Source organism: Cervus elaphus, chromosome 4 (genome assembly GCF_910594005.1).
Source record: "Cervus elaphus chromosome 4, mCerEla1.1, whole genome shotgun sequence".
NCBI lineage: Eukaryota > Metazoa > Chordata > Mammalia > Artiodactyla > Cervidae > Cervus > Cervus elaphus.
Window position 1 is genome coordinate 57,550,947 of NC_057818.1, and position 276,112 is coordinate 57,827,058.

The 276,112-nt window shown below is 43.7% G+C and overlaps 7 protein-coding genes, 1 long non-coding RNA gene, 2 other non-coding genes and 3 pseudogenes across 25 annotated transcripts; 12 read left to right on the top strand and 1 right to left on the bottom strand.

The window, feature by feature from the left end:
• Window positions 1-3,695: 3,695 nt before the first annotated feature.
• LOC122692378 (myeloid cell surface antigen CD33-like) lies at window positions 3,696-12,252 on the top strand. Of its 10 annotated transcripts, none has more exons than XR_006340638.1 (8): window positions 3,696-3,778; window positions 3,843-4,223; window positions 4,427-4,705; window positions 4,922-4,975; window positions 7,353-7,419; window positions 7,600-7,750; window positions 11,538-11,666; window positions 11,796-11,904. XR_006340638.1 is itself a non-coding variant. In XM_043899927.1 (8 exons), the coding sequence occupies exons 1-7, from the start codon at window positions 3,742-3,744 to the stop codon at window positions 11,865-11,867; spliced, it is 1,041 nt and encodes a 346-aa protein (XP_043755862.1). In that variant the 5' UTR covers window positions 3,696-3,741; the 3' UTR covers window positions 11,868-11,875; window positions 12,228-12,252. The 10 variants fall into 10 exon arrangements, 9 of the variants coding, with proteins under 9 accessions (XP_043755862.1, XP_043755861.1, XP_043755868.1 ...); XM_043899927.1 differs by lacking the exon at window positions 11,538-11,666 and adding an exon at window positions 12,228-12,252 and having other exon boundaries at window positions 11,796-11,875; XM_043899926.1 differs by lacking the exon at window positions 11,538-11,666 and having other exon boundaries at window positions 11,796-11,970.
• Window positions 12,160-20,310, top strand: LOC122692380 (myeloid cell surface antigen CD33-like). Of its 7 annotated transcripts, none has more exons than XM_043899939.1 (7): window positions 12,160-12,291; window positions 12,356-12,736; window positions 12,939-13,217; window positions 13,433-13,486; window positions 15,855-15,921; window positions 16,172-16,252; window positions 20,292-20,310. In XM_043899939.1, the coding sequence occupies exons 1-6, from the start codon at window positions 12,255-12,257 to the stop codon at window positions 16,242-16,244; spliced, it is 891 nt and encodes a 296-aa protein (XP_043755874.1). In that variant the 5' UTR covers window positions 12,160-12,254; the 3' UTR covers window positions 16,245-16,252; window positions 20,292-20,310. The 7 variants fall into 7 exon arrangements, with proteins under 7 accessions (XP_043755874.1, XP_043755875.1, XP_043755871.1 ...); XM_043899940.1 differs by lacking the exon at window positions 20,292-20,310 and adding an exon at window positions 20,035-20,053; XM_043899936.1 differs by lacking the exon at window positions 20,292-20,310 and adding an exon at window positions 16,523-16,835 and having other exon boundaries at window positions 16,102-16,252.
• A 407-nt stretch (window positions 20,311-20,717) lies between these two features.
• On the top strand, window positions 20,718-40,719 carry LOC122692799 (sialic acid-binding Ig-like lectin 5). Its single transcript, XM_043900625.1, has 16 exons — window positions 20,718-20,786; window positions 20,850-21,230; window positions 21,434-21,712; window positions 21,956-22,000; window positions 23,542-23,638; window positions 25,249-25,330; window positions 29,226-29,392; window positions 31,515-31,606; window positions 34,116-34,604; window positions 34,787-35,065; window positions 35,253-35,300; window positions 35,801-36,058; window positions 36,143-36,427; window positions 36,708-36,795; window positions 37,455-37,569; window positions 40,203-40,719. The coding sequence occupies exons 1-16, from the start codon at window positions 20,750-20,752 to the stop codon at window positions 40,383-40,385; spliced, it is 2,925 nt and encodes a 974-aa protein (XP_043756560.1). The 5' UTR covers window positions 20,718-20,749; the 3' UTR covers window positions 40,386-40,719.
• A 4,013-nt stretch (window positions 40,720-44,732) lies between these two features.
• LOC122692800 lies at window positions 44,733-68,053 on the top strand (annotated as a pseudogene).
• A 9,962-nt stretch (window positions 68,054-78,015) lies between these two features.
• LOC122692450 lies at window positions 78,016-88,853 on the top strand. The gene is made up of 3 exons (XR_006340660.1): window positions 78,016-78,100; window positions 79,515-79,607; window positions 88,787-88,853. It is a non-coding gene; the product is annotated as an uncharacterized LOC122692450 (long non-coding RNA).
• A 566-nt stretch (window positions 88,854-89,419) lies between these two features.
• On the top strand, window positions 89,420-160,482 carry LOC122692801 (zinc finger protein 208-like). The gene is given in 7 exon segments (XM_043900626.1): window positions 89,420-89,425; window positions 89,683-91,339; window positions 113,415-113,455; window positions 113,554-114,891; window positions 114,893-114,990; window positions 119,140-119,143; window positions 159,178-160,482. Coding segments are annotated over 7 exon segments (4,059 nt in total). The 3' UTR covers window positions 160,093-160,482.
• On the top strand, window positions 105,697-111,748 carry LOC122691418 (putative protein ZNF720). Its single transcript, XM_043897977.1, has 4 exons — window positions 105,697-105,711; window positions 108,143-108,269; window positions 109,274-109,372; window positions 111,717-111,748. Exons 1-4 carry the CDS (start codon window positions 105,697-105,699, stop codon window positions 111,746-111,748), a joined length of 273 nt encoding a protein of 90 aa, XP_043753912.1.
• An 18,206-nt stretch (window positions 160,483-178,688) lies between the features above and the next one.
• On the top strand, window positions 178,689-184,613 carry LOC122692802 (putative protein ZNF720). The gene is made up of 4 exons (XM_043900627.1): window positions 178,689-178,921; window positions 182,759-182,885; window positions 184,129-184,221; window positions 184,588-184,613. The coding sequence occupies exons 1-4, from the start codon at window positions 178,814-178,816 to the stop codon at window positions 184,611-184,613; spliced, it is 354 nt and encodes a 117-aa protein (XP_043756562.1). The 5' UTR covers window positions 178,689-178,813.
• A 227-nt stretch (window positions 184,614-184,840) lies between these two features.
• LOC122692984 lies at window positions 184,841-184,982 on the top strand. Its single transcript, XR_006340791.1, has one exon.
• Window positions 184,983-185,057: 75 nt separating this feature from the next.
• Window positions 185,058-185,141, top strand: LOC122692968. The gene has a single exon (XR_006340775.1).
• Window positions 185,142-193,504: 8,363 nt separating this feature from the next.
• LOC122692803 lies at window positions 193,505-218,899 on the top strand (annotated as a pseudogene).
• A 9,750-nt stretch (window positions 218,900-228,649) lies between these two features.
• LOC122692439 lies at window positions 228,650-229,531 on the bottom strand (annotated as a pseudogene).
• A 27,872-nt stretch (window positions 229,532-257,403) lies between these two features.
• On the top strand, window positions 257,404-258,725 carry LOC122692804 (zinc finger protein 501-like). The gene has a single exon (XM_043900629.1). The coding sequence runs from the start codon at window positions 257,404-257,406 to the stop codon at window positions 258,619-258,621; it is 1,218 nt and encodes a 405-aa protein (XP_043756564.1). The 3' UTR covers window positions 258,622-258,725.
• Window positions 258,726-276,112: the final 17,387 nt, after the last annotated feature.

Genomic DNA, 276,112 nt, shown 5'->3' on the forward strand with positions numbered 1-276,112 from the left:
CCGGGACCTTTCTTTCTCATAAAAAGGACCAGGATGGGGTGGTAAGTGCTATTGAAGATTTAGCTAATCTGGAAAAACAGCTCTTTCACTCTCTAGAGGAGTTCCCTAAAAGGAAGACCTCCCCCCAAATTCTTCATCTTTAACTCCAGCCATTGAAGACCCCTCAATGAAAGCAAGACCCTCCTTGTTTCTGCTCTTATTGCAAAAAAAAAAAAAAAAAAAAAAAAAACCAGGACATTGGAAAGGATTGTCATAAATTAAAGGTCTTAAGTTGCCTTTTTCCTCCCAGTTCTCAATGACAGAGCATTGAGGAGCTATAGGGCCTCTTCCCCCTTTCTCCCTCTTCACTGGTTTGAGAAATACTTTAGATTGTGAGTAAACCTCTCTGGTCCTGATTCACACTGTAGATACACAATTGGTGCTCAACCCACTATCATAAAACAGCCCCTGCCTTGAGTACTAAAATCATCCAAACAGTGGGGATCTCCAGTGAACCCCAAGAGATTCTTGCCTCTGAACCTGTTCCCTCTGTTTAGACCTTTGAGGTGCTCACCCTTTCCTCCTTTGTTCCTCCACCCTATGGATTCATCAGGTTGAGACTCCTTAAAGAAGTATCACGCTGTCATATCTTTCTTCCAAAGGGGAAAATAATTCTAGAATTTGGCCGTAGTAGTAGAATTTGACAGCAGCCAACCAAGTGAATTAAATGACCCTTTGACATCTTTTCTTTGTTCCATCTCTGACAAAGCTAAAGCTGAACCTGGAAACACTGATAAATTATCTCTACGGAATCAGCTACCTTCCTCTTGGGCAAAATCTCCAACTGATAAGTCACAGTACACTTCCCACCAAAATCCAGAACTTCCCTGGTAGTCCAGTGGTTAAGACTTCACCTTCCAATGCAGGAGATGCAGGTTTAATCCCCGGTCAGGGAGCTGGAATCCCATATGCCTCAACAGTCAAAAAAACAAACCATGAAACGGAAGCAATGTTGCAACAAATTCATTAAAGACTTTTAGGGCCTTCCTGGTGGCTCAGGGGTAAAGAATCCACCTGCCAATGTAGGAGACACTGATTCAATCCCTGATCTGGGAAGATCCCACATGCTGGGGAGCAACTAAGCCCAAGAGCCACAAGTACTGAGCCTGTGTTCTGCAACAAGAGAAGGCTGCTCAATGAGAAGCCAGTGCCTCCCAGCTAGAGAAGCCCCCACTCACCACAACTAGAGAAAAGCCCACGCAGCAGTGAAGACCCAGCACCGCCAAATAAATGAATAAATTTAAAAAATACATAAAGACTTTAAAAATTCAAATAGAGCTCTCAAAATTGCTTTTCAGAATTAATATCTTATAAGCAAGAAGATCTTCGTGCTTCCCAGGTGGCACGTTCGATCCCTAGGTTGGGAAGATCCCCAGGAGGAGGGCATGGCAACCCACTCCAGTATTCTTGCCTGGAGAATCCCTTGGACATAGCAGCCTGGTGGGCTATGGCACATAGAGTTGCAGAGAGTTGGCCGCAACTCACGAACCTTGGCACATATGCACAAGAAGTCCTTCGAGGCTTGCAGACCATCACAGAAGATTACAAGGCTCAAAGCCCTTGTACCAGTCCCTGTTAACACTGCCATTTTGGCACTGAGGATGAAGGTCTGTCCCAGGTCTTCAAGGGATAAACAGAATTGCTGTACTTTGACACTGTTATTCCTAACACTCATATGTTGTGGGCATCCCTTCCAACCGTAAGTAAATTCCTTACTGCAAGTGATTCTTTTATGCAAGTGAAGGCTCCGTCTTGAAAGCAGGACTCCATCTTGGGCCGGACTGTGGACTTTGAGCTATGTGCCCAGGATCTATGAAAACAACACACCAACTGGAGAAACAGGCCCCCGGAAGGAAGAGCCCCAGTCCCCTAAAAGAATACCCTAATTATTTGTATAACTGAATAGAATCATACATTCTATTATGCTTATTGGGGTAGGACTACAGGCATATTGATAACTGTCCACTGTTAACTACCTAGGCTTAAGGCATAAGAATCGAGGGTTAACTTTGATTGTATCTTTATTTTCCTTTGTTCAGACTAGTTTCAGAGAATTTGGGGAGGTGGGTTTGAGCGTCCTTGGCTAAGAGGAGACTCTGCCTTGGTCCCGCCTGTGCACTCCAATATCTGGGATGTCCTTCTGAGTGAGTTTTTTTCTGGAACGAGTGGCTACAACATTGTGAGCCCAGGGACTGTCCATGGCTCCTCTCTCCATGGGATTCTCCAGGCAAGATACTGGAGTAGGTTGCCATTTCCTTCTCCAGGGGATCTTCCCGACCCAGGAATCGAACCTGGATCTCCTGCATTGCAGGCAGATTCTTTACCTACTGAGCTATGAGGGAAGCCCCTGGTACCAGAGCAGTTTCCAAAGGACAGGATGCAGGGAGGCAGCCAGGAGAAGGGGCAGCAGGTCCTGGCTTCCCAAGTGCCTTAGGTTGTTCGTTGCCTTCTCTGGACTGCAGCATCTCTCTGAAAAATGGATAAATGAGCATCATTTCCCAAGACTGCCAAGCTGCAATGAGAAAAGGTCTGAGGTTCCTCTTCTATACACACACACACACACACACACACACACACACGCACTTCTGTCAGAACTTCCTCTTGCTCACAGGGCTACTGGTTCCTTGAAAGAGGGAACCTAGACATCAGACAATCCCAGAAAAGAGCTTGGCCCTTCCCACTCCCTCTACTGTGCCCACCTGTGAAAAGAATTGACTCCTTGGAAAAGACCCTGATGCTGGGAAAGATTGAGGGCAGGAGGAGAAGGGGACGACAGAGGATGAGATGGTTGGATGGCATCACCAATTCGATGGACATGAGTTTGAGCAACCTAAAAAGAGATGGTGAAGGACAGGGAAGCCTGGCGTGCTACAGTCCATGGGATGCAAAATTAGATACGACTGAGTGACTAACAGTTTCACATTCACTTTAGGAGGCTAAAGCTTTCTTTTACAAATGAGAGGCAGGGGACGTGGGGCGGTCTGTCTCTGGGAAAGGCCCTTACTCAATGTCAGTTCCACACCTGGAGGAACTGAGGACCTCTAGGGTCTGGACTAGGGTTTCTCAGTCCCAATACTGTTGACTTTGGGGCTGGATGATTTCTGTCGCAGGAGTAGGGACTGGGGGTGGAGTATATAGCATGTTAGGAAGCTTCCCTGGCCTTGCCCACACCCATCGGATGCCAGTTTCACCCAATATCCAATGTCCCCTGGCGTTTTGGGGCAGGGGAAAGAACCACTGGTCTGGACAACAGGGTGACCCTCCCTGGCCAGGGCAGAAGGACTTAGCCATCGAGACATCTACCACACCCACCCCCCCACATGCCTCTGAGGTCTGCAGAACCCCTGGTGCACCCATGACAGGTCAGGAGGAGCCTCCACCAAATTCGAGAGGACTGGAGGTTCATGAGCCACATTCCTCGTCCCTGTTGCACTGCTGGAGGGATGAGCCGAGATGGGGGTCAGGACAGGGGTCCCCTGCATGTCTGCTCCTCGCTGGGCAGGTCTCTGGGTCTCTGGGCCCAGGGGTGTCCTGTCCGCTGTGTGTGGAGGGGGGAGGAGCTCTGGCTCTGAAGTTCCTCTTCTGTGAACAGAGCTCTTGCTCCTCCCCGGCTTCCCACGGGTCTCCCCGCAGCCTTACCTGCCTGTCACCTTCCCCTTCTCTTTTCACACACAGGACGCCCAGACACCCTCCGGCTCAGACATGCTGCCGCTGCTGCTGCTGCCGCTGCTGTGGGCGGGTGAGTGGACGGCGGGGCGGGGGTGGGCGGGGCGGGGGCTCGGCTGACCCTCGATTCCCCGCAGGGTCCCTGGCTCAGGATCCGAGATACCGGCTGGACATGCAGCCATCCGTGTTGGTGCAGGAGGGCCTGTGTGTCCGCGTGCCCTGCTCCTTCTCCTATGACACGGACGTCTTCAGTGCTTCTAGCCCTGTTCACGGCTTCTGGTTCCGGGAAGCGGCCAATGAAATCGTGGATGCCCCCGTGGCCACAAACAAATTAGATCGTCAAGTTCAGGAGGAGGCCCAGGGCCGATTCCACCTCTTCGGGGACCCCAGGAACAACAGCTGCTCCCTGGAGATCAGAGATGCCAGGAAGAGTGACAGCGGTTCCTACTCTTTTCGTGTGGAGAGAGGAAGTATCAAATGGAGTTACAAGTCTGAACAGTTCTTCCTGAATGTGACAGGTAAGCCGTGGATCTAGGAGAGGCCACAGTGGGGGTCGTGGGGGTCCCAGGGCAGGGCTGGGGTGGGGGCCCCTCCTGGGAGGGCGTTGGGGGTAAAGCAGGTGGGGGCTCAGAGGGAGGGGCTGGACTGCAGCCTGAAGCTTCTCTGGGGGCCACACCTCAAAGCCTCCTCCCGATCCCCATCTTCCCCCTCCTCTCACCAGCCCTAACCCACCAGCCCCACGTCCTCAGCCCGGGGGCCCTGGATGCCGGCCGCCCCGGGAACCTGACCTGCTCTGTGCCCTGGGCCTGTGAGCGGGCCACTCCTCCCATCTTCTCCTGGACGTCAGCTGCCCCCAGCTCCCTGGGCCCCAGGACCCTCTTCTCGTCGGTGCTCACCCTCACCCCAAGGCCCCAGGACCACGGCACCAGGCTCACCTGCCAGGTGAAGTTCCCCAGAAGTGGGGTGATGGTGGAGCGGACCATCCTGCTCAATGTCACCTGTGAGTGAGGGGTGAGGATGCCCGGGGGGCCTGAGGATGTGGGGGCAGGCAGGAGATGGGAGGTGTTCTTGTCCTGGAGGCCCAGCTAAGGAGGGGGCTAGAGGGACGTATGCCTGTCCCTCCTGGGTTCTACAGATCTGGGTAGGGGCGGAGAGGGGATGACTACACTTCCGTCATCCCAGTCCTCCCGCTGAGGAAGGAAATCCTCTCTCCCAGTCCCAGGTGCTCCACAGAGACCAGTGACCAGAGACTTCCAAAGAAACAGCACAGGTATGAAGGAGGGCCCCTCCTGGGCTGTCGGGGGTGAGGGTGCTTCCGGCTCAGGGCTGGGCTGGGCTCTGCTGGTCCCTGTCTCACTCTGGACCCACCCCAGTGACCGGAGCCCCCGGTGGGTGAGCCCAGTGGTCCCTGCCCCTCCTCTGCCCCCATGGCCACTCTGCCCAGCTGTCCCCACCGGCCCCTCACTCCCCTGGGACTTGCCCACTTCCTCTTCTGCTCCCCAAGAGCAGGGCGACATCCCCAGGGCAGAGTCCACCCCTCAAAGCGCCTCACCATCCACGACCTGACTCCTCCAGCTCTGCTGTTTATTTTCTCCCAATAGCTTGTAACTTATGCATGTTTTGATGGATCGTATATTTTGAAAGCGTTTTGTTTTCACCACGGCCATATATGGTGAAACCTTTTGCTCTTTGCTCATACCAGGTGAAAACTGGCATATCTATATGGCATTGCTTAGTTAAATGCATTATTTTTATTGAGGAAAAATCAGATAAAATAAAATCGACCATTTTAGCCAGTTTAAAACAGACAACAGTTGGCTTCAAGAATGTTCACGATGTTGTACAAGTCTCACCACTCCCTAAATCCATCCGTCTCAGATTTTCATCATCCCAGAGGGAAGCCTGGTGCCCATGAAGTAGTCACTCACCACACTGTCCTCCCCAGCCCTGGGCAACCACTGACCTGCTGTCCATGTCCATGGATCTGCCTATGGGGGACATTTCATACAAGTTGAATGTTACAAGACTATGGCCTTTTCCATGTGGCTCCTTTCTCATAAAAAAAACATTTTCCAGGATCACTCATTAAGCATGTATCAGTATCAGTTTCTTTTTGTCTGAACAATATTTCATTGCATGGATGGACCAGCTTCTGGTTTATCTGTTTAGCAGTGGATGGACATCTGGGTTATTTCTACTCTGGGGCTATTACAATGCTGCTATGAATGTGCTATACTTTTTTTTTTAATCATTGACTGCAGTTTTCTTGGGCATATACCTAGGAGTGAAATTTCTGGGTCAAATGGTAGATTCTACATTTAAATTTCTGAGGAAATTTCAGCTGTTTTTCACACTGGCAGGACCATTTTATGTTCCCACCATTAGTATATGTTGGCTCCAATTTCTCCAGATCCTTGTTGATGTTGTTGTTTTCCTTTAAAAGCGCAAAAGAAATTTGGGTGTGAAGAAATATCTCATCATGATTTCAATTATGTTTATGGAGTGAGTAATGATGTCATTCCTTTTTCAAAATGAAATTATTGGTCATTTGGAGAAATTTTTTAATCCGTTGTTCCATTTTTAAAATTGCAATGTTTGTCTTTTTGTTGTTGAATTGTAAGATTTTTTTAATATAGGCTGGGTACTACATACACATCAAATCTATGATGTGCAAATATTTTCTCCCATTACATGGTTGGCTTTTCACTTTCTCAGTAGTGTCAATTGACAAACAGAATTTTTCGTTTTCATGAAGTCCAACTCATGCATTTTCTGCACCGCTCCCCCCCCCCCATTCAACTGCTGGATGGTAAGGGCATGGGGATGGGGTGAGGCGTGGGCACATGGGGTCTGGCATCCAGTGAGTCAAGATGGCCTGGAGTCCTTGTGGGAGAGGAAGGAGGCAGGATGAGGTCCAACAGGTGAATTTGTCCTGGTCCCACTTTCCTGCAGGGCAGTCAGGGCGTGTGGCAAGGTGGTGCTGAAACCACAGGTGGCGTCTTGGGGGACTCCAATGAGCTCTGGTTCTTTATGACTCAGCACAGAAAGAATTCATTGAGAGGCAAAGTCACAATAAGAAGTGATTTATTAGAACAGGATGCTGAGGAGGCTCACAAGCCGAATTTCCAGAGGGTGCCGTGCCCCGAGACATCAGTGGTTTAGGTCTCATAAAGAAAGGAAAGGTGGAAACAAGGGGAAGTTCAGCTCCTTCTTCATTCTTGAGTAGACGTCACATTCCCTCACTAGGTCTCCTTCCACACCATGCTGGGGAATCTGCTTGTCCCCACATGGTCAAGCTGGGGCTGCCGTGGAGTCATGGAAAATTCACATCTCAGTACAGTGAGGGCCTTTCACTTTGAAGGGTCCTCTCTCTGTAAATTATTATTTTTGTGTGTGCAGACAGCACATCCTAGGGCTCATTAACTCACTGAGCTCGCTGGGCAAGGTGTGGGGACTCATGCCGCGGACATTTCATTGTTTGGGGCCACATCTCATGCTGCAGCTCCTGGTTTTGTTGCTAAGCAAGACTGCTCTCTTGAGTGACCATTAACTTGCAGGGTCTCGAATACCTTTTTCTTTACCTACGATCCCCTAGTGGGATTAATGATTTAATCACCTACTTTGTTCCTTTATTCTGTCCCTGCCAGTCCTGGTGGCCTTCTGGGAAGCGGCTGTCAAGATCCCACTCCTCTTCCTCTGCCTTCTGGCCCTCCTGTGAGCACTGCCCCGGGAGAGGGGAGGGGTGGGGCGGGCAGGGTGCAGGGGGCTGCAGCCTTGACCCAGCACCACCGGGGGTGGGGCAGGGCCAGCAGGAGGCTGAAGGGAAGGGGGGGTTGGGGTTGGCGGTGCTTAGGGTTCCCCTGGGGTATGGGCTGTTCTCTGTCTGGCGTCAAGGTTGGGTGAGTCTGCTGCCCAGTTGCACCCTGTTCTGGTCAGAATGAAACAGCCTGGTCTCTTCTCTCAGCGTGAGGTCCTGCAGGATGAAGACAGCCAGGCCTGCAAGGGGCACCTCAGATGCAACCTCCATCCCAGGTTAACCCTTCAGGTGAGTGATGCAGGCATCTCACTGCCCAACATCACACTGCACACCTCCCCCAGGATGACCTTCAGGATTGCCCGGCTCAGCGTGGCCAAAGTAGAGCTGCCATCTTCCTCCCCATACTCACTTCTCTGCTTGGCTCTCTGTCACACTGATGACAAGGCAGCCTCTAAGCCCAGATGTTGGGAAGGGGGCAGGCTTTCCCCCCTTTCATCACCCCCTTCCCTCCTCTGGGATCCAACAATTCAGTAAGTGCTATCCATTCTTCCTCCTAAGCACAGCTCATCTTGAAGCCCATCTCCTCCCGGTCTTGACCTGGTCCTTCCAGCAGCCTCGTCTCTTCCCTGAGTCACTGAACCCACCCACCTCCTGCTTCCTCTCACTGGGAAACACGGCCCTTGGGTCAGAGGACTCACCAGAGACGGTTCCCATCCACTTCCCACACAGTCGGAGCAGCTGTGTTTCCTGCCCACTCAGGGGACAGAGGAGCCCACACCGCAGGCTGGATTCGAAGCCCTGGTGGGCCCTCCGTGCTGACTCTCCACACAGATTAGCCCTCTGTCTGCATCTCCCAACATCTCCACACCCAGCCTGGTCAGAATCTGTGACTCTGAGACTCTCTATGTGCAGTGCCTTCTCCTGAAACGCCCTTTCCTCCCCACCCCTGCCTGCCTGAGTCCTGAGCAACCTGCAGGCTCAGGCTTCAACGTCACTGTGTGTGTGTGTGTGCACTTCATTGTCTGGTTTTGCCTGGAAGAGCCACATCCGTTTAATTGCAGAGTATTCATAAGGTACTATTGCACATCTACTTTAAGCCATCTTGTGGTAGGTGCCCAGTGGGCATCAGTGAATACAACATCAAAATTCTGTGTCATTGGGACTTCCCTGGTGGTTCAGTGGCTAAGACTGCCCTCCCAGTAGGTCAGCTGGGTTTGATCCCGGATCAGGGAACTAGATCCCACATGCTGAAACTAAGAGTTCACATGCTGCGACCAGAGATCCTGCATGGGCAACTAAGACAGCTAAATTTTAAAAAAAAGTAAATAAATATATATTTTTAAAAAATCTGTCTTCGAGCATAGGGTACAGATTTGTGGTTGCCTAGGAGAAGGGGTGGTGGGAGACGGATGGGCTGGGATTTTGTGGTTAGCAGATGCAAACTGTGATATATAGAATGGATAAACAGCAAGACCCTCATTCTACTGCGTAGCACAGGGAATTATATTCAACATCCTGTGATAAACTATTATGGAAAAGAATTTGACAAGGAATATATACGTATGTATACCTGTTAGGTAGTTAGAATAGGAAAAAGGAGTCCAGAATGGCGGTGACTAAAAGACAAGGAAGGGAAAAGCCCATGAAAATAGAACAAAGGAAGGTCTGAGGACCTGAGTGAGGACCTCAGGTAGAACAAACAGCACTCCTGGCTAACCCAATTTACATAGGTCAGTCCCAGGGGGAGAAAAAACATATAAAAAGAGGAGCCAAAAGGCCTGGGGGGGGGGGGTGTCTCTCTTCTGCACACACGCATGGGCGCATGCTCTCGCACGCTCTCTCTCGCTCACTCTTCTCTTCGCGTCTTTGGGTCCGCATGCCCTCACGCCTCAAGGATGTATTTTCCTTTATTTTCTAAATAAAGCTGAGCTATAACACGGAGCTGTAACACTGATCTGTCTGAAAGCTGTAACACGGTTTGTCCGAGAGCTGAGACACGGTCTGTCTGAGGGCTTTAACGTCCGTCACTTCAAATTTTTGTGGTGACGAGCCAGAACTGGGGAAATTACACACTCCCCTGACATAACTGAATCACTTTGCTGGACAGCAGAAACTAACACAACATTTTGGAAATTGCAAATCAACTATGACGTTGTGCTGTGGCATGCATGCTCCATCGTTTCCAACTCTTTTGTGACCCCGTGGACTGTAGCCCACCAGGCTCCTCTGTCCATGGTGTTTCCCAAGAAAGAATACTGGAGTGGGTTGCCATGGCCTCCTCCAGCGGATCTTCCCAACACAGGGGTGGAACACATCAGTAAAAAAGTTTCTTTTTTACAGCTCTATCATGAAGAAGCCCTCCTTCTGGAAACAAAGATAGAAACAAAAGGAAATAAGGGGGGAAATTGAGAGTGTTGGTTGGTAATATGTGTTTAGAGAAGCATCACCCAGGGAAAGACCACATGGCATTTAGGGGGACAATTTTGTATATCCGAGAGGTGAGGTTTGAGCTGAGACTTGATGATGGTGAGAAAGCAGGTTCTGCGATCATCTGAGGCAGTTACCCCAAGACGGTGGGCGTGGGGGATGGGAGACAGGGAGTGTGAAAGCTCCGATGCCGCTGTGCTGTGCTGCGGAAGCAACCAGAGGCTGGTGCGTGACAGCACAGGGAAGCAAAGGGGCGTGGGGAGAAGCTGGGGGGACGCTGCAGACCCCGAGGCCGTACAGACTTTGGGAGGGCTTCAGGCCAAGGTAGCATCCGAAAGTCTTTGAGGAGGGCAGTCATATGACTGAACCATTTTTTAAAAAGGATCTTCATGAAATTGCAAGTCAAAACCACAATGAGGCATCAACTGCTACCCACCAGACTCACAAAAAAGGCTACAAGTAGTAAATGCTGGAGAGGATGTGGAGAAAAGGGAACCTTCCTACACTGTTGGTGGGAATGTAAACTAGTGTAGCCACTATGAAGAACACAATGGAGGTTCCTTAAAATACCAAAAATAGAGTTACCATCTGATCCAGCAGTCCCACTCCTGGATGTTTATCTGGAGAAAGCTCTAATTCAAAAAGATATATGCAGCCCCATGTTCATAGCAACACTATTCACGATAGCCAAGATGTGGAAGCAACTTAAGTGTCTATCAATAGATAATGGATGAAAAAGATAATGATCTATGTATATAGTGGAATATTACTCAGGCATAAAATGAAAGGAAATAATGCCATCTGCAGCAACATGGATGGACCCAGAGATTATCACTTTAAAATAAGTCAAAGACTGACATTATATAAATCACTTATGTGGAATCTACAAAATAATACAAATGAATGTATTTACAAGACAGAAACAGACTCACAGACATAGAAAACAAATTTATGGTTACCAAAGGGGAAAGGAGGTGGAGGGAGGGATAAATCAGGGGTTTGGGACTAACACATACACACTGCATGCATGTGTACCAGGTCGCTTCAATGGTGTCCGACTTTGTGCGACCGCATGACTATAGCCTGCCAGGCTCCCCTGTCCATGGGATTCTCTAGGCAAGAATACTGGAGTGGGTTTTCATGCCCTCCTCCAGGGGATCTTTCAGACCCAGGGATGGACGGTCTCCTGCATTGCAGGTAGACTCTGTACCGACTGAGCCACCAGGGAAGCCTCATATACATACTACTATCTATAAAAGAGATAATCAACAAGGACTTAATGTAGAGCAGAAGGAAGTCTACTCAATATTCTGTAATAACCTATATGGAAAAAAAATCTAAACAAGAATGGGTATATGTATGTGTGTAACTAAATCATGTTGCTGTACAACGGAAACTAACACAGTCTTGTAAGTCAACTATATTCTAATACAAAATAAAAACTATATTACATTGAAAAATAAATCCTTTGGGGCACATTTAAAAGAAGTTTTGTCTGCACTGACTCACAGAACATGTGTTTGCCCTTTTTGTTTTACATGAAGCAAGATGCTATACAGTTTTATTTTGAAAATGCAACTGAAAGTTTGTGAATCAGCATAGTAGATGTTTCTTTTTTCTTTAAAAAAATCCACTGTCATAATTCCAGAAAACCCCCAGAATGCTGCCAGGACTCATGGCAGTCTCACCAGTGACAAAGCTCTAGAGCCGGCAGTGCTGTGTGTCGGGGGAGGAAGTGAGGGCCCCGGGCGGGGGGCATCTCTCGGGTGGGGACCAGGTGAGTTGGATCCCTTCTGGCCTCCAGGTCACCACCCAGAGATGCTCACCGCTGGGGGGGGATGCGTGAATGGGTGGCGGGCTGCTGCGTTCACTCCACCCAGGAGCCCCTTCTTGTCTTCTGCTCCAGACGCTCCCACAGACCATAAAGAGCCTGACATCTCAAAGGAATGACCACCCGAGGGCCTCCGTGAGGCTGTGACTCTCCAGGTCAAGAGAAGAGTTGAGCAGCGCCCTGGTGTATAAAGCGGAGCCCAGATGGGAGAACCTTAGGAGGCCGCCTGAGTCCCAGCCCTCGGCGTCCTCACAGGTCCAAGCTCTGCTGCTGGAGGGACGCGCCCCAGATGGGGGTCAGGACAGGGGTCCCCTGCGTGTCTGCTCCTCTCTGGGCAGGTCTCCGGGGTCTCTGGGCGGAGGGGCGTCCTGTCCGCTGTGTGTGGAGGAGGAGGAGGAGGAGAAGTTCCTCTTCTGTGAACAGAGTCTCGTGCTCCTCCCCAGCCTCCCACGGGTCTCCCCACAGCCCTACCTCCCTCTCGCCTTCCCCTTCTCTTTTCACACACAGGACGCCCAGACACCCTCCGGCTCAGACATGCTGCCGCTGCTGCTGCTGCCGCTGCTGTGGGCGGGTGAGTGGACGACGGGGCGGGGGTGGGCGGGGCGGGGGCTCGGCTGACCCTGGATTCCCCTCAGGGTCCCTGGCTCAGGATCCGAGATACCGGCTGGACGTGCAGCCGTCCGTGTCGGTGCAGGAGGGCCTGTGTGCCTGCGTGCCCTGCTCCTTCTCCTATGCCACGGACGTCTTCAGTGGTTCTAGCCCTGTTCACGGCTTCTGGTTCCGGGAAGGGGCCAATGAAATCGTGGATGCCCCCGTGGCCACAAACAAATTAGATCGTCAAGTTCAGGAGGAGGCCCAGGGCCGATTCCACCTCCTCGGGGACCCCAGGAACAACAACTGCTCCCTGGAGATCAGAGACGCCAGGCAGAGCGACAGCGGTTCCTACTTTTTTCGTATGGAAAGAGGAAGTATCAAATGGGGTTACAAGTCTGAACAGTTCTTCTTGAATGTGACAGGTAAGCCGTGGATCTAGGAGAGGCCACAGTGGGGGTCGTGGGGGTACCAGGGCAGTGCTGGGGTGGGGGCCCCTCCTGGGAGGGCGTTGGGAGTAAAGCAGGTGGGGTTCAGAGGGAGGGGTTGGACTGCAGCCTGAAGCTTCTCTGGGGGCCACACCTCAAAGCCTCCTCCCGATCCCCCGTCTCCCCCTCCTCTCACCAGCCCTCACCCACCAGCCCCACGTCCTCAGCCCAGGGGCCCTGGAGGCTGGCCGCCCCGGGAACCTGACCTGCTCTGTGCCCTGGGCCTGCGAGCGGGCCATGCCCCCCATCTTCTCCTGGACGTCCGCTGCCCCCAGCTCCCTGGGCCCCAGGACCCCCTTCTCGTCGGTGCTCACCCTCACCCCACGGCCCCAGGACCACGGCACCAGGCTCACCTGCCAGGTGAAGTTCCCCAGAAGCGGGGTGATGGTGGAGCGGACCATCCTGCTCAATGTCACCTGTGAGTGAGGGGTGAGGATGCCCGGGGGGCCTGAGGATGTGGGGGCAGGCAGGAGATGGGAGGTGCTCTTGTCCTGGAGGCCCAGCTAAGGAGGGGGCTAGAGGGATGTATGCCTGTCCCTCCTGGCTTCTACAGATCTGGGTAGGGGCGGGGAGGGGATGACTACACTTCTGTCATCCAGTCCTCCCGCTGAGGAAGGAAATCCTCTCTCCCAGTCCCAGGTGCTCCACAGAGACCAGTGACCAGAGACTTCCAAAGAAACAGCACAGGTATGAAGGAGGGCCCCTCCTGGGCTGTCGGGGGTGAGGGTGCTTCCGGCTCAGGGCTGGGCTGGGCTCTGCTGGTCCCTGTCTCACTCTGGACCCACCCCAGTGACCGGAGCCCCCTGGTGGGTGAGCCCAGTGGTCCCTGCCCCTCCTCTGCCCCCATGGCCACTCTGCCTGCTATCCCCACCGGCCCCTCACTCCCCTGGGACTTGCCCACTTCCTCTTCTGCTCCCCAAGAGCAGGGTGACATTCCCAGGGCAGAGTCCACCCCTCAAAGCGCCTCACCATCCACGACCTGACTCCTCCAGCTCTGCTGTTTATTTTCTCCCAATAGCTTATAACTTATGCATGTTTTCATGGATCATATATTTTGAAAGCATTTTGTTTTCACCACGGCCGTATATGGTGAAACCTTTTGCTCTTTGCTCATACCAGGTGAAAACTGGCATATCTATATGGCATTGCTTATTTAAATGCATTATTTTTATTGAGGAAAAATCAGATAAAATAAAATTGACCATTTTAGCCAGTTTAAAACAGACAACAGTTGGCTTCAAGAATGTTCACGTTGTTGTACAAGTCTCACCACTCCCTAAATCCATCTGTCTCAGATTTTCATCGTCCCAGAGGGAAGCCTGATGCCCATGAAGTAGTCACTCACCACACTGTCCTCCCCAGCCCTGGACAACCACTGACCTGCTGTCCATGTCCATGGATCTGCCTATGGGGGACATTTCATACAAGTTGAATGTTACAAGACTGTGGCCTTTTCCATGTGGCTCCTTTCTCATAAAAAAACATTTTCCAGGATCACTCATTAAGCATGTATCAGTATCAGTTTCTTTTTGTCTGAACAATATTTCATTGCATGGATGGACCAGCTTCTGGTTTACCTGTTTAGCAGTGGATGGACATCTGGGTTATTTCTACTCTGGGGCTATTACAATGCTGCTATGAATGTGCTATACTTTTTTTTTAATCATTGACTGCAGTTTTCTTGGGCATATACCTAGGAGTGAAATTGCTGGGTCAAATGGTAGATTCTACATTTAAATTTCTGAGGAAATGTCAGCTGTTTTTCACACTGGCAGGACCATTTTATGTTCCCACCATTAGTATATGTTGGCTCCAATTTCTCCAGATCCTTGTTGATGTTGATATTTTCCTTTAAAAGTGCAAAAGAAATTTGGGTGTGAAGAAATATCTCATCATGATTTCAATTATGTTTATGGAGTGAGTAATGATGACATTCCTTTTTTAAAATGAAATTATTGGTCATTTGGAGAAATTTTTTAATCCGTTGTTCCATTTTTAAAATTGCAATGTTTGTCTTTTTGTTGTTGAATTGTAAGATTTTTTTAATATAGGCTGGGTACTACATACATATCAAATCTATGATGTGCAAATATTTTCTCCCATTAGATGGTTGGCTTTTCACTTTCTCAGTAGTGTCAATTGATAAACAGATTTTTCGTTTTCATGAAGTCCAATTCATGCATTTTCTGCACCGCCCCCCAATTCAACTGCTGGATGGTAAGGGCATGGGGATGGGGTGAGGCATGGGCACATGGGGTCTGGCATCCAGTGAGTCAAGAAGGCCTGGAGTCCTTGTGGAAGAGGAAGGAGGCAGGATGAGGTCCAACAGGTGAATTTGTCCTGGTCCCACTTTCCTGCAGGGCAGTCAGGGCGTGTGGCAAGGTGGTGCTGAAACCACAGGTGGCGTCTTGGGGGACTCCAATGAGCTCTGGTTCTTTATGACTCAGCACAGAAAGAATTCATTGAGAGGCAAAGTCACAATAAGAAGTGATTTATTAGAACAGGATGCTGAGGAGGCTCACAAGCCGAATTTCCAGAGGGTGCCATGCCCTGAGATCTCAGTGGTTTAGGTCTCATAAAGAAAGGAAAGGTGGAAACAAGGGGAAGTTCAGCTCCTTCTTCATTCTTGAGTAGACGTCACATTCCCTCACTAGGTCCCCTTCCACACCATGCTGGGGAATCTGCTTGTCCCCACATGGTCAAGCTGGGGCTGCCGTGGAGTCATGGAAAATTCACATCTCAGTACAGTGAGGGCCTTTCACTTTGAAGGGTCCTCTCTCTGTAAATTATTATTTTTGTGTGTGCAGACAGCACATCCTAGGGCTCATTAACTCACTGAGCTCGCTGGGCAAGGTGTGGGGACTCATGCCGTGGACATTTCATTGTTTGGGGCCACATCTCATGCTGCAGCTCCTGGTTTTGTTGCTAAGCAAGACTGCTCTCTTGAGTGACCATTAACTTGCAGGGTCTCGCATACCTTTTTCTTTACCTATGATCCCCTAGTGGGATTAATGATTTAATCACCTACTTTGTTCCTTTATTCTGTCCCTGCCAGTCCTGGTGGCCTTCTGGGAAGCGGCTGTCAAGATCGCACTCCTCTTCCTCTGCCTTCTGGCCCTCCTGTGAGCACTGCCCCGGGAGAGGGGAAGGGTGGGGCGGGCAGGGTGCAGGGGGCTGCAGCCTTGACCCAGCACCACCGGGGGTGGGGCAGGGCCAGCAGGAGGCTGAAGGGAAGGGGGGGTTGGGGTTGGCGGTGCTTAGGGTTCCCCTGGGGTATGGGCTGTTCTCTGTCTGGCGTCAAGGTTGGGTGAGTCTGCTGCCCAGTTGCACCCTGTTCTGGTCAGAATGAAACAGCCTGGTCTCTTCTCTCAGCGTGAGGTCCTGCAGGATGAAGACAGCCAGGCCTGCAGGGGGCACCTCAGATGCAACCTCCATCCCAGGTTAACCCTTCAGGTGAGTGATGCAGGCATCTCACTGCCCAACATCACACTGCACACCTTCCCCAGCATGACCTTCAGGATTGCCCGGCTCAGCGTGGCTGAAATAGAGCTGCCATCTTCCTTCCCATACTCACTTCTCTGCTTGGCTCTCTGTCACACTGATGACAAGGCAGCCTCTAAGCCCAGATGTTGGGAAGGGGGCAGGCGTTCCCCCCTTTCATCACCCCCTTCCCTCCTCTGGGATCCAACAGTTCAGTAAATGCTATCCATTCTTCCTCCTAAGCACAGCTCATCTTGAAGCCCATCTCCTCCCAGTCCTGACCCTGGTCCTTCCAGCAGCCTCGTCTCTTCCCTGAGTCACTGAACCCACCTACCTCCTGCTTCCTCTCACTGGGAAACACGGCCCTTGGGTCAGAGGACTCACCAGAGACGGTTCCCATCCACTTCCCACACAGTCGGAGCCGCTGTGTTTCCTCCCCACTCAGGGGACGGAGGGGCCCACACCGCAGGCTGGATTCGAAGCCCTGGTGGGCCCTCCGTGCTGACTCTCCACACAGATTAGCCCTCTGTCTGCATCTCCCAACATCTCCACACCCAGCCTGGTCATAATCTGTGACTCTGAGACTCTCTATGTGCATGCAGTGCCTTCTCCTGAAACGCCCTTTCCTCCCCACCCCTGCCTGCCTGAGTCCTGAGCAACCTGCAGGCTCAGGCTTCAACGTCACTGTGTGTGTGTGTGTGCACTTCATTGTCTGGTTTTGCCTGGAAGAGCCACATCCGTTTAATTGCAGAGTATTCATAAAGTACTACTGCACATCTACTCTAAGCCATCTTGTGGTAGGTGCGCAGTGGGCATCAGTGAATACAACATCAAAATTCTGTGTCACTGGGACTTCCCTGGTGGTTCAGTGGCTAAGACTTCCCTCCCAGTGCAGGTCAGCTGGGTTTGATCCTGGGTCAGGGAACTAGGTCCCACATGCTGAAACTAAGAGTTCACATGCTGCAACCAGAGATCCTGCATGGGCAACTAAGACAGCTTAATTAAAAAAAAGTAAATGAATATATATTTTAAAAAATCTGTCACCAAGCATAGGGCACAGATTTGTGGTTTCCTAGGAAAAGGGGTGGTGGGGGACAGACAGACTGGAATTTTGTGGCTAGCAGATGCAAACTGTGATATATAGAATGGATAAACAGCAAGACCCTCATTCTACTGCATAGCACAGGGAATTATATTCAACATCCTGTGATAAACTGTTATGGAAAAGAATATGAAAAGGAATACATATGTATGTATAACTGTTAGGTAGGTAGAATAGGAAAAAGGAGTCTGGAATGGCCATGACTAAAAGACAAGGAAGGGAAAAGCCCATGAAAATAGAACAAAGGAAAGTCTGAGGACCTGAGTGAGGACCTCAGGTAGAAGAAACTGCACTCCTGGCTAACCCAATTTACATAGGGCAGGCCCAGGGGGAGAAATAATATATAAATAGAGGAGCCAAAGGGCCTGGGGCAGTGGGGGCAGGGTCTCTCTTCTGCACACACGCATGTGTGCATGCTCTCACGCACTCTCTCTCTCGCTCGCTCTTCTCTTCACGTCTTTTGGGTTGGCATGCCCTCACGCCTGGAGGATATATTTTCCTTTATTTTCTAAATAAAGCCAAGCTGTAACACTGATCTGTCTGAAAGCTGTAACACAGTCTGTGAGAGCTGAGACACTGTCTGTTTGAGGGCTTTAACGTCCGTCGCTTCAAATTTTTACAGCGATGAGACAGAACCAAGGAAATTACACATTCCCCTGACATAACTGAATCACTTTGCTGGACAGCAGAAACTAACACAACATCTTGGAAATTGCAAATCAACTATGACGTTGTGCTGTGGCATGCATGCTCCATCGTTTCCAACTCTTTTGTGACCCCATGGACTGTAGCCCGCCAGGCTCCTCTGTCCATGGCATTTCCCAAGCAAGAATACTGGAGTGGGTTGCCATGGCCTCCTCCAGCGGATCTTCCCAACACAGGGGTGGAACACACCAATAAAAAAGTTTCTTTTTTACAGCTCTATCATGAAGAAGCTGTCCTTCTGGAAACAAAGATAGAAACAAAAGGAAATAAGGGGGAAAATTGAGAGTGTTGGATGGTAATATGTGTTTAGAGAAGCATCACCCAGGGAAAGGTCACGTGACATTTAGGGGGACAATTTTGGATATCCGAGAGGTGAGGTTTGAGCCGAGACTTGATGGTGAGAAAGCAGGTTCTGCGATCACCTGAGGGAGTTACCCCAAGAAGGTGGGCGTGGGGGAGGGGAGACAGGGAATGTGAAAGCTCCGATGCCGCTGTGCTGTGCTGCGGAAGCAACCAGAGGCTGGTGCATGACAGCACAAAACCAAAGGGCATGGGGAGAAGCTGGGGGGACGCTGCAGACCCCGAGGCCGTACCGACTTTGGGAGGGCTTCAGGCCAAGGCAGCATCCGGAAGTCTTTGAGGAGGGCAGTCATATGACTGAACCTTTTTTTGAAAAGGATCTTCATGAAATTGCAAATCAAAACCACAATGAGGCATCAACTGCTACCGACCAGACTCACAAAAAAGGCTACAAGTAGTAAATGCTGGAGAGGATGTGGAGAAAAGGGAAGCTTCCTACACTGTTGGTGGGAATGTAAACTAGTGTAGCCACTATGAAGAACACAATGGAGGTTCCTTAAAATACCAAAAATAGAGTTACCATCTGATCCAGCAATCCCACTCCTGGATGTTTATCCGGAGAAAGCTCTAATTCAAAAAGATATATGCAGCCCCATGTTCATAGCAACACTATTCACGATAGCCAAGATGTGGAAGCAACCTAAGTGTCTATCAATAGATAAATGGATGAAAAAGATAATGATCTATGTATATAGTGGAATATTACTCAGGCATAAAATGAAAGGAAATAATGCCATCTGCAGCAACATGGATGGACCCAGAGATTATCACGTTAAAGTACGTCAAAGACTGACATTATATAAATCACTTATGTGGAATCTACAAAATAATACAAATGAATGTATTTACAAGACAGAAACAGACTCACAGACATAGAAAACAAATTTATGGTTACCAAAGGGGAAAGGAGGTGGAGGGAGGGATAAATCAGGGGTTTGGGACTAACACATCCACACTGCATGCATGTGTACCAGGTCGCTTCAGTGGTGTCTGACTCTGTGCGACCCTATGACTATAGCCTGCCAGACTCCCCTGTCCATGGGCTTCTCCAGGCAAGAATACTGGAGTGGGTTGCCATTCCCTCCTCCAGGGGATGTTTCACACCCAGGGATGGAAGCCAGGTCTCCTGCGTTGCGGGTAGACTCTGTACCGACTGAGCCACCAGGGAAGCCTCATATACACACTACTATCTATAAAAGAGATAATCAACAAGGACTTAATGTAGAGCAGAAGGAAGTCTACTCAATATTCTGTAATAACCTATATGGAAAAAAAATCTAAACAAGAATGGGTATATGTATGTTTGTAACTAAATCATGTTGCTGTACAATGGAAACTAACACAGTCTTGTAAGTCAACTATATTCTAATACAAAATAAAAACTATATTACATTGAAAAATAAATCCTTTGGGGCACATTTAAAAGAAGTTTTTTCTGCACTGATTCACAGAACATGTGTTTGCCCTTTTTGTTTTACATGAAGCAAGATGCTATACAGTTTTATTTTGAAAATGCAATTGAAAGTTTGTGAATCAGCATAGTAGATGTTTCTTTTTTCTTTAAAAAAATCCACTGTCATAATTCCAGAAAACCCCCAGAATGCTGCCAGGACTCAAGGCAGTCTCACCAGTGACAAAGCTCTAGAGCCGGCAGTGCTGTGTGTGGGGGGAGGAAGTGAGGGCCCCGGGTGGGGGGCATCTCTCGGGCGGGGACCAGGTGAGTCGGATCCCTTCTGGCCTCCAGGTCACCACCCAGAGATGCTCACCGCTGGGGGGGATGTGTGAATGGGTGGCGGGCTGCTGCGTTCACTGCATCCAGGAGTCCCTTCTTGTCTTCTGCTCCAGACACTCCCACAGACCGTAAAGAGCCCGACATCTGCCAGGATTGACCACCCGAGGGTCTCCGTGAGGCTATGACTCTCCGGGTCAAGAGAGGAGTTGAGCTGCGCCCTGGTGTAGAAAGCGGAGCCCAGATGGGAGAACCTTAGGAGGCCGCCTGAGTCCCAGCCCTCGGCGTCCTCACAGGTCCAAGCTCTGCTGCTGGAGGGATGAGCCCGAGATGGGGGTGAGGACAGGGGTCCCCTGCGTGTCTGCTCCTCTCTGGGCAGGTCTCCGGGGTCTCTGGGCCCAGGGGCGTCCTGTCCGCTGTGTGTGGAGGAGGAGGAGGAGGAGAAGTTCCTCTTCTGTGAACAGAGTCTCGTGCTCCTCCCCGGCTTCCCACGGGTCTCCCCGCAGCCCTACCTCCCTCTCGCCTTCCCCTTCTCTTTCACACACAGGACGCCCAGACACCCTCCGGCTCAGACATGCTGCCGCTGCTGCTGCTGCCGCTGCTGTGGGCGGGTGAGTGGACGGCGGGGCGGGGGTGGGCGGGGCGGGGCTCGGCTGACCCTCGATTCCCCGCAGGGTCCCTGGCTCAGAATCCGAGATACTGGCTGAAGATGCAGCCGTCCGTGTCGGTGCAGGAGGGCCTGTGTGTCCGCGTGCCCTGCTCCTTCTCCTATGCCACGGACGTCTTCAGTGCTTCTAGCCCTGTTCACGGCTTCTGGTTCCGGGCAGGGGCCAATGAAATCATGGATGCCCCTGTGGCCACAAACAAATTAGATCGTCAAGTTCAGGAGGAGACCCAGGGCCGATTCCACCTCCTCGGGGACCCCAGGAACAACAACTGCTCCCTGGAGATCAGAGACGCCAGGAAGAGCGACAGCGGTTCCTACTCTTTTCGTGTGGAAAGAGGAAGTATCAAATGGAGTTACACATCTGAACAGTTCTTCTTGAATGTGACAGGTAAGCCGTGGATCTAGGCGAGGCCACAGTGGGGGTCGTGGGGGTCCCAGGGCAGGGCTGGGGTGGGGGCCCCTCCTGGGAGGGCATTGGGGTTAAAGCAGGTGGGGGCTCAGAGGGAGGGGCTGGACTGCAGCCTGAAGCTTCTCTGGGGGCCACACCTCAAAGCCTCCTCCCGATCCCCCGTCTCCCCCTCCTCTCACCAGCCCTCACCCACCAGCCCCACGTCCTCAGCCCCGGGGCCCTGGAGGCTGGCCGCCCCGGGAACCTGACCTGCTCTGTGCCCTGGGCCTGTGAGCGGGCCATGCCCCCCATCTTCTCCTGGACGTCAGCTGCCCCCAGCTCCCTGGGCCCCAGGACCCCCTTCTCGTCGGTGCTCACCCTCACCCCACGGCCCCAGGACCATGGCACCAGGCTCACCTGCCAGGTGAAGTTCCCCAGAAGCGGGGTGATGGTGGAGCGAATCATCCTGCTAAATGTCACCTGTGAGTGAGGGGTGAGGATGCCTGGGGGGCCTGAGGGTGTGGGGCAGGGGGACCAGGCTGGGGATGCGAGGTACTCTTGTCCTGGAGGCCCGGCTGAGGAGGGAGCTAGAGGGACGTAAGTCCTGTCCCTCCTGGGTTTTTGTGGCTTCTGGGTTTGTGTGTGGGGGGAGGGGATGACTACACTTATCTCACTCCATCCCCCCTACCCCCACTGAAGACAGAAATGCTCTCTTCCTGTCCTAGGTGCTTCACAGAACCCAAGTGATATCTGCGCAGGTGACAGCACAGGTAGGGAATAGCCCCACCCCCCACCCCCCCCAACCTGGGGCATTGACTAGAGTGGGGCCTCTGCCAGCTTGGCTCAGAGCTGTACTTTCCACATTCAAATGATGGGGTTTGAGCGGGGTCCTGCATTGAGACAGAAGCCCCCATTAGGTCTTATCCCCAATATCCTCCAACTCTGGTCTTGCCAAGTGACCCACACCCTCCTCCCCACCCATTCTAAACATGCTCTTTGCTCTTCTCCAATCACTGAAGTCCTTGGAAGACTTTTTTTTTTTTTTTTAATGAATTAGACTTCATTTTGAGGAACACATTGAGGTTCACAGCAGAACTGATCAGAAGATAAAGAGACTTCCCCTGTCCGCCCTGCACTTTCTTACACACACGCACAGCCTCTCCCTCACCAACATCCCCCCTCTCCTAGGGTGCACGTCACAGTGAACTTCCACTGACACATCCTTTTCAACCAAAGTCCATGGTTGATGTGAGAGCTCACTCTTGGCGTGGCACGCTTAGTGTGTGCCCGTGTGCTCAGTCATGTCTAGCACTTTGCCACCGCCTGGACTGTAGCTGCCCAGGCCCTCCTGGCCATAGAACTTTCCAGGCGAGGCTACTGGAGTGGGTTGCCATTTCCTCCTCCAGGGGATCTTCCCAATCCAGGGATGGAACCTCCGTCTCTTGTGTCTTCTGGATGGGTAGGTGAATTCTTTACCATTATACCACCTGGGGTACATTTCATGGGTTTGGACAAAGATGTAATGACATGCATCCACCATTAGAGTGTCACTCAGAGTGGTTTCATTGCCCCCAATGTCACTTTGGGTCATTTTTTGACTGTCAGCACCACCCACCCACCCCCAGCCCTCCCGCTGACCCCTGTCTGGAGCCCATTACTCCCCTCGTTGCTCTAGCCCCACGGGTCATGACAACTGGGCAGTGAGCCCCATCAGCAGTCTCTCAGGAGTGCCCATCCAATCAATGACAAGTAATGTCCAGATGTACCTCATCTTGAGTGTTGGGGTCCCAGGAGGCTTGGCCAGGCAGGGCCAGGAGTACCCTCTGGATCTGATATGAAGGTTTGAGAAGGTTCCTTCTTCCAGTTCCTTCTAGAGGCTCAAAATATCACCGTGAACTCTGAGTGACAGAGCCAACAGAGGCCATCCCGAGCAGATTTAGACACCCTCCCTGGGAGGAAGGAGGGGCGAGGCCTTTCAGCATCCCCAAAGACTTGCTGTCTGTCTGTCTGTCTGAAATGTCCACGGGGCTCAGAGCCTCATGGTTCTGCTGTGGCCAGGCATAGGGTCTGTTACATAGAGACCGTGGATGGAGAAGTAGCTGACTCCAAGGAGAGCTGAAGTTTCTTGGAAGAGTGTGGGCCGGAGAGGTGGTACCGCTTAGACCGTGCCCTTCTGCAAAAGGCTGAGGTTCTGAGAGGGGAGGGGGAACCGAGGGGCTGGACCGTGCATGTGAGGGGCGGGATACCCTTCTGCGTGCTGAGGAGAGGAGTCAAGGTTGGAATTCTCTCCAAGTGTCTCTCTCGTCTGCAGGGGAATCAGGGACGGGGGCAGGAGTGACCGAGGGGGCCATCGCGGGAGCTGGTGTCACCATGCTGCTTGTTCTCTGCTTCGGCCTCATCTTCTTCGTGTGAGCTGGGCTGGGTGTGGGCCGGTGGAGGAGAAGAGGGGCCTGGAGGGATTTTGAGGACCCAGAGCAAGGGCAGGGTTGCAGGGGTAATGAGAATCCAGCTAGTAGCCACCTAGCCAGGCATGACGGTGCTCCCAGCCCTGGTCCTAGACATTCAGGACCTGATGGGGTGGGGGTGGGGGGCCTTGTTACAGTTTTATGATAAAAGCTCCTGGACTTACTCTACCGTTTTTAAATTTTTATTGGAGTATAGTTTGTTTATAGTGCTGTGTTAATTTCGGGTATACATCAAAGTGAATGCATTATGCATACACCTATATCCACTCTTTTTTAGATCCTTTTCCCACATAAGTCATTACAGAGTATTGAGTAGAGTCCCCTGTGCTGTACAACAGGTTCTTATTACTTATCTATTTTATGCATCATGCTCATGCTCAGTCTGTAAGTCATAGCCGACTCTTTGGGGCTCTGTGGACTGTAGCCCACCAGGCCCCTCTGTCCATGGGATTCTCCAGGCAAGAACACTGAAGCGGGTTACCATTTCCTTCTCCGGGGGATCTTCCCAACCCAAGGATCGAACCTGCATCTCCTGCATTGGCAGGCAGATTCGTTACCACTGAGCCTCCAGGGAAACCCATTTTATGCATAGTACTGTGTATATGTCGATCCCAATGTCACAACTTATCCCTCCCCCTCTTTTCTGCCCTGGTAGCCATTAGTTTGCTTTCTACATCTGTGACTCTATTTCTGTTTGGTGAATAAGTCCATTTGTGCCATTTTTTTTTTTTTTTGTAGATTTCACATTTATGTGATTTCATATGATATTTGTCTTTCTCTGTCTGACTTCAGGCTTCCCTAGTGGCTCAGATGGTAAATAATCTGGAGGAGAGCTGGATTTGATCCCTGGGTCAGGGAGATCCACTGGAGAAGGAAATGGCAACTCACTCCAATATTCTTTCCTGGAGAATTCCATGGACGGAGGAGCCTAGTGATTTACAATCCAAGGGGTTGCAAAAAGTTAGACACAAATAAGCAACTGATAGTTGTCTGACTTACTTCACTTAGCATGATAATCTCTAGGTCCATCCATGTTGCTGCAAAATGGCATTTCATTTTTTTTATGGCCAGTAATATTCCATTGTAGGGCTTCTCAGGTGGTGCTAGTGGTAAAGAACCCACTTTCCAATGCAGAAGATGTAAGATACATGGATTCAATCCCTGGGTCAGGAAGATCCCCTAGAGGAGGGCACGGCAACCTATTCCAGTATTCTTGCCTGGAGAATCCCATGGAAGAAGAGCCAGGCAGGCTACAGTCCATAGGGTTGCAAACAGTTGGACATGACTGAAGCGACTTAGCACGCATGCATGCAATAGTCCATAGCATATAGGCACCACATCTTCTTTATCCATTCCTCTGTCAAGGCACATTTAGGTTACTTCCATGTCCAGGCTATTTTAAATAGTGCTGCAATAAACATTGGGGTGCATGCATCTTTTTGAATTGTGGTTTTCTGTGGACATATTGGTCTGGCCCTACACTTTACCTGCATTAATCACTCACTCGAGCCTCAAAAGAGTGACCTTGTGTCACAGACCCTCTCTCTCATCAGAGTGAAGACCTACAGGAAGAAGGTAGCCAAGACCGCAGTGGACATGGAGGACATCTACTCTGCTGCAAAGCCAGCTTCCCTGGTGAGTGACATGGGTATCCTGGCAATGCAGCCTGCCCTATGTATCCCCCCAGTGCGCAGGGTGGCCCATGGCCATGCTCCTTTCAGCATGTCCAGAAATGAGCTCTTCCTCTTCCCCTTCTTGCTTGTTTGAAGATGTAAGATTCATTATTATTCAAATATGTGAGGTCGACAGATCAGGAGATGTTTGCCATGGAAAAAACAGCTAATATAGTTCCCGAGAGGAGGGTTCATGCCACACCACACAATCACACCATTGTTTTATTGTTTGAGGGGCAGGTCTTGGGCTTCTTTTGCATGGTTTTGTTGCTAAGCAAGCCTGCTTGGTTTTGTGGTTAAGCAGGAGAAGGGAAAGGCAATCCACTTCAGTATTCTTGCCTTGAGAACCCCATGAACTGTATGAAAAGGCAAAAAGATAGGACACTGAAAGATGAATTCCCCAGGTCAGTAGGTGCCCAGTATGCTACTGGAAATCAGTGGAGAAATAACTCCAGAAAGAATGAAGAGACAGAGTCAAAGCAAAAACAACACCCAATTGTGGATGGGACTGCTGATGGAAGCAAGGTCCAATGCTGTAAAGAGCAATATTGCATAGGAACCTGGAATGTGAGGTCCATGAATCAAGGCAAATTGGAAGTGGTCAAACAGGAGATGGCAAGAGTGAACGTGAACATTTTAGGAATCAGTGAACTAAAATAGACTGGAACGGGTGAATTTAACTTGGATGACCACTGTATCTACTACTGTGGGCAAGAATCCCTTAGAAGAAATGGAGTAGCCATCATAGTCAACAAAAGAGTTTGAAATGCAGTACTTGGATGCAATCTCAAAAACGACAGAATGATCTCTGTTCATTTCCAAGGCAAACCATTCAATATCACAGTAATCCAAGCCTATGCCCCAACCAGTAATGCTGAAGAAGCTGAAGTTGAACGGTTCTATGAAGACCTACAAGACTTTATAGAACTAACACCCAAAAAAGATGTCCTTTTCACTATAGGGGACTGGAATGCAAAAGTAGGAAGTCAAGAAACACCTGGAGTAACAGGCAAATTTGGCCTTGGCGTACAGAATGAAGCAGGGCAAAGGCTAACAGAGTTTTGTCAAGAGAATGCATTAGTCATAGCAAACACCCTCTTCCAGTAGCACAAGAGAAGACTCTACACATGGACATCACCAGATGGTCAATACCAGATCAGACTGATTATATTCTTTGCAGCCAAAGATGGAGAAGCTCTTTACAGTCAGCAAAAACAAGACTGGGAGCTGACTGTGGCTCAGACCATGAACACCTTATTGCCAAATTCAGACTTAAATTGAAGAAAGTAGGGAAAACCACTAGACCATTCAGGTATGACCTAAATCAAATCCCTTACAATTATACAGTAGAAGTGACAAATAGATTCAAGGGATTAGATATGATAGACAGAGTGCCTGAAGAACTATGGACGAAGGTTCCTAACATTGTACAGGAGGCAGGGATCAACACCATCCCCAAGGAAAAGAAATGCCAAAAGGCAAAATGGTTGTCTGAGGAGGCCTTACAAATAGCTGTGACTAGAAGAGAAGCTAAAGGCAAAGGAGAAAAGGAAACATAAACCCATTTGAATGCAGAGTTCCAAAGAATAGCAAGGAGAGATAAGAAAGCCTTCCTCAGTGATCAATGCAAATAAATAGAGGAAGACAATAGAATGGGAAAGTCTAAAGATCTCTTCAAGAAAATTATGAGATACCAAGGGAACATTTCATGTAAAGATGGGCATAGTAAAGGACAGAAATGGTATAGACCTAACAGAAGCAGAAGATATTAAGAAGAGGTGGCAAGAATACACAGAAAAACTGTACAAAAAATATCTTCATGATCCAGATAATCACGATGATGAGATCACCAACCTAGAGCCAGACATCCTGAAATGTGAAGTCAAGTGGGCCTTAGGAAGCATCACTACGAACAAAGCTAGTGGAGGTGATGGAATTCCAGTTGAGCTATTTCAAATCTTAAAAGATGATGCTGTGAAAGTGCTGCACTCAATATGCCAGCAAATTTGGAAAACTCAGCAGTGGCTACGGGACTGGAAAAGGTCAGTTTTCATTCCAATCTCAAAGAAAGGCAATGCCAAAGAATGTTCAAACTACTGCACAATTGCACTCATCTCACACACTAGCAAAGTAATGCTCAAAATTCTCCAAGCCAGGCTTCAACCGTACGTGAACCGTGAACTTCAGATGTTCAAGGTGGATTTAGAAAAGTCAGAGGAACCAGAGATCAAATTGCCAACATCTGTTGGATCATTGAAAAAGGAAGAGAGTTCCAGAAAAACATCTACTTCTGCTTTATTGACTATGCCAAAGCCTTTAACTGTGTGGTCCACAACAAACTCTGGAAAATTCTTAAACAGATGGGAATACCAGACCTGCCTCTTGAGAAATCAGTATGCAGGTCAGGAAGCAACAGTTAGAACTGCACATGGAACAATAGACTGGTTCCAAGTAGAAAAAGGAGTATGTCAAGGCTGTATATTGTCACCCTGCTTATTTAACTTATATGCAGAGTACATCATGAGAAACACTGGGCTGAAAGAAGCACAAGCTGGAATCAAGATTGCCGGGAGAAATATCAATAACCTCAGATATGCAGGTAACACCACCCTTATGGCAGAAAGTGAAGAACTAAAGAGCCTCTTGATGAAAGTGAAACAGGAGAGTGAAAAAGTTGGCTTAAAAACTCAACATTCAGAAAACTAAAATCATGGCATCTGGTCCCATCACTTCATGGCAAATAGATGGGGAAACAGTGGAAACAGTGAGAGACTTTACATTTTTGGCCTCCAAAATCACTGCAGATGGTGACTTCAGCCATGATTAAAAGACGCTTGCTCCTTGGAAGAAAAACTATGACCAACCTAGACAGCATATTGAAAAGCAGAGACTTTACTGTGCCAGCAGAGGTCCATCTAGTCAAAGCTATGGTTTTTCCAGTAGTCATGTATGGATGTGAGAGTTGGACTATAGAGAAAGCTGAGTGCTGAAGAATTGATACTTTTGAACTGTGGTGTTGGAGAAGACTCTTGAGAGTCCCTTGGACTGCAAGGAGATCCAACCAGTCCATCCTAAAGGAAACCAGTCCTGAATATTCATTGGAAGGACTGATGCTCAAGCTGAAACTCCAATACTTTGGCCACTTGATGTGAAGAATTGACTCATTTGAAAAGTCCCTGATGCTGGGAAAGATTGAAGGCAGGAGGAGAAGGGGACAACAGAGGATGAGATGGTTGGATGGCATCACCGACTCAATGGACATATGTTTGAGTAAACTCCAAGAGTTGGTGATGGATAGGGAGGCCTGACATGCTGCAGTCCATGGGGTTGCAGAGTCGGACACGACTGAGTGACTGAACTGAATTGAAATCTGTTTTCTCGAGTAATCATTAACTTACAGGGGTCTCCCATATTTTTCTACTTACAATCCCCTAGTGGGATTAACTGTTTAATCACCTGTTCTGTCCCTCATTCTGCCCCTATCATTGGGGAGTAGCTACCTTCTTTGAGTGTTTCCCTGTAACATAATAATATTTTCTACATAGCGCTTCCCAGGTGGCTCAGTGGTAAAAAATCTGCCTACAGTCCTGGAGAGGCAGATGTGGATTCAATCCCTGAGCCAGTAACATAATATTATTTTCTACATAGGTCTCTGTGAGTGTTCTGCAAAGTTGGAAAACAATCTGTAGCCTTATATCTGTTGGATGATTGCATAAACAGAACCTTGAGAAATGTTTAATAACAGAATGGAAGAATGATAAATGCTTGTCCCAGAGTCAAACTCACTTCATGGGCCCTCTCTGCCTTCTCATCCCAAAACTACCTTGATGTGACCCCTTTCTTTGCTCTCTGCACAGGATCGCCAGCAGGAATCCAAGTCAGAGAAATCTTCTGACCCCACAAGTTACACAGGGGCCACCCCCTCTTTGGAGTTGGAGCAGGAGTTGCATTATTCCTCCATCATCTTCCGTGGGGAGAAGCCTCGGGAGAGCCCTCACTCAGAATATGCGGAGATCAGGACCAAGTGAGGCACCAGAGGCAGTATGAGCCTCAGCGTCGGGACATCCATATCCTCTGCAGGAAGGAGGACCCACAGGCTAATTCTTGGAGACCTAACACCCCCGTCAGCAGTGGGTTCATGAACCTGCACGTTTCCTGCTATACGTCTTAGGCTTTGCAATCACAGAGACCTGGGGTCACACCCATGCTCTTTCATTTATTAAGAAAGTAGCATCTTGTGACCCACCTACCCTGACCCCCACCCACCATGCCTTGGTTTCCTGCTTTGGTGAAACAGACATGAGAAGTCCAGCCTCACAGGGCTGTTGTGAGGATTAAATGGAAGTATGAAATATGCAACAGAAGTCTTGATACATTGTGACTTTTGACTAAAACACACACACACACAGAAACACACACAACCTGAAAATTGTGAGTTATGCTTTATTTGGGGATCTTACTGAGGACTAAAGCCTGGGAGACAGCCTTTCAGATGGCTCTGAGGAGCTGCTCTGTAGAGGTAAGGGAGGAACAAGGATATATAGGCGTTTTTGCTGAAAACAAACGTGTAACTTAACATCAAAAGATCACTGCTAATCACAAAAATCAGATACCTCAAGGTAATGATTTTAGTGCTTTTCTATGTATGGGAGGATGCAAAAGTCTGAGTCCATTGGAAATCATTCCTTAGATATGCATTTTAATCATCTAGGGCAAGTATTGTGTTTTTCTCCATCCTGAGTTCTCCTCAGGGCACAGCAGCAGGGCAGGCTGCTGTGGCTGATGGCTTGATGGTGGGCAACATTATTATTTTGTTTGCACATTTCACCCCGAGCTGGGTCGGTCCTGTCCCCGGGTACCACATCGGCTACATCTGTCAGTCTCTCTCTTACTCAAAACTCTCCCTTGGATCCCTTCCCTGGCTTGACCTCCAGCATCATCTCTCTCCATTCCTGAATCTCCCTTTTCCATCCTCTCTACCTCCTACTACTCCTGCTATAGGCAAAATCTAATAACGCCATTTAGAGAATTTCCTAAAGCTTAGAGCTGACCATAACCAAAAGACTGTTCTCTCTCCTTAATCCAACAGAAGAATTTGCAAGCTTCTCAACCTGATATTCCAGGTCAGAAGTCAGGAAACTTTTTGGTAAAGGGACAAATAGTAAGTATTTAGGCTTTTCAAGCTGTATGGTTCCTGTTGCATTTCCCAACTTCTGCCCTCTGTTCACAACTATAAATCCCCCAAATGGTGCAAGAGACAACCAAGGAGAATTCTGGAAGGTGGTAGGAAGAAGGCAAGTGGGCTTCAGTTCAGTTCAGTCGCTCAGTCATGTCTGACTCTTTGTGACCCCATGGTCTGCAGCATGCCAGGCTTCCCTGTCCATCACCAACTCCAGGAGCTTGCTCAAACTCATGTCCATCTAGTTGTTGATGCCTTTCAACCATCTCATCCTCTGTCATCCCCTTCTCCTCCTGCCTTCAACCTTTCCCAGCATCAGAGTCTTTTCCAATGAATCAGTTCTTTTCATCAGGTGGCCAAAGTATTGGGGGTTCAGCTTCAGCATCAGTCCTTCCAATGAATATTCAGGACTGATTTCCTTTAGGCTTGACTAGTTGGATCTCCTTGCAGTCCAAGGGACTCTCAAGAGTCTTCTCCAACACCACAGTTCAAAAGCATCAATTCTTCGGCGCTCAGCTTTCTTTAGTAAATATTTAGGCTTTTCAAGCTGTATGGTTCCTGTTGCCTTTCCCAGCTTCTGCCCTCTGTTCACAACTATAAACCCTAAGGATGATGCAAGAGACAACCAAGGAGAATTCTGGAAGGTGGTAAGAAGAAGGCAAGTGGGCTTAGGATCCCAGGAATGGAGGAACAATACAGAGTCAGGGCACCTCAGTTCCCACAATGCAACCCACTTAGACCCACCACCATCTCTCGAACCCTGAGAGACAGTCAAGGGTCATCGCCATATTGTCAGGGATGCACACACCCGTCCCATCTTCCAGGGACATCCTCTCTCCCTCCTCGGGGCTCCCATAGCCTGGTACTCCTGGGTGGGTCAGCCCTGGCCACGCCCGACTCTGCAGCCCCTCCCCCACCCGACTGGTGCTCCCCCAGTGTCAGCCCCACCCCCACCCCACCCCACCAGGATGCTCTGCTGGACAGATGGCTGCAGGAGCAGCAACTGGCTCAACCAGCAGAGGGCCAACCCGAGCAGAGGCCAGGTCAGCACCGCCGGAAGTAAGAGCCCGCTGGGATCAGAGCCAGGGCAGAGGGGAGAAGAGGTTTCCTGGGGTTGCCACACCGTTCCTTCCCTTTTCTCCTCCCGACCTCAGAGGGGTCCCATCCTGCCAGCGGACCACTGGCCACTGTGTGCACGGAGCACTCCATGGGTTGATTCTTCCAGGAGGCCCCGTGGGTTCACTCGCTAGGGCTGCTTCAAGGAAGTTCCACTGGCTGGCAGGTTTGAAGAGCAGAAATTCATTTGCTCACGAATCTGGAGGCTGGAAGTCTGAGATCAAGGTGTCCGCGGGGCTGGCTCCTTATTTTTTCTTCATTTTTACATTTTAAAAAATGAACTTATTTTCGACTGCGCTGGGTCTTAGATGCTGCCGTCTTGGCTTTCTCCAGTTGCAGTGAGTGGCGGCTGCTCTTCATTGCAGGGCACAGGCTTCTCAATGTGGTGGCTTCCCTTGTTGGCTCGAGGCCCGCGGGCTTCGGTACTTGCAGCTTCTGGGCTCTAGAGCGCAGAGTCAGTAGTTGCGGTGCACAGGCTTATTTGCGCTGCAGCGTGTGGGATCTTCCTGAGCCAAGGATTGAACCCGTGTCCCCTGCGTGGGATTCTTAACCACTGGACCACCAGGGAAGTCCCTAAGTTTTAAAACAATTTTTAATTATAGTTGCTTTACAATGTTGTCTTATTTATTCACTGCTGTATGGCAAAGTGATTCAGTTATTCATATATGTATACAGCCTTCTGTGGCCTCTCTTCTTGGCTTGTAGACAGTCGTCTTCTCCCCATGTCTCCACATGGTAGCTTCTCAGTGTGTGTCTGTGTCCTAACCACTTCTTCTTCCATGGACACTGGCCCTATGAGGGCCGACCTCAATGACCTCATGTTACCTTAATGACCTCACACGTACAGTTGTGAGAGCTGGACTGAGCGCCAAAGGATTGATGCCTTTGCACTGTGGTGCTGGAGAAGACTCCTGAAAGTTCCTTGGATAGCAGAGAGATCAAACCAGTCTATCTCAAGGAAAATCAACCCTGAATACTCATTGGAAGGACTGATGCTGAAGCTGAAGCTCCGGTATTTTGGTCATCTGATTCGAACATTGGAAAAGTCCCTGATGCTGGGAAAGACTGAGGGCAGAAGGAGAAGAGGGTGTCAGAGGATGAGATAGTTGAATGGTATCGCCGATTCAATGCGCATGAACTCGGGCAAACTTTGGGAGATGGTGAAGGACAGAGAGGCCTGGCCTGCTACAGTCCATGGTGTTGCAAAAGGTCGGACATGACTGGGAGACTGAATGATAAAAACAACTTCTTTAAAGGCCCCATCTCCAAATGCAATCACATTTAGAGGCACTGGGGGTTAGGACTTGCATGTATGAAATTTTGGTGGGGGTGATACAGTTCAGCCTCAACACCCCATGAACAACAGGGATGCAATTCTGCACAGAATAGTTAAGCCCCTTCCCAAGGTGGCACAGCATGCATTAGGGAGCTAGGCTCGGCCCAGAGCCATCTGACTGCAGAGTGTGTGCCCCATACCCTCTCTTTGGAGGCCTCAGATGAGGCTTTGGTATCTCAGGTATCAAAGATACCACTGACCACCAGGAGCTTCTCACTGAAGGAGGGACTCAGAGAATGGGCAGGGCCAGACATGTGACCTGCAAGACGGCCACACCAGAGTCTGTAGAAAATGCCCAGGACGAGGGTTGAACATTATTATTCCTGCACGTGACAGATGAAAAAGCTGAGGCTTGGAGGGGGAGAAGGGCAGACCCACCTGCCCCCAAAGGCTGTCATCTTGCTCTCAGTGCCCGGCTCCCAGGCCTGGCGTGTGCAGTCAACACCAGGGGGGCCAGGGCAGGCGGCTGTTACTAGGTCAAGAAGCCCCATGCTCCCCTGGGATCACGTTCTCATAGCACCTTCATTCTGTTCCCACCCACTCTGGCCATTTACACCCGGGAACTCACCTTCTAACTGCACAGAGCATTCGAGTTTTTCCTCCAAACACCGAGCTGGCTACCCCCAGCTCATACTGTATCAACGGGACCTAGGGTGTCAAAGAAGTTCTCCAGGATGAGACAAACTCTGTCCTGTTCTTCCTTGGACTCCAGTCCCTGAAAGCAGAGATGCTCACGTGTGCTGTTGTCACGTTCATCTCAGTAACTAATCACCACCTCTTTCATCTGGGGTGGGGGGGACCCATCCCCATCTTTCATGCCTGGAGCTTCCCCGGCTGCATCTCCTGCCTCCCACACCCGGCAGGGACTGACTGGCTTGACTTCCAGCTGTGGACAGAGGTGCAGGGGGGTCAGATGGAGGACAGGGAGCCGGGAGCCTCCCCTGGGCAGTGCTTGCTGCTTGTGACCCCCGGCGGGCCTCATCTGGATGGTTCCTCTCCAGGATTCCAGTGCTCCGGCAGCCTGTGGGTGCCGAGTTCCTCTTTTGTGGTCTGTCACTTTCTGACCTCAGCCCTGGGCTTCCCGTTGGGGCTCCCTCTCAATCCTGTGACACCAAGGCCCCAAGACTGTCACCCCAAAGATGCTGCTGCCGCCGCTGCTGCTCTTACTGCTGTGGGTAGGTGAGCGGGGCGGGGGCTCGGCTGATCCTCATCTCGCCGCAGGGTCCCTGGCTCAGGATCCGAGATACTGGCTGGACGTGCAGCCGTCCGTGTCAGTGCAGGAGGGCCTGTGTGTCCGCGTGCCCTGCTCCGTCTCCTATCCCCGGGAAGGCTGGAAGGACTCTGACCCAGCTCACGGCTACTGGTTCCAGGAAAAGGCAGATTCCCCTGAAGATCCAGCAGTGGCCACAAACAACCCAGAACATGCGGTGGTCAGTGAGACCCGGGGCCGATTCCTCCTCGTTGGAGACCCCCAGGCCTACAACTGCTCCCTGGACATCAGAGACGCTCAGAGGAGGGACACGGGGACATATATCTTTAGGTTGGAGAGAGGGCCTACTGTGAGATATAGTTATGCATTGAATCTGCTCTCCGTTCGTGTGACGGGTAAGGATGGGGTCAAGGGGAGGACACACATACAGGAGTCCTGAGGGTCCCCAGGGCAGGGTGGGAGGGGAACCCTGTCTTCTCATCCTGGGGGGGGACCCAGGGATACAGGATGCTGGGGAACAGATGCTCTGAGGGGCACACAGGGGTCCCTGCTCCAGTCCTGGGTCTGCTCTCTCCAGCTCTGACAGACACACCTGACATCCACGTCCAGGGGACCCTAGCATCCGGCCACCCCACCAACTTCACCTGTGCGGTGCCATGGGCCTGTGACGGGGGGATGCCCCCCACCTTCTCCTGGACTGGGGTTGCCCTCACCTCCCTGCACCCTGAGAGTCCCCGCTCCTCAGTGCTCACCCTCACTCCAAGGCCCGAGGACCACGGCACCAACCTCACGTGTCGTGTGAACTTTTCCGGAGCTGGTGTGAGCACAGAGGCGACCATCAGGCTCAATGTGTCCTGTAAGTGGGGGGCCAAGATGCTGGGTTCCCGACAGTGTCAGGGAGAGGGAGGCAGGGCCTGGGCTGCTGGAACTGGGGAGGATGGAAGAGGACACCCCACTCCACTTGCTTCCCATTTCTGATATTTCTGGGAGGAAGGGCCTATGTTCCTGCCCCTGAAAAGGAACAGTTATGTCTGTCTGTCCAGATGCACCCCAGGAACTGATCATCAGAGTGTACCAGAAAGAAGGCGCAGGTATACGTCAAAACCTCTCTTCTTGGGACAGTGATGGCAGTGGGGTCTGTCTCTGACCTTCCAAGCAGATCTAGGGTTCAGGATTCAGATGGAAGGTGTGCGAACAGCAGGGGTGGGAAGCCCCCCACACTGGCTCCTGGGCTTATGAACCGGCCTTCCCCTTCCGCTGACCCTGTTCTCATGGATATTGCCTGGCCTCTTCCTTGCCTAATGGACATAACTGTCCCCACTGTCTGGGCTATATCTTCCTCCCAAATCCTGCCTTCTCTCTCCTTAGGGGTTGGCTCTCACTGCTTGGCAAGAGCCAGCTGTGCAACTGTGTCCATCTTTTCCCACTTCTGGGTTCAGTGGCTTCAAATGAGGCATTTGAAATTGGCCATGATGGGAGTTTTCACACAGAGGAAATCGACAATGCTCCAAACTAGGACAATATGAGCCACTAAGCAATGGAAGAGACAGACAGACAGACAGCGAGGCTAGCTTTCTCTCTGTCTTGCCAGGACCTGAAACTCTGGACAAAAGCCAGTCTCTTTCAGTCCAGGAGGGCCAGTCCCTGCGCCTGGACTGTGTTCCTGACAGCAACCCTCCTGCTATGATCAGCTGGACCCGAGGGAGCCTGACCCTGAGCCCCTCAAATTCCTCAAATCCTGGGGTCCTCGAGCTGCCCCGGGTGGAACTGAGGGACCATGGGTTATATGTCTGCCGAGCTCAGCATCCACTAGGCTCCAAGGAAGCGTCTCTGAGCCTCGTTGTGAGAAGTGAGTTGGACACACCCGGGGGAAGGCAGCCGGGGCTCCAGGGAGGGGAGAGGTGCCCCTGATCCCTCCCATCTCTCCCCACAGCCCCACCGCAGCTTCTGGGCCCCTCCTGCTCCCAGGAGGACGAGGGTCTGAGCTGCAGCTGCTCCTCCCGAGCCTGGCCGGCCCCCTCCCTGCACTGGCGCCTGGGCGAGGGGCTGCTGGAGGGGAACTTCAGCAACGCCTCCTTCGAGATCACCTCCAGCTCTGCCGGGCCCTGGGCTAATAGCTCCCTGAGCCTCCGCGAGGGGCTCAGCTCCGGCCTCAGACTCAGCTGCGAGGCCCAGAATGCCCACGGGAAACAGAACGTGAAGATCCTGCTGCTGCCAGGTCCGGGGAAAGGGGAAGCTGTGCATCTGGGCCCTAGAAGATGTGGAGAGGAAGAGAAATGGGCATGATTCTGGGCTAAAGGGGACTAGCATTCAGGGTCCTCTGTGGGGTGGCTGGGGAGGGGGGCACAGGAGGCTGCAGTCTTATTAAAGGATGGTGGACACAGCGCCGAGTCCTGGGGAAAACTGGGCACACTCGTGGGTCATGCATGTGAGAAGGCTGGGGGCTCAGGCACCTGCTTGAGGGGGGCTGGAGGTCACCCCAGGTCTCGTGTCTGCAGGGAGACCAGGACCCAGGACCGGCGTGGTTTGGGGGGCCGTCGGGGGAGCTGGTGTTACAGCCCTGCTTGCTCTCTGTCTCATCTTTGTGTGAGTGGTGGCCTCCGCTGGGGACCACTATGGGGGTGGGTGCAAGGGGCAGACTAGGGGCGCAAAGACTCAAAGAATCTTCAAAACTCAAAGCTCAGGACTTCCCTGGTGGTCCAGTGGTTAAGAATCCACCTGCCAGTGCAGGGGACTTGGGTTCGATCCCCGGTCCGGGAGGATCCCACATGCTGTGGGACAACTAGGCCCATGTGCCACAACTACTGAGGCTCACTTGCCTAGAGCTCCATGCTCTTCAACTAGAGAAGCCACTGCAGTGAGAAGCCCATGCAGGGCACCTAGAGAGTAGCCCACGCAGGGCACCTAGAGAGTAGCCCCCACTGGCCCCAACTAGAGAAAGACCCTAGGCAGCCAGGAAGACTAGCACAACCAAAAAATAAACATTAGTTAATTAAAAACAAAACAAAACACCTCAAAGCCCAGAGTTGAGGGCACTGGTGGAGTGATGAAGCCGAAAAGGAGGTGGCTCGCTGAAGTGGCAGCAGGAATGTAGCCTCCTGACATCTTGGTCCAGTGTGGACCCTGCGGGAGGAGGGCGCTTGCTTTCTGGTCACGGTGTCTGCAGTTGGACACCGGCCAGAGCTCAGAAGTCCCCCTGGACTCCCTAGAGGAACCCTCTTAAGGGCCCTGGTCTCTTTTTTCAGAGTGAAGGTCTACAGGAAGAAGCCGTTGGAGAGAGCAAAGATCTACAGGAAGAAGTCGGCGGAGAGAGCGTCGAGCCAAGATGGCGACCACCCAGCGTCGAGTCCCGCGTCCCAGGTGAGTGACGTGGGCAGCCCTCAGTCCAGTGTCTCCACTGGACCCCTCTGCCCACACAGGGGCCACGGCAGCCTACTCAGCGCTTCAGAAGAACGCGATCTTTCCCGCCGCCCCCCTCCAAGTTTGCTTTTCCTCTCCAGTTTCTTGTTGCCCTGAAATCACCCTTTCCTCTTTCCGCCACTCCCCGGAGCCTAGAATTCACCAAGTCCTGTCCATCTTCCGTTTAGCAAAGCTCTTCTCCTTTTGGCCCCTTCCCTGCTGAGTCCTCACTCTCTCCTGGGTCACTGGTCTCCTCCCCCAATAAGCTCTCAGCAAGAAGTTCCCCAAACAGCTTTTCTTTGTGGTCACCCTGTGCTTTCCCTCAACAGTCTAGATCCAACAGAAATACGATATGAGCCATGAGTATAACTTAAAACCTAGCCATGTTAAAAAAAAGGAGAAAGGAACGTGAGATCGGTTTTTATATCATATTTTATTTAACTGAATGTAGCCAAAGTATTATCGTTTCAAACATCATGTCATCAATAGTCAACATAAAGGTACAAATTATTAATATTAACGGGATATTTTCTCTTTCTTTCTCTTATCTCATCCTTCCTTCCTTTTTCTTTCTTTGTTTCTCTCTCTTTCTCTCTTCCTTTCCTTCCTTCCCCTTGCTTTCCCTATCTCTTTCTCCCTTCTTTCCTTCCTCTGTCCCCCCTTTCTTTCTCTCTCTTCTTTCTTTCTACAAAGACTTTGACCTCCAGTATTCATTTTTGACCTCCCAACACATTTTTGTTCTGATTCACTACATTTCTTGGGTTCAAGAGCCACCATGGCTAGGGGCTCCTGTATTGGACAGCACAGGCCGAAGGAATCAAGCCCAGATTCTTCAGTCTGGTGTTCTGTAATCTGCCCCTGCCAAGTTCTCCCGCCAGCATCCTGTCCCTCCCCACAAATGAGCTTATTGTGTTCTATGATATTATGATCTATAATAAGAAATATATATTTGATCTTTATCCTCTATTCCTGGCACAGACCTCCTGGAATGCTTGAACCTTGCAGTGATGGGAGTGTTAAAGGGGTCTCTTGTTATTTTCATGGGGTGACTTTTGGAAAGTACCTAAGGATAGGGCCTGGTTGCCAGGAGAACCAAGCAGAGGGCATTGGAACTTTCAGTCCCACCCCCTGACCTCCAGGGATGGGAGAGGCACTGGAGGATTTCAGTCACCAAAGGCCAATGGTTTAGTCAGTCATGTCTGTGGAGTCAAGCCTCTCTAAAACCCTCAAAGGATGGGGTTTAGAGAGCTTCTGGGTTGGTGAACAAGTGGAGATTTGAGCAGGACGAAGTAATTGGAGAAGGCATGGAAGCTGTCCTTTCCCTATACCTTGCCCTCAGCATCTCTTCCATCTGGCTGTTTCTTAGTTAATATTGTCCAGTCGCTCAGTTGTGTTCAACTCTTTGGACCCCGTGGACTGCAGCAGGCCAGGCTTCCCTGTCCTTCACCATCTCCCTGAGTTTGATCAAACCCATGTCCATTGAGTTGGTGATGCCATCCAACCCTCTCATCCTCTTGTTGCCCCCTTCTCCTCCTGCCCTCAATCCTTCCCAGCATTGGGGTCTACATAAGTTCATTTGTATCATTTTTTTTTTAGATTTCACATATAAGTGATAGCATATGTTTGTCTGTTCAACTTAGTCCACTTAGTATGATAACCTCTAGGCCCATCCATGTTGCCACAGATTGCTTTATTTCATTCTTTTCTTTAAAAATGTATTTTGTTGAAGTATAGTTGATTTACAATGCTATGTTAATTTCTGCTGTACATCAAAGTGATTCAGTTTTGCATACATATATAAATATATATACATTCTGTATCCTATTTCTTCCCATTATGGTTTGTCAAGGTAATTGAAAATAGTTCCCTGTGCTACACAGTAGGCCCTTGTTGTTTATCCATCCTATATATAATAGTTTGCATCCACTAATCCCAAACTTCCAATCCATCCCGCCCTCACCCCACCCCCCTCCTTGGAAATCACAAATCTGTTCTCTGTGTCTGTGAGTCTGTTTCTGTTTTATCTCATTCTTTTTTAAGTGTCATGCCAATTGATGTCGTCTAAATATTCCCCTGCCCTACACCAGGCAGACTGTCGTCACGCTTCCCTATGGTAACCACAGGCCCGTCCCCCCAACACCGTGAGCTCCTGGAGGGCAGTGCAGGTCTCCTGCAGACCTCTGTGACTCTCGCCCACAGCACCCTGCTTCTGTCCATCAAAACACAATTTGCAATTTGATAAGTTTTGAGTGTGTGACAAGTTCATACTGTCTCCTTGTCCTGATAGACATTCCAAGGTCGGGGACCTTGTCTGTGGAAGAATCACTTCACTTTGCTCCCTCTATTTTACTATCTGTAAAATGGGGATAACATTTATATCACCCATGGAGGGAGGTCGTAAAGATTCAGTGAGATGAATAATGAGAACAGACCATTATGATTAAAGGTATGAATGAATAAAGGCGTGACTGAATGAGCGAATCCTCAGGAAATGGGTGTGAAAATGGATAAGTGAATAAATGCCTTCCTCAAGCCCTGGGTTCCCTTCTCCAGACCTCAAAGGCCAGCTCAAGTCATTCTGTCTTCTCACTCAGGGTCACTTCAATAAATCCTGGTCAGACAGCCCCTTGGACCACCAGACCCCAGTTCTGGCTGCTTCCACCTCAGAGAAGGAACAAGAGCTCTATTATGCAAGCCTCAGTTTCCACAGACCAGGGACCCACAACTTTCAGGTCCAGGACACCACCGAGTACTCAGAGATCAAGATTGGGAAGTGAGAAGACCCCGCCTCCACCCCCAGAAAATGCACCTCTGAGGGACATGTGTGTCAGATACTGATTCTTGAAGACTTGGCTGCCTGCTGAGCCAAAGCTTATAAGTGAGAAGGTGAAGTTCCTTGGAGTGGCTGAAGGTCACAGAGAATCCTGGATTCACATCCAGGCTTGGGTAATGCTAAGGGTGTTATGTCAAGCAAGTCAAAAGAGTTTACCTCTCTGTGCCTCAGTTTCCTCCTCTGTAAAGTGAGGATAATATTCCTCAGTTCAGTTCAGTTCAGTTCAGTCACTTAGCCATGTCTGGTTCTTTTTGACCCCATGGACTGCAGCATGCCAGGCTTCCCTGTCCATCACCAACTCCCGGAGCTTGCTCAGACTCATGTCCATTGAGTCGGTGATGCCATCCAACCATCTCATCCTCTGTTGTCCCCTTCTCCTCCTGCCTTCAATCTTTCCCAGCATCAAGGTCTTTTCCAGTGAGTCAGTTCTTTGCATCAGGTGGCCAAGGTATTGGAGTTTCAGCTTCAACATCACTCCTTCCAATGAATATTTAGGACTGATTTCCTTTAGGATGGACTGGTTGGATCTCCTTGCAGTCCAAGGGACTCTCAAGAGTCTTCTCCAACACCACAGTTCAAAAGCATCAGTTCTTCAGCGCTCAGCTTTCTTTATGCAAGCATGCACTGTGGGATATGACTGACGTGACTTAGCACACACACACATGCACTGTGGCTGCTGTTAACCATATTTGTGATACGTTACCTCAGAATGGAGGGAGATGTCAGCTTTTGATTCTACCGCATACTTCTATTTTGCCTGATTAGTTTTTGAATATTCTTAACAACATGTATTATTTTAGTTTTTTGTTTTTCTTTTCTGGTGGGGTGTGACATGTCTTATTTTTTTTTTTAAGTATATCTAAATGTAACTCTCTGGGTGGAGAAGATACTTCCCAATACATGTATCTAACAAAGGATACCTAGAGTATATAAAGAATATGTATTTTAAAATAATAAAAAAATTAAACAATAAATTTAAAAAAAATTTAAAGGAATATATAAAGAGCTTCAACAAATCAATAAGAAAAAGTCAGACAAGCAAATAGAAAGGTAAGATAGTCACATGGCCAACAAGCATACAGAAATGTATTCAACTTTTGTAGCTGTTGGGGAAATACAAATGAAAATCGCAGTGGTATGCCAGTTGCACAGTGACTTTGCTAAGATAATAAAAATAATATCAAGGAAATTGAGTGTTGAGGATATTACACGAAGTGAAATAAGCCAGTTGTACAGAAAGACAAATGCTGCATGATTCCAGCTATAGGAAGTATTCAAAGAAATTAAACTGTGAAACAGAAAGTAGAGCAGTCCTGGAGCATACTCAGAGGTTGGGGAGATAGGAAGTTACTATTCAATAGGTGTAGAGTTTCATTTTTGCAAGATGAAAATATTCTTAGAGATTTGATGGCCAACAAAATGCATATAATAAACACTACTGTATTGTGCACTTATAAATGGTTAAGATGGTAAATTTTATATCATTTTTTTACCACAGTTTTTAAAGAAAAGCATTATAAACTGAATACCAGAGGCTGGGCACTGGAGGAGTCAGTGGACAGTTAGTGTTTAATGGGTACAGAATTCCAGTTTCAGATGAAGAAAAAGTTCTAGAAATGGACAATGCCGATGGTTACACAACTTGAATATGTTTAATACCATTTAATTGCACACTTGAAAATGGTTAAATCGGTAAATTTTATATCATGGGTAATTCATCACAATAAAAAATGCTTTCTTAAAGAATATCCAGTGTTGGGACTTCCCTGGCGGTCCAGTGTTTAAAACTTTGTGTTTCCAATACAGGGGGCACAGGTTCAATCCTAGTTGGGGAACTAAGACTCCACATGTCTCAAGGCATGGCCAAAAAATAAATAACATTTAAAAGAAAAGAAAAAAAAAAAAAGAATATCAAGTGTTGGTGATGATGTGGAGCAATTGGAACTCTCCCAAAGTGCTGGTAAGAGTGAGAATAAGTACGACCAACTTCAGAAAAAGCTTGTCACTCTGTTCTAACACTGAGCACACGAGACAACCATTCAACTCCCAGGTATGCATCCAACAGAAGCGTGTATGCACGTTCACCAAATGTATCCAAAAGCTTTCACAACAGTGCTTGTTGTAATGGCTGAAAAAATGGAACCTGCCCAAATGCCCATCAACAGTAAGACAGGTGACAGACAACAAGACCCTACTGTGTAGCACAGGGAACTGTATCCAGTGTCCTGGGGTGAATCACTATGGAAAAGAATATAAAGAAGAATGTACAGAGATGTATAACTGAGTCACTTTACTGTACCAGAAATGATCACAACATTGTAAATCAATTGTATTTCAAAAAAAGAAAAAATGTTAAGACAGGTGACAACAAGGTGCTATTGTATAGCACAGGGAACCATATTCAGGTTCTTGTAACAACCCACAGTGGAAAAGAATATGGAAAATAATATGAAAAAGAATGTTGTCCTTGTTTAGCTGCTCAGTCATGTCTGACTCTTTTGTGACCCTATGGACTGTAGCACGCCAAGCTCCTCTGTCCATGGGGATTCTCCAGGCAAGAATACTGGAGTGGGTTGCAGTTTCCTTTTCCAGGGGATATTCCTGACCCAGGGATCGAACCCAGGTCTTCTGCATTCTCAGGCAGATTCTTTACCACTGAGCCCAGGGAAGACATTAAAAAGAATATACGGCTGAATCACTGCTGTGCAGAAACAAACTCAGATATAGAGACCAGATCTGTGGTTTTCAAGAGTGCAGGGAGAGGGATGGATTGGGAGTTTGGGGTTAGCAGATGCAAACTATTATACATAGAATGGATAAACACGCTACTGTGTAGCATGGGGAACTATACTCAACATCTTGTGATAAACCATCAGTTCAGTTCACTTCAGTCGCTCAGTCATGTCCGACTCTTTGCGACCCCATGAATTGCAGCAGGCCAGGCCTCCCTGTCCATCACCCACTCCCAGAGTTTACTCAAACTCATGTCCCTCGAGTCCATGATGGAAAACAAAAAAATTGTAAGTGCCTCCCTAATAGTAAAAAAAAAAGAAAAATCCAAATGTCTATTGGTGGATGACTGGATAAACAAAATATGACCCATCCATACAATGGCACCGACCCACTCCAGTGTTCTTGCCTGGAGAATCCCACGGACTGAGGAGCTTCGCAGGCTACAGTTCCTGGGGCCGCAACAAGTCGAACACAACGGATGGACTAAGCACTACAACGGCACATCATTCAGCAGTAGAAGCACAGATCCACACTACATCTTGGATGAACCTCAAACACATGCTAAATGAAAGACACCAGCTGCAAATGGTCACATATTGTATGATTCCCATTTATAGGAAACATCCAAGATATTTACCTCCACAGAGACAGGAAGCTGATGCGGGGCTGCCAGGAGCTTTGGGAAAGAGAAGACTCTTGAAGAGTCCCTTGGACTGCAAGGAGATCCAACCAGTCCATCCTAAAGGAAATCAACTCTGAATGTTCATTAGAAGGACTGATGCTGAAGCTGAAGCTCCAATACTTTGGTCACCCGATGCGAAGAGCCAACTCATTGGAGAAGACCCTGATGCTGGGAAAGATTGAGGGCAGGAGGAGAAGGGGGCGACAGAGGATGAGATGGTTGGATGGCGTCACCGACTCGTTGAACATGAATTTGAGCAAGCTCCGTGAGATAGTGAAGGCCAGGGGAGCCTGGCGTGCTGCAGTCCATGGGGTCGCAAAGAGTGTGAGACAGCTGAGCGAGTGAACACCAAGCAACAACAAGGGGTTTCGGGAAGGAGGAAATGGAGAGTAACTGTTTAATGGGTACAGAGCTGATTTTTGGGGTGATGGAAAATGTTTCGAAACTAGATAGAGGTACTGGCTACACAACATGGTGCATATACTAAATGCCACTAAACTGTTCATTTTAAAATGGTTAATTTGATAAAAATTAGATAAAACACAAGGGGATTTCCCTGGTGGTCCAGTGCTTAAAACTCTCACAGCCAAGGCAGGGATGAGGGTTCCATCCCTGGTTGGGGAACGAAGATCCCGCACACTCTGCGGCAAAGCCAAAAGATAAAAAGTAGTTTATTGGTTAATTTTATGTCATGAGGATTTCCTCTTCATTGAAAGGATAATAATTTAAGCTCAAAGTCATTCCGCCAGGATTCAAGCACCTCTTTCACCACTTAAGCTCTTGCTACTGCCACTTGCTCCTGTCTTAAATGGGGATGACAGCGTTTCTTAGGTCATCTGGTTGTTTTGAGGGTTCAGTGAATTCGCGTCCACAGGCATGGTGCAGCGCTCTGCACTCCGTGAGCCCGCAGAGACAGTCAGCTCCCGGTGGCCGATCAGAGTGCCCCATACAGCCCAGCGCTGCCCAGGTAACCATTAGCCTTACTAAATGACCGCCAGACTCGAGGCTATAGACCCGGGCCACCCCCATCAAGTGGGTGTTCCTGTGGTTATGGGAAAAGAATGTGGACATGCAAGTTCGTAAAGGAGAAGTGTGAGGCTTATCTCAACTCTTCACGGCCAGCCTTCTGTTTCGGTTCCCTCCTCCCTCATCGCCAGTTTCCACTGAGTCACCAACTCCCAGATCTGTGCCCGTGTCTCTATCCCAGTGTGACCTCTGTCCCCTGAGCCTTGAAACACCCCCACTCCTCAAAACCTGGGCTCCAGTCTTGCTCCCTCCAGCCCATCACCACCACCACCAGCAGAGGGAGCAAACACCCAGCTCCAGCCCTGTCCCTCCCCTCCTCTGCGTCCTTCCACGCCTGCCCTGTTCCCTCAAGACGAAGCATCAGCCCCAGTGACACTTATTCAAGAACGTTCACACTCTCACCATCATCTACCCTTCCCCTGCTCCCAGCCACCCCCTCACATGCCTCCGCCATATCGCTGCCACTTTCTAAGGACCATGTGCCTCTTCCTGTCTCTCCAACCCTGGTTCACGTGGTTCAACCCCGCTGTAGTATTGTCCCCTCTGTCCATCTGTGATGCATGCTTATCCTTTGAGATTGGGGTCTCCGTTCCCTCAGACAAGCTACGTTCCCTGCCTTACCCTGTCCCCGCCCCTGCAGTTGCCCACGGGTGGATAAGAGCTCGGGCATTTGGGGCTGGATGATTTCTTTGCTGATGGGGTGGGTCTTGTGGACAGCAGGACATCAGCAAATATCTCTGCTCTCTACCCATGAGATGTCAGGAGCTTTCAATGTCCGGTTTTGACAACGAAAAATGACCATTAGCCAATGCCCCTGGGAGAGTGGAAAGCCCCCACCCCCAGCTGAGCCCCACTGGGTTACAGTCTCCCTTCTCTGCCTTCACAATGAAACGGCAAACTTTCCCCAGTTCTTCTTTTTTAAAGTCACCGCAAGCACCATTTCATCACTCCTGGTCAGTTTCAAAACCATTAAGTGTATTTCGGTTCCTTTCCTTTGCCTCGCGTTCAGAAGGGGAGTCTTGGGAAGTTTTTACACTGCCTCCTCCTTTCTTTGTTCCCCAAACTTTTTTTGGTTGCTGTGGTTCCCAATGTGCATGAAAGGCTAAGAGCAGCTGAGAAGGGAAAGATACAGTGTCTGCCTCAAAGGAGTTCAAGTTCACGGGGTAAGGGTTGGAGAAGGAACAGAAATATGTGACCTGTTTAAAACACAGTGTGATGAGGCTCTGATCCAGATGGACATCGGGGATTAAGGGAAAAACAGGAGCTGGCCAACCAGAGTGAGAGGTGAGAGGGTGTGATTTGGGCCAGGGTGGCTTCAGGGCAACTGGTTAGAAGTGGCCAGACTTTGAATATATTTTGGAAAACAGGATTTTCTGACATATAGAAGAGTAGTCAAGGTGGACTCCTGTAGTGGGAATCCCTAATAATGTACTTTCACAGCCTTGAGAAATTTCATAGAAATAGCACCTGGAAAAACAGCATGTATCAATAAACTGTGTTGATTATTTTTCATGGTTTTCTTAGAATAATAGCCTTGTCACAGACCCCAAGGCCAGACCCAGAATGGAGTGTGACTGGGATCATGAAAGCACGGACCTTGGAACACCGGGTCGTCGTTAGGTAGGAACACTGCCTATGTACTGGTTGATTGTTCCCAAGACTATGCCAGAAGGGAACGGCCTGGGGTAAAAACAAGGAGATCTGGACAATGTCAATATAGTGTCTTAGCAAAGATAGATCAAAGAAAGTCTTGTAGTCTGCAATCAGGAATAAAAGCTGGGCTCAGAGTGGACTCTGCCCCTCAGTCCAGTAGAAGCGGCAGGTCCCCTGACTCATTGCACTAGATTTCACGTTCTGCTTTCATTCTCGTCACTGCTTCCAGACCTTTAGGGCAACAGACTCTGAGGTCTTGATTCTTGATTTCCTCCTGAACATGATTTTATTTGATTTAGAGCCATGTTTCCTAAATTTTAAGTGATTCACTTTTTCCTTTTTCGAGCGAGATGAGGGCTGCATTGCTGTATGTGCACTGTCTTATCTGACTCTTTGTGACCCTATGAACTGTAGTCCGCCAGGCTCCTCTGTCCATGGGATTATCCCGGTAAGAATACTGGAGTGAGTTGCCATTTCCTTCTCCAGGAGAGCTTCCTGACCCAGGGATCGAACCCACGTCTCCTGCATCTGCAGGCAGATTCTTTACCACTGAGCCACATGGGAAGTCCTGAGTGGAGGGTGAGCCTGTATAAACATTTAATAGTAATTTGTACAGTACCCATAGTGCCAGTTGGCCAAAGAATGTGGGGAGTTTATATAATTTCTACACTCTCGAAAGTTGGTGTGGAGAAAGAGAAACTTGAGTTTTAATTCCATCTCTGACTGTATTGGGGTTTCCATGATGGCTCAGATGGAAAAGAATCTGCCTCCAATGCAGGAGGCCTGGGTTCGGTCTCTGGGTTGGGAAGATCCCCTGGAGAAGGGAATGGCTACCCACTCCAGTATTCTTGCCTGGAGAATCCCATGGACAGAGGAGCCTGGTGGGCTACAGTCCATGGGGTTGCAAATGAGAACAAACAGGTTATTGATTCTGAGCTTGCTGTAGTGAGAGAGCCAGCCACCACCACTTGCATTTGGCAGACACAAAGGCAGGCGGGGCAATGGGAGTCCTTTAGAGTGGAAAAAAGTGGAGTGTCAGCAGTGATGGGAGATGACTGTAATCCTGAGAAAGCTGGAGGTTAGCACCTCCTGTAGTTGTATTAGGAAGCATATTTGGTTTTCTTTGGTTGGTTCTGAGCTGGACACAGGGGCAAATAATAAGGAACCTGATATTTGTGGACCAAACTCTGACTGTTCTGGGCTAATTGTCACTGCAGTTGTGGTTTGGATTCTTGGACTAGTTCCTGGTAATTGAGGATCAGAGTCATATGCGCCTTACGGCTGAGACTTGAGGGTCGTATACCGTCTGGCTATTGTTTCTGTATATTCAGTCCCTCAGGTTGTTGGCGGGGGTGTAAACGAGACGTGTATGTGAAACTGACAGACATATGTGTTAAGTCACTTCAGTCGTGTCCAACTCTTTGCGACCCCATGGACTGTAGCCCACCAGGCTCCTCTGTCCCTGGGATTTTCCAGGCAGTAATACTGAAGTGGGTTGCCATTTCCTCCTCTTTCCAGACATATAGTAAACAATACATAAATACTAGTTTAAGTTAAAGATTTTTTCAAATCTCATTATGGCCTAATTAGGTGATCCTTTCTTTTTTTCCTCTTACTAATCCATCATCAGGAAAAGAATTTATCACCAGTGTAATACGTGAATGTGAACTTATATATCTAACAATAACAGAATGTGCATAATAAAAACTGAAAATCCTACTTCATTTTTTCCTTAATCACCAAGTTTCATCTCTCAGTCGTGTCTGACTCTCTGTGACCCCATGGACTGTAGCCCACCAGGCTCCTCTCTCCATGGGATTCTCCAGGGAAGAATACTGAAAGGGGCTGCTGAAGGCAGGTCAGGGTGATCAGACAGCATGTGGGGGCTGGTGGAGGATGAGGAAACCCATCGGATATTGAGGGTAAGGGATTTTGGTTAAACTGACTTCCTTGGTGGTCTAGTGGTTAAGAATCCACCTGCCAATGCAGGAGACACAGGTTCCTGGTCCAGGAAGATTCCACATGCCAGAGGGGCAACTCAGGCTGTGCGCTGTAACTACTGAAGCCCGTGCCCCCGGAGCCTGTGTTCCACGGCAGAGAAGCCACTGCAATGAGAAGCCCGCGTGCTGCAACTAGAGAAGGCCCGTGTGCATCAACGAAGACCCAGTGCAGCCAAAAATTAATTAATTAATTAAACTTAAGAAAAGAATGGGATAAAGGGGACATTGATGGGGTCAAAACAAAGGTCTCAGCGCAGCACTCTGGGAGACTGGGTGGGCCATCATCCCCCAGCACTGAAGGACCTCAATCAAGTCTGCGATAGAGCAGGTAGATAGATCCCCTGGTCTGGGGGAAATTAAAAAGCCACAAGACAGATGAGACAATGAGAAATCTGACTGCAAATCACCTGAGGTGATGGTCCCATAACCCAATACAGATGAAGATTGATAAGAGAGCCTGGGTTCCTTGGCCCCACTTCCAGTGAGGCACTCAAAGACATAAGCACATTAGCGGTAAAACGGAGAAAACATTTCTGGGACTCCTTAACACGAGCCTCATGCTCTGTGATTCTAACACTTGTTGTTTAGTCACTCAGTCGTGTCTATCTCTTTGTGACCCCCATGAACTGCAGCATGCCAGACTCCCCTGTCCTTCACTATCTCTCAGAGTTTGCTCAAATTCATGTCCACTGAGTGGATGGTGCTATCTAACCATCTCATCCTCTGTTGTCCCCTTTATCCTCTTGCCTTCAGTCTTTCCCATCACCAGGGTCTCTTCCAATGAGTCAGCTCTTCACATCAGGTGGCCAATGTATTGGAGCTTCAGTTTCAGCATCAGTCCTTCTAATGCATATTCAGGATTGATTTCCTTTAGGATTGACTGCTTTGATCTCCTTGCAGTCCAAGGGACTCTAAAGAGTCTTCTCCAGCACCATAATTTAAACGCAACAATTCTTCAGCGCTCAGCCTTCTTTATGGTCCAATTCTCACATCCATACACGACTAGTGGGAAAGCCACAGCTGTGTCTAATCGGACCTTTGCCGCCTGAGTGATATCTCTGCTTTTGTAATACACTGTCTAGGTTTGTCATAACTTTCCTTCCAAAGAGCAAGTGTCTTTTAATTTCATGGCTGCAGTCACCATCCACAGTGATTTTGGAACCCAAGAAAATTAAACCTGTCACTGCTTCCACTTTTTCCCCTCCTATTTGCCATGAAGTGATGGGACTGAATGCCTGGTCAGCCCTAATGGGAGTTATAGTTGAATGGGGAAGCTATGGAAATGCAAGAATGATGAAATTAAGGTGAGAGTTTGGATGAAGATTGGAATGTTTGAACAAATTTCTTGGGACGTCGTTGTTTCTCCTCCTTTACCTCAATATATTAATAAATAGATTCTCTGTATGACTGGGGAACATTTCCCCTTTCTAGTATTATTAAACAGGAGACATGTAAATCCTCCCTTCAACCAAAATTGATTGGACACGATAAATGAGAACCAATAAAACTGCCCAAACACACACAGGTTGTTCATTTGAAAAGTATAGGGTGTCTGGTGGAAAAAAGAAGTTAGAAGCCCAGTGTCCGATTGGCCTATTTGGATTTTGGAGGACACACACATATTCTACATCAGGGATTGTTGCTGGCCCCTGTCTATAAAATTACTGGAAAGAAGTCTCATAATCCTTATGCAGGCCAGAGTTTATGGCAAAAGCCAATGAGCTCCACAAAGTGGTGGCTGCTGGAATATCTGACCAGAAATCTCCTTGGTGAGAGACAGCTAGCTAGTTATTGGGCTTTAGTTGAGACCAACCCAATGTCTGAGGACATAAAATAACCCTGAAACCTGAAATACCCATGATGTCTCTGGTAATGCTTGATTAAAATGCTAATGAGGAAGGCCATGCCCAGACGTATTTCTTCATCCTGCCTCTTTCCCAGGAATTATTGCAGAATTACGGCAGAAATGGCCCAGAGAGGAAGAGGAGTTGTCTGTGTTTCCCCAATGAATGTGTCATAGCCGACATAATCGGCACTCAAACCCAGGGCTCCTGCTCTGAAGTCAGTGCTTTTCAAAAACAACAAGTGTGGTGGGAGCAATAGTTTCAAGGAAGGTGAGATTGACGTGGACATTGTATCAGTGACTATCAAACAAGCTCATTTCTAAGCTCTGCAGAGGACACAGAGGTCGGCTTGATATAGGATTGGTGGTCAAGGGGGAGCTGGGTGCGGGAGGGATGGATTGGGAGTTTGGGATTAGCAGATGCAAACTATTATAATACAGAATGGATAAACGACAAGGTCCTACTGTGTAGCACAGGGAACTACATTCAGTATCTTGTGATAAACCATAAAGGAAAGAATATGAAAGAGAATATATGTATATATATATATATATATGTATGTATATGTATAATTGAATTTCTTTGCTGGTGAATCCCAGGAACAGAGGAGCCTGGTGGCCTACAGTCCAAAGTGTGGCAAAGAATTGGACACAATGCAGCAGGCATGCAAGGGTATAGGGCACCAAGGAATCAGTGTGGGTTGAGCATCTACGGGCCAGATTCTGGCTGGGCTGTGGAGGTGAGGGGGAGTCTGCGCCAGGGAGTAGAGTTGAGGGCAAGGGTAGGAGCTCATCATGGGGGTCTGAAGATCTTTGAGCACAAGAGCCGTCTGAATATAGCTAGCACGCTGGGAGTTCCAAGGTTAGTCAGTGTTTCAGCATCTGTCAATCACTCTCCATGGCCTGCCTCCCCAGGTGGTGAAAATGAATCATCTGGAGGTCAGCGGTGGAGGAGAGACAGGCCAATTCTTCACTCCCCCCAAGTGACCCAGATGGAAAGTCCAAGATCAAGGGCAGCTCTTCAGGGGGAAATGACCCCTTTCCTCCAGTAACCCCAAACAACTCCAATGGCAAAGTATGTGGAAAGGCTAAGGACCGATTCCTCATTATTGGAGACCTTGAAAAGCGTGACTATCCCTTATTAACCCACAATCTCACTGAATAGACCACATGTCTGACCTGTTCTATGGACAGTGAAGTGGTTTCTTGGTGTTCTTACTCAGAAATCAGCATAGCAGTCTTTGCTTAAGATGAATGCTCAGCTCGGCCACCAGGATGGGGAAGAGGAATATCTAAAAATGTTCATTGAATGGGTGGTACTTGGTCCTGAATTGAGGCAGGAACACAACAAATCTCAGGCATTGATTGTATGCCTCTTCCAGCAATGATAGTGAGACGTGCTCAGGGAGCCTCTCCGTTTTCCAGACTAGGAAAGAGCAGAGAGGGAGCGACTTGCCAGGAGCATGCAGACAGTGATGGAGGGAAAAATCTGACCACAGGTGGAGCTGGAAGGGCCAGAGCTGGGGACGCAAGGAAGAGAGGAGCTGAGGGTGGGAAGTCTAGCCTGGGTGGGGGTGGATGAGGGATCGCAGGCAATGCAGAGCCTCAGGAGACTCTTCTGCCATCCGTCTGGAAAGGTGAGTGTTCTGGTTCAGGCCAGATGAGAAGAAAGGGTGAAGGGCAACTGGTCTGTGAGGCCTGACTCCTCTGGACATCCAAAAAATATTTCTTAATTTTTTTAATATAAAATTTTGTTCATTTATTTGTCTCTGACGTTCCTGGGCCTTCACTGCTGTGCGGGCTTTCCTCGTTGCAGTGAGCGGGCTTCTCACTGTGGGGGCTCCTTTCAGAGCACAGCGTCGAGGGTGCCTGGCCTTCAGGAGTTCTGGCTCATGGGCTCGGTCGCTGTGGTTCCCGGGCTCTAGAACACAGGCTTAGTAGTCGTGACACATGGGCTTAGCTGCTCAGCGGCCTGTGGGATCTTCCCCAACCAGGGATTGAACCCGTGTCTATAGGAACCTGGCCTCCTTGGGAGAGGATAACTTCCTTCCAGAATCCCTTATCTATCCTCAGGGTTTTGGTTCCTGCATTTCTAGAATGTCTCCTAGATTCTTCTGCTTCTTATAATAGAGTTTCAGATCCCTGCTTTCTAGGGGTAATGGGAATATGTGAGTTGAGAAAGAGAGACTTCATGATGATTCATTATGATTTTTAACCTTCCTCTCCCCTGAGATAATCTTCATCTTTTGCCGGGGTCCAGCCCCAGCAGGATCCAGGGGAACCCTCAGGATGAATGGCGTCAGTGAGAAAAGACACGTAAGACCGGCCTTGATGGGGCCACATCTGCAAGGGAGAGAGAGAGAGAGAGACCAGACCAGGATATGCGGCAGAGTCTGGCAGTTGCTTTATTTTTCACCATCGCCTTTATACCCTAAGTTGGTACATTTCTAAGGGGCAGATAAGCATACAGACTTAGTTTAACATTCCATTAGCTTGTCCTTCACAAAACCATGTGTGCTGTGTATATTTTTGTTTATGAGAGTCTTTTCCCATAGATTTTTCATACATTATCTTCTGGCCTTGAGGTTAGCAGAAAACAGAAAATTGGCAGTCTCATGGTACAGCAAGTTGTAACATAATAAAAATACAATCCTGTTAACATAAAAGTCAGTCTTTTTGCAGAAATTCTCAGCTAAATTTATCTAAAAAGTTTAACAGACAAAGACTCTGCAGCTCTGGAGAGGCAGCCCCTGTTTAGCACTCTTGGTTAAAATTAACAATTATCTTATTGTTTTTACAGTAGGGCTAAACTCTTATTTTTCTAGCTCTCCAACTATATTAACAATACTTTCCACTGCACAACCTCAGCACATTAACATCAATCAAACGTTGATCCAATAACCACTTTTAAAACAATATGTTTTGTATTCTCTAATAGGGCTTCCTCACCCCCCAAAGGGCTCTGTGCCTATTAGGGCCTTTTTTATGGTTAATCTCTATGTATAATATCTTTTGGCTTTCATGCCTGTTGACAATTTATGACCTGCACCTGGTGCAACTTTAAGCAACTTCAATAGCCGACTCTGTCTTTTTTGTGGTTAATCTATTTTCTTTCTATTAGGTGTCATCTCCATGGAAACTAGATAGGATTACATTTTTACAGAACAGAAATGCAAAGGATTGCAAAAACAGCAGATATAGCACAAAATAGGCTCTTAGTCTAAAAGTTAACTACCTGCAAGAAGTCATCAGCTAATCTCTATCTAAGTATTTTCTATTAGGCACATTTGTGGCTATAGTATTTGTGGGGCTTTTCTCACCCCGCAGAGGGACCTATGTTTAATAGTTTCTTTTGTTAGCGTACTGTGCTTAGGATGTTTAGAACAATCATGAGCATTTTTTGCAATGAGCACACATTTATCAAACAAGCCAGAATGCCAGCAAAAGGGTTTGAATTGGAGCATTTCCTTCATCCCTGGCCCTTTCATGGGGTACCAGTGTCTAGGACATTTATTAATTAGGGTTTTAAGTTGGTCCTCATTCAATGAAAGAGGAGCAGGAGAACCCTCGGCAGGCAACACAAGAAACTGCAACAGGGCAAACAAGAACACCAGCAGAAAAGGGGGGAGGATACAGGGTGGGGTAGAGGCTGAGGCCAACCTGGAGGGTCCCTTATCCTAGACGGCCTTACCTGCCCGGTATTTTCTTCATGACCTCGTCACGGGCGGGACCTCCCATAATGGTTCCCGGCAATCCTTCATACTAGATTGGTGGTAATACTCTTAGTTCTGTGGTATAAATTAATGGTACCCTCCTCTTCAAATCAGATTTCCACCACTTACTTTTGCCTTAGTAGTACTGGACCAGGATCTCAGGATCTGAGTTTTATGTATTTGTTAGTGTTGTAAATGGAGAAGGCAATGGCACCCCACTCCAGTACTCTTGCCTGGAAAATCCCATGGACGGAGGAGCCTGGTAGGCTGCAGTCCATGGGGTCGCTAAGGGTTGGACACGACTGAGCAACTTCACTTTCGCTTTTCACTTTCATGCATCGGAGAAGGAAATGGCAGCCCACTCCAGTGTTCTTGCCTGGAGAATCCCAGGGACGGGGGAGCCTGGTGGGCTGCCATCTATGGGGTCGCACAGAGTTGGACACGACTGAAGCGACTTAGCAGCAGCAGCGGCAGTGTTGTAAAGGTGCTTTTAATAAAGTTTTGGGGGAAATCATTTTCCAGGCTGTATTAACATTCTACCACAACTTTTCTTCTAATCTGAATAGATACTGCTTTGGAATCTGATGAGTCTTTAGCAGAACAGACATTCCTTTCTCTGATGAACAGGTCTTGTGATCTCTAAGCCACACCCGGTCACCTTTTCGGAGCAAAGAAAGTTTCCTCGGGATGGAGGGAGAATGGAGAGAAAAGCCACACACCCAGGTAGTTGTGAATGGATGGAGACAATGACTCAGATGAGAGGTCCAAGGATCCATGAGGAAGTCATCCTTCATCATGTGGTTTGGGAAGATCTGCTTCAGTGGAAATGATTTTGGAGAAATCTGGGTTTAGTTCCCTCAGTGTCACAGAGGGTCAACTCCAGCCTCATTCTTGGCTCCTTGATCTTTCTTTTATTTTTCTCCAGTGACTAACTTTCACATTCACAGTGAGAACCAAGATTCTCCTCTTGGCCTGTGCCATCCTGCCTGACCTGATGGGTCTTCCATTTCTCGGGGGCTCTAGGAAGACTCTGCACACTTTTGAGTAACTATGTTCAGTTAGTTCAGTTCAATAGCCAAGTCATGTCCAACTCTTTGCGACCCCATGAACTGCAGCATGCCAGGGCTTCCCTGTCCTTCACTATCTCCCTGAATTTGCTCAAACTCATGTCAGTGATGCCATTCAACCATCTCATCTTCTGTTGTCCCCTTCTCCTCTTGCCCTGTCTCGTCCCCAGCATCAGGGACTTTTCCAATGAGTCAGCTCTTCGAATCTGGCCAAAGTGTTGGAACTTCAGCTTCAGCATCAGTCCTTCCAATGAATATTCAGGGTTGATTTCCTTTAGGATTAAACTGATTTGATCTCCTTGCTATCCAAGAGACTCTCAAGAGTCTTCTCCAGCACCACAGTCCCAAAGCATCAGTTCTTTGGTACTCAGCTTTCTTTATCATCCAACTCTCACATCTGTACATGACTACTGGAAGAGCCATAGCTTTGATGATATGGACGTCTGTCGGCAAAATTATGTTTCTACTTTTTAACACACTGTCTAGGTATGTCATAGCTATTCTTCTAAGGAGCAAACATCTTTTAATTTCATGGCTGCAGTCAATTTCTGCATAGATAGAGCCCAAGAAAATGAAAATGAAATATGAAATGAAAATGAAATGAAATATGAAGTGAAAATGAAATATGACCCTTTTCATATTTCCTCATCTATTTGCCCTTTTAAGTGCTTTGGTTCTGTCTCTAGACAGAAGTGTGTGAGTGGAGTCATGGACAAACTGCCAAACTTCTAGGAATACTGGGGACAGATATTTTATAAAGCATGTTTTATAAAGATATTTTATAAAGATGTTTTCTGCTTTATAATTTCCAATCCCCTGCAAACTACACATATGACTTGATAAATTTCATACTCAATTAATTTCTTCACTGCATAAGGGACCTCTCTCCAATGAGAAATATAAACCTGAAGATTTCTTCAAAGTTTGTCTTTTCTTAGTACAAACTAATGTCAACATGTTAAGTGTATTTGCCCCATTTCCACAAACCTAAAACACTTTTATATTTATTTAACTCATAGAATTTTTAAATTGTTGACTGGGAAATTAGAACATTTATCACCTAAATGTTTGTGGTTTATTCTCACTATTAAACTTTTTAGATTACATAAAGAATTTTTTAATTAAAAAAATAATTTGAGTACAGTTGCTTTACAACATTGATGTTAGGTTCTGCTGTACTGCAGAGTAAATCAGTTACATGTGTATATGTGTGTGTGTGTGTGTGTATAATCCCTGGAGGAGGGCATGGCCACCCACTCCAGTATTCTTGCCTGGAGAATCCCATGGGCAGAGGAGCCTGTCGGGCTACAGTCCATAGAGTCGCAAAGAGTCGGATGTGACTGAAGCGACTTAGCAGCATGCACATATATAATATTTACCTGCTCTATTTTAGATATCCATACCATTTAGGTCACCATAGAGCAATGAGTAGAGTTCCCTATGTTAAAGAAATTAAACAAGAATTGAAACTTAAAAAATTCCACCGTATTTTAAGCTCTCAATTCTTGTTTGATTTCTTAAGAACTGTTACTTTGTTAAGTTTATCTTGTTTGTTATGAAGCTTACCAGGACTGTGTCCCATATGTTCTTACTTTCTCATTAAGTATATATCAAGATCATGTATGATTTTAGATTCAAAACACTTAATAGAACACGCCCAAATAAAAACATTTGTGTTAAGAACTGCATTACAGAATTCGTAGGGACCCTGGGTTGGTGAAAATGTTTGCTTTGTAAATTTAAGATTGCTGAGGAGGAGGCAGCAGCTGGGGTCATGAGATTGCCGTGCAGTCCCTGGGGTCGCAGAGAGTCGGACACAACTGAGCGACTGAACTGAACTGACCGTGGTGGGAGCCCTCCCTAGTGCCTAGTGAGGCAATGGCTGGAACACGTGGACAGAGGATGGGGTGGCGGCCCTGCCCTTCAGGCGTCTCTCAACGACGCTGCTCTGCGCTTTGGTGGTCCAGGCTTCCTCCACAAACGTCCTGTTTGCAGAGCTCCTTCCTCCCTCCCGTCCCTTCAGGTGTCTCCTCACAGCCAACAGCAGTCCTCTGCCTGGGTCTGCTCTCCAAACCCCACATTTGAGGACCCAGCCCTTGTGTGCAATGGTGGACACCCTCTCAGGCTTGGGGGAGCAGGGCTGGGGTCGGTACCCTCTGCGGAGGTCTCACTCCGTCCTGCCTGCCTCTGACTGGTGCTGCCTTCTCTTCCCATCAGAGAATGAGGCTCCCTTCCGTCCCGGTGAGCTCCCCTCTAGGGTTGCAGGTCCCGCCCCACTTCCTCTCCTCACCCTTTTCCTTCTTGTCTCATTGGTCCTGCCTGGCTATGAGGGGATCTTCCTTGTCCTTTCAGGTGCCAAGGTCCCCTGCTAGTGTTCAGAAGGGGCTCCGTGAATATTGTTCCATTTCAGACGTATTCTTGATGCATTTGTGGAGCGAGATGAACTCCTAATCCTCTGCCGTCTTGATTCCTGTGTCTGTTTTATTCCTAACCCAGCTAAGCAAGTATCCATTTTATTTAAGTCATAAAGTATATTCACTGAGAATAGTAAGTGGAAAAACTTGTTATTTGCTTTCAGCTGTGTCTTCTCATGACATCCAGGGTTTGATGCCCCAAAAGCCAGGCTTAGAAGATTTATTCCCCAAAGAAAAGTTAACAATATATGAAAGATTTCACATTGGAAATTTACATTTAACAAAAAACTGGGAAGATACGAGAGCGTGTGAAAGGCAGAGAGGAAGTTATGATGGACATAACCAAACTGGGATGGTTTCTCACAATGTAAACATTACTGCCAAGAGAAATCAAGGATGGGAATCAAACTGGGAAAAACACTCATTTCAGTCATTAACATCTGCTGAGAAGTGTATGTTTGTAAGCAAAGACTTACACTTTTTTGAAATGTACATGTTCTCTGAAAGGAAATGTGGAAAATCTGGAAAGTCACCTAGTCTATACTGCAAATACTCATTCGAACCTTTCTGAATGCAGGCTTCAATCTAACACACATTCAAATATGTCTGAAAACCGGATATTTAAAATTGAGGTTAAAAATTCCCGGTATAATCAATTTGAGGGATTCTTTAGCCAGGGTTCAATATTCTTCAACCAACAGCTATTTTCTCTTCATTCCAGTCTGTAATGTTGATAATTTTGAAAGAGTCTAATCCAACCATCATGGTTGAAGACATATCATGGTATACTTAATGTGAAAGAATTTTTCATGTGTAGTAACATGGGTAAAGCTTTAAGCAAGAGTGCTAACTCCAACAATCACAAGAATATTTATAGGGAAGTGAGAAGATTTTCATGCAGTGAAACTGGGCATAAAGTGACCAAGACTCAAGTCTTATGAAACATCAGGGACCTCAATCTTCAGACAACGATTTTAAAAGTAATAAATGCATTAATATCATTTATCAAAGATCACATCTTTCTCTATATAAGAGTGTTCACATTGGAGACAACACTTATGATTGTGGTGTGTATGGGAAAGTTTTAAATCAATCTTCAAAACTTATTCAACAGCAGAGTATTCAAAATCCTCAGAAGCATAACAAGTGTCATAAATGTGGTAAAATCTTTGCTAAACCATGAAATCTAAGTAGACATAGGAAAATTCATACAGGATGGCAACCTTTCAAATGTATAGAATGTGGTGAAGCCTTTATCCAGTGTTCATATCTCACTCGACATCAGCAAATTCATACTGGAGAGAAGCCTTATAAATATATTTAACATGGAAAAACCTTTAATCAGATATCAATTCTTGCTAGACATTTGCAAATTCATGTTGGTGATTCAGAGAAGACTTAAGAAATGTACAGAATGTGGCAAGGCCTTTATCCATTGCTCAAAATTTATTCAACATAAGAGAATTCATACTGAGGAGAAACATTATAAATGCACAGAGTGTGGCAAAACCTATAATCATAGTTCCACTCTTAATAGGCATCAGATAATTCATACTGGAGAGAAACCTTATAAATATAAGGGTTGTGGCAAAGCCTTTAACCAAATTCCTAGCTTTATTCAACATTGGCAAATTTGTACTGGAAACCATTCAGATGTAAAGAATGTGGCAAAGCCTTTACCCAGAGCTCAAGTCTTAGTCAACATCAGAGAATTCATCCTTCAGGGAAAACTTAAAAATTTAAATGTAAGGAAAGTGGCAAAGGCTTTAATCAGAGCTCTCACCTCACTAGACATCAGAGAGCACATACTGGAGAGAAACCCTCGTAATGTAGTAAGTGATGAAAGACCCTGAGTGTGGGTCTTGGGGGAGAAACATCAGAACAGAGAACATGCTTTACGCTTTAGAAAACACGAGAGCATTTATACAGGAAAGATATGTGATGATGTAAAAAAAAGTAGGAAAGGTTTAATAAAAATCAAATCTAAATAAATATCAGAGAATGCATACTAGGAAGCACTTCATATTTCCTCTGAAGGAGAATTACTGTAGATAGCAATCCATAGTTAAAACACAGAGAAAATTGATATGTTAGGATGGATCCCAGGATGGAGGGTTGTGTGTGGAGCGGTACACTTATTAGCAATGTATTCTTGTTTGCTTTGACATATTTGAGATTATTTGAAAACCACATGAAAGTAACTCAACCCTCAAAATACCACATGTCATGCTTTGTTTGTACTGTGCGTGTGAACTTGTTTTTGACGGTTGCTGCCTCAGTGAGAAGAGAATCCTACATGAGGTAGGAACCATTGGTATTTATTCTCCACTGAGGACATTAAGGACATAGTAATATAACATGTACACTGAACATCTAAATGGAGGTGTTTGTCACTGGTGTCAAACAACCCTGTAGGTCACCATGATGTAGGTGTTCAGGAAATAATTCCACAGAGGTTTGTTCTAAAATTTCAGTGTCACTGCTTTTTAAGGATAATACAATGACAGTTCACTGAAATTTTGATGCATCTTTATAATACTAACAGAAGTCAAGAATATTAATTGACATGTTTGAAATAAAGACTTCTCTGATACCCTGAAAAAAACCCTTCCCAGAAAAATCATGTAATTAATCTGTGTCTTGTTTATTAAATGATTAGCCTTCATTTTGTAAACATAGGAAGCGCAACTCTCAGACCAAATTGTATCAGAAAAATGAATATCATGGTCTATGCTTGTAATCTGTATTCTAATCAAGGATCACACAGTGGATTGTAAAAGGTTTCATTCTGACTACGTGTGCTATTCATACATGTGATCAATAAAACTGAATGGTTTCCAGTGATACAGTTGATGTGTAATGAATGAAGTGTTTACCTATCACCACCGTTAACCTCTCCCATCTTATTTAAGGTTGCAGGAAAGAATCATAACAGTAAACTATTAGGTAGCACTGTGGGATGACATCTGTTACTGCCCTTAAGCCTCATATAATTTGATCATGTATTTCCCATCGTTTCTCCATTGTACTTTTTCCCCCTCTCTGTAACTGCTGGGGCATGGTGACGGCTCTAATAAGAAGGATCATACAGAGTATTGTTGAGAGCTCCCCTGAACTGCTCCATGCTGTTGCTGCCTCAGCATCTGTCTGGGGAGCAGGCAGCCTGCAGGTCCTTGAACTCACACCAGCCAGTCCTGTGAGCACCTGCTCTAGGTGACCCCCTTCCTTGAGACCAGCAGTCTTGCTGAACCCCAGGGCCTACTTCACAGGCCCCCCCTTCACTGACACCCTCAGAGCTCACCAGATTCCTGCTCCTCTTGGTTTGAATGGGTCCATCCACACTTAGCCTGGGGAACCACAGCGCTTCACCCAGGGCCACTTAGAAAGGCCTGAGCCCCAAGTACTGCAGCTTTCTCTGCCTGGTTCTAGCCTGACCTCCCTCAGAAATTCCCACCCTAAACCCTCCCCTCCTGAGAGGTCTCAGCTCTGCTGAGTGTGAGGGCTGAAGCTCAGGGCTCCTGAGTGTGGGTCTTGGGGGAGAAGCATCAGAACAGAGAACATGCTAAAGACGTATTTAATGAACCACCTCAGACCTGCAGATTCCTAACTTCTTAGAGTGGGGACCTGACCTTGAGGGGTTCATATTCATTGAAATGGTTCAGGAAGAATCTGAACCATTGGCCAAGTGGTTTCCATCTGTTTCCCATCAGGGTCACATGACCAGTGCTAGGAAATGACCTCTCCGGCGCCCTCCCCAGAGTTCTCTATTAACCCTGTGGCAGCCCCAGTGCGGTGTGTAGGAAGTGCTCCAGGGGACTCTAAGGGGGGGGCCCGGGTTAAGGACGTGGCTCCTGGTGCATTTGTGAGAGCTGAGGCCCGGCGTCAGTCCACGGAGAGGCAGCAGGGTTGGTCTAGCTGGATTTGGACCGGGGAAGTCAACTCACATCATCTGTGTGAGCAGAGGGTTAGGAGCTCTCTATGGGGAGAGAACAATCAAGAAATAAGTCCATAGGCTGGTCTCCAGGTAGGAAATGATTGTTCCTGAATCTCTCCTCAGAGAGGACAGGAGAGGCGGATCTTTTCAGCTTTTCAAGGTCCGTTTGTCTGTAGGTGAAGTAGTTGCAGGTTAAAGAGCTCTGAGGATGCCTTTGAAGGTATTTTCACAAGATGCAGATGTGAGTTTGCAGCATAACATCCCCAGAGAAGATGCAGAGCAGGAGGAAGAGGAGGAGGAAGTGGCAGCTTCTCAGGTACATGTCCTGTCCTGGGTCTGGGGCTATGTCTGCTTTTCTTCCTGAAATGCCTGGACTGAGAATCTGCAAACCTTTAGTTCTCTGCTTCTAACTTTTCTGCCTGGGTGTTTGTTATCAACTTCTTTATTTTTTCCTTTTCTTCTTCTCATAGTGAAGCCTGGCTCTTCAGACCACTTCTCCCTTGTGTCCCAGAATCTTGTCTCCCTTGTCTGTATCCTGGCTTTCTATGGAACATGATGAATTCTCAACCTCAATTAGCAACTTTCAACTGGTGAATATATTCCCTTTGTGACAGATAAACACGGAGAGACACTGGTATCCGAGATTCCCATTGGGATGTGGTTCGGTGTTGGGATCTTAGGGAACTAGGGGAAATGCCATGATGAGTTTACATGTGGATGCAATTTCAGCTCTTTAGGAGTTAGAAAATGCCCTTATATATTGAATAAACTCAGTGATCCAGAATTTTTTAAGAAACTGCTCAGAAATAAAAAGAAAACTAGGAGATACTGTCCTCTGTAATGCTAAGACTTACTAGTTAAACACATTGTTAGGATACAAAACGGAGGAAGTATATATGAAATGAATTTTGCATAAAACTGATTTTTTTTATGTTAGGTTCAAGTTATAATTTCCTTGTTTTTTCCGAAATGCCCAGGTTCTCATAGTACATCTTCTGTGTGATCCATTTACACCATGACAGATGATGTCCACTGGCTCTGGGGATTTCTCTGAGATTATCAGGCTATAAAGTTCATTTTTTTCCCTCTGTCTTTAAACAAGGCTGTGGGAAAATGGAATGAGGAACATGTGAAAACCCTCAGAGTTAATGGAGAAACTCCACATCTTCTTGGTTTCTCTTTGCTTTGGAAAATGAACACTCACTGTGTTGATGATCGATACTGGGTTTTGGGAGTGGGAGTTTTCATCACTCAAGCCCAAGTGTGATGTTTCCAGTACACTCCACACTCATATCACAGACATAGTCTTCTTACTCACATTTTTGTATTTTTTTATCAAAATATTTGCAACAATCGTATTGGTGCTAATCTGTTTTCACCTGTGTTGAATTTCTAGGATACAGCTCAACAAAATGATACAGTTTTTCAAGAAATTAAAGTTTCAGAACTAAGAGCTCTAATTTATCTTATGCCATTGTGTATATTTGCACCCTAGTGTATTTAAAATATACAAAGAATATCATCCACAAATAGATGTATATATTTTAACCCATTAAAAAGAATCTCAATTTTATTGACATGAATATGAATAACTGAGCTGAAATAAACTGAACATGAACTGAACTGGATATGAACTGATTTTATTGACATGAATATGAATGAACTGAACTGAAATGAAATGAACTGACTGAACATGAACTGAACACGAATCACTTCAGTTCAGTCACTCATTCGTGTCTGACTCTTTGGGACCCCATGAACTGCAGCACTCCAGGTCTCCCTGTCCATCACCAACTCCTGGAGTTTACCCAAACTCATGTCCATTGAGTCAGTGATGCCATCTAACCATCTCATCCTCTGTCGTCCCTTCTCCTCCTGCCTTCAATCTTTCCCAACATCAGGGTCTTTTCAAATGAGTCAGCTTTTCGCATCAGATGGCCAAAATATTGGAGTTTCAGCTTGAACATCAGTCCTTCCAATGAACATGCAGACTGATTTCCTTTAGGATGGACTGATTGCATCTCCTTGCAGTCCAAGGGACTCTCAAGAGTCTTCTCCAACACCACAGTTCAAAAGCATCAATTCTTCTGTGCTCAGCTTTCTTTATAGTCCAACTCTCACATCCATACATGACTACTGGAAAAACCATAGCCTTGACTAGACGGACCTTTGTGGACAGAGTAATGTTTCTGCTTTTTAATGTGCTGTCTAGGTTGGTCATAACTTTCCTTCCAAGGAGTAAGCGTCTTTTAATTTCGTGGCTGCAGTCAGCATCTGCAGTGATTTTGGAGCCCCCCAAAATAAGTCAGCCACTGTTTCCACTCTTTCCCCATCTATTTGCCATGAAGTGATGGGACCGGATGCCGTCATCTTAGTTTTGTGAATGTTAGCTTTTCCTTAACACTCTTAGTAAGTATACAGTCTCATTGTAATATATGTCTGTAAGCATGAAAATGTTAAAATTATTTTTTTTCTTGTTTTGGTACTCTCCCCAGTTATATAAAGTTCTTTTTAAAAAATACACGTGTTTATGTTTGGCTGAGTTGTGTCTTGGTCGTAGCCTGCAGAATCTTGGAGCCATGTGGGAGACTTTGTTGCAGCAGGCAAACTTTAGCTGTGGCGTGTGGCATCTAGTTCTCTAACAAGGGACTGAACCCAGCCCCCTGACTTGGGAGCTCAGACTACCAGGGAAGACCCTAGAAAAACTCCTATACTCTTTCTTTAGTGTTGTCTCTGTGTATTTGTGTTTAACCAGTTAAATTTTAGTTCACATAAACTGAAGCAAATTCAAGATCTGTCATTTAATGAATGTTTGTCAAAATATTTGCAAAACGGTGGAACAACAATGTTGTTGACTTTGTATTATTTATGTGATGCATTCAAGACCCTGTAAAAACTTTTAGAAAGACATATAGCATATACTAATTAGTTCCAAAGACTATTGCTGCTATGGGTACTATTCTGTCAGACCTATCCATTTTGTAAAACACTTAAAATTCAAGGTTAAGTATAAATTCTTACCTTAGTGGCCTACCTCTTTGCTATTCAGAACAGTCATTCATGTATCAGAATTTTTAATATTACTAGTTAAAATAAGCTTGTTAAAATGCGACACATTGGCCCCACTCCAGAATTCTTAGATCAGAGCATGCTTTTAAAAAATATTTCCTGTTTCCTTGATAGGGGGCTTCTCTGGTGGCTCAGATGGTGAAGAATCTGCCTGCAATGTGGGAGACCTGGGTCCGATCCCTTGGTGAGGAAGATTCCCCTGGAGAAGGAAATGGCAACTCACTCCAGTATTCTTGCCTGAAAAATCCCATGGACAGAGAAGCCTGGCATGCTACAGTCCATGGGGTTGGAAAGAATCAGACATGACTGAGTGACTATTATATTTCAGGGGCTGCTGACATTCCAGGATGTGACTGTAGATTTCACTCAAGAGGAGTGGGAATGCCTGGACCTTGGTCAGCAGGAATTGTACAGGGACGTGATGCTAGAGAACTATGGGAATCTGGCCTGCTTGGGTGAGGATAACTTGCTTCCAGAATCCCTTATGTATCCTCAGGGTTTTGGTTCATTCATTCTAGAATGTCTCCTGGAATTTTCTGCTTTGTCCAGTAGAGGTTAAGATCCTTACTTTCCAGGGGAAAATGGGTATTTATGGCATTTGCAAGAAAGACTTCATTATGAGTCATTATAAATCTAACCTTCTTTCTTGATGCAACCTGCCTCCTTGTTGTTCAGTCACTAAGTCATGTCCAACTCCTTGCCATCCTGTGGAATGCAGCAAGCCAGGCTTCCCTAGCCTTCGTTAACTCCTTCGTTAACACCTAGGTGGGAGCCATTCCTAGTGCCTGGAGAGGCAGGGACAGGCAGAGGGGCAGAGAGGCTGCAAGGAGATTCTTCCCTTCGGGCATCACTCAACAGCACCGCTCTGCTTCTCTGGTGGTTCAGGCTTCCTCCACAAGCATCCCATTTGCAGAGCTCCTCCCTCCCTCCCGTCCACTCAGGATGTCTCCTCACGGCCAACCGCAGTCCCCTGCCTGGGTCTGCTCTCCGAACCTCACGTTTCAGCACCCAACCCTTGTCTGCAGCGGAGGACACCCTCTCAGGCTGGGTGGGCACGGCAGGGGTCGGTACCCTGCGTACAGGTCTCACTCTGTCCTGCACGCTGGTTGCCGTGTTCTCTTCCCACAGAGAACGAGGCTCCCCTTGTGTCTCAACTGAGCTCCCCCCAGTGAGGGGCTTCCCTGGATGTGGAGACCTCTCCTCTCTTCAGATCCCCCCAGGGTTTTGTGGGTCCCATCCGGCTTCTTTTCCTCTTCCCTTTCCTCCATCTCTCTCTTGTCCTACCTGGCTCAGCAGGGATCTTTCTTGTCCTTTCAGGTGTCCAAGTTCCTCTGCCCGTGTTCCTCAGGGCTCTGTGAGAAGTTTTCCACTTCAAGATGTATTCTTGATGCTTTTGTGGAGAGAGATGAACTCCACGTCTTCCGAATCCTCTGCCATCTTGACTCCTTCTATCTTGGTTTTAGGCTTAATCTAGCCAAGTGTATGCCAATTTTATGTAAATTGTAAACTCTATTCCCCAGCAATAGTAAGTAGAATAACTTATTATTTGGTATCTTTCAGCTGTGTCTTCTCACGACACCCAGGTTTTGAGGACCCAAAAGCCAGGCTTAGAAGATTTACTCCCAACACCAAGGATAGGAATTTATGAAAAATTTCACCTTGGAAATTTACATTTAACCAAAGACTGGAAATATATGAGGGCATATAAAGAGCGGAGAGCATGTTATGATGGACACAACCAAGTTGGTACAGTTTCCCATAAAGTAAACATTACTGCCAAAAGAAATCAAGGATGTGAATCAAATAAGGAAAAACCAATTTCAGATGACCAATTTCAGTCATCAACATCTGCAGATAAGTGTACATTTGTCAGCAACGACCCACATCATCTCTTGAAACATACATGTTCTCTGAAGGGAAATGTGGAAAATCTGGAAAGTCATCTAGTCTCTACTGCAAATACTCATTCAAACCTATACTCTGAGCATAGCTGTCTATTAAATATACATTCAAACATTTCTGGAAACCAGAAACTTAAAATTGAGGGGAAAAATTCCCAATACAATCAATTTGAGGGATCCTTTAACAAGGGTTTCCTGTTCTTCAACCAACAGCTATTTTCTCCTTGTTCCAAAATCTGTAATGTTGATAATAATGGGAGAGACCTTATTCAACCATCATTGTTCAATACATATGGAGGTATAATTAGTGTGGAACAACTTTCCAAGTGTAACAAAATGAGGAATGCCTTAAGCAGGAGCTCTACCCCCAATAATTACAAGAGTATACATGATGGAATGAGAAGCTCTTCATGCAATGAAACTGGGCATAATGTTGACCAAGACTCATATCTCGTGAAACAACAGGGACATCAATTTTTAGACAACAATTCTGAGCATAATAAGTGTAGGAATATATTTTATCAAAGCTCAAATCTTACTATTAATACTTATAAGAGTATGGATATTAGAGAGAGGACTTATAATTGTTATGATTATGATAAAGTTTTTAACCAGTCTTCAAAACTTATTCGACAGCAGAATATTCAGACTAAGCGGAAACACTGCAAGTGTAATACATGTGGAAAAGTCTTTAGTAACTCATCAAATCTAAGTAGACATAGGAAAATTCATACAGGAAGGAAAGATTTTAAATGTACAGCATGTGGCAAAGCCTTTAATCAGAGTTCATATTTAACTGAAAATCTGGGAATCCATGCTGGGGAGAAACCATACAAATGTACAGAATGTGGCAAAGCCTTTATCAGTTATTCACTACTTACTCAACATCAACGAATCCATACTGGGGAGAGACCTTATAAATGTACAGAATGTGGCAAGATTTTTAAGCAAAGCTCAGCTTTAGCTGAAAATCAGTGAATCCATACTGGGGAGAGACCTTATAAATGTACAGCATGTAGCAAGGCTTTTAAGGAGATTTCAACTTTAAATCAACATCAGCGAATCCATACTGGGGAGAGACCTTATAAATGTACAGAATGTGGCAAGATTTTTAAGCAGCGTTCAACTTTAACTCAACATCAGCGAATCCATACTGGGGAGAGACCTTATAAATGTACAGCATGTGGCAAGGCTTTTAAGGAGATTTCAACTTTAAATCAACATCAGCGAATCCATACTGGGGAGAGACCTTATAAATGTACAGAATGTGGCAAGATTTTTAAGCAAAGCTCAGCTTTAACTGAAAATCAGTGAATCCATACTGGGGAGAGACCTTATAAATGTACAGCATGTGGCAAGGCTTTTAAGCAGCGTTCAACTTTAACTCAACATCAGCGAATCCATACTGGGGAGAGACCTTATAAATGTGTACATTATAAAATGTATTATTATAAAATTTATAAAATTATAAAAAATGTACAGACTGTGGCAAAGCCTTTTCCCAGAGTTCAGGTCTTTCTCGGCATCAGAGAGTTCATACTGCAGAGAAATGTTAGAAATGTAAGGAATGTGGCAAAGCATTTCCTCACAGCCATCACCTCACTCACTATCAGTGAATACATACTGCAGAGAAACCCTAGAAATGAATCAGTGATAAAAAAAAATTGCTCCTAAATATAGAATTTTGAAAAAACGAGTGTTTTCTTTGGAAAGATACATGAATGAAATAAAAAAAAGTAGAGAACTCCTTAATCAAACATCAAAAGTAACTCAATACCAGAGAATTCATACTAGAAAGCATGTCATTAGTACCCCTTTTGTTCAACTAGTCTAAGCAGAAACACTGTAGCAAGTATTCCATAAATAAAACACATACAAAATTGATATGTTAGTATGGATTGCAAGATGAAGGGGTGGATATTTGCAGAGGTATAATTATTATTAATGTATCCTTGTTTATGTTCACGTTATTTGAGATTATTAAGGAACCACAACGAATGTAATTCAACTCTCAAATTACTACATGCTGGGATTTGTTTCTACTTTATATATGAACTTATGTTTTTGATGGTTGTTGCCCAATGGTAAGAGAATCCTTTCTATATTAAGTGGGAATCATTTATATTTATTCTCCAATTTATAAGATTAAGAACACAGTCGTGTTATATACACACTGAACCTCTGGATGGAGGTATTTGTCACTGATGTCAAACACCTCTGTAGTCACCAAGGTGAAAATGTTCAGGGAATAATTCAAAGTAAGACAGAAGTTTGCTCTAAGTTTTCAATAATTATGTCACTTGCTTTTTAAGCATAAAAGAAGGATAGTTCATGAAAATCTAAGGTATTTTCAACATCAACATAGAGATATCATGCATATTATCTGACAGGCTTGAAGTAAGGACACCTTCTCTTCTAGCTGATGTAAGTATAGAAAACTCTGGAAAAGTCATATTAATATAATTAATGTCCATCCATGTTTACTAAATTAGCCTCCATTTTGTAAACCATATAAATCACATTCTCAGATCATTTCATCAGAGAAACAGGAAAGTTTTTAGAAGCTTGTAATGTGTATTTTATTTATTTTTTTTTGTGTGTGTGTAATGAAGTTTTATTAAAGTATAAAGGAGATAGAGAAAGCTTCTGACATAGACATCAGAAGGGGGCAAAAGAGTACCCCCGTAATGTGTATTTTAATCAAGGATTAAACAACAATTGGAAAAGGTTTTATTCCATCTGTGTAAAATTAATGTACCTTAATTAATAAAAGTGAATGGTTTTTCAGTGTTACAATTGATGTGGAATGAATGAAGTGTTAACGCACCACCAGCATTAACCTCTCCCACCTATTTAAGCTTGCAGGAAAGGTAACGTAATGATAAACTATTTGTAGCACGGGGGATGGCATCTGTAGAAACTAGTTCCTTACTGCCATTAAACCTCTCATAACTTCATATATTTCCCACCATTTCTATGTTGTATCTCCTCTCCGATTTTTATCTACTTGGACATCGTGGTGGTTCTAGTAAGAAGGATCATACAGAGTACTGTTGAGAGCTCCCCTGAACTGCTCCATGCTGTTGCTGCCTCAGTGTCTGTCTGCGGAGCAGGCAGCCTGCAGGTCCTTGAACTCACACCAGCCAGTCCTGTGAGCACCTGCACTAGATGACCCCTTCCTTGGGACCAGCAGTCTTGCTGAACCCCAGGGTCTACTGCACAGGCCCCCCTTCAGTGTTACCCTCAGACCTCACCAGAATCCTGCTCGTCTTTGTTTGATTGGACCCCTCCACACTCAGCCTGTGGGACCCACAGCACTTCACCCAGGGTCAGGTCTGAACCCCAAGTACTGGAATTTTCTCTGCCTGGTTCTAGCCTTGACCTTCCTCAGGGGCCCTCAAGGCTTGCTGTGAATTCTCTGAGGACCTAGAGTCATAAGCTCACCTGCTGCAATTGTCCTTTGTTCTTCTGTTCACTAAAGCTTTTCAGGGGCTCATTTAAGCAAATGTAAGTTTAACAAAGTCACAAAAAGAATAATCGAAAGCCATGATGGGAAAATTCTGAGCCAAGATTTACAAAATCTTACCCTGTATCATTCTTAGCACATGTGTCTTGTAAGGCTTAAAGGAACTGTTTTCTCATGGCTTTGGCATATTTTGAATGCAATATATAAATATCTGAAGATATATACATAATATAATTTTATAACACAATGAATACAAGATATAAATATCTGAAGGTATACATGTTAGCAGTGAGAAAACCAAGAAGGAATATGTGAGTTTATGTGTATTCTTTCTCATTTAACTTAGAGAATTTAGAAATGCTAGATCAAAACTCGTTTCAGAATTGCAGATGATTTACTAAAAACTGTAAAACTTGTCAATTTGTCGATTAATCCGTTTTGTCTACTTTTCATGGAATTCATTTCCTTAAATGTCAGGAGGTTATGTTTTTTAAGGAACTTCCACGCTGTCCTCCCTTGTGACTGCACCAGCTTACATTCCCTGCAGCCATGTAGGAGGTTCCCTGATCTCCAAGCCCCTTCAGCGTTTATGATATTATTAGTGGGCTTTTTGCTCATTATTATTCTGACTGGCATGTGGCGATACATCTCTGTAGCTTCGTTCTGCGTTTCTTATCGTTTAGCGCTGGTGAGCATCTTTCTTTTGCCTCCTGCCCATTGAAAAGATTAAGCTGCCCGCCCAGCCTCAGCAGCTGTGGGACACATGCTTAGTCTCCCCACAGCACGTGGAGTATTCCTGCACCAGGGATGAAGCCTTTGTCCCCTGCAGTGTGAGATGGATTCTCCACCACCGGTGACCAGTATGTTTAGCTTTTTTTTCCTTTTGAGACATATATATATTTATTTATTTATTTACTGGAATATAATTGGTTTACAATATTGTGCTAGTTTGTGCTGTATGACATCGTCAATCAGCAGTAAGTATACATAAATCTCCCTCTTGGCCCTCCCTCCCGTGGTCTCCGTTTCGCCCCTCTCCTCAGCACAGAGCACCAAGCTGAGCTCCCTGTGGTAAACAGCAGCTTCCCACCAGCTACCTATTTTCACTCAGTTCAGTTCAGTTGCTCAGTCGTGTCTGACTCTTTGCGACCCCATGGAGTGCTGCACGCCAGGTCTCCCTGTCCATCACCAACTCCTGGAGCTTGCTCAAACTCATGTCCATTGAGTCAGTGATGCCATCCAACCACCTCATCCTCTGTCGTCCCCTTCTCCTCCCCCTTTCAATCTTTCCCAGCGTCAGGGGCTCTTCAAATGAGTCACTTCTTCACATCAGATGGCCAACGTATTGAAGTTTCAGCTTCAACATCAGTCCTTCCAAAGAATATCAGGAGTGATTTCCTCTAGGATGGACTGGTTGGGTCTCCCTGCAGTCCAAGGGACTCTCAAGAGTCTTCTACAACTTTTTACCCATGGTGGTGTATATACGTCAATGGTACCCTTTCAATTGGTCCCCCTCTTCTTCTCTTGCTGTGTCCACGTCTGATCTCTATATTTGTGCAAATATTGTCTTAACAGATATGTATGGAATTTCAAAAATGGTATTGATGAACTTATTTACTGAGCAGGAATATAGGCGCAGAGGTAGTTCTTAAGCTTTTGCATGTTAAGCTTTCAAGGCATAAAATACATTGACAATCATTCCATGCATTTGACGGTTGTAGCCATGTGTTCTGGGAAACAAACTGACTCAGAAGGACAATGCAGATAGTGGAGTGCAGTTTATTACATGGGCGGGGCCAAGGCAGAGTCTCCTCTTAGCCAAGGACCCCAAACAGTTTTTGTGAAAACTTTATATACCCTAAGTGTACTTGCTCAAACCCACCTACCCAAATTCCTTGAAACTAGTCTGGACAAGGTAAAAGAGAGATTCCATCAAAGTTAACCCATGATTCTTGTGCCACAGGACTCAATAAACAGTGGATATTTATCAATAGGCCTGTGGTCATATCCCAATAAACAGAATAGAATTTACCACTTTGTTGTGTTACAGAGATAATTAACATATTCTTTTTGGCAACAGAGTCCTAGTACAATTCCTGAGGCTCTTTTATGGGGGGCCGGGGTGGGGTCTGATTTTCCATTGGTATGCCATTTCCATATACACCGGGGCGCAAAGTTCAGAGTCCACTGGGAGGGTGACCATGTGTGTAGCCTAATGCTCGCAGCCTGGCCTAAGACGGAGTCCAGCTCTGTTTGTTTCCTCCTTCATTACTAAGTGAAAGAAGCCCATTTGAAAATGCTACAAAAAGTAGGATTTTTACAATATGACATTTTGGTGTAGGTAAATGTTCTTATGTGTGCTCAGTTGTGTCTGAGTATTTGTGATCCCAGGGGCTGTAGCCTGCCAGGCTCACCTATCTTCATTGATTTCCCAGGAAAGGATACTGGAGTGGCTTGCCATCTCTTCCTCCAGGGGATCTTCCTGACCCAAGGATTGAACCCGTATCACGTGGATGTCCTGTATCGGCAGGCAGATTCCTTACCGCTCAGTCACCTGGGAATCTAGTAAGAAATATAGAAGAGATTAAAAAGGTCCATGATTACTGTGGGTTTCAAAGGAGGGACTATGAATATCCTAAGTCTAGAGAACTTTCATTAACACAAATGAAATAATTTGTGTTAAACTGTCATGATGGACACATGTTATTAAACATTTATCTAGAGGTATGGAGTGCACATTCCTAAAAGAGGAACCCAGGGGTAAACTAGAGAGTTTATCTATTTACTGCCCATGTAGATTCATCAGTGGTAACAAATGCTCACTCTGGTGGGGAAAGCTAAGTAGGGAGATTGTCCACATGTGGGAACAACAGGTATATGGGAAATGTCTATACTTTATTCTCAATTCTGCTGTGAAACTAAATCTTCTACAAAGTTGGTACTGGTGAATGCAGACTGAATATTTTTTAGAATATATAATATGAGAAAGATGTATATGCTTCTATCTTTAATTTTTCCTTGGTCATTATACTTTAAAGATGTGGGAAAATAGAGCTCTCTAAATGGAGCAGACAACAAACTGAAGCAGTTGATTCATAAAACCTAGAAAAACACACACAGGAAGTAGAGCAACAACATTCTCAGGTGTTAATTCATGTGTGATGTAACTTATGACAACACAGATCATTACTTCCTTGGCTGGTCATCAGATAGCATTTAGGGCATCGTTTTCAGAGGCATTTGGCTCCGCCCATACGCACTGTGAACCTAGCGTGTCCTGCTCAGCTCAGCTCAGTTCAGTTGCTCAGTCGCCCCGGACTGAAACACGCCAGGCCTCCTGCTGCTCCTGGTTTCTTTTCCAAGAAAGCGGGGATGGAAATGCCTCCAGGCTCCTGGTCTCTGAAGTTGGAGGTGCCACGCCTGCAGAGAGGTGGTCACAAAGCAAATCATTGTGTGAAAACCCGTGTCCCCAGGCTGCAGAGGGGGGTGAGAAAATCTAAGGACAGGGGAGATCTTTGGGAAGAATTCTGCAAGTAAAGCCTGGCAGGAACCCAAGACCCCCAGGTGATTCCCACCACTCACTCACCTCTCCCCTCCCAGCCCCCAAGGGTAGGGGCAGACTGTGGACCACCACACCCACTCTAGAAAGAGCCCCTCCCCAGGGAATCAGGTTGATCTTCTTTGTTTCTAGAAGTTCCCTCCCTAAACCCTCCCTTCCTGAGGTCTCAGGTGTGAGGTTTCCCCTCAGGGCTCTGAATGCGGGTCTTCCTCTGGCATTTTTTTCACAACCCTCAAGGCTGGGTCAGGTAGCCCAGAAGCAGGGTCCACTGTCTCTCGTGAACTGTTCTCTGTAACTCGAAAAGGAAGGAGAAGAACTAGCCCGGATGATCTGCAAATAGTGTAGAGCACCAGGATGTGATTAGCATTATCAGGTTAGTCTTGATTCCCCACTACAGATTGGGAACACAGAAAGTCGAAAAGGAGCTCAGAAAAGGGTGAGGGAAACAGGAAAACCTTTTCTTCTGTTTCCCTGCAGCAGTTGCAGGTTAAACAGCTGCATGGATGCCTTTGAAGGTATTTTCTCAAGATGCAGATGTGAGTTTGCGACGTAACATCCCCAGAGAAGACGCAGAGTAGGAGGAAGAAGAGGAGGAAATGGCAGCTTCTCAGGTATGTGTCCTGTCATAAGTCTGGGGCTGTGTCTGCTTTCTTCCTGAAATGCCTGGACTGAGAACCTGCAAACCTTTAGTTCTCTGCTTCTAACTTTTCTGCCTGGGTGTTTGTTATCAACTTCTTTATTTTTTCCTTTTCTTCTTATCATAGTGAAGCCTGGCTCTTTAGACCACTTCTCCCTTGTGTCCCAGAATCTTGTCTCCCTTGTCTGTATCCTGGCTCTCCACGGAGCATGATGAATCCTCAGCATGAATTAGCAACTTTCAACTGGTGAATATATTCCCTTTGTGAGAGAGAAACACAGAGAGGCACTGGTGTTCGAGATTCCCATTGGGATGTGGTTCGGTGTTGGGATCTTAGGGAACTAGGGGAAATGCCATGATGAGTTTACATGGGGATGCAATTTCAGCTCTTTAGGAGTTAGAAAATGCCCTTATATATTGAATAAACTCAGTGATCCAGAATTTTTCATAAAATGCTCAGAAATAAAAAAAAAGTAGGAGATACTGTCCTCTGTAATGCTAAGAGTTAGTAGTTAAGCACATTGTTAGGTAGTTAGAATAGGGAAAAAGAGTCCAAAATGGCGGTGGCTAAAAGACCTGGAAGGGAAAGCCCGCGAAAAAAGAACAAAGGAAGGTCCTAGGACTGGAGTGAGAACCTCAGGTACAACAAACAATGTGCCGGCCTAGGCCCGATTTACATAAGACAAACCCAGGGGCAGAGAAACAAAAAAAGAGGAGCGAAAGCCCTCTTCCTTCTTCTCTCTCTCTCTCTCTCTCTCTCTCTCTCTCTCTCTCTCTCTCTCTCTCCCCCGCCCCTCGCGCGATGGGGCGATCTTCTCTTCGTGTCTTTGGATCGACATGTCCTCACAACTCGAAGATGGATTTTCCAGCTATTATCTAAATAAATAGAGCTGTAACACTGATTTACTTAAGAGCTATAACATGGTCTGTCCTCCAAGATCTCTGACTCACCAAGGGGCTTTAATGTCCGTCACTCCAAATTTTTGTTGTGACGAGACAAAGAACCGAGGAACAGACACTCTGCGTGACAACATTGTTAGGATACAAAACAGAGGAAGTATATGTGAAATGAATTTTGCATAAAACTGATTTTTTTTATGTTAGGTTCAAGTTATAATTTCCTTGTTTTTTCCGAAATGCCCAGGTTCTCATAGTACATCTTCCGTGTGATCCATTTACACCATGACAGATGATGTCCACTGGCTCTGGTGATTTCTCTGAGATTATCAGGCTATAGAGTTCATTTTTTTCCCCCTCTGTCTTTAGACAAGGCTGTGGAAAAATTGAATGAGGAACATGTGAAAATCCTCACAGTTAATGGAGAAACTCCACATCTTCTTGGTTTCTCTTTGCTTTGGAAAATGAACACTCACTATGTTGATGATAGATACTGGGTTTTGGGAGTGGGAGTTTTCATCACTCAAGCCCAAGTGTGATGTTTCCAGTACACTCCACGCTCATATCACAGATGAAGTCTTACTCTCATTTTTGCATTTTTTTAATCAAAATATTTGCAACAATCCTATTGGTGCTAATGTGTTTTCACCTGTGTTGAATTTCTAACATACAGCTTAACAAAATGATACAGTTTTTCAAGAAATTAAAGTTTCAGAACCAAGAGCTCTAATTTATCTTATACCATTGTATATGTTTGCACCCTAGTGTATTTAAAATATACAAAGAATATCATCCACAAATAGATGTATATATTTTAACCCATTAAAAATAATCTCAATTTTATTGATGTGAATATGAATGACTGAACTGAACTGAACATGAACTGATTTTATTGACATGAATATGAATGAACTCAGCTGAACTGAACTGAACTGAACATGAATCAGTTCAGTTCAGTCGCTCATTCGTGTCTGACTCTTTGCAACCCCATGAACTGCAGCACTCCAGGTCTCCCTGTCCATCACCAACTCCTGGAGTTTACCCAAACTCATGTCCATTGAGTCAGTGATGCCATCTAACCATCTCATCCTCTGTCGTCCCTTCTCCTCCTGCCTTCAATCTTTCCCAACATCAGGGTCTTTTCAAATGAGTCAGCTTTTCGCATCAGATGGCCAAAATATTGGAGTTTCAGCTTGAACATCAGTCCTTCCAATGAACATGCAGACTGATTTCCTTTAGGATGGACTGATTGCATCTCCTTGCAGTCCAAGGGACTCTCAAGAGTCTTCTCCAACACCATAGTTCAAAAGCATCAATTCTTCTGTGCTCAGCTTTCTTTATAGTCCAACTCTCACATCCATACATGACTACTGGAAAAACCATAGCCTTGACTAGACGGACCTTTGTGGACAGAGTAATGTTTCTGCTTTTTAATGTGCTGTCTAGGTTGGTCATAACTTTCCTTCCAAGGAGTAAGCGTCTTTTAATTTCGTGGCTGCAGTCAGCATCTGCAGTGATTTTGGAGCCCCCCAAAATAAGTCAGCCACTGTTTCCACTCTTTCCCCATCTATTTGCCATGAAGTGATGGGACCGGATGCCGTCATCTTAGTTTTGTGAATGTTAGCTTTTCCTTAACACTCTTAGTAAGTATACAGTCTCATTGTAATATATGTCTGTAAGCATGAAAATGTTAAAATTATTTTTTTTCTTGTTTTGGTACTCTCCCCAGTTATATAAAGTTCTTTTTAAAAAATACACGTGTTTATGTTTGGCTGAGTTGTGTCTTGGTCGTAGCCTGCAGAATCTTGGAGCCATGTGGGAGACTTTGTTGCAGCAGGCAAACTTTAGCTGTGGCGTGTGGCATCTAGTTCTCTAACAAGGGACTGAACCCAGCCCCCTGACTTGGGAGCTCAGACTACCAGGGAAGACCCTAGAAAAACTCCTATACTCTTTCTTTAGTGTTGTCTCTGTGTATTTGTGTTTAACCAGTTAAATTTTAGTTCACATAAACTGAAGCAAATTCAAGATCTGTCATTTAATGAATGTTTGTCAAAATATTTGCAAAACGGTGGAATAACAATGTTGTTGACTTTGTATTATTTATGTGATGCATTCAAGACCCTGTAAAAACTTTTAGAAAGACATATATTATATAGTAAATAGTTCAAATGATTATTGCTGCTATGGGTACTATTCTGTCAGACCTATCCATTTTGTAAAACACTTAAAATTCAAAGTTAAGTATCAATTCTTACCTTAGTGGTCTACCTCTTTGCTATTCAGAACGTTCATTCATGTATCAGAATTTTCAATATTACTAGTTAAAATAAGCTTGTTAAAAATGTGGCACATTGGCCCCACTCCAGAATTCTTAGATCAGAGCATGCTTTTAAAAAATATTTCCTGTTTCCTTGATAGGGGGCTTCTCTGGTGGCTCAGATGGTGAAGAATCTGCCTGCAATGTGGGAGACCCGGGTCCAATCCCTTGGTGGGGAAGATTCCCCTGGAGAAGGAAATGGCAACTCACTCCAGTATTCTTGCCTGAAAAATCCCATGGACAGAGAAGCCTGGCATGCTAACAGTCCATGGGGTCGGAAAGAATCAGACATGACTGAGTGACTAACATGCTTTCCTTGATAGACAGTTTATTCTGTGTCACACGAGTACAACTCTCAAAAATAGATAGGTCAGTGTTGATGTGATTCTTTTATAATTTCTCTTCCAGATCAGAATAGTTTCTATAGTGGTCTGTGGATCATGTCTCATTCTCTTTTCCTGGGGTTATAAATACTGTGGAAAATACAGCACTATAAAAATTATATTCTTGTGTAACACGAGACATTCTCCTAAATCAGAACCATTTCTCTTGCTGGTTTCATCTTGGGTCACATTAGGAAGTCTTCCCAGGTCCACGTGGCTCATGTCCTTTATATTTCAGGGGCTGCTGACATTCCAGGATGTGACCATAGATTTCACGCAAGAGGAGTGGGAATGCCTGGACGTCGGTCAGCGGGAATTGTACAGGGACGTGATGTTAGAGAACTACGGGAATCTGGCCTGCTTGGGTGAGGATCACTTGCTTCCAGAATCCCTTATGTATCCTCAGGGTTTTGGTTCATTCATTTTAGAATGTCTCCTGGAATTTTCTGCTTTGTCCAGTAGAGGTTAAGATCCCTACTTTCCAGGGAATAACCTTCTTTCTTGATGTAACCTGCCTCCTTGTTGTTCAGTCGCTAAGTCATGTCCAACTCTTTGCGATCCCGTGGAATGCAGCAAGCCAGGCTTCCCTAGCCTTCTTTAACTCTCAGAGTTTGCTCAAATTCATATCCACTGAGTCTATAATGCTATGCAACCGTCTCATCTTCTGCCACTCCCTTCTCCTGCCCTCAATCTTTCCCAGCATCAGGGTCTTTTCCAATGAATTGGCTCTTCGCATCACGTGGCCAAAGTATCGGAGCTTCAGCATCAGTCCTTCCAATGAATACTCAGGGTTGATTTCTTTAGGATTGACTGGTGTGATCTCCTTGCTGACCAAGGGACTCTCAAGAGTCTTCTCCAGCACCACAGTTCGAAGGCATCAATTCTTTGGTGTTCAGCCTACTTTATGTTCCAAATATCACATCCACACATGATTATTGAAAAAACCATAGCTTTGACCTTTGTTGGCAAAGTGATGTCTCTGCTTTTTAATATGCTGTCTTTGTCATAGCTTTTCTTCCAAAGGGCAAGCATCTTTTAATTTCATGGCTGCAGTCACCATCTGCAGTAATTTTGGAGCCCATGCCCACATCTCAAAACTAAATCTGTCACTGTTTCCACTTTTCCCCTATCTATCTGCCATGAAGTGATGAGACTGGATGCCATGATCTTAGTTTTCTGAATGTTGAGTTTTAAGCCAGCTTTTTCACTCTCCTCTTTCACCCCCATCAAGAGCCTTTTTAGTTCCTCTTCAATTTCTGCCATTAGAGTGATATCATCTGTCTATCTGAGGTTGTTGATATCTCTCCTGGTAATCTTGATTCCAGGTTGTGATTCATCCAGCCCAGCATTTCGCATGATGTACTCTGCATAGAAATTAAATAAGCAGGGTGACCATGTACAGCCTTGATGTACTTCTTTCCCATTCTGCCACCAGTCAACTCTTCCATCTGTGATTCTAACTGTTGTTTCTTGACCTGCATATACTTCATTCTAGGTTCATGGTAATTCTGTAAGTTCTGTGGTATCAAATAGTGCCACTCTCCTCGTAAAACCGGAATTCCACTACCTGCTTTTGCCTTCGTAGTACTTGAGCATAATATCAGAATCTGATTTTGATGCATTTGTCTTTTAAAGATGCTTCCAATAAACTACTTGGTGAAATCATTTTTTTAATGCTATTTTAACTTTCTACCTTGTCTTCTCTCTCACCTGAACACATATTGAATTGGAAATTGATGACTATCTCAGAAAACACATATTCCTTTTTCTGATGAACAGGTCTTGTGGTCTCTAAGCCAGACCTGGTCACGTTTCTGGAGCAAATGAAGGATCCCTGGGATGTAAGGAGAATGGAGACAGCCATACACCCAGGTATGTGTCTATGGATGAAGCAGATAAGTCAGGTGAGAGGGACAAGCACTGGGGAGGAAGTCATACTTTGTCGTGTGGTTTGAGAAGATCTGCTTCAGTGGAGATGATTTTGGATTAGCCTAGGTTTATTTCTGTCACTGTCATAGAGCGTCATCTCCTGACCCATTCCTGATTCTTTTTATCATTTGTGTATTTTTTCTCCAGTGATTAATTTTCACATTCGCAGTTAGAACCAAAATACTTGTCTTGGCCTGGAACAACCTGCATGACCTGATGACTCGTCCATTTTGGGGAGGTTTTAGAAAATCTGTGCAGATTTCTGAGTAACTATATTAAGCCCTTTTAAAAGTGCTGATTCTGTCTCTAGTCAGAAGTGTGTGGGTGGAGCTGTGAAAAAATTGCCAAACGTGTAAGAATACTGGGGACAGATGTTTTTTGTTTTCTACCATATAATTTACAGCCCACTGGAAACTACACATATGACCTTAAAAATTTCGTAATCAAATTCTTTCTTCACTGCATTGTTATAGCCACGCTTTCCGGGAAACAAACTCAGAAGGACAATGCAGATAGTGGAGTGCAGTTTATTACACCGGCGGGCCCAAGGGAGAGTCTCCTCTTACCCAAGGGCCCCGACCAGCATTTGTGAAAATCTTTTATGCCCCATGTGTATGTGTGGAAACCCACCACCCCAATCCCTTGATGCTTACAAAGGAAGGGTTAATACAATCCAATCACAATAACCCCATCATTCGCATGTTATGTGTTCAAACAGTTAATCATCAATATGCCCATGGTTACATTCCAACCAGTTAATAACCGATAAGCCTGTGCTCACATTCTGATAGATAGTGTCTGGAGGCAGGGGTGATTAGTGTCTGTTTTCTCTTAGGTGATGAGTAACCTGGATATGATCTTCAAGGTTCCCCTGTCTGGAGGGGGTCTTATCTTTCCACAGGCACTAAGCAGAGAGTTCAGAGTCCACTGGAGAGGTGGCCGAGCACGATCAGCACAGACAGGCCTGAGATGGAGCCCAGGCCCTATGAATTCCTTCTTCATTCCCCCCTCTTGATGCTTTTCTTAACTCATATTATGAGCATCATTCATAGGGATATATTGCACCCTGGCTCTCCAACTGCCAATTAGGGAGAATGACATCAACCTTTGGGTTACAAAGTTCATAATACATTGTAAAATTCAGGGTCCGCAAAGCAGAACTATCAAGGCAACTATAACAGTGGTAAATATAGTTTTCTACCAATCGCTCTTCACCCAAGATAGGACCAAAACCCAAAAAGAAATGTTCTCATTTGACATTGCTTTTACCTGGTTTTTCATGTCATCTAAAGTAGTCGATATATTGTCAGATAAGTCAGGAATGTATACACAATATTCAACCTTAATTATAGCACAGGTCCCTCCTTGAGCAGCTGTGAGTATGTCCAAAGCCATTTTATTATGAATTACTGCTTTTCTCATTTAGATTTGCTCTTCATTTAAGGCTTGGATGGCTTCTGTTCTATCTAGGAGGGCCTGTTTGTGAAATTAGTCAAGGCCTCTACTTTAATCATAATATATTTGTTGTCCCTACAGAGGGTACGAAAAAGGCAGCAATATACTCATACCATTGAAACACAGATCGTGTCCACCTAGCATGTAAATAAGGTAGATTTACTGGGGCTTGTTGTGGGTTAGGCTTTTGTTACACTGGCATTTTTATCAAATGTAACCACATGACCCGAGTCTATTGACTGTAGGTCTTACACCAAGAGAGAAAGGAGAGGTTATGATTGACGAGAGAGGAAAGTCTCTTTGTCATCCCAGAAAAGAGCAGAGTGGTTTAAAATCTGCTTGGCGGAGCAGTGACACCCACCAAGGAAGTCCATCCTTCACAGACAGAGGCATAGTCTTACATACCCAGAAGTTGTAGGTGTTGTGGAAGTCCGTGTAGGAATGTGCCCTTGAGGTGTAAATGTTGTCCTGAGTTGAGACAGAAGTTAAATTCAAAATCACGTTGATGAGGCCAAGCAGCAGGAGTTGATTGTGCGGCTTCATCCTGAAGGGGCTCGTCCAGGATCTTCTTTTCCTTCTTCTTAAGGATGGTCTTAGTCTCTCGAGGGTCAGTGGGGTCCCTCTGTGCAGTCCACTCAGGGTTTTCTGGGTCTGCGTGGTATGCTCTCTTCACCCTCGTGTGATGGATCAAGGGACAATACCTGCAACTTTAACTGCAGTAGGGGTAGTTAGAATAACATAAGGGCCCTTTCACCAAGGGGCTAGCAAATCATGTTTCCAATCTTTGACCCATACTTGGTCACCAAGTGTAAACTCATGAATCTGTTCCCCAAGGGGTAACGGCACCCTTTCTTGTACAAACTTAGTTACCCGATTTATTACCTTACCCAGTTCCATCTGCTGTGAAATCCTATGCCCCCTTACCTGAGGCAAATTTGTTGACACCTGTTTTATTATGGGAGGAGGCCTCCCATACACAATTTCGTATGGAGAATAGCCTTGGGACTGTGGGGTCATCCTGAGTCTGAGCAGAGCCGTCGGAAGCAAGTCCATCCAGGAGCAGTCAGTCTCTATGATCCACTTGGAGAGTCTCTTTAAGTGTCCGGTTGGCTCATTCCACCATCTCAGAACTCTGGGTCTATATGCAGTGTGCAGTTTCCATTTGATGTTTAAATTTTGCTTACTTGTAATAAATCAGCTACAAAAGCTGGGCCATTGCCTCATCCAATGCTGGTAGGAAATCCAAATCTGGGAACTATTTCCCTAAGCAGGCACCGGGCTACTTCTGATGTTCTTTCAGTCCAGGTAGGAAAAGCTTTTGCCCATCTCGGGAACGTACATACCATGGCCAGCAGATAATGGTAGTGTTGGTGAGGTTTCATTTCAGTGAAATCCACTCCCAGGTGTTCAAGGGGCAGTGTGCCTTTCATCTGAATACCCGGAGGATTTTGTCTGAATCCCCAAGAGGCAGCATTAACCTGGGAGCAGGCAGCATGGCCTAGGTGGATCGCCTGGTGTGTCTGGCTTACCAGACTGTGTGTCAGCTCCTCCAGTACCAATAATTTGCCACTTGGCAATTCCCACCATCCCTTTTCAGTCTTGATGGCCCCTTCCGCTTTGGCTAACCTGATAGCCATTGTCCTTGTTTTATCAGGCTAGTGACATCAGTATATAGGACCAAATTAGGGTCTGGAACCTTGAGCCCTTCTTTAAAACAAACCCCAGATACCTTACCTCCTCTTTGTAGATCTGTGCCTTCTTCTTCGACACCGGGTAACCTGTTTCCATCAACAGCTGGAGCAGTGCTTTTGTCCCTTTCCAGCATTTTTCCTCGGTCTCGGCAGCCAGCAGCAGGTCATCCCTGTATTTTAGGAGCCAACATCCATACTCTTCCGGATGGAGTGAGTCCAGGTCAGAAGCCAAGGCTTCCTGAAAGATGGCTGGGAAGTTTTTAACCCGTTGTGGGGGAGTCCAGATGAGCTGTTGTTTGGTGCTCCCGACTGGATCTTCTCATTCAAAGGCAAAGATGGGCTGTGACGCTGGGGCGAGGCATATGCAGAAGAAGGCATCCTTGAGATCTAGGCAAGTGTAAATTTTAGTCCTCGGTGGGAGGAGGCTAAGTAAGGTATAGGGGTTTGGAACAGTGGGGTGTAAAGACACAATAGCCTGGTTGACTAGCCTGAGATCATGTACAGGCCTATAGTCCTGTCCTCCTTCCCTGTTGACTGGCAGGATTGGCGTATTCCAAGCCGACTGGCACTCTAGTAGAATGCCTGCTTGTTTCAATCTATTGATGTGGGGCAATATGCCGGTTCAGGCCTCCATCCATAGTAGGTACTGGCGCTCTCTAACCGGGATGGTGCCTGGTTTGAGTTCCATTATCACTGGGGCGTGATATTTAGCCAGCCTGGGGGGAGGGGGGATTGTCTTCCTCCCAGACCTCAGGGAACAATTGAGTTAGCTCCCTCATGCTCTTCTGGCCCACCCGGTTCTGCTTTCAGAGGCTCATGCAACCTCCACTCATCTTGGGTTGGTATTGAGAGAGAGGGCAAATAAGTCATAGAGTCCGTCCAGAAGGTGGGCCTCTCCTCAGGGGAGAAAGTCACTTGTGCTCCCAGTTTGGAGAGCAAGTCTCTTCCCAACAGGGGTACTAGGCACTCAGGAATGTAGAGGAATTCAGGAATCACTTGGTGCCCACCCCACCCCCCCCCCCACCCCCCCCCCCCCTCCGCATCTGGCATTTTCTGGGCTGGCAAAACGGTTTACTCATCTCTTCTCCCGATACCCCAGTTACAGCGGTAGTCTTTTTGGACAGAGGTGCCACAGGTTTTGTTACTACCGACAGTTCTGCTCCTGTATCCACCATGAAGTCAATGTTTTGGTTCCCCACTTTTACAGTTACCATGGGCTCTCAGGGACCTGATATCTCTGAGCCCTGGCAGCCCTAGTTAATTTCCAAGTCAGCAAGCCCCACAACTGTGGGAACTTCCTCTTTCTTCCTTGCCTTAGGGCATTCATTCTTCCAGTGGCCAAAAGCTCTGCACTGGGCACACTGGTTTGGCTGTAACGGGCCCAGGGCCTCCCTTGGGACCGGCTGAAGGACTGTCCTGTCCCTGGGGCAGATGAGGTTTTCTGGAGGGCCCGAGATAGACTTTCCCAGAGCAGCAGCTTGCACTGTAAGTCTCTTCTCTGTTCTCATTCCTTCCCTCCAGCTCTCTGGCAGAGCACGGTCTCTGCCTAATTCCAACATCTCCCTCCCCCTCCTGTCAGTACTCACCAGGACAGGCGGGTATAGCTTGGACGGTTCGGTTGGAGCCGGATCCTGGAAGTGTTGGCCAGAGGCTTCTGTCACCGGGATCGGAGCCTGCCCAAACGGCGGCTCTACGAACTCCGGGAAAGCTGGCGGAGGAGCAGCGGCTGTTGCAGAAACTTCACCTGGCCCTGGATCAGGCATTAAGGCGGCCTCCGGTCCTGGTGAAGCACTGGGAGGCAGGCGTTTCATTATCCAGCATGGGGGAGGGGTCAGGTCATCCCCGTCCAAATCCTGTAGAATTTCCTTTTTTATCATCAGTCAATTTTTGTGCCCTTCATATTTTTCCCTTTCCCTTCTGGATACAGAACCTTGTCTGAGTAGAAGGGTCTCAAGCTAACCCTCGCCATGAGTCAATAGATGGATATGGATCTAGGTGTCCTGGCTCTCCTGTGACTACTGTGTAGATTTCTTCCACTATTTTTAAGTTCTCGGTGTTCTCTGGTGGCCATCCTGCTCCCATAGGGGTCCATTTGACCTCACAGAGTATGTGGAGGCAGTTAGGCTTCATCTTCACCCCATAGTCTCCTCCTAATCCCTTCTTTAAAATTGTCACTCCAATACAGTTGCCTTAGATTCACTTTCCCCCATCTTGCTTACCTTCTCAGACCTTCTTATACTTTTCCTTTTCGTTCTGTCTACGAAGTTCTCAGTACCCTATGTACTTCTCATATTTCCACTCAGTGACACTTAAATTGCCATTCTGCCTCCTTCCTAATTGGGGTGAGAAGAGCCTTACCTGCCAGACCCCAGAGGGAGAAGGGGGATCGGCGTGTCTTCCCCTGCCGGTCAGCATAACTGAACCAGAACATCACATGGTCCAAGACTGTTTCTCCCTTAAAGTCCATTCTGCCTTGGTGGGCTTGATCAGGTGCGAATGAAAACACAGATGGGTTAAATATCCCATGACCCAGGGCATCTCCGGAAAAGCCAATTCATACTCACTTCTGTATCCCCCTCCTTCTAGCCTAACAATTCCGAGGGGGTCAAGAATTCAACAGCAGACAGGACACCTCCTGGGGGAGGGCAGAATACCAGCATACAAGGACCAGTTTCCTATCCTAAAAATGCCCTGGCGATCACTTGATAATAATTTTCCCCGAGACGGCGTGGACACACCTCCTAAATGACCATCACAAATTTCCTTCCTAAACCCTAGCACGCTCGTCAACCTGTGTACCAAGCAATCGCCGCCTGCCTATTCCAGGCTCCTGTGGGTCCCTGTTCCTTCTAGTCCCTCCCAGGGGTTGTCAGGCCCCCTCTTCCACCCTGCCGGGTGGGTTCCTCTTCACCTGATCGCTCAGTTCCCCTGCTGCAGTCCACTACCTGCTGACGTGAAAGGTCCGGGTGTTGAAAAGCAGGATCCTTCCAGAGGGGCAAGGCGCCTTCCCCCCCTCTAGGAGATTCAAGCTACAAAGCCTCGGGGTGGCCTCAAATGAGACCTGTCTCCTCAAAGTGAGAAGCCTCCCAGCCAATGCACCAAATGTTATAGCCACGCTTTCAGGGAAACAAACTCACTCAGAAGGACAATGCAGATAGTGGAGTGCAGTTTATTACACCGGTGGGCCCAAGGCAGAGTCTCCTCTTAGCCAAGGGCCCCAACCAGCATTTGTGAAAATCTTTTATACCCCATGTGTATGTGTGGAAACCCACCACCCCAATCCCTTGATGCTTACAAAGGAAGGGTAAATACAATCAAAATGACCCCATCATTCACGTGTTATATGTTCAAACAGTTAATAATCAATAAGCCCACGGTTACATTCCAACCAGTTAATAACCGATAAGCCTGTGCTTACATTCTGATAATAGTTTCCAGAGGCAGGGGTGATTAGTGTCTGTTTTCTCTTAGGTGATGAGTAACCTGGATATGATCTTCAAGGTTCCCCTGTCTGGAGGGGGTCTTATCTTTCCACAGGCACTAAGCAGAGAGTTCAGAGTCCACTGGAGAGGTGGCCGAGCACGACCAGCACAGACAGGCCTGAGTTGGAGTCCAGGCCCTATGAATTCCTTCTTCACATAAGACACCTCACTAAAATGAGAAAATGCAAATCTGAATTTTATGTTATAGCTTCTCTTTTTTTATATGAACTAACATTAAATGTGTTAAGTATGTTTGTCCCAATTCATTAATGCTAAAATGCTTTAATATATTTATTTAACTTACAGAGTTTTTAAAGAAATTATTGACGTGGGAGTTTAGAACATTTCCCACAGTGCTTTTTTCTGATTGTTCTTCACTATTAAGCTTATAGATTATATAGAGAAATCTTTAAGAAGAAATTTTTCTGTTCCAATAATGCTATTTTACAATGTTATGTGAGGTTTGCTATACAGAAAGAATAAGAGGTACATATACACATTTCCCTTCTTGAGGAGATTTCCTTCCCATCTAGGTCACCACAGAGCATTGAGTAGAGCTCCCTGTGTTCTCACCATATTTTTCAAGTCTCACTTCTTATTTGATTTGTTAAGAACTCTTACCTTATTAAATCTATCTTATTTGTTGTGAAACATCCCAGGAGTTACTCATTACACTGCTCAACTGCTCCTCGCTTCATTGTTCCTGTAGGTTTCTATCTTGACTTCTCTGCACCATACTCCTTTGTCATCTCATCTTGTCCAATGTTCTGTGTTTGTGGTCTCTGTTCTGCAGGCTGCAGATTCTAATTCCTCTTTCTCTGGTGTCTGCCCCTTGGTGGGTAAGCCAGTCCAGAGACTTGTGCCCTTATGCCCTTGAGAGGGGGTTGATTGTTACTATTGTGACCAGAGCCTTCCTGGATCTTGAGGGCTGCTTCGCCTTTCCTCTGTGGATATCACTGTCTGTGGCAGGGTCTGCTTCCTCATTGGTGGAGCAGAGGCCCCAGATCTGAAATGAGCTCTGCTCTGATCTGTGGTGCTTCTGATCTAGTGTGACTGGAGCACACCCACTGGGAGGGAAGACTCTGAGTGTTGCTCCTCTGGGGATGTTCTCCTTGGAGAGTGCTCTGCGTGTCATCTCTCACGCGCTGTGCGAGCTCTCGTGTGACCCTGTGTTGGCATTGATCTTGGCCCCACCTGAACCATGGATATGCTGGCACTTGACCCTGGTGTCTCTCAGATGTTGTTTTCACCAGGTCACCAGCAGAGATCCACTGGAGTCATATCCCAGGTGTACATTCATTGTGGAGCTGGACCCGCTGCGGTGCTTTGGGGGCAATGTAGACTGTGACCTGGCCCAAATGCCTCATGTGTGGGCCTACAGCGTCTACAGTTGCTAAAGCCAGACTGGTCTTGACTGCCAGAGACTCATTTCCATCCAGATGTTCTGTTGGGGCTGAGTTTACCAAGCCAGTTGTGGGGTGTAACACCATGGTTTGTACAGATGCAAGGAGAGATCTCAGCTTTTCTGGCTTAGTGGCAGGGCCTTGGGGCTCAGCTGTGGTTTCAGCACCACCTGTACATTGGGACCACCCACAGGCGTGTGTTCTGAATGCGCCCGTGGAGCCCATGAGTCTACCCTGGTGGGGAGGAGGCTGGGGAGGAATAAGCAGCTGTGGGGGTCGTGAGATCACCCACCTAGGTGGGAGCCATGCCTAGTGCCTGGAGAATCAGGAACAGGCAGAGGGGCAGAGAGGCTGAAAGGAGGTTCATCCCTTCAGGCATCACTCAACAGCACCGCTCTGCTTCTCTGGCGGTTCAGGCTTCCTCCACATGCATCCCATTTGCAGAGCTCCTCCCTCCCTCCCGTCCCCTCAGGATGTCTCCTCACGGCCAACCACAGTCGTCTGCGTGGTTCTGCTCTCTGAACCCCACGTTCCAGCACCCAGCCTTTGTCTGCAGTGAAGGACACCCTCTCAGGCTGGGTGGGCACGGCAGGTGTCGGTACCCTGCGTACAGGTCTCACTCTGTCCTGCGTGCTGGTTGCCGTGTTCTCTTCCCACAAAGAACGAGGCTCCCCTTGTGTCCCAACTGAGCTCCCCCCAGTGAGGGGCTTCCTTGGATGTGGAGACCTCTCCTCTCTTCAGATCCCCCCAGGGTTGTGCGTGTCCCATCCTGCTTCTTTTCCTCTTCCCTTTCCTCCATCTCTCTCTTGTCCTACCTGGCTCAGCAGGGATCTTTCTTGTCCTTTCAGGTGTCCAAGTTCCTCTGCCCGTGTTCCTCAGGGCTCTGTGAGAATTTTTCCACTTCAAGATGTATTCTTGATGCTTTTGTGGAGAGAGATGAATTCCACCTCTTCTGAATCCTCTGCCATCTTGACTCCTTCTATCTCGGTTTTCGGCTTAATCTAGCCAAGTGTATGCCAATTTTATGTAAATTGTAAACTCTATTCCCCAACAATAGTAAGTAGAATAACTTATTATTTGGTATCTTTCAGCTGTGTCTTCTCTCGACACCCAGGGTTTGAGGACCCAAAAGCCAGGCTTAGAAGATTTACTCCCAACAGCAAACCTAGGAATATATGAAAGCTTTCACCTTAGAAATTTACATTTAACCAAAGACTGCGAATCTATGAGGGCATATAAAGAGCGGAGAGCATGTTATGATGGACACAACCAAGTTGGTTCAGTTTCCCTTAAAGTAACTATTACCGCCAAAAGAAATCAAGGATGTAAATCAAATAAGGAAAAACCAACTTCAGATGACCAATTTCAGTCATCAACATCTGCAGTTAGGTGTATATTTGTCAGCAAAGATCCACATCGTCTGTTGAAACATACATGTTCTCTCAAGGGAAATGTGGAAAATCTGGAAAGTCATCTAGTCTCTACTGCAAATACTCATTCAAACCTATACTCTGAGCATAGCTGTCTATTAAATATACATTCAACCATGTCTGGAAACCAGAAACTTAAAGATGAGGGCGAAAATTCCCAATACAATCAATTTGAGGGGTCTTTTAACAAGGGTTTCTTGTTCTTCAACCAACAACTCTTTTCTCCTTGTTCCACAATCTGTAATGATGATAATAATGGGAGAGACCTTATTCAACCATCATTGTTCAATACATATGGAGGTATAATTAGTGTGGAACAACATTCCAAGTGTAACAAAATGAGGAATGCCTTAAGCAGGAGCTCTACCCCCAATAATTACAAGAGTATACATGATGGAATGAGAAGCTCTTCATGCAATGCAACTGGACATAATGTTGACCAAGACTCATATCTCGTGAAACAACAGGGACATCAATTTTCAGACAACAATTCTACACATCAGAAATGTAGGAATATATTTTATCAAAGCTCAAATCTTACTATTAAAACTTACAAGAGTATGGATATTGGAGAGAAGACCTATAATTGTTATGATTATGGTAAAGTTGTTAACCAGTCTTCAAAACTTATTCAACAGCAGATAATTCAGAGTAAGCGGAAACACTGCAAGTGTAATACATGTGGAAAAGTCTTTAGTAACTCACCAAATCGAAGTAGACATAGGAAAGTTCATACAGGAGAGAAGCATTTCAAATGTACAGCGTGTGGCAAAGCCTTTAATCAGAGTTCATATTTAACTGAAAATCTGGGAATCCATGCTGGGGAGAAACCATACAAATGTACAGAATGTGACAAAGTCTTTATCTGCTCTTCATGTGTTACTCAACATCAGCAAATTCATACTAGGGAGAGATCTTATAAATGTGCATCATGTGGCAAGGCTTTTAAGCAAAGTTCAGCTTTAACTGAACATCAGCAAATCCATACTGGGGAGAGACCTTATAAATGTACAGCATGTGGCAAGGCTTTTATGCAGAGTTCAACTTTAATTCAACATCAGCGAATCCATACTGGGGAGAGACCTTATAAATGTACACACTGTGGCAAAGCCTTTATCAATTATTCATTTCTTACTCGACATGAACGAATCCATACTGGGGAGAGACCTTATAAGTGTACAGCATGTGGCAAGGCTTTTAATCAGATTTCAACTTTAACTCGACATCAGAGAATCCATACTGGGGAGAGACCTTATAAATGTTCAGCATGTGGCAAGGCTTTTAAGCAGCGTTCAGGTTTAACTGAACATCAGCGAATCCATACCGGGGAGAGACCTTATAAATGTACAGCATGTGGCAAAGTCTTTATCCGTTATTATTTTCTTACTCGACATCAGCGAATCCATACTGGGGAGAGACCTTATGAATGTACAGCATGTGGCAAGGCTTTTAAGCAGAGTTCAACTTTAACTCAACATCAGCGAATCCATACCGGGGAAAGACCTTATAAATGTACAGAATGTGGCAAAGCCTTTATCCGTTATTATTTTCTTACTCAACATCAGCGAATCCATACTGGGGAGAGACCTTATAAGTGTACAGCGTGTGGCATGGCTTTTAAGGAGATTTCAGCTTTAACTCAACATCAGCGAATCCATACTGGGGAGAGACCTTATAAATGTACAGCATGTGGCAAGGCTTTTAAGCAGAGTTCAACTTTAACTCAACATCAGAGAATCCATACTGGGGAGAGACCTTATAAATGTACAGCATGTGACAAGGCTTTTAAGCAAAGTTCAGGTTTAACTGAACATCAGCGAATCCATACTGGGGAGAGACCTTTTAAATGTACAGAATGTGACAAAGCCTTTATCAATTTTTCAGTTCTTACTCAACATCAGCGAATCCATACTGGGGAGACACCTTATAAATGTACAGAATGTGGCAAAGCCTTTATCAATTTTTCACTTCTAACTCAACATCAGCGAATCCATACTGGGGAGAGACCTTATAAATGTACAGCGTGTGGCAAGGCTTTTAAGCAGCGTTCAGCTTTAAATAAACATCAGCGAATCCATACTGGGGAGAAACCTTATAAATGTACAGACTGTGGCAAAGCCTTTTCCCAGAGTTCAAGTCTTTCTCGACATCAGAGAGTTCATGCTGCAGAGAAATGTTAGAAATGTAAGGAATGTGGCAAAGGATTTCCTCACAGTCATCACCTCACTCACAGTCAGAGAATTCATACTGCAGAGAAACCCTAGAAATGAATCAGTGATAAAAACTTTGGTCCTAAATATACAATTTTGAAAAAACGAGTGTTTTCTTTGGAAAGATACATGAATTAAATTAAAAAAATGTAGAAAAGTGCTTAATCAAACATCAAAAGTAACTCAATACCAGAGAATTCATACTAGAAAGCATGTCATTCATACCACTTTTGTTGAATTATTCTAAGCAGAAACACCGTAGCAAGTATTACCTAAGTAAAACACATACAAAATTGATACGTTAGTATGGATCACAAGATGAGGGGGTGGATATTTGCAGAGGTATAATTATTATTAATGTATCCTTGTTTATGTTCACGTTATTTGAGATTATTAAGGAACCACAACGAATGTAATTCAACTCTCAAATTACTACATGCTGTGATTTGTTACTACTGTATATATGAACTTATGTTTTTGATGGGTGTTGCCCAATGGTATGAGAAGCCCTTCTATATTAAGTGGGAATTATTTGCATTTATTCTCCAATTTATAAGATTAAGAACACGGTCGTGTTATATACACACTAAACCTCTGAATGGAGGTATTTGTCCCTGATGTCAAACACCTCTGTGGTCACCATGATGTAAGTGTTCAGGGAATAATTCAAAGTAAGACAGAAGTTTGCTCTAAGTTTTCAATAATTATGTCACTTGCTTTTTAAGCATAAAAGAAGGATAGTTCATGAAAATTGAAGGTATTTTGATAACAGCAACATAGAGAAATCATGCATATTATCTGGCAGGCTTAAAGGAAGGACACCTTCTCTTCTAGCTGATGTAAGTATAGAACACTCTTTCTGGAAAAGTCATATTAATATAATGAATGTCCATCCATGTTTACTAAATTAGCCTCCATTTTGTAAACCATATCAATCACATTCTCAAATCATTTCATCAGAGAAACAGGAAAGTTTTTAGAAGCTTGTAATGTGTATTTTAATCGAGGATCAAACAACAATTGTAAAAGGTTTTATTCCATCTGTGTAAAATTAATGTATCTTACTTAATAAAAGTGAATGGTTTTTCAGTGTTACAATTGATGTGGAATGAATGAAGGATTAACGCACCACCAGCATTAACCTCTCCCACCTATTTAAGGTTGCAGGAAAGGTAATGTAATGATAAACTATTTGTAGCACAGGGGGATGGCATCTGTAGAAATTAGTTCCTTACTGCCATTAAACCTCTCATAACTTCATATATTTCCCACTATTTCTACGTTGTATCTCCTCTCCCATTTTTATCTACTTGGATATCGTGGTGGTTCTAATAAGAAGGATCATACAGAGTACTGTTGAGAGCTTCCCTGAACTGCTCCATGCTGTTGCTGCCTCAGCATCTGTCTGGGGAGCAGGCAGCCTACAGGTCCTTGAACTCACACCAGCCAGTCCTGTGAGCACCTGCACTAGATGACCCCTTCCTTGGGACCAGCAGTCTTGCTGATCCCCAGGGTCTACTGCACAGGCCCCCCTTCAGTGTTACCCTCAGAGCTCATCAGAATCCTGCTCATCTTTCTTTGAATGGACCCCTCCACACTCAGCCTGTGGGACCCACAGCACTTCACCCAGGGTCAGGTCTGAACTCCAAGTACTGGAAGTTTCTCTGCCTGGTTCTAGCCTTGACCTTCCTCAGGGGCCCTCAAGGCTTGCTGTGAATTTTCTGAGGACCTAAACTCAGAGTCATAAACTCACCTGCAATTGTCCTGTGTTCTTCTGTTAGCTAAAACTTTTCAGGGGCTCATTTAAGCAAATGTTAATTTAACAAAGACACAAAAAGAATAAACAAAACCATGATGGGAAAATTCTGAGCCAAGATTTATAAAATCTTACCCTGTATCATTCTCAGCACATGTGTCTTGTAAGGCTGAAGGAACTGTTTTCTCATGGCTTTGGCATACTTTGAATGCAATATATAAATATCTGAAGATATATACATAATATAATTTATATAACACACATTGAATACAAGATATAAATATCTGAAGGTATCCATGTTAGCAGTGAGAAAACCAAAAAGGAATATGTGAGCATATGTGTATTCTTACACATTTAGCTTAGATAATTTAGAAATGCTAGATCAAAACTGGTCGTTTCAGAATTGCAGATGATTTACTAAAATCTATAAAACTTGTCAGTTTGTCAATTAATCTGTTTTGTCTACTTTTCATGGAATTCATTTCCTTAAATGCCAGGAGGTTATGTTTTTTAAGGAACTTCCACACGGTCCTCGCACGTGACTGCACCAGCTTACACTCCCTCCCGCCATGTAGGAGGTTCCCTGATCTCCAAGCCCCTTCAGCGTTCATGATATTAGAAGTTTCAGCAAGGGAATAAGAAATCTCCCACAATTATGAGATAGACTTATATAGATAACACTAGGCTATGGTAATTTAGGTTTAAAGTCTCCTCTGTGTTGAAAACAATTAAATCATACTAAAGATAATCAGTCTAATAACACTAAAAAACTGGGCTATGTGCCTTATAGATGGTGGTGCCAATGTATAATTTCCCTGAAAGATAAAGATTCATACAGAATAGACTAAGTCAGATGACCTGGGATATACTGGGCTACATCTAATGGAAGCTCTTAACTTAAGTCTTACTTGTGACTTTACTAATACTGCTGGCTATGTTCTTTGTATTTCACCTGTTTTACAAAATTGCTGTTTCCTACACTGCCAAATGTGTGACTGAGGCCTTTGATAAAATTATATATAGTTCCCTATGAGATAGATGATGATAACGGTGTAACTCTAGATATGAGAAAAAGCAACAAGAGGGAATGTTTTCCTGGACCAAGAGGCTAGTAAGACAGGTGGTCCAGAGAATTTGGATACTGTTTAATGGCCTAGTCCAGTAACAGCACATTGAGTGGCCTGTCAACAAAATCGTTGCCAAACCTGAGAATGGACATTCTCAGCACCATGAGATAAAGTGGTCATGAAATGCCCCCCTGCAAATCATGGTCAAGTTTATGAGCAAAAAGGGGCTCTGCCAACTGAAGATTGACACTTGCCATCTACATCTATAGAGATTATGGCCACTGCAACTGCTGACTTTCAACGGCCCTGAAAGAAGTTCAAGGTAAAAATCAGGAATGAGGCACTCTGTGCTCTGGAAAAAACTGACAGAACAGCCTTCAGATAGTTAGATCTTTTCAGGAGATTTTATGAGTCCCAATTCTTGCACCTTCTCATACCTAGAGAAACACTGACATCATTAATGGTGACATCTGCTTTGACTATTAAAGAAAATTTTACAAGTAATAGTCAAAATAGAGTAGATATGTGTCAGGGAATGTTTGACGGGAGGATTCCTACATGATGTCTCTCATGAGTCCTTTGTCCCTCTTCAAGCGGAACAGCACACTGCTCCCAGGGACTGAGGTCATTGTGTGAGGCAAGCATGACTCTCCTTTAGTAAACATTCTCCTTAGGACAGAACAGCTTAGTCTCCTTCCCCTTTCTTGAGAGATGGATTGTCTCCTGACCTCGTGACTAACATTACCCCTTGTTCCCTTGATAACGGTTGCTTTACATTTGGTTTTCTGATCTCTATCATTCCTGAAAGAAGTTTCTTGTACTGCAGCCTATATATACTCATAGAAAAATCACTAAAGCACCTTTGCTCCATCAGAGCTTAGGTCCCCGGGTCTTTTTTTGTCTCTCTCTCTCTTTCTCTCTTTTACTTTCTTATCGTCGACTCTGTACCACCAGGTTCTGGTCCATTAAAGGACCCCAACAAATGGCGCCAACGAACAGGGACACTGGTATACGTGGCATATCGGGCGGAATGACTCAGGGACCTATTGAGGTCGGTAAGTACTAAGGCATGGGTTAAATGGCTGGCCAGCCCCATTATTTTTCTACTTTACTTCACCATTTGTTTAAATTTCAGGGACTTCTGGCATCACGGCAATGAATAGAGGCTTGCCTTCAAACAGTAGTTGAACATAATCCTTAGTTTCCTGATAAATGCAGTTTTAATTTAGAAATTTGGCTCCAGGTCAAAGCAACTCTTAAATGAGCAGCCAAACAAGGAAAAAATATTCCAATTGATCTCTAGCCCCTATGGGCTCTTATTAAAGCTGTAATTCTGCCATTTCAAGGTACATTCTAGCCCTTCCAATATTCAACAACAGACAGAACACTTATTACATAAATATAAATTAAATGATTAAACTTTACAAAAGGCCCAATTAAAACAATACCAAATATCTCAAAATTTTCTTACTAGCCCTGCCCCGGCTGCTCCAAATGCTTCTCTGCCAACAGTCGCAACTCCAAAAGTCTCTCCTTTGTTGGAACCTAATGAAAAGTTATGCTAATTTTTAAACTAGATTAGAAGCTGCTATTTCCCGTACTGTAATCGGAGAAGAAACCAAAAAAACAGCTAGAGAAATTACTTGCTTATGAGAATGCAAATCAGAAATGTCAAAGAGCTATAGCTACAATTTGTGAGACTAAAATTATTATTGATTATTTAAAAGCTTATCACAATCTAGGATCAAAAACTCAAAAGATGCAAATGCTGATTGAGGCAATGGCTACTACCTTTAAAAAGAGAAATGAAGGATGCTTTAATTGGAGAGATAAAAATCATTTAAAAAGGGACTGCCCTAAAAAGGCTAATAAAATACCAAAAAATTTGCCCTCGCTGCTGTAGAAGAATGCACTGGGCCAAAAGTTTAAATTTGATATTGATGGAAAACATTCCAGGAAACTCCAAACAGGAGCAGATTCTATCTTTTCCCTCAAACCCTCAACATCCGGCAGTGCTGCCGTCGATATACCAGCCCTAAATGATTTTTTCCTTTACCCTCAAACAGTCCCTGCTAGAGTGCCTACCGGACTTTTTAGACCCCTTGCCCCCACAAACTTTTGGTCTTTTGCTTGGCCGATCTAGTCTGACTTCTAAAGGAATTACTGTTCACCCTAGAATAATTGATTCAGATTATAAAAGAGAGATTCAAATTCTGATGGCATCTCAGATTCTATGGCAATTCAAAAAGGGGGACAAAATTGCTCAATTACTTCTTTTACCTTACATTTCTATTAATTCCTCTAATAATGTACGGACAGATGGGTTTGACAGTACAGATCAAAAACAATCTTTGTGGGCCTCATTAGTATCTGAGTATGCCCGATCAAATATAAATATCAAAATGAATGGTAAAAGATTTTCTGGTCTCCTCAACACTGGATCTGATCTTACTACTATTTCCAAACATTTATGGCCCAAGTCCTGGCCTGTACTTTTGGTCTCTTGCCAAATTGCAAAAATTTCTCAAACTAAAGTACAAAAAGTTTATCAAAGTGTTCAAATATACTCATGTGAGGGACCAGAAGGCCAACCTGCAACATTAAAACCTTTTGTGATAAATGTACTCTTTAATCTAATAGGAAGAGACTTACTTATACAATGACAAACTCAGATATACATTCCACATTTTTCCTAAGGGCCACTGCTCATTTAACAAACAAAACAATTATTAAAATAACTAAGAAAAATCATGAGCCTATTTGGACAAAGCAATGGCCCCTTACAAAAGAAAAATTACAAGCTAGTAAAGAACTTATAAACACACAATTAAAATTGAAACATATTGAAGAATCTTGCTCTTTTTAGAACTCTATTTCTGTTATAAAAAAGAAACATAACAAATGGTGTCTCTTAACAGAGTTTAAAAAAGTTAATTCTTTTATGAAACCTATGGGTACATTGCAACCAGAGATCCCATCAGCTATTACTATTCCTCAAAATTGACACATTATTATTACTGATTCACAAGATTGCTTTTTAAATATACCTTTACACCCTTTAGACCAGGAGAGATTCACTTTCTCTCTCCCTTATCCTAATCATATCGGGCCTCATAAAAGATTTCAGTAGACTATGTTACCTCAAGGTATGCTTAAAAGTCCTGGTACTGCTGCTGCTAAGTCACTTCAGTCGTGTCCTACTCCATGCGACCCCATAGATGTCAGCCTGCCAGGCTCCCCCGTCCCTAGGATTCTCCAGACAAGAGTACTGAAATAAGGTGCCATTGCCGTCTCCATAACAGTCCTAGTATTTGTCAAAATTTTGTAGCCAAGGCTTTACTTCCTATGTGACAACAATTCCCTCATACATATATCATTAATAATATACTATAGCTACAAAAAAGAAAAATTATATTTTTGACACTGAATGGCTATGATATTCTTTAGACTCTGGAAAAAACTGATGAAAATAAAATCTTTTTTGAAATTGCAAAACCAGTTCTTCTTGCACGTGCAGTTAGGAAAAGGTTAACTTGTTAAAATATTTTTTTTTTTTGAGCTCCATTCTGCCTGAGAAACAAAAATAGGCCTAAGAAAAAACCTTAAGTTAACTCTTATCATGTCCTTGGGATACACAGCCCACTCTATCTAGGACTCCAGCCATTAACAAATTGGTGGAGCTCAAAATAAATAAATAAAACAAAAAGATATTTTAAATTTCAAACGGAGAACTATGTCTATGTATCTAAAATTATCTATGTCTCAATGTATGTCTTTGTTTTTGGATAGTGTGGAATTCATGAGCTCTATTTGGATTCAGCTTTACATGAACTAAAGGGTGTTCAATGTTGGGTATAATGTTTATTTAAATGTCAATGTGATTTAAATATAATTATTTGTTAATCTAGTTGAGACATGTCTTGAGTCATCAACATTATATAATACTTTCATTATGCCTTGGTTTAAGGTAAACTAAGTTTGTCAACAAAAAGGTAACTCTTTATATGTATATATATATATATATATATATATATATACACAAATATATAAATGAGATAAAAACTTTTAGATAAGCTCTTAGAAATAATTATATTTTTGATAAAATGATCTATTATCTATAATCTAGAGCCATCTCTTGAGATTAGAGTGACTTAGGTTTCTAGAGTTGTGCTGAACTAAGTAGTAGAAGTTTGTTGAATGGCTGGGTCATTTCCAAATGAAGTAAGATTTTAAAGCATTAATTGCTGAACATTGGTTTACTCTTAAAAGGGGTTTTTCTTGCAAAAGAGCTGAAAAGATTTTGAGCTGTTAATAAATATAAATATATATTTATATAAAAATATATATATATATAATATGATTTGAAAAATATGTTCAATGGCCTATAAAATGCTAACATACAAGACATTTCATGGTTGCTATAGAAAAGTAAAATATATGCTTTTAATAGAAAGATATAAGAAATGGCAAATAAAATAATGAATACAAAAATATTTTTTTAATTGTTAAAACATTTATTATAAAATAAAGTGGTATTTACATAAGCTTTACTAGACTAGTTTTTCATTGTCGTTCTAGCTACAGCAAATGTTCTTTCTCCAAATTAAGCCAAATTAGATACAAGAGAAAAATTCTGAGAAAACAATATTTAACAAAATTAACTTTGGTCAGCAGATACATTCAGACTGCAAATATATTTAAAAATACAGTTAAAATGCTTGGGTGGATCAGAATGAAAACCACAAAGTATGGTATGTTTATTTGAAATAAACATTACATTTGTTTATTATGCTATCATACTTTGTTTTGGCCTTTTAACTTTTAAAGATATTTAGTGCTAAAATTTTAAAAAGGCTTATGACAAATGAAAGAAAATTTTATGGCAAATTGATGTAACTCATTGTCCTAAACTTTCTTCCTCTTCCTTCTTACATGTCTTGATCAATACAAATTCTTCTTTTCTAGGGACAACACCTCTCTAAGGTAAGACTACACAACATGTTATAACCCACCTATCAACTTACTTCACGATAATAAAAACACCTAATTCTATAAAAACAGACAATGACTCTGCCTATATTTCTAAACAGTTCAAACAATTTTTACATTCATTCTCTATTAAACAATTGCAGACGTTCCTTATAGTCCACAAACACAAGACATGATTAGACAAACACATTACACACTGTAACTGCAAATAAAAAATTAAATAAGAGAAAATACACAAGAACACTTTTGTCTTCCTTGTCCAGAGCAAACTTTGCTAGATTCTGGTGTAGTGTAGTCTTTAAGCCTATAACTATTGTTGGTGTGACTATTTCTGTTCCCAATGTGTAAGATTCTTAAAGCAAGGCGAAAATGACATTAAAAAAAAAAAAAAAAGACACCATTTCCTGAATAGATTATTTGTTCCTAAAAATATAAAAAATGTAGAATGTTTGCCTTCTTTTCAGGTCTGTCTTCAAAGTGTAGTCATCCTCTTTAACACACTGAACAGTGAGATTCAACAGTTGCTAAGCTACATTTCTTTTTCAAAGACAAGGTCAAATATATTTAGATGTGAGCAACATTTCATTTGCCAAGTTGTTCTACATCACCTTTTCAATAATTTCACTTAAGAAAAAATATTTAAATGGTTACTCCTAATCCTCTGCCCCAAATAACACAAACCACAGCCAAATACCAGTCCCAAACAGATTTCTGAATGATTTTTTCCTTTTAGACTGAAATATTTCCTAAAAATGTTTTCATCACTATCGCTTTCCTCTCTTTTTATAACTATTGTTAATATAGCCTTATTTGTTTTAAAGTTTTTAAACTTACCACAAAGAGATGTTTTGACAAAAACAAAAAACAAACAAACAAAAAAAAAGGTTTTAAAACATTATAGGACACCTCCTTTCCTTTGCCCATTTGATATCAAGACAGGTTAACTAATTAATAAAAATCTAAAAAACTAATCTTACAAGAAAAAGATATGCTTCTTGCAGGGAGCCGGCCTGAATGTACGGGCCCCTTACGGCCCTAAGAGAGATCAAAAGGTCTCTCTCTGTCCTGCCACCGCTTCTTGTTAAAGTATAGACTGGCACTTGTCTCCTTCAGGGAAAAAACACACCGGTGACCTTTTTGCCTGTTTTTCTGGTGCTGATAAGCTCATCATGCTCGAAACCTGTTTTCCATCGAATGTTCTATTGATGAAGCCTGTTTTCTATCTAATGTTCTAATGATCTTAATCGTGTTGGGCGCTAGGGTAATTAACGCTTTACTGATCTTGAGTGTGGGAATTTAAAACATCTGTAGCTCTGCACGTATGCAAACCCTCGATCTATTCTTAGTAACTCCTGTTAGCGTATATATCGGCGTGGTATTCTTCAATAAAGTTGGCGGAGTCAGACGCAAGCGGACTCCGTCCCTCTCAACCCCATCTTTCTCTTTCTGAGTCTTCTTTCTGAGTCTTCTTTTTCCTAGGTACTCTGGTAATTGCGTTCTTGACCAGTTCGTTTGCCGGCAGGCTCCGGCAGCCTCTATTTCTCCAGATGGATCCAACGAGCTCACATGACTTCCTCTTCAGAAGATTCAACCTAAGGGGGGCCCCCAACATTCAGACTAGAGATGAAACAGCAAAAAACCCAAGAAGAAAAAATTCCAATATAAGCCATGGCGACATTAAAAATTTCCAAAAAACGCCACACTTGACGTCATTGACCTTATGATCTCCCTACTTGGGGGCAGATAAAAACCCTTACTGATTAAACTAAAAACCTGATTTCTCAACAGGGAATGCCTCAGAATCCTAAAAATATTTTTCTTTGCTATGCTTGCTTTACTTGCTTTTGCTTCCCCCGCTCAGGCTGACCTGATTGATCACACTTACTGGGCTTATATACCTAACCCCCTTTTTTTATTACAGGTTGTAAAATAGACAGATATAAAACCAATCACATCCACTAATGAGTCAACACATATGCCCCCTCCTTTAGAACTGGAGGGGCCCTCTCATCCTGAAAAAAAAAAAGAAAAACTAATTAATATCGTTCTAGGTTATGAAGTCCTTCCTTTATGTATGGGCCCAGCAAAATTATGTATAAACGTTAGTCGACAAACTTGGGCTTTCGTCCTGCCTCCAAAAAAAGATTTTTGGACACTACTTAGATTATTCACTGCCCTTTCTTTGTCAGTGAACCATGTTTATACTACTAAAACTTTAGAAAAAAAATTAGAAAAAGAACAAAGAACAACACGCCAAGGGTTTACTAATAAGAACTTTAAATATATTCCTGTTCATTGAGACAAATGTCAGGCCAAACCAAAAAAATTAATGTTTATAGCTAATCATACAATTGTCAATAGGAGACCCCATAGTATGTGGTTATTGAACTGCTCAGATGATATTAACAATACTATATATGATTATATTACTCAAGTAACATAGAAGGTTACTAATACTACAATAAAACATTACCATGACAGAAGACTTCTTGGCTAGCTTGATGATAGAATGGCCCCCACCTCGTCCTCGAATCATCTTTGATAAACAGATTGGGCCTAAACAATGAGACATCTAAAAACTTGCTACAAACACCGAAGAACTTGAGACTTAGACCAGACATTCCACAGGGACCAATCATAGCTATAACAATTATTTCTTTTGCTATAATCAATCATATTTTATACAAGTCTGTGTTCCATTTCCTTTTGTTATAGCTATAAAAAACTTACAATTCAATAAGACTATATGTTCTGTAACTTGCATAAATTACAGATTATATACTTGTCTTAACTCCTCTATTTCCTTAAGATATGATTCTCTTTTAATTCTTCGATCTCGACGTAGTCTGTGGTTACCAATAAATCTCCAACAGCCCTGGAAAGAAAGTCCCATGGCTGGACTTGCTTCCCAGTTGCTTACTAAATTGCTCCGGCAATCTAAATGATTCATTGGATGGCTGATTTTTAGTATTTTGGGATTAATAGCCATTTGCACCACTGCTGCTGTCACTGGTGTTGCTTTACAAACCTCTATTCAGACACATAATTTTATTCAAAATTGGACTAAAGATGCCCATACTATATGGGCCACTCAGGCTCAGATAGATGAAAAAATTCAAGAAGAAATACAAAAACTAAAAACAGCCATTGAATGGGTTAGAGATCAATTAACAAATGTACAAAAACAGGTGATGCTAAAATGTGACTAAAATTCTACTCAATTTTGTATTACTCCTGTTCATTTTAATAATAGTGCCTACAACTGAGAACAAATCAAGTTTCATTTACAAAACATACATGATAATGCCTCTCTGAATGTACAATTATTACAAAAAAAAATATTTGAAGCCTTTTCTAATAATCTGCCCTCTTCCATTGATATGGAAACTTTAGCTAAACAATTAGCTGATCAAATATCTGGGTTAGACCCATGTAGATGGTTTCAAAGTCTTACTCATAACATTAGATCTAGAACCATAATTTTGGTGATTGTCTTAAAAATTATATTTGTTGTCTACCATTGCCTTCATGCAAAGATTGTCAAAACTAAACAAATTCTGATGGTCAGAACTCTTCTTACAAATATTATAAATAAATAAGGGGGAATTGTCAGGGAATGTTTGATGGGAGGATTCCTACATGATGTCTCTCATGAGTCCTTTGTCCCTCTTCAAGCGGAACAGCACACTGCTCCCAGGGACTGAGGTCATTGTGTGAGGCAAGCATGAGTCTCCTTTAGTAAACATTCTCCTTAGGACAAAACAGCTTAGTCTCCTTCCCCTTTCTTGAGAGATGGATTGTCTCCTGACCTTGTGACTAACATTACCCCTTGTTCCCTTGATAACGGTTGCTGTACATTTGGTTTTCTGATCTCTATCATTCCTGAAAGAAGTTTCTTGTACTGCAGCCTATATATACTCATAGAAAAATCATTAAAGCACCTTTGCTCCATCAGAGCTTAGGTCCCCTGGTCTTTTTCTCTCTTTTACTTTCTTATCGTCGTCTCCATACCACCAGGTTCCGGTCCATTAAAGGACCCCAACAGATATGTTTCAGACATCCTGGGAAATAACCAGGTGTTACTATGGGTGTAATTTCAGATTAGACATTGTATTGCTAAACACTTGAGTTTTCTGAGTCATGTCAGGCTTAGATGCCAGCATTCTCAAAACAATGTCTGCTGGAAGCTAGTAACTTATACCTTACTTTTTATAAAATTAGGCAACTGGCCATCTGGCTAAAAGTCTCCCCGAAGTGTCAGGTCCAGACTGAGTTTCAGGCCTATTCTTCTAAAAAAAAAAAAAATAAAAGAGATTTATTTTGTCTATTAAAATTCCAGTTATCCCTCCTCCAGCTACTACTAATTGGGTCTGTTACAACAAAATGGCAGACCAAGGGATTGAGATTTTAATCATACAAGGCTCAGATCTAGGACTTGGAACTCAGGAATACTTCCAATTCAGTGTCTCTTCTCCAAGCTGAGGCAGTCCTGTGCCCCATTTTGACAGGAAGTTATCACAGTCATAGTTGTCGTGTTCCCTAAATTAAAACTGAGCAGGACTCTGTGGGGTGGCGACTCTGGAGTACAGATCTGCTGTGTGTTCTCCATTTCTCATCTGTAGGATATAGGCTTCATTCAGCCTCCTTGACCTTCCCTGAGTTCCAAAGGGTGGATTCAAATGATTGCTAATCAGGGAAGGGAGGGAATACAGAAACAGAGGAGAAATAATCGAATGGTGGTACAGCCTTGAGACAGAGTCCTGGCTCCTACTCAAAAAAATATGCATAACAATGTCTTTGAGTTCTTCTACAGAACTGGAGTCCCCACCCAGGTGGAGGATGGTAACTTCAGACTAAACACAAGATTCCTGGAGCTCAGCTCTGTTGCTTCACCACCAGGCAATCAAAAAAAAAAAAAAAAAAAAGTCACAAACCCTGCAGCCCTCACCCCAGATGTTGCCTCCTGTTTCTGGGGACCAGCGATGACCATCCTGTTAGGTCTCCTGTTTGGCCCCTGTCTATTTCTTCTCTGAGAGGTGCCAACAGTTTCAAACTAAATTGATGTTATTACAAGGGTGAAAGCTGGTTTCAGATGTGGAACACCCCAACTTAGATCAGGTAGAGAGAGACTTCTGCTCTGCTAGGCAAGCCTACGCCCAGGCACAGCAGGAAGAAGTTAGAGAAGAAAGAGACCTCCGCCCCAATTCCCAAGAAGCATCTTGAGTATGAAGTCTCTCAGTGGGGAGCTGTTAGGGGAAGAACACTGGTTGAAACCGCTCACCCTGGCCAGGCACCATAGTAACCATTTGCATGAGTTGTTTTATGACAGGAGATCCTGATAAGGAATACGGAAATAATAAACCACCAGCAGCCGGAAGAGTGGGGGAAAGGTCAAAAGGAGACACCGCGTGTCTGTTCACTTCCATCCACTTCCCAAAATCCCTCTTGCTAGCGTCCATCTTGGCTGAGCGATGCGTGGGCCACCAGGAAAGACTCTGAATTAGAATGATTGGCCAAAGACCCCCCCGGAAACTAATCCCATCACCATAAAACCCAAGACTGCGAGCCACGTGGCAGAGCAGATCTCCTGGGTTCCCTTACCCTTCTGCTCTCCCCCCGGGTGCCCTTTCCAAATAAAATCTCTTGCTTTGTCAGCACATGTGTCTCCTCGGGCAATTCATTTCCGAGTGTTAGACAAGAGCCCAGTTTCGGGCCCTGGAAGGGGTCCCCCTTCCTGCAACAGTTTCTTTTCCAAGAAAGCGGGGATGGAAATGCCTCCAGGCTCCTGGTCTCTGAAGTTGGAGGTGCCACGCCTGCAGAGAGGTGGTCACAAAACAAATCATTTTGTGAAAACCTGTGTCCCCAGGCTGCAGAGGGGGTGAACAAAACTAAGGCCGCGGGAGATCTTTGGGAAGAATTCTGCAAGTAAAGCCTGGCAGGAACCCAAGACCCCCCAGGTGATTCCCACCACCCACTCACCTTTCCCTTCCCAACCCCCAAGGGCACAGGCAGGCTGTGGACCACCACACTAACCCTAGAAAGAGCCCCTCCCCAGGGAATCAGGTTGACCTTCTTTGTTTCTAGAAGTTCCCTCTCTAAATCCTCTCTTCCTGAGGTCTCAGGTGTGAGGTTTCCCCTCAGGGCTCTGAATGCGGGTCTTCCTCTGGCATTTTTTTCACAACCCTCATAGGCTGGGTCAGGTAGCCCAGAAGCAGGGTCCATTGTCTCTCGTGAACTGTTCGCTGTAACTCGAAAAGGAAGGAGAAAAACTAGCCCGGACAATCTGCAAATAGTGTAGAGCACCAGGATGTGATTAGCATTATCAGGTTAGTCTTGATTCCCCACTACAGATTGGGAACACAGAAAGTCGAAAAGGAGCTCAGAAAAGGGTGAGGGAAACAGGAAAACTTTTTCTTCTGTTTCCCTGCAGCAGTTGCAGGTTAAACAGCTGCATGGATGCCTTTGAAGGTATTTTCTCAAGATGCAGATGTGAGTTTGGGATGTAACATCCCCAGAGAAGACCCAGAGCAGGAGGAAGAAGAGGAGGAAATGGCAGCTTCTCAGGTATGTGTCCTGTCATAAGTCTGGGGCTAGGTCTGCTTTTCTTCCTGAAATGCTTGGACTGAGAATCTGCAAACCTTTAGTTCTCTGCTGCTAATTTTTCTGCTTAGGATGCTTGTTATCACCTTATTTTTCCTTTTTTTTTTTTTTTTATAGTTTAAACCAGCTCTTCAGGTTGCGTCTCCCTGATGTCCCAGAGCCTTTTCTCCATTGTCTGTATCCCGGCTATAAAGCATGATGAATTCTCAGCATGAAATAGTGATTTTCAATGTTGAATACATTCACTTTGTGAGAGATGAACATGGGGAGGCACTGGTATCTGAGATTCCCATTGGGATGTGGTTCGGTGTTGGGATCTTAGGGAAGTTGGGGAAATGCCATGATGAATTTACATGTGAATGCAATTCAGCTCTTTAGAACAGGAAGAACAGGAGTAAGAAAATGTCCTTGTTAGTAGAATGAATTCAGCATTCCAGAATTTGTCAGAAGTTAAAGTAGCATAGACAAACCTCTATACTGATAAGAAATATGTAATAAAAAATGGACTATTAAGCTACAGATCATGGGAGGTATATAGGAGGTGGAATTTGCAGAAAACGGACATTTTTCTTGATAGATTGAGATCATGGTTTTCCTAATATTGCCAAAATACCCGTCAGTGATAATGCATTTTTCCATGTACCCTATGACCTCTGATGTTCACTGGTTCAGGTGCTTCTGTGAGATTTCCACGCTATGAAATTCATTTTTTTTTTTTTCCCTGTCTTGAACAAGGGTCTTGGAAAGAAAAAATGATGGATATGCCTGTTAGGTAGTTAGAATAGGGAAAAAGAGTCCAAAATGGCAGTGGCTAAAAGACCTGGAAGGGAAAGCCCGCGAAAATAGAACAAAGGAAGGTCCGAGGGCCAGAGTGAGAACGTCAGGTAAAACAAACAACGCTCCTGCCTAAGCCCAATTTACATAAGGCAGGCCCAGGGACACAGAAACATATAAAAAGAAGAGCCAAAGCCCTCTTCTCCCCTCTTTGCTCCCTCTCTCTCCCGCGCGATGGAGTGATCTCTTTGCGTCTTTGGATCAAAGTGCCCTCATGCCTCAAAGATGGATTTTCCTGCTATTATCTAAATAAATAGAGCTGTAACACTGGTTTATTTAAGAGCTATAACACGGTCTGTCCTCCGAGAGCTGTGACCCACCAAGGGGCTTTAATGTCCCCTTTAAATGATACAGACTTTGCAGGACATTAAAAGATTCAGAACCAGAGCTCTCTAATTTTTTATCATTGTATATGTCTGCACCCTAGTCTATTTAAAAAAAATTAAAATAATATCATCCTCAAATATTTACGTACACTTTCAATCAGTTAAAAATTATCCTGATTTTATTGACATGACAATTTTTCTCTATTACTATTAATAAGTATCCCATTTTAGTGTATGTCTGTATGAATGAACATGTTAACATCATTTGATTGATTTTTCTCTTTTTCTTTTTTGAAGATTCCCTGAAGCAGGGAATAGCTACCCACTCCAGTATTCGTGCCTTGAGAATCCCATGGACAGAGAAGCCTGGCAGGCTACAGGCCCTGGGGTTGCAAAGAGTAGGACACAACTGAGTGACTAACACTTTTCTTGTTTTTAGTATTATTTACAAATACAGGAATTTCTATGAACTTTCATTAGAGTTAGCTCTGTGCATTTGTCTCTGTTTTATTAAAGTATAGAGTCAGAAACTGAAGTAAAAGTTAAGCTGTCATTTAAAGAATGTTTGTTAAAATATTTGCCAAAAGATGCAACAGCAACATTATTGATTTTAAATTATTTCTGTTATACATTCAAGACTCTGAAAAACTGTCAGAAAGACATATAGTATATACCAGATCATTAAGATGATTCTTGTCACTGAGGTTACTGTCGTATCAGACCTGTAAAATCTGTAAAGCACTTAAAGTTCAAAGTTAAACATGAATTCTTTCCTTACTATTCTGCTTCATTGATGTTCAAACATTGTCACTCATGGAGCAGAATTTTCAACATTACTAGTTCAAATAAGCTTGTTAAAAATGTGACATACTGAGCCCACTCCAGAACATTTGGATCAGGAAGTGCTTTTTAAAAATATTTCCTGTTTCTTCTGATAGACAGTTTATCCTCTGTCAAATGAGTACAACACTCAAAAATAAATATGTCAATGTTGATCTGATTATTTTGTAATTTCTCTTCCAAATCAGAAGAATTTCTGTAGTGGTTGATGATCATATCTCATCCTCTTTTCTTGGGGTTAAAAATGTGGTAGAAAATATTACTGTGTAAAAATTATATTATTTTATAATACAAGCCACTCTCCTAAATCAAAACCATTTCTCTTGCTGGTTTCATCTTGGGTCACATTAGGAAGTCTTCCCACGGCCCCTTGGCATCTGTACTTTGTATTTCAGGGACGGCTGACGTTCCAGGATGTGGCCATAGACTTCACTCAAGAGGAGTGGGAATGCCTGGACCTCGGTCAGCGGGAATTGTATAGGGACGTGATGTTAGAGAACTACAGGAACCTGGCCTCCTTGGGTGAGGATAACTTCTTTCCAGAATCCCTTATCTACCCACTGGGTTTTGGTTCCTGTATTTCTAGAATGTCTCCTGGAATCTTGTGCTTCTTACAATAGTTTTAGATCCCTGCTTTCTATGGGAAAATGGGTATTTCTGAGTTGAGAAAGAAGACTTCATGATGATTCATTAAGATTCTGACTTTTCCTTGATGTGATCTGCCTCCTTCTTCTAGGTTAGTGGTAATTCTCCAGGTTCTGTGGTATAAGAGGGTGGCACTCTCCTTTTCAAATCAGATTTCTACTACTTACTTACTTTGGCCTTAGTGGTACTTGACTAGAATCGCAAGGTCTTTTCTTTATGTATTTGTTAGTGTTATAAAAGTGCTTTCGATAAAGTGTTTGGGGATGTAATTTTCTAGGCTATATTAACATTCAACCATGCCTTCTCTAGAGTGTTAATATAATGAGCAAGATTACAGTTGTGTCCGACTCTTTACGACCCCATGGAATAGTTCATGGAATTCTCCAGGCCAGAATACTGGAGTGGTAGCCACTCCCTTCTCCAGAGGATCTTCTCAACCCAGGCATGAAACGCAGGTCTCCCACATTGCAGGTGGCTTCGTTACCAGCTGAGCCACCAGAGAATGTTAATACAGCCTAGGAAATGATGTCCCCAAATACTTTATTTCCAGGCTGTATTAATATTCTACCATGCCTCCTCTGGGCTTCCCAGGTGGCACCAGTGGTAAAGAACCTGCCTGCCAATGCAGGAGACGTAAAAGAAGTAGGTTCGATCTCTGGGTTGAGAAGATCTCTTGGAGGAAGACATGGCAACCCACTCCAGTATTCTTGCCTGGAGAATCCCATGGACAGAGGAGCCTGGTGGGTTATAGTCCACAGGGTGGCAAAGAGTCAGACATGACTGGAGCGACTTAGCACACGTGCCTTCTCTACTCACCTGAATACATATTAGAGTGGAAACTGATGAATCTCTAGCAAAACAAACACCCCTTTTCCTGATAGCAGGTCTTGTGGTCTCTAAGCCAGACCTGATCACCTTTCTGGAGCAAATGAAGAATCCCTGGGATGTAAGGAGACTGGAGATGCCAGCCATGTACACAGGTAGGTGTGAAGGGATGGAGCCGATGACTCAATGACAGGTCCAAGGATCAGTGAGGAAGTCATCCTCTGTCATGCGGTTTGGGAAGATCTGCTTCAGTGGAAATGATTTTAGAGAAGCCTGGGTTTCTTTCTGCTGCTGTCATGGGCGGATATCACCTGCCCCATTCTGTCTCTGAAGTCATTCCTGAATTCATCTCCAGTGATTACTTTTCTCAATCACAGTGAGAACTGAAAATCTCCTCTTGGCCTGTGACAACCTGCATGAATCAGTTACTATTGCATTTCCTGGGGGCCCTAGGAAAACTGTGCACATTTCTGAATAACTCTAAGACGCCGCTATTCAAGTTTGTTTCTACCACTAGATGGTAGTATGTGAGTGGAATCGTAGACATACTGCCAAAGTTGTAAGAATACTGTGGACAGAGGGTTTTTTTTCTGACTTATAATTTCTAAAACACTGGAAGCTACAAATATGATCTTATACATTTTAAATTTAAGTAATTTCTTCACTGCATAAACCAAAACCTCCCTAAAGAGAAAGAATGCAAATCTCAGTGTTACTTCAAAGTTTCTGTTTTCTTCATATGAACTCATATGAAATGTTAAGTGTATTTGGTGCAATTCCTCAATGCTAAAAGACTTAAATATATTCAATTAGCTCAAAGAATTTTCAAATAAATTGGCATAAGAGCTTAAAACATTTTCCACTATATTTTTTAATGGTTTCAAACTATTACAATTTTTAGATAATATAATCTTTAAAACACATTCTCATTGGAGTATAGCTGGTTTACAATGTTGTACAGCAAAGAGAATCGGTTTTAGTATATACCTACTCTTTTAGATTTCCTTCCCAACTAGATCTCCACAGAGCATTGATAGTTTCCCCTGTGTTCCCACCATATTGTAAAAGTCTCATTTCTTATTTAATTTCTCAAGAACTACTTCTTTATTAAATAATCTTGTTATCAGCTTCCCCAGACTTTGTCCTATGTGTCCTCACTTTCTGATTAGACCTACGTCAGTATCATTTATGATGTTTAGGTTGAAACATCTAATGCTACTGCTGCTGCTGCTGCTAAGTCGCTTCAGTCGTGTCCGACTCTGTGCGACCCCATAGACAGAAGCCCACCAGGCTCCCCCGTCCCTGGGATTCTCCAGGCAAGAACAGTGGAGTGGGTTGCCATTTCCTTCTCCAATGCATGAAAGTGAAAAGTGAAAGTGAGGTTGCTCAGTCGCGTCCAACCCTTAGCGACCCCATGGACTGCAGCCTACTAGGCTCCTCCGTCCATGGGATTTTCCAGGCAAGAGTACTGGAGTGGGGCGCCATTGCCTTCTCCGAGACATCTAATAGGACACGCTAAAATAAGAAGTGGGTTAAAGAGTTAGAAGGCACCTAGCGGCGTCTCCATTTAAGATGACTTAAGTCAGAAAGTACTCATTAGACTGCTGTCTCCTCTTCATTTAGTGGTTCTTGTAGCTTTTTGTGGTGCTCCTTCCTCTACACCATACTTCTCTGTCCTCTCATTTTGTCACATTTTCTGGGTTTGTGGTCTGTTCTGCAGGCTGCAGGATCCTAGCTCCTCTTGCTCTGTTGTCTTCCCCCTGTGGGGTGAGGTTGGTCCACAGGCTTGTGCCCTTCTCCCCTTGATCTGGGCTTTGATTGCTGTTACTGTGACCCTAGCCTGCCCTGGATATTGAGGGGGGCTTCCCCGTGGATCTGTGGCTGTCACTGTCCTGTCTGTGGTGGGTCTGCTTCCTGGTTGGTGGAACAGAGCCCCCAGATCTGTTTCTTCACTGTGATTCTGATCTGTGGTGGAGGCAGGTGGGATTGGAGCACACCGTCTGGGAGAGAAGCCCCTGAGGATTGCTGCTCTGGGGATGTTCCCCTCGGGGTGTGCTCACGCGTTGTGTGAGTCTCAAGTGACCCTGGTCGGCACTGCACTTGGCCCCACCTCAACCATGGGTATCTCGGCACACGGCCCTGGTGTCTCTCAGATGTTGTTTTCACCAAGTCACCAGCATAGATCCAGTGAAATCAGGGCCCAGAATTGCTTTCATGGAGCTGGATCCACTGTGGTGCTATGGGGCAGCTCAGACTGTGGCCTGGCCCCACCTCCCCACGTACATCCCCACAATGTCTACAGCTGCTAAAGCTACACCTCCATGACTGGGGGATCCCTGGTTGTCCTTCAGATGCTCTATAGGGACTGAGTTGACACAGCCAGTTGCCTGTGTAAAAGCATGGTTAGTGCAGCTGCAAGGAGACACTTCAGCTTTTCATTCTTAACCCTGAGGCTCAGCTGTGCTTTCAGCTCCATCTGAGCATGTGGCCCACCCACAGGTGTCTGCTCCAGAGGCTGCCCCAGAGCATAGGAGTCTGCTGATTGTAGAGGAGGGGCATGGGGGAGGCCATGGCTGGGCCTCAATAGAGCCCACCCGGGTGGCAGCCCTTCCTACTGCCAGGGACAAGGGGCCAGCACATGGGGAGAGAGGCTGCAGTGGGGTTCTTCCCTTCGGACATCACTCAACAACGCTGCTCTGCTCTATGGTGGTTCAGGCTTCCTCCACAAGCATCCCATTTGCAGAGCTCCTACCTCCCTCCCGTCCCCTCAGGATGTCTCCTCACAGCCAACAGCAGTCTTCTGCCTGGGTCTGCTCTCCACACCCCACTTTCCAGCACCCAGCCCTTGTCTGCAGCAGTGGACACCCTCTCAGGCTGGGTGGACAGGGCAGGGGTCAGTACCACGTGTGTATCTCACTCTGTCCTGCTGCCACAGACCATTGCCATGTTCTCTTCCCACAGAGAACGAGGCTCCCCTTCTGTCCCAACTGAGCTCCCCCAGTGAGAGGCTTCTCCGGACATGGAGACCTCCTCTCTTCCGATCCCCCCGAGGGTTGCAGGTCCCATCCCGCTTCCTCTCCTCTTCCTTCTTTCTTTGGTCCTAACTAGCTAAGTGGGAATCTTTCTTGTCCTTTTAGGTGTTGTAGCTCCTCTGCTAGTGTTCAGAGGGGCCTCTGTGAGAGTTGTTCCATTTCTGATGTATGCTTGATGCATTTGTGGAGAGAGATGAACTCCAAGTCTGCCTAATCCTCTTGCATCTTGATTCTTGTGTCTCTATTTTCTCTACATCTTTAAGGATATTCACTGAGAATAGTAGATTTGATATCTTTCACTTTGATAAACTTTTATTTGGTATCTTTCAGCTGTGTCTTCTCACAACACCCGTGCTTTGATGTCAAAGAATCCAAGGTTAGAAAATTTAATCCAAAAGGCAAACCTAGAAACACATGAAAGAGCTCATCTTGGAAATGAACATTTAATGAAAGACCAGGATTATACAGGGCTTTGTAAAAGACCTAGAAGATGTTTATATGGACATAAAGGAACTGAGACAGTTTCACATAATGCAGACATTACTGCCAAAAGAAATGAGCAATGTGAGTCAAATTGGGGAAAACACTCATTTCAGTTAACAACATCTGCAGAGATGTGTACCTTTTCAAGCAAAGGCTTAAATCATTTTTTGAAACATACACGTTCTCTGAAGGGAAATGTGGAAAATCTGGAAAGTCATCCAGTCTCTACTGCAAATACTCATTCAAACCACTCTGAACACAGGCTTCAATTACACACACATTCAAGCACGTCTGAAAACCAGAAATTTAAAAATGATGGGGAAAACTCACAATATAATCAATTTGAGGGATCTGTGAGCAAGGGGTCATTATTCTTCCACCAACTGACAATTTCTCTCTGTTCCAAAATGTGTAATGTTGATAATAATGGAAAAGAGTTAATCCCACCATCATTGTTCAATACACATCATGATATGGTTAATATGGAACAACTTCTCACATGTAATAACACGAATCAGGCCTTAAGCAAGAGCTCTACCCCCAATAATTACAAGAATATTTACGATGGATTGAGAAGCTATTCATGCAATGAAACTGGGTCTAAAACTGAACAAGACTCTAACCCTATGAAACATCGGGGACCTCAATCTTCAGACAAGGATTCTAAAAATTGTACATGTAGGAATATCTTTTATCAAACATCAGGTCTTCCACTACAGAAAAGTACACATACAGGAGAGAAGACTTATAATTGTGAATATAGTGATATTTCTAATCAGTCTTCAAATCTTACTCAACAGCAGAATATTCAGGATCCGCAGAAAAGTTACAAGTGTAAGAAATGTGAGAAAGCCTTTACTAACTCAGCCAGTCTAAGTAGACACAGGAAAATTCATTCAGGATGGAAACCTTTCAAAGGTACAGTGTGTGGCAATGCTTCTAATCAGAATTCAAAGCTTAGTCAAGATCGGCAAATCCACACTGGCAAGAAACCTTATGAATGTAAGGAATGTGGAAAAGCCTTTATGTCTTGCTCAAATCTTAGTCAACATCAGCGAATTCATACTGGGGAGAAGCATTATAAATGTACAAAGTGTGGCAAAGCCTTTAATCAGAACTCAAAGCTTGCTCAACATCAGCGAATCCATACAGAGCAGAAACCTTACAAGGCTAAGGAAAGTGGCAAAGCCATTTTTAGGTGTTCACATTTCAGTCTGCATCAGCAAGTTCATGCCAGGGAGAAACCAAGCAAATGTAAAGAATGTGGCAAAGTGTTTCCTTGTAGCTCATGTCCTACTCAATATCAGGTAATTCATATGCAGCAGAAATCACACAAATGTATGAAGTGTGGCAAAGCCTTTAATAAGAAGTCAAACCTTACTCAACACCATAGAATTCATACTGGAGAGAAGCCTTATAAATGTAAGGATTGTGGCAAAGAATTTAAGCAGTGCTCAGGTCTCACTTACCATCAGAGAATTCATACTGGAGAGAAGCCTTATAAATGTAAGGATTGTGGCAAAGCATTTAGACAGCACTCATGTCTTACTAAACATCAAGTAATCCATACTGGAGAGAAATCTTATAAATGTAAAGAATGCGGAAAAGCCTTCAGTTACTACTCAACTCTTACTAAACACCAGCGAATTCATACTGGAGAGAAGCCTTATAAATGTAAGGATTGTGGCAAAGAATTTAACCAGTGCTCAGGTCTCACTTACCATCAGAGAATTCATACTGGAGAGAAGCCTTATAAATGTAAGGATTGTGGCAAAGCATTTAGACAGCAGTCATGTCTTACTAAACACCAAGTAATCCATACTGGAGAGAAATCTTATAAATGTAAAGAATGCGGAAAAGCTTTCAGTCACTACTCAACTCTTACTGAACACCAGCGAATTCATACTGGGGAGAGGCCTTATAAATGTAAGGATTGTGGCAAAGACTTTAGGAAGCACTCAGGTCTTACTTGCCACCAGATAATTCACACTGGAGAGAAACCTTATAAATATAAAGAATGCGGAAAAGCCTTCGGTCAGTACTCAAGTCTTTTTCAACACCAGCGAATTCATACTGGAAAGAAACCTTACAAATGTAAAGAATGTGGAAAAGCCTTTATCAAGAACTCACATCTTACTCGACATCAGAGAATTCATACTGAAAGAGAAACCTTATAACTGTAAGGAAAGTGGCAAAGGCTTTAATCAGAGCTCTCAACTTACCAAACATCAGAAAACACATACTGGAGAGAAACTCTAGTAATAAAATAAGTGATGGAAGAGGTTTGTCCTAAACATACACTTCAGAAAATACAGGACCGTTTATTTAAGAAAGATAAGAAATGACATAAAACAATGTAGGAAAGTATTTAATGAAAGTTAAATCTAAATAAATACCAGATATTACACACTAGAAAAAGTGAAATTTGCTCAGTTGTGTCCAACTCTGCAACCCCAGGGACTGTGTCCATGGAATTCTCCAGGCCAGGATACTGGAGTGGGAGGTGGATTCTTTACCAACTGAGCTTTCAGGGAAGCCTGCACACTAGAAAGCATTTCATCAATCCTTTTTTTTGAAGTTCTCTTCAGGAGAAGTATTGTAGACAGTAATCCATAGTTAAAGCATAGAAAATTGATATGTTAGTATGGATCACAAGATGAAGGGTTGGTATTTAGAAATGTACAATTATTAGCAATATATCTTTGTTTATATTCACACGATTTGTGATTATTTGAAAACCAAGATATGTTATTGAACTCTCAAGTTACTCCATGCTGCTATGCTTCCTTTTTAGTGTGTATGCAAAGTTATGTTTTTGATGATTGCTACTCAAAGATGAGACAAGGCCTTCTATCCTAGAGAGAAATCATTTATATTTATTCTCCATGAGGAGATTAAGGACACAGTGATGTAGCATGTACACTGAACATTTAAATGGAGGTGTTACTGTTGGTGGGAATGCAAACTAGTACAGCCGCTACGGAGAACAGTGTGGAGATTTCTTAAAAAACGGGAAATAGAACTGCCATATGACCCAGCAATACCACTCCTGGGCATACACACTGAGGAAACCAGATCTGAAAGAGACATGTGCACCCCAATGTTCATCGCAGCACTGTTTATAATAGCCAGGACATGGAAGCAACCTAGATGCCCATCAGCAGATGAATGGATAAAGAAGCCGTGGTACATATGCACCATGGAATATTACTCAGCCGTTAAAAAGAATTCATTTGAACCAGTTCTAATGAGACAGATGAAACTGGAGCCCATTATACAGAGTGAAGTAAGCCAGAAAGACAAAGAACATTACAGCATACTAACACATATATATGGAATTTAGAAAGATGGTAACGACAACCCTATATGCAAAACAGAAAAAGAGACACAGAAGTACAGAACAGACTTTTGAACTCTGTGGGAGAAGGTGAGGGTGGGATATTGTGAAAGAACAGCATGTATATTATCTATGGTGAAACAGGTCACCAGCCCAGGTGGGATGCATGAGACAAGTGCTCGAACCTGGTGCACTGGGAAGACCCAGAGGAATTGGGTGGAGAGGGAGGGGGGAGGGGGGATCGGGGTGGGGAATACGTGTAAATCTATTGCTGATTCATGTCAATGTATGACAAAACCCACTGAAAAAATAAATTAATTAATTTTTAAAAATAAATAAATAAATAAATAAATGGAGGTGTTAATCATTCTTGTCAAACATCCCTATAGGTCACCATGAAGTAAGTGTTCAGGGAGTAATTCCACATATTAAAGTAAGATGCACATTTTCAATAGTTATGTCACTTGCATTTTAAGGAAAATACAATGACAGTTCACTGAACTCTTGATGTATCTTTATAATATCAAGAGATGTCATGAATATTAGTTGACATGTTTCAAATAAAGATACCTCTGATATGCTAGAAATGTATGGAAACCCTTCTCAGAAAAGTCATGTAATTAGTGTACATCTTGTTTCATTCGTAAATGATTAGCCTCCATTTTGTAACTGTAGAAATCACAGTTCTGAGATCATTGTATCAGAGGAGTGAATATCGTTGTTTATGCTTGTAATCTGTATTTAATCAGTTACACAGTGGATTGGAAAAGGTTTTATTCTTTCTATGTGTGATAGTACATGTTAATAAAACTGATGGTTTCTTGTGATAAAGCCGGAATGTAATGAATGAAGTGTCAACCTACTGATTTAAGGTCGCAGGGAAGAATACCTAACAATAAACTCTTTGTTAGCACAGAGGGATGATATCTGTAACAATTAGTTTCCTTACTGCCTTTATGCCTCAAATATTGGGATATTTCCCATCATTTCTGCATTGTACTTTCCCCCCTCTGTAACTGCTGGGACATTGTAATGGTTCCAATAAGGATCATACAGAGTATTGTTGAGAGCTCCCCTGAACTGCTCCATGCTGTTGCTGCCTCGGCATCTGTCTGGGGAGCAGGCAGCCTGCAGGTCCTTGAACTCACACCAGCCAGTCCTGTGAGCACCTGCTCTAGACAACCACCCACCTTGTGATCAGCAGTCTTGCTGAACCCCGGGTTCTACTTCACAGGTGCCCACCCCTTCAATGACACCCTCACAGCGCTCACCAGATTCCTGCTCCCCTTGGTTTGAATAGACCCATCTACACTCATCCTGGGGAGCCCACAGCACTTCACCCAGGGTCTCTTATAAAGGCCTGAACACCAAGTACTGGAGCTTTGTCTGCCTGGTTCTAGCCTGACCTCCCTCAGAAATTCCCACCCTAAACCCTCCCCTTCTGAGAGGTCTCAGGTGTGCTGAGAGTGAGGGCTGAAGCTCAGGGCTCCTGAGTGTGGGTCTTGGGGGAGAAGCATCAGAACAAATGGAATTGGCTAAAGACTCACTTCACGGCCCCATGTCAGACCTGCAGATTCATAACTTCTTAGGGTGGGGACCTGACCTCGAGGGGTTCGTATTCACTGAAATGGTTCAGAAAGATTCCTTTAAGTGGTTTCAACCTGGTTTCCTATCAAGATCACATGACCAGTGTTGAGGGATAACCTCCCCGGTGCCCTCCGCACAGAGTTCTCTGGGTCCTGTGGGAGCATCAGTGTGGTGTGTAGGAAGTGCTCCAGGGGATTCTAAGGGGAGGCCCGGGATAAGGACGCGGCTCCTGGTGCATTTGTGAGACCTGAAGCCCGGCGTCAGTCCGCGGAGAGGCCGCAGAGTTGGTCTAGCTGGATTTGGACCAGGAAGTCAACTCACATCATCTGTGTGAGCAGAGGGTTAGGAGCTCTCTATGGGGAGAGAACAATCAAGAAATTAGTTCACAGACTGGTCTCCAGGTAGGAAGTGATTGTTCCTGAATCTCTCCTGAGACAGAGGACAGGAGAGGTGAGTCTTTTCAGCTTTTCAAGGTCCTTCTGTCTGTAGTGGTGAAGTAGTTGCAGGTGAAAGAGCTGTGCGGATGCCTTTGAAGGTATTTTCTCAAGATGCAGAGATACGTTCCCTGCATAACATCCCCAGAGAAGACGCAGAGCAGGAGGAAGAAGAGGAGGAGACGGCAGCTTCTCAGGTACATGTCCTGTCCTGGGTCTGGGGCTGTGTCTGCTTTTCCTCCTGAAATGCCTAGACTGAGGGAACCTGCAAACCTTTAGTTCTCGGCTTCTAATTTTTCTGCCTGGGGCATTTGTTATCAACTTCTTAGTTTTTCCTTTTCTTACCATAGTGAGGACCGGCTCTTTAGACCACTTCTCCCTTGTGTCCCAGAACCTTGTCTCCCTTGTCTGTAGGGAGCATGATGAATTCTGGCTTTCTATAGAGCATGATGAATTCTCAACCTGAATTAGTGACTTTCAACTAGTGAAAATATTCCCTTTGTGAGAAATAAACATGGGGAGGCATAGGTTCTGAGATTCCCATTGGCATGTGGTTCAGTCTTGGGATCTTAGAGAAGTAGGGGAAATTAGTGATGAATTTACATGTATCCGCAACTCCAGACATTTAGAACAGGATTAAGAAATTGTCCTTATGAACAGAATTACCCCAGTGGTCCAGAGTTCCACAGGAAGTTTGGGGAAAAGAAGGAGAAAAGTATGAGAGACCCTTCTCCATGTTGGCAGGAAGGACTCACTCTTAAGTGTAGCCTTAGGATACAGAACATGGAAGTTAGATAAGAAGAGAATTTTGCATAAAACTGGTATTTTTCAGGATTCAGATCACTGCTAGCATCTAGGCCATTACCCCTCACGTTTTCTGGTTCAGGTGCTTCTGTGATTTTGCAACTGTGCTGTTCCTGCTTTCTGTCTCTAAAAAGGATTTTTGAAAGGTTTAGTGAGGGATGTGTATAAGCTGACAAAATTAATGTGGCAAACCACACCTTCTTAGTTCTGTTTGCTTTGGAAAATGAACACTCACCTGTGTTTAGTAAGGTTCTTGCATTTGGGGAATGGAGGTTTTCATCACTCAAGCCCAGGTCTGATCATTTCCGTTAATAATATACTCTGCACTCATTTTCCAGACAGAATTCTTAGCACATCTTTGTGTTTTCTACAATATTTACAAGAATGTTATTACTTATGTATGTTTAACTCTTAAATCTAAAATATGATTCAACACAAATGATAGAGATTTTCAAAGGAATAAAATATTCAGAACCAAGAGCTAATTTATTTTATGTCATTGTGTTTTTGCACTGTAATGTATTTGTAAAATATAGATTATTGCCACAAATAAATTATAAGATTTAAGCACAGAAATCTACTCCTGATTTTATAAACATGAATAATTTTTCTCCCAAATAGTGTATGGTTGTGTGCATGAAAATGTTAACAGTATATGACATTTTTTCTGTTTTTGATATTTTTGCCAGTTACCTCAACTGGTAAAACATCCATTAGAGTGGTCTCTGTGTGCAGTTCAGTTCAGTTGCTCAGTCAGGTCTCTGTGTTGACTTAATTCTTTTTACATAAAATTGAGCTCAGATCCATTGAAGAAAATCTCAAGCTCTACCATTTTCTGAATAGTTGATCAAATATTCCAAACCATTTTGAAGAGCAATATTTTTGATATAAAATTATTTATATGGCTCATTCAAGGTTAAAAAAATAAAACACTGTTAGAAAGTGCTATAGTTCAAAAATAGGCAAAAGGATTGTTTTCTCTGCTTACTAATCTATTAAACCTGTAAAATCTGTAAAGCGCATAAAGTTCAATAATAACTATGAATTCTTACCTGGCTCTTTTCAGTTCAGTTCAGTTGCTCAGTTGTGTCCGACTCTCTGCAACCCCATGGACTGCAGCACACCTTACAATCACCAACTCCCGGAGCTTACTCAACCATATGTCCGTTGAGTCAGTGATGCCATCTAACCATCTCATCCTCTGTCATCCCCTTCTCCTCTCGCCTTCAACCTTTCCCAGCATCAGGGTCTTTTCAAATGAGTCAGTTCTTCACATCAGGTGGCCAAGGTATTGGAGTTTCAGCTTCAGCATCAATCCTTCCAATGAATATTCAGGACTGATCTCCTTTAGGATGGACTGGTTGGATGTCCTTGCAGTCCAAGGGACTCCCAAGAGTCTTCTCCAACACCACAGTTCAAAAGCATCAATTCTTTTGCACTCAGCTTTCTTTATAGTCCAACTCTCACATCCATATATGACTACTAGAAAAAGCATAGCTTTGACTAGACAGACCTCTGCTGACAAAGTAATGTCTCTGCTTTTTTATATGCTGTCTAAGTTGGTCATAGTTTTTCTTCCAAGGAGTAAGCGTTTTAATTTCATGGCTGCAGTCACCATTTGCAGTGATTTTGGAGCCCAAAACAATAAAGTCTCTCACTGTTTCCATTGTTCCCCCATCTATTCGCCATGAAGTGATGAGACTGGATTCCATGGCTATCGGCCATGACTGTTTTACCTCCGTGCTATTCACAATGGCCATTTATCAACGAGACATTTAGTTAAAACTAATCTTGTTCAAGATGAAAAACTGTGGCCCCACCCTAGAATTCTTGAATCACAATGTGCTTTTAAAAAAATTCCTGCTTTGACTGATATTTATCCTGTGGAACACAAGGAAAATCCTCAAAAATAAATATGCCTCTGTTGATCACATTTAATAGTTTTTCTCCCAGATGAATGAATGAATCGTAGTCTCTCAGTCATGTCCCACTCTTCGTGACCCCATGGACTATATAGCCTGCCAGGTTCCTCTCTCCATAAGATTCTCCAGGCAAGAATACTGGAGTGGGTTGCCATTTCCTTCTCCAGGGATCTTCCCAACCCAGGGATCGAATCCAGGTCACCCGCATTGTGGACAGATTCTTTACCGTCTGAGCCAGTAGGGAAGTCCAAGTGGCTTTGTGGATCATATGTCATCCTGTTTTCTTCAGGTTAGAAATACGGTAGCGCATATTGCTATCTAAAAAAGTATATTATTGTATAACATCAGACACTCTTCTCATTGAAAAACTAGTTCTCTGAACTTGCTGTTTCCATCTTGGGTCACATAAGGAAGTCTTTCCACAGTCACATGGCATATGTACTTTGTATTTCAGGGACGGCTGACATTCCAGGGTCTGGCCATAGACTTCACTCAAGAGTGAGAGAGTCAGTTCCAAGAGAAAAAAAAAAAGAAAGAAAACAAAAAGAGAGAGTCAGTTCCTAGGTAGGTTGATAAGAAGTCCAGGGGTCCCCAAGGAGAGAGGGGTCTGGAATTCTCAAGGAAGAGGAAAGGGCAAACTTTTTTGTCTACATTCCTTAGTCTTCATCAATTACATAACTCAGTTTAAACTGTACTAGGGATTATACAACAACACTGTATCCTGCTTGAGGACAGTTTCTCTTTCCTGAAAAACCTGGCGAATCCTGTTATTTTAAAATGTAAATTATGGGAGTGGGTCTAGTAAGATCTTTACAACCTCCAGACATTCTTTTGATTCATTGTGATGACTAATTAAAAGGTATATAACTTCCTTGCCAACACCAGCGAGTAGGCACTCTTTCTGCCCCCTTCTGATGTCTATTTCAGACGCTTTCTCTACCTCTTTCATACTTTAATAAAACTCTATTACACAAAAGCTCTGAGTGATCAAGCCTCATCTCTGGCCCCAGATAGAATTCTTCTTCAGAGGCCAAGAATCCTGGCGTCTTCTGTGGTTCAGCAACAACCTTTCAAGAGGAGTGGGAATGCCTGGACCTCGGTCAGTGGAAATTGTCCAGGGATGTGATGTTACAGAACTACTGGAACCTGGCCTGCTTGGGTGAGGATAGCTTCCTTCCAGAATCCCTTATCTACCCTCAGGGTTTGGGTTCCTTCACTTGTAGAATGTCTCCTGGAGTCTCCTGCATCCTACGATCTCTGCTACTGAGGAATAAATGGGAGTTTGTGAGTACAGACAAAAAGCTCCATGATGATTCACATGATTCTAACCTTCTTTCTTGAGTTCTCTGCCTCCTTCGCTCTAGACTAGTGGTCACTCTCTAACTTTACTGGTATAAAGTCATGCTGCCCTCCTCATAAAGACAGAGGTCCACGCTTACTTTTGGCTGAGTGTTATTCTGATGGAGATCTCAGGATCTGGGTTTTAACTATTGCCTATTACAGTAAAGGTGCTTTCTATAAAGCTTTTTGGGATGTTACATTCTAGACTCTTTACACATTCTACAATGCCTTCCTCTCTCACGAGACCACAATGTTGTTCAGTCGCTCAGTCGTGTCCGACTCTTTGTGACCCCATGGACTGCAGCACATCAGGCCTCCGTGTCCATCACCCACTCCCAGAGCTTGCTCAAACTCATGTCCATTGAGTTGATGATGCCCACTAACCATCTCATCCTCTGTCATCCCCTTCTCCTCCTGCCCTCAATCTTTCCCAGCATCAGGGTCTTTTCCAATGAGTTGGCTCTTAGCATCAGGTGGCCAAAGTACTGGAGTTTCAGCTTCAGCATCAGTCCTTCCAATGAATATTCAGCACTGATTTCCTTTAGGATGGACTGGTTTGATCTTCTGGCTGTTCGAGGGACTCCCAAGAGTCTTCTCCAACACCACAGTTTAAAAGCATCAGTTCTCCAGCGTTCAGCCTTCTTTATGGTCCAAATCTCACATCCACACATGACTACTCGAAAAACCATAGCTTTGACTAGACAGACCTTTGTTGGCAAAGTGATGTCTCTGCTTTTTAACATGCTGTCTAGGTTTGTCACAGCTTTTCTTCCAAGGAGCAAGCATCTTTTAATTTCATGGCTGCAGTCACCCCTTCAGTGATTTTGGAGTCCAAGGAAATAAAGTCTCTCACTGTTTCCATTGTTTCCCCTTTTATTTGCCATGAAGAGATGGGACTGGATGCCATGATCTTAGTTTTTTGAATTTTGAGTATTAAGCCAGCTTTTTCACTCTCCTCTTTCACTTTCATTGAGAGGCTCTTTAGTTCCTCTTTGCTTTCTGCCTTAGGGTTGTGTCATCTGCATATCTGAGGTTATTGATATTTTTCCTGGCAATCTTGATTCCAGCTTGAGCCTCCTCCAACCCAGCATTTTGCATAATGTTATCCGCATATAAGTTAAATAAGCAGGTGACAATATACAGCCTTGATGTACTCCTTTCCCAATTTGGAACCCGTTCATTGTTCCATGTTCAGTTCTAACTGTTTCTTCTTGACCTGCATACCAGTTTCTCAGGAAGCAGATCAGGTTGTCTGGTATTCCCAGCTCTTTCAGAATTTTCCACAGTTTGTTGTGATCCACACAAAGCCTTTAGCATAATCAATGAAGCAGAAGTAGATGTTTTCTGGAATTCTCTTGCTTTTTCTATGATCCAACGGATGTTGGCAATTTCATCTCTGACTCATCTGTCTTTTCTAAATCCAGCTTGTACATCTGGACATTCTCAGTTCACATACTGTTGAAACCTAGCTTGGAGGATTTTGAGCATTACCTTGCTGGCAAGTAAAATGAGTGCAGTTGTGCAGAAGTTTGAACATTCTTTGGCATTGATCTTCTTTGGGATTGGAATGAAAGCTGATCTTTCCCGACCTGTGGCCACTGCTGTGTTTTCCAAATTTGCTGGCATACTGCGTGCAGCACTGTCACAGCATCATCTTTTAGGATTTGAAACAGCTCGGCTGGAAATCCATCATCTCCAATAGCTCAGTTTATAGTGATGCTTCCTAAGACCCACTTGACTTCTCACTCCAGGATTTCTGACTCTAGGTGAGTGATCATACCATCGGGCTTATCTGATGTGACAAGATCTTTTCAGTTTAGTTCATCTGTATATTTTCACCACCTCTCCTTAATAGTCATGTCCAACTCTTTGTGACCCCATGGACTATACAGTCTGTCGAATTCTCGAGGCCAGAATACAGGAGTGGATAGCCTTTCCTTCTCCAGGGAACCTTCCCAACCCAGGGTTCAAACCTAGGTCTCCCACATTGTAGGAGGATTCTTCACCGGCTGAGCCACAGGGGAAGCCCAGTATAGTTCATCTCTGTGTCTTTGCCACTTCTCATTATCTTCTGCTTCTGTTAGGTCCATACTGTTTCTGTCCTTTATTGTGCCCATCTTTGCATGAAGTGTTCCCTTGATATCTCTCTTTCTCTTTTTTTATTTTTTGGTTAATTTTTATTTTCTATTGGAGTAGAGTTGATTTCTGTTGTGTTTGTTTTAGGCTTACAAGAACGTGATTCAGTTATACACAGATGTATATCTCTTCTGTTCTTTTTTGGGGGTCTTTTCCCATATGGGTTCTTCCAGTGTATCTGGCCACTTCCCTGTGCTATGTGGTAGGTCCACTGGCATTATCTATATGATAAAAAGTAGTGTGTTTTTGTTCATTGCAACCTCTAAATGTCTCCTTGCCACTACATTTTTTTAAAAAGTTGTAAGGTGGGTTTCTAAGTCTGTGAGTCTGTTTCTGTTTATAGTTAATTTGTATAAATTTATAGATGCCCCCTCTAAGTGATACTTCTTCTTTCATCTCTGACTTTACTGAGTATGATAAATTCTCAGTCCGTCCAATGTCCTGAAAATGTCATTCATTCATTTTTTTGGAGTGTATTCTAGTGTTTAGATGGACACGAGACTCTTCATTTCTCTCTAGATGCAATTTTGGTTGATGCTCTGTCTTAGATATTGTCAGTAGTGCTGCCCTGAAAATAGAGGTGCAACTATCATTTTAAATCATGATTTTCTCTGGGTCTAAGGCAAGGGGTGGGCTTCCCAGATCGTGTGGTATGTCTATCTTTAGTATTTTAAGGAATTTCCACACTCTTTTCCTTGTGGCTGCACCCACTCAATTACACTCCCACCCACAGTGTAGGAGGATTCTCTGTGACCCTTGCCCTCAGCAACAATTAACTTTTGAAGACCTTTTGGAAGATGGATGTTCCGTGGGGTGTGAGGTGATACCTCACTGCAGTTTTGATTAGCGTTTCTCTAAAAGTGATCCTGAGCATCTTTTCATGTGTTTTATGGCCATCTGGATGCCTTCCTTGGAGAAATATCCATTTAGATCTTTGCTGGTTTTTCTATTGGACTAGTAGGGTTTTGTGTGTGTGTGTGGGGGGGTGGTTTTCAGATTTATCATGAGCTGCATGAGCAGTTTGTATGTTGGAAAATGAATTCATTATTTTAAACATCTGTTGCAAACATTTATTTTCCCATTCTGAGGGTTGTCTTTTTCTTTCCTTTAGGGTTGCCCTTGCAGTGCAAAAGCATTTTAGGTGATGAGCTGCCTTTTTAAAGTTTTATTTTATTTTTAATTATTCTAAACATAGATTCCAAAAGAACATGTTGTGATTCATGTCCAAGTGTGTTTGCCTATATTTCCCTCAAGAGGATTAGAGTGATCTTCCGTCCATTTAATCTTCAAGCAATTTGGATTTTTTCTTCTGTAAGCAGTTAGGGAGAGAGTAAATTCCTTCCCTTTGCCCTTGTTTAAGGAAGCCCCTCCCTGTCCTCCACCCTGACTGCTAACAGCTCACTGCCAGCATCAGTGCAGGAGTGTCCCGTGTCTCCACGTCCTCTCTGCCATTTTGTTAGTAAACGTTAAGACATAGGCCATTCTGAGCTGTGTGAGGTGATACGTTCTTGTAGTTTTGATTTTAATTTCTTTAATAATTAGCGATGTGAGCATCTTTTCATGTGCTTTATAGCCACCTGGATGTCTTCTGGGGAGAAATATTTGTTTAGATCTTTGCCCTCTTCCACTTTTTCTATTGAACAGCACGGGTTGTTTGCATGTTCTGAGGATGACTTCCTTATTTTAACCTGGGTTGTAACATTTTTTTATCCTGAGGGTTATTTTGTTTTTCTTTTGTGGCTTCCCTCCTTTAATCTCTGGTTCCTCTGCCTTTTCTAAATACAACTTGAACATCTGGAAGTTCTCGATTCATATACTGTTAAAGCCTCACTTGGAGAATTTTGAGCATTACTTTACTGGTGTGTGAAAGAAAGTGAAAGTGAAGTCGCTCAGTTGTGTCCGACTCTTTGCTACCAGGCTCCTCTGTCCATGGGATTCTTCAGCAAGAATACTGAAGTGGGTTGCCATTTCTTTCTCCAGGGGATCTTCCCTACCCAGGGGTCGAACCGAGGTCTCCTGCGTTGCAGGCAGACACTTTAACCTCTGAGCCACCAGGGAAGCCCAGTGTGAGATGAGTGCAATTGTGCTGTAGTCTGAGCATTCTTTGACATTGCCTTTCTTTCAGATTGGAATGAAAACTGACCTTTTCCAGTCCTGTGGCCACTGCTAAGTTTTCCAAACTTCCCTGCATATTGAGTGCAGGACTTTAACAGCATCATCTTTTAGGATTTGAAATAGCTCAGCTGGATTTCCATCACCTCCACTAGTTTGTTCATAGTGATGCTTCTTAAGGTCCACTTGACTTCGCATTCTAAGACGTCTGGCTCTAGGTGAGTGATCACACCATCGTGCTTATCTTGGTCATTAAGATCTTTCTTGTACAGTTCTTTTGTGTATTCTTGCCACCTCCTCTTAATATCTTCTGCATCTGTTAGATCCATACCATTTCTGTCCTTTATTGTGCCCATTTCTGCATGAAATATTCTTTTGGTATCTCTAATTTTCTTGAAGTGAATTCTAGTCTTGCCCATTCTATTATTTTCCTCTATTTCTTTGCACTGATCACGGAGGAAGGCTTTCTTATCTCTCCTTGCTATTCTTTGGAACTCTGCATCCAAATGGGTATATCTTTCCGTTTCTCCTTTTACATTTTTGATTTGCAGTTTTGATTTACATTTCTATAACATTTCACAAAGTTGAAAACTTTTCATGTGACATTTTTAATAACACTGTGTGTAAAACTGAGCTTTGGAGATTGGCTCGTGATCTTTTGCCCTGGCTTGCCTCTTTTTCCCCGATGCACCTAGGACATTTCTTCAGGCAGGAGTTTCTTCCTTCCAGCCCCTGAGTCCTGGTGAATGTGAAGTGCCGTCAGCCCAGGATTTTCCGTTGCTGTACCAAAAGGGGCCACAAGGCGGGAGCATTTCCCCATGCGTCACAATTATCTATTCATTTATTATGGTTAACTTTTATTTTCTATTGAAGTAGAGTTGATTTCTGTTGTGTTTATTTTAGGTTGACAGAAACTTGATTCAGTTATACACAGAGGTACATCTATTCTATCACTTTTCGGGGTCTTTTCCCATTTAGGTTCTTTGAGTGTGTTCAGTAGACTTCCTGTGCTATTCAGTAGGTCCATTTCGATTATCTATCTGAAAATAAGTAGTGTGTATCTGTAAACCCCCATCTCTTAATGTTTCCCTTCCCCAAACTTTAAAAAAAAATCGTAAACTCCTGTTTCTATGTCTGTGAGTCTGTCTCAGTTTACGAATTAGTTCACTTGAGGAATTTATAGATTCTCCATGTCTGTGATCCTTTGCTTTCCCTCTCTGACCGGCTTCACTCAGTATGGTAAATCTCTCTGTCAATCCATGCTCCTAAACTGACTTGTTTTCATTCGTTTCGATGGCTGAGTTTTGATGGACAAGTTCCTCGTTATTTCTCTATTGAAGGAGTTTCATTTCTGCTCTGTCTTGGAGATTGTCAGTAACGCTGCCCTGAAAACAGGGGTGCAACCATCATTTTCAGTTTTGATTTTCTCCCAATCTAAGACCGGGAGTGGGCTTGCCGGATCATGTGTTAAGTGTAGTGTTCTAAGGAATCCCATACTGTTTTCGTTTGTGGCCGCACCCACTCATTTCCACCCCCGCCCACAGTGCAGGAGGAGTCCCTGATTTCCCAGCCCTCCGCAGCATTTCATCCTTGTATATCTCTTGGAGGATGGCTCCTCGGAGGGGTGTGAGTGACACCTGGTTGCAGTTTGATTGGCATTTCTGTAAGAGTGGTCCTGAGCATCTTTTCATGTGCTTTATGGACATCTGGGTGCCTTCTTTGGAGAAATGTCCATTTAGATTTTTGCCAGTTTTTCCACTGGGTTGATTGTTTTTTTGATCATTATTTGCGGGGTCTCCGTTGTGGTTCAGCTAGTAAAGAATCCACCTGCAACGCAGGAGACCTGGATTTGATCCCTGGGTTGGGAAAATCCCCTGGAGAAGGGAAAGGCTACCCACTCCAGTATTGCGGCCTGGAGAATTCCATGGGTTGTATTGTCCATGGGGTCGCACAGTCGGGCTTGACTGAGTGACTTTCACTTTTCCCTTTCACTGTATGAGCACTTTGCATCTTTGGCAATGAATTAATTCCTTGTTTTTCACTTCGGTTGCAAACACTTATTTCCCCTTCTGAGGGCTTTTTCTTTCCTTACGGTTGCCTTTTGTGTGCAAAACCTCTTCAGGTTAATGAGGTGCCTTTTTTAAAGTTTCATTTTATTTTGAATTATTCTGAGCATATACCAAAAAAAAAAAAAAAAAAAAAAAAAACAACTTGCTGTGGTTTATGTAAAGTGTGCGCTCCCTATATTTTCCTCTAGAGGTTTAGAGTAATTGTCCCTCCAGGTAACTCTTTAATCAGTTTGGAGTTTGTCTGTAAGCGGTTAGCGAGAGATGTAAATTCTTTCACTATCCCCTTGTGTAAGGAACCTCCACCCCGTCCTCTATCGAGGCTGTTAACAACTTGCAGTCCCAGCATCAGTGTAGGAGGGCTCCCTTTTCTCCACAACTTCTCCAGCCTTTGTTTTTTCCAAGACTTTTTGACAGAGTCCATTCTGACCAGTACAAACTCATACCTCATTGTAGTTTTGATTTACATTTCTGTAACATTTCACAAAGTTGAAAGCTTCTCATGAGATATTTTTAATAACGGTGTGAGTAAAACGAGCTTCGGAGGTCGGCCTCGTGATCTTTTGCCCTGGTTTGAAACTTTCCCCAGACGCACCTAGGACATTTGTTCCTTAGAGCCCTCAGTCCTGGTGAATAGGAAGTGCCCGCAGCCCAGGAGTCTCCATTGTTGTACCAAAAGCCGCCACAAGGCGGCAGCATTTACTTACGCTTCACATTTATTTATTTCAGTTTGTTTATTTACTGCTGTTAATTTTTATTTTCTATTGAAGTAGAGTTGATTTCTGTTGTGTTTGTTTTAGGCTGACAGGAGCTTGATTCAGTTATGCATAGAGGTACATCTATTCTGTTCTTTTTGGGAGTATTTTCCCATATAGTTTCCTTCACTGTTTTGTACTTTCTTCTGCCATTCAGCAGGTTCATTTGGATGATCTATCTGACAGTAAGTAGTATCTGTTAATCCCGGTCTCTTATCGTCTCCCTTCCCCAGCCTTTTTTTTTAAAAATCATAAACTTATGTTTCTACCTCTGTGAGTCTGTTTCAGTTTATGAATTAGTTCATTTGAGGAATTTATCGATTCCCCAATGTGTGTGACAGTTTGCTGTCCCTCTCAGACTGGCTTCATTCAGTATTATAAACTCTCAGTCCATCCACGCTCCTGAAAATGACGTTTTTTCATTTGTTCCGATGGCTGAGTGTATTCCAGTGTTTAGATAAAGTTCCTCTTTTTATCTCTATTGATGGACCCTTTGGTTGATGCTCTGTCTTGGAGATTGTCAGTGGTGCTGCCCTGAAAATAGGGGTACAACTATCATTTTCAGTTATGATTTTCTCTGGATATAAAGCAAGGGGTGGCCTTGCCAGATCAGGTATTAAGTTTACGTTTAGTGTTTTAAGGAATGTCCATACTGTTTTTCTTGGGGCCGCCCCCACCCATTACCCTCTCCGCCCACAGTTCAGGAGGAGTCCCTGTTCCCCTCGCCCTCCGCAGCATTTAACCTGTAGGTCTTTGGGGGGATGGCTGTCTGAGGGGGTGAGCTGATACCTCGTTGAGGCTTCAACTGACATTTCTGTAAGAGTGATCCTGAGCATCTTTCCATGCACTCTATTGCCATCTGGATGCCTTCTTTGGAAAAATGTCCGTTTAGATCTTTGCCTGTTTTCCTGCTGGGTTGGTTGGGGTTTTTTTTTGTTGTTGTTGTTTATTTTTGTTTTTGTTTTATCTTGAGCTGTGTCAGCAGTTTGCATCTTTGGAGATGAATTCCTTGTTTTTCACTTCGGTTGCAAACATTTACTTTCCCATTCTGAGGGTTGTCTTTTTCTTTCCTCTAGGATTGCCCTTCCTGTGCAAAACCTTTTTAGGTTAATGAGGTGCCTTTTTTTTAGTTTAGTTTTATTTTGAACAATTCTGAGTGTAGATCCAAAAAGAACTTGCTGTGATTTATGTCAAAGTGTGTTCTGCATATATTTTCCTCAAGAGATTTAGAGGAATGGTCCCTACATAAAACTCTTTAATCGATTTGAAGTTCCTTCATCTGTAAGCGGTTAGGGAGAGGTGTAAATTCCTTCAGTTTTCACAAGTTGAAGGACCCTCCACCCCGTCCTCGATTGTGGCTGTTAACAACTTCCAGTCCCAGCCTCAGCATAGGAGGCGCCCTTTTCTCCACAACCTCTCCAGCCGTTATCGTTTTTAAGGCTTTTTAACAAAGGCCATTCTGACCGTTATGACCTGATATCTCCTTGTATTTTTTTTTAATTTACATTTCTGTAATATTTCACGAAGCTGAAAGCTTTTCATGCGATATTTTTAAAAACAATGTGAGTAAAGCTTATCTTTTAGGAAACAATACCATTCACCATTGCAACAAAAAGAATAAAATACTTAGGAGTATATCTACCTAAAGAAACAAAAGACCTATACATAGAAAACTATAAAACACTGATGAAAGAAATCAAAGAGGACACAAACAGATGGAGAAACATACCCTGTTCATGGATTGGAAGAATCAATATTGTCAAAATGGCTATTCTACCCAAAGCAATCTATAGATTCAATGCAATCCCTATCAAGCTACCAAGGGTATTTTTCACAGAACTACACCAAAGAATTTCACAATTTGTATGGAAATACAAAAAACCTCGAATAGCCAAAGTAATCTTGAGAAAGAAGAAGGGAACTGGAGGAATCAACCTGCCTGACTTCAGACTCTACTACAAAGCCACATTCATCAAGACAGTATGGTACTGGCACAAAGACAGAAATATAGATCAATGGAACAGAATAGAAAGCCCAGAGATAAATCCACGAACCTATGGACACCTTATCTTTGACAAAGGAGGCAAGGATATACAATGGAAAAAAGACAACCTCTTCAACAAGTGGTGCTGGGAAAACTGGTCAACCACTTGTAAAAGAATGAAACTAGAACACTTTCTAACACCATACACAAAAATAAACTCAAAATGGATTAAAGATCTAAATGTAAGACCAGAAACTATAAAACTCCTAGAGGAGAACATAGGCAAAACACTCTCCGACATAAATCACAGCAAGATCCTCTATGACCCACCTCCCAGAATATTGGAAATAAAAGCAAAACTAAACAAATGGGACCTAATGAAACTTAAAAGCTTTTGCACTACAAAGGAAACTATAAGGAAGGTGAAAAGACAGCCCTCAGATTGGGAGAAAATAATAGCAAATGAAGAAACAGACAAAGGATTAATCTCAAAAATATACAAGCAACTCCTGCAGCTCAATTCCAGACAAATAAATGACCCAATCAAAAAATGGGCCAAAGAACTAAACAGAAATTTCTCCAAAGAAGACATACAGATGGCTAACAAACACATGAAAAGATGCTCAACATCACTCATTATTAGAGAAATGCAAATCAAAACCACAATGAGGTACCACTACACGCCAGTCAGGATGGCTGCTATCCAAAAGTCTACAAGCAATAAATGCTGGAGAGGGTGTGGAGAAAAGGGAACTGTTGGTGGGAATGCAAACTAGTACAGCCGCTATGGAAAACAGTGTGGAGATTTCTTAAAAAACTGGAAATAGAACTGCCATATGACCCAGCAATCCCACTTCTGGGCATACACACTGAGGAAACCAGATCTGAAAGAGACACGTGCACCCCAATGTTCATTGCAGCACTGTTTATAATAGCCAGGACATGGAAGCAACCTAGATGCCCATCAGCAGACGAATGGATAAGGAAGCTGTGGTACATATACACCATGGAATATTACTCAGCCGTTAAAAAGAATTCATTTGAATCAGTCCTAATGAGATGGATGAAACTGGAGCCCATTATACAGAGTGAAGTAAGCCAGAAAGATAAAGAACATTACAGCATACTAACACATATATATGGAATTTAGAAAGATGGTAACGATAACCCTATATGCAAAACAGAAAAAGAGACACAGAAATACAGAACAGACTTTTGAACTCTGTGGGAGAAGGTGAGGGTGGGATGTTTTGAAAGAACAGCATGTATATTATCTATAGTGAAACAGATCACCAGCCCAGGTGGGATGCCTGAGACAAGTGCTCGGGCCTGGTGCACTGGGAAGACCCAGAGGAATCGGGTGGAGAGGGAGGTGGGAGGGGGGATCGGGATGGGGAATACATGTAACTCCATGGCTGATTCATGTCAATGTATGACAAAACCCACTGAAATGTTGTGAAGTAATTAGCCTCCAACTAATTAAAAAAAAAAAAAATCAGAATGAATACAAGAAAACCATGATGAACAAAATATCAACTCTAAAAAAAAAAAAAAAAAAGCTTATCTTTTGAGATCGGCCCTGTGATCATTGGCCCTGTTCTGAATTTTCCCCCCAACCCACCGAGGACATCAGTTGGGGAGAGGCGTCTCTTCCTGCAGCCGCTCGGTCCTGTGAATGTTAAGGGCCGCCTGCAGTTTCCCCGATGTTGTTACCAAAAGCGGCCACAAGGCGGCAGCACACCTTCATGTCCCGCGGCTTTGTTTTGTTGGCTAAATTAGTATTTATTTTCTCTTGGAGTAGAGTTGATTTCCGTTGTTGTGTTTGTTTCGGGTTTGCAGGAACTTGATTCAGTTACACAGAGAACTGTACCTGTTCTTTTTCTGGTTTGTCCCAGGTCGGTTCTTTCAGGGTGTTTGGTAGACATCTCTGTGTTATTCAGGAGGTCCTTTTGAATTATCTATCTGATAATACATTGTAGGTATGTGTTAATGCCAACCCCTTAATGTCTCCCTCCCCGTACCTGTTTTGTTTTGTTTTTTAAATAATCATGTTGCTTTTCTAAGTCTGAGAGTCTGTTTCTCTTTATAAATTCTTTCATTCGTATGAATTTATAGATTCCACCTGTAAGTGATATATTTCTTTCACTTCCTGACTGACTTCACTGAGTATGATAAATCTCGGTCCATCCATGCTGCTGACAATGATATTTTTTCGCTTTTATTTGACGGCTGAGTGATTCCCGTGTGTAGATGGGTCAGTGACTTTTTTTCTCTATTGATGGACGTTTTGACTGACGCTGTTTATTGTGCTGGGCTTAGTTGCTCAGTCGTGTCTGACTCTCTGCGACCCCATGGCCTGTAGCCCACCAGGCTCTGCTGTTTTGGGGGGATTTTCCAGGCAAGAATACCGGAGGGGGTTGCCACGCCCTCCTCCAGGGGATCTCCCCAACCCAAGGATCGAATCCAGGTCTCCCGCATTGCAGGCAGATTCTTTACCAGCTGAGCCACTGGGGAAGCTCTCTATTAAATATTGTCAATATTGCCGCCTTGAAAATAGGGTTGCAAATATCATTTTAAATTATGGTTTTCTTTTCTTTTCTGCATGAGTTTAGGGAGAGAGTAGTTTCATTCACTTTTCACTTAAGGAACCTCCGCGTTGTCCTCTGCTCTGGCTGTTAACAGCTGACATTGCCAGCATCAATGTGGGAGAATGTCTTTTCCTCTGAAACCTCTCCACCGTTTACTGTTTACAGAGTTTTTGACACCAGCCATTCTGGCTGGGGTTAGCTCATATTTAGTTGTAGTTTTGATTTGAATTTCTCTAAAATTACTTCATGTTGAAAGGTTTCCGTGTGATTAAAAAAAAAAAAACTGTGATTAAAACCGACCTCTCAAGACTGGCCTCTTGACCATCTGCCCTGTTTTGAATTCTTTTCCCTGGACCCACCCAAGGGCACAAGTTGAGGACACGTGTTTTTTCCTTATGTCCCCTCGGTCCATCCACGCTTTTGCTGATGCCACTTTCTCCTTCTATTGCTGGTTGAATGTATTCCACTGTCTAGATGGACGAGTTACTTTCATCTCTCTATTGATGGACATTTTGTTTGATGTTCTGTCTTCAATATAGTCAATAGTGCTGTCCTAAAAATTAGGGTACACGCACATATCATTTAAAGTTTTTATTTTTTCCGGATCTAAGGCAAGGAGTTGGCTTCCAGGGTGTTAGTAACTCCCTGTTTAGTGTTTTAAGGACTCTCCATGTTTTTCTTCTTGGCCGCACCCACCCTGCCTCCAGGGTAGAAGGATTCCTTTTCCCCAGGCTCCAGGCAGAGTTTAATCTTTGTAGATCTTTTGGAGGATAGCCACTCTCAGTGATTTTAGCTGATACCTCATCATCGTTTTGATTTGCATTTCTCCAATCATTAGTGATACTCAGCATCTTTTCATGTGCCTTTGGCCACCTGGATACATTCTTTGAAAAAAACATCCATTTAGATCTTTGGCCCATTTCTGTTGTGTGTTTTTTTTTTTTTTTTTTTAATTGAGCTGCATGTGCTGTTTGCTTGTTTTGCAGATGAATTACTTGTTGATATATTTGCTTGCAAACTTTTTTTCCACTCTGAGGGTTGTCATTTTCTTTCATTATGGTTTCCCTTGCTGTGCAAGTGCTTTTAAGGTTAATGAGGTTCCTTCCTGAGTTTTTCTTATTTCTATTTTTCATTATCCTATGAGGTGGATCCAGAGGGAATTTGCTGTGATTTATATCAAAACCTGTTTTTCCTATGCTTTCCTAGAATGGCAGGAATTAACTGTCCCTTCAATTAGTTCTTTAATTAATTTGGAGTTTTTCTTTAAATGGTTAGGGAGTGTTGTAATTTCATTCTCTTTTTTTCTTGTTTAAGGACCCTCCTCCCTGTCCTCTGGCCTGGCTATTAACAAGTCACTTTGGCCTCTTGACCATCTGCCCTGTTTTGAATTCTTTTTCCAGGACCTACCCCAGGACATTTGTTGAGAATAGGTGTTTTTTACTTAACATCCCTGAAGGACCGGTGAATATGAAGTGCCCATCAGCGCAGGTTTTTCAGTTGTTGTTACCAAAGCAGCCACAAGGCGGCAGCATTTTTCATCCTCCACTTTTTTTGGTTATTTCTTTTTTTTCCTAATAGAGTTGATTTCTGACGTGTTTGCTGTGGGTGTACAGAAACTTGATTCAGTTATAAATAGATGTACAGCTGTTCTTTTCTGGGATCTTTTCCCATGAAGGTTATCACAGCGTTCCTTCAACTTCCTGTGCTATTCAGGTGGTTCGTTTAGATTACCTGTTTGCTATGTAGTAATGTGTACACGTGAGAGCTGGACTATAAAGAAAGCTGAGCGCCGAAAAATTGGTGCTTTTGAACTGTGGTGTTGGAGAAGACGCTTGAGGGTCCCTTGGACTGCAAGGAGATCCAACCAGTCCATGCTAAAGGAGATCAGTCCTGGGTGTTCATTGGAAGGACTGATGCTGAAGCTGAAACTCCAATACTTTGGCCACCTGATGAGAAGAGCTGACTCATTTGAAAAGACCCTGATGCTGGGAAAGATTGAGGGCAGGAGGAGAAGGGGACGACAGAGGATGAGATGGTTGGATGGCATCACTGACTCAATGGACATGGGTTTGAGTAAACTCCGGGAGTTGGTGATGGACAGGGAGGCCTGGCGTGCTGCGGTTCATGGGGTTGCGAAGAGTCAGACATGACTGAGTGACTGAACCGAACCAAACTGTACATTTTACTCCCTTAGTGTATTCCTCCTGCAGCTTAAAAAAAATAAACCAACAATGAGCTGGTTTTTTAACTCTGGGTCTGTTTCTATTTGCAAGTTATTTCATTTGCATGAATTTCTGGCTTCCACCTGTAAGTAGTATTTTAGGATGTTTGTCTTTGGTCTCATACCTCAGTGTGATAATCTCTCGGTACATCTATGCTGCTGCCCCTGGTATTTTTATTTTCTGAGTGTATTCCACCATATAGATGGGCCAGTTGGTCTTCATTTTTTGTCGATGGATATTTTGGTTAATGCTCTGACTTGGTTATTGTGAATAGTGCTGCCCTGAAAATAGAAATGTATATATTCTTTTGAATTAGGATTTTTTTCCTGATCAAAGTAAGGAGTGCTATTTCTGAAAAAATGTGGTAACTCTCTATTTCATGTTTTAAGGAACCTCCAAGTATTTTCCTTTGTGGCTGCACCCACCCATTTACAGCCCGGCCCACGGTGTAGGAGGGTTCCCTGTTCCCCTCGCCCTCAGCAGCACTTAAGCTTTGAAGATCTTTTGAGGCCGTTCTGAGCCGTGTGCGGTGATGGCTCTTGGTAGTTTTCATTTGCATTTCTTTAATAATTACTGATGTTGAGTATCCTTCCATGGGCTTTTTACTTTCTACGGGGGAGTACAGTTAACCTCTGGGAAGTGGCTTCTTGAAAGTCAGCCCTGTTTGAGTTCTGTTCGTGTGATTTACCCTAGAAGATTTCTTTAGGGCGGGTGTCATTTAGAGCCCCACAGGACTTAGTAAGAGCGTCAGCACCGGTTTTCAAGGGGCTGTTACAGGGAATGACCACAAGGTGGCAGCATTTCCCCGTGCCCGCTCTGGTTACCTGGGCAACCAGAGCCTTAGGGCAAGTCTCCTTTCTGGGTTGTCAATGAGAATGCATCCCAGGGGTTGAACCCGCTTCTCTTATGTCTCCTGCATTGGCTGGTGGATTCTTTACCGCTAGCGCCACCCGGGAAGCCCTAAGGCTTGTGTCTCCTTACTTCTTCTCCCTTACCCTTCATCCCCCAGGCGATCCCAATGATTGCAACACCCCTCTGCAGAGGGAGCTGTCCTCTCAGTGGGGTGACCCTAAGGAAGGAGGCTGGAGGTGGGAACCCCGCCACCAGGAGACACGGGGCCCAGGGGACTTTGCAAAGTTCTTCCAGCCCAGAGACCCCACCATCCTTTGGGGGGACTAGATTTAGTTCTGCTGCAGGAGGGTCCCCTGGATCTGGAGACTGTGGACTCATGCAGAGGGGAACAGGAAGCCCATGTCCATCGGGGTGGGGGGCTCATTGGCTGGCATATCCTCCCCAGCGCCCTCAGCCCCAGGACAGTCCCACCTGGGGACCCAGCCTGCTCAGGCCACAGCGATGTGACCCAGACCAGATCCCCAAGGCCTGAGGCGAACAGAATCAGCAGTTCTTTTGTCTTTCTTTCTTTCCTGTTCTTTTTTATGTTTATTTTGAATTTGAGTATATAGATCACTTGCATTGTTGTGGGTTTTTTTTTTTTTAATGTGTAAAGCAACATTATTCATTTATACATAGATGTATATGTGTTCTTTTTGGGTTCTTTTTCTCATATAGGTTATTTATAGAGTCAAAATAGGGTTCCTTGTGATCTACAGTGGGTCCTTATGGATTATTTGCAGTGTGTATATGTTATTCTCAACATATATTTCTCCCTGCACCCGGCCTTTCATTTTTGGTAACCATAAGTTTCTTTACTAAGTGTATGAAGCTGTTATTGTTTTGTAAAGAAGTTCATTTGTTTCCATGTTTGGATTCCACCTAGAAGTGATAACATGTGATACTTTGTCTCAATTACTTCACCTAGTGTGACATCTCTAGCTCTTTCCTGTGACTGGAAGTGGCATTCTTTCATCTTTTTTGGCTGGGTAATGCCGCGGTATCTGAACCCCATCTTCTTTAACCATTCATCTGTCTTCTACACTTAGGTTTCTTTTGTATCTTGGTGATTGTATCCAGTGATGCCATGATGGTTGGTGTGCTGTATGTTTTGAAAATTTGGTTTTCCCAGGATCCACGCCCAGGCATGGGATGGCTGGGTCACGTGGTACTTTGTTGTTGAGTGTCTCAAAGCCCCTCCAGAGTGGATGCACTGATTTACATTTCTACCCACAGGGAAGGAGGGTTCCCTTCTCTCCACACCCCCTCCAGCATTTATTGTCGAATTTTTGAGGGGGCCATGCTGACTGGTGAGAAGTGATACCTCAGTGAACTTCTGATTTGCATTTTTCTAATGATTAGGGACGCTGAGCATCGTTTCACATACTTTATGGCCACCTGGATGCCTTCTCTGGATGCCTTCTTTGGAGAAATGCCCATTTAGATCTTTGGCCCATTTTTCTCTTCTCTTTTTTCTTAAATTGAGCTGCATGGAGTGTTTGCATGTTTTGGAGATGAATTCCTTGTATCCCCATTTGCAAACATTTTTTTTTCACCCATTCTGAGGGTTGTCTTTTTCTTTCATTTATGGTTTACATTGCTGCTCAAATGCTTTTAAGGTTGATGAGGTCCCATTTGTTTAGTTTATGTTATTATTCTAAGAATGAATCCAAAAAGAACTGGCTGCAATTTATATCAAAGCATGTTCTGTATATTTTCCTCAAAAGCTTTATAGTATCCATCCCTCCATTTAGATCTTTAATTGATTTGGCGTATGTTTTTCTGCATGGGGTTAAGCAGTGTAGTAATTTCATCGTCTTTTCACTTGTTTGAAAAACCTCCACCTTGTCGTCCATACTGACGGTTAACAGCTTACCTTGCCAGCATCAGTGTAGGAGGGTTCCCGTTTCCCCACACCCTCTCCAGCATTTACTGTTTGTAGACTTTTTGCCAATGGCCATTCTGATCGGAGTGAGGTGATTCCTCATTGTACTTTTGATTTGAATTTCTGTAAGTTTTAGTGATACTGAAATCTTTTCATGTGATTATTTTGGAAGAATTTGAGTAAAACTTACCTCCCAAGGTTGGCTTCTTGACCAATTGCCAGGTTTTGAATTCTTTTTCCAGGATCTACCTAAGGTCATTTGTTGACAACAGGTGTTTATTCCTTGCATCCCTGAAGGCCTGGTCAATAATACATGCCCATCTTCACAGGTTTTAAGTTGTTGCTACCCAAAGGGGCCACAAGGTGGCAACATTTCTTCATGCCCAACTCTTTATTATTTTGGTCATTTAAATTTTTATATTCTATTGGAGTAGACGTGATTTCCGATGTTGTTTGTTTTTGGTTTTCAGGAACTTGAGTCAATTATACATAGACATATATCTATTAGATGTGTGCCTTGTATTACATTGAGAAAAACTGTACTTTGGAAAAATACATGTTTTTAGAGGTTCTAGAATATGTTCTTGAGTTTGCTAATCAGAGACTGCCAATGCAACAAATAGTTCACAATTGCTTTCATCTTGGTTTTCACTAGGGGTTAATTTTTTAAAGGTTAAAATTTATGGGCTCAAATCTACTAAAGTGACAAGGAAAATGTTTGAGTGTGTATAGCAAGTCGGATATGTGCTGTCAGAGAGAGAAGAATACAAAGACTGGAAATATTTTTGTTGTAAAAAAGTAATGATAATTCTATTCTCTAGTCAGTCATTTATAAATGGGGAAAAGTAGAACACATTAATAAATTCTTGGCCTTGAGAGGCCTTTGGGGAATTTAGTCTAAGACTCCTGAGGAATTACATCAGAGTCAGTATAGAAGAAGCTGTGTGGTCAGCACACCAAACTTATTTTTAAAACAAATTAGTCTTGGCCTAGTTTAATGAAGATGGAGGCAATTTTAGAAAGAAGATATGTTTCACTAAATATTATATTCTAGTTTTGTTAATTAAGGTCTATGTTTACTAAGAAACTCTTATGACATAGTTCCTTGCTTTTATGTTATAATGCTAATGAGAGTTAACTGAATTATTAAGGGGCTCTCTAAATTCATTTCTAAAACTTACCTCAGTAATCAATCTTTGCATAAAAGTCAGAATCTCCATGATCTATAGCCAGGAGATTAACACCAGGCTACAGTTACTTAACAAACTAAGTCAGAGGACCTGGGACATACTGACTATACTTAAAACAGGTTCTCAAATTCTTCCTTATGATCCTACTAATACTGCTAGCTGTATTATTTCCTCTTCTGACTGCTTTGCACAATTGTTTCTTGCATTACTGAATGTGTGACTGAGCGGCTGATAAAATGATGATATGAGATCAGTGAGGGTGATGGTGAAACTCTAGATGTGGGAAGAAGCAACAAGAGGGAACGTTTTCATGGACCATAGAGGCGGGTGAGACAGGCGATCCAGGGTCTATTGGCTCCTGTTTCTTGGGTTAGTGGCCTGTCAGCAGAATCCTTGCCAGACCTAGGAATGAGCATTCCTAGCACCATGGGACAAAATGGACGTGATATGCCCCCAAAACCATGGTCAAATTTATGGCCACAAAGGGGCCATGCCAACTGAAAACCAGCACTTGCCATCTGCCTCTGCTAGGATTAGATCCGGACCTGCTGCAGCACCTGCCCTGGGGGAGATCAGGAACAAGGCATCTGTGCTCTGGGAAAAGCTGGCAGAACAGGCCTTCGGATCGTTAGATACTCTCATGAGGGCAAAGATTTTCATGAGCCCAGTTCTTGCCTCGTCTCATACCTAGAGGAGCACTAAAGTCAGTAACAGTGACAACTGCTCTGATTAATATGTGAATTAATATGTGAATCAAAGGTTAGAACCTACTTAGATAAAACTAGACAACTGGCTACCAGGCTACAGGTCTTCTTGAAGTGCCAGGTCTAGACTGGGATTCCAGCTTATTCAACTGGGGAAAAATTGTGATTGATTTTTTCTTTAATGTTCAGGTTTTCACTCCTCCAACTACTTCAAACTGAGTCTGTCACACCTACATCAGTCACTCTGGGCTAATACAAAGACATCAAAGTATGTGAGACCACAGCAGAAGGCTCCATTCCTTTGGAGAGGGTAGCACCAGTGTGACTCTATCTGAACCAGGATCAAAATTGCTAAAAAATGTAACCTGGTTCTTACTCCTGCTATAGCTCCTGCTCACGAGTAATTTGTGATAATTAATCACAGATATTTGGCCTCTGCCTTTTTAAATACACTTGTTATGTTTGTCTCTTTCAGATTACGATGGTTTCACATCAAGATAATGGTTTCCCATCAAGATAATGGTTCCAGCTACTCCTCGGAACAGATCCTGTGGGATTAACAACAGAAGTCACCCTGGGGCCCCTGAATGAGACAGGGTGAGAGCTCCATGCCCCCAGCTAGGTAAGGTCTATGAGCCCCATGCCAGCCTGAAGAAGCTACAGAAGACAGACCTTCGTCCTTCAGCCTCCCAATAAAGATTTTTGGGGTTCATGTCTCTCAGCGGGATTTGACGTAGGTGATAGAGGGGCCTGTGGGCTGGACAGCTGGTGTTTGTCAAGTGGAGTGAAATGGAAGCTTTGTTCTCACTCACACACTCCAAGGACAAATCTAGTGGCAGAAGCTGAAGTCTGCTAGAGTGAAGAGATAAGGTGTCCACTTCTGAGGTCAAAGAAGACTGCCCTGTACCAGGGCAGGAAGGCGCCTTGATGGCCGAAAAGGGAGGGGGCCCCATCTCATAATAAGTGTGGACATGCACCCACAGGCCTCTGTGGGGGGATAACTCTTAGCAAATGTTGTACCCATGTCGTGGGGAGGGTGCAGGGACCAGTCAGGTGTGAAAAAAGAGACAAGGTGATCGGCCAAAGGTAACCGAAGACCCAGAAGGACGGTCCTGAATGAGGGACTTACATCGCCTCCCCCTGGCTCCTCCTCAGGACACACACACCTCTCTTGGTTCTGTATGTCTGCACCGCTCCTGTCTTAAACACCCTGTGTTTCTCTACAGTCTCCCAGATGTTATGCTGTGTCGATAACAATGGACTTCTATACATATTTACATCTCTTGCCTCCTTAAAATATTCTTGGGTTCAAACCAGGGAATGACCGAAGGTGAAGGTCACTTTGCTTCTACACTCTGGCCACTGGCGGTCTCGTGGGTGGCAGGCCTGCTTTTCATCCAGGGCGCCCTGGTTCAACTCCGGGCAGGGAGCCGAGATCTCTCTCTAGGCCAGCTCACGGCAGTCTCCCCGAGATCACGATCGTATGTTTTCTGTCACCACAGCTGGAAAAGGTGTTATTTCATCGCATGTTGTGGTAGAATAATATTGCCTTGTATGTCTGTACTGCGTCTTTTCTCTCTGTCATCTCTCCTTCTAAACGTCGGTTGCTTCACCATCTTGGTTATTGAAACTAGAGCTGCCGATATCGCTGGGGTGTGGCTGTCTTCTAAAATATTAGTTTTTCTCCAGATCTCTCCCCAGACATGGGAGCCCAATCAATGAAAATTCATACACATATATGATTTTTTAATTTATTTTTTATTGCTGGATAATAGCTTTGAAATTTTCTGTCAGTTTCTGACTAAGCTCATGCCAGCTCTAATTATAACTTATTTGAGGTTGAACTGATTTATGATGTACGGGCCTTAGTGAGTAGCAGATTCAGGCCTTAGTGTGGAACAGAGACAGGCCTTAGCATTGACCAGACTCGGTGTGAACTAGAGTCAGGCCTTAGTGTGGACCCGAGTCTGTACTGAGTGTCAACCAGAGTCTGGCCTTAGCGTGGACCAGAGTCAGGTCTAGGTCTGGACCAGAGCCAGACCTAAGTGGGTAACAGTCATGCATCAGGTAGACTGGGTTCCACACTCAGGCCTGACTCTGGTCCACACCCAGGCCTCACTCTAGTCCACAATCAGAACTGACTCTTGTCCACACTCAGGCAGACTCTGGTCCACATAAGGCCTGACTCTGGTACTTATTTACCCAGACTCAGGTCCATCCTGAGACCTGATTCTGGCGCATGCCAAGGCCATACTCTGGTGCACGCTAAGCCCTGACTCTGGTAAATGCTAAGGCCTGACTCTGGTACTCACTTAGACCTGACTGTGGTACTCATTTTGGCCTGACCCTGGTCCACTCCTATGCTTGTTTGTCATCCTCACTTAGGACAGATTCTGGTCCCCACTAACTAAGGCCTGACTCTGGTGGTCATTAGGACTGACTTTGGTCCACATGCAGGCCCAACCCTGGTCCACATGTAGGCCTGACTCTGGTCCACACTCAGGCCCGGCTGTGGTTCTGGCTTAATCCTGACTCTGGTACAAGTTAGGCCTGACCCTGGTAAAAACAACTGTGAAAATCTGGGGGCAGTTAACATCCACCAAGCCTGCATGTGCGCTCAGTTGATTCAGTCGTGTATGATTCTTTGTGACGCTGTCGACTGTGGCCCGCCAGTTTCTGTCCATTGGATTCTCCAGGTAACAATTCTGGAATGGGTTGCCAGGCCTTCCTCGAGGTATCTTCCTGACCCAGGTATCCAACCAGTGACGTCTCCTGCGTTTTCTGCATCTCAGGCAGATTCTTTACTGCGGAGCCACCCAGGAAGGCCCTCACCAAGCCTGGGGACCTGTTAAAAAACAAACAAACAAAAAACCCCTACTCCCAACAACTGTTCTCTGAAAGGTAGTGGACAAAGAGCCTAAGACCCAAATCACCAAGGCCCCACCTCACAGCCCCCTCCCCGGAGGCCCCATCTTAACAGGGCCCCGCCCCACCCTGCTTCTCCATGGAGGCCCGGCCTCCACTCTCCTTCCCAGGGGTCCCGCCTCAGCCCTTCCTCTCCTCCCCTCCTGTCCCCAGGTCCCGCATCCCCCTCCTCCCCTCCCCTCCCAGGGCCCCCACCCCTCTCCTCACTAAGACCCGACTCCTCCCCTCACTAGTTTCAGAATCAGGTCCTCACTAAGCCAAGATTCCGGTTCTCATACGGCTCTACCCTGGTTCTCACAAGGCCCACTGGCTCTGAGGCCCGACCCTGGCCTGAAGCCTGCCGCCGGTCCTCACTGAGGTAAGATTCCGGTTCTCATACGGCTCTACCCTGGTTCTCACAAGGCCCGACTGGCTCTGAGGCCCGACTCTGGCCTGAAGCCTGCCGCCGGTCCTCACTGAGGTAAGATTCCGGTTCTCACACGGCTCTACCCTGGTTCTCACAAGGCCCGACTGGCTCTGAGGCCCGACTCTGGCCTGAAGCCTGCCGCCGGTCCTCACTGAGGCCTTTGCGCTCGTCAGCACCGTGCCTGCCGTGCCAGCACTCGGTGCTACTTCCCCGCCCTGGACGTCCGCCTGGGCTCCTGTTTGCCTGTGGCCTCTTACCTTGTTTCTTTTCCACACCCACTCTTCCCTGGACCCTCCCCAGCATGCATGTGCAGCCTTTTCCTCACGGTGATCCCCCACACAGGCCTGTGGTGCGTGTCCACACTTCCTGTGGGATGGGGCCACATGCTTCTCTCAGCCCCAAGTAGCCCTCCTGCACGTGTGCCGAGAGGGAAGCTTTCCTTGTCCTCAGGACTGGGCATTTTATCTCTTTACCCCAGCAGGGCTCAGCTTCTGCCGCTAGCTCTGTCCTTGGAGTGTCTGGGTGAGAACAAAGCTTCAACTTTACTCCACTCAACAGACCAGCTTTCCAGCCTGGGGGCCCTCTGTCTTCTACCTTAAATCCCTCTGAGAGACACGAACCAAAAAAATGTTTATTGGGAAGATGAGGTGGAGGTCTCTCTTCTGCAGCTTCTTCAGGCTGGCATGGGACTGTAGACCCCACCTAGCTGGGGTCACAGAGCTCTCGCCCTGTCTCATTAAGGGACCCCAGGGTGACTTCTGTTGTTATTCCCGCAGGATCTGTTCTGAGAATTGGCTGGAATCTCTGCATCACCATTATCTTGATGTGAAACTGTAGTAACCTGAAAGAGGCAAATTTAACAAGGAGATTTAGAAAGGCAGGTGCCAAAGATCAGCAAAAGAATTACTGTGACCAAGGGCCCAAGCAGGAGTAAGAGCCAGGTTATGCTGTTTAGCAATTTTGATCTAGACAGAGTCAGCACTTGTGCTACCCTCTCCAAGGGAATGGAGCCTTCTGCTGTGGTCTCACATACTCTGACGTCGTTTGTATCAGCCCAGAGTGACTGAGGGAGGTGTGACAGACTCAGTTTGAAGTAGTTGGAGGAGTGAAAACCTGAACATTAATAAGAAAGATAGATCTCTACTTTTTTATTTTTTTCCAGAAGAGTAAGCTTGAATTCCAGTCTAGACCTAGCACTTCAAGGAGACCTTTAGCCTGGTAGCCAGTTGTCTAGATTTACCTAAATAGAGTTTAACCTCTGATGTGGTATTATTAGAACACAAAATAATCACAAAACCCAGAGCAGTTGTCAGAGTTACTGATTTTAGTGCTTCTCTAAGCATGAGAATCTTAGGCAGGAATCTGGGCTCATGAAAATCTTTACCTGAAAACATCTAACTATCTGAAGGCTTGTTCTGCCAGTTTTCCCAGAGCACAGAGGCCTCATTCCTGATCTCGCCCCTCAACGCCTTTCAGGGAGTGTTGAAGGTCAACAATGGCAGTGGCTCCTGATTTAATCTTCGCAGGAGCAGACAGCAGGTGCCAGCTTCCCGTCAGCATGGCCCCTTCATGGCCTTAAGTCTGACCACGGTTTTGGTGGCATTTCACATCCGGTTTGAGCCATGGTGCTAGGAATGTTCGTTCCCAGGCCTGGCAGAGATCCCGCTGACAGGGCGCTCAGTGCAACGTTACTGGACGAGGCCATAACGCAGTAGCCAAGAGCCGCTGGACCACCTGTCTCTCCAGCCTCTGTGGTCCATGAAAATATTCCCACTTGGAGCTTCTTCCCAAATTTAAAGTTAAGCCATTACCATCATTGAGCTTGTGAGGAATTATATGTCATTGTTTTATCAGAGGCTCATATGTTTGGTAATGAAAGAAACAACCGTTGTGTAAATCAGGCAGAGAAAGAAATAGCAGAGCCACAGCACCAGTAGGGTCACAAGGGAAAATCGGAGCTCCTGTCCTAAGTGTAGCCAGCAGCCTGAATTGAATGTGGGGAGCCCGGATGAGGACCAAGCGTGCTCCCCGCCAGACCACCAGGGGCCAGAGGCGAGAAGCAAAGCTACTTCCAGGTGGAATCTAAACATGGATACAAGTGAACTTCTTTACAAAGCAGAAACAGCATCACAGACTTAGAAAATAAACTTATGGTTCCTCAAAGTGAAATGTGCGGGGTAGGAAGAAATTAGCAGGTTGATAATAACAAACACAGTACTATTTATACTTCTAAAATAATTCACAAGGACCCACCACAGAGCACAAGAAACCCTCTCAACACTCTGTAATAACCTCTATGGGAAAAGAAACCAATAAAGAATATATGTACGTCCATGAATAAATGAATCAAGTTGCCGTACAAGCCACCACAAGGTAACGCACCTGTAAACTACAATTCAAAAAAACACATTTTTTAAAAAAGAGAAAAGAACTGCTGACTCTGTTCCCCTCAGGCCTTGGGGACCTGGGCTGGTGTCACACCCCTGGAGTCTGAGCAGGCTGGGACCCCGGGCTGGGCTGTCCTGGGGCTGAGGGCGCTGGGGAGCATGTGCCAGGCAAACAGCCCCCCACCCCATGGACCTGGACCGCCTGTTTCCATCTGCATGAGCCCACAGTCTCCAGATCCAGGGGACCCTCCTGCAGCAGAACCAACCCTGGTGCCCCCGAAGGATGGTGGGGTCTCTGGGCTGGAAGAGCTTTTCAAAGTCCCCTGGGCCTCTGTGTCTCCTGGTGGTGGGGTTCCCACCTCCAGCCTCCTTCCTTAGGGTCACCCCACTGACAGAGGACAGCTCCTTCTGCAGAGGGGTGTGGCAGTCGTTGAGATCTGTCCCGGGATAAAGGCTCATCAGGGAGAAGTAAGGAGACACAGCCGTGGGTGTATCCATTCTAATTAACACCCCAGAACAGGACTTGCCCTAAGGCGCTGGTGGGCATGAAGAAATGCCGCCACCTTGTGGCCGCTTTTGGTAACAGCAACTGAAAAACCTACGCTGATGGGCACTTAATATTCATCAGGCCTGCTCGAACGTAAAGAAAAAACACCTGTCCTCAACTCTTGCCCTCGTAGGTCCTGGGGAAAGAATTTAAAACAGAGCAGATGGTCCAGAGGCCAACCTTGAGAGGTCAGTTTTACTCACACTGTTTAAAAAAAAAAAATCACATGAACGCCCTTCACATCATGAAATCTTGTAGAAACCCAAATCAAAACTACAAGAAAGTATCTCCTCACATTGGTTAAATGGCCTTTGTCAAAAAGTCTACAAACAGTAAATGCTGGAGCAGTTGTGGAGAAAAGGGAACCTTTCTACACTGATGCTGGCAAAGTGCTAACAACCAGTGTGGAGGACAGGGTGAAGGTTCCTTAAACAAGTGAAAAATGATGAAACCGACAGTCCCTAACCAATTACAGAAAAAGACATTTCAAATCGATTAAAGTTCTAAATTGAGGGACGATTACTCTAACCCTCTTAAGGAAAATATAGGCAGAACACGGTTTGACACAAATCGCAGCAAATTCTTTTTGGATCCACTCTTAAAATAATGACAACTAAAACTCAACAAAAGGGACTTCATTAGCTTCAAAAGCTTTTGCATAGCAATGGAAACTCAAAATGAAAGAAAAAGAAAACCCTGAACATCAGGGGGGAAATGCAACCGCATTTAAAAGCAACATATTCATCTCCAAAACATGCAAACAGGTCCTGCAGCTCAATATCAAAAAACAGTCAAGCCAAGAGAAAAAATGGGCCAAAGATCGAAATGGATGTATCTTCAAAGAAGGCATCGAGATGGCCATAAAGCCTGTGAAAAGATGCTCAGCATCACTGTTAGAGAAATGCCAATCAAACTGCAACGAGGTATCAGCTCAGCCCTCAGAATGACCATCCTCTAAAAGATCTACAAAGATTCAGTGCTTCCGAGGGCAAGGGGAGCAGGGACTCCTCCTGTACTGTGGGCGGGGATGGAAATGAGAGGGTGCGCCCACTAAGAAAAACAGTATGGAGATTCCTTAAAGCACTAGATATAGTTACCACTTGATGAGGCAAGCCCACTCCTTCCCTTAGATCTGGATAAAATCATAATTTAAAGTGATACTTTCTCCTCTGTTTTCATGGCAGCACTATTCACCAATTCCAAGACAGCACTTCAGCCAAAATGTCCATCAATAGAGAGAAATGAAGAGTAACTGATCTATCTAGACACTGGAATACTCTCAGCCATCAGAAAGAAACACAAAAACAAAATGCCATTAATGGCATGGATGGACCAAGAGATTTATCCTACTGAGAGAAGTCAGAGAGGGAAAGGGAAATATTATATCACTTACAGGTGGAATCTGTAAATTCTTTCAAGTGAACAGATTTATAAACAGAAATAGACTCAGGCTATTAAAACCCACCTATGATTATTTCAAAAAACGTAGGGGCAGGGAGACATTAAGAGGCTGGAATTAACATATATCTACTACTTATTATCAGACAGATAATCCAAAAAAACAAAACCCTACTGAACAGCACGGAAGCGTACTGAAAGCCCTGAAAGAACCTATATGGGAAAAAAAAAAAACCTAAAAAGAGAATAGATATACATCTACGTATAACTGAATCAAGTTCTTGTAAACCTAAAACAAGCACAACAGGAATTCCAACAGAAATATTCCAGATTCCAGAAATCTGTATTCCATCAGAAAACAAACACCAACTTTGAAAAAAAAAAAAAAAAAAAAGGTGGCGCATGAGGAAATGCTGCCGCCTTGTGGCCACGTCTGGCAACAGCAACTGAGAAACCTGTGCGGAAGGGCACTTCATTATTTACCAGGCCTGCAGGAATTTAACGAAAAAACACCTGTCCTCAATAAGTGTCCTCGGATGGGTCCTGGAAAAAGAAGTCAAAAGAGGGCAGATGGTCAAGAAGCCAATCTCAACAGGTTAGTTTTACTCACACTTTTTTTTTTTAATCACACGCAAAGCCTCCACATCCTGCAGTCTTACCAAAACACAAACCAAAACCCTGAGGTGTTGCCTCACATGGGTCAAAATGACCTTTGTCAAAAAGTTCACAAACAATAAATGCTGGAAGGTTTTGGAGAAAAGGGAATTCTCCTGCTCGGATACTACCAAGTTAAATTGTTAAGAGTCGGTACAGAGGAGAGGGTAACAACAACAAATAAGATAACAGTGAATGAAATTGTGACATTCCCTATCCTCATACAGAAAAAGTAACTCCAAATCAATTAAAGAGCTTAATGGAGGGACAATTACTCTAAACCTCTTGAAGAAATTATAGAGAAAACACGCTTTGACATAAACCACAGCAAACCACAGCAAACCCTTTTCGATCTACTTTTAGAATAATGAAAAATTAAACAAAACTCAACAAAAGAGTCTCCAACCTCAAAAGCTTTTGCACTGCAAGGGAAACCATAAACCAAACTAAAAAAGAAACCCTTGGAATGGGGGAAGAAAAAAAATGTTTAGAAACAAGGAATTTATCTCCAAAACATGCAAACAGCTCATGCAGCTCAATTAAAAAAAAAATCCCGTTAGAAAAATGGGCCAAAGATCTAAATGGGCCTTTGTCCAAAGAAGGCATCCTGGCGGCCACAGAGCACATGGAAAGATGCTCAACGTCACTAACTATTGGAGAAATGCAAATCAAAACTGCGCCATGGTATCACCTCACACGCCTCAGCATAGCTGACATCCAAACGATCTACAAATATTAAGTGCTGCAGAGGGTGAGGGGAACAGGGAATCCTCCTACACTGTGGGAGGGGAGGGAAATCGGCGGGTGCAGCCACGGAGGAAAGCAGTATGGACATTCCTTAAAACACTAACTATAGACTTAGTACATGATCCAGCAAGCCCCCTCCTTGGGTTAGATCCGGAAAGAATATTAATTTAAAATGACACTCGCAGCCCTCTCTGCAGGGAAGCACTATTGACAATATCCAAAACAGCATCAACCAAAATATCCATCAATAGAGAAATGAAAAGTAAAAGGTTCATTTGTACACTGAACACACTCAGCCTTCAACAGAACGAAAAAACGCCGCTGGCAGCACCATGGATGGACCGAGAGCTTTGTTACATTGAGTGAAGTCAGTCAGAGAAAGAAAGAAATACATCACTTACAGGTGGAATCTATAAGTTCATTAAAATGAACTAATTTATAAACAGAAACAGACTCACAGACTTAGAAAACTCACTTATGATTACTTTTTTTAAAGGTAGGGGAAAGGACGACATTAGGAAGTTGGGATTAACACACTCACTGCTTATTATCAGATAGGTAATCCAAAATAACGGAACAGCACAGGGAAGTCTACTGAACACACCGAGAGAACCAATATAGGGAAAGAACCCGAAAGAGAACAGAGATACGTTCACGTACAACTAAACCAAGCTCCCGTACACTTAAAACAAACACATCGGAAATCAACTCTACTCCAGCAGAAAAGAAACACTAAAAACAAACGAAACCCGGAACAGTGGCGCGTGAAGAAATGCTGCCGCCTTGTGGCCACTTTTGGTAACGACTGAAAAACCTCTGCTCATGGGCACTTCATATTCCCCAGGCCTACGGGGCTGTGAGGAGAAAAACACCCATTCCCAACAAATGTCCTCGGGTAGATCCTAAAAAAAAGAATTTAAAACAGGGCAGTCGGTCAAGTGGACAATCTCCAGAGGTCAGTTTTACTCACACCGGTTTTTAAAAAATCATATGAAAATATTTAAACATGGCGAACTCTTAAGAGAAATGCCAATCAAAACTCACACAGGTCAGAATGGACATTGGCAAAAAGTCTAAAAACAATAAACAAACAAAAAAATAAAATGAAATAAAAATAAAACCAATAAACGCTGGAAAGGGTTGTAGAGAGACGGGACCGCTCCTACACTGATGGGGGCAATGTCAATTGTTAACAGCCAGACTGTAGGACAGTGAAGAGGTTTCTCAAATGAAAAGAATGACTCCCTAACTCCAGACAGAAAAAGAAACTTCACCTGATGAAAGAGCTCAAAAGAGGGCTGATAATCTCAACCTCTAGAGGAGAATATAAGTAGGACAGACAGAACATGCTTTGATATAAACTGCAACTCTTTTTGCATCCACCTCTTAGAGTAATGAAATAAAAACAAAACTAATTTTGGGGGGCTCCAAAATCACTGCAGATGGTGACTGCAGCCATGAAATTAAAAGACACTTGCTCTGTGAGAGAAAAGTTATGACCAACCTAGACAACATATTAAAAAGCAGGAAAAAAAAAAAAAAAGCAGAGACATTACTTTGCTAACAAAGGTCTGTCTAGTCAAAGCTTTGGTTTTTCCAGTGGTCATATATGGATGTGAGAGTTAGACTATAAAGAAAGCTGAGCGCCGAAGAATTGATGCTTTTGAACTGTGGTGTTGGAGAAGACTCTTGAGAGTCCCTTGGACTGCAAGGACATCCAACCAGTCCATCCTAAAGGAAATCAGTCCTAAATTCTCACTGGAAGTACTGATGCTCAAACTGAAACTCCAATACTTTGGCCACCTGATGCAAAGAGCTGACTCATTGGAAAAGACCCTGATGCTGGGAAAGATTGAGGACGGGACGAGAAGGGGACGAAAGAGAACAAGATAAGGGGTAGCATCACCAACTCAATGGACATGTTTGAGCAAGCTCCAGAGTTGGTGATGGACAGGGAAGCCTGGTGTGGTGCAGTGCATGGGACTGCAAAGTCAGACACGGCTGAGCGACTGAACAACAACATGATTATGTTAGGTAGTTAGAAGAGGGAAAAAGAGTCCAAAATAGCGGTGGCTAAAATATCTGGAAGGGAAAGCCCACGAAAATAGAACAAAGGAAGGTCCGAGGACCATAGTGAGAACCTCAGGTAAAACAAACAACGCACCTGCCTAAGCCCAATTTACATAAGACAGGCCCAGGGACAGAGAAACATATAAAAAAGGAGCCAAAGCCCTCTTCTGCCATTTTTTTGCTCCCTCCCTCTCCCCCACGTGATGGGGCAACTGTCTCTTCGAGTCTTTGGATCAACGTGCCCTCATGCCTCAAAGATGGATTTTCCTGCTATTATCTAAATAAATAGAGCTGTAACACTGAGCTGTAACACTGGTTTATTTAAGAGCTATAACACGGTCCATTCGAGACCTGAGAGCTATAACATGGTCTGTCCTCCGAGAGCTGTGACCCGCCAAGGGGCTTTAATGTCTGTCACTCCAAATTTTTGTTGTGACGAGACAAAGAGCCGAGGAACATACACTCGCGTGACAATTACACAGTGGAAGTGACAGTAGATTCGAGGGGTTAGATCTGACAGACAGAGTGCCTGAGGAACTATGGACGGAGGTTCGTGACACTGTACAGGAGACAGGGATCAAGACCATCCCCCAAAAAAGAATGCAAAAAGGCAAAATGGCTGTCTGAGGAGGCCTTACAAATAGCTGAGAAGAGAAGAGAAGCAAAAGGCAAAGGAGGAAAGGAAAGATATTCCTATTTGAATGCAGAGTTCCAAAGAACAGCAAGGAGAGATAAGAAAGCCTTCCTCAGTGATCAATGCAAAAAAAATAGAAGAAAACAATAGAATGGGAAAGACTAGAGATCTCTTCAAGAAAATCAGAGATACCAAGGGAACATTTCATGCAAAGATGGGCTCAATAAAGGACAGAAATGGTAGGGACCTAACAGAAGCAGAAGAGACTAAGAAGAGGTGGCAAGAATACACACAAGAACTGTACAAAAAAAGGTCTTAATGACCTAGATAACCACAATGGTGTGACTCACCTAGAGCCAGACATCCTGGAGTGTGAAGTCAACTGGGCCTTCCTTAGAAAGAATTACTAGCAACAAGGCTAGTGGAGGTGATGGAATTCCAGCTGAGCTATTTTAAATCCTAAAAGATGATGCTATGAAAGTGCTTCACTAGGTATGCCAGCAAATTTGGAAAACTCAGCAGTGCCACAGGACTGGAAAAGATCAGTTTTCATTCCAGTCCCAAAGAAGGGCAATGCCAAAGAATGTTCAAACTACTGCACAATAGCACTCATTTCACATGCTACCAAGGTAATGCTCAAAATCCTTCAAGCCAGCCTTCAACTGCACATGAACTGAGAACTTCCAGATGTACAGCTGGATTTGGAAAATGCAGATTAAATTGCCAACATTCATTGGATCATAGAAAAAGGGAGTTCCAGAAAAACATCCACTTCTGCTTTATTGACTACACTAAAGCGTTTGACTGTGTGGATCACAACAAACTGTGGAAAGTTCTTAAACAGATGAGAATACCAGACCACCTTAGCTGCCCCCTGAGAAACCTGTATGCAGGTCAAGAAGCAACAGTTAGAACCAGACATGGAACAACAGACTGGTTCCAAATTGGGAAAGGAGAATGTCAAGGCTGTATATCATCACCCTGCTTATTTAATGCATATGCAGTGTACACTCAGGAGAGAAACTCTAATAATGTAATAAGTGATGAAAGAGGTTTGTCCCAAATGTAGTTTAGAAAACAGGAGAGGGTTTATACAAGAAAGACAGGTGAATGATGTTTAAAAAAAAAAGTAGCAAAATATTTAATCAAATCTAAATAAATATCAAGGAATGTATTGGAATTAATTCCATGTATCAAAGTAAGACAAAGGGTTGTTGTAAATTTTCAATAGTTATGTCATTTGCTTATTAAGCATAAGACAATGACAGTTCACTGGAATCTTGATGTATCTTTACCATGTCAACCAAAGTCATGAATATTAGTTGACATGTTTGCGATAACAAGATCTCTGATAACCCTAGAAAAGTATGTGAAAGGCTTCCCAGAAGAGTCATGTAGCTACTTACACCTTGTTTATTAAATGATTAGCCTCTATTTTGTAACCACAGAAGTCACAATTGTCAGATCATTGTCTCAGAGAAATGAATATTGTTGTCTATGTTTGTAAATCTGTATTTTAATTAAGGTCACGCAGTGGATTGTAAAAGGTTTTATTATGACTATGTGTGATATTCATATATGTTAATTAAAATTGAATGGTTTCTGGCGATAAAGTTGATGTGTAATGAATGAAGTGTTAACCCACCGCCAACATTAACCTCTCCCACCTTCTTTAGGGTTACGGGGGAGAGATTGTAACAATAAACTATTAGGTAGCACAGAGGATAGCATCTGTAACAATTAGTTACCTCACTACCCTTAACCCTCAAATAATGTGATAATATATTTTCCATCATTTCTACATGTACCTTCCCCTGCGCCCCCGTAACTGCTGGGCCATGGTGATGGCTCTAATAAGAAGGATCATACAGAGTACTGTTGAGAGCTCCCCTGAACTGCTCCATGCTGTTGCTGCCTCAGCGTCTGTCTGGGGAGCAGGCAGCCTGCAGGTCCTTGAACTCACACCAGCCAGTCCTGTGAGCACCTGCTCTAGGTGACCCCTTCCTTGAGACCAGCAGTCTTGCTGAACCCCAGGGCCTACTTCACAGGCCCCCCTTCACTGACACCCTCAGAGCTCACCAGAATCCTGCTCCTCTGGTTTGAATGGACCCATCCACACTCAGCCTGGGGAACCACAGCACTTCACCCAGGGTCACTTAGAAAGGCCTGAACCCCAAGTACTGCAGCTTTCTCTGCCTGGTTCTAGCCTGACCTCACTCAGAAACTCCCACCCTAAACCCTCCCCTCCTGAGAGGTCTCAGCTGTGCTGAGGGTGAGGGCTGAAGCTCAGGGCTCCTGAGTGTGGGTCTTGGGGGAGAAGCATCAGAACAAACAAGGAACTTGCTGAAGACTCATTTCATGGCCCCACTTCAGACCTGCAGATTCGTAACTTCTTAGAGTGGGGACCTGACCTCGAGGGGTTCATATTCACTGAAATGGTTCAGAAAGAATCTGAACCATTGGCTAAGTGGTTTCCATCTGTTTCCCATCAGGGTCACATGACCAGTGTTAGGAAATGACCTCCCCGGCGCCCTCCCCACAGAGTTCTCTGGTCCCGTGGGAGCATCAGTGTGGTGTGTAGGAAGTGCTCCAGGGGATTCTAAGGGGGGCCCAGGTTAAGGATGCGGCTCCTGGTCCATTTGTGAGACCTGAGGCCCGGCTTCATCCGCGAAGAGGCAGCAAGTTCTGCTCTGCGTGGGCTTTAAAGGGACAAGTCAGTGCAGCCCACACACCCGTGTGAGCACAATTTGGGGGAATTTATATGAAGAAAGAAGAGTAGACGACAGCAATAACAATTTGATAGACTGGTCTCCATGGAGGAGCTGATTGTCCTGCATCTCTCCTGAGACGAAGGACAGGAGAGGTCGGCCTTTCTCGCTTTTCAAGGTCCTTCTGCCTGTGGGGGTGTTGGGAGCAGGCGAAGGAGCTCTGCTGGCACCTCTGGAGGTGTAATCTCACGATGCTGAGGTGATTCCTCCACAGTCATGATGTGAAAACGACCCAGGGCAGGAGGAAGAATAAGAAGGAATAGCAGCTTCTCAGGGGAATGTCCTGATCCAGGTGAGAGGCTGTGTCTGCTTTTTCCTCCTTAAATGCCCTGGATTGAAAACTTACACATCTTTAATTCTCTTTTTCTGATATTCTTGCCTGGCGAGGTGGTTTTCAACTATTAAATCCTATTTTTTCTTTTATTTTATGAGTCACAATCTGGCTCTTCTCTCTGCCTGGGCCTCTTCTCCTTTTCTGCCTCCAGGCTCCCTACAGGGCATGAAGCATTCCCCGTGGGAATTAACAGCTTTCAGTTTTTCAAAATATTCCCTTTTGGAAAGATCAACAAGGGAACGCATTGATATGCAGAATTCCCATTGGGATGGGGTGGGGTCGCAAAGAGTCAGACAGGACTGAGTGACTACACTGAACTGAACAGTTCAGTCGCTCAGTCGTGTCCGACTCTTTGCGACCCCGTGAATCGCAGCACACCAGGCCTCCCTGTCCATGGCCAACTCTCGGAGTTTACTCAAACTCACGCCCATCGAGTCAGTGACGCCATCCAGCCATTTCATCCTCTGTCATCCCCTTCTCCTCCTGCCCCCAATCTCTCCCAGCATCAGGGTCTTTTCCAATGAGTCAACTCTTCGCATGAGGTGGCCAAAGTATTGGAGTTTCAGCTTCAGCATCAGTCCTTCCAATGAACACCCAGGACTGATCTCCTTCAGGATGGACTGGTTGGATCTCCTTGCAGTCCAAGGGACTCTCAAGAGTCTTCTCCAACACCACAGTTCAAAAGCATCAATTTTTTGGTGCTCAGCTTTCCTCACAGTCTAGAATGCCTTAGAGACTTTTGAAAAAAATCTGACTATTCTCTACATTGGTAAGAAAGGTCTATTGTTTAAATGTGCTTTTAGGGATACAGAACAGGGGAGGTATTTTTGGAGTAAAAATGTATAAAACTGAAATTTTCTCAAGATACATTGAGATTTCCTTAATTTTGCCGAAAGTACCTGAGCAGAGACCATGTGTCTTCTCAAGTGTTTCTCTCACCTGACACCAGTTTATCCCATTACACCTGATGGTCACCGATTCGGGTGTTTTCTGCTAGATTCTCACACCATGAAGTTCCATTTTTTTCTGTTTATCTTTAATAAAATCTTGGAAAGACGTAGTGAGTGGGGTGCACAATCCGACACAGTTAAGGTGGAAACTCCATTTCCTCCTCGTGTCTCTTTGCTGCTCGTTGGCTCTGAAATATGAGCACTCAGCTCTGTTCAGGAGAGATACCGAGTTTTGTAAGGAGAGGCTTTCATTAGTCAAGTCAGACACTTTTCCCTTATGGGTTATTACAAATGTTGAGAATAGTTCCCTGGGCTACGCAGCAGATCCTTGTTGGTTGTTGTTGTACATACTAGAGTGCATATGTTAAACCCAAAGTCCTAATTATATTCATTTTTATAACGAGCAGGTCCCTTTGGAGTAAAGGAAGAATCCCAGCGCTAGGTGTGAATGAATGAAGCAGATGACACAGGTGAGGGGTCCAAAGACCACAGAGGAAGCCAGACTTATTCAGGTGGTTTGGGGAGGCCTGCTTCACTAGAATGAGAAGCCTGGGTTTATTTCTGTCAAAGAGGGACATGACCTTCCCCATTCTGCTCTTAAACCTCTGTGTGTTCTTCTTCAGCTCCAGTGGTTTTTCCCTCACTTTCACTGAGAGCCAAAACCTTCCTCCTGGTGTCTGGGGACCTGCATACTCTCGCTGCTTTGGGGGACCTAGGAAAAGCTGCTCACAGTTCTGACAAAGTCTGCCTTAAGGCCTTTCCAAATTCCTGATTCTGCCTCAAGTCAGAAACGTGTGAGGAGAGTTGTGGAGATGCTGGGATTGGTTGACAAAATTCCAGAAATACTGGGAACAGATACATGCTTCCTGCTTTCCAGTTTCCAATGGAAACTTCAAACATGGCTCTCCGAAGTTCAGACTCAGTCCCTGAGATCATAAAATGTAATCCCCAATTTCTACCTCCCAATTTTTACTTCCTATGAGCAAATTTTAGACATTTTAAGTGCATTTACCCCAACTCATCAATGCTAAAACCATTTAATATATCTATTAACTCACAGAAATATTTTTTACTGTTCTTTTATTTTGTACTGGAGTATAACCAATGAACAATGTTGTGGGCAGCAGAGTGACTCAGCCATCCATGTACATGTGTCCTTTCTCCCCCAGATTCCCCTGCCATCCAGGCTGCCACATGACATTGAGCAGAGTTCCCTTTGCCGTACAGTAGGAACTTGTTGGCTATCCATTTTAAATATAGTAGTGTGTACATGGTGATCCATTATGGAGAATTGATATTTATTTTTCTTGAAAGGTTGCTGAAATTTTCCAGTTAATTCATCTACTCCAGGGATTTTTTAAATTACTTTTTTACTCTTTATTAATAGTTTTAGTTGTGTTATAATTTTTTAATTCACTCATGCTAACATCTAAGGTGTTCTGTGTTTCTAAGAATTGAATCTTTCTTTGAGGTATTCAACTCTTCGGTATAGTATCATTCATCGTAACCTGATAGAATTACTTTTTGTTCTATGTAACATGTACAGGGCCATTGTTTTTACTTCTGATCATACTCGCATCTCACCACTTATTAATCTAGCTAAGGGTTTGTCAGTATTGCATACACTGTAAAGCATATTCACTCAAAATACTAAGTGGGATCTCGTTTATTTGTTATCTTTCAGTGATATCTTCTCATGACACCCAGGGTTTGTTCCCAAAGAAGCCGTGCATAGGAGATTCATGTGTGAGGTGCTGGGAAGTTCTGAGAGCTCTCAGCTTGGAAATCTGTACTTAATGAAAGACTGGGAAAGTAAGGGGGCCTGTGAAGGGCAAAAAGATGTTGTTTTAGATGTAACCAAATCGGGACAATTATCCATGATGAAAACATGATTGCCAAAAGAAATTGAGGATATGTGTCAAATTGGGAAAAATCCCATTTGAAGTCAATAAGTTCAGCAGAAAAATATGTTTTTGTAAGCAAGGACACATATGATTAAAAAAAAACTCATATTCCCTGATGTGAAATTTTGAAAACATGGAAAGTCATCTAGCCTATGCTACAAATAATCACTCAAACCAGCATGAATACAGGTTTGAATTAAACAGTCAGTCATGCATGTCTGAAAGCCAGAGATTTGAAAATGAAGGAAGAAAATCTCACTATGATCAAGTTGAGAGATCCTTTAGTGAGGGCTCATTACTTTTCCACCAACAAACATTTTCTTCCTATTCCAGTATCTGTTACGTCGATAACAATGAGAGAGTCTTTATCTGGCTGCCATCATTCAATGGGTATCATAGTACAGATAATGCGGAACAACCTTCCATGTGTAATCCAACGAGTGAGGCCTTAAGCGAGAACTCCATCTTCAGTTATTACAACAGTATATATGATGGAGCCAGAATCTACCCATGCCTTGAACCTGGGAATCACTTTGACCAAGACTCAGGTCTCATGAATCATCAGAGAACTCAGTGTTCAGAGAACCATGATGAAAGGGATGAATGTAGAAATGTCTTTTATCAAAGCTCAAATCTTATTACAGATAGGAATATCCACACTGAAGAAAATAATTACAAATTTAGTGAATGTGGTCAAGTTTCTAACCAGTCATCACAACTTACTCAACATCCGAGTATTCATGCTAAGGGGGAACACTGCAAGTGGAATAAATGTGGGAAAGTCTTTCCTCAATTATCAAATCTAAACGGACACAGGAAAACCCATACTGGAGGGAAACCTAACCAATGCACAGAATGTGGCAAAACCTTTAGCAAGCCCTCAAACCTTACTCGACATCTCAGAACTCATACTGCAGAGAAGACTTACAAATGTACAGAATGTGGCAAAGCCTTTACTCGGAATTCAAACCTTAATCAACATAGGCGAATCCACACTGGGGAAAAACCATATAAATGTCCGAATTGTGGGAAAGCTTTCAACCAAAGTACGGCACTTACTCGACATCAGCGAATCCATACTGGGGAGAAACCATATAAATGTCAGAATTGTGGGAAAGCTTTTAACCAAAGTAGGGCACTTACTCGACATCAGCGAATCCATACTGGGGAGAAGCCATATAAATGTCAGAATTGTGGGAAAGCTTTTAACCAAAGTACGGCACTTACTCAACATCAGCGAATCCATACTGGGGAGAAACCATACAAGTGTAAACAATGTGGCAAAGCTTTTAGCAATTGCTCAAATCTCAATCGACATCAGCGAATCCATACTGGGGAGAAACCATACAAGTGTAAACAATGTGGCAAAGCTTTTAGCAATTGCTCAAACCTTAATCGACATCAGAGAATTCATGCTGGGGAGAAGCCTTATAAATGTACAGAAAGTAACAAAGCCTTTAATCAGCACTCAAACCTTATCCATCATCAGAGAATTCATACTGGGAAGAAATTATACAAATGTACAGAATGTGGCACAGCCTTTAATCAGAGTTCAAACCTTAATAAACATAGGCGAATTCATACTGGGGAGAACCCATACAAATGTAAAGAATGAGGCAAAGCTTTTAACTGACACTCAAACCTTACTTGCCATAAAATAATTCATACTGCCAAGTAGTCTTACAAATATAAATAATGTGACAGAGCCTTGAAGTGAACCGTCAGCTCACTCAGCATCAGAGAGCGTGTGCTGGAGACAGACCCTACAAACGTAATAAGTGATGAAACAGGTTTGTCCTAAGCATACACATCAGAAAATGCCAGAGGGTTCATCCTGGGAAGAACGTTTAATTAATGCTGTGAGAAATGTACAAAACGAATTTAAAAACTCAGGTCTAAATAAATATCAGAGAGTTCATCAAAGATAGCATTCAGTCAATAACCCTTTTCTGGTATTACTTTAAATCAGGATATTACAGAAAATAATCCATAGTTAAAACACTTAGAAAAATTATTTGTTACTTGGACCATAGGATCAAGGTGAGAGATGTTGGACAATATAATTATTATCATTGTATCCTTGTTCATATTGACATTATGTGAAAATAAAATGTAATATAACTCAACTTTCAAATTACTACAGGCTAGACCTTTGTTTCTAGTATGTATGTGAACTAATATGCTTTTTTAAAAACTAATATTCTTGGTCTTTGCTGCCTCAAAGTTAAACAAGACCCTTCTATATTAGGTGGAAATAATTTTTATCTACTTTTCTATGGACTATTAAGGATCTTGTAATGTGAAATGTATAGTGGAAGTCTAAATGAAGGTGATGACTGTCATTGTTTAAAACATCCCTCTATGTCACCATTAGGTAAGTGTTCAGAGAATAATTCTTTGTATTAAAGTAAGAGAGTCTAAATTTTAAATAGGTGTGCCAATGGTTTTTTATGGATATAAAGATGGCAGTTCACTGAAATCTTGACGTATGTTTATAACAGCAATAACTAGAAGTCATGAATTTTAGTTGACATGGTAGCAATCAGGAAATCTTCACAGATACCCAAGAAAAATCTATGTAACCTTTTCCTGAAATGTCATGTAATTAATGTAATTAATCCTTATTTACTAAATTACGGCTCTCTCTGTTTTGTAAACCATAAATATCACATTTCTCTGACCATTGTATCAGAAGAACAAGAATGTGTCCAAATGCTTGTAATCTGTATTTTGATCAAAGATTATAAACTTTGGAAAGTTTTATTTAGATTATGTGTGAACTTACTATAAGTTAATTAATAAAAGTGAACGGCTTTTCATATATTAAACTTGATGTATAATTGATGAAGTGTTCTTATCAGTAACAAGCTTCCAGGTGGTTCAGTGGTAAAGAACCTGTCTGCCAATGCAGGAGACACAGGAGATGTAGGTTTGATCCCTGGGTCAGGAAGATCCCCTGGAGAAGGAAATGGCAACCCACTCCAATATTTTTGCCATGGGAAATCCCATTGACAGAGGAGGATGGTGAGCTCCAGTCCATGGGGTTGCAAAGAGTCAGACACAACTGAGCATGCACACATGTATCCCACCACCAATGTTAACATTGATACAAGCATTAGCATCCCCCTGGGTTTTTTTTTAAGTCATCACTAACTGATGGTGAATACAAAGTATCTGTAACACAGTAAGATGACATCTCATGGGGCTTCCCAGGTAGTGCTAGTGGTAAAGAATTTGTCTGCCAATGCAAGAGACATAAGAGATGCTGGTTCGATCCCTGGGTCTGGAAGATCCCCTGGAGGAGGGCAGGGCAACCCATTCCAGTATTCTTGCCTGGAGAATCCCATGGACAGAGAAGTCTGGCAGGCTACAGTCCATGTGGCCACAAAGAGTTGGACATGTCTGAAGTGACTTAGGATGCACGCAGAATGACATCTCATAGTAACTCCTCTTTTTCTACTGGCCATAACCCTCAAATAACTTGAGATCATATTTTCCATAAATGGTACAGTGCATCATTTCCTCGTTTTTAACTACTGGGACATTATGATGGTTACAATATGGATTGCATAGGAGTATTGGTGAGAGTTACTTACACTGACCATAATATTGCTGCCTTAGCATCATTTGTGTAGACTGGTGGCCTGCACGTGCCTTGCTTTGACACCAGTTATTCACATAAGCACACGTGCTAGATAACAGCCTGCAAATTCATAAGCAAATGTAAATTTCTCATAGGTCTTCCCTAGCAGCCTTTATAACCAGCCATCCTCCTAAATCCCAGGTCCTTCTATTTTGATTTGCTCATTCATTTATTTCCGGCTACGCTGGGTCTCTGTTGCTCTGCGGGCTTTTCTCTAGGTGTGGTGCACGGGCTTCTCACTGCGGGGGCTTCTCTCCTTGTGCAGCGCGGGCTCCAGGGCGCACACTTCAGCAGTTGCAGCTCCAGGGCTCCAGAGCGCAGGCTCAGTATTTGTGGGCCCGGGCTTAGCTGCTCCGCGGCCCATGGGATCTTAATGGCCGGGCATGGATCCCGTGTCCCCTGCGTTGGCAGGAGCATTCTTAGCCACAAGGTAAGTCATTAATTCTCGGTGAGTTTGCTTCAAGTTCTCCAGGCAGCCTTGATGCAGACAGGCACCTGAGAAAAGGCTCTGGGACATGAGGGAGAAACATTCTAAAGCTCTGATCTTGACCATCATCAGAATAAAAAGGGAAAAATTTAGCAGTTGAAAACCACCTCAATAGGCAACATCAGAAGTAGAGAATGAAAGGTTTATAAACTGTTAATGCAGGGCATTTCAGGCGGAAAAGCAGACGTAGCCTCTGAGCCAGGACAGACGTTTACCCGAGAAGCGGCCATTTCCTCCTCTTTTTCTCCTGCCCTGGGTTGTTTTCTCCTCAGGTCCTGGGGAAGAATCCCCTCAGCGTCCTGAGATTACACCTTCCAAGGCGTCAGCAGGGCGCCTTCGCCTGCTCCCCACACGCCCACAGGCAGGAGGAGCTTGAAAAGCCGAGAAGGCCCACCTCTCCTGTCCTCGTCTCAGGAGAGATTCAGGACCATCAGCTCCTCCCGGAGACGCGCCGTCAAGCCCTCCTTTGTGTCCACACGTGTTCGCTCCCTGGATTCCGCCAGCACGGGACCGGTGAGCGGCACCGGCGTCCGCCTCCCGACCCCGGCCCAGCAGACCCCGCCGCCCCTCCGGGCCTGAAGCTGGCGCTGAGCCCTCGCAGACGCGCCGAAGCCCCGCATTCAGCCCGGGCCTCTCCGGGACCCGGAAGACGAGCGGCGTGGCTGCTCCCCCGGGAGCAGGGGCCGGAGTTTGCGAGGAGGGGCCTCCTGGGCCCCCAGATGAGAACCGCTTCCCTGAAGATGTTCTCTGCAGCCTTAAAGTGGATACAAAGCCTCCCCAGTCTAAGAAGTTGTGAGTTGGCCGGTTTGAGGGGAAGCCGTGAGCCGGCACGTTGAACGAGCCCCTGTGGGTGCTGACGCGGCTCCTGTAACACCCGTCCTCCGTGGCTCTGAGCCGGAGCCATCGCACACAGCACCCCTGGGAGCCCTGAGCCGGTGAGGGCGCGGGGCTGGAACCTCTGAGAACGCCGGCTCCTTCCGCCTGATGCCCGGGAGGGGCTCCTCCTGGGGGCGGCCCTCCGTGGCCTCGAGCTGCGCTTGCGGAAGGGGAGGCGGAGGCGAGTGGAGGACAAAGTCACATGATGCCCTTGGCGCGGTGAGGCTTGCTCTCCCAGATCTTCCAAAGTTACCCCGAGTCCCGGGTCCTGTCTCCCCCTCCCCTCCCTGGGGCCACGTGCTTCCGTGCTCAGGAGCTCAGCCGTGTCCCGCTCTTCTGCGACCCCGTGGGCGAGAGCCCTCCAGGCTCCTCTGCCCTTGGGGTTTCCCAGCAGGAATACTGGCGTGGGTTGTCATTCCCTTCAGGGCATCTTCCTGACCCAGGGATCGATCCCGCGTCTCCTGGGTCTCCTACATGGCAGTTGGATTCTTTACCACTGAGCCACCTGGGAAGACCCCTGGGGCCACAGGCATTCCCAAAATGATTTGCGTTGTGACCACCTATCCATAGGTGAGGGGGCCTCCATCTTCAGAGACCCGGGGACGCCAAGGTATTTACATCACAGCTTTCTCTGAAAATGAACCAAAGGCAGTCATGGAGGATGGATTAAAATGGGAAGGGACCAAAGCCTTTGGACATGATGCTGTAAATGTGTATTTGATAATACACAAAGGAAGTAGTGATCAATATTAAGTGATGAGGCACATTGTAATTGAATTTGAAGATGAGAGTTTTTTTTGGTGTTGCTGCCTTATTGTATGTGTGTTTCTACATTTTAAGAATTGTTTGGGGGATTTCTCTGGTGGGCCAACGGTTAAGAATCTGCCTTGCAATGCAGAGGAGGTGGGTTTCATTCCTGGTCAGGGAACTAGGATCCCACATGCCACAGGGCAACTAAGCCCATGCTCCCACAACTAGGACCTGACTCAATCAAATAAATAAATATTTAAAAAATAAAAGAATTATGTGGCTGTAGTTTGTTCTCTCCCTACTCTTTACCTGATATTTTATCACATCTATAAAGTGCATTAATGAGGTAAAAATAAAACAAGGGAAACATATCCATTCTCTAAATATTATTTGAGAGCATTAAATCTTTTTAAAAAGATCCTATCAAGTGTGCATGCCCCAATAACAATGTATTTTTTAAAGTTTAAAGGTTTTTTTTAGAGAAGGTTTAGTTTCACAGCAAAATTCAGAGAAAGGTACAGAAATTTCCATATGCTTCTGATTCCCACATACATATAACCTCCTTCTTTATCATCCTCCTCCACCATAGGGGTACTTCTGTTACCACTGATGAATGTATAGTGACATCATAAGTATTTAAGGCCCATAGTTTACCTTATAGTTCACTTTCAGGGTTGTACAGTTTGTGACACTGGAGAAACATATAATGACATGTATCCATTATTTATAAGCTTTGAATTTATTAATAATCAAACTGGATAAGCTTTCCATTTATTTTTGTTTACTTTTTTTTTTTTTTTTTTAAAGGAAACTCCATACTGTTCTCCACTTTGGCTGTACCAGTGTACATTCTTTCTACCAGTGATGTTCCCACCAAGGAGGGTTCTCTTTTCTCCAGACCTCTTTAGTACTAGACATTTTTGATGATGGGCATTCTGTTGTAAGGTGATATCTCACTGCAGTTTCAATTTGCATTTCTCTAATAATTAGTGATCATCTAGTGAAAAGGGGGTGAGAGTCTCCAAGAGTTAAAACTAACTTTATCTGTAACAAAGATGTACATTTGGCTGTCAGGGAATTCTCCCCACCCTTGGAACCAGCATGGGAATACTAGCTCAAAAAGGAGTAATTGAAGTAGTTCTGGTTTTTTTAGGGTTTGTTTTTTTCTTTCTTCTCAGCTTGCTTCTGGGTTTAATTACCTTTGGTTACCTTTCAGACAATGGAGAAGGAAATGGCAACCCACTCCAGTATTCTTGCCTGGAGAATCCCGTGGACAGGGGAGTCTGGTGGGCTGCAGTCCATGGGGTCACACAGAGTCAGACACGACTGAAGTGACTTAGCATGCATGCATGCAATAATTAGTGATGTTCAGCATCTTTTCATGTGCCTCTTGGCCATCTGTATGTCTTCTTTGGAGAAGTGTCTGTTTAGGTCTTCTGCCCATTTTTTGATTGTATTGTTTGTTTTTTGGATATTCAGTTACATGAACTATTTGTAAATTTTGGAGACTAATTCCTTGTCACTCACAAATATTTTCTCCCATTCTGTGGGCTTTTTGTTTTATTTGTGGTTTCCTTTGCTGTGCAAAAACTTTTGAGTTAAATTTGGTCTAATTTGTTTGTTTTTGCTTTTACTTCCATTACTGTAGTAGATGGATTGAAAAAGATGTTGCTGAGATTTATGTCAAATAATATTCTGCCTATGTTTTCCTCTGAGAATTTTATAGTATCCAGACTTAATAATATGGAAACCAAAGACCGTCTCAGTGTACCTGTCAATACTTCCAAGTTCAATGGCACACGGAGCTCAAGGGACTGAATATTTCTTGAGACATCCGGTACCCATTTTATTGACTGTTCTTTTAGAATTCAAATTCTTTGAATTAAAAAATTAACTGTTAAAAAAAAAAAAGCTTTCCACAAATCGTTTTCACTGTCCAGAAAATCCTCTAGACACAGAATATTCATAGCCCCACCTCTGCCAATCCTTGGATAACACTGAAATTTTTTAAGTTAATTTTCACTAGAGTATAGTTGCTTTATAAAGTTGTGTTAGTCTCTACTGCACAGAAAAATAAATCAGTCATACATATACATACACCCACTCCCTTTTGGGCTTCTTTCTGACTCAGGTCAGCACTGAGCAATGAGTACTCTGTGCTATAGAGCACGTTCTCATCAGTTATCCATTTTATACATAGCATCAAGGGTGTATAGGTGTCAATGCCAATCTCCCAGTTCATCCCCCTCACCCCGTTTCCCCCCTTGGTATCCATACATTTCTTCTCTATGTCTTTGTGTCTGCTTCTACTTTGAAAATAGGATCATCTACACCTTTTTTCTAGACTCCACATACATGTGTTGATATACGATATTTTTCTTTTTTTTTTTTTTTTTTGACTTTCTTTAAACTCAACATTCAAAAAACCAAGATTATGACACACATTCCCATCACTTCACAGCAAATTTATGGGGGAAAAGCAGAAACGGTGATGACAGACTAGCGCGGAGAGGAGAGTGAACTGGGCAATCCGGCAGAGAAAGCTTTATTGCAGGAAGAGAGAAGTGGCTGCCTTTCGAGAGAAGCCAGTGTTCTCCCTTTACAGCCATCCCTTCTTATACCTTGTCGATGGGGAATTGCATCCCGAAGGGAGGGGGCCTTAGTGTATCTTTATCCTGCAGCTGGGGTCTTGTTACTAGGGAGTCAAAGGGGTCTCATGGTCTGGGGGTCACGTAGTCTTGAGAAACTGGCAAGTCTTGATAAACTGATAAAACAGGACATCAGCAGGAAAAAACAGGATCTCACCTTAAGAAAAGAACAGGATGCCCATGAGGGCAATTTGGTCACTGTGACTTCATCCTGTTTGTCAGGTCACCAAAATGGACTATTAAAACTATACACTTATAAGCACCCTTTGAACACTAGCAAGAGACAGACTTTACTTTCTTGGGCTCAAAAACCACTGTGGATGGTGACTGCAGCCACAAAATTAAAAGACGCTTGCTCGGTGGAAGAAAAGCCATGACCAACCTAGACAGCATATTAAAAAGCAGAGACATTACTTTGCCAACAAACATCCGTCTAGTCAAGGCTATGGTTTTTCCAGTAGTCATGTATGGATATGAGAGTTGGACCATAAAGAAGGCTGAGTGCTGAAGAACTGATGCTTTCCAACTGTGGTGCTAGAGAGGACTCTTAACAGTCCCTTGGACAGCAAAGAGATCAAACCAGTCAATCCTAGAGGAAATCAACCCTGAATATTCACTGGAAGGACTGATGCTGAAGCTGAAGCTCCAATACTTTGGCCACCTGATATAAAGAGCTGACTCATTGGAAAAGACCCTGATGATGGGAAAGATTGAGGGCAGGAGGAGAAGGCGGTGGCAGAGGATGAAATGGTTAGATATCATCACTGATTCAATGGACAAGAATTTGAGCAAACTCCTGGGGACAGTAAAGGAGAGGGGAGCCTGGTGTGGTGCAGTCCATGGGGTCGCAAAGAGTTGGACACAACTTAGTGACTGAACAACATAAGATTAGGTGATTATTTCATCTTTATCCAAGAAAAGGAGAGCCTGGGTACTCTGCAACCATGACTCATGAGAATGTAGGGGCTTACAGTTGGGAAGTATGCAGTAATGGGTGCAGCAGAAGTCACCAGCCACCAGCCACCAGCCACCAGCTGGGATTGTTAAAAAGAGCCAAACAAATGTGAAACATGGAGGAGACACTGTACAAAGACACAAAGATGCTCACCAGGACCGGATGCTCTAGGTAGCTCTAGATTCAGGGGAGGATCTTGAAGAGATGCTGGCCCTATGCATATATTGCACCCTTTGCTTGGGCCTGTACAAGATGAAAACCATGGAGCCTCTGAACCAGATCGTGAGACCAGACATGACACAGCAGGAAGTAAAAACCATCCTACACTCAGTAAAACTTTGATTCTATTATGAATCACACCATAACACAATCCCAAATCTTTCTTCCTTGTGATGTTTCTGTTACTCCAATGATCTTTCACATACCTAGTAAATAGAATATTTATCAGCATGGCACAACCCAGCAGAGGAAAACAGCAGATCCAGTGTACTTGGGAGCTTTCATTTTAAGCTGTTCCCACGTGGAGTTCCTGGGACTGATGGTGATGGCCTGGCAGACACTCAAGAGGCAGGTGCTACCAACGGACACTCCCTGGCCTCTCTTTGGTGTAGTAAACAATTTTGCATTCAGTATCATTGAGAAAATATTTCCACCCAAACACTTCCATTGTCCTTGGGGTTCCTGTAGAGAGCATGACCAAGGAGTGGGCTATAAGCAGATACTCAACGATCAGATCTGTGGATCTTAGCCTGCACCCAGCAAAGTGAAGGAAGAGATAATGGTAAAGAAGACAGAAATTTCCCAGGATTCCAAATACATTCTGGGATATGAAGATCAATTCTATTGCAAAATCTCTGATGGCCATTCTTCCAGTTCTCTGTGAAGAATATTTGCCTTCTGAGCTAGAGTTTCCTGCATAGAAAAATGAGGCATGGGCCACATGTGTTATACCAAGTGAAATTTAATCTTGTCCACTTATTATTCATTTCCACAGAGATATATTACTTTCTTGATTTTATTTTACTAAGAGATTTCCGAGATTTTAATATACAAATTTTAAAGAGCTCTTATATATATATCATAAGATATCACTTATATGTGGAATCTAAAAAAAAAAATTGTACAAATGAACCTATATATGAAATAAAAATTGAACCACAGATGTAGAAAACAAACATAATTACTGAGGGGGAAGTTGGGGAGGGATAAATTGGAAAATTGGGATAGACATATACACGCTGAAGTAGTGAAAGTGTTAGTTGTCAGTCATGTCTGACTCTTTGTGACCCCATGGACTGCACTCTGCCAGGCTCCTCTATCCATGGAATTCTCCAGGCAAGAATTCTGGAGTGGGTTGCCATGCCCTTCTCCAGGGGATCTTCCTGACCCATTCCTTACCATATGAGCCACCAGGAAAGCCCCATATACACACAGCTATATGTAAAATAGACAACTGACAAGACCTCCCACACAGCACAGGAAAGTCTACTCAGTACTCTGTGATGATCTATACAGGAAAAGAATCTAAAAGAGAGTGGATAAATGTATACGTATACTGATTCACTTTGCTGTACTGCAGAAACGAATGCATCATTATAAATCAACTATGCTCTGTAGAGTCTTGCCCCAAGGCCTCAGACATGGAGCCCAGAAACAAGGTCATCTCTGGAACTGTCTGAGCCCCTTGGTCATTGTTGTTCAGTCGCTCAGTTGTGTCTGACTCTTTGCGACTCCATGGACTGCAGCACACCAGCTTTCCCTGTCCTTCGGTATCTCCCAGAGTTTGCTCAACTCATATCCAGTGAGTTGGTGATGCCATCCAACCATCTCATTCTCTGTTGTCCCCTTCTCCTCCTACCCTCAATCTTTTCCAGCATCAGGGCCAGTGAATTGGCTGTTCACATCAGGTGGCCAAAGTATTGGAGCTTCAGCTTCAGAATCAGTCCTTCCAATGAATATTCAGGGTTGACTTCCTTTAGGCTTGACTGGTTTGATCTCCTTGCTGTTAAGGGACTCTCAAGAGTCTTCTCTAGCTCCGGAGTTCGAAAGCATCAATTTTTCGGCACTCAAGCCTTCTTTACAGTCTAACCCTCACATCTGTATGTGACTGCTGGAAAAACCCCTTTGTAACCATTGCCAAAAGCTCTGCCCCCACCCCCTTCCATCATCACAAGCAGACTTAACACCAAATTAGGCAAAAATGCCCATCCTGGTAGCCACTATAGTGCCCTATCCAATAACCTAGTGCTAGCCTTCCAGCAGGAATTTTCTTTGTCTTGAGGCTGTAAAAATCAGCTGCTAACCCACGAAAAGCACAGTCTCCCTCCAGCCAGCTGCATTTGTAGCCCCTTCATTACTTCTGCTCCCTGCTCTTAATAAATGCATCCCCTTCTGAAATACTCTGTGTCTGGAAATTCTTTTCCAACCCACGCTGAGACTGCCCCGACATACTCAAATAAAAAATTAACTTAAAATGAATAAAATAAAAGCAGAAAAAAATCTGAAAAAAAAAGAGCTCTTATAAATGAGTGAACCACTGCTATGAAGGTCTAGACAGCATACTAAAAAGTGGAGACATCAGTTTGCTGACAAAGGTCCCTATAGTCAAAGCTATGGTTCTTCCAGTAATCATGTATGGATGTGAAAGTTGGACCCTGAAGAAGGCTGAGGGTCAAAGAATTGATGCTTTCAAACTGTGTGCTGTAGAAGACTCATGAGTCCCTTGGGCAGCAAGGAGATCAAATCAGTCAGTCTTAAAGGAACTGAACCCTGAATAGTCATTGGAAGGACTGATGCTGAGGCTGAAGCTCCAATACTTTGGCCACCTGAGGTGAAGAGCTAAGTAACTGGAAAAGAGCCTGATGTTGGGAAAGATTGAGGGCAGGAGGAAAAGGAGGTGACAGAGGATGAGATGGTTGGATGGCATCACTGACTCAATGGACATGAGTTTGAGCAAATTCAGGGAGATGAAACAGGGCAGGGAAACCTGGAATGACTTAGCAACTAAACCACCACAGGCAAGAAAGGACTTAAACCTGACTTGGCTGGCAACAAATCTAGCACAATTAATCACTGTGATATCTGACAAATCCAGGTAGCTCTGTTCTCTCAATAGTTTAAATAGATATTGAGCTCTCTTGGTAATGTGTCATTATATTTTGGGCTTCCCTGGTGGCTCAGTGGTAAAGAAACTTCCTGCCAACGCAGGAGACATGGGTTCAATCCCCAGGTCAGGAAGATCCTCTGGAGAAAGAAACGGCAATCCACTCCAGTATTCTTGCCTGGGAAATCCCATAACAGAGGAAGCTGGTGGGCTATAGTCCATGGGGTCACAAAGAGTCAGACATGACTTACAACTAAACAACAACAACAATTGATAGTAGAATATTTTTAGATGAGTGAAAGCATCATGGTGTATTTGAGCCTGACTGGGGCTATCTGAAACTCATTATTATAAATGTACACTTTTCTTATGTGCTGATTCCTTTTCTTCAATAGGGAAAACAGTCTCATCAATTTAACAGATCAAAGACATTTTCAGGAGGTAACAATTACTGTCTCCATCAAGCACTTGGTATACTCAGAGATAAAGCAAACAATTTTATACCAGGAACTGTCATCTCGGTTCACCATTTCTGCACAGGACTCAGTGACTTGTAGATTCATCTTACTCATTACTAGAAGCAGAACGTGTCATAGGCACGCACACCTGCAATAACCCGGAAAATTTAATCTATGGTTTCGTAAATGAGGCGGAACTTCAGACTGAGTTCAAAACTACTGTTCTTAAGGACTCCTCTGGTGCCACAGTGGATAAGAATCCACCTGCTGGTGCGGGGACACGGGGTCCATCCTTGGTCCGGGAAGATTCCACACGTCCTTGAGCAGCTAAGCCTGTGCGCCAGCACTTTTGAGCCTGCTCTCTAGAGCGGCATACCCCAAACTACTGAACCCACATGCTGCAGATACTGAAGGCTGAGCGCCTAGAATCTGTGATCTGCAGCAAGAGAAGCCACTGCAATGAGAAGCCTGGGCACCACAGCAAGGAGTCGCCCCCGCTCACCCCAACTAGAGAAAGCCTACGCAGCAATGAAGACTCAGTGCAACCAAAAACAAACAATTAAAGAAAAAACCCTACGGTTCTTAAGAAAATTAAAAGTCTAAGCTGCATTGTCACTCGCAGTCGATGCCAGGAATCAAAGTCATTGTGGATTACACTAAATTATAAATTCAGAGTGGTCATGGATTGTTGTTGGATCTCTAGTCCTGGCCTCTCTTTACTAGTCCAGCTCAAGAGTCAGAATCCTTCTTTCCTTCTGTGTGGCTTTGGCAATGGACTAGATTTGGAACCTCAAGAATTTCCTTTTTTTGTGAAATAACCACTTACCCCTGATACTTCTTGTCTATAGACTCTTCCTCTCAGATTGAAATAGAAAATCGGTATCTGACTCCTTTCTGTTGCATTACACTGGGGGAGGAGGTGTGCTGGTTTGAAAATCAGCACCTGTGTTAGATGAAGGCTGTCACACCCCTAGATATGCATTTGTGATTCTGTGACCTCCCCTTCCCTCAGAATTGCGATTATCTTTTCACTTTTAGCTGCAATGAGAAGGTAGGCTCATGGAACAAAAGCATACTTGTGTAAAACTTGTAATTAGCTTTCTAAAAACTGTTAATTACCCTCCCCCCAAAAAACTACAATCAACTTGTTATTCCCAAAGAGACCACTGCAGTGTCCTGAGGGGCTTTTTCTTTTATGCGATCTGGGGAGGCAGACAGGTTCTCATATGGAATGAGCAGGAAATGCTGAGCTGACAGCTGAGAGCCTGGCAATGAAACTCTTGTATTGTGCTGACTTCTCTGTTCCTCTGAGAAATTTTTCTACCCAACAGTGGGTTCTTTCCTGATCCCTGAGCTTCAGCATCACTTAAGTATGATCAGAGAACTAGAATCAAAGTGCTTGAGGATTACTAAGCCCTATAATTAAAAGGAAGACCATGATGACAGAAATTTTTATGTTAAAATTTATTGTATATATTTGTCCACCTCAATGCCAATTAATTTGCAAGTCTGGGTGGTGATAAAGATGTTTTCCACTAAAATATATCTTACCAATACAGACCCATTCCCAAGTAGTTACAGAAAATCTAAATAGACAAATATCTACAGAAAGATGGAAATTTATAAATTTCTCCCTCTAAAAGTACCCCCAATAGTAACTTTTAACAGATGCTGTCTTGTTCAGTTGCTCAGTCGTCTCTGACTCTTTGCGATCCCATGGACTGCAGCACACCACGCTTCCCTGTCTATCATCAACGCCTGGAGCTTGCTCAAACTCATGTCCATCGAGTCAGTGATGCCATCCAACCATCTCATCCTCTGTCATCCCCTTCTCCTCCTGCCTTCAATCTTTCCCAGCATCAGGGCCTTTTCCAGTGAGTTGACTCTTTGCATCAAGTAGCCAAAGTATTGGAGCTTCAGCTTCATCATCAGTCCTTTCAATGAATATTCAGGGTTGATTTCCTTTAGGACTGACTGATTTGATCTCTTTGCAGTCCAAGGGACTCTCAAGAGTCTTCTCTAGCACCACAGTTTGAAAGCATCAATTCTTCGGCACTCAGCCTTCTTTATAGTCCAACTCATATCCGTATATGACTACTGGAAAAACCATAGCTTTGACTACACAGAACTTTGTTGACAAAGTGATGCCTCCACTTTTTAATATGCTATGTTTGTTTTGACTGTGTGGATCCCAACAAACTGTGGAAAATTCTTAAAGAGATGGGAATACCAGACCACTTTACCTGCCTCCTGAGAAATCTATATGCAGGTCAAGAGGCAACAGTCCAATACTCTGGTCACCTGATGTGAAGAACTGACTCATTGGAAAAGACCCTGATGCTGGGAAAGATTGAAGGTGGGAGGAGAAGGGGACGACAGAGGATGAGAGGCTTGGATGGCATTACTGACTCGATGGACATGAGTTTGAGCAAGCTCCAAGTGTTGGTGATGGACATGGAAACATGGTATGCTGCAGTCCATGGGGTCACAAAGAGTCAGACACTACTGAGCCACTAAAATGAACTGTCATAGCTTTTCTCCCAAGGAGCAAGTGTCTTTTAATTTCATGGCTGCAGTAACCGTCTGCAGTGATTTTGGAGCCCAAGAAAATAAAGTCTGTCACTGTTTCCCTTTTTCCCAGATCTAAGTCTGGGAAAGTATAATAACCTCTGTCTAGTAGTGTTAGTCCTTTGCGCTACCCAGAAACTCTCCTAACTCAGGAGGACAGAATTTGATTTCCCGGATTCTCAGAAACCTACTTTATTTGCCACATTCTCATCTCTGTCATCTGTTCATCAGAACACACCCCCCCTCCACTAGCAGCCTAAGACTTTGGAGGGATCAAAGAGAGCTTCCTTGCAGTTTCCGCCATGCATTTCCAGAGAGCTCTCATGTGAGCTCTCAATGGGTTGTGTGTTCCTCACTAAGGAAAAGCAGCATCACACACAGCATCTGGGGCTTCCTTGGTGCCTCAGTGGGTAAAAAATCCTTGTGCCAATGCAGGAGACACAGGTTCGATCCCTGATCCAGGAAGATCCCACATGCCTCGGAGCAACTAAACCCCTGCACCGGGAACTCACACCAACCAGTCCTGTGAGCACCTGCACTAGATGACCCCTTCCTTGGGACCAGCAGTCTTGCTGATCCCCAGGGTCTACTGCACAGGCCCCCCTTCAGTGACACCCTCAGAGCTCACCAGAATCCTGCTCGTCTTTCTTTGAATGGACCCATCCACACTCAGCCTGTGGGACCCACAGCACTTCACCCAGGGTCAGGTCTGAACCCCAAGTACTGGAATTTTCTCTGCCTGGTTCTAGCCTTGACCTTCCTCAGGGGCCCTCAAGGCTTGCTGTGAATTCTCTGAGGACCGAGAGTCATAAACTCACCTACTGCAATTGTCTTTGTTCTCCTGTTAGTTAAAACTTTTCAGGGGCTCATTTAAGCAAATGTAAGTTTAACAAAGTCACAAAAAGAATAATCAACAGCCATGATGGGAAAATTCTGAGCCAAGATTTATAAAATCTTACCCTGTATCATTCTTAGCACATGTGTCTTGTAAGGCTTAAAGGAGCTGTTTTCTCATGGCTTTGGCATACTTTGAATGCAATATATAAATATCTGATGATATATACATAATATGATTTATATAACACACATTGAATACAAGATATAAATATCTGAAGGTAAGCATGTTAGTAGTGAGAAGACCAAGAAGGAATATGTGAGTGTATGTGTATTCTTACACATTTAACTTAGAGAATTTAGAAATGCCAGATCAAAACTGGTCATTTCAGAATTGCAGATGATTTACTACAAACTATAAAACTTGTCAATTTGTTGATTAATCTGTTTTGTCTACTTTTCATGGAATTCATTTCCTTAAATGTCAAGAGGTTATGTTTTTTAAGGAACTTCAACACTGTCCTCCCACGTGACTGCACCAGCTTACATTCCCTCCAGCCATGTAGGAAGTTCCCTGATCTCCAAGCCCCTTCAGCATTTGTGATATTATTAGTGGGCTTTTTGCGGGTTGTTCTTCTCACTGGCATGCGGTGATACATCCCTGTACCTTTGTTCTGCATTTCTTATTGTTTAGCGGTGGTGAGCATCTTTCTTTTGCCTCCTGCCCATGGAAAAGAATAAGCTGCCCCGCCCAGCCTCAGCAGCTGTGGGGCACAGGCTTAGTCTCCCCACAGCATGTGGAGTATTCCTGGACCAGGGATGAGGCCCTTGTCCCCTGCACTGTCAGATGGATTCTCCACCACCGGGTGACCAGTCTGTTTAGCTTTTTTTCCTTTTGAGACATATATATATATATATATATATATATATTTATTTATTTATTTATTTATTGGAATATAATTGCTTTACAATGTTGTGCTAGTTTGTGCTGTATGACATCGTCAATCAGCCGTAAGTATACATAAATCTTCTCCCTCTTGGCCCTCCCTCCCGTGGTCTCCGTTTCACCCCTCTCCTCAGCACAGAGCACCAAGCTGAGTTCCCTGTGGTAAACAGCAGCTTCCCACCAGCTACCTATTTTAACCATCAGTTCAGTTCAGTTGCTCAGTCGTTTCTGACTCTGCGACCCCATGGAGTGCAGCACGCCAGGTCTCCCTGTCCATCACCAGCTCCTGGAGCTTGCTCAAGCTCATGTCCATTGAGTCAGTGATGCCATCCAACCACCTCATCCTCTGTCGTCCTGTTCTCCTCCCCTTTTCAATCTGTCCCAGTGTCAGGGTCTCTTCAAATGAGTCAGTTCTTCACATCAGATGGCCAAAGTATTGAACTTTCAGCTTCAACATCACTTCTTCCAATGAATATCAGGACTGATTTTCTTTAGGATGGACTGGTTGCATCTCCTTGCAGTCCAAGGGACTCTCAAGAGTCTTCTCCAAAGTTTTACCCTTGGTGGTGTATATATGTCAATGGTACCCTTTCAATTGTTTCCCCTCTTCTTCTCCTGCTGTGTCCATGTCTGATCTCTATATTTGTGCAAATATTGTCTTAACAGATATGTTTGGAATTTAAAAAATGGTATTGATGAACTTATTTACTGAGCACGAATATAGGCGCAGAGGTAGTTCTTAAGCTTTTCCATGTTAAGCTTTCAAGGCATAAAATACATTGACAATCATTCCATGCATTTTACAATTGTAGCCATGTGTTCTGGGAAACAAACTGACTAAGAAGGACAATGTAGATAGTGGAGTGCAGTTTATTACACCGGCGGGTCCAAGGCACAGTCTCCTCTTAGCAAGGACCCTGAACAGTTTTTGTGAAAACTTTATATACCTTAAGTGTACTTGCTCAAACCCACCTCCCCAAATTCCTTGAAACTAGTCTGGACAAGGTAAAAGAGAGATAGGATCAAAGTTAACCTGTGATTCTTGTGTCACAGGACTAAATAAACAGTGGATATTTATCAACAGGCCTGTGGTCATATCCCAATAAACAGAATGGAATTCACCACTTTGTTCTGTTACAGAGATAATTAACATATTCTTTTAGGCAACAGAGTCCTAATACAAGTCCTGAGGCTCTTTTATGAGTGGGCGGGGTGGGATCTGATTTTCCATTGGTATGCCATTTCCATATACACCGGGGCGCAAAGTTCAGAGTCCACTGGGAGAGTGACCGTGCATGTAGACTGATGCTCACAGCCTGGCCTAAGACGGAGTCCAGCTCTGTCTGTTTCCTCCTTCATTACTAAATGAAAGAAGCCCATTTGAAAATGCTACAAAAAGTAGGATTTCTACAATATGACTTTTGGTGTAGGTAAATGTTCTTATGTGTGCTCAGTTGTGTCTGAGTATCTGTGATCCCAGGGGCTGTAGCCTGCCAGGCTCACCTCTGTCCATAGATTTCCCAGGAAAGGATACTGGAGTGGGTTGCCATCTCTTCCTCCAGGGGATCTTCCTGACCCAAGGACTGAACCCACATCACCTGGATGTCCTGCATCTGCAGGCAGATTCCTTATCACTCAGTCACCTGGGAATCTAGTAAGAAATATAAAAGAGATTAAAAAGGTTCATGATTACTGTGGATTTCAAAGTAGGGACTATGAACATCATAAATCTAGAGAACTTTCAGGACCATGAAATAATTTGTGTTAAACTGTCATGCTGGACACATGTTATCTAGAGGTATGGAGTGCACATTCCTAAAAGGAACACAGGGGTAAACTAGAGAGTTTATCTATTTACTGCCCATGTAGATTCATCAGTGGTAACAAATGCTCACTCTGGTGGGGAAAGCTAAGTAGGGAGATTGTCCACATGTGGGAACAACAGGTATATGGGAAATGTCTATACTTTATTCTCAATTCTGCTGTGAAACTAAATCATTTACAAAGTTGGTACTGGTGAATGCAGATTGAATATTTTTTAGAATACATAATATGAGAAAGATGACTATGCTTCTATCTTTATTTTTTCCTTGGTCATTATACTTTAAAGATGTGGGAAAATAGAGCTCTGAATGGGGCAGACAACGAACTGTAGCAGTTGATTCACAAAACCTAGAAAAACACACACAGGAAGTAGAGCAACAACATTCTCAGGTGTTAACTCCTGTGTGATGTAACTTATGACAACACCGATCATTTCTTCCTTGGTTGGTCATCAGAAGCATTTAGGGCATCATTTTCAGAGGCATCTGGCTCCGCCCATACGCACTGTGAACCTAGTGTGTCCAGCTCAGTTCAGTTCAGTTCAGTCGCTTAGTCGCCCTGGACTGCAGCATGCCAGGCCTCCTGCTGCCCCTGGTTTCTTTTCCAAGAAAGCGGGGATGGAGATGCCTCCAGGCTCCTGGTCTCTGAAGTTGGAGGTGCCACGCCTGCAGAGAGGTGGTCACAAAGCAAAGCATTTTGTGAAAACCTGTGTCCTCAGGCTGCAGAGGGGGGTGAAAAAAACTAAGGACAGGGGAAATCTTTGGGAGGAATTCTGCAAGTAGAGCCTGGCAGGAACCCAAGACCCCCAGGTGATTCCCACCAAACGCTCACCTCTCCCCTCCCAGCCCCCAAGGGTACAGGCAGGCTGTGGACTACCACACCCATCCTAGAAAAAGCCCCTCCCCAGGGAATCAGATTGACCTTTTTTGTTTCTAGAAGTTCCCTCCCTAAACCCTCCCTTCCTGAGGTCTCAGGTGTGAGGTTTCCCCTCAGGGCTCTGAATGCGGGTCTTCCTCTTGCATTTTTTTCAAAACCCTCAAGGCTGGGTCAGGTTGCCCAGAAGGAGGGCCCACTGTCTCTCGTGAACTGTTCTCTGTAACTTGAAAAGGAAGGAGAAGAACTAGCCGGGCTGATCTGCAAATAGTGTAGAGCACCAGGATGTGACTAGCATTATCAGGTTAGTCTTGATTCCCCACTACAGATTGGGAACACAGAAAGTCGAGAAGGAGCTCAGAAAAGGGTGAGGGAAACAGGAAAACTTTTTCTTCTCTTTCCCTGCAGCAGTTGCAGGTTAAACAGCTGCATGGATGCCTTTGAAGGTATTTTCTCAAGATGCAGATGTGAGTTTGGGATGTAACATCCCCAGAGAAGACGCAGAGCAGGAGGAAGAAGAGGAGGAAATGGCAGCTTCTCAGGTACGAGTCCTGTCCCGGGTCTGGGGCTGTGTCTGCTTTTCTTCCTGAAATGCCTGGACTGAGAACCTGCACACCTTTAGTTCTCTGCTTCTAACTTTTCTGCCTGGGTGTTTGTTATCAACTTCTTTATTTTTTCTTTTCTTCTTATCATAGTGAAGCCTGGCTCTTTAGACCACTTCTTCCTTGAGTCCCAGAATCTTGTCTCCCTTGTCTGTATCCTGGCTTTCTACGGAGCATGATGAATTCTCAACTTATGAATTAGCGACTTTCAATGGGTGAATATATTCCCTTTGTGAGAGAGAAACACGGAGAGGCACTGGTATCTGAGATTCCCATTGGGAAGTGGTTCGGTGTTGGGATCTTAGGGAACTAGGGGAAATGCCATGATGAGTTTACATGGGGATGCAGTTTCAGCTCTTTAGGAGTTAGAAAATGCCCTTATATATTGAATAAACTCAGTGATCCAGAATTTTTCAGAAAATGCTCAGAAATAAAAAGAAAACTAGGAGATACTGTCCTCTGTAATGCTAAGACTTAGTAGTGAAACACATTGTTAGGTAGTTAGAAGAGGGAAAAAGAGTCCAAAATGGCGGTGGCTAAAAGCCCTGGAAGGGAAAGCCCGCGAAAATAGAACAAGGAAAGGTCCTGGGACTGGAGTGAGAACCTCATGTAAAACAAACAACGCGCCTGCCTAGGCCCGATTTACATAAGAGAGGCACTGGGGCAGAGAAACAGATAAAAAGAGGAGCCAAAGCCCTCTTCCTCCTTCTCTCTCTCTCTCTCTCTCTCCCGCGCGATGGGGCGATCTTCTCTTGTGTCTTGGGATCGACATGTCCTCACAACTACAAGATGGATTTTCTGGCTATTATCTAAATAAATAGAGCTGTAACACTGATTTATTTGAGAGCTATAACAGGGTCTGTCCTCTGAGAGCTGTGATCCGACAAGGGGCTTTCATGTCCCTCACTCCAAATTTTTGTTGTGATGAGACAAAGAACCAAGGAACATACACTCGCGTGACAACACTGTTAGGATACAGAACAGAGGAAGTATATATGAAATGAATTTTGCATAAAAGTGATATTTTTTATGTTGGGTTCAAGTTATAATTTCCTTATTTTTCCGAAGTGCCCAGGTTCTGATAGAACGTCTTCCGTGTGATCCATTTACACCATGACAGATGATGTCCACTGGCTCTGGTGATTTTTCTGAGATTACCAGACTATAAAGTTCATTTTTCCCCCCCTCTGTCTTTAAACAAGGCTGTGGAAAAATGGAATGAGGATCAGGTGAAAATCCTCACACTTAATGGAGAAACTCCACATCTTCTTGGTTTCTCTTTGCTTTGGAGAATGAACACTCACTGTGTTGATGATAGATACTGGGTTTTGGGAGTGGGAGTTTTCATCACTCAAGCCCAAGTGTGATGTTTCCAGTACACTCCACGCTCATACCACAGACATAGTCTTCTTACTCACATTTTTACATTTTTTTACAGAATATTTGTAACAATCCTATTGGTGCTAATCTGTTTTCACCTGTGTTGAATTTCTAACATACAGCTCAACAAAATGATACAGTTTTTCAAGAAATTAAAGTTTCAGAACCAAGAGCTCTAATTTATCTTATACCATTGTAAATGTTTGCACCCTAGTGTATTTAAAATATACAAAGAATATCATCCACAAGTAGATGTATATATTTTAACCCATTAAAAATAATCTCTATTTTATTGATATGAATATGAATGACTGAACATGAACTGATTTTATTGACATGAATATCAATTTCATTGACATGAATATGAATGAACTCAGCTGAACTGAACTGAACATGAATGAGTTCAGTTCAGTCGCTCATTCGTGTCTGACTCTTTGGGTCCCCATGAACCGGAGCACTCCAGGTCTCCCTGTCCATCACCAACTCCTGGAGTTTACCCAAACTCATGTCCATTGAGTCAGTGATGCCATCTATCCATCTCATCCTCTGTTGTCCCCTTCTCCTCCTGCCTTCAGTCTTTCCCAACATCAGGGTCTTTTCAAATGAGTCAGTTTTTCACATCAGATGGCCAAAATATTTGCGTTTCAGCTTGAACATCAGTCCTTCCAGTTAACATCCAGACTGATTTCCTTGAGGATGGACTGATTGCATCTCCTTGCAGTCCAAGGGACTCTCAAGAGTCTTCTCCAAGACCACAGTTCAAAAGCATCAATTCTAATGTGCTCAGCTCTCTTTATAGTCCAACTCTCACATCCGTACATGACTACTGGAAAAACCATAACCTTGACTAGACGGACCTTTGTGGACAGAGTAATGTTTCTGCTTTTTAATGTGCTCTGTAGGTTAGTCATAACTTTCCTTCCAAGGAGTAAGCGTCTTTTTATTTCGTGGCTGCAGTCACCATCTGCAGTGATTTTGGAGCCCCCAAAAATAAGTCAGCCACTGTTTCCCCTCTTTCCCCTTCTATTTGCCATGAAGTGATGGGACCGGATGCCGTGATCTTAGTTTTGTGAATGTTAGCTTTTCCTTAATACTCTTAGTAAGTATACAGTCTCATTGTAATATATGTCAATTGCAGGAAAATATTAAAATATTTTTTTTTCTTGTTTTGGTATTCTCCCCAGTTATATAAAGTTCTTTAAAAAAAAAATACACGTATTTATGTTTGGCTGAGTTGTGTCTTGGTTGTAGCCTGCAGAATCTTGGAGCCATGTGGGAGACTTTGTTGCAGCAGGCAAACTTTAGCTGTGGCGTGTGGGATCTAGTTCTCTAACAAGGGACTGAAACCAGCCTCCTGACTTGGGAGCTCAGACTACCAGGGAAGACCCTAGAAAAACTCCTATACACTTTCTTTAGTGTTGTCTCTGTGTATTTGTGTTTTACTAGTTAAATTTTAGTTCACATAAACTGAAGCAAATTCAAGATCTGTCATTTAATGAATGTTTGACAAAATATTTGCAAAACGGTGGAACAACAATGTTGTTGATTTTCTATTATTTATGTGATGCATTCAAGACCCTGTAAAAACTTTTAGAAAGACATATAGTATATACTAAATAGTTCAAAGGATTATTGCTGCTATGGGTACTATTGTATCAGACCTGTCAATTTTGTAAAACACTTAAAATTCTAAGTTAAGTATCAATTCTTACCTTAGTGGTCTACCTCTTTGCTATACAGAACGTTCATTCATGTATCAGAATTTTCAATATTACTAGTTAAAATAAGCTTGTTAAAAATGCAGCACATTGGCCCCACTGCAGAACTCTTAGATCAGAGCATCATGCTTTTTAAAAATATTTCTTGGTTTCTTGATAGAGGGCTTCCCTGGTGGCTCAGATGGTGAAGAATCTACCTGTAATGTGGGAGACCCGGGTCCAGTCCCTTGGTGGGGAAGATTCCCCTGGAGAAGGAAATGGCAACTCACTCCAGTATTCTTGCCTGAAAAATCCCATGGACAGAGAAGCCTGGTATGCTACAGTCCATGGGGTCGGAAAGAATCAGACATGACTGAGTGACTAACATGATTTCGTTGATAGACAGTTTATCTTGTGTCACACGAGTACAACTCTCAAAAATAGATAGGTCAGTGTTGATGTGATTGTTTTATAATTTCTCTTCCAGATCAGAATAGTTTCTATAGTGGTCTGTGGATCATGTCTCATTCTCTTTTCCTGGGGTTATAAATACTGTGGAAAATATAGCAGTATAAAAATTATATTCTTGTGTAACACCAGACATTCTCCTAAATCAAAACGATTTCTCTTGCTGGTTTCATCTTGGGTCACATTAGGAAGTCTTCCCAGGTCCACGTGGCTCATGTCCTTTATATTTCAGGGGCTGCTGACATTCCAGGATGTGACCATAGATTTCACGCAAGAGGAGTGGGAATGCCTGGACCTCGGTCAGCGGGAATTGTACAGGGACGTGATGTTAGAGAACTACGGGAATCTGGCCTGCTTGGGTGAGGATCACTTGCTTCCAGAATCCCTTATGTATCGCCAGGGTTTTTGTTCATTCATTTTAGAATGTCTCCTGGAATTTTCTGCTTTGTCCAGTAGAGGTTAAGATCCCTAGTTTCCAGGGGAAGGTAACCTTCTTTCTTGATGTAACCTGTCTCCGTGTTGTTCAGTCACTAAGTCATGTCCAACTCTTTGCGATCCCGTGGAATGCAGCAAGCCAGGCTTCCCTAGCCTTCTTTAACTCCCAGAGATTTCTCACATTCATATCCACTGAGTCAGTACTGCTCTTCAACCATCTCATCTTCTACCACTCCCTTCTCCTGCCCTCAATCTTTCCCAGCATCAGGGTCTTTTCCAATGAATTGGCTCTTCATGTTCCAAATATCACATCCATACGTGACTGTTGAAAAATGCATAGCTTTGACCTTTGTTGGCAAAGTGATGTCTCTGCTTTTTAATATGCTGTCTTTGTCATAGCTTTTCTTCCAAAGGGCAAGCATCTTTTAATTTCGTGGCTGCAGTCACCATCTGCAGTAATTTTGAAGCCCATCCCACCTCCCAAAACTAAATCTGTCACTGTTTCCACTTTCCCCCTGTCTATTTTCCATGAAGTGATGAGACTGGATGCCATGATCCTAGTTTTCTGAATGTTGAGTTTTAAGCCAGCTTTTTCACTCTCCTCTTTCACCCCCATCAAGAGCCTTTTATTACCTCTTCAATTTCTGCCATTAGAGTGATATCGTCTGTCTATCTGACGTTGTTGATATCTCTCCTGGTAATCTTGATTCCAGGTTGTGATTCATCCAGCACAGCATTTTGCATGATGTACTCTGCATAGAAATTAAACAAGCAGGGTGGCCATGTACAGCCTTGATGTACTCCTTTCCCAATCTGCCACCAGTCAACTGTTCCATGTTTGATTCTAACTGTTGCTTCTTGACATGCATATTCTTCATTCTAGGTTCATGATAATTCTGTAAGTTCTGTGTTATAAAATAGTGCCACTCTCCTCTTAAAACCAGAATTCCACTACCTGCTTTTGCCTTAGTAGTACTTGAGCATAATATCAGAATCTGATTCTGATGCATTTGTCTTTTAAAGATGCTTCCAATAAACTATTTGGTGAAATCATTTTTTTAATGCTATTTTAACTTTCTACCTTGACTTCTCTCTCACCTGAACACATATTGGATTGGAAATTGATGAATATCTGAGAAAACACATATTCCTTTTTCTGATGAACAGGTCTTGTGGTCTCTAAGCCGGACCTGGTCACGTTTCTGGAGCAAATGAAGGATCCCTGGGATGTAAGGAGAATGGAGACAGCCGTATACCCAGGTATGTGTCTATGGATGAAGCAGATAACTCGGGTGAGAGGGACAAGCATTGTGGAGGAAATCAGACTTTGTCGTGTGGTTTGAGAAGATCTGCTTCAGTGGGGACGATTTTGGATTAGCCTAGGTTTATTTCTGTCACAGTCATAGAGCGTCATCTCCTGACCCATTCCTGATTCTTTTTATCATTTGTGTATTTTTTCTCCAGTGATTAATTTTCACATTCGCAGTTAGAACCAAAATATTTGTCTTGGCCTGGAGCAACCTGCATGACCTGATAACTCGTCCATTTTGGGGAGGTTTTAGAAAATCTGTGCATATTTCTGATTAACTATATTAAGCCCTTTAAAAGTGCTGATTCTGTCTCTAGTCAGAAGTGTGTGGGTGGAGCTGTGAAAAAATTGCCAAACGTGTAAGAATACTGGGGACAGATGTTTTTTGTTTTCTACCATATAATTTCCAGTGCACTGGAAACTACACATATGACCTTAGAAATTTCATAATCAGAACAGCCCGGGGGGGGAGGCCGAGGCATCTGGACTCGCCCGGGAGGTCCGGGTGCGCGAAGCAGGGCCGGGAGGTTTGCAGGTCTGGGTTTAGCGAGTGGCGTAGGGGACAGGGCGCCCCCAGGACCACGATGCAGCCCCGGATGAGGCCGCAGCATTTTCCTTATATGATTGGGCCCCGTGACTGGCGGCGCTGCCAGCCCGGAGCCTGAGAGGATTATGAAAACGTGTCAGGCGAAATGGGGCCAGGGACTCGGGGGCTGGGAGGTTAGGGGGAGGCAGTTAGGCTAAGGTTTGGGTGTGGTTAGGGTGGCCCCTACCGCTCTGCGAGCCCTGATCGATGATGACGTGACCACTGCTCAATCTTGAGTTCTGGGAACTAGGTGATGGACCGTGTTCTAAGAACGCACTGAGACTGAAAAGAAAAAAAAAAAAAGGAAATTTCATAATCAAATTCTTTCTTCACTGCATTGTTATAGCCACGCTTTCCGGTAAACAAACTCACTCAGAAGGACAATGCAGATAGTGGAGTGCAGTTTATTACACCGGCGGGCCCAAGGCAGAGTCTCCCCTTAGCCAAGGGCGCCGACCAGCATTTGTGAAGATCTTTTATACCCCATGTGTACGTGTCCAAACCCACCACCCCAGTCCCTTGATGCTTTCAAAGGAAGGGTAAATACAATCACAATAACCCCATCATTCACGTGTTATGTGATCAAACAGTTAATCATCAAAGTCACGTTGATGAGGCCAAGCAGCAGGAGTTGATTGTGCGGCTTCATCCTGAAGGGGCTCATCCGGGATCTTCTTCTCCTTCTTCTCAAGGATGGTCTTAGTCTCTCGAGGGTCAGTGGGGTCCCTCTGTGCAGTCCACTCAGCGTTTTCTGGGTCTGCGTGGTATGCTTTCTTCACCCTCGTGTGATGGATCAAGGAACAATACGTGCAACTTTAACAGCAGTAGGGGTAGTTAGAATAACAAGGGCCCTTTCACCAAGGGGCTAGCAAATCATGTTTCCAATCTTTGACCCATACTTGGTCACCAAGTGTAAACTCATGAATCTGTTCCCCAAGGGGTAACGGCACCCTTTCTTGTACAAACTTAGTTATTACCTTACCCAGTTCCATCTGCTGTGAAATCCTATCCCCCCTTACCTGAGGCAAATTTGTTGACACCTGTTTTATTATGGGAGGAGGCCTCCCATACACAATTTCATATGGAGAATAGCCTTGGGACTGTGGGGTCATCCTGAGTCTGAGCAGAGCCGTCGGAAGCAAGTACACTCAGGAGCAGTCAGTCTCTCTGATCCACTTGGACAGTCTCTCTAAGTGTCCGGTTGGCTCATTCCACCATCTCAGAACTCTGGGCCTATATGCAGTGTGCAATTTCCATTTGATGTTTAAAATTTTGCTTACTTGTTGTACTAAATCAGCTACAAAAGCCGGACCATTGCCTGATCCAATGCTGGTAGGAAATCCAAATCTGGGAACCATTTCCCTAAGCAGGCACCGGGCTACTTCTGATGTTCTTTCAGTCCAGGTAGGAAAAGCTTTTGTCCATCTCGGGAACGTACATACCATGACCAGGAGAAAATGGTAGTGTCGGTGAGGTTTCATTTCAGTGAAGTCCACTTGCAGGTGTTCAACGGGCAGTGTGCCTTTCAGCTGAATACCCGGAGGATTTTGTCTGAATCCCCGAGAGGCAGCATTCACCTGTGAGCAGGCAGCATGGCCTAGGTGGATCGCTTGGTGTGTCTGGCTTACCAGACTGTGTGTCAGCTCCTCCAGTACCAATAATTTGCCACTTGGCAATTCCCACCATCCCTTTTCAGCCTTGATGGCCCCTTCCGCTTTGGCTAACCTGACAGCCATTGTCCTTGTTTTATCAGGCTAGTGCCATCAGTATATAGGAGCCAATTACGGTCTGGAACCTTGAGCCCTTCTTTAAAACAAACCCCAGATACCTTACCTCCTCTTTGTAAATCTGTGCCTTCTTCTTTGACATCGGGTAACCTGCTTCCGTCAACAGCTGGAGCAGTGCTTTTGTCCCTTTCCAGCATTTTTCCTCAGTCTCCGCAGCCAGCAGCAGGTCATCCCTGTATTGTAGGAGCCAACATCCATACTCTTCCGGATGGAATGAGTCCAGGTCAGAAGCCAAGGCTTCCCGAAAGATGGCTGGGAAGTTTTTAACCCCTTGTGGGGGAGTCCAGATGAGCTGTTGTTTGGTGCTCCCGACTGGATCTTCCCATTCAAAGGCAAAGATGGGCTGTGACGCTGGGGCGAGGCATATGCAGAAGAAGGCATCCTTGAGATCTAGGCAAGTGTAAACTTTAGTCCTTGGTGGGAGGAGGCTAAGAAAGGTATAGGGGTTTGGAACAGTGGGGTGTAAAGTCACAGTAGCCTGGTTGACTAGCCTGAGATCTTGTACAGGCCTATAGTCCTGTCCTCCTTCCCTGTTGACTGGCAGGATTGGCGTATTCCAAGCCGACTGGCACTCTAGTAGAATGCCTGCTTGTTTCAATCTATTGATGTGGGGCAATATGCCGGTTCAGGCCTCCATCCATAGTGGGTACTGGCGCTCTCTAACCGGGATGGTGCCTGGTTTGAGTTCCATTACCACTGGGGCGTGATGTTTAGCCAGCCTGGGGGGCGGGGGGGTTGTCTTCCACGCAGACCTCAGGGAATAATTGAGTTAGCTCCCTCATGCTCTTCTGCCTTCGGCCCACCCGGTTCTGCCTTCAGAGGTTCATGCAACCTCCACTCATCTTGGGTTGGTATTGAGAGAGAGGGCAAATAAGTCATAGAGTCTGTCCAGAAAGTGGGCCTCTCCTCAGGGGAGAAAGTCACTTGTGCTTCCAGTTTGGAGAGCAAGTCTCTTCCCAACAGGGGTACTAGGCAGTCAGGAATGTAGAGGAATTAATGAATCACTTGGTACCCACCCCCCCCCCCCCCATCTGACATTTTCTGGGCTGGCAAAAAGGTTTACTCATCTCTTCTCCCGATACCCCAGTTACAGCGGTAGTCTTTTTGGACAGAGGTGCCACAGGTTTTGTTACTACCGACAGTTGTGCTCCTGTATCCACCATGAAGTCAATGTTTTGGTCCCCCACTTTTAAGGTCACCCTGGGCTCTCAGGGACCTGATATCTCTGAGCCCTAGCAGCCCTAGTTAATTTCCAAGTCACCAAGCCCCACAACTGCGGGAGCTTCCTCTTCCTTCCTTGCCTTAGGGTATTCATTCTTCCAGTGGCCAAAAGCTCGGCACTGGGCACACTGGTTTGGCTGTAACGGGCCCAGGGCGTCCCTTGGGACTGGCTGAAGGACTGGCCTGTCCCTGGGGCAGATGAGGTTTTCTGGAGGGCCCGAGATAGACTTTCCCAGAGCAGCAGCTTGCACTATAAGTCTCTTGTCTGTTCTCTTTCCTTCCCTCCAGCTCTCTGCCAGAGCGCAGTCTCTGCTTAATTCCAACGTCTCCCTCCCCCTCTTGTCAGTAGTCACCGGGAGAGGCGGGTATAACTTGGGCGGTTCGGTTGGAGCCGGATCCTGGAAGTGTTGGCCAGAGGCTTCTGTCACCGGGATCGGAGCCTGCCCAAACGGCGGCTCTACGAACTCCGGGAAAGCTGGCGGAGGAGCAGCGGCTGTTGCAGAAACTTCACCTGGCCCTGGGTCGGGCATTAAGGCGGCCTCCGGTCCTGGTGAAGCACTGCGAGGCAAGCGTGTCATTATCCAGCATGGGGGAGGGGTCAGGTCATCCCCGTCCAAATCCTGTAGAATTTCCTTTTTTATCATCAGTCAATTTTTGTGCCCTTCATATTATTCCCTTTCCCTTCTGGATACAGAATCTTGTCCAAGTAGGAGGGTCTCAAGCTAACCCTAGCCATGAGTCAATAGATGGATATTGATCCAGGTGTCCTGGCTCTCCTGTGACTACTGTGTAGATTGCTTTCACTATTTTTAAGTTCACGGTGTTCTCTGGTGGCCGTCCTGCTCCCATAGGGGTCCATTTGACCTCACAGAGTATGTGGAGGCAGTTAGGCTTCATCTTCACCCCATAGTCTCCTCCTAATCCCTTCTTTAAAATTGTCACTCCAATACAGTTGCCTTAGATTCACTTCCCCCCATCTTGCTTACCTTCTCAGACCTTCTTGGACTTTTCCTTTTCGTTCTGTCTACGAAGTTCTCAGTACCCTATGTACTTCTCATATTTCCACTCAGTGACACTTAAATTGCCATTCTGCCTCCTTCCTAATTGGGGTGAGAAGAGCCTTACCTGCCAGACCCCAGAGGGACAAGGGGGATCGGCATGTCTTCACCTGCCGGTCAGCATAGCTGAACCAGAACATCACATGGTCCAAGACTGTTTCTCCCTTAAAGTCCATTCTGCCTTGGTGGGCTTGATCAGGTGCAAATGAAAACACAGATGGGTTAAATATCCCATGACCCAGGCCATCTCCGGAAAAGCCAATTCATACTCACTTCTGTATCCCCCTCCTTCTAGCCTAACAATTCCGAGGGGGTCAAGAATTCCACAGCAGACAGGACACCTCCTGGGGGAGGGCAGAATACGAGCATACAAGGACCAGTTTCCTATCCTAAAAATCCCCTGGCGATCGCTGGGTAATAATTTTCCCCGAGACGGCGTGGACACACCTCCAAAATGACCATTACAAATTTCCTTCCTAAACCCTAGCACGCTCCTTAACCTTTGTACCAAGCAATCGCCGCCTGCCTATTCCAGGCTCCTGTGGGTCCCCGCTCCTTCTGGTCCCTCCCAGGGGGCTGATCAGGCCCCCTCTTCCACCCTGCTGGGTGGGTTCCTCCTCACCTGAGCGCTCAGTTGCCCTGCTGCTGTCCACTACCTGCTGACGTGAAAGGTCCAGGTGTTGAAAAGCAGGATCCTTCCAGAGGGGCGAGGCGCCTTCCCCCCTCTAGGAGATTCAAGCTACAAAGCCTCAGGGTGGCCTCAAATGAGACCTGTCTCCTCAAAGTGAGCAGTTTCCCGGCCAATGCACCAAATGTTACAGCCACGCTTTCAGGGAAACAAACTCACTCAGAAGGACAATGCAGATAGTGGAGTGCAGTTTATTACACCGGCGGGCCCAAGGCAGAGTCTCCTCTTAGCCATGGGCCCCGACCATCATTTGTGAAAATCTTTTATACCCCATGTGTACGTGTCCAAACCCACCACCCCAATCCCTTGATGCTTACAAAGGAAGGGTAAATACAATCACAATGACCCCATCATTCACGTGTTATATGTTCAAACAGTTAATAATCAATAAGCCCACGGTTACATTCCAACCAGTTAATAACCGAAAAGCCTCTGCTTACATTCTGATAGATACTGTCCAGAGGCAGGGGTGATTAGTGTCTGTTTTCTCTTACGTGATGAGTAACCTGGATATGATCTTCAAGGTTCCCCTGTCTGGAGGGGGTCTTATCTTTCCACAGGCACTAAGCAGAGAGTTCAGAGTCCACTAGAGAGGTGGCCGAGCACGACCAGCACAGACAGGCCTGAGTTGGAGTCCAGGCCCTATGAATTCCTTCTTCACATAAGACACCTCACTAAAATGAGAAAATGCAAATCTGAATTTTATGTTACAGCTTCTCTTTTTTTATATGAACTAACATTAAATGTGTTAAGTATGTTTGTCCCAATTCATTAATGCTAAAATGCTTTAATATATTTATTTAACTTACAGAGTTTTTAAAGAAATTATTGACGTGGGAGTTTAGAACATTTCCCACAGTGCTTTTTTCTGATTGTTCTTCACTATTAAGCTTATAGATTATATAGAGAAATCTTTAAGAAGAAATTTTTCTGTTCCAATAATGCTATTTTACAATGTTATGTGAGGTTTGCTATACAGAAAGAATAAGAGGTACATATACACATTTCCCTTCTTGAGGAGATTTCCTTCCCATCTAGGTCACCACAGAGCATTGAGTAGAGCTCCCTGTGTTCTCACCATATTTTTCAAGTCTCACTTCTCATTTGATTTGTTAAGAACTCTTACCTTATTAAATCTATCTTATTTGTTGTGAAACATCCCAGGAGTTACTCATTACACTGCTCAACTGCTCCTCGCTTCATTGTTCCTGTAGGTTTCTATCTTGACTTCTCTGCACCATACTCCTTCGTCATCTCATGTCCAATGTTCTGTGTTTGTGGTCTCTGTTCTGCAGGCTGCAGATTCTAATTCCTCTTGCTCTGGTGTCTGCCCCATGGTGGGTAAGCCAGTCCAGAGACTTGTGCCCTTATGCCCTTGCGAGGGGGTTGATTGTTACTATTGTGACCAGAACCTGCCTGGACCTTGAGAGCTGCTTCGCCTTTCCTCTGTGGATATCAGTGTCTGTGGCGGGGTCTGCTTCCTGATTGGTGGAGCAGAGGCCCCAGATCTGAAATGAGCTCTGCTCTGATCTGTGGTGCTTCTGATCTAGTGTGACTGGAGCACACCCACTGGGAGGGAAGCCTCTGAGTGTTGCTCCTCTGGGGATGTTCTCCTTGGAGAGTGCTCTGCGTGTCATCTCTCACGCGCTGTGCGAGCTCTCGTGTGACCCTGTGTTGGCATTGATCTTGGCCCCACCTGAACCATGGATATGCTTGCACTTGACCCTGGTGTCTCTCAGATGTTGTTTTCACCAGGTCACCAGCAGAGATCCACTGGAGTCATATCCCAGGTGTACATTCATTGTGGAGCTGGACCCGCTGCGGTGCTTTGGGGGCAATGTAGACTGTGACCTGGCCCAAATGCCTCATGTGTGGGCCTACAACGTCTACAGTTGCTAAAGCCAGACTGGTCTTGACTACCAGAGCCTCATTTCCATCCAGATGTTCTGTTGGGGCTGAGTTTACCAAGCCAGTTGTGGGGTGGAACACCATGGTTTGTACAGATGCAAGGAGAGATCTCAGCTTTTCTGGCTTAGTGGCAGGGCCTTGGGGCTCAGCTGTGGTTTCAGCACCACCTGTACATTGGGACCACCCACAGGCGTGTGTTCTGAATGTGCCCGTGGAGCCCATGAGTCTACCCTGGTGGGGAGGCAGCTGGGAGGAGGAAACAGCTGTGGGGGTCGTGAGATCACCCACCTAGGTGGGAGCCATTCCTAGTGCCTGGAGAATCAGGAACAGACAGAGGGGCAGAGAGGCTGAAAGGAAGTTCATCCATTCAGGCATCACTCAACAGCACCGCTCTGCTTCTCTGGCGGTTCAGGCTTCCTCCACAAGCATCCCATTTGCAGAGCTCTTCCCTCCCTCCCGCTCCCTCAGGATGTCTCCTCACGGCCAACCACAGTTGTCTGCCTGGTTCTGCTCTCCGAACCCCACGTTCCAGCACCCAGCCTTTGTCTGCAGTGAAGGACACCCTCTCAGGCTGGGTGGGCACGGCAGGGGTCGGTACCCTGCGTACAGGTCTCACTCTGTCCTGCACGCTGGTTGCCGTGTTCTCTTCCCACAAAGAACGAGGCTCCCCTTGTGTCCCAACTGAGCTCCCCCCAGTGAGGGGCTTCCCTGGATGTGGAGACCTCTCCTCTCTTCAGATCCCCCCAGGTTTTTGTGGGTCCCATCCTGCTTCTTTTCCTCTTCCCTTTCCTCCATCTCTCTCTTGTCCTACCTGGCTCAGCAGGGATCTTTCTTGTCCTTTCAGGTGTCCAAGTTCCTCTGCCCGTGTTCCGCAGGGCTCTGTGAGAAGTTTTCCACTTCAAGATGTATTCTTGATGCTTTTGTGGAGAGAGATGAACTCCACCTCTTCTGAATCCTCTGCCATCTTGACTCCTTCTATCTCGGTTTTAGGCTTAATCTAGCCAAGTGTATGCCAATTTTATGTAAATTGTAAACTCTATTCCCCAACAATAGTAAGTAGAATAAGTTATTATTTGGTATCTTTCAGCTGTGTCTTCTCTCGACACCCAGGGTTTGAGGACCCAAAAGCCAGGCTTAGAAGATTTACTCCCAACAGCAAACCTAGGAATATATGAAAGCTTTCACCTTAGAAATTTACATTTAACCAAAGACTGCGAATCTATGAGGGCATATAAAGAACGGAGAGCATGTTATGATGGACACAACCAAGTTGGTTCAGTTTCCCTTAAAGTAACTATTACCGCCAAAAGAAATCAAGGATGTAAATCAAATAAGGAAAAGCCAACTTCAGATGACCAATTTCAGTCATCAACATCTGCAGTTAGGTGTATATTTGTCAGCAAAGATCCACATCGTCTGTTGAAACATACATGTTCTCTCAAGGGAAATGTGGAAAATCTGGAAAGTCATCTAGTCTCTACTGCAAATACTCATTCAAACCTATACTCTGAGCATAGCTGTCTATTAAATATACATTCAACTATGTCTGGAAACCAGAAACTTAAAGATGAGGGCGAAAATTCCCAATACAATCAATTTGAGGGGTCTTTTAACAAGGGTTTCTTGTTCTTCAACCAACAACTCTTTTCTCCTTGTTCCACAATCTGTAATGATGATAATAATGGGAGAGACCTTATTCAACCATCATTGTTCAATACATATGGAGGTATAATTAGTGTGGAACAACTTTCCAAGTGTAACAAAATGAGGAATGCCTTAAGCAGGAGCTCTACCCCCAATAATTACAAGAGTATACATGATGGAATGAGAAGCTCTTCATGCAATGGAACTGGGCATAATGCTGACCAAGACTCATATCTCGTGAAACAACAGGGACATCAATTTTCAGACAACAATTCTAGACATCAGAAATGTAGGAATATATTTTATCAAAGCTCAAATCTTACTATTAAAACTTACAAGAGTATGGATATTGGAGAGAAGACCTATAATTGTTATGATTATGGTAAAGTTGTTAACCAGTCTTCACAACTTATTCAACAGCAGATAATTCAGAGTAAGCGGAAACACTGCAAGTGTAATACATGTGGAAAAGTCTTTAGTAACTCACCAAATCGAAGTAGACATAGGAAAGTTCATACAGGATGGAAGCATTTCAAATGTACAGCATGTGGCAAAGCCTTTAATCAGAGTTCATATTTAACTGAAAATCTGGGAATCCATGCTGGGGAGAAACCATACAAATGTACAGAATGTGACAAAGTCTTTATCTGCTCTTCATGTGTTACTCAACATCAGCAAATTCATACTAGGGAGAGATCTTATAAATGTACAGCGTGTGGCAAGGCTTTTAAGCAGAGTTCAACTTTAATTCAACATCAGCGAATCCATAGTGGGGAGAGACCTTATAAATGTACACACTGTGGCAAAGCCTTTATCAATTATTCATTTCTTACTCGACATCAGCGAATCCATACTGGGGAGAGACCTTATGAATGTACAGCATGTAGCAAGGCTTTTAAGCAGCGTTCAACTTTAACTCAACATCAGCGAATCCATACCGGGGAAAGACGTTATAAATGTACAGCATGTGGCAAAGCCTTTATCCGTTATTCTTTTCTTACTCAACATCAGCGAATACATACTGGGGAGAGACCTTGTAAATGTACAGCGTGTGGCATGGCTTTTAAGGAGATTTCAACTTTAACTCAACATCAGCGAATCCATACTGGGGAGAGACCTTATAAATGTACAGCATGTGGCAAGGCTTTTAAGCAGAGTTCAACTTTAACTCAACATCAGCGAATCCATACTGGGGAGAGACCTTATAAATGTACAGCATGTGACAAGGCTTTTAAGCAAAGTTCAGGTTTAACTGAACATCACCGAATCCATACTGGGGAGAGACCTTTTAAATGTACAGAATGTGACAAAGCCTTTATCAGTTTTTCAGTTCTTACTCAACATCAGCGAATCCATACTGGGGAGACACCTTATAAATGTACAGCGTGTGGCAAGGCTTTTAATCAGCGTTCAGCTTTAAATAAACATCAGCGAATCCATACTGGGGAGACACCTTATAAATGTACAGAATGTGGCAAGGCTTTTAGGCGGAGTTCAACTTTAACTCAACATCAGAGAATCCATACTGGGGAGAGACTATATAAATGTACAGCATGTGGCAAGGCTTTTAAGCGGAGTTCAACTTTAACTCAACATCAGCGAATCCATACTGGGGAGAGACCTTATAAATGTACAGCATGTGGCAAAGCCTTTTCCCAGAGTTCAAGTCTTTCTCGACATCAGAGAGTTCATGCTGCAGAGAAATGTTAGAAATGTAAGGAATGTGGCAAAGGATTTCCTCACAGTCATCACCTCACTCACAGTCAGAGAATTCATACTACAGAGAAACCCTAGAAATGAATCAGTGATAAAAAATTTGGTCCTAAATATACAATTTTGAAAAAACGAGTGTTTTCTTTGGAAAGATACATGAATTAAAAAAAATGTAGAAAACTGCTTAATCAGACATCAAAAGTAACTCAATACCAGAGAATTCATACTAGAAAGCATGTCATTCATACCACTTTTGTTGAATTATTCTAAGCAGAAACACTGTAGCAAGTATTACCTAAGTAAAACACATACAAAATTGATAACGTTAGTATTGATCACAAGTTGAGGGGGTGGACATTTGCAGAGGTATAATTATTATTAATGTATCCTTGTTTATGTTAACGTTATTTGAGATTATTAAGGAACCAAAACGAATGTAATTCAACTCTCAAATTACTACATGCTGTGATTTGTTTCTACTGTATATATGAACTTATGTTTTTGATGGTTGTTGCCCAATGGTATGAGAAGCCCTTCTATATTAAGTGGGACTCATTTGCATTTATTCTCCAATTTATAAGATTAAGAACACAGTCATGTTATATACACACTAAACCTCTGAATGGATGTATTTGTCACTGATGTCAAACACCTCTGTGGTCACCATGATGTAAGTGTTCAGGGAATAATTCAAAGTAAGACAGAAGTTTGCTCTAAGTTTTCAATAATTATGTCACTTGCTTTTTAAGCATAAAAGAAGGATAGTTGATGAAAATCGAAGGTATTTTGATAACAGCAACATAGAGAAATCATGCATATTATCTGGCAGGCTTGAAGTAAGGACACCTTCTCTTCTAGCTGATGTAAGTATAGAACACTCTTTCTGGAAAAGTCATATTAATATAACGAATGTCCATCCATGTTTACTAAATTAGCCTCCATTTTGTAAACCATATAAATCACATTCTCAAATCATTTCATCAGAGAAACAGGAAAGTTTTTAGAAGCTTGTAATGTGTATTTTAATCAAGGATCAAACAACAATTGGAAAAGGTTTTATTCCATCTGTGTAAAATTAATGTATCTTAATGAATAAAAGTGAATGGTTTTTCAGTGTTACAATTGATGTGGAATGGATGAAGGGTTAACGCACCACCAGCATTAACCTCTCCCACCTATTTAAGCTTGCAGGAAAGGTAACGTAATGATTTGTAGCACAGGGGGATGGCATCTGTAGAAATTAGTTTCTTACTGCCATTAAACCTCTCATAACTTCATATATTTCCCACCATTGCTACGTTGTGTCTCCACTCCCATTTTTATCTACTTGGCCATCGTGGTGGTACTAATAAGAAGGATCATACAGAGTACTGTTGAGAGCTCCCCTGAACTGCTCCATGCTGTTGCTGCCTCAGTGTCTGTCTGGGGAGCAGGCAGCCTGCAGGTCCTTGAACTCACACCAGCCAGTCCTGTGAGCACCTGCACTAGATGACCCCTTCCTTGGGACCAGCAGTCTTGCTGAAACCCAGGGTCTACTGCACAGGCCCCCCCTTCAGTGTTACCCTCAGAGCTCATCAGAACCCTGCTCGTCTTTCTTTGAATGGACCCCTCCACACTCAGCCTGTGGGACCCACAGCACTTCACCCAGGGTCAGGTCTGAACACGTACTGGAAGTTTCTCTGCCTGGTTCTAGCCTTGACCTTCCTCAGGGGACCTCAAGGCTTGCTGTGAATTTTCTGAGGACCTAAACTCAGAGTCATAAACTCACCTGCTGCAATTGTCCTTTGTTCTTCTGTTAGCTAAAACTTTTCAGGGGCTCATTTAAGCAAATGGAAGTTTAACAAAGTCACAAAAAGAATAGTCAAAAGCCATGATGGGAAAATTCTGAGCCAAGATTTATAAAATCTTACCCAGTATCATTCTTAGCACATGTGTCTTGTAAGGCTTAAAGGAACCGTTTTCTCATGGCTTTGGCATACTTTGAATGCAATATATAAATATCTGAAGATATATACATAATATAATTTATATAACACACATTGAATACAAGATATAAATATCTGAAGGTATCCATGTTAGCAGTGAGAAAACCAAGAAGGAATATGTGAGCATATGTGTATTCTTACACATTTAACTTAGATAATTTAGAAATGCTAGATCAAAACTGGTCATTTCAGAATTGCAGATGATTTACTAAAATCTATAAAACTTGTCAATTCTTTGATTAATCTGTTTTGTCTACTTTTCACGGAATTCATTTCCTTAAATGTCAGGAGGTTATGTTTTTTAAGGAACTTCCACTCGGTCCACCCACGTGACTGCACCAGCTTACATTCCCTCCCACCATGTAGGAGGTTCCCTGATCTCCAAGCCCCTTCAGCATTCATGATATTAAAAGTTTCAGCAAAGGAATAAGAAATCTCCCACAATTATCAGATAGACTTATATAGATAACACTAGGCTATGGTAATTTAGGTTTAAAGTCTCCTCTGTGTTGAAAACAATTAAATCATACTAAAGATAATCAGTCTAATAACACTAGACAACTGGGCTATGTGCCTTATAGATGGTGGTGCCAATGTATAATTTCCCTGAAAGATAAAGATTCATACAGAATAGACTAAGTCAGATGACCTGGGATATACTGGGCTACATCTAATGGAAGCTCTTAACTTAAGTCTTACTTGTGACTTACTAATACTGCTGGCTATGTTCTTTGTATTTCACCTGTTTTACAAAATTGCTGTTTCTTACACTGCCAAATGTGTGACTGAGGCCTTTGATAAAATTATATATAGTTCCATATGGGATAGATGATGATAACAGTGTAACTCTAGATATGAGAAAAAGCAACAAGAGGGAATGTTTTCCTGGAGCAAGAGGCTAGTAAGACAGGTGGTCCAGAGAATTTGGATACTGTTTAATGGCCTAGTCCAGTAACAGCACATTGAGTGGCCTGTCAACAAAATCGTTGCCAAACCTGAGAATGGACATTCTCAGCACCATGAGATAAAATGGTCATGAAATGCGCCCTTGCAAATCATGGTCAAGTTTATGAGCAAAAAGGGGCTCTGCCAACTGAAGATTGACACTTGCCATCTACATCTACAGAGATTAAATCATGGCCACTGCAACTGCTGACTTTCAACGGCCCTGAAAGGAGTTCAAGGTGAAAATCAGGAATGAGGCACTCTGTGCTCTGGAAAAAACTGACAGAACAGCCTTCAGATAGTTAGATCTTTTCAGGAGATTTTATGAGTCCCAATTCTTGCACCTTCTCATACCTAGAGAAACACTGACATCATTAATGGTGACATCTGCTTTGACTATTAAAGAAAATTTTACAGTTAATAGTCAAAATAGAGTAGATATGTGTCAGGGAATGTTTGACGGGAGGATTCCTACATGATGTCTCTCATGAGTCCTTTGTCCCTCTTCAAGCGGAACAGCACGCTGCTCCCAGGGACTGAGGTCATTGTGTGAGGCAATCATGAGTCCCCTTTAGTAAACATTCTCCTTAGGACAAAACAGCTTAGTCCCCTTCCCCTTTCTTGAGATATGGATTGTCTCCTGACCTCGTGACTAACATTACCCCTTGTTCCCTTGATAACGGTTGCTGTACATTTGGTTTTCTGATCTCTATCATTCCCGAAAGAAGTTTCTTGTACTGCAGCCTATATATACTCATAGAAAAATCATTAAAGCACCTTTGCTCCATCAGAGCTTAGGTCCCCGGGTCTTTTTTTTTCTCTCTCTCTCTTTCTTTCTTTTACTTTCTTATCGTCGACTCTGTACCACCAGGTTCCGGTCCATTAAAGGACCGCAACAAATGGTGCCAACGAACAGGGACACTGGTATACGTGGCATAGCGGGCGGAATGACTCAGGGACCTATTGAGGTCGGTAAGTACTAAGGCATGGGTTAAATGGCTGGCCAGCCCCATTATTTTTCTACTTTACTTCACCATTTGTTTAAATTTCAGGGACTTCTGGCTTCACGGCAATGAATAGAGGCTTGCCTTCAAACAGTAGTTGAACATAATCCTTAGTTTCCTGATAAATGCAGTTTTAATTTAGAAATTTGGCTCCAGGTCAAAGCAACTCTTAAATGAGCAGCCAAACAAGGAAAAAATATTCCAATTGATCTCTAGCCCCTATGGGCTCTTATTAAAGCTATAATTCTGCCATTTCAAGGTACATTCTAGACCTTCCAATATTCAACAACAGACAGAACACTTATTACATAAATATAAATTAAATGATTAAACTTTACAAAAGGCCCAATTAAAACAATACAAAATATCTCAAAATTTTCTTACTAGCCCTGCCCCGGCTGCTCCAAATGCTTCTCCTCTGCCAACAGTCGCAACTCCAAAAGTCTCTCCTTTGTTGGAACCTAATGAAAAGTTATGCTAATTTTTAAACTAGATTAGAAGCTGCTATTTCCCGTACTGTAATCGGAGAAGAAACCAAAAAACAGCTAGAGAAATTACTTGCTTATGAGAATGCAAATCAGAAATGTCAGAGCTATAGCTACAATTTGTGAGACTAAAATTATTATTGATTATTTAAAAGCTTATCACAATCTAGGATCAAAAACTCAAAAGATGCAAATGCTGATTGAGGCAATGGCTACTACCTTTAAAAAGAGAAATGAAGGATGCTTTAATTGGAGAGATAAAAATCATTTAAAAAGGGACTGCCCTAAAAAGGCTAATAAAATACCAAAAAATTTGCCCTCGCTGCCGTAGAAGAATGCACTGGGCCAAAAGTTTAAATTTGATATTGATGGAAAACATATTCCAGGAAACTCCAAACAGGAGCAGATTCTATCTTTTCCCTCAAACCCTCAACATCCGGCAGTGCTGCCGTCGATATACCAGCCCTAAATGATTTTTTCCTTTACCTCAAACAGTCCCTGCTAGAGTGCCTACCGGACTTTTTAGACCCCTTGCCCCCACAAACTTTTGGTCTTTTGCTTGGCCGATCTAGTCTGTCTTCTAAAGGAATTACTGTTCACCCTAGAATAATTGATTCAGATTATAAAAGAGAGATTCAAATTCTGATGTCATCTCAGATTCTATGCCAATTCAAAAAGGGGGACAAAATTGCTCAATTACTTCTTTTATCTTACATTTCTATTAATTCCTCTAATAATGTACGGACAGATGGGTTTGACAGTACAGATCAAAAACAATCTTTGTGGACATTATTAGTATCTGAGTATGCACGATCAAATATAAATATCAAAATTAATGGTAAAAGATTTTCTGGTCTCCTCGACACTGGATCTGATATTACTATTATTTCCAAACATTTATGGCCCAAGTCCTGGCCTGTACAAAAGGTCTCTTGCCAAATTGCAAAAATGTCTCAAACTAAAGTACAAAAAGTTTATCCAAGTGTTCAAATAGACTCATGTGAGGGACCAGAAGGCCAACCTGCAACATTAAAACCTTATGTGATAAATGTACTCTTTAATCTAATAGGAAGAGACTTACTTATACAATGACAAACTCAGATATACATTCCACATTTTTCCTAGGGGCCACTGCTCATTTAACAAACAAAACAATTATTAAAATAACTAAGAAAAATTATGAGCCTATTTGGACAAAGCAATGGCCCCTTACAAAAGAAAAAGTACAAGCTAGTAAAGAACTTATAAACACACAATTAAAATGGAAACATATTGAAGAATCTTGCTCTTTTTAGAACTCTATTTCTGTTATAAAAAAGAAACATAACAAATGGTGTCTCTTAACAGAGTTTAAAAAAGTTAATTCTTTTATGAAACCTATGGGTACATTGCAACCAGAGATCCCATCACCTATTACTATTCCTCAAAATTGACACATTATTATTACTGATTCACAAGATTGCTTTTTAAATATACCTTTACACCCTTTAGACCGGGAGAGATTCACTTTCTCTCTCCCTTATCCTAATCATATCGGGCCTCATAAAAGATTTCAGTAGACTATGTTACCTCAAGGTATGCTTAAAAGTCCTGCTACTGCTGCTGCTAAGTCACTTCGGTCATGTCCTACTCCATGCGACCCCATAGATGTCACATAAACCCCACGTTCCCCCATCCCTGGGATTCTCCAGACAAGAGTACTGAAATAGGGTGCCATTGCCGTCTCCATAACAGTCCTAGTATTTGTCAAAATTTTGTAGCCAAGGCTTTACTTCCTATGTGACAACAATTCCCTCATACATATATCATTAATAATATACTATAGCTACAAAAAGGAGAAATGATATTTTTGACACTGAATGGCTATGATATTCTTTAGACTCTGGAAAAAACTGATGAAAATAAAATCTTTTTTGAAATTGCAAAACCGGTTCTTCTTGCACGTGCAGTTAGGAAAAGGTTAACTTGTTAAAATATTTTTTTTTTTTTGAGCTCCATTCTGCCTGAGAAACAAAAATAGGCCTAAGAAAAAACCTTAAGTTAACTCTTATCATGTCCTTGGGATACACAGCCCACTCTATCTAGGACTCCAGCCATTAACAAATTGGTGGAGCTCAAAATAAATAAATAAAACAAAAAGATATTTTAAATTTCAAACGGAGAACTATGTCTATGTATCTAAAATTATCTATGTCTCAATGTATGTCTTTGTTTTTGGATAGTGTGGAATTCATGAGCTCTATTTGGATTCAGCTTTACATGAACTAAAGGGTGTTCAATGTTGGGTATAATGTTTATTTAAATGTCAATGTGATTTAAATATAATTATTTGTTAATCTAGTTGAGACATGTCTTGAGTCATCAACATTATATAATACTTTTATTATGCCTTGGTTTAAGGTAAACTAAGTTTGTCAACAAAAAGGTAACTCTTTATATATATATATATATATATATATATATACAAATATATAAATGAGATAAAAGCTTTTAATAAGCTCTTAGAAATAATTATATTTTTGATAAAATGATCTATTATCTATAATCTAGAGCCATCTCTTGAGATTAGAGTGACTTAGGTTTCTAGAGTTGTGCTGAACTAAGTAGTAGAAGTTTGTTGAATGGCTGGGTCATTTCCAAATGAAGTAAGATTTTAAAGCATTAATTGCTGAACATTGGTTTACTCTTAAAAGGGGTTTTTCTTGCAAAAGAGCTGAAAAGATTTTGAGCTGTTAATAAATATAAATATATATTTATATAAAAATGTATATGTATATATATAATATGATTTGAAAAATATGTTCAATGGCCTATAAAATGCTAACATACAAGACATTTCATGGTTGCTATAGAAAAGTAAAATATATGCTTTTAATAGAAAGATATAAGAAATGGCAAATAAAATAATGAATACAAAAATATTTTTTTAATTGTTAAAACATTTATTATAAAATAAAGTGGTATTTACATAAGCTTTACTAGACTAGTTTTTCATTGTCGTTCTAGCTACAGCAAATGTTCTTTCTCCAAATTAAACCAAATTAGATACAAGAGAAAAATTCTGAGAAAACAATATTTAACAAAATTAACTTTGGTCAGCAGATACATTCAGACTGCAAATATATTTAAAAATACAGTTAAAATGCTTGGGTGGATCAGAATGAAAACCACAAAGTATGGTATGTTTATTTGAAATAAACATTACATTTGTTTATTATGCTATCATACTTTGTTTTGGCCTTTTAACTTTTAAAGATATTAGGTGCTAAAATTTTAAAAAGGCTTATGACAAATGAAAGAAAATTTTATGGCAAATTGATGTAACTCATTGTCCTAAACTTTCTTCCTCTTCCTTCTTACATGTCTTGATCAATACAAATTCTTCTTTTCTAGGGACAACACCTCTCTAAGGTAAGACTACACAACATGTTATAACCCACCTATCAACTTACTTCACGATAATAAAAACACCTAATTCTATAAAAACAGACAATGACTCTGCCTATATTTCTAAACAGTTCAAACAATTTTTACATTCATTCTCTATTAAACAATTGCAGACCTTCCTTATAGTCCACAAACACAAGACATGATTAGACAAACACATTACACACTGTAACTGCAAATAAAAAATTAAATAAGAGAAAATACACATGAACACTTTTGTCTTCCTTGTCCAGAGCAAACTTTGCTAGATTCCGGTGTAGTGTAGTCTTTAAGCCTATAACTATTGTTGGTGTGACTATTTCTGTTCCCAATGTGTAAGATTCTTAAAGCAAGGCGAAAATGACATAAAAAAAAAAAAAAAAGACACCATTTCCTGAATAGATTATTTGTTCCTAAAAATATAAAAAATGTAGAATGTTTGCCTTCTTTTCAGGTCTGTCTTCAAAGTGTAGTCATCCTCTTTAACACACTGAACAGTGAGATTCAACAGTTGCTAAGCTACATTTCTTTTTCAAAGACAAGGTCAAATATATTTAGATGTGAGCAACATTTCATTTGCCAAGTTGTTCTACATCACCTTTTCAATAATTTCACTTAAGAAAAAATATTTAAATGGTTACTCCTAATCCTCTGCCCCAAATAACACAAACCACAGCCAAATACCAGTCCCAAACAGATTTCTGAATGATTTTTTTCTTTTAGACTGAAATATTTCCTAAAAATGTTTTCATCACTATCGCTTTCCTCTCTTTTTATAACTATTGTTAATATAGCCTTATTTGTTTTAAAGTTTTTAAACTTACCACAAAGAGATGTTTTGACAAAAACAAAAAACAAACAAACAAAAAAAAAGGTTTTAAAACATTATAGGACACCTCCTTTCCTTTGCCCATTTGATATCAAGACAGGTTAACTAATTAATAAAAATCTAAAAAACTAATCTTACAAGAAAAAGATATGCTTCTTGCAGGGAGCCGGCCTGAATGTACGGGCCCCTTACGGCCCTAAGAGAGATCAAAAGGTCTCTCTCTGTCCTGCCACCCCTTCTTGTTAAAGTATAGACTGGCACTTGTCTCCTTCAGGGAAAAAACACACCGGTGACCTTTTTGCCTGTTTTTCTGGTGCTGATAAGCTCATCATGCTCGAAACCTGTTTTCCATCTAATGTTCTATTGATGAAGCCTGTTTTCTATCTAATGTTCTAATGATCTTAATCGTGTTGGGCGCTAGGGTAATTAACGCTTTACTGATCTTGAGTGTGGGAATTTAAAACATCTGTAGCTCTGCACGTATGCAAACCCTCGATCTATTCTTAGTAACTCCTGTTAGCGTATATATCGGCGTGGTATTCTTCAATAAAGTTGGCGGAGTCAGACGCAAGCGGACTCCGTCCCTCTCAACCCCATCTTTCTCTTTCTGAGTCTTCTTTTTCCTAGGTACTCTGGTAATTGCGTTCTTGACCAGTTCATTTGCCGGCAGGCTCCGGCAGCCTCTATTTCTCCAGATGGATCCAACGAGCTCACATGACTTCCTCTTCAGAAAATTCAACCTAAGGGGGGCCCCCAACATTCAGACTAGAGATGAAACAGCAAAAAACCCAAGAAGAAAAAATTCCAATATAAGCCATGGCGACATTAAAAATTTCCAAAAAACGCCACACTTGACGTCATCGACCTTATGATCTCCCTACTTGGGGGCAGATAAAAACCCTTACTGATTAAACTAAAAACCTGATTTCTCAACAGGGAATGCCTCAGAATCCTAAAAATATTTTTCTTTGCTATGCTTGCTTTACTTGCTTTTGCTTCCCCCGCTCAGGCTGACCTGATTGATCACACTTACTGGGCTTATATACCTAACCCCCTTTTTTTATTACAGGTTGTAAAATAGACAGATATAAAACCAATCACATCCACTAATGAGTCAACACATATGCCCCCTCCTTTAGAACTGGAGGGGCCCTCTCATCCTGAAAAAAAAAAAGAAAAACTAATTAATATCGTTCTAGGTTATGAAGTCCTTCCTTTATGTATGGGCCCAGCAAAATTATGTATAAACGTTAGTCGACAAACTTGGGCTTTCGTCCTGCCTCCAAAAAAAGATTTTTGGACACTACTTAGATTATTCACTGCCCTTTCTTTGTCAGTGAACCATGTTTATACTACTAAAACTTTAGAAAAAAAATTAGAAAAAGAACAAAGAACAACACGCCAAGGGTTTACTAATAAGAACTTTAAATATATTCCTGTTCATTGAGACAAATGTCAGGCCAAACCAAAAAAATTAATGTTTATAGCTAATCATACAATTGTCAATAGGAGACCCCATAGTATGTGGTTATTGAACTGCTCAGATGATATTAACAATACTATATATGATTATATTACTCAAGTAACATAGAAGGTTACTAATACTACAATAAAACATTACCATGACAGAAGACTTCTTGGCTAGCTTGATGATAGAATGGCCCCCACCTCGTCCTCGAATCATCTTTGATAAACAGATTGGGCCTAAACAATGAGACATCTAAAAACTTGCTACAAACACCGAAGAACTTGAGACTTAGACCAGACATTCCACAGGGACCAATCATAGCTATAACAATTATTTCTTTTGCTATAATCAATCATATTTTATACAAGTCTGTGTTCCATTTCCTTTTGTTATAGCTATAAAAAACTTACAATTCAATAAGACTATATGTTCTGTAACTTGCATAAATTACAGATTATATACTTGTCTTAACTCCTCTATTTCCTTAAGATATAATTCTCTTTTAATTCTTCGATCTCGACGTAGTCTGTGGTTACCAATAAATCTCCAACAGCCCTGGAAAGAAAGTCCCATGGCTGGACTTGCTTCCCAGTTGCTTACTAAATTGCTCCGGCAATCTAAATGATTCATTGGATGGCTGATTTTTAGTATTTTGGGATTAATCGCCATTTGCACCACTGCTGCTGTCACTGGTGTTGCTTTACAAACCTCTATTCAGACACATAATTTTATTCAAAATTGGACTAAAGATGCCCATACTATATGGGCCACTCAGGCTCAGATAGATGAAAAAATTCAAGAAGAAATACAAAAACTAAAAACAGCCATTGAATGGGTTAGAGATCAATTAACAAATGTACAAAAACAGGTGATGCTAAAATGTGACTAAAATTCTACTCAATTTTTTATTACTCCTGTTCATTTTAATAATAGTGCCTACAACTGAGAACAAATCAAGTTTCATTTACAAAACATACATGATAATGCCTCTCTGAATGTACAATTATTACAAAAAAAAATATTTGAAGCCTTTTCTAATAATCTGCCCTCTTCCATTGATATGGAAACTTTAGCTAAACAATTAGCTGATCAAATATCTGGGTTAGACCCATGTAGATGGTTTCAAAGTCTTACTCATAACATTAGATCTAGAACCATAATTTTGGTGATTGTCTTAACAATTATATTTGTTGTCTACCATTGCCTTCATGCAAAGATTGTCAAAACTAAACAAATTCTGATGGTCAGAACTCTTCTTACAAATATTATAAATAAATAAGGGGGAATTGTCAGGGAATGTTTGATGGGAGGATTCCTACATGATGTCTCTCATGAGTCCTTTGTCCCTCTTCAAGCGGAAAAGCACGCTGCTCCCAGGGACTGAGGTCATTGTGTGAGGCAAGCATGACTCTCCTTTAGTAAACATTCTCCTTAGGACAAAACAGCTTAGTCTCCTTCCCCTTTCTTGAGAGATGGATTGTCTCCTGACCTTGTGACTAACATTACCCCTTGTTCCCTTGATAACGGTTGCTGTACATTTGGTTTTCTGATCTCTATCATTCCTGAAAGAAGTTTCTTGTACTGCAGCCTATATATACTCATAGAAAAATCATTAAAGCACCTTTGCTCCATCAGAGCTTAGGTCCCCTGGTCTTTTTCTCTCTTTTACTTTCTTATCGTCGTCTCCATACCACCAGGTTCCGGTCCGTTAAAGGACCCCAACAGATATGTTTCAGACATCCTGGGAAATAACCAGGTGTTACTATGGGTGTAATTTCAGATTAGACATTGTATTGCTAAACACTTGAGTTTTCTGAGTCATGTCAGGCTTAGATGCCACCATTCTCAAAACAATGTCTGCTGGAAGCTAGTAACTTATACCTTACTTTTTATAAAATTAGGCAACTGGCCATCTGGCTAAAAGTCTCCCCGAAGTGTCAGGTCCAGACTGAGTTTCAGGCCTATTCTTCTAAAAAAAAAAAAATAAAAGAGATTTATTTTGTCTATTAAAATTCCAGTTATCCCTCCTCCAGCTACTACTAATTGGGTCTGTTACAACAAAATGGCAGACCAAGGGATTGAGATTTTAATCATACAAGGCTCAGATCTAGGACTTGGAACTCAGGAATACTTCCAATTCAGTGTCTCTTCTCCAAGCTGAGGCAGTCCTGTGCCCCATTTTGACAGGAAGTTATCACAGTCATAGTTGTCGTGTTCCCTAAATTAAAACTGAGCAGGACTCTGTGGGGTGGCGACTCTGGAGTACAGATCTGCTGTGTGTTCTCCATTTCTCATCTGTAGGATATAGGCTTCATTCAGCCTCCTTGACCTTCCCTGAGTTCCAAAGGGTGGATTCAAATGATTGCTAATCAGGGAAGGGAGGGAATACAGAAACAGAGGAGAAATAATCGAATGGTGGTACAGCCTTGAGACAGAGTCCTGGCTCCTACTCAAAAAAATATGCATAACAATGTCTTTGAGTTCTTCTACAGAACTGGAGTCCCCACCCAGGTGGAGGATGGTAACTTCAGACTAAACACAAGATTCCTGGAGCTCAGCTCTGTTGCTTCACCACCAGCCAATCAAAAAAAAAAAAAAAAAAAAAAAGTCACAAACCCTGCAGCCCTCACCCCAGATGTTGCCTCCTGTTTCTGGGGACCAGCGATGACCATCCTGTTAGGTCTCCTGTTTGGCCCCTGTCTATTTCTTCTCTGCGAGGTGCCAACAGTTTCAAACTAAATTGCTGTTATTACAAGGGTGAAAGCTGGTTTCAGATGTGGAACACCCCAACTTAGATCAGGTAGAGAGAGACTTCTGCTCTGCTAGGCAAGCCTACGCCCAGGCACAGCAGGAAGAAGTTACGGAAGAAAGAGACCTCCGCCCCAATTCCCAAGAAGCATCTTGAGTATGAAGTCTCTCAGGGGGGAGCTGTTAGGGCAAGCACACTGGTTGAAACCGCTCACCCTGGCCAGGCACCATAGTAACCATTTGCATGAGTTGTTTTATGACAGGAGATCCTGATAAGGAATACGGAAATAATAAACCACCAGCAGCTGGAAGAGTGGGGGAAAGGTCAAAAGGAGATACCGCGTGTCCGTTCACTTCCATCCACTTCCCAAAATCCCTCTTGCTAGCGTCCATCTTGGCTGAGCGATGCGTGGGCCACCAGGAAAGACTCTGAATTAGAATGATTGGCCAAAGACCCCCCTGGAAACTAATCCAATCACCATAAAACCCAAGACTGCGAGCCACGTGGCAGAGCAGATCTCCTGGGTTCCCTTACCCTTCTGCTCTCCCCCCGGGTGCCCTTTCCAAATAAAATCTCTTGCTTTGTCAGCACATGTGTCTCCTCGGGCAATTCATTTCCGAGTGTTAGACAAGAGCCCAGTTTCGGGCCCTGGAAGGGGTCCCCCTTCCTGCAACAGTTTCTTTTCCAAGAAAGCGGGGATGGACATGCCTCCAGGCTCCTGGTCTCTGAAGTTGGAGTTGCCACGCCTGCAGAGAGGTGGTCACAAAACAAATCATTTTGTGAAAACCTGTGTCCCCAGGCTGCAGAGGGGGGTGAACAAAACTAAGGACAGGGGAGATCTTTGGGAAGAATTCTGCAAGTCAAGCCTGGCAGGAACCCAAGACCCCCAGGTGATTCCCACCACTCTCTCACCTTTCCCCTCCCAACCCCCAAGGGCACAGGCAGGCTGTGGACCACCACACTAACCCTAGAAAGAGCCCCTCCCCAGGGAATCAGGTTGACCTTCTTTGTTTCTAGAAGTTCCCTCTCTAAATCCTCTCTTCCTGAGGTCTCAGGTGTGAGGTTTCCCCTCAGGGCTCTGAATGCGGGTCTTCCTCTGGCATTTTTTTCACAACCCTCATAGGCTGGGTCAGCTAGCCCAGAAGCAGGGTCCATTGTCTCTCGTGAGCTGTTCTCTGTAACTCGAAAAGGAAGGAGAAGAACTAGCCCGGACGATCTGCAAATAGTGTAGAGCACCAGGATGTGATTAGCATTATCAGGTTAGTCTTGATTCCCCACTACAGATTGGGACCACAGAAAGTCGAAAAGGAGCTCAGAAAAGGGTGAGGGAAACAGGAAAACTTTTTCTTCTGTTTCCCTGCAGCAGTTGCAGGTTAAACAGCTGCATGGATGCCTTTGAAGGTATTTTCTCAAGATGCAGATGTGAGTTTGGGATGTAACATCCCCAGAGAAGACCCAGAGCAGAAGGAAGAAAAGGAGGAAATGGCAGCTTCTCAGGTATGTGTCCTGTCATAAGTCTGGGGCTGGGTCTGCTTTTCTTCCTGAAATGCTTGGACTGAGAATCTGCAAACCTTTAGTTCTCTGCTGCTAATTTTTCTGCTTAGGATGCTTGTTATCACCTTATTTTTCCTTTTTTTTTTTTTAATAGTGAAAACCAGCTCTTCAGGTTGCGTCTCCCTGATGTCCCAAAGCCTTTTCTCCATTGTCTGTATCCCGGCTATAAAGCATGATGAATTCTCAGCATGAAATAGTGATTTTCAATGTTGAATACATTCACTTTGTGAGAGATGAACATGGGGAGGCACTGGTATCTGAGATTCCCATTGGGATGTAGTTCGGTGTTGGGATCTTAGGGAAGTTGGGGAAATGCCATGATGAATTTACATGTGAATGCAATTCAGCTCTTTAGAACAGGAAGAACAGGAGTAAGAAAATGTCCTTGTTAGTAGAATGAATTCAGCATTCCAGAATTTGTCAGAAGTTAAAGTAGCATAGACAAACCTCTATACTGATAAGAAATATGTAATAAAAAATGGACTATTAAGCTACAGATCATGGGAGGTATATAGGAGGTGGAATTTGCAGAAAACGGACATTTTTCTTGATAGATTGAGATCATGGTTTTCCTAATATTGCCAAAATACCCGTCAGTGATAATGCATTTTTCCATGTACCCTATGACCTCTGATGTTCACTGGTTCAGGTGCTTCTGTGAGATTTCCACGCTATGAAATTCATTTTTTTTTTTCCCTGTCTTGAACAAGGGTCTTGGAAAGAAAAAATGATGGATATGCCTGTTAGGTAGTTAGAATAGGGAAAAAGAGTCCAAAATGGCAGTGGCTAAAAGACCTGGAAGAGAAAGCCCGCGAAAATAGAACAAAGGAAGGTCCGAGGGCCAGAGTGAGAAGGTCAGGTAAAACAAACAACACTCCTGCCTAAGCCCAATTTACATAAGGCAGGCCCAGGGACGGAGAAACATATAAAAAGAAGAGCCAAAGCCCTCTTCTCCCCTCTTTGCTCCCTCTCTCTCCCGCGCGATGGAGTGATCTCTTCGCGTCTTTGGATCAACGTGCCCTCATGCCTCAAAGATGGATTTTCCTGCTATTATCTAAATAAATAGAGCTGTAACACTGGTTTATTTAAGAGCTATAACACGGTCTGTTCGAGACCTGAGAGCTATAACACAGTCTGTCCTCCGAGAGCTGTGACCCGCCAAGGGGCTTTAATGTCCCCTTTAAATGATACAGATTTTGCAGGACATTAAAAGATTCAGAACCAGAGCTCTCTAATTTTTTATCATTGTATATGTCTGCACCCTAGTCTATTTTAAAAAAATTAAAATAATATCATCCTCAAATATTTATGTACACTTTCAATCAGTTAAAAATTATCCTGATTTTATTGACATGACAATTTTTCTCTATTACTAAGTATCCCATTTTAGTGTATGTCTGTATGAATGAACATGTTAACATCATTTGATTGATTTTTCTCTTTTTCTTTTTTGAAGATTCCCTGAAGCAGGGAATAGCTACCCACTCCAGTATTCGTGCCTTGAGAATCCCATGGACAGAGAAGCCTGGCAGGCTACAGGCCCTGGGGTTGCAAAGAGTAGGACACAACTGAGTGACTAACACTTTTCTTGTTTTTAGTATTATTTACAAATACAGGAATTTCTATAAACTTTCATTAGAGTTAGCTCTGTGCATTTGTCTCTGTTTTATTAAAGTCTAGAGTCAGAAACTGAAGTAAAAGTTAAGCTGTCATTTAAAGAATGTTTGTTAAAATATTTGCCAAAAGATGCAACAGCAACATTATTGATTTTAAATTATTTCTGTTATACATTCAAGACTCTGAAAAACTGTCAGAAAGACATATAGTATATACCAGATCATTAAGATGATTCTTGTCACTGAGGTTACTGTCGTATCAGACCTGTAAAATCTGTAAAGCACTTAAAGTTCAAAGTTAAACATGAATTCTTTCCTTACTATTCTGCTTCATTGATGTTCAAACATTGTCACTCATGGAGCAGAATTTTCAACATTACTAGTTCAAATAAGCTTGTTAAAAATGTGACATACTGAGCCCACTCCAGAACATTTGGATCAGGAAGTGCTTTTTAAAAATATTTCCTGTTTCTTCTGATAGACAGTTTATCCTCTGTCAAATGAGTACAACACTCAAAAATAAATATGTCAATGTTGATCTGATTATTTTGTAATTTCTCTTCCAAATCAGAAGAATTTCTGTAGTGGTTGATGATCATATCTCATCCTCTTTTCTTGGGGTTAAAAATGTGGTAGAAAATATTACTGTGTAAAAATTATATTATTTTATAATACAAGCCACTCTCCTAAATCAAAACCATTTCTCTTGCTGGTTTCATCTTGGGTCACATTAGGAAGTCTTCCCACGGCCCCATGGCATCTGTACTTTGTATTTCAGGGACGGCTGACGTTCCAGGATGTGGCCATAGACTTCACTCAAGAGGAGTGGGAATGCCTGGACCTTGGTGAGCGGGAATTGTATAGGGACGTGATGTTAGAGAACTACAGGAACCTGGCCTCCTTGGGTGAGGATAACTTCTTTCCAGAATCCCTTATCTACCCACTGGGTTTTGGTTCCTGTATTTCTAGAATGTCTCCTGGAATCTTCTGCTTCTTACAATAGTTTTAGATCCCTGCTTTCTATGGGAAAATGGGTATTTCTGAGTTGAGAAAGAAGACTTCATGATGATTCATTAAGATTCTGACTTTTCCTTGATGTGATCTGCCTCCTTCTTCTAGGTTAGTGGTAATTCTCCAGGTTCTGTGGTATAAGAGGGTGGCACTCTCCTTTTCAAATCAGATTTCTACTACTTACTTACTTTGGCCTTAGTAGTACTTGACTAGAATCGCAAGGTCTTTTCTTTATGTATTTGTTAGTGTTATAAAAGTGCTTTCGATAAAGTGTTTGGGGATGTAATTTTCTAGGCTATATTAACATTCAACCATGCCTTCTCTAGAGTGTTAATATAATGAGCAAGATTACAGTTGTGTCCGACTCTTTACGACCCCATGGAATAGTTCATGGAATTTTCCAGGCCAGAATACTGGAGTGGTAGCCACTCCCTTCTCCAGAGGATCTTCCCAACCCAGGCATGAAACGCAGGTCTCCCACATTGCAGGTGGCTTCGTTACCAGCTGAGCCACCAGAGAATGTTAATACAGCCTAGGAAATGATGTCCCCAAATACTTTATTTCCAGGCTGTATTAATATTCTACCATGCCTCCTCTGGGCTTCCCAGGTGGCACCAGTGGTAAAGAACCTGCCTGCCAATGCAGGAGACGTAAAAGAAGTAGGTTCGATCTCTGGGTTGAGAAGATCTCCTGGAGGAAGACATGGCAACCCACTCCAGTATTCTTGCCTGGAGAATCCCATGGACAGAGGAGCCTGGTGGGTTATAGTCCACAGGGTGGCAAAGAGTCAGACATGACTGGAGCGACTTAGCACACGTGCCTTCTCTTCTCACCTGAATACATATTAGAGTGGAAACTGATGAATCTCTAGCAAAACAAACACCCCTTTTCCTGATAGCAGGTCTTGTGGTCTCTAAGCCAGACCTGATCACCTTTCTGGAGCAAATGAAGAATCCCTGGGATGTAAGGAGACTGGAGATGCCAGCCATGTACACAGGTAGGTGTGAAGGGATGGAGCCGATGACTCAATGACAGGTCCAAGGATCAGTGAGGAAGTCATCCTCTGTCATGTGGTTTGGGAAGATCTGCTTCAGTGGAAATGATTTTAGAGAAGCCTGGGTTTCTTTCTGCTGCTGTCATGGGCGGATATCACCTGCCCCATTCTGTCTCTGAAGTCATTCCTGAATTCATCTCCAGTGATTACTTTTCTCAATCACAGTGAGAACTGAAAATCTCCTCTTGGCCTGTGACAACCTGCATGAATCAGTTACTATTGCATTTCCTGGGGGCCCTAGGAAAACTGTGCACATTTCTGAATAACTCTAAGACGCCGCTATTCAAGTTTGTTTCTACCACTAGATGGTAGTATGTGAGTGGAATCGTAGACATACTGCCAAAGTTGTAAGAATACTGTGGACAGAGGGTTTTTTTTCTGACTTATAATTTCTAAAACACTGGAAGCTACAAATATGATCTTATACATTTTAAATTTAAGTAATTTCTTCACTGCATAAACCAAAACCTCCCTAAAGAGAAAGAATGCAAATCTCAGTGTTACTTCAAAGTTTCTGTTTTCTTCATATGAACTCATATGAAATGTTAAGTGTATTTGGTGCAATTCCTCAATGCTAAAAGGCTTAAATATATTCAATTAGCTCAAAGAATTTTCAAATAAATTGGCATAAGAGCTTAAAACATTTTCCACTATATTTTTTAATGGTTTCAAACTATTACAATTTTTAGATAATATAATCTTTAAAACACATTCTCATTGGAGTATAGCTGGTTTACAATGTTGTACAGCAAAGAGAATCGGTTTTAGTATATACCTACTCTTTTAGATTTCCTTCCCAACTAGATCTCCACAGAGCATTGATAGTTTCCCCTGTGTTCCCACCATATTGGAAAAGTCTCATTTCTTATTTAATTTCTCAAGAACTACTTCTTTATTAAATAATCTTGTTATCAGCTTCCCCAGACTTTGTCCTATGTGTCCTCACTTTCTGATTAGACCTACGTCAGTATCATTTATGATGTTTAGGTTGAAACATCTAATGCTACTGCTGCTGCTGCTGCTAAGTCGCTTCAGTCGTGTCCGACTCTGTGCGACCCCATAGACAGAAGCCCACCAGGCTCCCCCGTCCCTGGGATTCTCCAGGCAAGAACAGTGGAGTGGGTTGCCATTTCCTTCTCCAATGCATGAAAGTGAAAAGTGAAAGTGAGGTTGCTCAGTCGCGTCCAACCCTTAGCGACCCCATGGACTGCAGCCTACTAGGCTCCTCCGTCCATGGGATTTTCCAGGCAAGAGTACTGGAGTGGGGCGCCATTGCCTTCTCCGAGACATCTAATAGGACACGCTAAAATAAGAAGTGGGTTAAAGAGTTAGAAGGCACCTAGCGGCGTCTCCATTTAAGATGACTTAAGTCAGAAAGTACTCATTAGACTGCTGTCTCCTCTTCATTTAGTGGTTCTTGTAGCTTTTTGTCTTGCTCCTTCCTCTACACCATACTTCTCTGTCCTCTCATTTTGTCACATTTTCTGGGTTTGTGGTCTGTTCTGCAGGCTGCAGGATCCTAGTTCCTCTTGCTCTGTTGTCTTCCCCCTGTGGGGTGAGGTTGGTCCACAGGCTTGTGCCCTTCTCCCCTTGATCTGGGCTTTGATTGCTGTTACTGTGACCCTAGCCTGCCCTGGATATTGAGGGGGGCTTCCCCGTGGATCTGTGGCTGTCACCGTCCTGTCTGTGGTGGGTCTGCTTCCTGGTTGGTGGAACAGAGCCCCCAGATCTGTTTCTTCACTGTGATTCTGATCTGTGGTGGAGGCAGGTGGGATTGGAGCACACCGTCTGGGAGAGAAGCCCCTGAGGATTGCTGGTCTGGGGATGTTCCCCTCGGGGTGTGCTCACGCGTTGTGTGAGTCTCAAGTGACCCTGGTCGGCACTGCACTTGGCCCCACCTCAACCATGGGTATCTCGGCACACGGCCCTGGTGTCTCTCAGATGTTGTTTTCACCAAGTCACCAGCATAGATCCAGTGAAATCAGGGCCCAGAATTGCTTTCATGGAGCTGGATCCACTGTGGTGCTATGGGGCAGCTCAGACTGTGGCCTGGCCCCACCTCCCCACGTACATCCCCACAATGTCTACAGCTGCTAAAGCTACACCTCCATGACTGGGGGATCCCTGGTTGTCCTTCAGATGCTCTATAGGGACTGAGTTGACACAGCCAGTTGCCTGTGTAAAAGCATGGTTAGTGCAGCTGCAAGGAGACACTTCAGCTTTTCATTCTTAACCCTGAGGCTCAGCTGTGCTTTCAGCTCCATCTGAGCATGTGGCCCACCCACAGGTGTCTGCTCCAGAGGCTGCCCCAGAGCATAGGAGTCTGCTGATTGTAGAGGAGGGGCATGGGGGAGGCCATGGCTGGGCCTCAATAGAGCCCACCCGGGTGGCAGCCCTTCCTACTGCCAGGGACAAGGGGCCAGCACATGGGGAGAGAGGCTGCAGTGGGGTTCTTCCCTTCGGACATCACTCAACAACGCTGCTCTGCTCTATGGTGGTTCAGGCTTCCTCCACAAGCATCCCATTTGCAGAGCTCCTACCTCCCTCCCGTCCCCTCAGGATGTCTCCTCACAGCCAACAGCAGTCTTCTGCCTGGGTCTGCTCTCCACACCCCACTTTCCAGCACCCAGCCCTTGTCTGCAGCAGTGGACACCCTCTCAGGCTGGGTGGACAGGGCAGGGGTCAGTACCACGTGTGTATCTCACTCTGTCCTGCTGCCACAGACCATTGCCATGTTCTCTTCCCACAGAGAACGAGGCTCCCCTTCTGTCCCAACTGAGCTCCCCCAGTGAGAGGCTTCTCCGGACATGGAGACCTCCTCTCTTCCGATCCCCCCGAGGGTTGCAGGTCCCATCCCGCTTCCTCTCCTCTTCCTTCTTTCTTTGGTCCTAACTAGCTAAGTGGGAATCTTTCTTGTCGTTTTAGGTGTTGTAGGTCCTCTGCTAGTGTTCAGAGGGGCCTCTGTGAGAGTTGTTCCATTTCTGATGTATGCTTGATGCATTTGTGGAGAGAGATGAACTCCAAGTCTGCCTAATCCTCTTGCATCTTGATTCTTGTGTCTCTATTTTCTCTACATCTTTAAGGATATTCACTGAGAATAGTAGATTTGATATCTTTCACTTTGATAAACTTTTATTTGGTATCTTTCAGCTGTGTCTTCTCACAACACCCGTGCTTTGATGTCAAAGAATCCAAGGTTAGAAAATTTAATCCAAAAGGCAAACCTAGAAACACATGAAAGAGCTCATTTTGGAAATGAACATTTAATGAAAGACCAGGATTATACAGGGCTTTGTAAAAGACCTAGAAGATGTTTATATGGACATAAAGGAACTGAGACAGTTTCACATAATGCAGACATTACTGCCAAAAGAAATGAGCAATGTGAGTCAAATTGGGGAAAACACCCATTTCAGTTAACAACATCTGCAGAGATGTGTACCTTTTCAAGCAAAGGCTTAAATCATTTTTTGAAACATACACGTTCTCTGAAGGGAAATGTGGAAAATCTGGAAAGTCATCCAGTCTCTACTGCAAATACTCATTCAAACCACTCTGAACACAGGCTTCAATTACACACACATTCAAGCACGTTTGAAAACCAGAAATTTAAAAATGATGGGGAAAACTCACAATATAATCAATTTGAGGGATCTGTGAGCAAGGGGTCATTATTCTTCCACCAACAGACAGTTTCTCTCTGTTCCAAAATGTGTAATGTTGATAATAATGGAAAAGAGTTAATCCCACCATCATTGTTCAATACGCATCATGATATGGTTAATATGGAACAACTTCTCACATATAATAACACGAATCAGGCCTTAAGCAAGAGCTCTACCCCCAATAATTACAAGAATATTTACGATGGATTGAGAAGCTATTCATGCAATGAAACTGGGTCTAAAACTGAACAAGACTCTAACCCTATGAAACATCAGGGACCTCAATCTTCAGACAAGGATTCTAAAAATTGTACATGTAGTAATATCTTTTATCAAACATCAGGTCTTCCACTACAGAAAAGTACACATACAGGAGAGAAGACTTATAATTGTGAATATAGTGATATTTCTAATCAGTCTTCAAATCTTACTCAACAGCAGAATATTCAGGATCCGCAGAAAAGTTACAAGTGTAAGAAATGTGAGAAAGCCTTTACTAACTCAGCCAGTCTAAGTAGACACAGGAAAATTCATTCAGGATGGAAACCTTTCAAAGGTACAGTGTGTGGCAATGCTTCTAATCAGAATTCAAAGCTTAGTCAAGATCGGCAAATCCACACTGGCAAGAAACCTTATGAATGTAAGGAATGTGGAAAAGCATTTATGTCTTGCTCAAATCTTAGTCAACATCAGCGAATTCATACTGGGGAGAAGCATTATAAATGTACAAAGTGTGGCAAAGCCTTTAATCAGAACTCAAAGCTTACTCAACATCAGCGAATCCATACAGAGCAGAAACCTTACAAGGCTAAGGAAAGTGGCAAAGCCATTTTTAGGTGTTCACATTTCAGTCTGCATCAGCAAGTTCATGCCAGGGAGAAACCAAGCAAATGTAAAGAATGTGGCAAAGTGTTTCCTTGTAGCTCATGTCCTACTCAATATCAGGTAATTCATATGCAGCAGAAATCACACAAATGTATGAAGTGTGGCAAAGCCTTTAATAAGAAGTCAAACCTTACTCAACACCATAGAATTCATACTGGAGAGAAGCCTTATAAATGTAAGGATTGTGGCAAAGAATTTAAGCAGTGCTCAGGTCTCACTTACCATCAGAAAATTCATACTGGAGAGAAGTCTTATAAATGTAAGGATTGTGGCAAAGCATTTAGACAGCACTCAAGTCTTACTAAACATCAAGTAATCCATACTGGAGAGAAGTCTTATAAATGTAAGGATTGTGGCAAAGCATTTAGATAGCACTCAAGTCTTACTAAACATCAAGTAATCCATACTGGAGAGAAATCTTATAAATGTAAAGAATGTGGAAAAGCCTTCAGTTACTACTCAACTCTTACTAAACACCAGCGAATTCATACTGGAGAGAAGCCTTATAAATGTAAGGATTGTGGCAAAGAATTTAACCAGTGCTCAGGTCTCACTTACCATCAGAGAATTCATACTGGAGAGAAGCCTTATAAATGTAAGGATTGTGGCAAAGCATTTAGACAGCACTCATGTCTTAATAAACATCAAGTAATCCATACTGGAGAGAAATCTTATAAATGTAAAGAATGCAGAAAAGCCTTCAGTTACTACTCAACTCTTACTAAACACCAGCGAATTCATACTGGAGAGAAGCCTTATAAATGTAAGGATTGTGGCAAAGAATTTAACCAGTGCTCAGGTCTCACTTACCATCAGAGAATTCATACTGGAGAGAAGCCTTATAAATGTAAGGATTGTGGCAAAGCATTTAGACAGCAGTCATGTCTTACTAAACACCAAGTAATCCATACTGGAGAGAAATCTTATAAATGTAAAGAATGCGGAAAAGCTTTCAGTCACTACTCAACTCTTACTGAACACCAGCGAATTCATACTGGGGAGAGGCCTTATAAATGTAAGGATTGTGGCAAAGACTTTAGGAAGCACTCAGGTCTTACTTGCCACCAGATAATTCACACTGGAGAGAAACCTTATAAATGTAAAGAATGCGGAAAAGCCTTCGGTCACTACTCAAGTCTTTTTCAACACCAGCGAATTCATACTGGAAAGAAACCTTACAAATGTAAAGAATGTGGAAAAGCCTTTATCAAGAACTCACATCTTACTCGACATCAGAGAATTCATACTGAAAGAGAAACCTTATAACTGTAAGGAAAGTGGCAAAGGCTTTAATCAGAGCTCTCACCTTACCAAACATCAGAAAACACATACTGGAGAGAAACTCTAGTAATAAAATAAGTGATGGAAGAGGTTTGTCCTAAACATACACTTCAGAAAATACAGGACCGTTTATTTAAGAAAGATAAGAAATGACATAAAACAATGTAGGAAAGTATTTAATGAAAGTTAAATCTAAATAAATACCAGATATTACACACTAGAAAAAGTGAAATTTGCTCAGTTGTGTCCAACTCTGCAACCCCAGGGACTGTGTCCATGGAATTCTCCAGGCCAGAATACTGGGGTGGGAGGTGGATTCTTTACCAACTGAGCTTTCAGGGAAGCCTGCACACTAGAAAGCATTTCATCAATCCTTTTTTTTGAAGTTCTCTTCAGGAGAAGTATTGTAGACAGTAATCCATAGTTAAAGCATAGAAAATTGATATGTTAGTATGGATCACAAGATGACGGGTTGGTATTTAGAAATGTACAATTATTAGCAATATATCTTTGTTTATATTCACACGATTTGTGATTATTTGAAAACCAAGATATGTTATTGAACTCTCAAGTTACTCCATGCTGCTATGCTTCCTTTTTAGTGTGTATGCAAAGTTATGTTTTTGATGATTGCTACTCAAAGATGAGACAAGGCCTTCTATCCTAGAGAGAAATCATTTATATTTATTCTCCATTAGGAGATTAAGGACACAGTGATGTAGCATGTACACTGAACATTTAAATGGAGGTGTTACTGTTGGTGGGAATGCAAACTAGTACAGCCGCTACGGAGAACAGTGTGGAGATTTCTTAAAAAACGGGAAATAGAACTGCCATATGACCCAGCAATACCACTCCTGGGCATACACACTGAGGAAACCAGATCTGAAAGAGACATGTGCACCCCAATGTTCATCGCAGCACTGTTTATAATAGCCAGGACATGGAAGCAACCTAGATGCCCATCAGCAGATGAATGGATAAAGAAGCCGTGGTACATATGCACCATGGAATATTACTCAGCCGTTAAAAAGAATTCATTTGAACCAGTTCTAATGAGATCGATGAAACTGGAGCCCATTATACAGAGTGAAGTAAGCCAGAAAGATAAAGAACATTACAGCATACTAACACATATATATGGAATTTAGAAAGATGGTAACGACAACCCTATATGCAAAACAGAAAAAGAGACACAGAAGTACAGAACAGACTTTTGAACTCTGTGGGAGAAGGTGAGGGTGGGATATTGTGAAAGAACAGCATGTATATTATCTATGGTGAAACAGGTCACCAGCCCAGGTGGGATGCATGAGACAAGTGCTCGGGCCTGGTGCACTGGGAAGACCCAGAGGAATCGGGTGGAGAGGGAGGGGGGAGGGGGGATCAGGATGGGGAATACGTGTAAATCTATTGCTGATTCATGTCAATGTATGACAAAACCCACTGAAAAAATAAATTAATTAATTTTAAAAAATAAATAAATAAATAAATGGAGGTGTTAATCATTCTTGTCAAACATCGCTATAGGTCACCATGAAGTAAGTGTTCAGGGAGTAATTCCACATATTAAAGTAAGATGCACATTTTCAATAGTTATGTCACTTGCATTTTAAGGAAAATACAATGACAGTTCACTGAACTCTTGATGTATCTTTATAATATCAAGAGATGTCATGAATATTAGTTGACATGTTTCAAATAAAGATACCTCTGATACGCTAGAAATGTATGGAAACCCTTCTCAGAAAAGTCATGTAATTAGTGTACATCTTGTTTCATTCGTAAATGATTAGCCTCCATTTTGTAACTGTAGAAATCACAGTTCTGAGATCATTGTATCAGAGGAGTGAATATCGTTGTTTATGCTTGTAATCTGTATTTAATCAGTTACACAGTGGATTGGAAAAAGTTTTATTCTTTCTATGTGTGATAGTACATGTTAATAAAACTGATGGTTTCTTGTGATAAAGCCGGAATGTAATGAATGAAGTGTCAACCTACTGATTTAAGGTCGCAGGGAAGAATACCTAACAATAAACTCTTTGTTAGCACAGAGGGATGATATCTGTAACAATTAGTTTCCTTACTGCCTTTATGCCTCAAATATTGGGATATTTCCCATCATTTCTGCATTGTACTTTCCCCCCTCTGTAACTGCTGGGACATTGTAATGGTTCCAATAAGGATCATACAGAGTATTGTTGAGAGCTCCCCTGAACTGCTCCATGCTGTTGCTGCCTCAGCGTCTGTCTGGGGAGCAGGCAGCCTGCAGGTCCTTGAACTCACACCAGCCAGTCCTGTGAGCACCTGCTCTAGACAACCACCCACCTTGTGATCAGCAGCCTTGCTGAACCCTAGGTTCTACTTCACAGGTGCCCACCCCTTCAATGACACCCTCACAGCGCTCACCAGATTCCTGCTCCCCTTGGTTTGAATAGACCCATCCACACTCAGCCTGGGGAGCCCACAGCACTTCACCCAGGGTCTCTTATAAAGGCCTGAACCCCAAGTACTGGAGCTTTCTCTGCCTGGTTCTAGCCTGACCTCCCTCAGAAATTCCCACCCTAAACCCTCCCCTCCTGAGAGGTCTCAGCTGTGCTGAGAGTGAGGGCTGAAGCTCAGGGCTCCTGAGTGTGGGTCTTGGGGGAGAAGCATCAGAACAAACAGAATTTGCTAAAGACTCATTTCATGGCCCCACTTCAGACCTGCAGATTCATAACTTCTTAGGGTGGGGACCTGACCTCGAGGGGTTCGTATTCACTGAAATGGTTCAGAAAGATTCCTTTAAGTGGTTTCAACCTGGTTTCCTATCAAGATCACATGACCAGTGTTAAGGGATAGCCTCCCCGGTGCCCTCCCCACAGAGTTCTCTGGGTCCTGTGGGAGCATCAGTATGGTGTGTAGGAAGTGCTCCAGGGGATTCTAAGGGGAGGCCCGGGATAAGGACGCGGCTCCTGGTGCATTTGTGAGACCTGAAGTCCGGCGTCAGTCCGCGGAGAGGCCGCAGGGTTGGTCTAGCTGGATTTGGACCAGGAAGTCAACTCACATCATCTGTGTGAGCAGAGGGTTAGGAGCTCTCTATGGGGAGAGAACAATCAAGAAATTAGTTCACAGACTGGTCTCCAGGTAGGAAGTGATTGTTCCTGAATCTCTCCGGAGACAGAGGACAGGAGAGGTGAGTCTTTTTAGCTTTTCAAGGTCCTTCTGTCTGTAGTGGTGAAGTAGTTGCAGATTAAAGAGCTGTGCGGGTGCCTTTGAAGGTATTTTCTCAAGATGCAGAGATACGTTCGCTGCATAACATCCCCAGAGAAGACGCAGAGCAGGAGGAAGAAGAGGAGGAAACGGCAGCTTCTCAGGTACATGTCCTGTCCCGGGTCTGGGTCTGTGTCTGCTTTTCCTGCTGAAATGCCTGGACTGAGGGAACCTGCAAACCTTTAGTTCTCGGCTTCTACTTTTTCTGCCTGGGGCGTTTGTTATCAACTTCTTAGTTTTTCCTTTTCTTACCATAGTGAGGACCGGCTCTTTAGACCACTTCTCCCTTGTGTCCCAGAACCTTGTCTCCCTTGTCTGTAGGGAGCATGATGAATTCTGGCTTTCTATAGAGCATGATGAATTCTCAACCTGAATTAGTGACTTTCAACTAGTGAGAATATTCCCTTTGTGAGAAATAAACATGGGGAGGCATAGGTTCTGAGATTCCCATTGGCATGTGGTTCAGTCTTGGGATCTTAGAGAAGTAGGGGAAATTAGTGATGAATTTACATGTATCCGCAACTCCAGACATTTAGAACAGGATTAAGAAATTGTCCTTATGAACAGAATTACCCCAGTGGTCCAGAGTTCCACAGGAAGTTTGGGGAAAAGAAGGAGAAAAGTATGAGAGACCCTTCTCCATGTTGGCAGGAAGGACTCACTCTTAAGTGTAGCCTTAGGATACAGAACATGGAAGTTAGATAAGAAGAGAATTTTGCATAAAACTGGTATTTTTCAGGATTCAGATCACTGCTAGCATCTAGCCCATCACCCCTCACGCTTTCTGGTTCAGGTGCTTCTGTGATTTTGCAACTGTGCTGTTCCTGCTTTCTGTCTTTAAAAAGGATTTTTGAAAGGTTTAGTGAGGGATGTGTATAAGCTGACAAAATTAGTGTGGCAAACCACGCCTTCTTAGTTCTGTTTGCTTTGGAAAATGAACACTCACCTGTGTTTAGTAAGGTTCTTGCATTTGGGGAATGGAGGTTTTCATCACTCAAGCCCAGGTCTGATCATTTCCGTTAATAATATACTCTGCACTCATTTTCCAGACAGAATTCTTATCACATCTTTGTGTTTTCTACAATATTTACAAGAATGTTATTACTTATGTATGTTTAACTGTTAAATCTAAAATATGATTCAACACAAATGATAGAGATTTTCAAAGGAATAAAAGATTCAGAACCAAGAGCTCTAATTTATTTTATGTCATTGTGTTTTTGCACTGTAATGTATTTGTAAAATATAGATTATTGCCACAAATAAATTATAAGATTTAAGCACAGAAATCTACTCCTGATTTTATAAACATGAATAATTTTTCTCCCAAATAGTGTATGGTTGTGTGCATGAAAATGTTAACAGTATATGACATTTTTTCTGTTTTTGATATTTTTGCCAGTTACCTCAACTGGTAAAACATCCATTAGAGTGGTCTCTGTGTTCAGTTCAGTTCAGTCGCTCAGTCAGGTCTCTGTGTTGACTTAATTCTTTTTACATAAAATTGAGCTCAGATCCATTGAAGTAAATCCCAAGCTCTACCATTTTCTGAATATTTGATGAAATATTCCAAACCATTTTGAAGAGCAATATTTTTTATCTAAAATTATTTATATGGCTCATTCAAGGTTAAAAAAATAAAAAACTGTTAGAAAGTTCTATAGTTCAAAAATAGGCAAAAAGATTGTTTTCTCTGCTTACTAATCTATTAAACCTGTAAAATCTGTAAAGCGCATAAAGTTCAATAATAACTATGAATTCTTACCTGGCTCTTTTCAGCTCAGTTCAGTTGCTCAGTTGTGTCCGACTCTCTGCAACCCCATGGACTGCAGCACACCTTACAATCACCAACTCCCGGAGCTTACTCAACCATACGTCCGTTGAGTCAGTGATGCCATCTAACCATCTCATCCTCTGTCATCCCCTTCTCCTCCCGCCTTCAACCTTTCCCAGCATCAGGGTCTTTTCAAATGAGTCAGTTCTTCACATCAGGTGGCCAAGGTATTGGAGTTTCAGCTTCAGCATCAATCCTTCCAATGAATATTCAGGACTGATCTCCTTTAGGATGGACTGGTTGGATGTCCTTGCAGTCCAAGGGACTCCCAAGAGTCTTCTCCAACACCACCGTTCAAAAGCGTCAATTCTTTGGCACTCAGCTTTCTTTATAGTCCAACTCTCACATCCATATATGACTACTAGAAAAAGCATAGCTTTGACTAGACAGACCTCTGCTGACAAAGTAATGTCTCTGCTTTTTTATATGCTGTCTAAGTTGGTCATAGTTTTTCTTCCAAGGAGTAAGCGTTTTAATTTCATGGCTGCAGTCACCATTTGCAGTGATTTTGGAGCCCAAAACAATAAAGTCTCTCACTGTTTCCATTGTTCCCCCATCTATTCGCCATGAAGTGATGAGACTGGATTCCATGGCTATCGGCCATGGCTCTTTGACCTCCGTGCTATTCACAATGGCCATTTATCAACCAGACATTTAGTTAAAACTAAGCTTGTTCAAGATGAAAAACTGTGGCCCCACCCTAGAATTCTTGACTCACAATGTGCTTTTAAAAAAATTCCTGCTTTGATTGATATTTATCCTGTGGAACACAAGGGAAATCCTCAAAAATAAATATGCCTCTGTTGATCACATTTAATAGTTTTTCTCCCAGATGAATGAATGAATCATAGTCTCTCAGTCATGTCCCACTCTTCGTGACCCCATGGACTATATAGCCTGCCAGGTTCCTCTCTCCATAAGATTCTCCAGGCAAGAATACTGGAGTGGGTTGCCATTTCCTTCTCCAGGGATCTTCCCAACCCAGGGATCGAATCCAGGTCACCCGCATTGTGGACAGATTCTTTACCGTCTGAGCCAGTAGGGAAGTCAAAGTGGCTTTGTGGATCATATGTCATCCTGTTTTCTTCAGGTTAGAAATATGGTAGCGCATATTGCTATATAAAAAAGTATATTATTGTATAACATCAGACACTCTTCTCATTGTAAAACTAGTTCTCTGAACTTGCTGTTTTCATCTTGGGTCACATAAGGAAGTCTTCCCACAGTCGCATGGCATACATACTTTGCATTTCAGGGACGGCTGACATTCCAGGGTCTGGCCATATCCTTCACTCAAGAGTGAGAGAGTCAGTTCCAAAAAAAAAAAAAAAAAAAAAAAAGAAAGAAAAGAAAAAGAGAGAGTCAGTTCCCATGCAGGTTGATAAGAAGTCCGAGGGTCCCCAAGGAGAGAGGGGTCTGGAATTCTCAAGGAAGAGGAAAGGACAAACTTTTTTGTCTACATTCCTTAGTCTTCATCAATTACATAACTCAGTTTAAACTGTACTAGGGATTATACAACAACACTGTATCCTGCTTGAGGACAGTTTCTCTTTCCTGAAAAACCTTCTGGCTAATCCTGTTATCTTAAAATGTAAATTATGGGAGTGGGTCTAGTAAGACCTTTACAACCTCCAGACATTCTTTTGATTCATTGTGATGACTGATTAAAAGGTATATAACTTCCTTGCCAACACCAGCGAGTGGGCACTCTTTCTGCCCCCTTCTGATGTCTATTTCAGACGCTTTCTCTACCTCTTTTATACTTTAATAAAACTCTATTACACAAAAGCTCTGAGTGATCAAGCCTCATCTCTGGCCCCAGATAGAATTCTTCTTCGGAGGCCAAGAATCCTGGCATCTTCTGTGGTTCAGCAACAACCTTTCAAGAGGAGCGGGAATGCCTGGACCTCGGTCAGTGGAAATTGTCCAGGGATGTGATGTTACAGAACTACTGGAACCTGGCCTGCTTGGGTGAGGATAGCTTCCTCCCAGAATCCCTTATCTACCCTCAGGGTTTGGGGTCCTTCACTTGTAGAATGTCTCCTGGAGGCTTCTGCATCCCACGATCTCTGCTATTGAGGAATAAATGGGAGTTTGTGAGTACAGACAAAAAGCTCCATGATGATTCACATGATTCTAACCTTCTTCTTTCTTGAGTTCTCTGCCTCCTTCACTCTAGACTAGTGGTCACTCTCTAACTTTACTGGTATAAAGTCATGCTGCCCTCCTCATAAAGACAGAGGTCCACTCTTATTTTTGGCTGAGTGTTATTCTGATGGAGATCTCAGGATCTGGGTTTTAACTATTGCCTACTACAGTAAAGGTGCTTTCTATAAAGCTTTTAGAGAAGTTACATTCTAGACTCTTTACACATTCTACAATGCCTTCCTCTCTCACGAGACCGCAATGTTGTTCAGTCGCTCAGTCGTGTCCGACTCTTTGTGACCCCATGGACTGCAGCACGTCAGGCCTCCCTGTCCATCACCAACTGCCAGAGCTTGCTCAAACTCATGTCCATTGAGTTGATGATGCCCACTAACCATCTCATCCTCTGTCGCCCGCTTCTCCTCCTGCCCTCAATCTTTCCCAGCATCAGGGTCTTTTCCAATGAGTTGGCTCTTAGCATCAGGTGGCCAAAGTACTGGAGTTTCAGCTTCAGCATCAGTCCTTCCAATGAATATTCAGCACTGATTTCCTTTAGGATGGACTGGTTTGATCTCCTGGCTGTTTGAGGGACTCCCAAGAGTCTTCTCCAACAGCACAGTTTAAAAGCATCAGTTCTCCAGCGTTCAGCCTTCTTTATGGTCCAAATCTCACATCCACACATGACTACTCGAAAAACCATAGCTTTGACTAGACAGACCTTTGTTGGCAAAGTGATGTCTCTGCTTTTTAACATGCTGTCTAGGTTTGTCACAGCTTTTCTTCCAAGGAGCAAGCATCTTTTAATTTCATGGCTACAGTCACCCCTTCAGTGATTTTGGAGTCCAAGGAAATAAAGTCTCTCACTGTTACCATTGTTTCCCCTTTTCTTTGTCATGAAGAGACGGGACTGGATGCCATGATCTTAGTTTTTTGAATTTTGAGTATTAAGCCAGCTTTTTCACTCTCCTCTTTCACTTTCATTGAGAGGCTCCTTAGTTCCTCTTTGCTTTCTGCCTTAGGGTGGTGTCATCTGCATATCTGAGGTTATTGATATTTTTCCTGGCAATCTTGATTCCAGCTTGAGCCTCATCCAACCCAGCATTTTGCATAATGTTATCCGCATATAAGTTAAATAAGCAGGTGACAATATACAGCTTTGATGTACTCCTTTCCCAATTTGGAACCAGTTCATTGTTCCATGTTCAGTTCTAACTGTTTCTTCTTGACCTGCATACCAGTTTCTCAGGAAGCAGATCAGGTGGTCTGGTATTCCCATCTCTTTCAGAATTTTCCACAGTTTGTTGTGATCCACACAAAGCCTTTAGCATAATCAATGAAGCAGAAGTAGATGTTTTCTGGAATTCTCTTTCTTTTTCTGTGATCCAACGGATGTTGGCAATTTCATCTCTGACTCATCTGCCTTTTCTAAATCCAGCTTGTACATCTGGACATTCTCAGTTCACATACTGTTGCAGCCTAGCTTGAAGGATTTTGAGCATTACCTTGCTGGCAAGTAAAATGAGTGCCATTGTGCAGAAGTTTGAACATTCTTTGGCACTGATCTTCTTTGGGATTGGAGTGAAAGCTGATCTTTTCCGACCTGTGGCCACTGCTGTGTTTTCCAAATCTGCTGGCATACTGCGTGCAGCACTGTCTCAGCATCATCTTTTAGGATTTGAAATATCTCGGCTGGAATTCCGTCATCTCCAATAGCTCTGTTTATAGTGATGCTTCCTGAGACCCACTTGACTTCTCACTCCAGGATTTCTGACTCTAGGTGAGTGATCACACCATCCTCTTATCTGATGTGACAAGATCTTTTCAGTTTAGTTCATCTGTGTATTTTCACCACCTCTCCTTAATAGTCATGTCCAACTCTTTGTGACCCCGTGGACTATACAGTCTGTCAAATTCTCGAGGCCAGAATACTGGAGTGGGTAGCCTTTCCTTCTCCAGGGAACCTTCCCAACCCAGGGTTCGAACCTAGGTCTCCCACATTGCAGGAGGATTCTTTACCCGCTGAGCCACAGGGGAAGCCCAGTATAGTTCATCTCTGTATCCTTACCACTTCTCCTCATTATCTTCTGCTTCTGTTAGGTCCATACTGTTTTTGTCCATCTTTGCATGAGGTGTTCCCTTGATATCTCTCTTTCTCTTTTTTTATTTTTTGGTTAATTTTTATTTTCTATTGGAGTAGAGTTGATTTCTGTTGTGTTTGTTTTAAGTTTACAAGAACGTGATTCGGTTATACACAGATGTATATCTCCTCTGTTCTTTTTTGGGGTCTTTTCCCATATAGGTTCTTCCAGTGTATCCAGCGACTTCCCTGTGCTATGTGGTAGGTCCACTGGCATTATCTATATGATAAAAAGTAGTGTGTTTTTGTTAATCGCAACCTCTAAATGTCTCCCTGCCACTACATTTTTTTAAAAAGTCGTAAGTTGCATTTCTTCTTTATTTTTTTTATTTATTTCTTTTTTTTAAATTTCTTTCTTTCTTTTTTTTTTTTTAACGAAGCCAAACTCCAGACTATATTCTAATCAGTTTTTTGGATCAAAAAATTCAAAATAGAGAAAACCACAAAGTACAAAAGCTTTTCTGACGCTTTTCATTATCACAGAACACGCCACCTGTAATGTGTGCAAAGAGGAAATGAGGGGCTGAGGGAGAGGAAGTCAAACTGGGGAAGGCTGAATGGCTGCTTCACTTCTTCTTCTTCTTATCCTTCTCACTCATAGCCAGGATCATCATGAGCTTTCTGAAGAGAGTTACGAAATCTAGGAAGAGGTCAACGCAGTGCCAGATATAATCTTTATCTCCATTTTCAGCCTTTTCAATAGTGAGTTGAGTATCAAAAAGGACAAAGCCACACATGACCACCAGCCCCAAATACAGGTTTGCCTGGAAAAGCCAAACAGATCCGAAGAAAAGGTTCCCCAGGGAAGACAAGGGCATCAGGCTCATGGCCGACATCAAGATACCTCCTAGAAAGAGGTAGCTACGGCGCCTGGCATAGAGTGCACTCAGGGTAAAGCAGGTGAATATCATTGCTGTGCCCATGGAGGCAGCAGGAAGGATGCTGGGGTTGATGGCGATGCACAAGGCCAGAGCAGGGCCCAGGCAACTCCTGTAAGGAAAGCAGATCCAGCCAGAAGTCCCAGTCTTTTTTGCTCAGTTTCATGGCTGTGAGGTGTTGCCATCAGCCAAATCATCAACCCCAAAGAGCCCAAGGCAGACAGCAGGCCAGCCTGAGTGAAATGGGTGACCACATGGACATAGGCCCCCACAGCCGCCACAAACATACAGAGGGCAAAACTGGCATAAACCTTCTTCAGGTGCTGCTGTGTCGAGGGGGTTATGTGGGAAAATTTAAAGAGTGCATCAAAGTTGATCTTCCGATTAAATATATCCATGATGCTACTGTCTGTGGGACACAGCTTCCGCTCTTCTAACCCGCCTCTCAGGAGCCCACACGGCTCTACTAAGACCGGATGTGCTTCGGTAAGTTGCGTTTCTAAGTCTGTGAGTCTGTTTCTGTTTATAGTTAATTTGTATAAATTTATAGATGCCCCCCTAAGTGATACTTCTTCTTTCATCTCTGACTTCACTGAGTATGATAAGTTCTCAGTTCATCCATGCTCCTGAAAATGTCATTCATTCATTCTTTTGGAGTGTATTCCAGTGTTTAGATGGACACAAGACTCTTCATTTCTCTATAGATGGAACTTTGGTTGATGCTCTGTCTTAGATATTGTCAGTAGTGCTGCCCTGAAAATAGAGGTGCAGCTATCATTTTAAATCATGATTTTCTCTGGGTCTAAGGCAAAGGGTGGGCTTGCCAGATCGTGTGGTATGTCTATATTTAGTGTTTTAAGGAATTTCCACACTCTTTTCCTTGTGGCTGCACCCACTCAATTACATTCCCACCCACAATGTAGGAGGATTCTCTGTGACTTTATTGGTGTGTGAAAGAAAGTGAAAGTGAAGTCGCTCAGTTGTGTACAACTCTTTGTGACCCCGTGGACTGTAGCCTACCAGGCTCCTCCATCCATGGGATTCTCCAGGCAATACTGGAGTGGGTTGCCATTTCCTTCTCCAGAGGATCTTCCCTACCCAGGGGTCGAACCCAGGTCTCCCGCATTGCGGGCAGACACTTTAACCTCTGAGCCACCAGGGAAGCCCAGTGTGAGATGAGTGCAATTGTGCTGTAGTCTGAGCATTCTTTGACATTGCCTTTCTTTCAGATTGGAATGAAAACTGACCTTTTCCAGTCCTGTGGCCCCTGCTGAGTTTTCCAAATTTCCCTGCATATTGAGTGCAGGACTTTAACAGCATCATCTTTTAGGATTTGAAATAGGTCAGCTGGAATCCCATCACCTCCACTAGTTTGTTCATAGTGATGCTTCTTAAGGCCCACTTAACTTTGCATTCCAGGACGTCTGGCTCTAGGTGAGTGATCACACCATCGTGCTTATCTTGGTCATTAAGATCTTTCTTGTATAGTTCTTCTGTATATTCTTGCCACCTCCTCTTAATATCTTCTGCATCTGTTAGATCCATACCATTTCTGTCCTTTATTGTGCCCATTTCTGCATGAAATATTCTTTTGGTATCTCTAATTTCCTTGAAGCGATTTCTAGTCTTTCCCATTCAATTGTTTTCCTCTATTTCTTTGCACTGATAACTGAGGAAGGCTTTCTTATCTCTCCTTGCTATTCTTTGGAACTCTGCATCCAAATGGGTATATCTTTCCGTTTCTCCTTTTACACTTTTGATTTGCAGTTTTGATTTACATTTCTGTAACATTTCACAAAATTGAAAACTTTTTCATGTGACATTTTTAATAACAGTGTGAGTAAAACTGAGCTTTGGATCGGCCTCGTGATCTTTTGCCCTGGCTTGCCTCTTTTTCCCCAACGCACCTAGGACGTTTCTTCAGGCAGGAGTTTCTTCCTTCCAGCCCCTGAGTCTGGTGAATGTGAAGTGCCGTCAGCCCAGGATTTTCCGTTGCTGTACCAAAAGGGGCCACAAGGCGGGAGCATTTCCCCATGCGTCACAATTATCTATTCATTTATTATGGTTAACTTTTATTTTCTATTGAAGTAGAGTTGATTTCTGTTGTGTTTGTTTTAGGTTGACAGGAACTTGATTCAGTTATACATAGAAGTACATCTTTTCTATTATTTTTCGGGGTCTTTTCCCATATAGGTTCTTTGAGTATATTCAGTAGACTTCCTGTGCTATTCAGTAGGTCCATTTCGATTATCTATCTGAAAATAAGTAGTGTGTATCTGTAAACCCCAATCTCTTAATGTTTCCCTTCCCCAAACTTTAAAAAAAAAATCGTAAACTCGTCTTTCTATGTCTCTGAGTCTGTCTCAGTTTACGAATTAGTTCACTTGAGGAATTTATAGATTCTCCGTGTATGTGATCCTTCGCTTTCCCTCTCTGACCGGCTTCACTCAGTTTGGTAAATCTCTCGGTCAATCCATGCTCCTAAGCTGACTTGTTTTCATTCGTTTCGATGGTTGAGTTTTGATGGGCAAGTTCCTCGATATTTCTCTATTGGTGGACAATTTCATTTATGTTCTGTCTTGGAGATTGTCAGTAACGCTGCCCTGAAAACAGGGGTGCAACCATCATTTTCAGTTTTGATTTTCTCCCAATCTAAGACCGGGAGTGGGCTTGCCGGATCATGTGTTAAGTCTTCGTGTAGTGTTCTAAGGAATCGCCATACTGTTTTCTTTTGAGGCTGCCCGCCCCGCCATTTCCCTCCCCGCCCACAGTGCAGGAGGAGTCCCTGTTCCCCTCGCCCTCCGCAGCATTTAACCTGTAGGTCTTTGGGGGGATAGCTGTCTGAGGGGGTGAGCTGATACCTCGTTGAGGTTTCAGTTGACATTTCTGTAAGAGTGATCCTGAGCATCTTTCCATGCACTCTATTGCCATCTGGATGCCTTCTTTGGAAAAACGTCCGTTTAGGTCTTTGCCTGTTTTCCTGCTGGGTTGACTGGGGTTTTTTTGTTTGTTTGTTTGTTTTTTTATCTTGAGCTGTGTCAGCAGTTTGCATCTTTGGAGATGAATTCCTTGTTTCTAACTTCGGTTGCAAACACTTATTTTCCCATTCTGAGGGTTGTCTTTTTCTTTCCTTACGGCTGCCCTTCCTGTGCAAAACCTTTTTAGGTTAATGAGGTGCCTTTTTTTAAATTTAGTTTTATTTTGAACAATTCGGAGTGTAGATCCAAAAAGAACTTGCTGTGATTTATGTCAATGTGTGTTCTGCATATATTTTCCTCAAGAGATTTAGAGGAATCGTCCCTACATATAAAACTCTTTAATCGATTTGAAGTTCCTTCATCTGTAAGCGGTTAGGGAGAGGTGTAAATTCCTTCAGTTTTCACAAGTTGAAGGACCCTCCACCCCGTCCTCGATCGTGGCTGTTAACAACTTCCAGTCCCAGCCTCAGCGTAGGAGGCGCCCTTTTCCCCACAACCTCTCCAGCCGTTATCGCTTTTAAGGCTTTTTGACAAAGGCCGTTCTGATCGTTTGACCTGATATCTCCTTGTATTTTTTTTTTTAATTTACAGTTCTGTAATATTTCACGAAGCTGAAAGCTTTTCATGCGATATTTTTAAAAACAGTGTGAGTAAAGCTGGTCTTTTGAGATCGGCCCTGTGATCATTGGCCGTGTTCTGAATTTTCCCCCCAACCCAGCGAGGACGTCAGTCGGGGAGAGGCGTCCCTTCCTGCAGCCGCTCGGTCCTGTGAATGTTAAGGGCCGCCTGCAGTTTCCCCGCTGTTGTTACCAAAAGCGGCCACAAGGCGGCAGCACACCTTCATGTCCCGCGGCTTTGTTTTGTTGGCTAAATTAATATTTATTTTCTCTTGGAGTAGAGTGGATTTCCGTTGTTGTGTTTGTTTCGGGTTTGCAGGAACTTGATTCAGTTACACAGAGAACTGTATCTATTCTTTTTCTGGTTTGTCCCAGGTCAGTTCTTTCAGGGTGTTTGGTAGACATCTCTGTGTTATTCAGGAGGTCCTTTTGGATTATCTGATAATACGTTGTAGGTACGTGTTAATCCCAACCTCTTAGTGTCTGCCTCTCTGTTTTGTTTTGTTTTTTTAAATAATCATGTTGGTTTTCTAAGTCTGAGAGTCTGTTTCTCTTAATGAATTCTTTCATTCGTATGAATTTATAGATTCCACCTGTAAGTGATGTATTTCTTTCCCTTCCTGACCGACTTCACTGAGTATGATAAATCTCGGTCCGTCCATGCTGCTGACAATGATATTTTTTCGCTTTTTTTTGACAGCTGAGTGATTCCCGTGTGTAGATGGGTCAGTGACTTTATTTCTCTATTGATGGACATTTCGACTGACGCTCTTTATTGTGCTGGGCTTAGTCGCTCAGTCGTGTCTGACTCTCTGCGACCCCCTGGCCTGTAGCCCGCCAGGCTCTGCTGTTTTGGGGGATTCTCCAGGCAAGAATACCGGAGGGGGTTGCCACGCCCTCCTCCAGGGGATCTCCCCAACCCAGGGATCGAATCCAGGTCTCCCGCATTGCAGGCAGATTCTTTACCAGCTGAGCCACTGGGGAAGCTCTCTATTAAATATTGTCAATATTGCCGCCTTGAAAATAGGGTTGCAAGTATCGTTTTAAATTATGGTTTTCTCCGGACCTAAGGCAATGGGTGGGCTTGCCCGATTGTGCAATAACTAGGATTAGTGTGTTTCAGGCATCTTCATACTGCTTTCTTTCATTGATGCCCCCACCCATTTACATCCCCGCCCACAGTGTAGGAAGATTTCCTGTTTGCCTCTCCTTCCGCATCATTTAATCTTTGTAGATCTTTTGGAAGATGGCCATTCTGAGGGCTGTGCGTTGATGCCACGTTGCAGTTTTGATGGGCGTTTCTCTAACAGTGATGCTGAGCATCTTTCATATATTCTATGGCCATCTGGATGCCATCTGAAGACACAGGTCTATTTAGATCTTTGGCCTGTATTTCTATTGATTGTCTTTTGATATTGAGCTGAATGAACTGTTTGCATGTTTTTGGAGATGAATACCTTGTTTTTACGGAGAAGGAAATGGCAATCCACTCCAGTGTTCTTGCCTGGAGAATCCCAGGGACAGAGGAGCCTGGTGGGCTGCCGTCTGTGGGGTCGCACAGAGTCGAACACGACAGAAGCGACTTAGCAGCAGCAGCAAGTCGTTTTTAAAATCGATTGTAACCATTTCCCCCAATTTAAATGTTATCTTTTTCTTTCACTTAGGTTGATCCTTGCTGTGCGAAAGCTTTTGAGGTTAATGAGGTTACTTTTGTTGAGGTTTTTTGTCTTTCGGGGGTTTTTTTGTTATTCTAAGAGCAAAACCAAGAACTTGCTGTGATTTACTTCAAAACCTGTTTTGCCTATATTTTCCACAAGAAGTTTAGAGTATCCATCGCTCCATTTAGTTCTTTAATAGATTTGGAGTTTCTTTTCTGCATGAGGTTAGGGAGAGACGTAGTTTCATTCACTTTTCACTTAAGGAACCTCCGCGTTGTCCTCTGCTCTGGCTGTTAACAGCTGACATTGCCAGCATCATTGTGGGAGAATTTCTTTTCCTCCGAAACCTCTCCACCATTTACTGTTTGTAGAGTTTTTGACACAAGCCATTCTGGCTGGGGTTAGCTCATATTTAGTTGTAATTTTGATTTGAATTTCTCTAAAATTACTTCATGTTGAAAGGTTTCCATGTGATTTTTTTTAAAAAAAGAAAACTGTGATTAAAACCGACCTCTCAAGACTGGCCTATTGACAACCTGCCCGGTTTTCTTCTTTTCCCCGGACCCACCCAAGGGCACAAGTTGAGGACAGGTGTTTTTTCCTTATGTCCCCTCAGCCCATGCACACTTTTGCCAATGCCACTTTCTCTTTCTATTGCTGGTTGAATGTATTCCACTGTCTAGATGGACGAGTTACTTTCATTTCTCTATTGATGGACATTTTGTTTGATACTGTCTTCAATATAGTCAATAGTGCTGTCCTAAAAATAAGGGTACACGCACATATCATTTAAATTTTTTATTTTTTCTGGATCTAAGGCAAGGAGTTGGCTTCCAGGGTGTTAGTAACTCCCTGTTTAGCATTTTAAGGAATCTCCATGTTTTTCTTCTTGGCCGCACCCACCCTGCCTCCAGGGTAGAAGGATTCCTTTTCCCCAGGCTCTGAGCAGAGTTTAATCTTTGTAGATCTTTTGGAGGATAGCCAATCTCAGTGATTTTAGCTCATACCTCATCATCGTTTTGATTTGCATTTCTCCAATCATTAGTGATGCTGAGCACCTTTTCATGTGCCTTTTGGCCACCTGGATACCTTCTTTGAAAAAAACATCCATTTAGATCTTTGGTCCATTTCTGTTGTGTTTTCTTTTTTTTCTTTTTTATTGAGCTGCATGTGCTGTTTGCTTGTTTTGCAGATGAATTACTTGTTGGGATCTTCCCGACCCAGGGGTTGAACCCGCTTCTCTTATGTTTCCTGCATTGGCTGGTGGATCCTTTACCGCTAGCGCCACCCGGGAAGCCCTAAGGCTTGTGTCTCCTTACTTCTTCCCCCTTACGCTTCATCCGCCAGGCGATCCCAATGATTGCAACACCGCTCTGCAGAGAGAGCTGTCCTCTCAGTGGGGTGACCCTAAGGAAGGAGGCTGGAGGTGGGAACCCCGCCACCAGGTGACACGGGGCCCAGGGGACTTTGCAAAGCTCTTCCAGCCCAGAGAACCCACCATCCTTTGGGGGGACTAGATTTAGTTCTGCTGCAGGAGGGTCCCCTGGATCTGGAGACTGTGGACTCATGCAGAGGGGAACAGGAAGCCCATGTCCATCGGGGTGGGGGGCTCATTGGCTGGCATATCCTCCCCAGCGCCCTCAGCCCCAGGACAGTCCCGCCTGGGGACCCAGCCTGCTCAGGCCCGAGGGATGTGACCCAGCCCAGGTCCCCAAGGCCTGAGGGGAACAGAGCCAGCAGTTCTTTTGTCTTTCTTTCTCTGCTGTTCTTTTTAATGTTTATTTTGAACTTGAGTATATAGATGACTTGCATTGTTGTGTTTTTTTTAATGTGTAAAGCAACATTATTCATTTATATATAGATGTATATGTGTTCTTTTTGAGTTCTTTTTCTCATATAGGTTATTTATAGAGTCAAAGTAGTGTTCCTTGTGATCTACAGTGGGTCCTTATGGATTATTTGCAGTGTGTATATGTTATTCTCAACATATATTTCTCCTTGCACCCCGCCTTTCATTTTTGGTAACCATAAGTTTCTTTACTAAGTGTATGAAGCTGTCATTGTTTTGTAAAGAAGTTCATTTGTTTCCATGTTTGGATTCCACCTAGAAGTGATAACATGTGATACTTTGTCTCAATTACTTCACCTAGTGTGACATCTCTAGTTCTTTCCTGTGACTGGAAGTGGCATTCTTTCATCTTTTTTGGCTGGGTAATGCCACAGTATCTGAACCCCATCTTCTTTAACCATTCATCTGTCTTCTACACTTAGGTTTCTTTTGTATCTTGGTGATTGTATCCAGTGATGCCATGATGGTTGGTATGCAGTATGTTTTGAAATTTTGGTTTTCCCAGGATCCATGCCCAGGCGTGGGATGGCTGGGTCACGTGGTACTTTGTTGTGGAGTGTCTGAAAGCCCCTCCAGAGTGGATGCACTGATTTACATTTCTACCCACAGGGAAGGAGGGTTCCCTTCTCTCCACACCCCCTCCAGCATTTATTGTCGAATTTTTGAGGGGGCCATGTTGACTGGTGAGAAGTGATACCTCACTGAACTTCTGATTTGCATTTTTCTAATGATTAGGGACGCTGAGCATCTTTTCACGTACTTTATGGCCACCTAGATGCCTTCTCTGGATGCCTTCTTTGGAGAAATGCCCATTTAGATCTTTGGCCCATTTTTCTTTTCTCTTTCTTCTTAAATTGAGCTGCATGGAGTGTTTGCATGTTTTGGAGATGAATTCCTTGTATCTCCATTTGCAAACACTTTTTTTTCACCCATTCTGAGGATTGTCTTTTTCTTTCATTTATGGTTTACATTGCTGCTCAAATGCTTTTAAGGTTGATGAGGTCCCATTTGTTTAGTTTATTTTATTATTCTAAGAATGAATCCAAAAAGAACTGGCTGCAATTTATATCAAAGCATGTTCTGTATATTTTCCTCAAAAGCTTTATAGTATCCATCCCTCCATTTAGATCTTTAATTGATTTGGCGTATGTTTTTCTGCATGGGTTAAGCAGTGTAGTGATTTCATCATCTTTTCACTTGTTTGAAGAACCTCCACCTTGTCATCCATACTGATGGTTAACAGCTTACCTTGCCAGCATCAGTGTAGGAGGGTTCCCATTTCCCCACACCCTCTCCAGCATTTACTGTTTGTAGACTTTTTGCCAATGGCCATTCTGATCGGAGTGAGGTGATTCCTCATTGTACTTTTGATTTGAATTTCTGTAAGTTTTAGTGATACTGAAATCTTTTCATGTGATTATTTTGGAAGAATTTGAGTAAAACTTACCTCCCAAGGTTGGCTTCTTGACCAATTGCCAGCTTTTGAATTCTTTTTCCAGGATCTACCTAAGGTCATTTGTTGACAACAGGTGTTTATTCCTTGCATCCCTGAAGGCCTCAAGAATAATACGTCCCCATCTTCACAGATTTTAAGTTGTTGCTACCCAAAGGGGCCACAAGGTGGCAACATTTCTTCATGCCCCACTCTTTTTATTACTTTGGTTATTTAAATTTTTATATTCTATTGGAGTAGACGTGATTTCCGATGTTGTTTGTTTTTGGTTTTCAGGAACTTGAGTCAGTTATACATAGATGTATATCTATTAGACATGTGCCTTGTATTACATTGGGAAAAACTGTACTTTGGAAAAATACATGTTTTTAGAGTTTCTAGAATATGTTCTTGAGTTTGCTAATCAGAGACTGCCAATGCAACAAATAGTTCACAGTTGCTTTCATCTTGGTTTTCACTAGGGGTTAATTTTTTAAGGTTAAAATTTATGGACTCAAATCTACTAAAGTGACAAGGAAAATGTTTGAGTGTGTATAGCAAGTCGGATATGTGCTGTCAGTGAGAGAAGAATATAAAGACTGGAAATATTTTTGTTGTAAAAAAGTAATGATAATTCTATTCTCTAGTCAGTCATTTATAAATGGGGAAAAGTAGAACAAATTAATAAATTCTTGGCCTTGAGAGGCCTTTGGGGAATTTAGTCTCAGACTCCTGAGGAATTACAGCAGAGTCAGTATAGAAGAAGCTGTGTGGTCAGCACACCAAACTTATTTTTAAAACAAATTAGTCTTGGCCTAGTTTAATGAAAATGGAGGCAATTTTAGAAAGAAAATATGATTCACTAAATATTAAATTCTAGTTTTGTTAATTAAGGTCTATGTTTACTAAGAAACTCTTATGACATAGTTCCTTGCTTTTATGTTATAATGCTAATGAGAGTTACCTGAATTATTAAGGGGCTCTCTAAGTTCATTTCTAAAACTTATCTCAGTAATCAATCTTTGGATACAAGTTAAAATCTCCATGATCTATAGCCAGGAGATTAACACCAGGCTACAATTACTTAACAAATGAAGTCAGAGGACCTGGGACATATTGACTATACTTTTTTTTTTTTTTTTTAATTAGTTGGAGGCTAATTACTTCACAACATTGCAGTGGGTTTTGTCATACATTGACATGAATCAGCCATGGAGTTACATGTATTCCCCATCCCGATCCCCCCTCCCACCTCCCTCTCCACCCGATTCCTCTGGGTCTTCCCAGTGCACCAGGCCCGAGCACTTGTCTCATGCATCCCACCTGGGCTGGTGATCTGTTTCACTATAGATAATATACATGCTGTTCTTTCGAAACATCCCACCCTCACCTTCTCCCACAGAGTTCAAAATTCTGTTCTGTACTTCTGTGTCTCTTTTTCTGTTTTGCATATAGGGTTATCATTACCATCTTTCTAAATTCCATATATATGTGTTAGTATGCTGTAATGTTCTTTATCTTTCTGGCTTACTTCACTCTGTATAATGGGCTCCAGTTTCATCCATCTCATTAGAACTGATTCAAATGAATTCTTTTTAACGGCTGAGTAATATTCCATGGTGTATATGTACCACAGCTTCCTTATCCATTCATCTGCTGATGGGCATCTAGGATGCTTCCATGTCCTGGCTATTATAAACAGTGCTGTGATGAACATTGGGGTGCATGTGTCTCTTTCAGATCTGGTTTCCTCAGTGTGTATGCCCAGAAGTGGGATTGCTGGGTCATATGGCAGTTCTATTTCCAGTTTTTTAAGAAATCTCCACACTGTTTTCCATAGTGGCTGTACTAGTTTGCATTCCCACCAATAGGGTAAGAGGGTTCCCTTTTCTCCACACCCTCTCCAGCATTTATTGCTTGTAGACTTTTGGATAGCAGCCATCCTGACTGGCATGTAATGGTACCTCACTGTGGTTTTGATTTGCATTTCTCTTATAATGAGTGATGTTGAGCATCTTTTCATGTGTTTGTTAGCCATCTGTATGTCTTCTTTGGAGAAATGTCTGTTTAGTTCTTTGGCCCATTTTTTAATTGGGTCATTTATTTTTCTGGAATTGAGCTGCAGGAGTTGCTTGTATATGTTTGAGATTAATCCTTTTTCTGTTGCTTCATTTGCTATTATTTTCTCCCAATCTGAGGGCTGTCTTTTCACCTTGCTTATAGTTTCCTCTGTTGTGCAAAAGCTTTTAAGTTTCATTAGGTCCCATTTATTTATTTTTGCTTTTATTTCCAATATTCTGGGAGGTGGGTCATAGAGGATCTTGCTGTGATTTATGTCGGAGAGTGTTTTGCCTATGTTCTCCTCTAGGAGTTTTATAGTTTCTGGTCTTACATTTAGATCTTTAATCCATTTTGAGTTTATTTTTGTGTATGGTGTTAGAAAGTGTTCTAGTTTCATTCTTTTACAAGTGGTTGACCAGTTTTCCCAGCACCACTTGTTAAAGAGGTTGTCTTTTTTCCATTGTATATCCTTGCCTCCTTTGTCGAAGATAAGGTGTCCATAGGTTCGTGGATTTATCTCTGGGATTTCTATTCTGTTCCATTGATCTATATTTCTGTCTTTGTGCCAGTACCATACTGTCTTGATGACTGTGGCTTTGTAGTAGAGTCTGAGGTCAGGCAGGTTGATTCCTCCAGTTCCCTTCTTCTTTCTCAAGATTACTTTGGCTATTTGAGGTTTTTTGTATTTCCATACAAATTGTGAAATTATTTGTTCTAGTTCTGTGAAAAATACCGTTGGTAGCTTGATAGGGATTGCACTGAATCTATAGATTGCTTTGGGTAGAATGGCCATTTTGACAATATTGATTCTTCCAATCCATGAACATGGTATGTTTCTCCATCTGTTTGTGTCCTCTTTGATTTCTTTCATCAGTGTTTTATAGTTTTCTATGTATAGGTCTTTTGTTTCTTTAGGTAGATATACTCCTAAGTATTTTATTCTTTTTGTTGCAATGGTGAATGGTATTGTTTCCTTAATTTCTCTTTCTGTTTTTTCACTGTTAGTATATAGGAATGCAAGGGATTTCTGTGCGTTAATTTTATATCCTGCCACTTTACTATATTCGTTGATTAGCTCTAGTAATTTTCTAGAAGAGTCTTTAGGGTTTTCTATGTAGAGGATCATGTCATCTGCAAACAGTGAGAGTTTCACTTCTTCTTTTCCTATCTGGATTCCTTTTACTTCTTTTTCTGCTCTGATTGCTGTGGCCAAAACTTCCAAAACTATGTTGAATAATAGTGGTGAGAGTGGACACCCTTGTCTTGTTCCTGATTTCAGGGGGAATGTTTCAATTTTTCACCATTGAGGGTGATGCTTGCTGTGGGTTTGTCATATATAGCTTTTATTATGTTGAGGTATGTTCCTTCTATGCCTGCTTTCTGGAGAGTTTTAATCATAAATGGGTGTTGAATTTTGTCAAAGGCTTTCTCTGCATCTATTGAGATAATCATATGGTTTTTATCTTTCAATTTGTTAATGTGGTGTATTACATTGGTTGATTTGCGGATATTAAAGAATCCTTGCATTCCTGGGATAAAGCCCACTTGGTCATGGTGTATGATTTTTTTAATATGTTGTTGGATTCTGTTTGCTAGAATTTTGTTAACGATTTTTGCATCTATGTTCATCAGTGATATTGGCCTGTAGTTTCCTTTTTTTGTGGCATCTTTGTCTGGTTTTGGAATTATGGTGATGGTGGCCTCATAGAATGAGTTTGGAAGTTTACCTTCTTCTGCAATTTTCTGGAAGAGTTTGAGTAAGACAGATGTTAGCTCTTCTCTAAATTTTTGGTAGAATTCAGCTGTGAAGCCATCTGGTCCTGGGCTTTTGTTTGCTGGAAGATTTCTGATTACAGTTTCAATTTCCTTGCTTGTGATGGTTCTGTTAAGATCTTCTATTTCTTCCTGGTTCAGTTTTGGAAAGTTATACTTTTCTAAGAATTTGTCCATTTCATCCAAGTTGCATATTGACTATACTTAAAACAGGTTCTCAAATTCTTACTTATGATCCTACTAATACTGCTAGCTATATTATTTGCCTTTCTGCCTGCTTTCCACAATTGTTTCTTGCATTACTGAATGCGTGACTGAGCGGCTGATAAAATGATGATATGAGATCAGTGAGGGTGATGGTGAAACTCTAGGTGTGGGTAGAAGCAACAAGAGGGGACGTTTTCATGGACCATACAGGCAGGTGAGACAGGCGATCCAGGGTCTATTGGCTCCTGTTTCTTGGGTTAGTGGCCTGTCAGCAGAATCTTTGCCAGACCTAAGAATGAGCATTCCTAGCACCATGGGACAAAATGGACGTGATATGCCCCCAAAACCATGGTCAAATTTATGGCCACAAATGGGCCATGCCAACTGAAAATGAGCACTTGCCATCTGCCTCTGCTAGGATTAGATCCAGACCTGCTGCAGCATCTGCCCTGCAACACGCCCTGAAAGGTATTGAGGGGGGAGATCAGGAACGAGGCATCTGTGCTCTGGGAAAAGCTGGCAGAGCAGGCCTTCAGATAGTTATATACTCTCAGGCAAAGATTTTCATGAGCCCAGATTTTGTCTCTTCTCATACCTAGAGGAGCACTAAAGTCAATAACAGTGACAACTGCTCTGATTAATATGTGAATCAATATGTGAATCAAAGGTTAGAACCTACTTAGATAAAACTAGACAACTGGCTACCAGGCTACAGGTCTCCTTGAAGTGCCAGGTCTAAACTGGGATTCCAGCTTCTTCAACTGGGGAAAAATTGTGATTGATTTTTTATATGAATGTTCAGGTTTTCACTCCTCCAACTACTTGAAACTGAGTCTGTCACACCTACATCAGTCACTCTGGGCTAATACAAAGACCTAAAAGCATGTGAGACCACTGCAGAAGGCTCCATGCCTTTGGAGAGGGTATCACCAGTGTGACTCTATCTGAACCAGGATCAAAATTGCTAAGAAATGTAACCTGGTTCTTACTCCTGCTATAGCTCCTGCTCACAATAATTTGTGATAATTTATCACATATCTCTGGCCCCTGGCTTTTTAAATCCACTTGTTGTGTTTGTCTCTTTCAGATTACGATAGTTTCCCATCAAGATAATGGTTCCAGCTACTCCTCGGAACAGACCCTGTGGGATTAACAACAGAAGTCACCCTGGGGCCCCTGAATGAGACAGGGTGAGAGCTCCATGCCCCCAGCTAGGTAAGGTCTACGAGCCCCACGCCAGCCTGGAGAAGCTACAGAAGACAGACCTTCGCCCTTCAGCCTCCCAATAAAGATTTTTGGGGTTCATGTCTCTCAGTGGGATTTGAGGTAGGAGACAGAGGGGCCTGTGGGCTGGACAGCTGGTGTTTGTCAAGTGGAGTGAAATGGCAGCTTTGTTCTCACTCACACACTCCAAGGACAAATCTAGTGGCAGAAGCTGAAGTCTGCTGGAGTGAAGAGATAAGGGGCCCACTCCTGAGGTCAAAGAAGACTGCCCCGTACAAGGGCAGGAAGGCTCCTTGATGGCCGAAAAGGAAGGGGGCCCCATCTCATAATAAGTGTGGACATGCACCCACAGGCCTCTGTGGGGGGATCAGTCTTAGCAAATGTTGTGCCCACGTCGTGGGGAGGGTGCAGGGACCAGTCAGGTGTGAAAAAAGAGACAAGGTGATCGGCCAAAGGTAACCGAAGACCCAGAAGGACGGTCCTGAATGAGGGACTTACATCGTCTCCCCCTGGCTCCTCCTCAGGACACACACACTTCTCTCAGTTGTGTATGTCTGCGCCGCTTCTGTCTTAAACACCCTGTGTTTCTCTACGCTCTCCCAGATGTTATGCTGTGTCGATAACAATGGACTTCTATACGTATTTACACCTCTTCCCTCCTTAAAATATTCTTGGGTTCAAACCAGGGAACGACCAAAGGTCACTTTGCTTCTACACTCTGGCCACCGGCAGTCTCGTGGGTGGCAGGCCTGCTTTTCATCCAGGGCGCCCTGGTTCAACTCCGGGCAGGGAGCCGAGATCTCTCTCCAGGCCCGCTCACGGCGGTCTCCCCGAGATCATGATCATACGTTTTCTGTCACCACGGCTGGAAAAGGCGTTATTTCATCACATGTTGTGGTAGAATAATATCGCCTTGTGTGTCTGTACTGCGTCTTTTCTCTCTGTCATCTCTCCTTCTGAACGTCAGTTGCTTCACCGTCTTGGTTATTGAACCTAGAGCTGCCGATATCGCTGGGGTGTGGCTGTCTTCTAAAATATTAGTTTTTCTCCAGATCTCTCCCCAGGCATGGGAGCCCAATCAATGAAAATTCATACACAGATATGAGTTTTTAATTTATTTTTTATTGCTGGATAATAGCTTTGAAATTTTCTGTCCGTTTCTGACTAGGCTCATGCCAGCTCTAATTATAACTTATTTGAGGTTGAACTGATTTATGATGTACGGGCCTTAGTGAGTAGCAGATTCAGGCCTTAGTGTGGAACAGACAGGCCTTAGCATTGACCAGACTTGGTGCGAACTAGAGTCAGGCCTTAGTGTGGACCCGAGTCTGTACTGAGTGTCGACCAGAGTCAGGTCTAGGTCTGGACCAGAGCCAGACCTAAGTGGGTAACAGTCATGCATCAGGTAGACTGGGTTCCACACTCAGGCCTGACTCTGGTCCACACTCAGGCAGACTCTGGTCCAGTATAAGGCCAGACTCTGGTACTGACTTTGGCCTAACTCTAGACCATGCTAAGGCCTCACTCTGATTCACACTAAGGCCTGATTTTGGACCTGCCACACTAAGGGCTCACTGTGGACCATGCTAAAGCCCGACCCTGGTCCACAGGCAGGCCCGACCCTGGTCCACACTGAGGCCTGACTCTGGTCCACACTTGGGCCTGACCGTGGTCCACCCGCAGGCCTGACTGTGGTTCTGGCTTAATCCTGACTCTGGTACAAGTTAGGCCTGACCCTGGTAAAAACAACTTGGAAAATCTGGGGACAGTTAACATCCACCAAGCCTGCGTGTGCGCTCAGTTGATTTCAGTCGTGTCTGATTCTTTGTGACGCTGTGGACTGTGGCCCGCCAGTCTCTGTCCGTTGGATTCTCCAGGTAGGAATTCTGGAATGGGTTTCCATGCCCCCCTCGAGGTATCTTCCTGACCCAGGCATCCAACCAGTGACGTCTCCTGAGTTTTCTACATCTCAGGCAGATTCTTTACTGCGGAGCCACTGGGAAGGCCCTCACCAAGCCTGGGGCCTACTTAAAGAAAAAGAACCTTACTCTCAACAACTGTTCTCTGAAAGGTAGTGGACAAGAGCCTAAGACCCAAATCACTAAGGCCCCACCTCACAGCCCCCTCCCCGGAGGCCCCACCTTGGCAGGACCCCACCCCACCCTGCTTCTCCCCGGAGGCCCTGCCTCCCCTCTCCTCCCCAGGGACCCCGGCCCTCCCCTCACTGGTTTCGGAATCAGGTCCTCACTGATTCTGGTTCTCATGTGGCTCTACCCTGGTTCTCACAAGGCCCGACTGGCTCTGAGGCCCGACTCTGGCCTGAAGCCTGCCGCCGGTCCTCACTGAGGCCTTTGCGCTCGTCAGCACCGTGCCTGCCGTGCCAGCACTCGGTGCTACTTCCCCGCCCTGGACGTCCGCCTGGGCTCCTGTTTGCCTGTGGCCTCTTACCTTGTTTCTTTTCCACACCCACTCTTCCCTGGACCCTCCCCAGCACGCATGTACAGCCTTTTCCTCACGGTGATCCCCCACACGGGCCTGTGGTGCGTGTCCACACTTCCTGTGGGATGGGGCCACATGCTTCTCTCAGCCCCAAGTAGCCCTCCTGCACGTGTGCCGAGAGGGAAGCTTTCCCTGTCCTCAGGACTGGGCATTTTATCTCTTTACCCCAGCAGGGCTCAGCTTCTGCCGCTAGGTCTGTCCTTGGAGTGTCTGGGTGAGAACAAAGCTTCAACTTTACTCCACTCGACAGACCAGCTTTCCAGCCTGGGGGCCCTCGTCTTCTACCTTAAATCCCTCTGAGACACACGAACCAAAAAAATGTTTATTGGGAAGATGAGGTGGAGGTCTCTCTTCTGTAGCTTCTTCAGGCTGGCATGGGACTGTAGACCCCACCTAGCTGGGGTCACAGAGCTCTCGCCCTGTCTCATTAAGGGACCCCAGGGTGACTTCTGTTGTTATTCCCACAGAATCTGTTCTGAGAATTGGCTGGAATCTCTGCATCACCATTATCTTGATGTGAAACTATAGTAACCTGAAAGAGGCAAATTTAACAAGGAGATTTAGAAAGGCAGGTGCCAAAGATCAGCAAAAGAATTACTGTGACCAAGGGCCCAAGCAGGAGTGAGAGCCAGGTTATGCTTTTTAGCAATTTTGATCTAGACAGAGTCAGCACTTGTGCTACCCTCTCCAAGGGAATGGAGCCTTCTGCTGTGGTCTCACATACTTTGACGTCGTTTGTATCAGCCCAGAGTGACTAAGGGAGGTGTGACAGACTCAGTCGAAGTAGTTGGAGGAGTGAAAACTTGAACATTAATAAGCAAAGTAGATCTCTCATTTTTTTCCCCCCCAGGAGAGTAAGCTTGAATTCCAGTCTAGACCTAGCACTTCAAGGAGACCTTTAGCCTGGTAGCCAGTTGTCTAGATTTATCTAAATAGAGTTTAACCTCTGATGTGGTATTATTAGAACACAAATAAATCACAAAACCCAGAGCAGTTGTCACAGTTACTGATTTTAGTGCTTCTCTAGGCATGAGAAGAGGCAGGAATCTGGGCTCATGAAAATCTTTACCTGAAAACATCTAACTATCTGAAGGCTTGTTCTGCCAGTTTTCCCAGAGCACAGAGGCCTCATTCCTGATCTCGCCCCTCAACGCCTTTCAGGGAGTGTTGAAGGTCAACAATGGCAGTGGCTCCTGATTTAATCTTCGCAGGAGCAGACAGCAGGTGCCAGCTTCCTGTCAGCATGGCCCCTTCATGGCCGTAAGTCTGACCACGGTTTTGGTGGCATTTCACATCCGGTTTGAGCCATGGTGCTAGGAATGTTCGTTCCCAGGCCTGGCAGAGATTCCGCTGACAGGGCGCTCAGTGCAACGTTACTGGACGAGGCCATAACGCAGTAGCCAAGAGCCGCTGGACTACCTGTTTCTCCAGCCTCTGTGGTCCATGAAAATATTCCCACTTGGAGCTTCTTCCCAAATTTAAAGTTAAGCCATTACCATCATTGAGCTTGTGAGGAATTATATGTCATTGTTTCATCAGAGGCTCATATGTTTGCTAATGCAAGAAACAACCGCTGTGTAAATCAGGCAGAGAAAGAAATAGCACAGCCACAGCACCAGTAGGGTCACAAGGGAAAATCGGAGCTCCTGTCCTAAGTGTAGCCAGCAGCCTGAATTGAATGTGGGGAGCCCGGATGAGAACCAAGCGTGCTCCCCGCCAGACCGCCAGGGGCCAGAGGCGAGAAGCAAAGCCACTTCCAGGTGGAATCTAAACATGGATACAAGTGAACTTCTTTACAAAACAGAAACAGCATCACAGACTTAGAAAATAAACTTATGGTTCCTCAAAGTGAAATGTGCGGGGCAGGAAGAAATTAGCAGGTTGATAATAACAAACACAGTACTATTTATACTTCTAAAATAATTCACAAGGACCCACCACAAAGCACAAGAAACCCTCTCAACACTCTGTAATAACCTCTGTGGGAAAAGAAACCAATAAAGAATATATGTACGTCCATGAATAAATGAATCAAGTTGCCGTTCAAGCCACCACAAGATAACCCCTGTAAACTACAATTCAAAAAAACACATTTTTTAAAAAAGAGAAAAGAACTGCTGACTCTGTTCCCCTCAGGCCTTGGGGACCTGGGCTGGTGTCACACCCTGGAGTCTGAGCAGGCTGGGACCCCGGGCTGGGCTGTCCTGGGGCTGAGGGCGCTGGGGAGCGTGTGCCAGGCAAACAGCCCCCCACCCCATGGACCTGGACCGCCTGTTCCCGTCTGCATGAGCCCACAGTCTCCAGATCCAGGGGACCCTCCTGCAGCAGGACCAACCCTGGTGCCCCCAAAGGATGGTGGGGTCTCTGGGCTGGAAGAGCTTTGCAAAGTGCCCTGGGCTCCGTGTCTCCTGGTGGCGGGGTTCCCACCTCCAGCCTCCTTCCTTAGGGTCACCCCACTGACAGAGGACAGCTCCTTCTACAGAGGGGTGTGGCAATCGTTGAGATCTGTCCAGGGATAAAGGCTCATCAGGGAGAAGTAAGGAGACACAGCCATGGGTGTATCCATTCTAATTAACAACCCAGAACAGGACTTGCCCTAAGGCGCTGGTGGGCATCAAGAAATGCTGCCACCTTGTGGCCGCTTTTGGTAACAGCAACTGAAAAACCTGCGCTGATGGGCACTTAATATTCATCAGGCCTGCTCGAATGTAAGGGAAAAAACACCTGTCCTCAACCCATGCCCTCGTAGGTCCTGGGAAAAGAATTTAAAACAGAGCAGATGGTCCAGAGGCCAACCTTGAGAGGTCAGTTTTACTCACACTGTTTAAAAAAAAAAATCACATGAACGCCCTTCACATCATGAAATCTTGTAGAAACCCAAATCAAAACTACAAGGAAGTATCTCCTCACATTGGTTAAATGGCCTTTGTCAAAGAGTCTACAAACAGTAAATGCTGGAGCAGTTGTGGAGAAAAGGGAATCTTTCTACACTGATGCTGGCAAAGTGCTAACAACCAGTGTGGAGGACAGGGTGAAGGTTCCTTAAACAAGTGAAAAATGATGAAACCGACAGTCCCTAACCAATTACAGAAAAAGACATTTCAAATCAATTAAAGTTCTAAATTGAGGGACGATTACTCTAACCCTCTTAAGCAAAATATAGGCAGAACACGGTTTGACACAAATCGCAGCAAATTCTTTTTGGATCCACTCTTAAAATAATGAAAACTAAAGCTCAACAAAAGGGACTTCATTAACTTCAAAAGCTTTTGCATAGCAAGGGAAACTCAAAATGAAAGAAAAAGAAAACCCTAAACATCAGGGAGAAAATGCAACCGAATTTAAAAGCAACATATTCATCTCCAAAACATGCAAACAGGTCCTGCAGCTCAATATCAAAAAACAGTCAACCCAAGAGAAAAAATGGGCCAAAGATCTGAATGGATGTATCTTCAAAGAAGGCATCGAGATGGCCATAAAGCCCGTGAAAAGATGCTCAGCATCACTGTTAGAGAAATGCCAATCAAACTGCAACGAGGTATCAGCTCACCCCCTCAGAATGACCATCCTCTAAAAGATCTACAAAGATTCAGTGCTTCCGAGGACAAGGGGAGCAGGGACTCCTCCTGTACTGTGGGCGGGGATGGAAATGAGAGGGTGCGGCCACTAAGAAAAACAGTATGGAGATTCCTTAAAGCACTAAATATAGTTACCACTTGATGAGGCAAGCCCACTCCTTCCCCTAGATCTGGATAAAATCATAATTTAAAGTGATACTTTCTCCTCTGTTTTCATGGCAGCACTATTCACCAGTTCCAAGACAGCACTTCAGCCAAAATGTCCATCAATAGAGAGAAATGAAGAGTAACTGATCCATCTAGACACTGGAATACACTCAGCCATCAGAAAGAAACACAACAAAATGCCATTAATGGCATGGATGGACCAAGAGATTTATCCTACTAAGAGAAGTCAGAGAGGGAAAGGGAGATATTATATCACTTACAGGTGGAATCTATAAATTCTTTCAAGCGAACAGATTTATAAACAGAAATAGACTCAGACTATTAAAACCCACCTATGATTATTTCAAAAAACGTAGGGGCAGGGAGACATTCATACGCTGGAATTAACATATATCTACTACTTATTATCAGACAGATTAAAAAAAAAAAAAAAACCCTACTGAAGAGCACGGAATCTTACGGAAAGCACTGAAAGAACCTATATGGGGAAAAAAAAAAAAAACCCTAAAAAGAAGAGAATAGATATACATCTACGTATAACTGAATCAAGTTCTTGTAAACCTAAAACAAGCACAACAGGAATTCCAACAGAAATATTCCAGATTCCAGAAATCTGTATTCCAACAGAAAACAAACACCAACTTTAAAAAAAAAAAAAAAGTGGAGCATGAGGAAATGCTGCCCCCTTGTGGCCACATCTGGCAACAGCAACTGAGAAACCTGTGCGGAAGGGCACTTCATTATTTACCAGGCCTGCAGGAATTTAACGAAAAAACACCTGTCCTCAATAAATGTCCTCGGATGGGTCCTGGAAAAAGAAGTCAAAAGAGGGCAGACGGTCAAGAAGCCAATCTCAACAGGTTAGTTTTACTCACACTTTTTTTTTTAATCACACGCAAAGCCTCCACACCCTGCAGTCTTACCAAAACGCAAATCAAAACTCCGAGGTGTTGCCTCACATGGGTCAAAATGACCTTTCTCAAAAAGTTCACAAACAATAAATGCTGGAAGGTTTTGGAGAGAAGGGAATTCTCCTGCACGGATGCTACCAAGTTAAATTGTTAAGAGTCGGCACAGAGGAGAGGGTAACAAGATAACAACAAATAAGATAACAGTGAATGAAACTGTGACATTCCCTATCCTCATACAGAAAAAGTAACTCCAAATCAATTAAAGAGCTTAATGGAGGGACAATTGCTCTAAACCTCTTGAGGAAATTATAGAGAAAACACGCTTTGACATAAACCACAGCAAACTCTTTTGGATCTACTTTTAGAATAATGAAAAATTAAACAAAACTCAACAAAAGAGTCTCCAACCTCAAAAGCTTTTGCACTGCAAGGGAAACCGTAAACCAAACTAAAAAAGAAACCCTTGGAATGGGAAAAAAAAATGTTTGGAACTGAATTTAGAAACAAGGAATTTATCTCCAAAACATGCAAACAGCTCACGCAGCTCAATCCAAAAAAAAAAAAAAACCCATTAGAATAATGGGCCAAAGATCTAAATGGGCCTTTGTCCAAAGAAGGCATCCTGGAGGCCACAGAGCACATGGAAAGATGCTCAACGTCACTAACTATTGGAGAAATGCAAATCAAAACTGCGCCATGGTATCACCTCACACCCATCAGCATAGCTGACATCCAAACGATCTACAAATATTAGGTGCTGCCGAGGGTGAGGGGAACAGGGAATCCTCCTACACTGTGGGAGGGGAGGGAAATCGGCGGGTGCAGCCACGGAGGAAAGCAGTATGAACATCCCTTAAAACACTAACTATCGAGTTAGTACATGATCCGGCAAGCCCCCTCCTTGGGTTAAATCCGGAAAGAATATTAATATTAAATGACACTCGCAGCCCTCTCTTCAGGGCAGCACTATTGGCAATATCCAAAGCAGCATCAACCAAAATATCCATCAATAGAGAAATGAAAAGTAAAAGGTTCATTTGTACACTGAACACACTCAGCCTTCAACAGAACGAAAAAACGCCGCTGGCAGCACCATGGATGGACCGAGAGCTTTGTTATATTGAGTGAAGTCAGTCAGAGAAGGAAAGAAATACATCCCTTACAGGTGGAATCTATAAGTTCATTAAAATGAACTAATTTATAAACAGAAGCAGACTCAGACTTAGAAAACTCACTTATGATTACTTTTTTTAAAGGTAGGGGAAGGAAGACATTAAGAGGTTGGGATTAACACACTCACTGCTTATTATCAGATAGATAATCCAAAATAACGGAACAGCACGGGGAAGTCTACTGAACACACCGAGAGAACCAATATAGGGAAAGAACCCGAAAGAGAACAGAGATACGTTCATGTGCAACTAAACCAAGCTCCCGTACACTTAAAACAAACACATCGGAAATCAACTCTACTCCAGCAGAAAATAAACACTAAAAAACAAACGAAACCCGGAACAGTGGCGCGTGAAGAAATGCTGCCGCCTTCTGGCCACTTTTGGTAACGAGGAAAAAACCTGTGCTCAATGGCACTTCATATTCACCAGGCCTATGGAGCTGTGAGGAAAAAAACACCCATTCCCAACAAATGTCCTCTGGTAGATCCTAAAAAAAAGAATTTAAAACAGGGCAGTCAGTCAAGTGGACAATCTCCAGAGGTCACTTTTACTCACACCGGTTTTTTAAAAATCATATGAAAATATTTCAACATGGCGAAATCTTAAGAGAAATGCCAATCAAAACACACACAGGTCAGAATGGACATTGGCAAAAAGCCTAAAACCAATGAACAAACAATAAAATAAAATAAAATAAAAATAAAACCAATAAATGCTGGAAAGTGTTGTAGAGAGAAGGGACCACTCCTACACTGATGCTGGCAATGTTAATTGTTAACAGCCAGACTGTAGGACAGTGAAGAGGTTTCTCAAGTGAAAAGAATGAAATTACCACACTCCCTAACTCCAGACAGAAAAAGAAACTCCAAACTGATGAAAGAGCTCAAAAGAGGGCTGATGATCTCAACGTCTTGAGGAGAATATAAATTAAATTAAAAGATGCTTGCTCCTTGGAAGTAAAGCTGTGACAAACCTAGAGAGCATGTTAAAAAGCAGAGACATCACTTTGCCAACAAAGGTCTGTCTAGTCAAAGCTATGGTTTTTCCAGTAGTCATGTATGGATGTGAGATTTGGACCATAAACAAGGCTGAGCACTGAAGAACTGATGCTTTTGAACTGTGGTATTGGAGAAGACTCTTGAGAGTCCCTTGGACTGCAAGGACATCCAATCAGTCCATCCTAAAGGAAATCAGTCCTAAATTCTCACTGGAAGTACTGATGCTGAAACTGAAACTCCACCTGATGCAAAGAGCTGACTCATTGGAAAAGACCCTGATGCTGGGAAAGATTGAGGGCGGGACGAGAAGGGGACAAAAGAGAACAAGATAAGGGATAGCATCACCAACTCAATGGACATGTTTGAGCAAGCTCCAGAGTTGGTGATGGACAGGGAAGCCTGGGGTGGTGCAGTCCATGGGACTGCAAAGTCAGACACGGCTGAGCGACTGAACAACAACATGATTATACAGTGGAAGTGACAGTAGATTCAAGGGGTTAGATCTGACAGACAGAGTGCCTGAGGAACTATGGACGGAGGTTCGTGACACTGTACAGGAGACAGGGATCAAGACCATCCCCCAAAAAAGAATGCAAAAAGGCCAAATGGCTGTCTGAGGAGGCCTTACAAATAGCTGAGAAAAGAAGAGAAGCAAAAGGCAAAGGAGGAAAGGAAAGATATTCCCATTTGAATGCAGAGTTCCAAAGAACAGCAAGGAGACATAAGAAAGCCTTCCTCAGTGATCAATGTAAAAAAAAATAGAAGAAAACAATAGAATGGGAAAGACTAGAGATCTCTTCAAGAAAATCAGAGATACCAAGGGAACATTTCATGTAAAGATGGGCTCAATAAAGGACAAAAATGGTATGGACCTAACAGAAGCAGAAGAGACTAAGAAGAGGTGGCAAGAACACACAGAAGAACTGTACAAAAAAGGTCTTAATGACCCAGATAACCACAATGATGTCACTCACCTAGAGCCAGACATCCTGGAGTGTGAAGTCAACTGGGCCTTAGAAAGAATTACTACCAACAAGGTTAGTGGAGGTGATGGAATTCCAGCTGAGCTATTTTAAATCCTAAAAGATGATGCTATGAAAGTGCTTCACTAGGTATGCCAGCAAATTTGGAAAACTCAGCAGTGGCCACAGGACTGGAAAAGGTCAGTTTTCATTCCAGTCCCAAAGAAGGGCAAAGCTAAAGAGTGTTCAAACTACTGCACAATAGCACTCATTTCACGTGCTACCAAGGTAACGCTCAAAATCCTTCAAGCCAGCCTTCAACTGTATGTGAACTGAGAACTTTCAGATGTACAAGCCAGATTTGGAAAATGCAGATTAAATTGCCAACATTCACTGGGTCATAGAAAAAGGGAATTCCAGAGAAACATCCACTTCTGCTTTATTGACCACACTAAAGCGTTTGACTGTGTGGATCACAACAAACTGTGGAAAATTCTTAAACAGATGAGAATACCAGACCACCTTAGCTGCCCCCTGAGAAACCTGTATGCAGGTCAAGAAGCAACAGTTAGAACTGGACATGGAACAACAGACTGGTTCCAAATTGGGAAAGGAGAATGTCAAGGCTGTATATCATCACCCTGCTTATTTAATGCATATGCAGTGTACACTCAGGAGAGAAACTCTAGTAATGTAATAAGTGATGAAAGAGGTTTAGCCCAGGTGGGATGCATGAGACAAGTGCTCGGGCCTGGTGCACTGGGAAGACCCAGAGGAATCGGGTGGAGAGGGAGGTGGGAGGGGGAATCGGGATGGGGAATACGTGTAAATCTATGGCTGATTCATATCAATGTATGACAAAACCCACTGAAATGTTGTGAAGTAATTAGCCTCCAACTAATAAAAAATTAAAAATAAAAAAAAAAAAAAAAAAAGAAAGAGGTTCGTCCCAAATATAGTTTAGAAAACAGGAAAGGGTTTATACAAGAAAAACAAGTGAATGATGTTTAAAAAAAAAAAGTACCAAAGTATTTAACCAAATCTAAATAAATATCAAAGAATGTATTGGAATTAATTCCATGTATCAAAGTAAGACAAAGGATTGTTCTAAATTTTCAATAGTTATGTCATTTGCTTATTAAGGATAAGACAATGACAGTTCACTGGAATTGGACGTATCTTTATCATATCAACCGAAGTCATGAATATTAGTTGACATGTTTGCGATAACAGCATCTCTGATAACCCTAGAAAAGTATGTGAAAGGCTTCCCAGAAGAGTCATGTAGCTAGTTACATCTTGTTTATTAAATGATTAGCCTCTATTTTGTAACCACAGAAGTCACAATTCTCAGATCATTGTCTCAGAGAAATGAATATTGTTGTCTATGTTTGTAAATCTGTATTTTAATTAAGGTCACGCAGTGAATTGTAAAAGGTTTTATTATGACTATGTGTGATATTCATATATGTTCATTAATAAAATTGAATGGTTTTTGGTGATAAAGTTGATGTGTAATGAATGAAGTGTTAATCCACCACCAACATTAACCTCTCCCACCTTCCTTAAGGTTACGGGGGAGAGATTGTAATAATAAACTATTAGGTAGCACAGAGGATAGCATCTGTAACAATTAGTTACCTCACTACCCTTAACCCTCAAATAATGTGATAATATATTTTCCATCATTTCTACATGTACCTTCCCCTGCGCCCCCGTAACTGCTGGGCCATGGTGATGGCTCTAATAAGAAGGATCATACAGAGTACTGTTGAGAGCCCCCTGAACTGCTCCATGCTGTTGCTGCCTCAGCGTCTGTCTGGGGAGCAGGCAGCCTGCAGGTCCTTGAACTCACACCAGCCAGTCCTGTGAGCACCTGCACTAGATGACCCCCTTCCTGGAGATCAGCAGTCTTGCTGAACCCCAGGGCCTACTTCACAGGCCCCCCTTCAGTGACACCCTCAGAGCTCACCAGAATCCTGCTCCTCTGGTTTGAATGGACCCATCCACACTCAGCCTGGGGAACCACAGCACCTCACCCAGGGTCACTTAGAAAGGCCTGAGCCCCAAGTATTGCAGCTTTCTCTGCCCGGTTCTAGCCTGACCTCCCTCAGAAACTCCCACCCTAAACCCTCCCCTCCTGAGAGGTCTCAGCTGTGCTGAGGGTGAGGGCTGAAGCTCAGGGCTCCTGAGTGTGGGTCTTGGGGGAGAAGCATCAGAACAAACAGGGAACTTGCTGAAGACTCATTTCATGGCCCCACTTCAGACCTGCAGATTCGTAACTTCTTAGAGTGGGGACCTGACCTCGAGGGGTTCATATTCACTGAAATGGTTCATAAAGAATCTGAACCATTTGCCAAGTGATTTCCATCTGTTTCCCATCAGGGTCACGTGACCAGTGTTAGGCCATGACCTCCCCGGCGCCCTCCCCACAGAGTTCTCTGGTCTCGTGGGAGCATCAGTGTGGTGTGTAGGAAGTGCTCCAAGGGACTCTAAGGGGGGCCCGGGTTAAGGACGCGGCCCCTGGTGCATTTGTGAGACCTGAGGCCCTGCGTCAGTCCGCGAAGAGGCAGCAAGTTCTGCTCTGCGTCGGCTTTAAAGGGGCAAGTCAGTGCAGCCCACACACCCGTGTGAGCAGAATTTGGGGGAATTTATATGAAGAAAGAAGAGTAGACGACAACAACAACAATTTGATAGATTGGTCTCCATGGAGGAGCTGATTGTCCTGCATCTCTCCTGAGACGAAGGACAGGAGAGGTCGGCCTTTCTCGCTTTTCAAGGTCCTTCTGCCTGTGGGGGTGTTGGGAGCAGGCGAAGGAGCTCTGCTGGCACCTCTGGAGGTGTAATCTCACGATGCTGAGGTGATTCCTCCACAGTCGTGATGTGAAAACGACCCAGGGCAGAAGGAAGAATAAGAAGGAATAGCAGCTTCTCAGGGGAATGTCCTGATCCAGGTGAGAGGCTGTGTCTGCTTTTTCCTCCTTAAATGCCCTGGATTGAAAACTTACACATCTTTAATTCTCTTTTTCTGATATTCTTGCCTGGCGAGGTGGTTTTCAACTATTAAATCCTATTTTTTCTTTTATTTTATGAGTCACAATCTGGCTCTTCTCTCTGCCTGGGCCTCTTCTCCTTTTCTGCCTCCAGGCTCCCTACAGGCCATGAAGCATTCCCAGAGGGAATTAACAGCTTTCAGTTTTTCGAAATATTCCCTTTTGGAAAGATCAACAAGGGAACGCATTGGTATGCAGAATTCCCCTTGGGATGGGGGGAGGTCGCAAAGAGTCGAACAGGACTGAGTGACTACACTGAACTGAACAGTTCCGTTGCTCAGTCGTGTCCGACTCTTTGCGACCCCATGAATCGCAGCATGCCTGGCCTCCCTGTCCATCACAAATTCCCGGAGTTTACTCAAACTCATGCCCATTGAGTCGGTGACGCCATCCAGCCATCTCATCCTCTGTCGTCCCCTTCTCCTCCTGCCCCCAATCCCTCCCAGCATCAGGGTCTTTTCCAATGAGTCAACTCTTCGCATGAGGTGGCCAAAGTACTGGAGTTTCAGCTTCAGCATCAGTCCTTCCAATGAACACCCAGGACTGATCTCCTTCAGGATGGACTGGTTGGATCTCCTTGCAGTCCAAGGGACTCTCAAGAGTCTTCTCCAACACCACAGTTCAAAAGCATCAAGTTTTCGGCGCTCAGCTTTCCTCACAGTCTAGAATTCCTTAGAGACTTTTGAAAAAAACCTGACTATTCTCTACATTGGTAAGAAAGGTCTATTGTTTAAATGTGTTATTAGGGATACAGAACAGGGGAGGTATTTTTGGAGTAAAAATGTATAAAACTGAAATTTTCTCAAGATACATTGAGATTTCCTTAATTTTGCCGAAAGTACCTGAGCAGAGACCATGTGTCTTCTCGAGTGTTTCTCTCACCTGACACCAGTTTATCCCATTATACCTGATGGTCACTGATGGACAATTATCCATGATGAAAACATGATTGCCAAAAGAAATTGAGGATATGTGTCAAATTGGGAAAAATCCCATTTGAAGTCAATAAGTTCAGCAGAAAAATATGTTTTTGTAAGCAAGGACCCATATGATTTAAAAAAAAAAAAAACATATTCTCTGGTGTGAAATTTTGAAAACATGGAAAGTCATCTAGTGTATGCTAGAAATAATCACTCAAGCCAGTAGGAACATAGGTTTGAGTTAAACAGTCAGTCATACATGTCTGAAAGCCAGAGATTTGAAAATGAAGGAAGAAAATCTCACTATGATCAAGTTGAGAGATCCTTTAGTGAGGGCTCATTATTTTTCCACCAACAAACATTTTCTCCCTATTCCGATATCTGTAATGTCGATAATAATGAGAGAATCTTTATCTGGCCTCCGTCATTCAATAGGTATCATAGTACAGATAATGCGGAACAACCTTCCATGTGTAATCCAACGAGTGAGGCCTTAAGCGAGAACTCCATCTTCAGTTATTACAACAGTATTTATGATGGAGCCAGAATCTACCCATGCCTAGAACCTGGGAATCACTTTGACCAAGACTCAGGTCTCATGAATCATCAGAAAACTCACTGTTCAGAGAACCACGATGAAAGGGATGAATGTAGAAATGTCTTTTATCAAAGCCCAAATCTTATTACAGATAGGAATATCCACACTGAAGAAAACAATTACAAATTTAGTGAATGTGGTCAAGTTTCTAACCAGTCATCACAACTTACTCAACATCCGAGTATTCATGCTAAGGGGGAACACTGCAAGTGGAATAAATGTGGGAAAGTCTTTCCTCAATTATCAAATCTAAACGGACACAGGAAAACCCATACTGGAGGGAAACCTAACCAATGCACAGAATGTGGCAAAACCTTTAGCAAGCCCTCAAACCTTACTCGACATCTCAGAACTCATACTGCAGAGAAGACTTACAAGTGTACAGAATGTGGCAAAGCCTTTACTCGGAATTCAAACCTTAATCAACATAGGCGAATCCATACTGGGGAAAAACCATATAAATGTCAGAATTGTGGGAAAGCCTTTAACCAAAGTATGGCACTTACTCGACATCAGCGAATCCATACTGGGGAGAAGCCATATAAATGTCAGAATTGTGGGAAAGCTTTTAACCAAAGTATGGCACTTACTCGACATCAGCAAATCCATACTGGGGAGAAACCATACAAGTGTAAAGAATGTGGCAAAGCTTTTATCACTTCCTCAAATCTTAATCAACATCAGAGAATTCATACTAGGGAGAAGCCTTATAAATGTACACAATGTAACAAAGCCTTTAATCAGCACTCAAACCTTATCCATCATCAGAGAATTCATACTGGGAAAATTATACAAATGTACAGAATGTGGCACAGCCTTTATCAGGCATTCACATGTTATTCAACATCAGCAAATTCATACAGGACAGAAGCCTTATAAATGTACAGAATGTGGCAAAGCCTTTAATCAGAGTTCAAACCTTAATAAACACAGGCGAATTCATACTGGGGAGAAACCATACAAATGTAAAGAATGAGGCAAAGCTTTTAACTGACACTCAAACCTTACTTGCTGTAAAATAATTCATAGTGCCAAGTAATCTTACAAATATAAATAATGTGACAGAGCCTTGAAGTGAACCGTCAGCTCACTCAGCATCAGAGAGCATGTGCTGGAGAGAGACCCTACAAATGTAATAAGTGATGAAAGAGGTTTGTCCTAAGCATACACATCAGAAAATGCCAGAGGGTTCATCCTGGGAAGAACGTTTAATGCTGTGAGAAATGTACAAAACGAATTTTAAAACTCAGGTCTAAATAAATATCAGAGAATTCATCAAAGAGAGCATTCAGTCAATAACCCTTTTCTGGAATTACTTTAAATCAGGATATTATACAAAATAATCCATAGTTAAAACACTTAGAAAAATTATTTGTTACTTGAACCATAGGATCAAGGTGAGAGATGTTGGACAATATAATTATTATCATTGTATCCTTGTTCATATTGACATTATGTGAAAATAAAATTTAATATAACTCAACTTTCAAATTACTACAGGTTAGACCTTTGTTTCTAGTATGTATGTGAACTAATATGCTTTTTTAAAAACTAATATTCTTGGTCTTTGCTGCCTCAAAGTTAAACAAGACCCTTCTATATTAGGTGGAAACAATTTTTATCTACTTTTCTATGGACTGTTAAGGATCTTGTAATGTGAAATGTATAGTGGAAGTCTAAATGAAGGTGATGACTGTCATTGTTTAAAACATCCCTCTATGTCACCATTAGGTAAGTGTTCAGAGAATAATTCTTTGTATTAAAGTAAGAGAGTCTAAATTTTAAATAGGTGTGCCAATGGTTTTTTATGGATATAAAGATGGCAGTTCACTGAAATCTTGACGCATGTTTATAACTGCAATAACTAGAAGTCATGAATTTTAGTTGACATCGTAGCAATCAGGAAATCTTCACAGATACCCAAGAAAAATCTATGTAACCTTTTCCTGAAAGGTCATGTAATGAATGTACATCCTTGTTTACTAAATAATTGCTCTCTGTTTTGTAAACCATAAATATCACATTTCTCTGACCATTGTATCAGAAGAACAAGAATGTTTCCAAATGCTTGTAATCTGTATTTTGATCAAAGATTATAAACTTTGGAAAGTTTTATTTAGATTATGTGTGAACTTACTATAAGTTAATTAATAAAAGTGAACGGCTTTTCATATATTAAACTTGATGTATAATTGATGAAGTGTTCTTATCAGCAACAAGCTTCCAGGTGGTTCAGTGGCAAAGAACCTGCCTGCCAATGCAAGAGACACAGGAGATGTAGGTTTGATCCCTGGGTCAGGAAGATCCCCTGGAGAAGGATATGACAACCCACTCCAATATTTTTGCCATGGGAAATCCCATTGACAGAGGAGGATGGTGAGCTCCAGTCCATGGGGTTGCAAAGAGTCAGACACAACTGAGCATGCACACATGTATTCCACTACCAATGTTAACATTGATACAAGCATTAGCATCCCCCTGGGTTTTTTTTAAGTCGTCACTAACTGATGGTGAGTAGAAAGTATCTGTAACACAGTAGGATGACATCTCATGGGGCTTCCCAGGTAATGCTAGTGGTAAAGAATTTGTCTGCAAATGCCAGAGACATAAGAGACACTGGTTCGATCCCTGGGTCTGGAAGATCCCCTGGAGAAGGGCAGGGCAACCCATTCCAGTATTCTTGCTGGAGAATCCCACGGACAGAGAAGTCTGGCAGGCTACAGTCCATGGGGTCACAAGGAGTTGGACACGTCTGAAGTGACTTAGGATGTACGTAGAATGACATCTCATAGTAACTCCTCTTTTTCTACTGGCCATGACCCTCAAATAACTTGAGATCATATTTTCCATAAATGGTACAGTGCATCATTTCCTCATTTTTAACTACTGGGACATTATGATGGTTACAATATGGATTGCATAGGAGTATTGACGAGAGTTACTTACACTGACCATAATATTGCTGCCTTAGCATCATTTGTGTAGACTGGTGGCCTGCACGTGCCTTGCTTTGACACCAGTTATTCACATAAGCACACGTGCTAGATAACAGCCTGCAAATCCATAAGCAAATGTAAATTCCTCATAGGTCTTCCCTAGCAGCCTTTATAACCAGCCGTCCTCCTAAATCCCAGGTCCTTCTATTTTGATTTATTCATTCATTTATTTCCGGCTACGCTGGGTCTCTGTTGCTCTGCGGGCTTTTCTCTCGGTGTGGTGCACGGGCTTCTCACTGCGGGGGCTTCTCTCCTTGTGCAGCGCGGGCTCCAGGGCGCACACTTCAGCAGTTGCAGCTCCAGGGCTCCAGAGCGCAGGCTCAGTACTTGTGGGCCCGGGCTTAGCTGCTCCGCGGCCCATGGGATCTTAATGGCCGGGCATGGATCCCGTGTCCCCTGCGTTGGCAGGAGCATTCTTAGCCACAAGGTAAGTCATTAATTCTCGGTGAGTTTGCTTCAAGTTCTCCAGGCAGCCTTGATGCAGAGAGGCACCTGAGAAAAGGCTCTGGGACATGAGGGAGAAACATTCTAAAGCTCTGATCTTGACCATCATCAGAATAAAAAGGGAAAAATTTAGCAGTTGAGAACCACCTCAATAGGCAACATCAGAAGTAGAGAATGAAAGGTTTATAAACTGTTAATGCAGGGCCTTTCAGGAGGAAAAGCAGACGTAGCCTCTGAGCCAGGACAGACGTTTACCCGAGAAGCGGCCATTTCCTCCTCTTTTTCTCCTGCCCTGGGTTGTTTTCTCCTCAGGTCCTGGGGAAGAATCCCCTCAGCGTCCTGAGATTACACCTTCCAAGGCGTCAGCAGGGCGCCTTCGCCTGCTCCCCACACGCCCACAGGCAGGAGGAGCTTGAAAAGCCGAGAAGGCCCACCTCTCCTGGCCTCGTCTCAGGAGAGATTCAGGACCATCAGCTCCTCCCGGAGACGCGCCGTCAAGCCCTCCTTTGTGTCCACACGTGTTCGCTCCCCGGATTCCGCCAGCACGGGACCGGTGAGCGGCACCGGCGTCCGCCTCCCGACCCCGGCCCAGCAGACCCCGCCGCCCCTCCGGGCCTGAAGCTGGCGCTGAGCCCTCGCAGACGCGCCGAAGGCCCGCGTTCAGCCCGGGCCTCGCCTGGAGCCGGAAGACGAGCGGCGCGGCTGCTCCCCCGGGAGCAGGGGCCGGAGTTTGCGAGGAGGGGCCTCCTGGGCCCCCAGATGAGAACCGCTTCCCTGAAGATGTTCTCTGCAGCCTTAAAGTGGATACAAAGCCTCCCCAGTCTAAGAAGTTGTGAGCTGGCCGGTTTGAGGGGAAGCCGTGAGCCGGCACGTTGAACGAGCCCCTGTGGGTGCTGACGCGGCTCCTGTAACACCCGTCTTCCGTGGCTCTGAGCCGGAGCCATCGCACACAGCACCCCTGGGAGCCCTGAGCCGGTGAGGGCGCGGGGCTGGAACCTCTGAGAACGCCGGCTCCTTCCGCCTGATGCCCGGGAGGGGCTCCTCCTGGGGGCGGCCCTCCGTGGCCTCGAGCTGCGCTTGGGGAAGGGGAGGCGGAGGCGAGTGGAGGACAAAGTCACATGACGCCCTTGGCGGGGTGAGGCTTGCTCTCCCAGATCTTCCAAAGTTACCCCGAGTCCCGGGTCCTGTCTCCCCCTTCCCTCCCTGGGGCCACGTGCTTCCGTGCTCAGGAGCTCAGCCGTGTCCCGCTCTTCTGCGACCCCGTGGGCGAGAGCCCTCCAGGCTCCTCTGCCCTTGGGGTTTCCCAGCAGGAATACTGGCGTGGGTTGTCATTCCCTTCAGGGGATCTTCCTGACCCAGGGATCGATCCCGCGTCACCTGGGTCTCCTACAAGTCAGGCGGATTCTTTGCCACTGAGCCACCTGGGAAGACCCCTGGGGCCACAGGCATTCCCAAAATGATTTGCGTTGTGACCACCTATCCATAGGTGAGGGGGCCTCCATCTTCAGAGACCCGGGGACCCAAGGTATTTACATCACAGCTTTCTCTGAAAATGAACCAAAGGCAGTCATGGAGGATGGATTAAAATGGGAAGGGACCAAAGCCTTTGGACATGATGCCGTAAATGTGTATTTGATAATACACAAAGGAAGTAGTGATCAATATTAAGTGATAAGGCACATTGTAACTGAATTTGAAGATGAGAGTTTTTTTGGTGTTGCTGCCCTATTGTATGTGTGTTTCTACATTTTAAGAATTGTTTGGGGGATTTCTCTGGTGGGCCAACGGTTAAGAATCTGCCTTGCAATGCAGAGGACGTGGGTTTCATCCCTGGTCAGGGAACTAGGATCCCACATGCCACAGGGCAACTAAGCCCATGCTCCCACAACTAGGACCTGACTCAATCAAATAAATAAATATTTAAAAAATAAAAGAATTATGTGGCTATAGTTTGTTCTGTCCCTACTCTTTACCTGATATTTTATCACATCTATAAAGTGCATTAATTGAGGTAAAAATAAAACAAGGGAAACATATCCATTCTTTAAATATTATTTGAGAGCATTAAATCTTTTTAAAAAGATCCTATCAAGTGTGCATGCCCCAGTAACAATGTATTTTTTAAAGATTTTTTTTAGAGAAGGTTTAGTTTCACAGCAAAATTCAGAGAAAGGTACCGAAATTTTCATATGCTTCTTATTCCCACATACATATAACCTCCTTCTTTATCATCCGCCTCCACCATAGGGGTACTCTGTTACCACTGATGAATCTAGTGACATCATAAGTATTTAGGGTCCATAGTTTACCTTATAGTTCACTTTCAGGGTTGTACAGTTTGTGACACTGGAGAAACATATAATGACATGTATCCATTATTTATAAGCTTTGAATTTATTAATAATCAAACTTGATAAGCTTTCCATTTATTTTTGTTTACTTTTTTTTTTAAAAGGAAACTCCATACTGTTCTCCACTTTGACTGTACCAGTGTACATTCTTTCTACCAGTGATGTTCCCACCAAGGAGGGTTCTCTTTTCTCCAGACCCTCTTTAGCACTAGACTTTTTTGATGATGGGCATTCTGTTGTAAGGTGATATCTCACTGCAGTTTCAATTTGCATTTCTCTAATAATTAGTGATCATCTAGTGAAAAGGGGGTGAGAGTCTCCGAGAGTTAAAACTAACTTTATCTGTAACAAAGACGTACACTTGGCTGTCAGGGAATTCTCCCCGCCCTTGGAACCAGCATGGGAGTACTAGCTCAAAAAGGAGTAATTGAAGTAGTTCTGGTTTTTTAGGGTTTGTTTTTTTCTTTTTTCTCAGCTTGCTTCTGGGTTTAATTACCTTTGGTTACCTTTCAGACAATGGAGAAGGAAATGGCAACCCACTCCAGTATTCTTGCCTGGAGCATCCCGTGGACAGGGGAGTCTGGTGGGCTGCAGTCCATGGGGTCACACAGAGTCAGACTCGACTGAAGTGACTTAGCATGCATGCATGCAATAATTAGTGATGTTCAGCATCTTTTCAGGTGCCTCTTGGCTATCTGTATGTCTTCTTTGGAGAAATGTCTGTTTAGGTCTTCTGCCCATTTTTTGATTGTATTGTTTGTTTTTTGGATATTCAGTTACATGAACTATTTGTAAATTTTGGAGACTAATTCCTTGTCACTCACAAATATTTTCTACCATTCTGTGGGTTTTTTGTTTTATTTGTGGTTTCCTTTGCTGTGCAAAAACTTTTGAGTTAAATTTGGTCTAATTTGTTTGTTTTTGCTTCTACTTCCATTACTGTAGTAGATGGATTGAAAAAGATGTTGCTGAGATTTATGTCAAATAATGTTCTGCCTATGTTTTCCTCTAATAATTTTATAGTATCCAGATACAATAATATGGAAACCAAAGACCCGTCTCAGTGTACCTGTCAATACTTCCAAGTTTAATGGCACACGGAGCTCAAGGGACTGAATATTTCTTGAGACACCTGGCACCCATTTTATTGACTGTTCTTTTAGAATTCAAATTCTTTGAATTAAAAAATTGACTGTTGAGCCCGGAGCCGGATCTACAATCCCGTCCCTCCCGCTCCGGCGCTTGTTGCTCGCCCGGCCCGAGCGGGAGCTGCCGCCGCCGGGCACCGAGGCTGCTTCCTTCTTTTTCTAGAGAACCCCACTTCCCCGCCCCGAGATCCGGTTGAGGGGGTGAAGCAGCCCCAGCAGGAGGGAAGGGGTGCGGCGTGAAGAGGCGCCGCTCCCCGCCTTCAAGTCTTGAGGCGCTACGTAGCCCCGGGGGGCAAGACATGCTCTGCTCCCTCCCGCCCAGCTTCGCAGCCGCCGGCGCCCGTAGAGAAGAGACTGCGGAGTCCACACCTGCAAACTCGCCCTAGAAGTCTCAGGGTGCGGCGGGGTAGGGGGCGGGGGGGTCTCCCAATTCCTCACGGCCTCCACTTCTAGGCGGGTGAGTTTGCGCAGGTAACCCGAGCCGGAGGGCGGGTGCGCGGGGGAGGGGCGGGCGAGACGGTAGGAGGTAGGGCGGCTCACCTGCCCAGGCTGCGCTGCGGGATCCTCGCCGGTTTCCTTAGCGATGGAGGGGGGGCGGGGACGTCTCTGGAACCGACTTAGGACCCTGAGATGAAGGGGGGAGGGGGAGATAGGAAAGGGGAATTGGAGTACAGTTTCTTTGCCCCCTTCAAAAAAAAAAAAAAATTGACTGTTAAAAAAATAAGTTTTCCACAAATCATTTTCACTGTCCAGAAAATCCTCTAGACACAGAATATTCATAGCCCCACCTGTGTTAATCCTTGGATAACACTGAAATTTTTTAAATTACTTTTTACTAGAGTATAGTTGCTTTATAAAGTTGTGTTAGTTTCTACTGCACAGAAAAATAAATCAGTCATACACATACATATACCCGCTCCGTTTTGGGCTTCTTTCTGACTCAGGTCAGCACAGAGCATTGAGCATTGAGTACTCCGTGCTATAGAGCAAGTTCTCATCAGTTATCTATTTTATACATAGCATCAAGAGTGTATACGTGTCAATCCCAATCTCCCAATTCATCCCCCTCACCCCGTTTCCCCCCTTGGTGTCCATACATTTCTTCTCTATGTCTTTGTGTCTGCTTCTACTTTGAAAATAGGATCATCTACACCTTTTTTCTAGACTCCACATACATGTGTTGATATATGATATTTTTCTTTTTTTGACTTACTTTAAACTCAACATTCAAAAAACTAAGATTGTGACACACACTCCCATCACTTCACAGCAAACTGATGGGGAGAAAGCGGAAACGGTGATGACAGACTAGCGCGGAGAGGAGAGTGAACTGGGCAATCCGGCAGAGAAAGCTTTATTGCAGGAAGAGAGAAGGGGCTGCCTTTCGAGAGAAGCCAGTGTTCTCCCTTTACAGCCATCCCTTCTTATACCTTGTCAATGGGGAATTGCGTCCCGAAGGGAGGGGGCCTTAGTGTATCTTTAGCCGGCAGCTGGGGTCTTGTTACTAGGGAGTCAAAGGGGTCTCATGGTCCGGGGATCACGTAGTCTTGAGAAACTGGTAAGACAGGACATCAGCAGGAAAAAAACAGAATATCACCTTAAGAAAAGAACAGGATGCCCATGAGGGCAATTTGGTCACTGTGACTTCATCCTGTTTGTCAGGTCACCAAAATGGACCATTAAAACTATACACTATGAGCCCCCTTTGAACCCTAGCAAGAGACAGTTCTTGGGCTCGAAAACCACTGTGGATGGTGACTGCAGCCACAAAATTAAAAGACGCTTGCTCTGTGGAAGAAAAGCTATGACCAACCTAGACAGCATATTAAAAAGCAGAGACATTACTTTGCCAACAAACATCCGTCTAGTCAAGGCTATGGTTTTTCCAGTAGTCATGTATGGATGTGAGAGTTGGACCATAAAGAAGGCTGAGTGCTGAAGAACTGATGCTTTCAAACTGTGGTGCTAGAGAGGACTCTTAACAGTCCCTTGGACAGCAAGGAGATCAAACCAGTCAATCCTAGAGGAAATCAACCCTGAATATTCACTGGAAGGACTGATGCTCCAATATTGGAAGCTGAAGCTCCAATACTTAGGCCACCTGATATAAAGAGCTGACTCATTGGAAAAGACCCTGATGCTGGGAAGGATTGAGGGCAGGAGGAGAAGGGGGTGGCAGAGGATGACATGGTTAGATATCATCACTGATTCAATGGACATGAATTTGAGCAAACTCCTGGGGACAGTAAAGGACAGGGGAGCCTGGTGTGCTGCAGTCCATGGGGTTGCAAAGAGTTGGACACAACTTAGTGACTGAACAACATAAGATTAGGTGATTATTTCATCTTTATCCAAGAAAAGGAGAGCCTGGGTACTCTGCAACCATGACTCATGAGAATGTAGGGGCTTACAGTTGGGAAGTATGCAGTAATGGGTGCAGCAGAAGTCACCAGTCACCAGCCACCAGCTGGGATTGTTAAAAAGAGCCAAACAAATGTGAAACATGGAGGAGACACTGTACAAAGACACAAAGATGGTCACCAGGACCAGGATGCTCTAGGTAGCTCTAGATTCGGGGGAGGATCTTGAAGAGATGCTGGCCCTATGCATATATTGCACCCTTTGCTTGGGCCTGTACAAGATGAAAACCATGGAGCCTCTGAACCAGATCGTGAGACCAGACATGACACAGCAGGAAGTAAAAACCATCCTACACTCAGTAAAACTTTGATTCTATTATGAATCACACCATAACACAATCCCAAATCTTTCTTCCTTGTGATGTTTCTGTTACTCCAATGATCTTTCACATACCTAGTAAATAGAATATTTATCAGCATGTGCACAACCCAGCAGAGGAAAATAGCAGATCCAGTGTACTTGGGAGCTTTCATTTTAAGCTGTCCCCACCTGGAGTTCCTGGGACTGATGGTGATGGCCTGGCAGACACTCAAGAGGCAGGTGCTACCAACGGACACTCCCCTGGCCTCTCTTTGGTGTAGTAAACAATTTTGCATTCAGTATCATTGAGAAAATATTTCCACCCAAACACCTCCATTATCCTTGGGGTTCCTGTAGAGAGCATGACCAAGGAGTGGGCTATAAGCAGATACTCAACGATCAGATCTGTGGATCTTAGCCTGCACCCAGCAAAGTGAAGGAAGAGACAATGGTAAAGAAGAGAGAAATTTCCCAGGATTCCAAATACATTCTGGGATAAGAAGATCAATTCTATTGCAAAATCTCTGATGGCCATTCTTCCAGTTCTCTGTGAAGAATATTTGCCTTCTGAGCTAGAGTTTCCTGCATAGAAAAATGAGGCATGGGCCACATGTGTTACACCAAGTGAAATTTAATCTTGTCCACTTATTATTCATTTCCACAGAGATATATTACCTTCTTGTTTTTATTTTACTAAGAGAATTCCAAGATTTTAATATACAAATTTTAAAGAGCTCTTATATATATCATATCACTTATATGTGGAATCTAAAAAAAAATTGTACAAATGAACCTATATATGAAATAAAAATTGAATCACAGATGTAGAAAACAAACATAATTACTGAGGGGGAAGTTGGGGAGGGATAAATTGGAAAATTGGGATAGACATATACATGCTGAAGTAGTGAAAGTGTTAGTTGTCAGTCATGTCTGACTCTTTGTGACCCCATGGACTGCACTCTGCCAGGCTCCTCTATCCATGGAATTCTCCAAGCAAGAATTCTGGAGTGGGTTGCCATGCCCTTCTCCAGGGGATCTTCCTGACCCATTCCTTACCATATGAGCCACCAGGAAAGCCTCATATACACACAGCTATATGTAAAATAGACAACTGACAAGACTTCCCACACAGCACAGGAAAGTCTACTCAGTACTCTGTGATGATCTATACAGGAAAAGAATCTAAAAGAGAGTGGATAAATGTATACGTATACTGATTCACTTTGCTGTACTGCAGAAACAAATGTATCATTATAAATCAACTATGCTCTGTAGAGTCTTGCCCCAAGGCCTCAGACATGGAGCCCAGAAACAAGGTCATCTCTGGAACTGTCTGAGCCCCTTGGTCATTGTTGTTCAGTCGCTCAGTTGTGTCTGACTCTTTGCGACTCCATGGACTGCAGCACACCAGCTTTCCCTGTCCTTCGGTATCTCCCAGAGTTTGTTCAACTCATATCCAGTGAGTTGGTGATGCCATCCAACCATCTCATTCTCTGTTGTCCCCTTCTCCTCCTACCCTCAATCTTTTCCAGCATCAGGGCCAGTGAATTGGCTGTTCACATCAGGTGGCCAAATATTGGAGCTTCAGCTTCAGAATCAGTCCTTCCAATGAATATTCAGGGTTGACTTCCTTTAGGCTTGACTGGTTTGATCTCCTTGCTGTTAAGGGACTCTCAAGAGTCTTCTCTAGCCCCGGAGTTCGAAAGCATCAATTCTTCGGCACTCAAGCCTTCTTTACAGTCTAACCCTCACATCCGTATGTGACTGCTGGAAAAACCCCTTTGTAACCATTGCCAAAAGTTCTGCCCCCACCCCCTTCCATCATCACCAGCAGACTTAACCCCAAATTAGGCAAAAATGCCCATCCTGGTAGCCACCATAGTGCCCTATCCAATAACCTAGTGCTAGCCTTCCAGCAGGAATTTTCTTTGTCTTGAGGCTGTAAAAATCAGCTGCTAACCCATGAAAAGCACAGTCTCCCTCCAGCCAGCTGCATTTGTAGCACCTTCATTACCTCTGCTCCCTGCTCTTAATAAATGCATCCCCTTCTGAAATACTGTGTCTGGAAATTCTTTTCCAACCCACGCTGAGACTGCCCTGACATACTCAAATAAAAAATTAACTTAAAATGAATAAAATAAAAGCAGAAAAAAAAATCTGAAAAAAAGAGAGCTCTTATAAATGAGTGAACCTTCATAGGTCTAGACAGCATACTAAAAAGTGGAGACATCAGTTTGCTGACAAAGGTCCCTATAGTCAAAGCTATGGTTTTTCCAGTAACCATGTATGGATGTGAAGGTTGGACCCTGAAGAAGGCTGAGGGTCAAAGAATTGATGCTTTCAAACTGTGTGCTGTAGAAGACTCATAAGAGTCCCTTGGGCAGCAAGGAGATCAAATCAGTCAATCCTAAAGGAACTCAGCCCTGAATAGTCATTGGAAGGACTGATGCTGAGGCTGAAGCTCCAATACTTTGGCCACCTGAGGTGAAGAGCTAAGTAACTGGAAAAGACCCTGATGTTGGGAAAGATTGAGGGCAGGAGGAAAAGGAGGTGACAGAGGATGAGATGGTTGGATTCATCACTGACTCAATGGACATGAGTTTGAGCAAATTCAGGGAGATGAAACAGGGCAGGGAAACCTGGAATGACTTAGCAACTAAACCACCACAGGCAAGAAAGGACTTAAACCTGACTTGGCTGGTAACAAATCTAGCACATTTAATCACTGTGATATCTGACAAATCCAGGTAGCTCTGTTCTCTCAATAGTTTAAATAGATATTGAGCTCTCTTGGTAATGTGTCATTATATTTTGGGCTTCCCTGGTGGCTCAGTGGTAAAGAAACTTCCTGCCAACGCAGGAGACATGGGTTCAATCCCCAGGTCAGGAAGATCCCCTGGAGAAAGAAACGGCAACCCACTCCAGTATTCTTGTCTGGGAAATCCCAATGACAGAGGAAGCTGGTGGGCTATAGTCCATGGGGTCACAAAGAGTCAGACATGACTTACAACTAAACAACAACAACAATTGATAGTAGAATATTTTTAGATGAGTGAAAGCATCATGGTATATTTGAGCCTGACTGGGGCTATCTGAAACTCATTATTATAAATGTACACTTTTCTTATGTGCCGATTCCTTTTCTTCAATAGGGAAAACAGTCTCATCAATTTAACAGATCAAAGACATTTTCAGGACGTAACAATTACTGTCCCCATCAAGCACTTCGTATACTCAGAGATAAAGCAAACAATTTTATGCCAGGAACTGTCATCTGGGTTCACCATTTCTGCACAGGACTCAGTGACTTGTAGATTCATCTTACTCATTACTAGAAGCAGAAGGTGTCATAGGCACGCACACCTGCAATAACCCTGAATTTAATCTATGCTTTCAGTAAACGAGGTGGAACTTCAGACTGAGCTCAAAACTACAGTTCTTAAGGACTCTTCTGGTGCCACAGTGGATAAGAATCCACCTGCTGGTGCGGGGACACGGGGTCCATCCTTGGTCCAGGAAGATTCCACACGTCCTTGAGCAGCTAAGCCTGTGCACCGGCACTTTTGAGCCTGCTCTCTAGAGCGGCACACCAAACTACTGAACCCACATGCTGCAGATACTGAAGGCTGAGCGCCTAGAATCTGTGATCGGCAGCAAGAGAAGCCACTGCAATGAGAAGCCTGGGCACCACAGCAAGGAGTAGCCCCCACTCACCCCAACTAGAGAAAGCCCACGCAGCAATGAAGACTCAGTGCAACCAAAAATAAACAAATAAAAGAAAAACCCTACAGTTCTTAAGAAAATTAAAAGTCTAAGCTGCATTGTCACTCGCAGTCAATGCCAGGAATCAAAGTCACTGTGGATTACACTAAATTATAAATTCAGAGCAGTCATGGATTGCTGTTGGATCTCTAGTCCTGGCCTCTCTTTACTAGTCCAGCTCAACAGTCAGAATCCTTCTTTCCTTCTGTGTGGCTTTGGCAATGGACTAGATTTAGACCCTCAAGAATTTCCTTTTTTGTGGAATAACCACTTACCCCTGATACTTCTTGTCTATAGACTCTTCCTCTCAGATTGAAATAGAAAATCAGTATCTGACTCCTTTCTGTTGCCATTACACTGGGGGAGGAGGTGTGCTGGTTTGAAAATCAGCACCTGTGTTAGATGAAGGCTGTCACACCCCTAGATATGCATTTGTGATTCCGTGACCTCCCCTTCCCTCAGAATTGCAATTATCTTTGCCTGTTTAGCTGCAAGGAGAAGGTAGGCTCATGGAACAAAAGCATACTTGTATAAAACTTGTAATTAACTTTCTAAAAACTTAATTATCCTCCCCCCAAAAAAACTACAATCAACTTGTTATTCCCAAAGAGACCACTGCAGTGCCCTGAGGGGCTTTTTCTTTTATGCGATCTGGGGAGGCAGACAGGTTCTCATATGTAATGAGCAGGATGCTGAGCTGACAGCTGAGAGCCTGGCAATGAAACTCTTGTATTGTGCTGACTTCTCTGTTCCTCTGAGAAATTTTTCTACCCAACAGTGGGTTCTTTCCTGATCCCTGAGCTTCAGCATCACTTAAGTATGATCAGAGAACTAGAACCAAAGTGCTTGAGGATTACTAAGCCCTATAATTAAAAGGAAGACCATGATGACAGAAATTTTTATGTTAAAATTTATTGTATATATTTGTCCACCTCAATGCCAATTAATTTGCAAGTCTGGGTGGTGATAAAGATGTTTTCCACTAAAATATATCTTACCAATACAGACCCATTCCCAAGTAGTTACAGAAAATCTAAATAGACAAATATCTACAGAAAGATGGAAATTTATAAATTTCTCCCTCTAAAAGTACCCCCAATAGTAACTTTTAACAGATGCTGTCTTGTTCAGTTGCTCAGTCGTCTCTGACTCTTTGCGATCCCATGGACTGCAGCACACCATGCTTCCCTGTCTATCATCAACGCCTGGAGCTTGCTCAAACTCATGTCCATCGAGTCAGTGATGCCATCCAACCATCTCATCCTCTGTCATCCCCTTCTCCTCCTGCCTTCAATCTTTCCCAGCATCAGGGCCTTTTCCAGTGAGTTGACTCTTTGCATCAAGTAGCCAAAGTATTGGAGCTTCAGCTTCATCATCAGTCCTTTCAATGAATATTCAGGGTTGATTTCCTTTAGGACTGACTGATTTGATCTCTTTGCAGTCCAAGGGACTCTCAAGAGTCTTCTCTAGCACCACAGTTTGAAAGCATCAATTCTTCGGCACTCAGCCTTCTTTATAGTCCAACTCATATCCGTATATGACTACTGGAAAAACCATAGCTTTGACTACACAGAACTTTGTTGACAAAGTGATGCCTCCACTTTTTAATATGCTATGTTTGTTTTGACTGTGTGGATCCCAACAAACTGTGGAAAATTCTTAAAGAGATGGGAATACCAGACCACTTTACCTGCCTCCTGAGAAATCTATATGCAGGTCAAGAGGCAACAGTCCAATACTCTGGTCACCTGATGTGAAGAACTGACTCATTGGAAAAGACCCTGATGCTGGGAAAGATTGAAGGTGGGAGGAGAAGGGGACGACAGAGGATGAGAGGCTTGGATGGCATTACTGACTCGATGGACATGAGTTTGAGCAAGCTCCAAGTGTTGGTGATGGACATGGAAACGTGGTATGCTGCAGTCCATGGGGTCACAAAGAGTCAGACACTACTGAGCCACTAAAATGAACTGTCATAGCTTTTCTCCCAAGGAGCAAGTGTCTTTTAATTTCATGGCTGCAGTAACCGTCTGCAGTGATTTTGGAGCCCAAGAAAATAAAGTCTGTCACTGTTTCCATTTTTCCCAGATCTAAGTCTGGGAAAGTATAATAACCTCTGTCTAGTAGTGTTAGTCCTTTGCGCTACCCAGAAACTCTCCTAACTCAGGAGGACAGAATTTGATTTCCCAGATTCTCAGAAACCTACTGTATTTGCCACATTCTCATCTCTGTCATCTGTTCATCAGAACACACCCCCCCTCCACCAGCAGCCTAAGACTTTGGAGGGATCAAAGAGAGCTTCCTTGCAGTTTCCGCCATGCATTTCCAGAGAGCTCTCATGTGAGCTCTCAATGGGTTGTGTGTTCCTCACTAAGGAAAAGCAGCATCACACACAGCATCTGGGGCTTCCTTGGTGCCTCAGTGGGTAAAAAATCCTTGTGCCAATGCAGGAGACACAGGTTCGATCCCTGATCCAGGAAGATCCCACATGCCTCGGAGCAACTAAACCCCTGCACCGGGAACTCACACCAACCAGTCCTGTGAGCACCTGCACTAGATGACCCCTTCCTTGGGACCAGCAGTCTTGCTGATCCCCAGGGTCTACTGCACAGGCCCCCCTTCAGTGACACCCTCAGAGCTCACCAGAATCCTGCTCGTCTTTCTTTGAATGGACCCATCCACACTCAGCCTGTGGGACCCACAGCACTTCACCCAGGGTCAGGTCTGAACCCCAAGTACTGGAATTTTCTCTGCCTGGTTCTAGCCTTGACCTTCCTCAGGGGCCCTCAAGGCTTGCTGTGAATTCTCTGAGGACCGAGAGTCATAAACTCACCTACTGCAATTGTCTTTGTTCTCCTGTTAGTTAAAACTTTTCAGGGGCTCATTTAAGCAAATGTAAGTTTAACAAAGTCACAAAAAGAATAATCAACAGCCATGATGGGAAAATTCTGAGCCAAGATTTATAAAATCTTACCCTGTATCATTCTTAGCACATGTGTCTTGTAAGGCTTAAAGAAGCTGTTTTCTCATGGCTTTGGCATACTTTGAATGCAATATATAAATATCTGATGATATATACATAATATGATTTATATAACACACATTGAATACAAGATATAAATATCTGAAGGTAAGCATGTTAGTAGTGAGAAGACCAAGAAGGAATATGTGAGTGTATGTGTATTCTTACACATTTAACTTAGAGAATTTAGAAATGCCAGATCAAAACTGGTCATTTCAGAATTGCAGATGATTTACTACAAACTATAAAACTTGTCAATTTGTTGATTAATCTGTTTTGTCTACTTTTCATGGAATTCATTTCCTTAAATGTCAAGAGGTTATGTTTTTTAAGGAACTTCAACACGGTCCTCCCACGTGACTGCACCAGCTTACATTCCCTCCAGCCATGTAGGAAGTTCCCTGATCTCCAAGCCCCTTCAGCATTTGTGATATTATTAGTGGGCTTTTTGCTGGTTGTTCTTCTCACTGGCATGCGGTGATACATCCCTGTACCTTTGTTCTGCATTTCTTATTGTTTAGCGGTGGTGAGCATCTTTCTTTTGCCTCCTGCCCATGGAAAAGAATAAGCTGCCCCGCCCAGCCTCAGCAGCTGTGGGGCACAGGCTTAGTCTCCCCACAGCATGTGGAATATTCCTGGACCAGGGATGAGGCCCTTGTCCCCTGCACTGTCAGATGGATTCTCCACCACCGGGTGACCAGTCTGTTTAGCTTTTTTTCCTTTTGAGACAATATATATATATATATATTTATTGGAATATAATTGCTTTACAATGTTGTGCTAGTTTGTGCTCTATGACATCGTCAATCAGCCGTAAGTATACATAAATCTTCTCCCTCTTGGCCCTCCCTCCCGTGGTCTCCGTTTCACCCCTCTCCTCAGCACAGAGCACCAAGCTGAGTTCCCTGTGGTAAACAGCAGCTTCCCACCAGCTACCTATTTTAACCATCAGTTCAGTTCAGTTGCTCAGTCGTTTCTGACTCTGCGACCCCATGGAGTGCTGCAGGCCAGGTCTCCCTGTCCATCACCAGCTCCTGGAGCTTGCTCAAGCTCATGTCCATTGAGTCAGTGATGCCATCCAACCACCTCATCCTCTGTCGTCCTGTTCTCCTCCCCTTTTCAATCTGTCCCAGTGTCAGGGTCTCTTCAAATGAGTCAGTTCTTCACATCAGATGGCCAAAGTATTGAACTTTCAGCTTCAACATCACTTCTTCCAATGAATATCAGGACTGATTTTCTTTAGGATGGACTGGTTGCATCTCGTTGCAGTCCAAGGGACTCTCAAGAGTCTTCTCCAAAGTTTTACCCTTGGTGGTGTATATATGTCAATGGTACCCTTTCAATTGTTTCCCCTCTTCTTCTCCTGCTGTGTCCATGTCTGATCTCTATATTTGTGCAAATATTGTCTTAACAGATATGTTTGGAATTTAAAAAATGGTATTGATGAACTTATTTACTGAGCACGAATATAGGCGCAGAGGTAGTTCTTAAGCTTTTCCATGTTAAGCTTTCAAGGCATAAAATACATTGACAATCATTCCATGCATTTTACAATTGTAGCCATGTGTTCTGGGAAACAAACTGACTAAGAAGGACAATGTAGATAGTGGAGTGCAGTTTATTACACCAGCGGGTCCAAGGCACAGTCTCCTCTTAGCAAGGACCCTGAACAGTTTTTGTGAAAACTTTATATACCTTAAGTGTACTTGCTCAAACCCACCTCCCCAAATTCCTTGAAACTAGTCTGGACAAGGTAAAAGAGAGATAGGATCAAAGTTAACCTGTGATTCTTGTGTCACAGGACTAAATAAACAGTGGATATTTATCAACAGGCCTGTGGTCATATCCCAATAAACAGAATGGAATTCACCACTTTGTTCTGTTACAGAGATAATTAACATATTCTTTTAGGCAACAGAGTCC

What these genes read in the sequence shown, in the direction of transcription:
- LOC122692804 (XM_043900629.1), top strand. Translation starts at nt 257,404, where the DNA reads ATGTCTGAAAGCCAGAGATTTGAAAATGAAGGAAGAAAATCTCACTAT.
- LOC122692799 (XM_043900625.1), top strand. Translation starts at nt 20,750, where the DNA reads ATGCTGCCGCTGCTGCTGCTGCCGCTGCTGTGGGCGG. An exon ending in CATCCTGCTAAATGTCACCT is followed by an intron (nt 21,713 to 21,955) that starts GTGAGTGAGGGG and finishes TTCCTGTCCTAG; the next exon opens with GTGCTTCACAGAACCCAAGT. An exon ending in TATGCGGAGATCAGGACCAA is followed by an intron (nt 29,393 to 31,514) that starts GTGAGGCACCAG and finishes CCACCCCACCAG; the next exon opens with GATGCTCTGCTGGACAGATG.
- LOC122691418 (XM_043897977.1), top strand. An exon ending in CAGGAACCTGGCCTCCTTGG is followed by an intron (nt 108,270 to 109,273) that starts GTGAGGATAACT and finishes TTTTCCTGATAG; the next exon opens with CAGGTCTTGTGGTCTCTAAG. An exon ending in GATGCCAGCCATGTACACAG is followed by an intron (nt 109,373 to 111,716) that starts GTAGGTGTGAAG and finishes GCCCACCCACAG; the next exon opens with GTGTCTGCTCCAGAGGCTGC.
- LOC122692802 (XM_043900627.1), top strand. Translation starts at nt 178,814, where the DNA reads ATGCCTTTGAAGGTATTTTCTCAAGATGCAGATGTGAGTTTGGGATGT. An exon ending in CGGGAATCTGGCCTGCTTGG is followed by an intron (nt 182,886 to 184,128) that starts GTGAGGATCACT and finishes TCTGATGAACAG; the next exon opens with GTCTTGTGGTCTCTAAGCCG. An exon ending in GGAGACAGCCGTATACCCAG is followed by an intron (nt 184,222 to 184,587) that starts GTATGTGTCTAT and finishes TTCTGTCTCTAG; the next exon opens with TCAGAAGTGTGTGGGTGGAG.
- LOC122692378 (XM_043899927.1), top strand. Translation starts at nt 3,742, where the DNA reads ATGCTGCCGCTGCTGCTGCTGCCGCTGCTGTGGGCGG. An exon ending in CATCCTGCTCAATGTCACCT is followed by an intron (nt 4,706 to 4,921) that starts GTGAGTGAGGGG and finishes CCTCTCTCCCAG; the next exon opens with TCCCAGGTGCTCCACAGAGA. An exon ending in CTTCCAAAGAAACAGCACAG is followed by an intron (nt 4,976 to 7,352) that starts GTATGAAGGAGG and finishes TGTCCCTGCCAG; the next exon opens with TCCTGGTGGCCTTCTGGGAA.
- LOC122692380 (XM_043899935.1), top strand. Translation starts at nt 12,255, where the DNA reads ATGCTGCCGCTGCTGCTGCTGCCGCTGCTGTGGGCGG. An exon ending in GCTGCCGCTGCTGTGGGCGG is followed by an intron (nt 12,292 to 12,355) that starts GTGAGTGGACGA and finishes GATTCCCCTCAG; the next exon opens with GGTCCCTGGCTCAGGATCCG. An exon ending in CTCTGCCTTCTGGCCCTCCT is followed by an intron (nt 15,922 to 16,101) that starts GTGAGCACTGCC and finishes TCTGGCGTCAAG; the next exon opens with GTTGGGTGAGTCTGCTGCCC.